The sequence below is a fragment of the Sphaeramia orbicularis genome, chromosome 22, assembly GCF_902148855.1.
Source record: "Sphaeramia orbicularis chromosome 22, fSphaOr1.1, whole genome shotgun sequence".
NCBI lineage: Eukaryota > Metazoa > Chordata > Actinopteri > Kurtiformes > Apogonidae > Sphaeramia > Sphaeramia orbicularis.
In genome coordinates, this window is record NC_043978.1 from 32,508,449 (window position 1) to 32,776,130 (window position 267,682).

General features: G+C 38.2%; 14 protein-coding genes and 1 long non-coding RNA gene across 28 annotated transcripts in view; 9 read left to right on the plus strand and 6 right to left on the minus strand.

The window, feature by feature from the left end:
- The window catches only part of slc2a1c (solute carrier family 2 member 1c), a 12,039-nt gene extending 3,759 nt beyond the window's left edge, over nucleotides 1-8,280 (plus strand). The window contains exons 5-10 of the mRNA XM_030127449.1: nucleotides 3,086-3,248; nucleotides 3,501-3,685; nucleotides 4,464-4,565; nucleotides 4,948-5,049; nucleotides 7,378-7,581; nucleotides 8,101-8,280. Coding sequence (XP_029983309.1) covers nucleotides 3,086-3,248; nucleotides 3,501-3,685; nucleotides 4,464-4,565; nucleotides 4,948-5,049; nucleotides 7,378-7,581; nucleotides 8,101-8,280 — 936 coding nt within the window. The remainder of the gene's footprint in view (nucleotides 1-3,085; nucleotides 3,249-3,500; nucleotides 3,686-4,463; nucleotides 4,566-4,947; nucleotides 5,050-7,377; nucleotides 7,582-8,100) is intronic.
- A 35,421-nt stretch (nucleotides 8,281-43,701) lies between these two features.
- On the plus strand, nucleotides 43,702-62,262 carry LOC115414210 (T-cell receptor beta-2 chain C region). Of its 2 annotated transcripts, XM_075353456.1 has the most exons (9): nucleotides 43,702-43,795; nucleotides 43,968-44,285; nucleotides 45,666-45,962; nucleotides 55,171-55,177; nucleotides 55,806-55,858; nucleotides 59,827-60,171; nucleotides 60,269-60,301; nucleotides 61,756-61,862; nucleotides 61,960-62,262. In XM_075353456.1, exons 1-9 carry the CDS (start codon nucleotides 43,747-43,749, stop codon nucleotides 61,984-61,986), a joined length of 1,236 nt encoding a protein of 411 aa, XP_075209571.1. In that variant the 5' UTR covers nucleotides 43,702-43,746; the 3' UTR covers nucleotides 61,987-62,262. The 2 variants fall into 2 exon arrangements, with proteins under 2 accessions (XP_075209571.1, XP_075209572.1); XM_075353457.1 differs by lacking the exons at nucleotides 45,666-45,962; nucleotides 55,171-55,177; nucleotides 55,806-55,858 and adding an exon at nucleotides 59,115-59,174 and having other exon boundaries at nucleotides 43,709-43,795; nucleotides 43,968-44,258.
- An 8,376-nt stretch (nucleotides 62,263-70,638) lies between these two features.
- hspa4l (heat shock protein 4 like) lies at nucleotides 70,639-80,597 on the plus strand. Of its 2 annotated transcripts, XM_030126935.1 has the most exons (20): nucleotides 70,639-70,763; nucleotides 70,875-71,039; nucleotides 72,026-72,083; nucleotides 72,230-72,370; nucleotides 72,623-72,745; nucleotides 72,834-72,933; nucleotides 73,776-73,909; nucleotides 74,008-74,252; nucleotides 74,333-74,409; nucleotides 74,499-74,650; nucleotides 74,781-74,887; nucleotides 75,083-75,216; nucleotides 75,955-76,151; nucleotides 76,296-76,370; nucleotides 76,645-76,788; nucleotides 77,982-78,107; nucleotides 78,209-78,316; nucleotides 79,231-79,350; nucleotides 79,471-79,632; nucleotides 79,726-79,914. In XM_030126935.1, exons 2-20 carry the CDS (start codon nucleotides 70,933-70,935, stop codon nucleotides 79,912-79,914), a joined length of 2,499 nt encoding a protein of 832 aa, XP_029982795.1. In that variant the 5' UTR covers nucleotides 70,639-70,763; nucleotides 70,875-70,932. The 2 variants fall into 2 exon arrangements, with proteins under 2 accessions (XP_029982795.1, XP_029982796.1); XM_030126936.1 differs by lacking the exon at nucleotides 70,639-70,763 and having other exon boundaries at nucleotides 70,933-71,039; nucleotides 79,726-80,597.
- A 949-nt stretch (nucleotides 80,598-81,546) lies between these two features.
- plk4 (polo-like kinase 4 (Drosophila)) lies at nucleotides 81,547-91,254 on the plus strand. Its single transcript, XM_030125890.1, has 15 exons — nucleotides 81,547-81,725; nucleotides 82,592-82,687; nucleotides 83,009-83,104; nucleotides 83,613-83,727; nucleotides 83,820-84,801; nucleotides 84,908-84,999; nucleotides 85,428-85,753; nucleotides 85,842-85,946; nucleotides 86,451-86,553; nucleotides 86,641-86,790; nucleotides 86,886-87,114; nucleotides 87,879-87,981; nucleotides 88,610-88,747; nucleotides 88,843-88,949; nucleotides 90,818-91,254. The coding sequence occupies exons 1-15, from the start codon at nucleotides 81,696-81,698 to the stop codon at nucleotides 90,927-90,929; spliced, it is 2,784 nt and encodes a 927-aa protein (XP_029981750.1). The 5' UTR covers nucleotides 81,547-81,695; the 3' UTR covers nucleotides 90,930-91,254.
- Nucleotides 91,255-97,436: 6,182 nt separating this feature from the next.
- Nucleotides 97,437-131,116, minus strand: LOC115414331 (inositol-tetrakisphosphate 1-kinase). The gene is made up of 11 exons (XM_030127640.1): nucleotides 130,910-131,116; nucleotides 130,301-130,451; nucleotides 126,492-126,516; nucleotides 116,845-116,970; nucleotides 112,894-113,011; nucleotides 105,221-105,319; nucleotides 104,826-104,866; nucleotides 103,350-103,515; nucleotides 102,010-102,077; nucleotides 101,758-101,920; nucleotides 97,437-100,196 (listed from the first exon to the last, which is right to left on the minus strand). The coding sequence occupies exons 2-11, from the start codon at nucleotides 130,393-130,395 to the stop codon at nucleotides 99,877-99,879; spliced, it is 1,221 nt and encodes a 406-aa protein (XP_029983500.1). The 5' UTR covers nucleotides 130,396-130,451; nucleotides 130,910-131,116; the 3' UTR covers nucleotides 97,437-99,876.
- A 1,644-nt stretch (nucleotides 131,117-132,760) lies between these two features.
- On the plus strand, nucleotides 132,761-143,109 carry LOC115414332 (putative E3 ubiquitin-protein ligase UBR7). The gene is made up of 11 exons (XM_030127641.1): nucleotides 132,761-132,979; nucleotides 133,296-133,429; nucleotides 133,518-133,578; nucleotides 136,285-136,380; nucleotides 136,478-136,531; nucleotides 136,614-136,719; nucleotides 138,023-138,168; nucleotides 141,455-141,649; nucleotides 142,219-142,375; nucleotides 142,492-142,553; nucleotides 142,657-143,109. Exons 1-11 carry the CDS (start codon nucleotides 132,863-132,865, stop codon nucleotides 142,738-142,740), a joined length of 1,212 nt encoding a protein of 403 aa, XP_029983501.1. The 5' UTR covers nucleotides 132,761-132,862; the 3' UTR covers nucleotides 142,741-143,109.
- A 102-nt stretch (nucleotides 143,110-143,211) lies between these two features.
- btbd7 (BTB (POZ) domain containing 7) lies at nucleotides 143,212-166,232 on the minus strand. Of its 2 annotated transcripts, none has more exons than XM_030127639.1 (11): nucleotides 165,889-166,232; nucleotides 159,063-159,290; nucleotides 156,560-157,702; nucleotides 151,573-151,781; nucleotides 150,370-150,445; nucleotides 149,437-149,597; nucleotides 149,178-149,321; nucleotides 148,528-148,717; nucleotides 148,237-148,415; nucleotides 146,956-147,021; nucleotides 143,212-146,487 (listed from the first exon to the last, which is right to left on the minus strand). In XM_030127639.1, the coding sequence occupies exons 2-11, from the start codon at nucleotides 159,142-159,144 to the stop codon at nucleotides 145,705-145,707; spliced, it is 3,033 nt and encodes a 1,010-aa protein (XP_029983499.1). In that variant the 5' UTR covers nucleotides 159,145-159,290; nucleotides 165,889-166,232; the 3' UTR covers nucleotides 143,212-145,704. The 2 variants fall into 2 exon arrangements, with proteins under 2 accessions (XP_029983499.1, XP_029983498.1); XM_030127638.1 differs by having other exon boundaries at nucleotides 146,617-147,021.
- Nucleotides 166,233-172,179: 5,947 nt separating this feature from the next.
- unc79 (unc-79 homolog, NALCN channel complex subunit) lies at nucleotides 172,180-218,243 on the plus strand. 7 transcript variants are annotated; one of them, XM_030126758.1, is made up of 51 exons: nucleotides 172,181-172,348; nucleotides 173,843-173,963; nucleotides 177,165-177,478; nucleotides 178,298-178,468; nucleotides 178,686-178,781; nucleotides 178,874-178,929; nucleotides 179,734-179,863; nucleotides 179,974-180,038; nucleotides 180,850-180,938; nucleotides 181,323-181,363; nucleotides 181,582-181,607; nucleotides 182,828-183,057; nucleotides 183,265-183,436; nucleotides 183,606-183,836; nucleotides 185,000-185,190; nucleotides 186,341-186,464; nucleotides 188,086-188,226; nucleotides 188,600-188,815; nucleotides 190,004-190,231; nucleotides 191,261-191,402; nucleotides 191,494-191,573; nucleotides 193,076-193,224; nucleotides 193,329-193,486; nucleotides 195,846-196,027; nucleotides 198,424-198,625; nucleotides 198,761-198,943; nucleotides 199,523-199,591; nucleotides 199,990-200,327; nucleotides 200,423-200,605; nucleotides 202,385-202,547; nucleotides 203,730-203,879; nucleotides 204,003-205,250; nucleotides 208,766-208,867; nucleotides 210,633-210,749; nucleotides 210,841-210,943; nucleotides 211,031-211,171; nucleotides 211,310-211,348; nucleotides 211,482-211,594; nucleotides 211,701-211,786; nucleotides 212,159-212,332; nucleotides 212,654-212,722; nucleotides 212,811-212,921; nucleotides 214,180-214,284; nucleotides 214,383-214,460; nucleotides 214,583-214,672; nucleotides 214,791-214,966; nucleotides 216,104-216,287; nucleotides 216,370-216,573; nucleotides 216,706-216,783; nucleotides 217,484-217,525; nucleotides 217,616-217,804. In XM_030126758.1, exons 1-51 carry the CDS (start codon nucleotides 172,327-172,329, stop codon nucleotides 217,802-217,804), a joined length of 8,112 nt encoding a protein of 2,703 aa, XP_029982618.1. In that variant the 5' UTR covers nucleotides 172,181-172,326. The 7 variants fall into 7 exon arrangements, with proteins under 7 accessions (XP_029982620.1, XP_029982618.1, XP_029982624.1 ...); XM_030126764.1 differs by having other exon boundaries at nucleotides 172,182-172,348; nucleotides 177,324-177,478; nucleotides 181,579-181,607; XM_030126757.1 differs by having other exon boundaries at nucleotides 172,327-172,348; nucleotides 181,579-181,607; nucleotides 217,616-218,243.
- A 2,755-nt stretch (nucleotides 218,244-220,998) lies between these two features.
- On the minus strand, nucleotides 220,999-233,502 carry prima1 (proline rich membrane anchor 1). Its single transcript, XM_030127238.1, has 4 exons — nucleotides 232,662-233,502; nucleotides 231,648-231,789; nucleotides 229,154-229,286; nucleotides 220,999-223,199 (listed from the first exon to the last, which is right to left on the minus strand). Exons 1-4 carry the CDS (start codon nucleotides 232,941-232,943, stop codon nucleotides 223,100-223,102), a joined length of 657 nt encoding a protein of 218 aa, XP_029983098.1. The 5' UTR covers nucleotides 232,944-233,502; the 3' UTR covers nucleotides 220,999-223,099.
- A 6,349-nt stretch (nucleotides 233,503-239,851) lies between these two features.
- Nucleotides 239,852-240,622, plus strand: LOC115413276 (protein FAM181A-like). Its single transcript, XM_030126018.1, has one exon. The coding sequence runs from the start codon at nucleotides 239,852-239,854 to the stop codon at nucleotides 240,620-240,622; it is 771 nt and encodes a 256-aa protein (XP_029981878.1).
- A 401-nt stretch (nucleotides 240,623-241,023) lies between these two features.
- LOC115413443 (ankyrin repeat and SOCS box protein 2-like) lies at nucleotides 241,024-247,347 on the minus strand. Of its 4 annotated transcripts, none has more exons than XM_030126293.1 (10): nucleotides 246,524-247,347; nucleotides 246,135-246,215; nucleotides 245,734-245,943; nucleotides 243,623-243,792; nucleotides 243,197-243,352; nucleotides 242,845-243,090; nucleotides 242,585-242,756; nucleotides 241,860-242,463; nucleotides 241,605-241,758; nucleotides 241,024-241,448 (listed from the first exon to the last, which is right to left on the minus strand). In XM_030126293.1, exons 3-10 carry the CDS (start codon nucleotides 245,853-245,855, stop codon nucleotides 241,318-241,320), a joined length of 1,755 nt encoding a protein of 584 aa, XP_029982153.1. In that variant the 5' UTR covers nucleotides 245,856-245,943; nucleotides 246,135-246,215; nucleotides 246,524-247,347; the 3' UTR covers nucleotides 241,024-241,317. The 4 variants fall into 4 exon arrangements, with proteins under 4 accessions (XP_029982153.1, XP_029982154.1, XP_029982155.1 ...); XM_030126294.1 differs by having other exon boundaries at nucleotides 246,135-246,234; XM_030126295.1 differs by having other exon boundaries at nucleotides 246,135-246,184; nucleotides 246,524-246,533.
- Nucleotides 247,348-248,277: 930 nt separating this feature from the next.
- On the minus strand, nucleotides 248,278-248,973 carry LOC115413449 (uncharacterized). The gene is made up of 3 exons (XR_003934465.1): nucleotides 248,863-248,973; nucleotides 248,643-248,760; nucleotides 248,278-248,402 (listed from the first exon to the last, which is right to left on the minus strand). It is a non-coding gene; the product is annotated as an uncharacterized LOC115413449 (long non-coding RNA).
- On the plus strand, nucleotides 248,315-252,979 carry ccdc197 (coiled-coil domain containing 197). Its single transcript, XM_030126297.1, has 9 exons — nucleotides 248,315-248,522; nucleotides 248,611-248,656; nucleotides 248,882-249,058; nucleotides 249,527-249,684; nucleotides 250,107-250,189; nucleotides 250,266-250,438; nucleotides 250,514-250,624; nucleotides 252,315-252,431; nucleotides 252,512-252,979. Exons 1-9 carry the CDS (start codon nucleotides 248,419-248,421, stop codon nucleotides 252,623-252,625), a joined length of 1,083 nt encoding a protein of 360 aa, XP_029982157.1. The 5' UTR covers nucleotides 248,315-248,418; the 3' UTR covers nucleotides 252,626-252,979.
- Nucleotides 252,980-257,656: 4,677 nt separating this feature from the next.
- Nucleotides 257,657-261,134, plus strand: LOC115413448 (ubiquitin thioesterase OTUB2). Its single transcript, XM_030126303.1, has 5 exons — nucleotides 257,657-257,967; nucleotides 258,066-258,184; nucleotides 258,273-258,357; nucleotides 259,362-259,553; nucleotides 259,663-261,134. Exons 1-5 carry the CDS (start codon nucleotides 257,887-257,889, stop codon nucleotides 259,867-259,869), a joined length of 684 nt encoding a protein of 227 aa, XP_029982163.1. The 5' UTR covers nucleotides 257,657-257,886; the 3' UTR covers nucleotides 259,870-261,134.
- Nucleotides 259,961-265,040, minus strand: ddx24 (DEAD (Asp-Glu-Ala-Asp) box helicase 24). Of its 2 annotated transcripts, none has more exons than XM_030126290.1 (9): nucleotides 264,949-265,040; nucleotides 263,851-264,733; nucleotides 263,309-263,764; nucleotides 263,074-263,227; nucleotides 261,849-262,358; nucleotides 261,138-261,213; nucleotides 260,684-260,872; nucleotides 260,467-260,596; nucleotides 259,961-260,374 (listed from the first exon to the last, which is right to left on the minus strand). In XM_030126290.1, the coding sequence occupies exons 2-9, from the start codon at nucleotides 264,713-264,715 to the stop codon at nucleotides 260,115-260,117; spliced, it is 2,640 nt and encodes an 879-aa protein (XP_029982150.1). In that variant the 5' UTR covers nucleotides 264,716-264,733; nucleotides 264,949-265,040; the 3' UTR covers nucleotides 259,961-260,114. The 2 variants fall into 2 exon arrangements, with proteins under 2 accessions (XP_029982150.1, XP_029982151.1); XM_030126291.1 differs by having other exon boundaries at nucleotides 263,851-264,719; nucleotides 264,948-265,039.
- Nucleotides 265,041-267,682: the final 2,642 nt, after the last annotated feature.

The following is a 267,682-nucleotide window of genomic DNA, read 5'->3' on the forward strand; positions in this document are numbered from 1 at the left end:
TGCATTAGCATTACAGGTAAGGGTGAGGATGACACTTCACCCCACCATTACCTGAACCGGATGCGGAAACCAGGAGGGCGGTTTCCGCATCCGGTTCAGGGAAGATGGATATTTGCCCTGAAAATACGCTTTTATGGCAAATATTTGAGTATAGATTTAATTTCTTACAATTTTAATTTTATATACCTAATATTTGGAACCAGTGTTTACTTTTAAAGTCTTTGAAAAGATTTGTTAAGTATCTTTGTGTTATTAGTGCAATAAATAATATATATTTTTAAATCTGATTTTATATATTTTTGTGTGTTTTTTGGCCTTTTATGTTGATATAGTAGGTTAAAGTGAAACAATAATAGGCAGATGATATAGCTAGATGAAGTTGTGCTGGAAAAAAAGCTACCAAACATGAGTATAGCAGAGGCGATTTCTCATAGACTGCAAGGGAAGCTCGGCGTCCCCTAAAATTACGAAAATTAAATGGTCAAATATCTACGGTTGTGTTGACAATTCACTGACTATAAATGTGTAGAACACGTTCATCTCAAAGACGAGTTTGTTCAGAATCAGCTTTATCATAAATCATTGGACTCGATGTTGTTCACTTCTCATACATTCCCGTTGCGCTGTTTTCTCATACGATCTCTGCTCAGTGCATTTGCCCGTAGAAGCCCAGCGTCCATGCACTTCAGTGGGACTTCATGGAACAGTTTTTTTCATTGCCTCAAAACTGGACGGTAATTGGATAAATACCAAGAGGTTGTCCCGCCCCCGGACGCTTGGCATCTCTGGGGGTGAATGGAGCTGTTGGCGGAGCTTGGCCGGGCTGGACACTGGGCTTCCACATGCTGATTGGAGGATCAGTTGAAAGGCTGAATCCCATTTAATTGACAGCTATTTTGAGATATACTCCTTCACTTGACACAGTTCAGTTTAACACTGTTGCACATTCTGCTGTGAAATCAAGAGAGAAACCACTACAAAATTACTTGTTCATTTCTTGCACTGTAAATAAAGCCCACTCATTGTACTTCCTTGTGTCAATTTAACATAATTTCAGCGTTTTCTTGTTGAGTCGGTACGATAAGGTCACTGACCATTTTCTTAAAAAGGAATGGAGGGCCGAATTCATGTTTAAATAACTTGACTTTTTTTTTTTTAATGTAAGCCGACAATGAGCTTCCCTTCTCTGAAAGACGAGCAGCCGCCACTGGAGTATATTTCTTTATAAAAATATATTAAGGCAAAATCAAAAGTACTCAAAAATGGGCAAAATAGGCTCAGGCCCCTAAGGGTTAACAAGTATCACATACAATTTTTACCCCCGTATTTTTTTTTTACCCCCTAAGAATCAGGCGCATGCTCCAAACCGTTGGGCACGCACTTTAACTTTTGAGGGATGGAGGTATTCCCATTACTTTCAACTCATTTAAAATAAAGGGAGGAATGTGAGCATGAGGTGTGCACTGTACCCTGGTGAAAAACTGTTGTCCACTGCCATGAACTGAACTACTAACCTCACCAAGCATTTGAAAGGAAAACATTGTAACGTCAAGCTTGTAGCCCAAGATCCCTGGGGAAATTATGTTATGTCGAATCCAAGTCCAAATAAACAGCTAAAACTTCAGTTTCACCAGGTAACTAAACAAGAGTTGGACAAAAAATGATAAGCCCTTATGTATTTTGTGGTCACCTTTATGCCCATAAGATGTATCGAGGCTATGTTATTATTTATTGTTTGACATGGCTTAGTGGTGGTGTTGAAGCATATAGTAGTCTAATGTTTTCTTGTCAAGTGCTCTGTTTGTGGCATTTTTTATAATAAAGAGCACAAAAGAAATACCTGTTATGTCCTCCATAGTAGAACTTTATGTAGGCTTACACATTTAGGAACAGATATGTGGTTCTACCTAAAGTCGAGCAACATAAAAGTAATGTAAAAGCAATGAGTAATGTAAAAAGATACTTTCCATAGAGGGTAACTATGTAAAGTAATGGATTACTTTTAAAGAAGTAACGAGCACAAGTTACTTTTCAAAAATTACTTCCCCAACACTGGTGAGGACAGTAATTCACACTAAATGTTGAGTTTTTAGATTTTGCTGAGTGTAGTCGGCTTCAGTTTTACCAGAATCATCTATCTTCACGCATCACAGCTACAGTTACATGGACAGTATTGTCTCTGACTCAAGGGGCAAGGATCAAGACAGCGAAAAGGAATAAATGTGGAAATATCTTAAAGTTTTGGTAAGACAGCCACTAGGATTGGCTCCAAAAAGTCCTGACTCCCATAGACTTTTGTCAAAATTCTCTTTAAAAATACAAAAATAGTATTTTTTCCATGGAGTCATTCGTGACTTGGAGCCTTTTGATGTATAACCCTTACATTTTTTTAAGATCTTAAACAAAAAAAAAGTTGTATCAGCCACAAGGGAATTTTGTTTTTCTGTCTTTGTCTTTCTGTCAATTCTGGAAACTCATTATAATGGAGCCCCCTTATAGAATAGAATAGAATAGAATAGAATAGAATAGAATAGAATAGAATAGAATAGAATAGAATAGAATGGTCTTTATTGTCATTGTGTGTACTGTAAAATTAGAAGTGCTACTCCAGTCAGTGCATCAATATTAACAAAACACCAGTACTACAGAAATAAGAATAGAGCAAGTGGAAAATTATAAAACTGAAAATAAGATAAGAAAATAGAATATCAATTTTACAATTTCACAAAGTAACCTAAGAATAGAGCAAGGTTGAAAATAAATAAATAAATAAATATAAACGGACAAAATGTGAATAGATGCAACTTTATAGTATATGTATTTATTCATAAAGAAACAATTACTTACCATTAGATATTTACATGTTTGTTTACTTTTTTGTTTGGATGGGTTATCAAAGTTTATCCTACACCCGAAAAATTACTTCTGATTTGGCTGGATCAGGGAAGCCCTTGACTCTGATTAGACCATTATTCCCATTAATAGTGAAACCTTAGGGTCTCTGTAAATGAAGTAATGACATATTCTTCACATATGTACGTACAGGTTTTGAACATGTCATATAAATAAATCTTGTTTGCTGCAGGTGGTTGGTTTGGAGACCGTTCTGGGCACGGAGCGTTATTGGGCCATGATGCTGTCCCTGTCCCTCATCCCTGCTCTGACACAGTACCTGGTCCTACCTTTCTGTCCCGAGAGTCCCCGATACCTGCTCATCAACCGGGGAGAGGCAACCAAGGCAGAGGCCTGTATGGGACTTTCTTTTTTTTCTTTGCTTCTTATTTTTTCCACCTCACTTCACTCCACTATGGGGATTATTTATAGTTTTTAAATTACTTTTCCATAAATTGCAGAGATATATAAGCCTGAGAAGCATTAGTTCTAGCATATACATTTATTGTTGACTTCATGGAATCCAAACATGGAAGTGCACTGCATTATATTTTTTTTATAGTCAAGTACAATACTGTTTTATGGGAGATGTTGTTTTAACCCTGCAGCTCTTCAGAGGCTGAGAGGCTGCACAGACAAGATGTTTGCTGAACTGGAAGAGATGAGGGAAGAGGCCAGTCGCACACAGGCCGGCGTCACCATCAGCGAGTTTTTTAAGAAGCGTAGCTACAGGCAGCCAATCATTATTGTGCTCATCGTTAACCTGGGTAGCCAGTTGTCTGGATTTAATGCGGTGGGTTGTGTGAAAGCATCAGTCTTTTACTTTATTTTGTAAAAACAAGCAGTGGAGGATTATACTAGGATTATACCTGACTCCGATCTCAATCAAGTAAGATTTGCAGTGTTAACCCATAAAGACCCAAACCGAAATCATCTACTGATCTAAAATATCTGAAAACTTCTGAGCCAAAAAACCTACTAATAAATTGAAGTAATTGGTGTAAAATACAGTTTATCATCTTTTCATGATCAGTAGATATGATCCATTTGGATGTTCAGAGGCTCTGTTGTGAATGTGGAAACACTACCATCTTCTACATTTATCCACCAGTAAAACCCATGGAGTTTAATAAACGACAGTGGATGGACACACTTGTATTTACATTCAGTTATCAATATCTTTACTGAAAAAGTCCGTTTGTCATTAGTTTTCTCTGTTTTTAATATAATAAACCTCAACTTTAAACTAAGCTTTTTATGAACATCTACATGATCAGTAAATTAGATATAGAAAAATACATGATTTTCACTGAAAAAAACACAAAATATAGAGTATAATATTATAATAAATGGTGATAAATCACATAAGAAAGGTTACATATGGAGAAAAATTTATTTGGGAAGTGCCACAAAAGTAGCTCTGGGTCTTTATGGGTTAAGGTCATTGCTTCATAAAATATTAAAAGTAGTTTATCCTGTAGCTGAGCACCCCTCTAGGCCTCTGTTAAATTTCAGGGCTGTATGAAACACCAAGCTGAAATAAAATTCATATACTGTCACTTTTTCCCCAGATCATCAATTATTCCACCAGAATGTTTCAGGCCAAGTTTGATGAGGCCAAATATCTGACTCTGGGTGTGGGGGCTGTCAATGTGGCCTTTACTTTGGTGGCTGTGAGTACAATGTACATTACAGATTCCCATTTCCTTCAAATGTGGTTTTAATATTCAGCAGTGGTGTTAGTTATGGCATTATGATTATGACTACGTGTACAATGTCATCCCTCAATGACTGGACATTGTCATCAGTGAAAGATTAATCTACTTACAATATAACTGGTGTCAGTTTAGTGTTATTTTGTACAATCCACAATGTTATTTTGTGGATTGTACCAAAGATTACTCCAAAATCTTGGATAAACATTTTTAGTGTTGCCACTTTGTATTCATGAATGATTTAACAGCTTAAACCACCACAGGATAGTGTTGCATTCTGGTTTTAAAATGACAGAAAAATATAAGAAGAGTGTCTGCTGTGTTATTTTTTCCTCTCCAGTTCTTCCTGATGGAAAGGGCAGGAAGGAGGCGCCTGCTTCTGACTGGTTTCATCTCCATAGCAGTGTGCAATTTGCTCATGACCATAGTTGACTCTGTCCTGGTAAGAACATTTTATTCACCGTGAAGTTATGACTCGGTGCAGGAGAAGTCCTGTTTTAATAATATAATATAATCTGACAAATGCAAAACCAGAGAAATAACAGAAAAATGACTGAAACAATGGAATTAAATTATTCAGGGCATATTTTGGAGAAGTCCAGGTTCATGATTTTGAACACAGTCAATAGAGGAAGTTGTGTAAAGGGGCAATTTATGATGTAGTGCTCTTTGTAAAACACTAATTTAAACAGGCACTTAGCATAAATTCAGTCAAACTTAATTTTAAACATGATTTTACTAGATTAGTTAGAGCCCTCACCCACTCTGTTGGTGCGTTGAAACCAAACACACTGTTGCCTGTAAAGTTGGAATACGTTTTATATTTACCTCTTCTCATGAAATGATTATGACTGTGTGGTTTATTCTTGATAGATAAAGTGTAAATGGGACTCAGTATGGAATCATTGCACCACCAGGTCAAAGGTGATTACTGATGTTTTTAAATAGGAATAAAGAGAGGAATGTACCTGAAAACGGAATTATTCCAACTTAATGGGCAACGGTGTGTACTGTATGTAGCACTGTATTCCAGGAAAGGATACTCAAAATAATTCCTTAAGGTGAAGTGTCAATCAACATTTCATTATTATTATTTATCCCCAAATGGATTCTTTCAGCTTTCTATATTTATCAAAATTTACCATATGTATGAGTCAGTTATTCTATTATTGTGCAGCCCTAGTTTACAGTAAAGCATGTTTAGCTCAGTTTTTTTTTTTTTTTTAGCAAGTCCTAGGTAAGAAACAAGCTGCAGTAAAACCACCATTTGGCATGTTTTATAGTACAGATTGTGTTGTCTTTAGCTGCACTGAAGATCCTTTTGGGAATACCCAAACAGGCTCAGAACAGCTGCTTGGTTTGAGATGTAAAATTGCGTGTCTTTGGTGAATAACTAAAGTTCCTTCTCTTCTTCCTCTTCTTCCTCTTAAAGCTGCAGGAGACTTTCATGACCAATTTTTCATCAAATCTGTAAAACCCCAGTCATAGCCGAAGTATCATGAATCTGTCTTTCTGTGATTACTCACCTGAATCTCCTGCATTACGGTGAACAATTTTGAAGTGCCATCTACCATAAACAAACCATTTGTTTACAAACAGAGCCGGGAGGTAACTTTGGAATTTTGTCACAAAGTGCATTGTGGGAAGTGGAGGTTCACGCAGCCGCCTGGCAGCGGCAGTGCAAGCGGAGCTCCAGCCGTTCCCACGTCGTGCTTCTTGCAGCTGCCGCTGACAGGCGGCGCTCCACTTGCTCCGCTTCCCTCCAGCCATTTCTGCGTTTCAGCCGTTTCTGCGTCATGTTTGTTTCATCCATACAATATCATACGGCTGCACGAGCCTCCGCTTCCCACAATGCACGTCGCGACAAAATTCCGAAGATGCCCGAGTTACCTCCTGGCTGTGTTTGTAAACAAATGGTTCGTTTATGGTAGATGACACTTCAAAATTGTTCACCGTGAGGGAAGAGAATTCAGGTGAGTAATCACAGAAAGACTTATGGATTCATGATACTGAGGATATGACTGTGGTTCTACAGATTTGATGAAAAATTGGTGGTGAAAGTCTCCCGCACCTTTAAGTATATATGAGAAATACAAAAAAACACATGTAATGTGAAAGGAACATGTATTTTAGAACATTAGAACATCGCTTTTAGAACATTACAACAACATAAGTGCTGATCCAGACACCTGTCCACATCCACATGATCCCTTCGACCATCATCCCTTACATTAGTACCATTACTTCATGGTACCTAACAAAGCAGGTACACTCACTGTTCAGGACCTTGCAGACCCTGTAGACCACATTGGACCTGAGAATGTTAACTCACTGTCCTCACTGTAACTATTACTGTTACTGTCTTGTAATGTGGAAATGACCAAAAATAGTCACTTGCCCAATAATGGGTAAAAGTTCTGGGCAAAGTAACAGTTCCAGGCTAATGTCCTGCAGTCAGCCCTGTGATAAAGTGACAACATGTCCGGGGTGTACCCCACCTTCACCCATAGGTGGCAAGTATAGAGCCCAGCACCCCCAGAAGCCTCACAAAGACTAAGGTTCTGGAAAATGGAAAAATGGATAGATGGATAAGACTATGCATTTCTACTCGCCCTTGGATAATGATTTTAAATTTTAACTATTTTAAAATGAACATGCTACAAATTACCGTTTTGATTGAAAAGCACTGTGGATTTTAATACCGGACACATTTCTTCACAGAATACCATAAAACCTGTCAAACTAGTAAAAGTAACATTCTGTTATGCAGCATCTGGTCCCAGAGCTGCGGATCCTGCAGGTCCTGCTGGTGTTCTGCCTCATATCAGCCTATGAGCTCGGCCCCGGGCCCATCTCCTGGTTTATCGCTGCTGAGCTGTTCGACCAGCCGGGCAGACCCATCGCTATGGCCTTTACCAGCATGCTCAACTGGGGAGGGAAGTTTGTTCTGGCACTCCTCTTCCCTCCGTTACTGGTGGGTAAACGCTACCGGTCTGGGCACTACACGAAAGTGCTAAACTTACGCTGTGGATTTCTTATTTGCCTTTGCCAGATTCCTTACACCTCAGAGACATGGCTGTTAAATACAGGCAGTAAATCTGTTCAATTTGTTATATGAATACACATCTACAGACCCAAATCTGTTAAATATGTATAAATTTATTGCTAAATCATCTAAAATGAGGCTGAAATAATAGTAATTAAATTAACAGTTAACCCAGGAAACATCTGCTGGCTACGGAACAGCAGAGATTGCAGCCAAGCTGAAACAAAGTCCATGGAACCAAATCAACACCAACATTTTTGTTTTCCTCCTTTTGTTTTTAATATATGAGCTTTTTAATGATTTTTATGGCTGCCTTCTTTCCCTTTTCCACCTCATCAGTTTGTGAACGTAACTCTTCATTTGCTATTACACCATCTGGGACTCTCAAAAGAAAAATAAAATAAAAATACCTCAATAAAATAATCCCTTCGTCTCTCCCACACACAGAAAATTTGTGGAGCGTACGTCTACCTCCTCTTCATGACTGTGGCTCTGGTTGCCTTCACCTTCACATGGATACGACTTCCAGAGACTAAAGGTCGCACATTTGATGATATCGCAGAGGAGTTCAGAGGAGCAGAAGGAATTCCTTTGCACAATAACATTGGATTCAACACTTTTACTTGATCAGACATCCAACTGTTTCTGGTCGTGGTCATAGTCACAGTGTTGGAGGTAGGGATGCACCAGTAGATCAGACACATTGGTATCGGCCAGTATTCGCCTTATTGACTCCTATTGGCCCATTGGTAAATAAGGCTGATGGCAGCGGTCGATGTAAATCTGATCTCACTGTGTTACGTCAAATGTTGTGTCATACATTTTTATGATTGAATTAGTTTAATGAAATATTCTTGTTTCTTCCAATCAAACATTTTTTCCCTGAAAAGAAAATGGAGAAGATTTCCATTGGATATTTACTGCAGATATTAGTTTGTTTCAGCTGCAGCAAGTTCTTTAACTAATGCAGTGATTATGTTCTCATTTCTTAAACAACCATCAGTTTGATAGAGAACATAAAGACTGGACTGTGTTTCAATGGGAAAAGGTCATGTGGTCTGGTGAGTCCAGATTGACCCTGTTCCAGAGTAAAAAGAGAGGTGGATGAAGTGATTACCCATTATGCCTAGTGCCTACAGTGCAACCCTGTGGGGGCAGTGCTGTGATCTGGGGTTGCTTTAGTTGGTCAGGTCTGGGTTCGCTAATGTTATGTGTCCAAAAAAAATGACAGGAATAAATGTTGTGACATTAAACAAGCTTATTGAAACGACGCCTCCATGAATGTGTGCTGTAATCAAAGCTAAGCCATGAAATATTAGAGTATGGAACTTCTGTTGACCACTGTGAAAGAATAGTGAAAAGACAGCATTTGTCATACATGTGTCTTGTGAAGCCATCGGGGCTTTTTCATTTCAATTTTTAGGCAAAAATTTTAGCAAAAGATACAACATTTTCACTTTACAAATTTAACCCATAAAGACCCAATGTTCCCAAAATTAATTTCTCTCTATATGTAACCTTTCCTATGTGATTTATCACCATTTATTGTAATATTATACTCTTTATTTTGAGTTTTTTCAGTGAAAATCATTTATTTTCCTGGTGATACTGATCATGTGGATGTTCATAAAAGCTCAGATGAAAGTTGAGGGTTAATATATCAGAAATAGATAAAACTGAAGAAAAAGTGACTCTTTCAGCAAATATATCATTAACTGAACATAAAAACTAGTGTCTCCATCCGCTGTCATTGATCCAACTTCATGGGTTTTACTGGTGAATCAATGTTGTAGAAGATGACACTGTTTCCATGGTAACTACGGAGCCTCTGAACGTCCAAATGGGTCATATCTGATGACCATGAAAAGGTGATAAAGTGTATTTTACACCAATTATTTACATGTATTGATAGGATTAGTAGATCAACAGGTGTGAAACAGTTTAGATCAGTAGATGGTTTTAGTCGACGGTGGATGTTAGGGTCTTTATGAGTTAATAAAGAAATATTTAATCAGATATATTAAATACTAGCAAATAAACAAAGAACATCTGGTTTTCAAGAACAATGTAGAAGCATTTATCAACCTGAATATCGACCAATAATATAATACCTGTCATACTGACTTTCTGTTGAATATTACAAGTTGTCTAATAATTATCTCCAAAGCTCCATGTACATGAGTATTGGCCAAACGATAAGATAAAAAATCGCTACCGGATTTCATGGTGCATCCCTCTCCCTCTGGAATGTGTTCTCCCACCAGGCTCAGAAGTGCAAACTGATATTTCTATTACATGTATCAAGGCATTTTGTAACCCTTTTATTGTTATTTTGAATGGGAATTAAGACATTTCAGGGGATTATTAATGATTACTAACAGTAAAAAAAAAAGCACAAAACAAAACAAGAAACTGAGGTCTTTTACATTTATACACTGTTGCCTATAAAGTTGGAATTTTTACCTCCTCCTATGAAATGATTGTGACAATAGGACTTATTCTTGATAAAGTTAACTGGGCCCCATTGCACCTGATCAGAAGTGATTACTGATATGTACTGTATAAATAATAAGAAAAAAGAGGAATGTGTCTGAAAACAAAGTTATTCCAACGTCATGGGCAGGTGTGTATTTTTCAGTTATGGAGGTTCATATTCAGTCTGATTTTAGATCCCTTATAATTACACAGGGTTACATGACATTTGGATTTGTTTCTGGCACAGATGTTGTTCTGCTGTATTTGGTTTATGACTAAAACATGTCACTGTCAATTGTGTAAATAAGTGTGATTTCTGTGGGTCAACATCTTCACTCAATAAAACTGAATATAACCTGAAAAATAATACAAAGCTATGATTAAACTCGAATTTATACATATGATTTTAATTATCTTACTACTTTCTTACTTTTCTTTTGCTTTAGAGTTGAAATTTTGTGAATATCATAAAACCAGATGTGACAAGGTTTCACTTTGTGCTACATTAAGTAGAATTATACATTTCATTTAGCTGTTAAAGTATCTGTTGTATCAGGTAGATGGACAGGTACTCCTGTTCCCCTCGTGGACCACTACCACCATGTTTCTGTGAATCTGTAGCATATGCTCTTCTGTTCAAGACTGATCTGTGAAATCTCACATATCTCTGAAGTGATGTCTGTGAAAACCAGCCACAGCTGCGTGAATAGATATGTCATTCAGTATGATGTCTGTGGAAACCGCAGAAGGAGATGAGCCAAGAGGCCGGATCAAGTTCTTTAAAACACCAGGGGGCAGAATTTAATCAGAATGTGAATTAGGTCTGCTACATTCTAAAGCCTCACTCAAAACCAGTGTTTAATAATTCATGACATGTCCGTACTGAACTCTTTTGAAAATATTTCCATAAAATCAAAAAATATAAATATATAAACTCTTATTTTTCTTTAGATTTAGTGGGATGCTCTGAAAGCTCAACAGTAAAGAAAGCCTTTCCTGTGTATCTAGCTTTGATACAAATCAAGTACAAACGCCAAAGGTCTTAAAAATTAGTTACCAATTCAAAAAAGATTCAGATTTTGTTTAAATTGTTAGAAAATGTGTGAAAAGTTACAGGTCATTGTCTGTGCATAAATAAGTAAAAAGCGCCATCTACTGGACAACCTATATTTATTAGCAGCCAAATAAATCTGAAAGTCAGAAGCAAGACACAACAGATTAAAAAGTAATATACTTTATTAGTTTCAGGTCTAAATATTATTTAGAAACTGAAAATTGTAATATGACTGAATACATAAATAAATAATTCATAAAATAATTGTGTATTCAGAAAAGTGGGTAAAAAAAAAAAATTACACTTTTGTTCACCACGAACCATTGACACTAAAGGAAAACTAAAACCAAGCAGATTCTATTTTAATTTAAATTCTATTATTTTAGTTCAAGTTGTATTGTTCCTTCTATTTTTTCCTGTAGCTGTTTTAGTTAATACCTTTTTTTTTTTACTGCTAGATTCATTTTTAGTTTTAGTTTTAACCACTATAACCCAGCCCTTTGTGTTTCTCTCTTAAGCCTCTTAAAATCCCTCTCTTTGTAAATAACCATCTGCTATACTCTTATAGACTTTTCCCTCAACTTTGATAAGAAATTCTCAGACCATATCCATAACATATCCATAAAGAATTGAATTGTTCGGACCCAAATGTTTTATTTTTTATTTTCTATTCAACCCATAAGGACCTAGTGCAACATTTGGGGCAGTTCTCAAATGAATTTTTCTCTATATTTATCTTTAAGTGGTTTATCACCATTAATTGTAATATTATCTTCTGAATTTTGTGTTTTTTTCAATGAAAATCAGGTATTTTTCAATATTTAATTTACTAATCATGTAAATGTTCATAAACACTCAGAGTAAGGTTGAGAATTATTATATCAAAACTAGAGAAAACTGAAAAAAAAAAAATCACTTTTTTGGCAAAATCTATCATTAACTGAACATAAACCAAATGTCTCCATCCACTGTCGTTTATCAAACTCCATGGGTTTTACTGGTGAATCAATTTTGTAGAAGATGACAGTGTTTCCACGTTCACTATGGCGCCTCTGACTATCCAAATGGGTCATATCTGATGACCATGAAAAGTCGACAAACTGCATTTTGTATCAATTATTTACATGTACTGACAGGATTAGTGGATCAACATTTACTTTAGTAGATGCTTTTGGTCACCAGTGGATGTTTGGGTCTTTACAGATTAAAATGTCAAAACAAACAAAAAAACACAAACTTCCCATCATTTAGCTCACATGTGTCAAACATGCGGCCTGGGGGCCAAATCGGGCCCACCAAAGGATCCAATCCAGCCCGCGGGATGAATTTGTGAAATGCAAAAATTACACTGAAGATATTAACAATCAATGGTGTCAAAATCATTTTAATTCAGGTTCCACGTACAGACACATACAGTCCAATTAGATGTCAAATGGGTCAGACCTTTAAAATATTATCATAATAACCTATAAATAATGACAACCCCAAATTTTACCTTTGATTTTTTGGTGTAAAGACGTTAAATTACATGAAAATGTTTACATTACCAAACTATACTTTTACAAAAAATGTGAATAACCTGAACAAATATGAACAAACGGAAATGTCTTAAGAAAAGTAAATGCCATTTTACCGATATTCTGCCTGTTACTAAATGTTTTGTGCGATTGTAAATGCACATGTGTAAAAGATAAACTGATAAACCGAGGCGTGATATTGTTAAAATTACACTTGTTTTTCTTGAGACAATTCAAGTTGTTCATGTTATTCAGATTTTTAAGGAAACTTTGTAGATGCAAACCTGATCATTACATAATTTTACTTTTTTCACTGTTATTATTTTACTGGTCCGGCCCACTTGAGATCAAATTGGGCTGAATGTGACCCCTGAACTAAAATGAGTTTGACACCCCTGATTTAGCTGGATATTCATATCTGTCTCATGTATGACACATATGAGTGTTTTTACCAACATACAGTGTAGATCTGCAAGTGGGAGTGGCATACGGCAGGCTCCACACTGCATCTCTTCATATGCAGTGAATATCAGACTGTGGCAGTTTGAGTCAGAACATGGATACTGTCATCATCAAACAAAGCCCACTCATTTTGTCAGGTTTTCTGCTGTGGACCACAGGTAATTTACGATCAGATCACTGAGATGTTATTACTTTATAATAACAGAATCTAAAGTTTAATTCGGTGTAGAGGTTTGGTAATGGTAATGATACTATTGTTCAAACAGGGCTGATTCATGGGACTTTTGTGAACCAGGACTCTCTGCTGTGGAAAAACACAGGTGAAACTGTGACCATGAACTGCAGTCACACCCAGACCAGCGACTACTTCCAGATGTACTGGTTCAGACAGCGGCCAGGAGAAACGATGAAATTAATGGTTTTCACAACAATCGCAACTGAAAGGCATGACTTTGGAGATTTCAGTGAGCAGAAGTATGCGGCCACTAAACCTGATGCTCAGAGTGGGACGTTCACAGTGAAGAGCCTAGTGGCTGAGGATGCTGGGTTGTACTACTGCGCTGTGGCAAAACACAGTGATGGAGGATCATCTGAAAGCTGAACAAAAACTCCTGTGAGCTGTTTGTACAACTGTTTCTCTCAGATACTGTAGAGGGGCCTCAAGGACCACAAATATACTTTGATCACATGTTCAATCATTTAACGCCACTCCCACCTGCAGCTCAGTAAATACACCCAGAGTCATATGTGAGGCAGACTTTCACTGTGGACATCCAGCTGGGTCTGCAAAGCCTGTTTCTACATCTGCCATGATAAAACGGTAAATATAGAAGAAGATTAGGGCCACTGGAAAAAAAAGAAAAGAATAAATGTCCAATTTTATTATTATTATTTATTTATTTATTTATTTTTAAATTATTATTATTAGGAGAAGAAAGTCAGAATTCTGATATTAAAGTCAGAATTTGGAGGAAAAAGGTCACAATTATTAGAAAAAAGCCTGAATTCTGAAGAATAATAGTCAATCTCAGAATAATAATTTTTAAAAAATTTATTGGAGTTTAATTATTTTTTTTCCAGTGGCCCTAATCCTCTTCTGTAAGTAAAGGTTCGAGACCTCCTTAATATTTATCGGTAGGATGACAAGCGTATGTTATATTTTATTACAGTAAAAATATTAACAGGTGGTTTGCTACTGTTACTGAAATAGACACATCTCGCTCTATATGGTGTAAAAAGACATGTGACAGTGGACACTTTTCATCTTATGTAAAGAATAATGATAAATAAAAGCTAAATCGAGAACTGTATAAATGTATTTGTCATTCTGAGATACAAAAGTGTAACAAGGACGCTCCCCTAAGGTGACACACCCTCCTGAAGCTCTTCATATGTCATGCATTACTCCTTCTGCAGCCTCTAAACTCCTCAACATGGACGTTTTCAGACATGGTGCTCTGAGTTTGTTAATGCTGGTCTGGATACAAGGTAAGATCTATACATGGTGCGTTAAAGCTTGAAACTGTGAATAAATGTTTGTTAACAAGTTGAAAATGATTAAAATGATCTACTGTTTCACACACAGGTCTGGCTGATGGGAGTGATGTCAACCAGGACCTCATTCTGTGGAAACACACGAGTGAAAATGCAACAATACATTGCAAACACACCAAGGGTCTTGCATATTCTCAGATGTACTGGTACAGACAGCTGCCAGGAGAAACAATGGAACTAATAATTTTCACAGCTGTGTATAATAAAGAACACGACTTTGGAAGTTTCAGCAAAAACAAATTTTCAGCCACAAAACCCGATGCTCACAGCGGGACATTCACAGTGAAGAACCTGGAGCCTGGAGATGGAGGGTTGTATTTCTGTGCTGTGAGCGAACACAGTGATACAGACTCACTCCGCCACTGAACAAAAACCCCCACAAACTGTTAGTATTAGTGTTCTTCAGTACAGGGGGGAGGGGCCTCAAGTACCACAAACGTCTCGATTCAATGTGTGGATTCAGACAGGATCACAAAACCAGTGTGTGAAATTCAGGGAGTCAAAGGGACCTCAGCTCATCTTGGACCTGAACCCCCTGAAAATATGATTTGTGATATTTTAATGGATCACTAAAGTATTGATAATTTGCTCTTTTAGCTATGAATTTCTATTGATCTTCTGCAACACTGATCATTTATTAAAAAAAAAAAAAAAGTTGTCACTGATGTATGATTCATATGGAAGAGGATGAGGGCCACTGGAAAAAAAAAAGGTTCAATATATATATATATATATATATATATATATATATATATATATATATATATATATATATATATATATATATATATATATATATATATATATTTTTTTTTTTTTTTTTTTTTTTCTATTATTATTTTGAGAAAAAGTCAGAATTCTGAGATTAAAGTCAGAATTCTGTCTTTTTTTTAAAAGAATAATAATAACAAAAAAATATTGGACCCTAATTTTTTTTTCAGTGGCCCATATCCTCATTTGCAGATTCATGCATGAGATAGATTCATCACTAATTCACTTAAAAATAATAACTTAAAACTAATGGCATGGACACTATTATTACTGCAGTGCAATATTATTAACATCATACAGTAAAAGATCAGAATAAACAATGTTTCTAAATGTCAGCTGTCTTAAACTAAAGAGGAGAGGAACAAACTTATCTTCAGTCTTTTGACTATTCATATTTTTACTAATTATATCTAGGTCAACAAAACTCATATTAAACATATTTAACTAAGACTAATTTTGAATGAATGAATGAATGAATTCTTTATTTCAAACATGTAGAATAATACAATGCAATACAATAAATACATAAATTCATATAATTTCTGTCACGTGTTCAAAATGGAGTAAGCTGAAGCAAACTTATGCGTTCCTACCCCAAAGTCATTACCAACAAACGAACAACATTAATTTATATTAATACAACATGTAAATAGGTTTATATCGATTAATATGATAATTATGAAACATGTAATTCTACATATTTTAATGTAATCAAACAGAATAAAAATGTACCCATGAATGAAAACATCCCGTATGTTTCTGCTGATGATGATACACACACCTCTTTAACACCTCCCCAGAACACTACGGAAACAGAAGTGCGCTGACATCCAGAGGCATTGAACTAAAAGCACCTGAAGGGAAAGCTCACACTGAAACATGTTTATGATCTTCATGTTGTGTTTATTTCATTTTCCTGGGAATCGAGGTGAGAACAATAGCATTAAATGAAACAGCTGAGCTTATCATCTATTACTTATAAATGGCCTTTTATTTCTTTTTTTTTTTCTTCAGCAGGAGACTCTGATTCAAAAAGTGTCGTCCAAACTCCTCCGTTCATCATGAAGAACCCTGGTCAATCAGTCGCCAGTGGAATCAACTGCTCACACAAAATAACAAATCATGAACATATCCTATGGTACAAACAAGACAAACATGGAACATTCAGATTCCTGGGATATTTAAATCTACAATTCCTTTATCCAGAGGATGATGTCAAAGGGAAAATTAGTTTTACTGGAGATGGTCGTTCACATTCAAGCCTCACCATCTCTGATCTTACATTAAACGACAGTGCTGTGTATTTCTGCGCTGCAAGACGACACAGTGCTGCAGATCCCCTTCACATCATGACAAAAACCTCTTTTATTTGTCTGACATGTTCAGGCGTCTGAACACCTGCATCATCTTAATCCTAAACCACACCTTTAAACTGACACTTCTGACCTCTCCTGACATTACTGACGCTATTACATAAACCACTTGTTTGTGGTTGTGAGTCTTATAATTTCCTGCTTCATGCAGTTTCAGGTTCACATAATGACAAAAGAAAATCCATCAACAGTTTGACTACATATTTTAACTAGGGCTGTCAAATTAATGCGTTAATGTGGATTATTCCATCATCATGATTAATCTAAGTAAAAATATTAACGCAATTAACCCATCTGGAGTGAAGAATGACTCTGAACGTCTCTGCCAATGCATTAGAGGCAGTTTGTCCCAGTAGAGTTACCGTTGCGCATGGGCAAATGAGCACTTGATCCAGTAGTGACAGGCAGCAGAACCAAGCCATAAAGATGGAAGATGCCAAACAGCACGTTGGCCCTCCGGATGGATATATGAGGACAAAAAAACCAAGACGGAACAGTGGTTTCAAGACATTTTGTTGAAATTGTTGAAAGTGTGTAATAAACATATATATTCCCTTCTTTCTTGAGTCTGTTTGCTCATGCAAAATGAAATGCAATTACTAGAGATTAAAAATGAATGATATTTAATTGCAATTAATTAAAATTAATCCAAAGCAACCCTGTGATTAATCTGATTAATTTTAACCCATAAAGACCCAAACATCCACCAGTGACTAAAACCATCTACTGATCTACAATGTTTAATACCTGTTGATCCACTAATCCTATCAGTCCATGTAAATAATTGGTGTAAAATGCAGTTAATCATATTTTCATGGTCATCAGATATGACCCATTTGGATGTTCAAAAGCTCTTCTACAACAGTGATTCACCGGTAAAACCCATAGTTTGATAAATAACAGCGGTCAAAGATATTTGTTTTATGTTCAGTTAATGATATATTTTACTGGAAAACTCACTTTTTCTTTAGTTTTCTCTGTTTTTTGGCATAATAACCCTTAGGTTTAATCTGAGCTTTTATGAACATCTATATGATCAGTACATTAAATAATGGAAAATACATGGTTTTCACTGGAAAAATGCAAAATACAGAGGATTATTTCATAGTAAATTATGACAAATCACTTAAGAAATGTTAAAAGTAGCAAAAAAATTATTTGGAAACTACCACAAAAGTAGCACTGGGTGTTTGAGGGTTAACTATGTAATGGTCATTCAAAAGAGATTTAGAAAGTAGTGACCAATATACACTACAAAAAAAAATAAAAAATAAAAAAGATCACCACCTGTCACCACATATTAAAACACAAAAGCTTCACAATGACACAAATAAAGCAACAGATTAATTCAGCCATAGAACGGCAACTCTCACATTCTATGGATTACAATTACTGTTTTTGACAGAAGAGATACAATCAGTTATCATCAGCTGACCTATATGTGACCGTCCTTTAGTACAGACTCCATCAAATACAACCTGCTCATCATTAGCCCCTTTTACACCAACATTCCCAGGCACTTTTATTTACCTGGGTAAAAAAAAATACCTGGTAATCTGTGTGTATTTTATCTTTGTATTTCCACTGCACATCAACGTTCCTGGAAATGTATTCATATCAGGCTGTCATTTTGAGTGTTGACTTGAAGTAACTCTGAATTTCTTTTGAGTGTATTCAGCAAATTTTTTCAACAACATCCAGACTTATCTAGAGCATAATGGAATGAACAGACAGATTATTGCAATGCACTTGTACGAGCACATACAACAAACAGGGCAAATGGGCATTGTCGTTCATTCACTTCTTGTAGCTTCTCTTCTTTTGCACTATTTTCCAAACGATCAAAAAAGAAAAATGAAGTGAAGCTTGTAGACATGGAGTAAACAAGCTTGCCACCACAAATTGGCTGTTGGGGGTAAATGTAAATGTGGACTGCTGCGAGTGTGTTCCACCAATCCACACCCCTCAGGGAAAGTTTTTTACACAGGTAATTTCAGTGGAAACGTGCCAAAGTTTTCAAAATTCCACTTAAAGTTCCTCTGGTGGAAAAGAGGGTATTTTTATATCTCAGTTTTGGATAAATTGAAAATCAGCAGCTGTAAAGCCTGATGTTCACAGCAAAAAATAATTGATTTAGCACCTTTCATAAAAGCTTCATGGCTCAGAAACTGATATAAAAGTTTCCCTTTGTTATTATTATTATTATTATTATTATTATTATTATGAATTCAGTTTGTAATGGAATTTTAACTTCTTCATCTGATTCCCTTCTTTGTTTGTTATCCTTTCCTGACTACTCTTCCCCACTACATGCTAACTTTCCTGAATACCCCCCACTGCATGCTAATTTTCCCATATCCTTACCCAAATCCCCCTACTGTGTGTGTAAATTTTCTTGCGAGGTAACAAAAGGTGACTGATTGTTAAAGCCTTGAGTTCATTATTCAATCAAAAGGCCCTTTGAGGAGACTGGAGGTGTCACTTGCAAATGCGATTCACCCTATAAAAGGTGGGCCTTGTGAGAAGCTCTTTGTCTTTTCTTCACAATCGCCGCTCGTGTGCAGAACTGACCTTTCTTGACAAAGAAATAAAATATTGTCGACTGGCAGATGTCTCTATTTCATTATTCACCAGCAGCAGAGAAAAATTTCCATAACAAGCTCACATATTTATTTCAAACCTGCTGCCACAGTATAACACTGAACTGATGACAGCTTGACAGACCGCAAAACACATGGTTTGAAAAGGGGATGGAAGAAGCATTGCTTTTAGAATTCCAACCCCTCACACCACACAGCCCATCACAAAACATCTCACTGCACTGATACAGAACATGACAGAGCAATACAGTTACAATCCTCACAGGACAAGAACATACACAGGCCCGGACCCACACTGACCCTGTACCCACCCCCCCTAATTGTTCTAACTTTGTTGAGGGCATCAATGTCCCTGTCTCTCCTCCAAGTGCTTCTTCATTATTTGATTTTTAAACATTCTTTTAAACTGAGAAAGGTTTGCATAATCTTTGAATTCCTCCGCTAAACCATTCCAAAGTATTACTCCCCTACTGAGATGCACTTTGATTTGAACCCTTTCATGCATACTGGTCACTACAGTGGACAGTTATTCTACAGCTGTTCTCTTGTATATTCATGGGTTTTGTTGTTTGAGTTCCAAATCAGCCAACACAGTGGACGCTTATGCACCATCCCATACACTGACATTCATACTATTACTGTAACTTTATGTTCTTAATAAACCTGATCTGCAGTAACATGATTGAGTGTAAATCAATTGCTAGTTGTTATTAGACTGAAATTAACAGTTTTCTTGAACAAAAAGGTTTTTTTTTTAGTTTTTTTTATTATCTCCATGAACTGAATAAGAACTAGTATTAGAGTATAATGAAAGATGAGAAAACATCAGATTAGCTGCATTAAAAATGCTTTTGTTTCATAGTTTTCACACAGTATATCACTTTCTGATATTGCATGTTAAATACAAGTTTCTTTGCTTCAAAAATCAAACACATGGTGTCCAATTGAGTGGACATTTTTGTAACTATGTGAAAAATAGGTTAATTAAAACCCCTTTAGCCCTATCGGCCTGCCCGCGGGCCTAAAAAATTATATTAATATTCATCTACTATAAAAATATAATAAATCAGGACAATGGATGTTTTTTTCAACTTTTGCTCAAAGTTTAGACCCTAATGTTAATAAAAGTACATCAAAAGTGTATTTTAGTGCAAACTTTAATGTTCAAACATGATTTTTAATCTTTATGGGGTGAAATATACGCTATTAAAAATCTCCGACACGAATAATTAATTTATGCATTTCATCGTCAATCCAACCGAAAAAAAAACAGGCGAGGATGAAAAATTCTAATTTCTCTTTTAGTTTGTTACAGTTTACTCAGGCATAGTAATAGATACAATATTTTAGACAATGGGGATAGATTCTGTGAGGTCTCTAAATGTCCATAGACACCAAGAACATCCATATGAACCTTATTATTGTGAAGTAATTCTTCATTTACTTTGGGTATGTCTTTTTAGGCGTTTTTCCCCTGAAAATATGGTCAGGGTTAAAAAATATCAATCTCATTGTTTTTTTTCATGCCTAAAGAGGAATAAAAACAGTCAGGAAAAAAATCTTGACTAAGGTTTTCATAATTCATGCATCAAAAGGTTAAAGTAGTCCTTACCTTTGATTGGTACATTTTATTAATACCTCAAAGGTTAAATTTATGTTGAGCATCTCTGTCTTTAAATAATTTTTGAATATTACCATTTTTTTGATACCCTGAACATGATTTGTGTTGTTTTATAATCCACCAAATCTATTCATTTTAGGTCTGCTGATTTGAGAAAAAGTGGGTTGGTGTGATCATTATAATGAGATTTATAAACAATTCTAATAGCTATGAATAATGTATTGTAACATCAATAGTTCAGACACATATCAGTGTTTCATTTGCTTTTGACATCTGCTCCTCCTGGTTACAGTCAGTATCACTGGCTCAGACAGACCTCAGAGCAGTTACTGAAGTCACAGACAGTAGTTTTCACACCAATAGGGGGAGCCAAACATCAGAAATGCCCATGCTACAGTGCTGCTTCTGTAAATCCTGAACAAAACACCAGTTCATTTCTTTTACAACTCACAGACACTGAATGAAAAAGAGCTAGAGTGAAAGCCTACCATCTAAAAGCCTGTAATATGGAGGTGATGGTTTTCATACTGTGTTTTCTTCATATTCCTACAAATAGAGGTGAGAACAACAGCAGTATAAACAGAATCAATATAACTTCTGCATTTTTATCTTTTTTTTTTTGTACTTTTTCAACAGGTGACTCTAATTCTAAAAGTGTCATCCAAACTCCTCCGTTCATCATGAAGAGTCCGGGTGAATCAGTTTCCGATGGAATCCAGTGCTCACACAAAATACCTCAAAATGATATTATCCTTTGGTTCAAACAGGACAAACACGGAGGAATAAAAGCCCTGGGAAATATAAACACACACCACCCTTTACTAGAGGACGATGTCGAAGGGAAAATGAAAATTAAGGGAGATGGTCGTTCACATTCGAGTCTGACCGTCTCCACTCTTACATTAAATGACAGTGCTGTATACTTCTGTGCAGTCAGGCGACACAGTGCTGCAAAATCTTGTCACATTAAGACAAAAACCTTCTGTCTTTGTCTCCAAGACTGACATGCTCAGGCTGAACACCTGTAGCTGCCGCCCTCCTAAACCACACCAGCGAACTGTTATGACTCATGTTGACGTCCTCTGACATTACTAAGGCCTGACAATCACACAACATTTCTGCAAGACTATCTTAGAGTTTGTCATGATTGTTGTGCTGGCAGTCAGTTGTTTGTTAATGCTTACTTTTAGTAGCTACTGTTGTACACGCTGCAAAAATCTAAATCTTACCAAGTGTATTTTTTATCATTTCTAGTCAAATTATCTCATCACACTTAGAATAAGACACAATCACCTAAAGAGTAACTTTTCAGTGAGATATAAGAGCTTATTTTTAGACCATAAATCTTGAAAATCTTATTTCAAGAAATCTTACCAAGATAATTTTCACTTGTTCCATTGGCAGATTTTTTTTGCTTAATTCAAGATTTTTTTAAAAAATTTTTTTCTTTTTTTTTGCTTAATTCATGCAAAAAATCTGCCAATGGAACAAGTGAAAATTATCTTGGTAAGATTTCTCGAAATAAGATTTTCACTGTCTATGGTCTAAAAATAAGTTCTTATATCTCACTGAAAAGTTAGTCTTTAGGTGATTATGTCTTATTTTAAGTGTGATGAGATATTTTGACTAGAAATGAGAAAAATACACTTGGTAAGATTTTGATTTTTGAAGTGCACTGTCACTGCTGTAGAGGAGCAGAGGAGGAGTATTAGGATCTGGATTTGCATAAAAATGATGAGTGAATCTGAAGGGATATTTGGAAATGTTCCAACACGAAAAGAGAGAAAATTTTGTTTTTAACCCTCAAAGACCTTAACAGCTCCCAGTGATCAAAAGTATCAACTGATCTAAAATGTTTAATAATTTGTGAATCACTGATCTCATCAATACATTTTAATATTTCAGTAAAATCCAGTTTCTAAGCTTTCCAGCAGCATCAGGTATAGTCCATTTGGATATTCAACAATAAAGCACATGTTACTTGACAAATGACATGGTTGGAGATGCTTGTTTTTATGTTCAGCTAATGACATAACTTTTGATAATTGCGCACTTTTCTTTAGTTTTTTGTTTTAATATAATAATCTCTGGATTTACTCTGAGTTTGGATGAACATCTATATGATCAGTAAGTTAATTAAAGGAAATACAGTATCTTACTCACTTAGGATATTAATTAATCTTAATTTATCGTAGCTCTTTCACTGGAAGTCTGTCCCATTAGGTGAAAATTATCTTTGTAAGTGAGACCTTAGCATAGCAAAAAAAATGCCACTGACCGAACATAATACTATTAATTAATTAATTAATTAATTAATTAATTAATTATGATACATTCATGACATAAAGCAGAACCTCTGAACAGCAGTATTATGTTAGTTGTTGATTTTGTTTTTGTTTTTTTTACCTGCCAATGGGACTCGAGATGGAATTTAGCTCTATGGGTTTAATCTCTCATAATTCCATGTAAATGTTCATTAATACAAACTGTCCCACTTCAAAAATACATAAATCAGTCAATGAGTCAACAGCAGTATTTTCCACTATACTGGAAATGAGTACAACAGTGGAATTTTAACCCTTTAAGTGCCATTTGAGTTTTTTACCACCCAAGCCCTTTTCGAGCTCATATTTTTTCTGCCTCCTTTTAGAGGTGAAGTTGTCAGACCTATAACGTGCATTTTCATCCACACACTGAAGTCCTGTCACCAACACACTTTTAATGTGGAAAACTGAGGGTCATTCCGCCACATTAAACCGCAGCGACACTAAAGATGGTACTGTTTATCAAATACACTAATCAAATTAGTTGATCAGTCTATGTTTTTTTTGTCATTTCAATATATAATTTCCCAGTAACATCAGAAATTGTAAATATTTAAAGATTTGATAAAATGATCAGGGTATTTGTTAAAGTTAATCACCCCAAATCAGGATAAAAGTTGTTGGAGCCAGAACAAATACAACAACAAATAAAAGAATTAATACAACAGACAGATAAACTGATGTATATTAAGTTTGATAAGCAGTGTCCTAAACCAAAGGGGCTGAGCCTATAAACATGACAGAGGCATAAACAGTGTGACTGTTGGTAGTGGTATGTACAGGAGGAGGAGAGAGCATGTCATCACACCCATCCTTAATGTTTGCTTTCTTGATGGGTGGATTTATTCTGGTGTTTGAGTCAGTAAACACACTGCTCGTGGTTAATCCAGTATTTACGAAAAATGATCATCATTATCTTTTGCATAACCTTCAAAATCACACTGGTTTCAGGTGATGCAACATTTGTTTTAATTCATTTTTCTTTTCCATTTCTACACATATTCATAATTGTTTTTTATTGTGTTTTTCTACAGGTTTCTCTCTCAGTGACAAAGTCCATCAAACTCCTTTGGACATATACACAAAAACTGGAGAAACAGCCCAGCTCAGTTGTTTACACAGTATTGATAACTATGATCGGTTCCTCTTTTACAAGCAAATAAAGGATGGACAGATGCAGTTCTTGGGATACATATTAACAACTACTGCATTTCCAGAGCCTGGAGCAGGTATAACCATAGATGGGAGCGCAGCTAAAGACAAGACCTGCACATTAACACTCAAAGACCTGAATCTGAACAGCAGTGCAGTTTACTTCTGTGCCGCTTGTTTCCACAGTGCCACAGATCTCTGATCCTCAATACAAGAACGTCCCAGTCAGATTAAACCCCCCCTGAAGGCATTCCCCTCTCATCGTTAGGTGGCAGTGTGTCATTACTGGTGTATATGTGGTGTAGCTGATATCACAATACTTTGACACCACCCACCTCCTGAATCCGTCCATATGTCTGGTTAAAGATGTTCTCCTCATAAATAATCAGCTGTTGATACACTGAGGAACAACAGCAATAAAATGGTATTCTCCAAGAAAACCAATACAGTCCTATTAATAATCATTTCTTTTAACACTATCATAGCGGCAAGTAATTTGATTAAGGTTATCTAAACATTTATTTTATTATCTAACTTTGTATTATTTCATTCAGTGAATTTTACAAGGTGAAAACAAACAACAGTGTACAATTTTGATGCATTATGTTATTGTCTGTTTTTAAGTGCAGTTTATATTTTAATTTATTCTGGGCTTGGTCTTTTGGGTTGTATTTTCAGTTTTATGTGGCATTTTTTTCACATTCTATATTGATGTCATGTGAAGCACTGAGTTGAATTTCTTGTATGAGGCATCACATAAATATTAATTATTTGTTTAACCTGGAATTCCCTTGATTTTTTTTTTTCCCCTGGGCTGGGCTGGCCAAAAACAGACACTAGTTCATATAATATTCATACAATTAATCACAACAAATTGTAGAGAATATAAAATACAGATAAAGATGGAAGGGGAGGAAAGTGTAGGAATAGCAGTTACACTCTTCAGTAATAATAATAAAGATTATTAACATTATCCTTATTTATCATTATTCCTTATAATTGCATTCACTTGAGTTTGACATGAACTGTTCATGTTCTATAGTATTTTGTCTAATGCTTTGCAGATGCTTTTTCAACAGATTCTACTTGGGGTGAAGTCAGATTCCAGCTCAGATTTAAATCAAACCCAGAGAAAAGGCCAAAATTGAATGTTCCCACAGCTTTCAGAGCTTCATCCGTATACTCTGGTGTAAGCAGCTGAATGGACAGCTACAGTTCCTGGGAACCATGGTTGCCGAGGTTCCTATTGAAGAGAGCGGAGGTCATGTAACAATGGAGGGGAGTGCAAATACAGACAAGACCTGCACTTTAACAACTGCAGAAGTGAGCCTGGACAGCAGTGCCCTTCACTTCCGTGCTGCTAGTTTACACAGTGTCACATGTTACTCTTTCTCAGCACGAAAAACAAAACGCCTCACAGATCCTTGCACCTGCAACCAAAAACCAACAGTGGTGGAAGAAATATTCAGATCATTTACTTCAGTAGAAGTGTTAATACCACACTGTGAAAACACTCCACGGCAAGAAAAAGTTCTGCATTCAAAACCTAAAAGTATTATCACAAAAATATACTACAGTTTGACAGTGTAAGTGGTCATTATGCACATAAATGGTCACTGTCAGAACTGAACTACTATGTATGATGTTCTTGGATTCATATGTCTACTTTAGATGTTTAAGCTTGAGTTTATTTTAAATACTGATGAGTAGTTTAATCTGCAGCAACAAATCTTATTCTATAAAATCATCATATTTCCTGAGAGAATTATGATCATCAGTAGAGGTGTAACGGCCTTAATTTTCTTTTGAAAGCCGATATTTGATCAGTAGTATAAATGTTATAAGATATTTGATCAGGCACCTGTGTAGGCAGTACATGGAGTTCAATAAATGTTAAAGGAGTACTGTGTGTACACGTATTAATAATTTCATTTATATTGCTGCATAAAAATCTAAATTATCTGAGCGTTTCAGTTGTATTTTACAGTCAATGTGCTTTAATAAAAAAATGTAAAAATTGGCCTTAATTATCGGCCTCAAAAATCGACTGTAGATATTGACCGTCGGCTGACCAAATTTTTAAAAACTGGCATCGGCCTTAGAAAAACTCATATCAGTCGACCTCTAATTATGAGATAATGATGAATCTATAACCAATCAGCACAAACAACGGACCAGTTTCCGCATTCTGCAGCAAATCCAAGACCAGTTCAATGTGTATGTAGTTCAAGATGGACTCAGTCAGTTACAGACATTTAATCCTTCAGTTTATCACAAATCAACATATTTGGTTTGGCTTCCACAGCATAGGAAGGGGAATTTGTTTGAGTAGAGGTACTTAGTATTCTACCACCAGTAACCCCAGAACATTTGTATGGTGACTTATAATTGAAATTTACTCCATATTTAACCTTTTCTACAAGAATATCCCCTGCATTTTTCCATTTTTCAGAAAAAAGATGTTTTCTTATAATTTTCTTCTATTTACTACTCATGCAACTACTGTCAAACCATAGGAATTTTACTGATGAATCAATGTTGCAGAAGATGGTGGTATTTCTGGTTTAGTAAGGTACCTCTGAACATCCAAATGTGTCGTATCTGGCGCTGAAAAGCTTAAAAACTGCATTTTACCTGAATAATATCAGTGCTTTGAAAGATTATCAAACATTTCAGATGAGTAGATGCTTCTGGTTGCCAGTTTTAACAGATTATGGGAGGTTCCATCAGTAGAGGAGAGAAGTATTACACCTCCCACCTACTTTTATCCACAGGAATCTCAGACCTTCAGTGAGTCGTCACTTGTTTTGAGATCACCACCATGAAGATTTGGGCTATATTTGTTGTCCTGTTTTTCAGCTTTCAAGGTACAAGCGCAAAATATATTTCGTTATAGTGTGAAAACATGTAAGTCTTTTATTTTTGAAACATTAAGATCCGGGGATTTAATTATGTTGATGTTTTTTTGTTTTATATTTTCCTGGATAACATTTTAAAAACATCCATTCCCTTCTTGGAACCATAAAAACAGGCTTTTTCTTTTTTATACCAAGGTATTTTTTGCTTGGATGCATGTTTGGTTATTCTTTTGAAAATGTACCTCCAAGCTGATGATTCAGTTCTGGACTTAACCCATAAAGACCCAGTGCTACTTTTATGTCAGTTCCTAAATCACATTTGCTCTATAGCTAACCTTTCTTAAGTGATGTATCAGCATTTATTTATAATATTAACCACTGTATTTTGTATTTTATCAATATAAACCAGGTATTTTTCAATATTTAATTCACCGATCATGTAGATGTTCATAAAAGCTCAGGTTAAAGTTTGGGTTATTATATCAAAAACAGAGAAAACTGAAGAAAAAATGACTCTTCCAGTGAAATTTATCATTAACTGAACATAAACCAAGTGTGTCCATCCACTGTCATTTATCAAACTCCATGGGTTTTACTGGTGAATCAGTGTTGCAGACATTGACGGTAACTACGGAGCCTCTGAACATCCAAATGGGTCATATCTGATGACCATGAAAAGATGACAAACTGCATTTTACACCAATTATTTACATGTATTGATAGGATTAGTGGCTCAACAGGTATTAAACATTAAAAAGAAATCTAAATCTTACCAAGTGTATTTTTCTCATTTCTAGTCAAAATATCTCATCACACTTAAATAAGACATAATCACCTAAAGAGTAACTTTTCAGTGAGACATAAGAACTTATTTTTAGACAATAAATCTTGAAAATCTTATTTCAAGAAAGCTTACCAAGATAATTTTCACTTGATCTACTGACAGATTTTTTGCTTGAATTAAGCCAAAAAAAAAAAAAAAAAAAAAAGATCTGCCATTTCATAAAAAATAAGATTTTCATGACCGATTGTCTAAAAATAGATTGTTCTCACTGAGAAGTTACTTTTTAGATGATTGTGTCTTATTTTAAGTGTCAGATATTTTGACTAGAAATGAGAAAAATACACTTGGTAAGATTTTGATTTTTTGCAGTGTGGTTTTGGTTGCTGATGGATGTTTAGGTCTTTATGGGTTAAAAAAAAGAAAATAAATTACATGTGATACCTGCCTTAAGATAGATTCTTTTCAATTTATCCTCAGGTCAGTGTGAGGATGTGACTCAACATCCACACATCAGCTGGAGTTTTGTGTCCAAATCTGCAGAGATGAACTGCAGCCACAACAAAGATATTACTCATACCCAGATGTACTGGTTCAGACAGCGTCCAGGAGAAACCATGACCCTCATTGTGTACACAGCTTATGGTGGTGAGCCAGACTACGGAAAGGCCGCTAAGAACAAATATTCAGCCGTCAAAGACACCCCACAGAATGGAGCTCTCACTGTCAATAACTTGGAGACAGAGGACAGCGGTGTGTACTTTTGTGCTGTCAGCGTACACAGTGATGGGTGAAGTATGAGCAGATGAACAAAAACTCAGTAAGGAATCTGTCGCGAGGAGCCAGATGTTGACGTTTCTGTCCTGTAGGTGGAGTTGGAGCTCTAGAAATCCCTTCAGCTGATAGGCAGCAGTAGACAACATACTGGTTTCAAAAGGAGGACACTGATGAGGAGAGACACTCAGACAAATCAACATGTCTACATTTTTGTGTTTCTCTTGGCTCATTGGGATTTGTGTCGGTGTCGAGGTCCTCCAGTCTCCTCCTGCTGTCTTTAAAAAGCCTGGAGACAAAGTCCAGCTGGTCTGCACCCATGGGAAGACAGACTACACAACCATGTACTGGTACCAGAAACTACCTGGGGACCTAGCTCTGAGACGCATTGGACACGTTTACTACGGCACCATAGAACACGAGGAGTCCTTCAAAGAACATTTTAACATCACTGGAGATATGAGTGGAGAGAAAGAAAAGAACGGCTCTCTGTTTATTATCGACTTAACACCTGAGCAGAGTGCAGTTTATTACTGTGCAGCTAGCTATGCACAGTGACTGCAGACGTCCTCCCTTTGTACAAAAACCAACACTTAGCAGCATTAATGGTTTTAATGTGTGGAAAGTAAGTCTTTTTACCCAAACATTGTATATCAGTCAAGTTAATTTCCATTTATACTCCCACTCCACTATATCAGACGGAAATATTGTAATCTTAAAATGATGATGTGACACAATGGAAAATACAAAAGGGTTTTAAAATAACACAGTGTTTATGTTTTCTGATGTAATGTTATTGGCTCACATTTTATTAACAGCTCTGTGACTTTTCTGTTTAAACTTCTCATATAGTGTCATTTCAATAAATATAAAAACATGCAATATCTAAACAAAAAGTCAGTTTCACTTCATTATATTAATATATTTGTAAAATGTATTCTCATATTACCCTATATTTTTATTTAGTGTGAAACCATAAGAGTAATAAAAGTCACCTGTGGTTCATCAACACTATACATTTAAGACAAAAAACAGAAAAAAATATACACTCACAATAAAACCACAATCACAGACAATCAACAAGACAATTAGTACATTCACATACCATTATCATCCATAATGCACTAATACAGTTATTTGGCATACATTATCCATTATACACCTTATAGTTTGTTCTATACCATCATCCTGAATGCATTTATTTGAAGTCTGAAAAAAGGACTTTGAGGGGTTTCCCTGGTGCAGCACATCCCATAAAGGGCATTTGTTGCATGACATTCCCCTTCTTCCTCTTCCTCCTCATTTCCTGTCATCTTTACTAGGTCTATTCAGTAAAGGCAAAAACAAATCAGAAAAACTTGTACTGGTTAATAAATCTAATTGTAGTTGGTGCCAATTTATTTTCATTTGCCACAGTCAGTTTTTTTCCACTGCAGCTCAAACATTGATACTTGACCATAATACAGGGTGTCCCATAAGTCTCCATACATAGGAAAAATAAACATTTCTTGACATAAACCATTTTTATGTATATAATATGCTCTATGACTGCCATTTTGTCGGGAACACATTTCAATGCATGTCCTCCACTGCTGAAGAACTATAAAGAAGAAATATAAAGAAATACATGTTAGAACCATATGTATTATGTCTCCTATGTATGGAGACTTATGGGACACCCTGTAGCATAATGATTTCTGATAATATTACTTATAATAATGTCCATTACTTTTAATACTACAGTTACCTTTGGTACTAACACCTATGCACTCTACTTTTACTTAAGTAAATATTCTGAATACTTATGAATCATCGAAACACTTCAGACCAGAACTTCAGCAGACCCCGCCCCACTGACAGCCCATGATTTGTTTGCCTCATGTACCTTTCTTCATCACTTCTCCTCCGTCTAAAAACCACACACTGCTTCACTTCTACTGACAATCAATGAAAATGTATGTTTGATCCACAGAACTGAGTTTGGAGCCACATTTGACCTTTTTAATGCTGTTGAAGTCAACATGATCTTCCTTCTACTTTGTTTTTCTTTGGCAGGTGTGTCTTTAGTACTTGTGATTTCTGAAACTGGTGTAATTTCATTAACTGTCGACTACAATGTATTGAATTTATGTTTCTCTGTTTTTCCAGATGTTTCTCTGGGTTTTACCATCCATCAGTCACCTGATGCCTTTAAAAAACCTGGAGACAAAATGCAGATTTTCTGCTTCCATAAAAAAAGTGACCACACCTTGATGCTCTGGTATCAGCATTCACCAGGAGACACAGCACTGAAACTCATCGGATATCTCAACTATGAAGCTGTGGAAATGGAAGAGCCATATGAAAAACAGTTCCAAATCACAGGAGATTTAAGTGGTAGTGGTGAAAAGAACGGCTCTCTCATTATCCAAACCACTGGACCTGTGCACAGTGCTGTTTACTACTGTGCAGCGAGTTATGCACAGTGACTGTACTTCCCTTTGTCTTGCACAAAAACTTCAAACCCTTTTTTTTTTTTTTTTTTTTTTTTTTTTTGAGGCTGAAGGGGTGGGGCCTCTCCAACCAGCTGCACAGACTTAAACCATTATCATGTCTGCTCCTTTTGGAAAGAAAAGTAACATAGTACAACCTGATGTCACAGCAAAGCCTTCAACTAATAGAGTCTATCTGAGGAAGACCATGATCTGCCTCTTCCTCCTCTGTTGTCTGGCAGGTAATGTTTCAATCCAGAAGAATTAGATCATACAATATGTTTGTTGCAGAAGCTAAAATAATTTACCTTTTCGTTTTCTACTTTAACGCTTTGGGAACATGTTTGGTTCAATTAACTTAACACCAGTATCTGTCACTTAGAGTGTGTGTTTTTATTTTCTGTGCAGGTGGTTGTCTGTGTGTTCAGGTCCATCAATCTTCTGATGTGATTACAAAACCTGGTGACAAAGCACAGATTTTCTGCAGCAATGATCAAACTGACTACAGGGTGATGCTCTGGTACCAGCGTTCACCTGGAGACACAGCCATGAAACTCATCGGATATCTCCACTATAAAACTGAGACAATGGAGGAGCCATATAAAGATCATTTTAATATCACTGGAGATTTAAGTGGCAATAAAGAAAAAAATGGTTCTCTGATCATCCATGTAAAGAAACCTGAGCAGAGTGCCATTTATTTCTGTGCAGCGAGCAAAGCACACTGATAAAAATTCCCTGTGAAGTTAACAAAAACTCCACATCACCCATCATCACCAGTTTTTAACACAAACGGTAAACTGTTCCTGAGCACCTGTTCATGTGGTTTTATTTTAGTCTCGCTATCATTAACCAACACGCATCAGTTTCATGGTCTCATTGTAGCATTAATACTGACTGAAAACATACTGAGGAACAGGAAATAAATGGTAATTTAGATATTTTGCATTTCCAGAATAAACTGAGAAAAATATAGCAATGCATATATTTACCAAACCTTTCAATGAAAAGTTTTCTGGAATTTAATGACACACTAGAGACAGGCTTTTACCTCAAAGGGTTATGGAAACTCATTTACCCTGCTATAGAGCTTCATGCTACAGATACAGGATACAACTAATACCTCCTTTAGTTTTATTTTAAATATAGAGACAATTTCTTATTTATTCTCTGAGTGTAACATGTCCCAAACATTTTTGGATGGATATAAAGTCTCTCTCCATTTCTTTTTCTACAGAGTCTTTAATACATGTATTGAGTGTAATTAATATTAATAGAAATACAATTTTTATATTTATATGTGAATTTATTGAATATGCTAAAACACTTGAACACAGAAGAGTGATAGTTGAGATATAATAAACTCATTTAAGAGAAATAAACATTAGGTTTCCTTTTTCTTCTCTTTTTTTGTGTGAATACAATGTCCTCTCTTTTCAAAAACAATATATTATTTTTATACATTCATGTTGATCACATTTGCATGATTTGATATGAAGATTGTAGAATAGAAAATAAAAATATTCACAACCTTTTTGTGAATCACTGTATAGGTTTCAATTTCTGAACCCATAAACAAATTCTTCACTTAAATCACTCAAGAAAAAAATTGATATTAAAACATCATGAGCATTTTTTTTGTGAACAAAAATTATATTACATGTATTTACTCACTACGCTATATTTTTTTTGTAGTGAGAAGTCATAAGGGAATCATAAGAGAAGACAAATAACCAGTAACTTTTCACTTTTTATACATATTCAGTGTGTCGTAAATGAGTTATAAGATGTGACATTAAAGAAAAAAACAAAAAAAACCCAAAAAATATGCCAGTAGTTAATTTCAGTATGAAACTATGAATAACATAACTTAAACTTCTGCATATTTCCTATCATGTATATGCTGCTGTCATTTATCTAAATGTCTTAAATAGCATAGCCTGAATATGTCATGTGTTATGCGTTTCCTGCATCACTTCCTCAATGCCCTGTTACTCATTTTCAGTTCATTCACAGCAGCGTCACTTTCCATCATCACCGTTTAATGATACTTTCCAGTTAAATCTATGTAAGAACAACAGCAACAATGATTCACCTTCTACTTGTCTGTTTTCTGACAGGTAAAAAAAAAAAGTTTTTGCATCATTTGTGTCTTGACAGAAAGATTTTACTGCATTTTAGCCATTCTTGTTATGTCATTGAATTATTTTCTATCGTTTTTTTCACCATTATAATTTAAACATTTTCAGATTTTTATTATTTTTAGGTTCCTATTGTTTTCACTCAGAACTAATTTGTGTTATCACTGCTATTTCGCAAATCAGACTTTTACCTTAATAAATTCTGGGATTCAATAAAGTGATGATCAGCTGCATGTTTTGGATCAGATCTGTGCTTTGTCGACGCATTAACCATGAGTTCATCTTTTTTGCAGGTTTTTCTCTTGGTATTCAGATTGATCAGTCCCCCTCTGCTCTTTTTGTAACGGCTGGTGAAAATGCACATCTCGTCTGTACTCATGAAAAATCTGACTACAGGGTGATGCTCTGGTATCAGCGTTCACCTGGAAACACAGATCTGAAATTCATCGGATACGGATATGTAGAGTTCACAGATGACAGCGTGGAGGAGCCGTTTAAACAACATTTTAGATTAGAAGGAGATTTGAAGGCAAACATAAAGAATGGTTCTCTTCTCATTAACAAAACAAAAGCACCTGAACACACTGCAACTTACTTCTGTGCTGCCAGAGAAGCACAGTATATCAAATACCCATCTGCTCTGACAAAAAACCTCCTCCTCTCTCTGAATGGGGCTCCACATGATGACGCAACAATGTGGTTTGACTCTGGAGAATCTTTGTTTTGGGTTGAAAGGGCAGTTATTCAGGAAAATTATTATTATTTTATTTTTTTAAATTTACTTTTTATTGTTGTTTTTGAGAAAATATAACACAAATACATACAATTATAGAACAAACAACATTCGAGTAGAATTTAGTGCGCATGTACATCAATATGTTCATATAACCATATTATTATTATTTTTTTTTTTTTTAAGGTAAAGTTTGAGGGGCTCATTGTAATTATACAAAATCTGGCCTTACAGTTAAAACATAAGTGAGCCATTTTGACCAATTTTATAGGAAAGAAATCAGTTTTACATCTCAGTTTAAGTGTGATTCTCTCCATAACATATACATTATACACTACATCAATCCAGTCATTTATAGAAAGTATTTGTCTTTTCAGCCATTTTCTGGTTAGGGTATTCTTACTTGCTACTAAGAGTAATCTCAATAAACATTTATCTTTCTTTGCACACTTGAGTTCTTCTAAATCTTTGAGGTACATGGTTTTAAAGTCAAAACAAATTTGGTTGATTATTTTTAGCAGAAATGGCCGGATGATTGTTGAATTAGCTACTTGTTATGAATAAAATATTCACCTAAACTAGAAAATCAACCTTAAATATGTGTAAAACCCTACAATTAGAACCTGGCCAGGATTATATTTTTGTATCTGATGCATATACCATTATTTAATAAACACAAAAAAAGGGATTTAAAGCAGCTGGAGGAACAAATATAATATGGTCATCAAATACTGGTGATACTGGAGGCTGAAAAGGTGTCATATGTAGTATTGTTATGCCAAACTCCCGACAGCAGGGGGAAGTGTCGTACCAAAACACACTTATGGCTACCAAAACCACCAGTTAATCATCACAATGTATCTAAAGAGTGTATCAAGATCATTGTTTACACGTATTTGTATTATGAGATCACCAGGTTTGCTTTTTCAGTAAAAAAATCTATCAGTAAAAATCACTTCTAATCTTTACGTGCTGCATCAGCTGATAGTTTACATTACAGCTGTGTTAACTCTGATTTTAGACAGAAAACAGTTCCAAAAAAAACCCCCACAAATCATCTCCATTCTCTGTAAAGTGTATATTGTCAGTACTATAATAATACTTAAGACCTTTTTGGAACCGTCCAAACAATATCAGAATGTGGATCAATAAACCACCACAAACATAACAGTAAACTTATATCATCATCAACTTCAGCGTAGACAAAATGCAGTCTCAAATTTAATTCTTTTCTTAAAACAGCGACAACTCAGTTTTTTTTAAATCACTTTGTCGTTTTCTCTGACCATGAAAGTTGTATTTTAACAGCTTTCATCTCCAGTTTGACTTTAGTGCTGTGGTCTCTGCAATAAAATACAAACATCTTTATTATAATGTAGGATTCATTTCTATAAAAACTCTAATGACAATTTTAGATATTGTTTTAATGCCTCAAGACATGGGTGTCAAACATGCGGCCCGGGGGCCAAAGGTTCCAATCCGGCCCACAGGATGAATTTGTAAAATGACAAAAATTACACTGAAGATGTTAACAATCAAGGGTGTCCAATTGTATAGTATATAAATATGCAATATTTACATTTATAAACTATCCTCACAATAAAATGTAAATAAGCTGAACAATTATGAACAACCTGAAATGTTTTAAGGGAAAAAAGTTCAATTTTAACAAAATAATCGGTTCACTGTGATCTGAAAGTTGTGTTAATAATAAGCAGACACGTATTATTGTAGAAATTGTTCTTATTTTAGTTCCAAACTCTAAAATTTTAACAATATTCAAATGTTTGTGTAACACTGTGTGTAATGTACATGTATAAATGATTAGTTGAGGCATAATATTGTTAAAACTGCACATGGTTGTTCAGGTTTTTCATATTTTCATAATGCAATTTGACTTTTTTTTCTGTGTGGAGTTTGCATGTTCTCCCCGTGTCTGCGTGAGTTCTCTCCGGGTCCTCAGGCTCCCTCCCACAATCCAAACACATGCGCTGATAGGTTAATTGGTTAATCTAAATTGCCCATAGGTGTGAATGTGAGAGTGATTGTTTGTCTCTATACGAGGGCCGTTCAATAAGTTCATGGCCTCACCTAGAACAGAACAACACAGACTGATAATTTATATTTTATTTTTCAACATAATCTCCATTTACAGCAATGCACTTGGTCCATCGATGTTCAAGCATCACTATCCCATCACGAAAGAATGTAACATCTTGTATTATAACAACCAGTATTTCTGGGTGAGGCCATGAACTTATTGAACAGCCCTCGTATGTTCAGCCCTGTGATGAACTGGCAAAATGTCCAGGATGTACCCCGCCTTCGCCCATAAATTGCTGGGATAGGCTCCAAGCGACCCCCATGACCCTAGTGAGGATAAAGCAGGTTCAGAAAATGAATGAATTAATGAATGAATTTGATTTTTTTCATACTAAAACAAAGTAAAAAAATTGGATTATTAGGTAAAGGTTATTATGCCTTTTTTTCTGGTCCAGCCCACTTGAGTTCACACTGGGCTGTATGTGGCTCCTAAACTAAAATGAGTTTGACACTGAATCAAATAGTGAGATGGTCCAGTCGCCTGATTGGTGAGTCCCAGTCTTGTCCCGCCTCCCTGTACACTAAACAGGTACAGAGGATGGCTTCATCAGTTCTTAACAATGACTCCCATCCTTTACGAGGTGAATTTCAGCTCCTTTCCTCTGGACGGAGGTTCTTAGTCCCAAGGTGCAGGACACAGCGTTATAAAAATAGCTTTGTTCCTGTCGCTGTCACTGAGCTCAATAAGAAATAGTGACATTGCACTTTACTAACTTATTTAGTTATTTATTCCATTTCTTTGCTCTATTTATTTTTATTTATTATTACTGTGACTTCAAATTTTTAAATATTTTAAATTGTTTAATTTTATGTTCTTATCCTGGTTTTTATCCCGGATAGTTTTTTTTTTTTTTTAATCTTTTCTGGTTTTTATTGTGTTTTATTGCATCTTGTTTTTATTTATTTGATCTTATTTATTTTATTCTTTTACTTATCCGTGCTGCTATACCGATGAATGGTGGAACACTGAGCTCTTTTTGTCCTGTCTTTTTGTCCTGTCTGTAAGTGTGATCAAGTGCCTGTCTTGCGTTGTTGTAATGCCAAGGCAATCACCTAGACTGCAAAACAAATCTACCTACGGGTATAAATAAAGTAACCTTGACCTTGACCTGCTTTAAGACATAAATCCTACATATAGCCTATTACTATCTACAGTGACTGATACCAGTGCACTCATCAGTAAACATCAGTTGTAAATTAGTACCTGTAATAAAACACATAAAAGAGGACAAGAATCAGAAAAAATAAATGTGGATGCCAGTGTGTTGAGTTGTACTTTCTAAATCTGTGAATAAGAAAATACAGCATAAAAAATAAGATATTTATAACGTGAATAATACACATAGCTCATATTGCTCAGTGAAGTACCTAAGGTCTATAGGAAAGACTTACACTCCGTCATCACTTCCTGTCTCCCACTGTGATCTATTAAAACAGTGCAGACATAAGCTGGTTCCCCACTGTCAATATGAAGCTGTCACATCTCATCTGTTTCATCATTGCTGTGTCCTGGATTAACGGTATATACATTCACAAAGCCGACTTTACATGCAATTGGAATCAATTCTTAAAAAAAATTTACTGCTAAAAGAAGAAATAAGGTTGACTATTTCCATCTGTTTTTAATGTTTGACTTCTTTTTATAGATTCTGTTGTCTAATCATGCCATTTTGTCTTTTTGCAGGGGTTCTCAGCCTAGAAAAGAAAGTATTCCAAACGCCACCTGACCTTCTGACCAACCCGAACGCCAAGGTCATTCTAACCTTTACACATCAAATCCAGAGTTATGACACTATCCTGTGGTACCAACGTCCAAAAGGAGACACTTCACTGAAGCTGATTGGCTATGTGTATTATAAAATTCCTAATATGGAGCATGCATTTGGAAGTTCCTTCAATGTAAGTGGAAATGGAGAGGAAACAGCTTATCTTCACATTGAGAATCTGAGACTCCAAGACAGCGCAGAATATTTTGGAGCAGCAAGTTATGCACAGCCATAAAAACAGTCAGTGTCTTATACAAAAACCTTTACCATGATGCAGAAGATTAGAGTGCATCAGGAGGAAACCACTGAAACCACATAGTTTTATCGCTCATCACTGAAAAAGTGTTTATTACAACTGTAAGTTTGTTTTAAGGCAACTTGTTCTGTTTCAACAAAGGACTAAAAAATACAGTGTAAAAAGGAAAATACTTCAATTATAACACAATATAAATATAGGATGTACAGTACTGTGCACGTGTCTTAAGCCACGTTTAGCTTTGTTGTGTTTACAGGGTTTAAATATGCATACATATTTGTTTGTCATTCTCTTTTCTTCATATACAAGAAAATACAGGGAATATATGCACAGCCTCAAAAGAATACACAAAAAACTGAAATAAATGGGTTCTAAAGCTTAAAGTCCCTGTTTAGTGTGACTTCTGTCCCCATAAGAAGCAGCACAAACAAAAACATCTGACATGTGTTGAATAAAACCTGGTATAAAACATTAAATATCATACTGTCTGAACAAAAGAGTTAAAGCAGAGGTCTCAAACTCATTTTCTTTCAGGGGCCACATTCAGCCTGATTTAATCTCAAGTGGGCTGGAACAGTAAAAAAAAATAGCAAAATAACCCATAAATAATGTCAACTCCAAATTTTTGTCTTCTTTTTAGTGCAAAAAACCCTCACGAAATTATGAAAATAGTGACTTTTATAAACTACCCAAACAAAAAAGATTTGAATAGCCTAAAAAGACTGAAATTTATTAAGAAAAATTAGTGCAATTTTAACAATATTATGCCTCAAGTGTGTTCTCATTGGCTGACGTTATGTGACGCTGCGTTCTCATTGGCTGACGTTCTGTGACGCTGCACTCTCATTGGCTGATATTCTGTGACGCTGCATTCTCATTGGGTGACGTTCTGTGACGCTGCGCTCTCATTGGCTGACGTTCCGTGACGCTGCGCCCTCATTGGCTGACGTTCTGTGACATTGCACTCCGATTGGCTGACGTTCTGTGACATTGCGCTCTCATTGGCTGACGTTTTGTGACGCTGCCTCCTCATTGGCTGACGTTCTGTGACGCTGCTTTCTCATTGGCTGACGTTCTGTGACGCTGCTCTCTCATTGGCTGACATTCTTTGATGCTGCTTTCTCATTGGCTGACGTTCTGTGATGCTGCGCTCTCATTGGCTGACGTTCTGTGACGCTGCGCTCTCATTGGCTGATGTTCTGTGACGCTGCTCTCTCATTGGCTGACATTCTGTGACGCTGCATTCTCATTGGCTGACGTTCTGTGACATTGCGCTTTTATTGGCTGACGTTCTGTGACGCTGCTCTCTCATTGGCTGACATTCTGTGATGCTGCTCTCTCATTGGCTGACGTTCTGTGATGCTGCATTCTCATTGGCTGACGTTCTGGGATATTGCGCTCTTATTGGCTGACGTTCTGTGACGCTGCATTCTCATTGGCTGACGTTCTGTGACGTTGCACTCTGATTTGCTGACGTTCTGTGACGCTATGCTCTCATTGGCTGACGTTCTGTGATGCTGCATTCTCATTGGCTGACGTTCTGTGACATTGCGCTCTTATTGGCTGACGTTCTGTGACGCTGCTCTCTCATTCGCTGACGTTCTGTGACGCTGCTCTCTCATTGGCTGACGTTCTGTAACATTGTGCTCTCATTGGCTGACGTTCTGTGACGCTGCGCTCTCTTTGGCTGACGTTCTGTGACGCTGCTCTCTCATTGGCTGAGGTTCTATGACGCTGCGTTAATCATCATATCGCACAGTTGTAAATCAGAACATTTCTGGACAGATGTTATAATAATGTCCTCACTTGCTTATTTTGTTCCCTATTGCTAACTGCTTGTATTAGGACTATGAGGCTTAGTTTTTAAAACACATCTAAAGAAATGACAATATTGATGTCACAAAGTAAAAGGAAATCAGATAAGTTATAAAATAATCTGATATATTCTGTATGAAATAAACAGTCTGAACAGAGGAGAGCAGCGATAACACATCACTAACAGGATGAGTATAAGCTCCTCCTTCTTCGTTACACTGACAGTAAAGAGAGACTTCACATAGATGTATAGTCACTAATGCCTTTAATTCTTTCTGTTGAAGTCACTGCTAAGATAAGGGATAAAGAGTGTCCATCTAGTGACTGAAATGTCTTTTTCCACTATGTTATTTCTACTCTTTTTGTTCACAGGTAAGAACTAGAATACTTTTAATTTCTCATGATGTGAACAGGAGCTCTCTGTTTGATTTCAGTTTTTGATCGTATTCCTGTAGATCCTGTGGTTTCATTACTTAAGATCGAACAGCAACCATTAAATCTTCTGACAAAACCTGAACAAGAAGTCCATCTACACTGTTATCATGGAGACACCAACTTTCCCTACATGCTTTGGTATCAGCACAAGTCAACAGGAGGACAACGGGCCATGAACCTGATTGGACTGCTTCACTATGAAAACAGAGACCTTGAGAAGAACTTTGAGACTCGTTTCAACATAACCGGCCATTCTAAAGGCAAAGCCCAGCTTGTCATCTCCAACGTAAACCCAGCAGACAGTGCACAGTATTTCTGCGCGGCGAGCACACAGTGGTTCAGCTCCTTTGGCTGCTTTACAAAAAGGTGCTTCCTGAAGAAAAAAGTGCACCTGCATCAAACACAATGACAGTAGTTGTTCAGTGCATTATATGTTACAGAACAAAATACACCAACCTAAGTATGCACCAGAAGAATTTGTATGTTGTATCTTTTGTATGTTTGGATTATACAGGGTGGGGAAGCAAAATTTACAATGAACATTTAGTTGTTTTTTCTCAGTAGGCACTACATCAATTGTTTTGAAACCAAACATATATTGATGTCATAATCATACCTAACACTATTATCCATACCTTTTCAGAAACTTTTGCCCATATGAGTAATCAGGAAAGCAAACGTCAAAGAGTGTGTGATTTGCTGAATGCACTCGTCACACCAAAGGAGATTTCAAAAATAGTTGGAGTGTCCATAAAGACTGTTTATCATGTAAAGAAGAGAATGACTATGAGCAAAATTATTACGAGAAAGTCTGGAAGTGGAGGAAGCAACAAAAAACGTACCAAAGCTTTTATTAAAGCTCTCAAATCCAAAATCCTAACGGATCCAACCAAATCCATGAGAAAAATAGCAATTGAACTGGAGGTAGACAACAAGACCATTAGAAATGCAGTAAAATATGATTTGAAGTTAAAATCTTACACAAGAACACCAAAACACTTGTTGACAACAGCAACAAATCCAACTTTAGCAATTTTTGGGAATCATGTTTATGGCCGCCTTCTAGCCCAGATCTAAACCCTCTGGATTCTGCTATTTGGGGCATTTTAGAACATGCTACCAATAGAACATCACACAGCAATGTCGACTTTCTTAAAGATACTATTAAAGAAGAATGGGAGAAGTTGTCACCCGAATATTTGAGGAACACTTGCGCAAGTTTCAGGAAGCGTGTGAAGGCAGTTATTGAGAAAGAAGGAGGACACATAGAATAAAAACATTTTCTATTATGTAAATTTTCTTGTGGCAAATAAATTCTTATGACTTTCAATAAACTAATTGGTCATACACTGTCTTTCAATCCCTGCCTCAAAATATTGTAAATTTTGCTTCCCCACCCTGTATATGCTGTCTCTGTATGATTGTACTTTTTATCTTTTTTGATTTATCTTTTAGCTGTCTTAACTCTTTCTTTTTAATTAATGTGCTGTAATATATTGTCTTTTTAGGGTGCGTATTGTCATCAAGCTGGGGACTACAGCAGGATATTAGCCATGTTGGCTAAAGCCAGGTGGCCATGGTTCAGGAGGTAGAGCGGGTCGTCCAATAACTGAGGGGTTGGTGGTTTGAATCCCGCTCTGTCCTAGTCTGTTCATTATGTCCTTGGGCAAGACACTTCACCCACCTTGCCTCAGTCAATCAAATTTATTTATATGGCACCAAATCGTAACAAAAGTTAGCTCATAACACTTTACATACAGAGTTGGTCGAAACCAGACTCTAAGCCAATTTACAGAAACCCAACAGAATCCTCCAGGAGCAAACACTAGTGAGTGGGGACAGTGGAAGGAAAAACTACTGTTAACAGCAGAAACCTGGAGGATGGACGTCTGCCTTGACCAGTTAGGGTTAGAGATAGAGGGTAAAGGAGGAGAAAAAGAGAGATAGAGATAGAGAGAGACTGGGGGGGAGGGGGAGAAGGGGAGAAGAAGGGGGAGACACATGGATGCAGTTGATGCACAGAAAACTGAACTAGAACTGTCAAAAGTAGATCAGCTGATGTTAGTAGAATGATTAGAAACCAGAACAAAGGTCCATGACTGTTAATACTACTACTGCAAATACAAGTACTAACAGTGGGTATACTACTACTACAAATACAATTACTAACAGTGGATATACTACTACTACAGCAGTTAGTACAAATAATACAAACCTCTACCATCTATGGAACTATTTAATAAACACTATCATAACTATATGGATAAGTGAGTGATGACGATGAAGGCAGGAGAGAGACAGGACCAGTGGTGTATGACTGTGTGAATGTTTGGTGGTGGTCAGAGGGGGGCCATAGCCACGCTTCTGTCAGCCTGTCAGCCTGCTCCAGGGCAGCTGTGGCTACAGGTGTAGTTTACCACCACCAGAGGGAGAGTGTGAGAGTGAATGAATGATGGGTCAATAATGTAAAGCGCTTTGAGTACCCAAAAAAGCGCTATAGAAATCGAATCCATTATTATTATTATTATTATTATTATTATTATTATTATTATTATTATTATAAAGCTGCCCCTTTTTACTGTTACTGATACAGTTAATTAATTGGGATTGTCCACAATACAATAAACTAATAAACTAAATTAAATTAAATGTTGAAATTAGTGTTATAGAAGGTCTGTGAATGCACAGATTTTTTGACGTCAAACGTAAATGTTGAAGTTAGCTTTATTTGCGATTCCACCATATGTACCAAATAACTTGCAGAGCAGAAGTACAAGCCATAACAAGGTTTTCCTTCGGTGAACCTGCAGAAGGATCATTCTGAAGTCACTCCGATGTGAACTTCTAATGTAATGTACCATTTCCAATGCGTAGTTGCCACATCAGATGTTATTTCACGTGAAGGGAGGGATGATAACATGCTGACAACACAATGGGAGGAGAATGACAACTTCCTAGTACAAAAAAACAAAACAAAACTATGATGCTATTTCCTCCAGAGACATTCAGCTTCAGACTCTTTCTGTGTACATTCATTTCATTTCTTCTACAGTCGAGATGATCTCCATCCTCATAAACTTGACTTTCTTTATATTCTGGGCTGCAGGTAAAGTCAACATCCACAACACAATCCCTCTTCTTTTTGTTACATCCACAGCATTTACTTATTCCATTTGAAGAGAGTTAAACACTTAAAGTATTTTAGATATAGATTATTATTAGATGATTTCAGAAATACTGTTCTTGACTTGCTTGTTTTCCTGTTTTCTATGTTTCAGGTGTTGAATCACAGACAGTCCTGATTACTCAATGGCCTCGATCCATAGTCACTCACAAAAACAGCCCAGTAGAAATGCACTGCTACCAAAATAACACCGACTACACTTATGTATACTGGTACAAACAGAGTGGAAAACATATTCAGTTAGTAGTAATGTTAGTAGGTGACATTCCAAACTATGAAGAAGAATTCAAGTCTGGTTTCAAGGCAGTGAAATCAGGAAAGCAGTGGTCTGTGAATATAACCAGCGCTCAGGAGAAAGATGGAGCTGTTTATCTGTGCGCTGCCAGTCTACACAGTGATGTGCACAGCTCAGGTCTGTGACAAAAACACTCAGCTGACACACTGCTTTTGTTCTGACACCTGACTTATAAGGACGCAAATACACAATTGAATACAGGAGGATGATGAAAAAAAAGAAGAAACAAGCAAACAAAGACAGAAAGAAAAAGATTTATCGTCTTGCTTTCATTTTCATATGATGCCTTTTTACTGTTTTTTACTCTTATTTGTTTTCATTCATCTTTAGCGACAGCTCTGCATTCTTGTGTTACTGTATTCTTGTTTTGACATCATTTTATCCATACTTTGACTTTGTCTTGCTTGTTCTCACTCTTTTGGGCTCTCTATAGTCTCTGTTTTTGTTTTGTTTCTTATATGTAAGTAAAGTATGGAAAATAATTTAAATAGAATAGGTTTAAATCATTAAGCTGGAAAAATAATAATGGTTAAATTAAGGAGAAGTGTAGGAATAAATAAGTTATAACCTCCTTGAACTCCTTTACAAATAAATGCAAGTTAATGTCATGTCATTGATGTTTCTTTTCCTCAGAATTTAGTTACATTGGATTTTTTTTTTTCTCTGTTTCTACACTTGTTTGTCACTTACTATAAATTCTTCTACAGAGTACTCTTCTTCTATTTTAATTAGGAAAATTAATACACATATACTGTATTTTACTTTAACAATGACCTAATAAAAACAACACTGTGACCCATTGTGGGTTCTGACCCAGAGTTTGGGAAAGGCAGTTAAAAAGAAACAGAAGAAGATGGAATAAAATTGTAAAACACAAAAAAGGGCAGCGCTGGAGAATGAAATTTTGCTTCAGTGGGGAAATCCTAAGTGTTAAAATGGACCTGGAGTTTACTATTATAAAAACAAAGGTAAAAAGAAAAGAAACATAGGTTACACGTCTTAGTCAAGGATGAAAAAATATCACATTAAATCAAAACACAGATACTTAAAGCACCCTCCTGTTGTCACATAAATGGGTATTTCACATGTTACCTTTTACACATTCTCTGAAAACAATTAGACAGCCGCCCTAAAAACATTTAACCAACAGGTGGAAGCACAGCACATGACATGCACTTTATCTTGCAGTTGTGGCGATGAATAAAACCACGAACAGATGAACTACACCCTCCTTCACGACACTGGGATGTGTCACTGCTCAACACTTATTTCTCACATCAGTGTTTGACAATGTCTCAATTTGTGTTAACTGTTTTTTTCCTGTATCTGATCTCATGTGAGTGCTAAGATTTTAATTTGAGTAACTAAAAAGTTCATGATTATTAATGTTAGACCTGGAAAATGAATGAATGCTGTACCATCATAGTGAATGTAAATCTGTCTCCTCATTTGTTCTTCATCCATAAACTGTTTTACCTAAATGTGTTTCCTTCACAGGTCAAGTAAGCGCCGTTACATTCCACCAGTCTGATCCTCAGATAGTGGAGAAGGACAGTGAGGTGCAGATTGACTGCAGCCATGATGATTCCACCCTCCTACTGATGCTCTGGTACCAGCACCAAAAGCAGAGCCAGTCTATGACCCTCATTGGATATGGATATGTGGGCTCACCAAACTATGAGGATCAGTTTGAGAAACAATTCAAACTAGAGAGAAAGGACATAGTGAAAGGATCTCTGATTATTTACAAAGCCAACCTGTCACACTCAGCTGTGTATTTCTGCGCTGCAAGTACACAGTGAAGTGGTTTAAAGCCACTCCCTTACTAAAAACCATCATCACTGTGTTGCACACAGACTGCATTTCAGCCAGCGTTTCTTCATTTCAACTCCAGTAACACAAATCTAGAGGATGTATCCAGATGCGATTGGACTTTTTCTCATTCTCTTTCCATGTAATATTTCACAGATTCTATTGGGACTTCTCTATATAAATGTTGTCACCTCATTCACCTCTTTTCTTTTTCCTTCACAGATTTGGTTGAAAGTGTGAAGTTCCAAACATCTGAGTCCATTCTTGTCAAACAATCTGGCAGAGAGGAAATTCACTGCAGCCATGATGATAACAGTCTCATTCGAATGCTGTGGTATCAGCAAACAAACAGCCTTTTGAGATTAATTGGATATGGTATCGCCGGTAACGAACCTGTGTATGAGAAAGAGTTTGAAGGCCAGTTTGAGATCAAAATGACAGACATGACAAGGGGAGTCCTCATCATCCACAGTGGGAATGCGTCACACTCAGCTGTGTATTTCTGCGCTGCCAGTACACAGTGAAGTGGTTTAAAGCCACTCCCTTACTAAAAACCATCATCACTGTGTTGCACACAGACTGCATTTCAGCCAGCGTCTCTTCATTCCAACTCCAGTAACACAAATCTAGAGGATGTATCCAGATGCGATTGGACTTTTTCTCATTCTCTTTCCATGTAATATTTCACAGATTCTATTGGGACTTCTCTATATAAATTTTGTCACCTTGGATTCACCACTTTTCTTTTCTTTTTCCTTCACAGATTTGGCCGAAAGTGTGAAGTTCCAAACATCTGAGTCCATTCTTGTCAAACAATCTGGCAGAGAGGAAATTCACTGCAGCCATGATGTTGAGAGTCTCATTCGAATGCAGTGGTATCAGCAAACAAACAGCCTTTTGAGATTAATTGGATATGGTATCGCCGGTAACGAACCTGTGTATGAGAAAGAGTTTGAAGGCCAGTTTGAGATCAAAATGACAGACATGACAAGGGGAGTCCTCATCATCCACAGTGGGAATGCGTCACACTCAGCTGTGTTTTTCTGCGCTGCCAGTAGGACTGCACAGTGACGTGGTTTAAAGCCACTCCCTTACTAAAAACCCCCATCATCTTGTTGCACACAGAGTCTCTTCATCTACAGACATTGGATTTCAACTACAGAATCACTAACGTAGAGGATGTATCCAGATGTGTTCAGATTTCTGTGTAATCTTTCACAGATATTCTTTTGGGAATTCTATCCATGAGAACTAGTTTGAGATTACAGTGAAATTCATCATCATCCACAGTGGGGATGTGTCACACTGGGCTGTGTGTTTCTGTGCTGCCAGTGTTATAGAAACTGAAAGATAATGTCGAACTGCTGCCATCAGGCAAAAGGTACAGAAGTCTGAAAAGCAGAACAACCAGAATGATCAACAGCTGCCTTCCACAAGCTGTTACACTCTTAAACTGCTGACCACTTTTATATTATTCCCATCCCCTGTTTATCATTGCTATTTATTTATTATACTTATTTATTATACAGCCACTGCTTAGTGTCTTAGGGATGTGTGTGTGTGTGTGTGTGTGTGTGTGCGTGTGTGTGTGTGTGTGAGTGTGTGTGTAGGTGTGTAGGTGTGTGTGTAGGTGTGTGTGTGGTGGAGTTGAGGCTGAATGGGATAATTGTGTGATGAGTGCCTTGTATTTTTAATTTTTCTAATTGTATTTACATTGTTGAGTGCCTCATGTTTTTAATTGTCTGTTCGGGATCCCAATAAAGAAACACTGTCTCAGTTTGTGTGCACTACTGCTGTGTGTGCCGCCTAATCAGTCCTGTTCCCAGTAGATCACCACATATGTCGTGTAATAACAACCCTCCCTCCATTCCATCTATGTTGTATATATATATATATTCAAATCCATATTTATATATATATTTTTCTATATTTATAACCATTGCACTACATACCAAACCATATTTGCACTCTCCTTTTTAAACACTTTTTCTTTTATTCAAATTTATGACTGTTTGTTTTATGTGTATGTTTATGTGTATGTGTATGTTTATGTGTATGTTTTATGCTGCCGTTAACACTGTGAATTTCCCCATTGTGGGATCAATAAAGGAATATCTTATCTTATCTTATCTTATCTTATCTTATCTTATCTTATCTTATCTTATCTTATCTTATCTTATCTTATCTTATCTTATCTCTTAATGACAATAAAGTTTGATTTGATAACTTTTAAGCCACCTCTTAGGCTGCAGTCTACACACTTTGCGTCCTGGATCTGCAAATAAGATGTCTACAGCCCAAGGTTCATAGACATGTTTCCCCCCAAACTATCTGTTTCTGTCTCCTTTAGTGGACTTGTGTTTCAGTTGCTGTATTGTCCTTCAGGTTGGGCGATCACTGGGGTTATATCACTTTGTACAATGTGAAGTGCATTCATAGTCTTTAATCTCCTGCACTGTGCAATCTGTTCTTACAAGCCTGAGTCATAATGAGTACAACACAGGACTTATTAAAGGTATTAGACCAGGGATTCCCAAAGTGGGGTATGTGCACCCCCAGGGGTACTTGGAAGAAGCCCAGCCCAAAAAAAAGAAAAAAAAAAAAAAATAAATAATGAGAATCAATGCTGAAATATAAAACACAATAAATACATTCATATAATAATTTTACTGTCACTCATCTTGTTTAAGCTTTGGTAACATTTTGAGAACATTTTTATTTCATATTAATCAAAATGAGTTTATTTGAGTAGCTAAGTAATTATTTTGGGTTGATGGAGGGTTCATTTATTAATTAATGACCAATTTATTTATTTTTCTTATCAGTGAAAGAGGGCACTTTTCAGTTTATATTTTGCACACAAAATTTACTTTAAAATATTTGTTATTTTTTATATATTACAGTTAAATGTATGTTGTGTGTGACAAAGTTTTGAAAATGTAAACAGACACCTTTGTCACAGGAGCAAGTTTTGCCTAATTTTTTAAAATCAAAAATGCAGAAGCAAGAGTTAGGGGTACTTGTCTAAAAAAGTATATTTCAGGGGGTACTCCACTGTAAAAAGTTCGAGAACCACTGATGTGAGGCATATCCATAGGATGTATGCACATAGCATAAAATGTATTGGTTACACATGGCAACATATATTTTTATTTTGCACATGTATTAATTTCCATATCAGTCCTACTTATGTGATCATGTGACCCTATGTTTCCTTTATGCAGAACAGAGGGTTGTGTCTGCACCATTCAGCAGTGAGAAGACTCATCACTAACATGGTCTTCACAATCGTTTATCTGTCTCTTCTTTTACACTCAGGTAGGATCTTTGTACCACATTCTGATGGGGGTTTTATATCTAACTGGTACTTGAATGACAGTTCTCTTTAACTCATAAGGACCCAGTGTTACGTTTGTAGCAGTTCACAGATGATTTTTTTTCTCTATATTTAACCTTCCTTAAGTGATTTCCCAGCATTTATTGTAATATTATCTTCTGTATTTTGTGGGGTTTTTTTTTGTCCTTTTTTCTGTAAGAATCAGGTGTTTCTCTACATTTAATTCATTGATCATGTAGATGTCCATAAAAGCTCAGAGTAAAGTTGAGGGTTATTATATCAAAAACAGAGAAAACTGAAGAAAAAGTGACTTTTTCAGCGAATCTGTCATTAACTGAACATAAACCAAGTGTCTCCATCCACTGTCATTGATCCAACTCCATGGGTTTTACTGGTGAATCAATGTTGTAGAAGATGACGGTGTTTCCACAATAACTACAGAGCCTCTGAACGTCCAAATGGGTCATATCTGATGATCAGGAAAAGCTTACAAACTGCATTTTACACCAGTTATTTCCATGTATTGATAGGATTAATGGATCAACAGTTTACATCAGTAGATGGTTTTGGTCGACAGTGGATGTTTGGGTCTTTATGAGTTAAATCTGCATATTTGAGTTAATGTACCGTTCTGTGCCTTAATGTGTTGCAGGTCTTACCGTTGTAGTTCTTCAGCCTGGAGATCAGTGTTTTCAACCAGGAGATACAGTGACTTTAAAGTGCAGTTTGGGTTCAGGGTTCGACATGAGCAGTTACACCATGTTCTGGTACCGACAGGGTGTCTACGGAGCCCCTCTGGAGTTTCTCACCAAAGAGCATGACCAAAGTGTGGGTCGCATCCAGTCATCTATTGATGGATCCAAAAACAGCTTCACAATTCAGATCAGTGAGCTGCTTCTGAACGACAGCAGCACCTACTACTGCGCTGCCAGTCACAGTGATGCTAACGGACCAGAGAGTCGTACAAATAGGAATCTGGCTGTCACACAGATGGCGTACACACAGGAAAGAGCTGTGGCTGTTTTGATTTTTAATCTAACAGGCTATGAAGCTACTAATGTGAGTGGGGACAGATGGATATACATAAAGGTACATCTCAAAAAATCGGAATATCATGAAAAAGTTCAATATTTTTTGTCACTCATTTCAGAAAGTGAAACCCATATATTATATAGACTCATTAGACATAGAGTGAAATATTTCAAGCCTTATTTCTTGAAATTTTGATGATTATGGCTTACAGATAAGGAAAACCCAAAATTCAGTATCTCAGAAAATTTGAATATTGTAGAAAATCAATTTAAAAAAGGATATTTTAAACAGAAATGTGAGGCTTCTGAAGAGTATGTTCATTTCTGTGTGCTTAAGACTTGGTTGGGCCTCCTTTTGCACACCACACTGATGCAGTAATTCATGTAAAAGGAGGCCCAACTAAGTCTTAAGTACATAGTAATTAACATAATTTTCAGAAGCCTCACATTTCTGTTTAAAATATCCTTTTTTAATTGATTTTATACAATATTCAAATTTTCTGAGATACTCAATTTTGGGTTTTCATTCTCTGTAAGCCATAATTATCAAAATTTCAAGAAATAAGGCTTGAAATATTTCACTCTATGTCTAATGAGTCTATATAATATATGGGTTTCACTTTCTGAAATGAGTGACAAAAAATATTGAACTTTTTCATGATATTCTAATTTTTTGAGATGTACCTGTATATTTAGTTTAGTTTACACATGGAATGTCACAAATGAAAAAGAGGAAGTCATGATGGAGCAACATGGAGGTCTACTTTTACTTCTGTTGACATAAATGGCTCAGTTTATGTCTAATTTGTGTATAATTGTTCACTAATGAAAACACAATAGTGAATATAACATCCTCCTAAACCACCTACATCTCACATAAACCATCTGCAAACAAATGATGTGGTCTGAGAACAACAGTAGATGTAATTTAATGCTTTTTATTGCTTTTTTTCACCCCCTTATTAAACTTGTTACGTCCTATTTTCTCTGTATGTGGTTATCCTTTTGATTTATTTATTTTTATTACTTTTTGTTTTACATTTATTTGTAATTTATGTTAAACGTTAATAATTACATTATCCCATAAAGACCCAAACATCCATTGGTGATCAAGAGCTAATATAAAATGTTTATTATCTTATGATCCACTAATCCTATTAATATGTGTAAATAATAGTTGTAAAATGCAGTTTTTCATCTTTTCATGGTCATCAGATATGACCCATTTGGACGTTCAGAGGCTCCGTAGTGCGCGTGGAAACACTGTCATCCTCTACAACACTGATTCACAGGAAAACCCATGCAGCTGGATCAATTACAGTGGATGGAGATACTTTGTTTATGTTTTCTTATTGATATATTTTGCTGAAAAAAATCACTTTTTCTTAGTCTTATCTGTTTTTATGTAATAACCTTTAAATTTACTTTGAGTTTTCATGAACATCTAAATTAAGTATAGGGAATTAAATATAGGAAAATACATGATTTACAATGAAACATGCAAAAATAGAGGATAATACAATAATAACTGGTGGTAAATCACTTAAGAAATGTTTAAATAGAGAGAAAAATGTATTTGGGAACTGACACAGAAATAGCACTGAGTCTATATGGGTTATAATGTCATGTGCATTAGTTATAGTGTATGTATTGTACATCCTCATTGTATCTCTTCACACTTTTTGAGGTGATTTTCAGGTCAAAGTATGTTTTTATCACTCAGTAGCCACCAGGAGGCTCTGTTTGTTGTGCTCTGCATGATAATAGGCAGTGATCACCTGAAATACTATAAAAACTGAGAGAAGAGGCAGCGTGTGAGTATTATAGCAGCAACCGTAGAGCTTAATAGATGTTAGCAGAGTTAGATTTTAAATATAGATGACTAGATGTTTGTTTTTTACAGTATGAGCTCTATGAAAACTGAGATCTTAGTGGTGGTTACTCTCTTTTCTTGTAAGAACATTTCAGATAAAGGGAATCATCAATGTTTGTTCTTCAATATTTTCTTGTTGAAACTCTTTATTTCTGTTTCTTTCAGATTATTGCTTCGGTGTGAACATCCAGCAGCCTCCTGATGTATTCAGTCAGATCTTAGACACTTCTGTTACACTGCAATGTGAACAAGATAACGGGGAATTTTACTACATGTACTGGTACAAACAGAGCACCAGTGGACGAATACAGCTGTTAATGTACTCTGTTGGTAAAGGTGCAACAAACAGCGAGTATGTCATTGAAAGTAAATACAGCATGTCTCGGCCTGCGGTGCTGAATTCAACTCTGCAGATCCACTCTGTTGAGGCTGCAGATTCAGCTGTGTATTACTGTGCCTCAAGCAAAGCACAATGCTACAGAAAGCCCCAGGAGCTAAACAACAACCTCAAGAACAAATGAGCCACAGGAGTATCAGATTTTTTTTTTTATTTTTATTTTTTCAGGGCAGCAAACTAATATGAGCATGAAAAATTATGCATGCAAAAAGTTTTTCTGTGGGTTTCTCAATATACTTTTTCACATTCTGAGTGGATTAAATAAAAAAAAAGATTAACCCTTCAAAAGCTACTGTAATAAACAGAGGCTGCATCATACACTGTTGTGCTTTTTTTTAATTTGGTGTTATCTTCATATATTTATGATTAGGCCTACCTTCCTAAAAGAATAAGAACTAAAAGTAAAATGATACTAAAACTGCTTCTCCACAGCGTATCACCACAGAGCTGATAAGTTTAGATAAGTGAACAGGTGTTTACACTGGGATTATTCAACCTTTATTCTTCTGTTTCAGCCCATACAGAGTCTCAACTGTGTCATAATCTGCTAATGTTTGCATTTTATTGCAATGTTTAATTCTGTGTGAAGCCTGATCAGATCAAAACATGTCAACTGTAAAAGAGTTATCTCACACTGACATCTAGAGGGTTCATGTGGGATTACGCTTAAATAAACATGCAGACATCAAGAGTTTCATCTGAATCACAAGAGGGTTATTTACCTGAACTATGAGGATAAATATTACCATTTTCAAGCCATACTCAAGGTACTACTTATTATGTGTACAAAGGAGATATGAAAAACACTTCAGACCATTTCTAATTATTTCACATTGATCACTATTACTATTAGACATTACGACTACTGCAGCAATACATTATTTCAAAGTATTCTGTTGTGTAAAAATAATGTTATCTGCAGTAATGGGATAAAAAAAAAAAAAAACAATAATAAAACAACCTGATGGTGAGTCTCACCTGTGTGGGGGTGTTTTCTCTCTCACCCATTTGATAATAATAATTAATACTGTCATGCCATTATTCATTGACATTTATCAAACAGTGAAACTCTCTTTTGTTGCAGTGTGAGGTACAAAATAGCTGCTTATTTATGCACTCTATGACCTTTACTCTTCTGACTCTCAGGCTCAAGAATCATTTGTGATTAGAAACCTCACATCTTTATATAATGAAACTCCGAAAGTAAACTGACAAAAATCTGTAATGTCGAAAAATTTGTTTGACAGCATCACTGACACCCCCATCATGTAAAAGCTACTTCTCTCCACTTATTTTTTTGAGCTTCACTCGGTTTTGTTTTCTTAAATTAATCATCAAATATATCAGCTGTTTAGTTCCAGAGCCTTTTTTCATATAAATCCAGCAATAGAAACAGAGGAGTGAATTGTAAAATATATCAAGTGAAATTAGAGCGATTACAAATGCAATTTTTTTTTTCAGAAATATTGAGGAATGCCTGAAAACAAACCAGAGCTGGAGCCAAAATTGCACTAAGTAATTTGTTATATTTCTAAATCTGGGGTTTAATGACTAAAAACTCAGACTATTGTGTAAAAGACTGCACTGTTGTGTGATTTTTTTTCATGCTTTATGGCATTACAGTTTATTTTACCCCTGTACTTTAAAATGTATTTTTAATACTTGATAGTTTTTCTGCTTTCAAATTCATTCTTTTTTCATAACATTTCTTCTTATAGTGCATATGACCACATTTTTAAAGGAGATATATATATGGTAGGTATTATTAAAATGCAATATTATCATTATTACTTGACATAGCAAATATCAGAATCATTTTTTTGGACAATAGCTCATTATTTTTGGTATAAATCAAAAGTAAAATAAAACAAAGAAACCTGTGGAAATAGTTGAACCACTTGGAGGGAATGGAGTCTGCGAAAACATATCTGTATAACTTGCCAAATTTTTTAAAAATTCCTCTAAGATAAGGGAGAATATGTATTTAGATTCTGATTTAAATAAAATTATTTGATAGATAACATTCAATAGATTGTCATTTGAATGCATTCTGTGCCATACATCACTCCAATAGTCATAATAATAGTTAGTAGTAGTAGTAGTTATAATAATAATAATAATAATAATAATAATAATAATAATAATAAAATCATAAAAATTAGTAGTACTAATATTATTAATAATATATATATAGAAGAAGAAGAAGAAATGTATATTTTTTTCTGTTGAATACTAACTTCTAGATGCCTTTACATCCTTATTCCCACTTTCTTGTTAAATATCTGTCACATATGTATTTTGTCGTGTGTGAGGGAGGTGGGGGGTGAAAGAGGTGTGACCAACGTATGTGTCACTTCCTCTCAGCTGTTGTTAAAACAACACAAACTACAAAAACACTTCCCTTGTTGCTTCTTTTCTTAGGCATCACAGAAATAGCTGCAGTCAGGTTGGAGCTCATGGAGGCGTCAGATGGGGTCGACCTGAACAGCTGCTCCCACAGACGAACAGAGATGGAGGCTGAGATATGGAGGAGCCGAGAGGGGGGAGGACAGGGGAGGGGGGCGAACAGAAGGAAGGTTTTTGTACGATGAGTTTTCATCGTGGGGACAGGGGGCCACGGTGATACAATCCCATAGAGCCGCCGTACAAAAACCTCCTCCCATTCAAACCCATAGAACACACAGAAACATGCTCCTGTAGAGACTTTGTAGGACAGAAAACAGAAATATTCCAAGGAGCAACAGTGTTAAACCAATCTGACAACAGAATATTCACTTAAATGAGAAAAAGTAGCTGTAATAAAGTTTAGAATAATGTCTAATGTGACATTTTGGAGGACTGCTTTACTCTCTTTGACAAAACAAGACAAATATGGACAATATCAAAGACAGCATGAACCATCCTACATGTTAAAACCCACTTCATCTTCTGGATTATGTGAGTTTGTCTTAACACACCGACCTTTGGAAGATTTTTTTTACTTTTTGATTGAGGAAACATTCAGTGTGACAATGCAGGTGAAGCTTTCTTTGGAAAAGGAACTAAACTCACAGTTTTGGGTAAGTCAGAGCTTTCACAGCTTCATATAACTGCACGTAGAGTTAAATAAAAGACATTAGTGTTAGAATTTAAGGAATAACATATTGTTGTAAAAAGCTGAAATATTGAGCTGAAGTGAGAACACTGTGAGCAGTAATTATCCTGCTTACTTTGGCCAAGGCACAAAACTCACAATTTTGGGTAAGTCAGAGCTTTTACAGCTTCATGTAACTGCAGACAGAGTTAAATATAAGACATTGCTGTTAGAATTTAAGGAATAATACACTGTTGTAAAAAGCTGAAATATTGAGCTGAAGTGAGAACACTGTGAGCTATGGTAATCCTGCTTACTTTGGCAAAGGAACAAAACTGACTGTTTTAGGTAAGTTAAAGCTCTAACAGTTTCATAAAACTGCAGATAGAGTTAAATAAAAGACATTAGTGTTAGAATTCAAGGAATAATACAGCGTTGTAAAAAGCTGAAATATTGAGCTGATGTGAGAACACTGTGAGCTATACTGATCCTGCTTACTTTGGCCAAGGAACGAAACTGACTGTTTTAGGTAAATACAACCATTTATTACTGTGTTTAAGTGACTGTTACATTGCGTTAGAGTTGATTTATGTATTGAATATAGGTAAAAACTATTCAAAGATAACATTGGTAAAAAAAAAATGAGGGGAGTTTGATGCCTGGTGTTCGTACACTGTGACCAACACTCAACCTGCTTACTTTGGACAAGGAACCAAACTCACTGTTTTAGGTAAATATAGCTGTTTGTTACTATATTTTAGTGACATACACATTGCTTCTGAATTCTAATATTTACAAAAAAGTGTAGTAAAAAGTAAAATGCCCGCAGATTATTCTGGTAGGGGATGAGATAGAAGTTTGATGCTCAGTATTTCAGCACTGTGACACTAACAGAGAAGCTTACTTTGGCCCAGGAACCAAACTAACTGTTTTAGGTAAATATAGCAGTTTATTATTATATTTCTGTGTCTGTCAAACTGTTTAAAAGTTGCTGTATACGGATAAGTATTGGTAAAATTATTCAAAGTCAATATTGGTTGAGAATGAGATAAGAGTTTGATGCTCAGTATTTCAGCACTGTGACAGTAACACAGAAGCTTACTTTGGAAAAGGAACCAAACTAACTGTTTTAGGTAAATATAACAGTTTATTATTATATTTACATGTCTGTCAAACTGTTTAAAAGTTGCTGTATGGATAAGTATTGGTAAAATTATTCAAAGTCAATATTGGTAGAGAATGAGACAGAAGTTTGATGCTCAGTATTTCAGCACTGTGACACTGGCAGCGAAGCTTACTTTGGAAAAGGAACTAAACTCACAGTCTTAGGTAAATATTTATCTTTATTCTGTATTATTCAAGATCCACTCAGTCGTATTGGAGATAATTCACAAAGAGAATGAGACAGTTTGATGCACAGTATTTCAGCACTGTGACAATGCTGAAGCTTACTTCGGAAAAGGAACTAAACTCACTGTTTTGGGTAAGATTAAAAAAAAATATTTATATATATATATAACTGGATTAAGTGATCGTGTAGGAAGTGTACTGTACTCGACTGAATTCAGCTCAGGACTTTTTCACATTAAGCCGAAAACGTTATGTCAGTTATGCAGCTTATATCAACCATAGCACAAAACTGACTCTTCTTAAAAACTTGGAGATAATTCACAAAGAGAATGAGAGAGTTTGATTCACAGTATTTCAGCACTGTGACAATGATGAAGCTTACTTTGGAAAAGGAACTAAACTCACTGTTTTGGGTAAGATAAAAAAAAATACATGTATGTAAGTGGATGAAGTGATTCTTTAGGAAGTGTAGCTGAATTCAGCTCAGGACTTTTTGGCATTGAGCCTAAACGCTGTGACAACTATGAGGCTTATTTTGGCCACGGAACAAAACTGACTGTTCTTGGTAAGTAAGACGTCCAAATATCTACTCAGGAGTTAAATATGTATGACATGAAAGTCTCAGAAATTATTTGAGTATAGATTGATTTGTAAAAAAGCAAAGTAGAAACAGTGTTGTGTATAGATTTGAGCACTGTACATGTGCACTGTGACACTGGTGCTAATGAGGCTTACTTCGGCGGAGGAACAAAAGTAACTGTTTTAGGTAAGAAATGTACTTAAATGGTTGAAATATTGTCTTAGATGTGGAATACATGCAGGAATACATGAACCTTGAAAATAGAAGTAGATTCACTGGAAATTCTTTATGATAAAAAACAGTCAAAGTTGTAAAAAAGTCATAGATGAGCAGATGGAGAAGCAATAGGAAGAGTTTTTGTAACTGTCGAAAAGCTCCGTGCACTTACTCAGAGGCTTACTTTGGAGCTGGAACTAAACTCACAGTTTTAGGTAAGAAATGCTAAAAATGATCCAACTGAGCATGATTCAGACTGTTTATGGGTGAGGTATATGGTTAATGTTAAAACTGAGCATTTACACATTTTATTTGATGGTAGTGAATACAGTGTAAGAACGTAAAATTGTGAAAAAATTTGACAAAATTAGTTAGTTTGTGCTGTAAAATAAGTGTTCCCCTGTGTATTCTGGTTAATGCGCTGCAGTAATAAAACATTTGGCTCTATGCCGGGTTATTACTTTCATAGCGAGTTCTTATCAGCTCTGTGGAACGCTGTGAGTTCTCAGTCAGAGGCTTATTTTGGAGCTGGAACTAAACTCACTGTTTTAGGTAAGAGGATTAAAATATATCAATTATCAGACACTAAAATGGAAATTTGTTGTATTTAGTGCTATTTAGGTGTTTTTTGATTTTCTCTTTAACTGTAAATGGAGTTGAAATAATGTCAGAGAGTGATTTAAATGGATAAAAGTGATGTTTCTTCTAAAATGTATCAGATAGTTTAAAGGTTTTAAGTGTAAAGCAATGAAAAGGTTTAAGTTAATGTGTAGAGAGCACAAAGAGTTTTTTAGCTCTCAGTGTTGAACGGTTGAACAGTTTTTTCTGTAGCTGTGTAGCAGTGTGAGCAACTATGAACCTGCTCACTTTGGAAAGGGCACCAAGCTGACAGTGTTAGGTAAGAAAATGATAAAAAAAAAAAATAATGTGCAGAAATGCTTTATATGTCACAATCTACAAAACTGTAACCACAAAGTTTAATGAAAAACAAAAATTATGCTGTTTATCTTTGTGAATTACAATCCTAGTATATGTTTGCAAGAAAAAGTGTATGTAAAATCTGCATCATCTATTATTTTAGATGACTCTCATTGAAATGGTAGACATAAAATGTATTTCTTTACGTGACATTAAGAAAACGTACTAAAAGAAGGAGAAATAACAGTATTGTGCTCATACTGTACAGGTCTGTAACAGCTTTAAAAATACAACAGAAGAGGTTTAGGGTTTTTATTTAGCTTGTGTAGATCTTTGTCAGTTTTTTACTTGTGAGTCAGTGCTGTGCTCAGGCTCTTATCCTGCATACTTTGGAGAAGGAACAAAGCTAACTGTTGTCGGTAGGGTCAAAACTTCTCAAAACTTAACTTTAATCGAAGAAAAAGAAAATATTTGTAACCCAGTGTGAGCTCAGTAATCAGGTATGTTTGGTGTTAACCCATAAAGACTCAAAGAGCAATGAAACCATCTACTGATCTAAAATGTTTAATACCTGTTAATCCAGTAATCCTATCAATACATGTAAATGATTGGTGTAAAATACAGTTTGTCATCTTTTCATGGTCATCAGATAGTTGGATCAATGACAGTGGATGGAGATGCTTGTTTTTACATTCAGTTATTAATATCTTTGCCGAAAAAGTCCTTTTTTTCTCAGTTTTACCTGTTTCTGATAGAAAAACCTTCAACTTTGATCTGAGTTTTAATGAACATCTACATAATCAGTGAATTAAATACACGAAAATACCTGTTATATACTTAAAAATGCAAAATATAGAGGATAATATAATAATAAATGGTGATAAATCACTTAAGAAAGGTTAGATAGAGAGAAAATTCATTTGAGAACTGACACAAAAGTAGCTCTGGGTCTTTATGGGTTAAAGTTCTGTTAAAGTGTTTTTGTATGCGACTAATGTATAAAGTACTATATATTGTTTGGCAGCGAATCTATAAAGTTTAATAAATTGACTCATTTTATTTTTACTGCAGAAAGAGAAGTCAAGGAACCAACAGTGAAACTTCTTAAACCTTCACACAATGAATGCCGAAACAAGAAAGATCCAAATAAGAGGAAGAAGACCTTGGTGTGTCTGGCCACTGATTTCTACCCAGACCATGTCAATGTGTCCTGGGAGGTCAACGGGAACCCTGTCAAAGAGGAAGTGGCGACGGACAACTATGCCCAGAAGAAAGGAGACTTCTACTCCATCACCAGCCGGCTGAGGGTCCCATATAAAGACTGGCACAATCCTGACAATCTGTTCAAATGCACTGTCAACTTCTTCAATGGGACTGTATGGAATCATCATTCTCGTTATACCCATGGAGTTAAAGGTAGCTTCATCTGGAACCTATAAATGACCTTATCATGACTATTTTGTGATTAATCATGTGTAAGATTTTCTGTTTTTGTGTTAATATCTTTTTTCAGGTAACTCAACAGAAGGGAACGCCATGACAAGAGGTAAAATATTGTTTTATATCATACTATAGCTGAATACAACAGTGTTTCTATAGGTTGTTTGTGATGGAAGAAGTATAATATGGAAGTAAAAGTATCACAATGTAAAAAATAATAGTAAAAGTCTTTTCATTACCAATAACAGTTTTTTTTTTTTCTGGAGCACAGCATTGTCCACTTCAGATTAAATTGTTTATATCTTTACATAACCTGACTGAAATACATCACTGTGTTTGTCTAATGTGTGTTTGGCTTATATTAATACTAGATACATTATTCAGTTGGCATACTAAGAATCATAAATCATTTGGGGAACACTTTATATTAAGACACACATATTCACCATTAATTAGCTGCTTACAAACATGTATAATAGTAGCATACTAATTAGGAGCTTATATAGGGGAAATTCTCAGTTAAAGGTCTAGTAAGAGTAGAATAAGGTCTTGCAGAATATGGTATTAATTAAGGATTTATAATGACTAACAAATAGTTAGTATGCTACTAATATACATGTTTGTAAGCAGCTAACTAATGGTGCACTGGAAAAAATCAAAATCCTACCAAATGTATTTTTCTCATTTCTAGTCAAAATATCTCATCACATTTAAAATAATAATCACCTAAAGAGTAACTTTTCAGTGAGATATAACAGCTTATTTTTAGACAATAGACCTTGAAAATCTTATTTCAAGAAATCTTACCAAGATAATTTTCATCTGTTCCATTGGCAGATTTTTTTTGTTTGAATTAAGCAAAAAAAAAAAAAAAGAAGAAAAAAAAGAAAAAAAACCCAACCTTGAATTAAAAATAAATAAATAAATAAAAAATCTGCCAGTGGAACAAATGAAAATTATCTTGGTAAGATTTCTTGAAATAAGATTTTCAAGTTCTATTGTCTAAAAATAAGTTCTTAAATCTCACTGAAAAGTTAATCTTTAGGTGATTATGTCTTATTTTAAGTGTGATGAAATGTTTTGACAAGAAATGAGAAAAATACACTTGGTAAGATTTAGACTTTTTCAGTGTGAATATGTGTCTTAATATAAAGTGTTACTATCATTTTTATTTTAATTTTCTGTCAGTAGCTTGAATCTACAAAGTGGCTAGAAACTATAGTTACATGTGATAAAAGTAGTGCAGAAAAAGTTAAATATTTATCTCCAAAATGTATAAAGTAGCAAAAAATTACAATACATGTATAGGTACTTTGAAATTATGTTTTTGAACGCAGACGTTTTGTTCGCAGTGGACTGTTCTCACAGGATGATATTAAAACTTGTTCTAAAGAAGAGCATCTTCTACTAGTTTCTTGAAAAACATGTTTGTGGTCACTGAAGTGTAATAAACACCGCTGTGTATCTGACAGATGGCTATGAAGTATTTACATAGATACCAGACGTAAATACAGCGCAGTATATTTACTCTTAAATAACAATCTTCATTCATTTCTGCAGAGAAATATTTGAAGATCTCAAACGCTGCCAAGCTGTCGTACGGAGTTTTCATCATCAAGAGCTGCCTCTATGGGGTCTTTGTTGCCTTTATGGTGTGGAAGCTTCAGGTTTGTCCCCTGTACTGTTTATCTCACCTCATATGTTACTTATTCCTTCAATTTTGACCAAGAAGTAGTAAAAAAAACTGGTATATTTTTGTTGCAGGGTTCAGCAGAGAAGCAGAACAACTGAGAGAAGCAGAAGCAGAGACCAAAGATATCTGGAAGTCTTCTGATTAAGGAGGTTCTGTAAAATAAAGTTAAAACAGAGATGCTAAATACAATCAATGTGGTGTTAAAACTGTACAATGAAGGATAAGAGTCAGATTCTTAAACCTGTTCAATTCATATTCTTAGTAAACTGCTTAAGCTGTGGTATGTATGTAGAGTGTTGTCATTCAAATGCTTAAAAATTCTGCTTGTAAAACAGATATTAGTTTCTATTCTACAATAAAACTTTTGCACAATATGGTGCGTATCATGAGAACTGATGTAAGAGTCTGTCAAGAATTGGAAGTCTCCCTTATCTCATCCATTCACTGTCAATTTTCCAGGTAGTTTGTAGGATTTTTAATTTATCTTGTTTTCTGATAAATCAAATGGGACTGATTACGGACTGGTTCTTTGCATCATTATTAGCCCATAAAGACCCAAATATATAGCAGTGACCAAGAGCATCTCCTGATCTAAAATGTTTAATAACCTTACAGCCACTAATCCTATCAATACATGTAAATAATTAGTGTAAAATGCAGTTAGTCATCTTTTCATGGTTATCAGATATGACCCATTTGGATGTTCAGAGGCTCTGCAGTGAATATGGAAACACCGGCATCTTCTACAACATTGATTCACCAGTAAAACTCAAAGAGTTTGATAAATGACAGTGGATGGAGACACAAAGCTTATGTCCAGTTAATGATATATTTTACTGAAAAAGTCAGTTTTTCTTCAGTTTTCTCTCTTTTTGGCATAATAACCCGCAAATGTAATCTCATTATGATGATTAAAGTACATGATCAGTAAAATGAATATAGGAAAATACCTGATTTTCATTGAAAAAATGCAATACAGAGAGGATAATATTATGATAAATGGTGACAAAACATTTAAGAAAGGTTAAATAGAGAGAAAAAATAAATTGGAAACTCCCACAAAAGTAGCACTGGGTCTTTATGGGTTAAATGTCATCTGCAAGCTCAGATGTAAACTGAAATTCTTATTCTGTCAAATTCCAACTTAAAAAACAATACTAAAAATCATACTAAAGTTGGATTGAACTTTTCTGTTTTGCATACTGAGGTTGGTGCATTGCAGTTCGCATCTTCAAAATGTTCCTATAAGTGTCAAATGGAAAGAAATACAACAAGAAGTCAGGGTTGTGCACAAAAGCAGGTTAAAACTGTTGTTGTGGGAGTTTGTAACTGTGCAGAGGAGTCGAGAGCGACAGCTGAGGACAGGATGTGGTCACAGAGCAGCCTGCACGTCGTTCTCTGAGCTGAGACCTGACAGAGGAGCAACTTTATTTTCACCGCAACCTCCGGCTCAGAAAGAACACCTGCACCTCTGCACCGACACTCAGAGCACAATTCTGAACAAACAGCTGGAGAAAAAACTTCTATTTCTATGTCAACTGAATCTGAACAATAAACATCACACATGTGTTTATTACAGCTGTTTATGTTCCTACAGATAAGTCTGACTAAAACGGATACAGTCATGGAAAAAAATATTAGACCACCCCTTGTTCATTTTAATGCCTGGTACAACTAAAGGTACATTTGTTTGGACAAATATAATCATAGCAACAAAAATAGCTCATAAAAGTCTAATTTCAGAGCTGATATCTAGCCATTTTCCATGTTTTCTTGATAATAACCAAAATCACTTCAGTTCTTAAATCAACAGCTATGGCATTGTACTGACAACAACAGTGTTTTTATTCATTCCATGTTTTCTGTCTATTTTAGTCACATGATACGCATATTAGTTAGTATTTGATTGCATAACCTTTGTTTTTGATGACATCTTGGTGGTCTAATAATTTTTTCCGCGACTATAGTTCACTGATGAATAAGAGACTGAGAGTGTTTAATTTAATCACTTTTAGCATCTTTGCATGAATTATTAAACTTTTTACAACAGTAATGGAAACACAATAAAGCTACTCACTGAATCCTGCAGCTTCTACAGATGATGACCTGAATTCAACTAAGGAAGAACAGAAATGATGTTTTCACTCCAGTCCTGTACTAAAATATGCATTAAACTTTACTTTATTTTGCTGCTTTTTATTTCTACTCCAATACATCTCAGTAGCAGATACTATATTTTCATATCATATATCATAATTTTTCATCCACTTCCTGTTTTGTAAAAACCATCCCAAAATAAGTTGCTTTTGATTGTTTGACCTAAAATATACAATAGCTTTTGAACCACTAGTCCCATAAATATATTGAATTAATTCTGTTTTCTCAGTCTTTTTTGGACGTTCAGAGGCTGCATAATGAACATGGAAACACTGTCTTCAGTAACATTGATTCAGCAATAAAATCCATGTAATTTGAGAAATAACAGTAGTTGTAGATAGTTATGATGTTCAATTAACCCATAAAGACCCAGTGTGACTATTTTGTCAGTTCTCAAATGCATTTTTTTCTCTATTTAACCTTTCTTCAATGATTTATCACCATTTTATTGTAATATTATCCTCTGCGTTTTGCATTTTTTCAGTGAAAATCATATATTTTCCTATTTTTAATTTACTGATAATGTAAATGTTCATCAAAGCTCATATTAAAGTTGAGGGTTATTGTATCAAAAACAGAGAAAAGTGAAGAAAAAGTGACTTCTTCAGCAAAATATATCATTAACTGAACATAAACCAAGTGTTTCCATCCACTGTCATTAATCCAACTCCATGGGTTTTAGTGGTGAATTAATGTTGTAGAAGATGATGGTGTTTCCACGATAACTATGGAGCCTCTGAACGTCCAAATGGGCCATATCTGATAACCATGAATAGATGACAAACTGTATTTTACACCAATTATTTACATGTATTGATAAGATTAGTGGATCAACAGTATTAAACAGTTGAGATCAGTAGATACTTTTGGTTGATGGTGGATGTTTGGGTCTTTATGAGTTAAAGATATATTTTGCTGTAGAAATCCATATTTTAGGTAAAAATAATCCTTGAATTTAACCTGAGCTTTTATTTACATGTTAAGTCCAATAAATATATCAAAAAACAAATTATGAAAATGCAAAATATAGAGGATAATATTATAATAAATGGTGATAAATCCCTTAGTAAAGATTAAATGTCACATCAGTGGTTTTAGGTCTTTAAGGGTTACGGGTTGACAGAATTATCCCACTTGTTGAACCAAACAAACTCTTTAAAACAAATTAAATCAGAATGTGCATCACTGTGCAAAGCTTGATGTTACATACATATTACCGCAGCAATAAAATGAATCCAAAAACATTATTTATGATAATAAGAATCTGACAGAGACTTTTTTACATTTTATTTTTTCACAGTGAGTACTTATACTTCTCATACTTTAAGTATATGCTGTTGATATTGTTTTGACTTTAGGTTTTTCATGCTGAACTTTTACTTGTATAATGTTTTTACAGTACATAAAGGCTCTGAATGCTCTATCCAAAACTGAAAAAACCCACTTCTTTGTCTGTTTCTTACATTGGAAAACGTGTTTGTGCTTGCTGTCAAGTAAACAGGAAGCAGCCGTAAACTATCTAACATCTGTGACTAACCTGACCTTTATATGAATTATGAAGCTGTTGTTTTCATCCAACTGAAAGGAAACAACTGACATGCACTAAAATACATGAAGTTTCCTGTGTAGATACGTCTCAATTGACTCTATGATGATTTATGATAGTGGCTGCAACAGTTACTATCATTATTCTTATTCTTAGGACTAGTTACATGTGTTGGTGATATTTAGGATGTTCAGACTTTGAATGAGCTCATATCTACATTAGTGATATCACAGAGATCTGTCACACACATCTGACATAAACAGTATTATCTATTTCTAACATCAGACAAAACAAACAATAAATATGCATCTGTCATAACTTGGTTCAACCTACTTTTATTTCAGTGTCTTAGAAAAATAAGCTTTTCATTTAATGTGGCTGTAATGCTTTACATTTGTGTTTAGAGTAGCTGAAGTCTAATCTGTTAATAGTTTTTAGATTAATTTATTTGAGATAAACATAACAATATGAATAACTAGACAGTCTAAAACAAGATAATGAATTTACTTATCAGCCACTGTTGTAAGTTGTAAGAAAAATACTTGACTAACATCAAATTTGTACCATTTACAGGATCAGTAAAAAAAAATAAAAAATTAAGGCACAATATAATAATCTATATAGCAAGTAAAAGTTCAAAAGATGTTGAGCCATTCATTTGTACCATTTGCAGGATAAATAAAAATATTTAAGTTGCAATACAATGATTTATGAACTAAATAAAAATAAAAATAAGAAAGATCTTAAGCCATATTCTGTATATAACTGCCACAGGGCATTATGTCAGTTAGGTGATGAAACTCAAGTGCATTCAACTCATTCATTCATTTAATTTATTTCAAACAAATGAGTATTTTACAACATGAATGACCTGCCTACAACAGTATCTGATAATGCAAATATATTCAACAGAATACATGCAAGTTCAATATTTCAGATTAATTCATTTACGCTCAAAAAGGAGTGGGAAGAAGAAAACTTATTTAATCCAGATAATTCAGCTGAGTTACCATTACAAAGAGTAATTTTTATATTAAAATGCATCAATTCAATTGAGTCACCACAGCTTTTTTTTTTTTTTTTTTTAAACAGTTTAGTTATGTTAACTTATTTCTTTTATTCTGATGTGTTGTTAGGTTCTATAGTGTATCGGATGCACTGCATTAAGTGCTTGTAATGAAGCACTAATTTACAACAAGCAAAAAAAGACCAAAAATAAATAAATAAATACAGATGCAAATATAACAGAAGAAATGAAAAAACTACAATATATAAGAATATACTGATATATTACAAGTAAGAACATCATTATTTCTGTTTCAGCCATAATTTAAGACCTCTATTAAAAACATTGGAATTGTGGCGTATTTTCAACACAGACTATGCAGCTGAAAACTTAACATCCACCTGGTCATTGGCGACCCCTTTTAGCGTTAGGGGTACATTAGAGCTGTTGTTTAAACTGTAGATTTCAGTCATGTTGAGTACAGAAACTAAATGACGTTGCCTTTCAAATGAAGCCTATTGACATGCATATTGGGCTTCAAATTGTTTTGTTTGAACCCAACCCTAGTTTAGGGTAAGAATAAGGGTCTCAAAAGAAGAATGGATGTTAAGGCTGAATGTCTAAATGAGGTTTTAGACTTTGTAATGCAATACTTACTGTTTGCCTACTGATATTGTTAAAACAAATGCATTTATTAACCTTTAAAGGTGAGGCAACTTCCAAATGACTTACTTCTCTACATTTAACCTTTCCTAGGTGATTAACCACAATTTATTATATTATCCATTGCAAAGGTTATTGTATCAAAAAGAAAAGCTAAGCAAAATATATGATTAACTGAGCATAAAAACTAGTAATTTCAACCGCCGTTGTTTGATTTTGTGGGAATAAATGCTGCAGAAGATGACTGTTTTTCCACATTCACTACAGTGCCTCTGAATGTCCAAATGGGCCATATCTGATGTCAATGAAAAGCTGAAAAACTGCATTTTACCTGAAATATTTCAATGTATTTATACATGTAGGATTAGTAGTTCAAGAGTTATTAAATGTTTTAGAACAGTGGATGCTGTGGGTCGATCATAGCTTTGAGGGTTAAAGAAGAAGCCTGAACATGTAGACACTTAAAAATACAGCAAACTATTGAGATCAAATTATGAAAAATGCTGAATATATTGTGTTTTTTAAGGATGTGACAATGATGCCATTTTTTTCAAACATTATTCACTAGTTTATCAAAATGTATCCAAGAGTCTGAGATTATCCCTAACTACAAAACAATTTCAACCTCAATGAAGATTTTATTTCTTAGCCTTACCATGAGCTTTTCATTCTTGTATTACTTACATATAGAGAAACAGACTGGAACATTTTTCTGGGCATTCAGTGCCAGTAATTAAAATCACAGATACAGAACATAAGGAGAAAGCTGGTCAGTGACCTCACTAATTGTTCTTGTGGATGCATAGATAACCATAACAATCTAATTAAATATCAGAGAGTAGATGCAATGTTCACTGTAACAGGGGAAAGCTGCACCCACATGTTCACTTCCAGTTTGAGAGGAACATTTTAATTTACTGTGTCTTGTGCCTCCTTGTGGTGCAAGGATGTAATGAAGAATCCATTTAATAACCAATTACTTTGGCAGTATGATCATTTTACATTATATTAACCCATAAAGACCCAATGCTAATTTTATGGTAGTTCCCAAATACATTTTTCTCTCCATTGAACCTTTCTTAAATAATGTGTCAATAACTGAATTAAAAAAAAACAAACAAAACATCTCCATCCACTGTCATAGATGCAACTCTAGGGGTTTTACTTGTGAATCGATGTTTTAGAAGATGATGGTGTTTCCACATTCACTATGGAGCCTCTGAACGTCCAAATGGGTCATATCTGATGAACATGAAAAGACGACAAACTGCATTTTGCACCAGTTATTTACATGTATTGATAGGATTAGTGGATCAACCAGTATTAAACAGTTCAGATCAGTAAATGGTTTTGGTCACCGGTGTCTGTTTGGGTCTTTATGGGTTAAAAATACCTACAATAATAGATCAGTACTACATGTGGAGTTTTTTGGTTGGCTGAATCATAAAGTTCTTCTCTGGCCTGTGGACTTCAGAAAACTTAAATATCCTACACCTGCAGAAATAAACCACCTTAAATCATGACAGACTTCAGGATTTTCACACTGGACATCAACTTTGATACCTTAGGTTCAGACTGAATGAATGAATAACATGATATTACTCATAATCACTTCAGTTTTTTCTCTTTTTACTAAATCAGTCACTTGACCCCTGACCCTCCTGAGTTTCAATGCTCAGTATTCAGGAGATACACTCTGAACTCCTGACCCTGGTCATTCTTAGGCTTATTCTTATTCTCTCCACACTGTCAAAATATCTGTTTCATTTTTTCAAGACTGAGCTTGTCCATCTTACTGGACCACCCTGTTTCAACCAGTTAAGAATCACAAGTCCACTCTACACGATTAAGACCCTGATAACACAGCTCACACGATCATGATGCTGTCATACTCTGATCTGCAGCTCATTCATAACTGTTACTATGTTTTAAGCCTCTTTACAGTGTAAACTAAAGCATGTGTGCTGCTGTAACTTTGTATAAGGCAATAAGCTTCATAGTGGATTCTGTGAATGGTAGTAGAAGCTTCAACTGACTAATGTTTAGACTGCCACCTGCTGGAGAAACCTGCAGTACAGCAACAGAAACCTCCAGAGACATGGAACATGCCCTCTACCGGTTGTCCTTCCATACTGTACATTTGTTATATATTTACCGTAGTCATCTTTATTAAAAAAAAAAAAACAAAAAAAAAAAACACTAACTATTAATGTATATAGAACATATGAACAATTCATATTTTTATACATATTTTTATAGGCTTAATGAAACAGGGAAATGACCACGCAGATCACTTTTTTTTGTCAGAATAATCCATCATCCCTTTCAGAACATGCTTTCAACTTCACATTTATATAAATATACTAAATCTAATTCTGGTCTCCTCAGCGTTTCAGTGTTACTGATATCTGTACTCGTGCACCAATTATATTAAAAGTCCAGGTTTCTCAAATGAAGGGTTGTGACCCCATGAGTATGAGTCGTTCCAAGTCCTGAATGGATATGTATATTATATTTGATGTTTATATTATACATTATATATATTTATTGATAGGATTAGTGGTTCAACAGTTATTAAATGTTTTAATCTTTAAGTCTTTAATGAAATAGCACATTATTTTCACGAATTCTTTAAAATGACAGGAAGCTATAGTTCATTCATTCATTCATTCACTACAATGCACGCCACTAATACACTGACATGGATCACTGGTGTGCAGTTTCTTTGAAATCAATAGCTGTAGTAATAATAGTAGCAGTAATGTTTATAGTAAGTTTACTGGTAGTAGAAGTAGTAGAAAAGGAATAGAATCCTTGGATGTACAGGAAATATATACGACTAAACATTTAAAGATAGATTTCTACAAATATAGAGAGAATTTGAGTCATTTATGTTTATATTGAACTCTGTTCTCACTGACCACAGTTATATTTTATTAAATTGTCCCCACACAAGCTATTAGAAATTTAACAGAGCCCTTCAACAGAATTAACAATTCATATGTGCTGCAAAATTGATGTTCATGAAATTCGGAATAAGGCACATCGGTTGGAAACCTACTGCAAATTATATACAAAAATAAGCAGAAACTAAATTAATAAAAAATAACAGTATGAGAAAAAAAAAAAAAAGATTTTAATATACAGGTACTATAACACATCAGTGTGTAAATGAACATACACCTTAAACACACAGGCGTCCAGCTTCGTGATGGAGGGGGGGGTCGTCTATTACTTGCGACGTATTTTCCCTCTTTCTGGTGGATTCTAGATGTTTCTGTTATCGATTGGGTGCTGCGCCAATCACGTAGGACCAATGGGTATAATCTAGCCAATCAGAGGTATCGGGGGGCGGGCTCAGAGGCTACCATCTGTCACCGCCGCTGGGTGATGTTAAGGCCGCCTCTGAGAGGGAGAATCCGCTCTGGACATCACCGCTCCCTGGGATTACGTTGAATGAGTTTGCTATAAACAGCTTGACTTACATAACAGCGAGTAATTCAGTAAGTGCAGCCTCGCCGAGCTGTGTCGTGTGTTTTTGGAGCAGAATGAAGCTTAATTAGTGTATGTTGTGTAGGAATAGACCGGCCTTATTTGTGTGTTTTTGCTCATAGGTGTCCAGTGTGGCCGCTGCGGAGGAGAACTTCAGGAGGTGAATTTACTGCGTTCATTATGTCAGTGGTAGGCATTGATGTGGGTTTCCAAAACTGTTACATCGCTGTGGCCAGGAGCGGTGGCATTGAAACCATAGCCAATGAATACAGTGACAGATGCACACCGTAAGTATACATGTACTGACATCGTCTTTGTGATGTGTGTTCTAAACCGTGACTTACTTACGCAATGTTTGCAACCGGAGGCGCACCGGCAGTCAGGCTATTAGACACTCAGGGGATGGAGGTGGTGGTGGTGGTGGTGGTGGTTGGGATGAGGCCTGTGACTGTGGGTTTATTCACCACATCAGGCACACGCAGGTCAAAATGTCGCATGTGTCAGTCGTTTTGTGAAATTACACAGGTGACTGGTGTGGGATAACCTTGAGAGCATTACTGCGCAGTGCGTCTCATCATACTTACAATATGAGCATGCAACTTGAAACAGACATGATGTTATTTAGCTTTTATTTTCCAAATGTAATCAAAAAGCATCTAACATGACATGTCATATAGACCTGCATCTGACTCATCCCAGAATATGTACTCATGGTTAATTTATAGAGGAGGATGCAGTAAGCTGTTTACTCATATCACTGACTAAATGGAATAGAATTCCATTTATTGCATGTGATGCAGCATCCTGCAAATAGAAGCGTGCAGCTGGGAAGGAGAATGAGCATTGTACCTTTAACTGAATAGGGATATTTTTGTAGCAAGGTGAAACTAGGGAGTGACTTGTCACTGCAAGCCAGTGTGAAATGGATCCCCGAACCCTGTGTAGCCAGAGTCATTCATCTTTGTCTGTAAACAGAACAAGTTGATGTAGATCTCCTCAAAGGAAAAGTTAAATGAGCGTGGGAGGTGACGTTTCTAGAAAAAAGGGCTTACTCTTGAAGGTGAACAGCTCTGTCCCACTGTCCTAGTTTGCAGTTCTTCCTCAGACTCCCCTGTGAAATTCCCCTGATCGAAATCTGCCTCTCAGCACCTGACATTTGATTCTGTCTACAGCAGTCAGTCAATTACAGTTCTGTCTCACCTGACACATCTGTTAACAAGATTAATTATATTGTAGTGTACCCATTTTGCTGACGTATTTGTCTTTTTTAAAGGGCTTGTGTGTCTTTGGCTTCTAAAAACCGCATGATTGGAAATGCAGCAAAAAGTCAAGTGAGATAACACTTTTTTATCACAATACAGTAACATTACTATATGAAATGCTGTAAAAAAACAAAAACAAAAAAAAAAAACAAAAACATACACTTAACAACTGTATAATAATGACTTGTATTGTAATAAGTAATTTATGATTTCAGGTTATTACAAACTTCAAAAATACAGTTCACGGCTTCAAAAAATTCCATGGCAGAGCATTTGACGACCCTTTTGTCCAAACGGAAAAACCGAAACTGCCTTACAGCTTACATAAGCTGGCTAATGGAAACACTGGCATTAAGGTAAAGCACTGTACAAACTTCCAGCAGGTTCTTCATTTTCATGTTTCTTTTCTCTGAGCCTGACCATTTTTTGCTGCTGTCAGTGCACACTTTTGTTCTTTTATCTGTACCATGACAAGTGACTAGGATGCCTAATTGTTGTAGCTTTTTCCCTATATATCACCTTCTAATAGCATATCAGCTTTATGTTTATTTCACTTTACTGTGTAATTTTGGTTTGCCCCAAATTACGTGGCTGTGTCCTATTTTCAGGTGCGATATTTGGATGAGGATAAAGTGTTCACAGCTGAGCAGATAACTGGGATGCTGCTTACCAAACTGAAGGAGACAGCAGAGAGCGCCTTGAAAAAGCCAGTAGTGGACTGTGTCATTTCTGTGAGTGATGAAAACATTACAGTGGACCATCAGCAGTAATTCATGAAACAGTTCAATGAAACATATTGATCTGTGTTCTGTCTCACAGGTCCCAAGTTTTTTCACGGATGCTGAAAGGCGATCTGTGTTTGATGCAACTCAGATTGCAGGGCTGAACTGTTTACGGCTAATTAATGATACCACGGCAGGTCAGTGCTCTTTGGAAAAAGATATTAATAGAATGGGTGTGTAACAGTAAGTCAGAAGAATACCTCTGACTGTACAGAACCCTTCATTTAGGTCAAACCATTGTAGTTTAATATGCAAAAACACACTTAACAGTAGCTTTAGCTTACGTAAAACACAGATCCAGTGACATATTGATATACCTAATCCAGCCTGTCTGTAGCCAGTTACAGAGAGAGCTCAAGTCCCACCCCTTCCTGTTTGGCCCCATGAGACCTAACTAAAGAACGGCAGTCAGTGGCCAAAGAAATTTAAACATATGCCATTTAAAAGGATAATGTTATCAGCCAAGGAAGACACAGTTTATTGCAAAAATTAAAAAAAAAAAAAGACACATCTAGTTTTCTGTTAAACAGCTAGATGGACTGTAGAGCTCATTGCAAAATGGCCGCTGCCTTAAAATTTTACCTTGATCTTTAAGAGTGAGGGAAAAAAAAGTCTGAAGAGGTGAAAATCAGTACATTCTGGTCATGATGAAGCTGCAGAGGCATCTTCAGTGACTCTTAACACATTGTTGACAGAGTTATGGTAACGTTACATCACCACATCAACAAACTGTCACATTTCTTGACTTTTATCAAAAATTATCTGTTAAATTGACAAATGTTTTATGCGTAAATGATGCATAAACAGGATCAAAAAAATTACCTCTCTCTTGCCATTGACTAATCCATTTTTATACTGAAGTTAGGTCCCATGGGAGACAACTGAAGGGGGCAGGACTTCGGCTTTATATTCTCTACATCTTATCATGCATGACGTATGTTTGCTGTAAATATTTATACTATATTTTTGGACCACACAGTTGCTTTGGCCTATGGGATCTACAAACAGGACCTTCCTACTCCAGAAGAGAAGCCCAGAAATGTGGTATTTGTGGACATGGGCCATTCCTCATTTCAGGTCTCCATCACAGCCTTCAACAAAGGCAAACTTAAGGTCAGTTCATAGGTCACTTCATACTTGTCCATGTGCTTTGACTGTATACCATGCATTTACTGAATATGTTTAAACTCAATAACTATGGGATGTGACAGGTCCTGGCCACGGCTTTTGACCCGTACCTCGGTGGGCGTAATTTTGACGAGGCATTGGTAGAGTACTTCTGTGAGGAGTTCAAGGGGAAGTACAAGCTGAACGTGAAGGACAACCCGAGGGCTCTGCTGCGGCTTCATCAGGAGTGTGAGAAACTGAAGAAGCTCATGAGTGCCAACTCCTCCGACCTGCCTCTGAACATAGAGTGTTTCATGAATGACATTGACGTTTCCAGCAGGATGAACAGGTACGAATTATTTTTAAAACACCTTCTCCATCTGGCGTCTCTGTAGTGAAACCATGTTCTCATTAATGTATAATTCACAGGGGACATTTTGAAGATATGTGTGCTCAGTATCTGATGAGGGTGGAGCTACCAGTGAAAGCAGCCCTTGAACAATCAAGTACGTCACTTAACTTTGCTCTGGTATTCTCTTTGAATAACCTTTCATTTAAAATACTATGACTTAACCCTGCTTATGTGTTGCGGTAGAGCTGAGCCGGGACGACATCTATGCAGTGGAAATAGTTGGAGGAGCCACAAGAATTCCAGCCATTAAAGAAAGAATCTCTAAATTCTTCTGCAAAGATGTCAGCACCACACTTAACGCAGATGAAGCCGTCGCTAGAGGCAGTGCACTGCAGGTACGATTCTGCTCAGCTAGTGTTTTGTTTTTCATACATTCTGTATGTTGTTGTTCAGTAATGTAATATATAATGTCTCTATTTTGTGGTGTGTGTGTGTGTGTGTGTGTGCTGATTTTTTTGGGTGTAGTGTGCGATTTTGTCACCAGCATTTAAGGTACGGGAGTTCTCAATCACTGATGTGGTTCCTTTTCCTATTACTCTGCGCTGGAAATCACCTACGGAAGACGGATTGGGGCAAGGGCATTTCATTTTGAATTACCACATAAAGCAGTAATGATACATACATCTAGACATTTCATACAAGTCATTCCTTTTTTCCACATTATGAATCCAGGTCAGCCAGCTTGCAGGAAAGAAACAGCAAATGCTGACAGTGTTATGTTTTCATAAACTGACTTTGCTTTTTCTTCTACTGTATTTTCGTCACAGAGAGTGTGAAGTGTTCAGTAAAAATCATGCTGCTCCATTTTCCAAAGTGATAACCTTCCACAAAAAGGAGCCCTTTGACCTTGAAGCCTTCTACAGCAACCCACAAGATCTGCCGTATTCAGATCACAGGATAGGTACTGAAGCTTTCTCTGCTCTTTTAAAGTCAAACATACTGTACTTACTCTCACATAGCCAGATCTACACTTTGTTTTACTGTGTGCTAGTGCTGGCAGAAGCAAATATTCTGAACATATTCTTTTATCGCAACCATTCACTGAAAGAACTAAGCAGGTTTTGTTGCAATGAGGCAGGCACATTCCAAGCATTTGGCAAAACTCTACACATTTTCCGTGTGTAGGCTGTTGTTGTTGTTTCATGTGGTGACAGGGACTTTGAAAATGGCAACATGCACATAGTCAAAGGGAAAGAGATGCCAAGAGAAATAATCAACCTTTGGTAAGCTTATTAAAACACTCTGTTAGTCAAACTGATCTACTGTTTAACCTGCGTTTGGCTGTCCTTACTGGAAGGCCCATTACAGGTTTTCTAGAATCCAAAAAAAACATGACACATTGCAACACATCCAGGGAAGTGACTGATGCCTGTTCTGTACGTCATTTTGAAGATGCAGCTTCAGAAATGATGGTAACAAGGTACAGCATCCCACAGAGGGGTCCTAATGAGTCAGCCTGCCAGCATCTCTGTTGATGATCCTCTGCTGTGGTGCTTTGTGAGGGGGTGTACTCTCAAGTGGGGTATCAGATTTTAAGTGGTCGTCATTGGACTTCCACCTGCCTGTAAACACAACTTGTTTAGTGCATGTATTTGATGAGCTCTAATAGCCCACTCATTTCCCTTCCGTCTGTTACCAGGATGCTTTTCTGTCCAGAATGTGGTTCCCCAGCCAGATGGCGACAGCTCCAAAGTGAAAGTCAAAGTGCGTGTCAATGTCCATGGCATCTTCAGTGTGTCCAGTGCGTCTCTTATTGAGAAGCAGAAAGGAGAAGGCGAAGACATGCAAATTGACTCAGAGCCAATGGTGCAGAATGAAGGCAGAGCAGAGGACCAGGTGAGTCTTGAGGTCAGTCTGTCAATATGTTAAATATCTTACTATTGGATGATTTACCAGTAGTCTTTTCAGTTGAGGAAAATCCACTACTAATTGTTAGAAAGACCATTTGAACTGTTTAGCTAACTGTATATTATGTTTCAGACCAAAATGCAGGTCGACCAGGATGGCCAGAACCAGGGAGACCAGCAGAACGATGATAACAGCTCCTGTAGTAAGGTCAGCCAGGCTTAAATGTAGAGAAACACAAAGGCCAGCATCAGTTATTTATATTTTTCTGCTTTTATCATTATTGATCCAAATATATGATGAGACAAGAAAAAACACAAAGTTTTTTACACCTCCTTAAACTAAGAATTTTTGAAATCTTTAGTTTAAAAAAAAACATGCAAATACATTGAATAACACTAGAACATGCTCAGTTTACATCACTTCTTGATGAGTAAAGAGGAGCTTAAAGATATACTGATTAATCTAAGATGTTTAAATGCAGGACGGAGCTGCAGGTGAAAAGCAAGACCCAACAGCAGTTGGAAATAAGCCCAAAGTCAAGGTGAAGAGTATTGATCTGCCCATCATGGCCAAAAACATTCGACAGCTTGACAGTGATGTCCTAAACAACTTTGTGGAGTATGAGGTGAGTGCCCCCGCTGGCCTTCGGAAAACCTGAGTCATGGTCCGATCGCAGCGTTGATTACATGAGCCGTGAGCGAGAGTGGAAATATGACCCGATATGTATTATACTGTATGTACTGGTGTTGTCTGCTTATGGTCTTTGATTACCACCATGATGAATCACTCTTCTGTTTTTGTAGTTTATAAACACTGATTGGCTCCTGAGAGAGTTTAGAGATCATTACTGCGTCCCCCCACTCAAGGGTGTAGGGTTTTTGTTTTTTTTTTTACATTGAAGGAACATATTTAATGCAAATCGATGCATGTCATTTTCTGCATTTTGTTGAATTGTTAGTCATCAGTTTGTGCCTTTTCTGATTAAGTGCCTTATTCTCACAAAGTTTATGAGAGTTTATGAAGTATAGCTTCCTCATGGAACTCAGACATACAACAGTACATCATGAATTGCCACAACATCTGCATATTTTTTATTAAAAAAAACAGCAAAAGACAATTTTAACCATGTTAAAAATGTATTTTAAATAGCTACAGTATGTATAATCAAATTTGCTCAGTGAAATGTTAGACTGGGTTTCTTATCATTGCACAATGAACTTACACTGAGAAAGCATGACCAGCGATTGAAAATTACCTATTTGATTCACTGATTAAGGGGAATGGTAGATGAAACAATCGAAAGGAACATTCGTGCTTATGTTCACAACTTCATGTGCATTGAAAACATCTGTCTTTTGAGATTACATGACCTTGTTAAAGCCTCTGACATGGATAATTATGTTTGACATAAAATATAAATTGTTTTATGAGCTCACAACTCATATTTTAAAAATAAAAAATACCAACTGCTGAAGGAAAGAAATACCACTTTATTGTGTCTTTGAGTAACATTGCAGCATTTCAGCTTTTCAGAATAAAAGCCCTCTTTTGTCTTTTATTGTGGAGGGTGCACATGATACAGATATTTAGGGTGATGTATTCCTCCTGAAATCTTTGCCACTGGCTCCATTTCAGTCTGTAAAAACTGCCACACTTGACTTGAGTTTAGGTGCTTGTTATAATTTAAGGTGTAAATAGGCCTTTAGTTATAACAAACGAGACTAACCCTTTTAAACATGCTTTGCCAGAGGCTGATATCTTGTTGTATTTTTTGTGTTGTTGGTTAAATCACATAATTGCTTTGTATTGTCTTCTCAGCGCCAGATGATTATCCAGGACAAACTGGTAAAAGAGCAGAATGATGCTAAAAATGCTGTGGAGGAGTACGTGTATGATCTGCGAGATAAGCTTTGTGGAGTGTATGAAAAGTATATCACTGAGGAGGTAAGTGCAGCTTTCTTACACCTTAGGTCAACAATTTTGTACAGTGATACAGTTAAAGGATGTACAATGTAAAAAAAATGGTCTATTTCTGTTACTCACAGGACAGTAACCGACTTACACTAATGCTGGAAGACACAGAGAACTGGCTGTATGAGGATGGAGAGGACCAACCCAAACAAGTCTATGTGGATAAACTAGATGCCCTCAAGGTTTGTATTCAATGCAGTGGCTTGTTTTTCCTCAGTGTATTGTCAGAGAAAACAATGGCTGATGCACTGAAACACTGAGAAGCCACTTGGGATACTGAAGTAACATCAATCCCCCCGTTGGGTCACTAAAATCTGGCTTTTGTCTTGAGTGTGAAAGAATACAATCAGGTACAGTTAGTATTCATCCCTGGGTCAAATGACTCTGCAGCAGTCTGTGGCATTTATCTTTTCCAGGTCTGATCAGCTGTGAATGAAGCATGACACCTAGGAATACCATTTTCATTATGGCTATTAATTCAGGAAAAACAGGATTATTATTCATTGTATGTGTTTTAGCAGTTTTGTTCTTTACCCTTCAGTGTACAACACTGGCAAGACAGCAAGACAGTGTGCCTCTACTGAATCTGACTCCCTGTTCCTGCAATGTGCAATATCTAACAACACATTGAGATTAAAAAAAGTGAAGCAAAGTCATCTATTGGCAGTATGAAAGAAGTCAACAGAATAGTCAATTGACAGCCATGACTTAGAATGTAGCGCGGGTCATCCGATAACCAAACCAAACCATAACTCTATCCTAGTCTTGTGCTGTTGTGTCCTTGGGCTAGACACTCCACCTACTTCACTACACCCTCCAGTGTCACTCACACTGGTGTATGATTGGTGGTGGTTGGGGGCGTTGTTCAATGCGAATTGGCAGCTGTGGCTACAAATGTAGTTTACCACCAGAGTGTGAATGTGAGAGCGAATGAATAATGGATCAATAATGTAAAGTGCTTTGGGTGCCTTGAAAAGCACTATAGAAATCTATTTCATTATTATTATTAAATTTAGCATCCATGTTTTGTTTTTTTTTAAATTGATATATGATCTAATTTTTACTGTTAAAAATGATATGAATGTGTCATTTTTAGAGGTTGGGTCAGCCCATTCAGGACCGGCACAGAGAACATGAGGACCGGCCAAGGGGGTTTGAAGAGTTAGGAAAGAAACTGCAACTCTACATGAAAGCTGTGGATTCCTACAAACAGAAGGTGATCAAACAAACAATACAACTGTGAACATTCTATGTCTGATGACCTCCAAGTTTTGTAAAAGGTTTACCATTAAAATTATAATAATTATTGCTTTATTTTTTTCATATACTTTCCCAGGATGAGCGATACTTGCATTTGAGTGTAGAGGAAATGAGCACTGTAGAGAAAAGCGTAAATGAAGGCATGGGCTGGATGAACAACAAGATGAATGCACAGAGTAAACTCGCTATTACTCAAGATCCCATTGTTAAAGTAGCAGACATCATTGCCAAAATACAGGTAAGTCAATACATTTTAATTCAATTTTTGGCATCATAACAGGATCAGCTAAAGTCCTTTTTATGCATATACCCGCTGTGTCTTTCTCCCCAGGAACTTGATGATATATGCAATCCAGTGATCAACAGGCCAAAACCCACTGTGGAGGAGGCTCCTGAAGTGAATGACCAGAACACTGGAGCTCATAATAGTCCAACAGCCAAACAAGGAGCAGAAGGGAAGGGAGAGACCAAAGGAAGCCAGCAAACAAAATCTGGCACAAAGGAGATGGAAGTGGACTGAGAGCAATGTCTGACAAGCAAACTCTGCAACCATCGCTGCATTTACCTTCACCGACCATTTAGATAGTAGAAACATGAATACCTGGGACCATTTCTCAACCATCATTACCCACTTCTGTGGATTTGTTTTTTTTTTTGTGTCCCCTGGTGGACTTGACCTTTTAGGGCTTTTTTGTTTTTACCTTTTTCATCCTTATGTGTGATGATGGCGTGCATTGTTCTCTCAAAGGTTTGACATACTTAATAAATGAAACAATGATGCAATAGATTAAACTCAGATTCTGATGAAAAACTGTACCATACAGGAAAGTATGCTTTTTTTTGGTTGCATCCCTTGATTCCAGCAGTGAATCCTGTCACTCACAAGACATAACAGTACTGTCCAAACAGTTGCAATTGCAGGCCTATTCATTTGTATGCAATAATACAAATTATTTATATTTGTATATTAATAAGTTTAAAATGCTGTTCATGTTTAGAAACTGTAAATTCTATTTTAGTAAATAAAAGCAGTCAACATATATAATATATGTACATAAAGGACACATTCCTAGTGTTAATGCTTGATACACCAGATCTCTTTAGTAAGTGACTGGTTGCCTATTTCCTTTCTGATTTTCTTGCATTTTTCCATATTTAAGTCCTGGGATTTAAAATGGCAAAAATAAATACATTTGTCTGTAAGACTAAATTTCTTTATCTCAATTATTTTCAAGTGAAGAATCTGAAAAAGTATGCCTTTGTCTTGATCAGATATTCAGGACAGTGAAAAGGACATAGTGTTGAGATCATGGGATTAGATGCTCACACAAAAAGTTAAAAATAAAGAGGTGGTTACCGTGTTTCAGTAACATGAAATAAATACTATAAAAAAATACATTTAATATCTATTGGTCAGAAAATTATTCTTTTAAATAATAGAAAATCACTATTATTACTAACTGGTGTGCACCAGTTAACACAAACAAGACCTAACTACATTTTTTGTAGAAAGTTACAGAGACAAAAATTTATTACAATTTTATAGTAATAATCAGTCCATGAACTAACACAAACACCAGTACAAAAAAATCATAAAAGGAAGTTTATAAATGCTGTATTTATTTACCTATTCAGAACTAGTCTGAAAAGCAAAATAAGCAAATAACTAAATGAAAACTAATAAATGTTATGGTTATATTCATTCCGTCTGTCAATTAACAAATAGATGAACATACTTTTGACACGGTAGATCGATTGATTGATTAATTGATTGATTGGTTGATTGATTGATTGATTGATTGATTGATGTAATTAGTCCATCAGGTAACACAAACAACGCTTAGTAAATAAACAACATAAAAAGAAGTTAACAACGATTATGCAACATTATGGTTACTATGAACTTCGTGTCTTTTTTAACACAAGCTGTAAAAAGTAGATAAATATAATATACAAACCATATAACAACAATCGCCAAATAAAACATTCAGGCATACAAAGAAATGATAGGAGTATCTACTGTAAAACACATATTTGAGTAGTGTTCAGTTTTCCGAGTCGTCCATAGAGTCTGTGAAGTGGGCGTGTTATTGTTGTCGGATGACGTACGACCGTGACGCAGGGACGTCAGTAACGGGCGCATATTTTCAAAATGGAAGCAATGGTAAAGTTTTGGAGGGGAATACCACAACAACATTAATTCACCCTACAAGGATTCCTGTACCAAGGCTCTATGAACACGGCTGAGCGGGGAACACGGTCCGAATTCTACATGCATTTGCGAAGCGAAAAACGGGCACGATGAGTGTTTCTATCGGCGATAAAATTGAGGTGAGTTCTTTTGTGAAGCTAACGCCCACTAGCTAACTTATCGCTTAACTCGACCTGTTGGCTGTTAGTCATATTTATAGTTACAATTAAAGTAGCTGGTTATAAGGGAACTGGAAGTTGTCTGACACGAATAATAATGAGAGAACTGCCATGTGGTTTGATACTTTTAACAAAAAAAAACAAAAAAACCCTTTACATTCTAGTTATAACTGTACTGTAGTACAACGCTGTGTTGACTAATTTAAGCTAGCTAACCATTCAATCAAATTGGTCTAACTTTTACATTAGCGTTACTTGAATATATGTACAGTGTTATGGTTGTTGTTACTGGTAGGAGTATTAACATCTGCAGACTGTGCTGTCACCGTGTCTCTTGGGACCCGTTGTTTCTTGCCACCGCATTAGTTTGGTAACCTCGATGCCTAGAAACGGCTACAAGTAGTCCTCGACAGCGGGAGCAGAGCCGCGATAATTAAGGGGGTTTGGCTGGCCATATGACAGCGTCAGGTGTTGGTGGCTTGTTTGTCAGTTAACGTTTGTTGTGGTAGCGTTTCTCCAATGTAAAATCGTTAGGACCGTCCTCAGGGTTGTCCTTTCTTTGCTGTACCTCCAGCATGTCGCAGGCTAGAGGGACTGTGTTTGATCAAGTTCTGCATTATTTCTTCGAAAACCTCTCTCCTGACATTCAAACCAGCAAAAATGAGGAGACAAGTTTATTTTACGGTCAGGAGATGAAGATAGAGGTATCCTGCTTTCTAGGAATCCTGTCTCTGGAATTATTTATATTGTCCTTTACATTATATTGCTTTGTTACTGTGATTTGCTGTTTAATTTATTTGATAATGTCTTTCTTTATCCCTGTTTAGGATTTTAAAGTCCTCACCCTCCTTGGAAAAGGCTCCTTTGCATGTGTTTATCGAGCAAAATCGATCAAGACTGGTCTGGAGGTTGCTATTAAAACGGTAAGGCCATTTATGTCTTTGTTGATAATATGAGGTAATTATAGCATGTTGTACCGTTAACACAGAAAAGTAAATTGCAGCCATCCACCTGTGACCGACAGTTAAATTGTATGCTGGAAATGTTGTGTTATTATACCCTTGCTGCCTCCCATGGGCATCTTGTGGTCCCTTGACTCCCCACAAATGAGGTCTCAACAGGTTACTGTCTTTATGGGCAACAGATTGATGATTAGACTCCAGACAAAACCATCCAGCTGTAGCACTTTACGTTTTGATCCTATGAGTGACAGGTATATAATTATCTGCTATTCCCATCTGCAGATTGACAAAAAGGCAATGCACAAAGCTGGTATGGTCCAACGTGTGACAAATGAGGTGGAGATTCAGTGCCGACTGAAACATCCTTCGGTACTAGAGGTAACAATCGCTGAGCTTATGTCATATCTCGTCATTATAACAATACAATAAGCCTGCTTCTGTGTATTAAACTTTATTTTGTATTGATTATAAAAGTTACAGTTACAGCTTCCTCTGAAATTAGATATATTATGACTGTAATGAAATCTGTGTGCATCGGCTTTTGTATTTATTGTCATGGTTACCTATTGTGCAGAACGGTCTCTGGTAATGACTTTGATCAGAATCACTCTCACTCAAAAGCCATTAGGGAGACTAAATTACTTTGAAAAATGAGCAGCTGTCCGATTAAACCAATAGTTTTATAGTAGACAGTGCTCAGAATTTCTTGGACCACTACAATTAAGAATCTTGAAAAAAATCTGTTTTTCCATTCACATGTGATTAATACTGTTTAAAATTTTTCGACATATTTTCACATCCAACCCATAGTTGTGCATTTTTAATTTTTGTGTTTTCTTGCTTTGATCTTGTGATAAATACAGTATTATGTCATTTCTTTTTGAAGCTGTACAACTATTTTGAGGACAGCAACTATGTATACCTGGTGTTGGAGATGTGCCATAATGGAGAAATGAGCAGATACCTCAAAGAGCGCAAGCAGGCTTTTTCTGAGGATGAAGGTATTTCACCTGGCAACTATTATTTGATGCTTTGAACAGTTTAAGTGTTTCAAAAGTTGCCTACCTTCTGAAAAACTGTTTCTGTTCCACAGCAAGGCATTTCATGCATCAAATTGTTAAAGGAATGCTGTATTTGCATACCCATGGCATCTTACATCGAGACCTGACCTTGTCCAACCTTCTGCTGACCAGCAATATGAACATTAAGATAGGAGACTTTGGTCTGGCCACTCAGCTCAAACTCCCAAATGAAAAGCACTTCACCATGTGTGGGACACCGAACTACATCTCCCCGGAGGTGGCCACCCGCAGTGCTCATGGCCTGGAATCCGATGTCTGGTCACTTGGGTGCATGTTCTATGCCTTCCTAATGGGTCGTCCTCCTTTTGATACAGACACTGTCAAACACACACTCTCGAAAGTTGTTCTTGGTGAATATGAGATGCCAAGTCATGTTTCTGTGGAGGCTCAGGACCTGATCCATCAGTTGCTGCAGAAGGACCCTGCCCAGCGGCCTAGTCTATCTGCTGTGCTGGACCACCCGTTTATGACAGAAAGCCTTTTGGCCAGGACCAAGGAGCTGCGCCTGGAGGACGAAGGATCTATAGACAGTGGCATTGCCACCATCTCCACAGCCTGTACATCCTCCACCTCAGCCAGCAGCAACAGCCGACTCCAAAGGAAAACCAGGCACATGTTTGGCTCCACCCTGCCTAACCGCATGACACCCATCCCTAGTCTCCCACGCCAACCTAACAGTGCCTGTTTTGAGGATGGAGACCAGTGGCAGCAGCAGCATCTGCAAGACAGATTTCAAAGAGAGAGCAGAAGCAGGGCTGTCGATACTGGAGACAGTGGACAGCCACATTCTCGCTACCTAAGGAGGGCCCACTCCTCAGATCGGTCAGGCTCTGTCGTACCAGGGCACGGCTCTAGTCACAGTGAGCTTGTGAGATGCCATTCAGAGGAAACTGTGAGTGACTTAGGAAGACCTGTGTTCCCCATGTCTACTACCTCTCACCCATATTCAGAGCATGGAAGACTCCCCTCTCCCCCTGTCAAACAGTCAGGAAAGTAAGTAGTCTCTTTATTCACTGTGTTTTATTTCATTTTCAACTTATTGAGACTAACAGCTTATACAATGTTTTTTTGTTTGTTTGTTTGTTTTTTTTTCTTTCAGTTTGGGATATCCCTTATCCATAAACAGCGCACATTTGCCAAACTTACAATTTCAAGACGTGGATGGAGTTACACATTGGCTCAATAATGAGGGTAAAGTTGATGATATGCTTCTTTTTAATCATTTTAATCATCGCTTGATTTTAGAAGCCTTATTTCACTTTTGTACATGTAAAAGAAAAAAAAATCATAGCAGGGCCTCAATTGGGCTCCAGAAAACCTTGTGATATTAAATATGAATTAAGGCCATTTTTTGTGGCACTTGCTTGATGGACAGGAACAGCTAAATGTTTGATGTTGCACTGTATTTGAATTCAGTTTATATTCATATGGCACCAAAGCAGATAGCATTGCTTTTAAAGACTCGTTATTTACAGGGAGTCTCTAGAAGTGTCTTATTCAACTTTTCCTATGGTTCTGTGTTATTAAATCAATACCAAAATATGGTAGCAGGATCTAATTGAGAGATAAAGATGTAAAATTAGGTAAATCTGTCTGAATGATTTCTTTTCTTTTGTCAGGTTCTGGGCAGAAACCTGCAGGCAGCAGCAGTGGGAGTTTCCACAACACCAGAGGACCTGTGGGGGTCCATAACTCATGGACAGATGTGCCTGTGGGCCGAGGTGTGAATCCTCAGCACCACCTGCACCCTTCACATCTCCAGAACCATGACTCATACAGGGAGAATATACCTGGAGCTGAGTTTCAGCCTCCTCACAGCAGAGAGTTAAAGCCCCCCTCTGCTAAGCCCTGTGTGGAAAAGGAGAAGAAAGCGCTGCGGGACATAGTCTTGCCACTGTGTGCATCCAGACTGAAGCCTATCAGACAGAAGACCAAAAATGCCGTTGTAAGAGTTGCTCTGTGCTTTTTGTTTCTCACAGTGTGAGCTGATGCATAAATGGCTGACGTTTAATTCTGCTCCGTCTATGCTGCAGGTGAGCATCCTGGACACAGGTGAAGTGTGTATGGAGCTGTTAAAATGCCACGGTGGTCAGGAGAGAGTTAAAGAAGTCCTTCGCATTTCCTGTGATGGTTCAATGGTGAGCTCATTGCACCACTGAGTTATTAATTTGACAGACTGTGTGATGGCAATAAAAAAAAAATGTTAACTGAAATGAGAGCAAAAACCATAGTCTCAAATACTAAATAGAAAGTAAAATGAAATATAAATGTGTCAGTACTGTTGTTAGTGAAATCAGTGTTGTTATTGTTTTCCCCCAGTGTTCATTGTTATTGTGTACTAAAATCAAATTGCTGTGTACCATATGGGACCATTTTTGGTTTTGTGTCTCATATTTGATGTCATGCAACATTTCATTCTTCATTTTTCTCCACTTGAAAAACTAAAACTGAAGTACAATAAGATTTCACAAAATATAAAACAAATTATGCTCTCATAAAACTAACAAATCTGAAATTAAAAAGAAAACAGCCAAATGACTAAATAAAAATAACTGATGAAAATGTAAAGCTAAGATAGCTCTGCAGACTGAGTTTAAATGGCCTCTGTAATCGTATGAATTGTACCTGATGATATGTTGTAGGTGACGATATATCAGCCTAATGGTGGTAAAGGTTTCCCTGTGATGGACTGTCCACCTGCTCCTCCAGAGGACATTCTCATCTGTAGCTATGACGACCTACCAGGTTTGTTAATTATAAAATCTACCCTGTCACTTCTACTGATTCAAGACCAGGCATTTTTATCATGTAGTGTTTCTGTTTCTACTATAGAAAAATACTGGAAGAAATACCAGTATGCATCCAAGTTTATCCAGCTCGTGAAATCCAAGACTCCCAAAGTGACCCTTTACACCAAGTACGCGAAGGTGATGCTGATGGAAAACTCTCCCAACGCAGACCTGGAGGTTTGCTTTTATGACGGTAAGTAAAGACCACAGCTACACTTGGATAGTTTCTGTTTAGCTGTTTCTTTCCAAATTGACACTCAATGACCTATAAACATGTGCGCTGAGCAGGGGCAAAGACCCACAAGACATCGGAGCTGGTGCGTGTGGTGGAGAAAAGTGGGAAGTCGTACACAGTGAAGGGGGAGGTGGGTCTGAGCGGCCTGAGCCCAGAGAGCAAGCAGTATGTGGAGCTGTCGGATGAAGGCCACAGCATGTGTCTGTCTCTGGAGGCCGCCATCACCGCAGAGGAGCAGCGCAGCAGCAGCAACGTCCCCTTCTTCCCCATAACTATCGGCAGGTGAGAGGAACACACAATGACTTATACACCCCTTATTAGTTTAGCAGTCTTTCTTTTGGCTAATATGGAGTACTTGCGCATGTCTTGAAAGTCTTAAAAAGTATGGAATTTTGAAATGCTGTTTTCCAGACCTTGAAAAGTCTGGAATTTTGTGTGAAAGTTTTAATAATGTATGGAAAAAAAGTTTCTCACATAGTCGAATTTTAGAGTATGCTCTAAGGCACGTAATCTATTAAGATAAGAAATACATGAGGAAAGCATATAAAAAATTGATATGATTTCACTAACCGGTTGGTACTGGAATGATACCAATCAAAGCCTACGTGTTAAACTTGAGGAGGTCGTCATTCATCATGTGTCTGAATCCAGGACGGAAACATTACACTTGCGGGAAGCAAACCAACACGCAGTCTGTGAGAAGACATGACATTCATTCGTCTATACGTTCATGCTTTTATACTTCTGGCTGTGTTGTAGTGAAACTTGTTTGTGTGATATCCATGCACTTTGTGATTTTCATGTGTTTTGAAAATGTCAGTAAAACATAATTTACTGCGAATTATTCATTCATTCATTCATTCATTCATTTACTAAAATGAACTTTTCTACTAAAGACAACAGGTACAATCTCAACCAAAAAAGTAGGCAGACAAGTCTAAAAGTACATAAAGTCAAGGTCTTGGGGAAAAAGTTGCAGTTTTGAAAAAGTCTGGGATTTTTCTTTGGATAAAGAGCAAGCACCCTGTAATAACACTGTTTTGCAGGAGACCCATGAACCCAGACTCCCAAGGCTCATCATCGCTGCCCTCACACCCAGTCGCTCCTGAAACTACTTCATCTCCACAAGCTCCACAAATCACTCCTTCAGTGAGTACACACAGCTGTCAGGATGGTTCCCATATGAACAGGATGGCTAAAGAGGTAGAATGAGATGTAGAGCCCAACGGATATGGGATTTTTGGGGCTGATACAGGTTTTAAGGGGCTAAAAAAAAAGGGCGATATCCAATATATCAGCCAATATCTGAAATAAGAACATTGATATACACAGGATATAATAGTCTTATATTATGTAATGGTAGTTTTTATGCTGGGGAGAGTAGATTTTTGGGAAAAGATGTGAATCTACATTTTATAAGTAGTGACATAAAAATTGTTTGGTAAGTCATTCTTCAAAATGTAAGCGACATTTAATATATAATATTGATACCCTGGCGCGCTTGCAGAATGAAATTGTGAGGTACACAGGAAGCGCACGGACAGGGATGGGGGGGTGAATAGTTTGTAAGGCAGGGGGATAGCGGTCCGTGATTGTCAAAGTGAAACTGAACATGCTTTACTATTCCTCTAACTCTCCAGGCAGCACAGACACACAGGAGCAAAACAAATATCCATGCAGCAGAAATGTTAATACACTGGTTACATATTGATTGATATTGATTAATTGGTGATATGCTATAATCGGCCCTAAAGAGATGTATTCTTTTGTCTTCCAGATGATCTCCTATGACGGGTCTGATTTCACAACAGCCAGTCTGAGTAAGAAACACTCCTCAGTGCGACAGGACCTGGTGCAGAGCACAGGGAAAGTGGTCAAGTCCATATTTGTGCCCAATGTTGGATGGGCGTCCCAGGTAGTTAAATGGTGGTTAAACTGTTGTATTATTAAAGATAGATGGAACTCTCTTTAGGAGGAAAACTTGATTGTCATCTTTTTTTGTATGTTAAGCTGACCAGTGGAGAGGTCTGGGTGCAGTTCAACGACGGTTCCCAACTGGTGGTCCAAGCAGGAGTTTCCTGCATCACATATACGTCTCCAGAAGGCCGGATCACCAGGTAGGAAATGACTTTAGTCTTTTTTAGGGGGAGAGCATTACACGGTCCAACATGTAATGCTCAACTTTACTTATAGGTTGTAGAAAATGTACTCTGTTATGCAGCATTTCAATTGGTCATCTGCACTTTCAGAGAAGTAGGGAGTTAAATATAGTGGTGGAAAGATTTTTGGACACCCTGTGCATTTGTAATAAACTGCTTGAAGAATAGTGTTAAGTCACTGAACTCTGCCAAGTATTGTGCCATTCTCCAGCACTAGTCCATCAGTCAAAATTGGATGTTTCAGGAACATAATGAAACTCAGAAGAGGTTTTTTCCTGCAAATATTTCATTATAATATTTGAGATTTTGTAAAATTTTAAGGGTGTCTGAAAACTTTTTTTTCCCCACTACTGTACTCTTGACAGTGATTGGTCATTACAGCTGTCAATCACCTGTTTCAGGGTTTGTATGGGTGCTTGAAATCCTTGAAAATGCTTGAATTTCAATGTTGTGTTTTCAAGGTCTGAGAAGTGCTTGCAATTATGTGACATTTATGTTTAATATTAACTCCGGCAGGTTAGATGTCAGGCCAGCTACTTACAGAGAGGTGACACATTTGGAAAAATAAAACTTTATGTCAAAAGAGAAAATTAGCGGGTGTTCTCCGGTCATCTCCAGCCTTTGTCTCAGTGCGAGTGTGTCTGAAGAATGCCAAGTGGCTTCTCTTTTTTTGGATAAAACTTTGTGTTCTTAAATTAATAAAAGTTTTTGCTATTATGAAACATAATTTTAGAGCAGGGGTGTCAAACTCATTTTAATTCAGTTCCACATTCAGCTAATTTTGATCAGAAGTGGGCCGAACCAGTAATATAATAACACAATAATATATAAATAATGTCAACTCCAAACTTTTCTCTATGTTTTAGAATGAAAAAAGTAAATTTACATTATGAAAAGGTTTACATCTACAAACTATCCTTTCAAAAGATGTGAATAACATGAACAAACTGAAAAAATAAGTGTAATTTTAACACTATTCTGCCTCAGTTTATCATTTACACATGTACATTATAACTTACAGATCACAGTGGATCTACAAATACACCAAACATTGAGTAACAGGCAGAATATTGTTAAAATTGTACTGACTTCTCTTAAGACATTTCAGGTTGTTCATATTTGTTCAGGTTATCCACATTTTTTGCAAAATTATACTTTGTTTTAGTGTAAATACATAAAAATATTTACAATTTACAAAAAGAAAAAGATAGAGTTGTCATTATTTATATGTTATTATGGTAGTATTTTACTGAATCCTGCCCACTTGAAATTGAATTGGTCTGAATGTGGAATCTGAACTAAAAGGATTGTTAATATCTTCAGTGTAATTTTTGCATTTCACAAATTCATCCCAAGGGCCGGACTGGACCCTTTGGTGGGCCGGATTTGGCCCCCAGGCTGCATGTTTGACACCTGTGTTTTAGAGGTTTATAGCATAATGCAATGTACATTGTGATAAAAAGTGACAAAAATAATTATGAGTGGCCTTTATGTATTCCTGTAGCTATGTGTTTTTTTTTCCCCAGCGATAAGGTGCTGTGCTGGGAAAAACTTGAAATAGACCCTTAAAAATACTTGAAAAGTGCTTGAATTTGACCTGGAGAAATGTGTTTGAACCCTGCTGTTCTTAAACTCAGTTTTTACTTGAATCTAATGTCACAGGTTATACTTTCTGTAGCCTGAAAAGGAGATGCACAAATGTTTCCTCTCACCAAACCACATGAATTACAATGTGTTACAACGTTCTGGTGGAATTCTTCCCTTAGACGTTAATGGTCAGCTTTAGGTTTTTACTGACCTGTTGCCATCCACGTTTGTGTTCACAGGTATATGGAGAATGAGAAGTTGCCAGAGCACGTCAAAGAGAAGCTGCACTGTCTCTCCACCATCCTCGGACTGTTGGCCAATCCGACAGTACATCACCTACAATCACATTAGCGCCGCAGCGCAGAACGTAGCATTAGAGCCTTTATACCTTGTGTCCGGTGCTTTTGTAAATATGTGTTTTTTTTTTACATGTACAGAAGACTTAAGATTATGAAAAGAGATTTTATTTTATTAAGTAGATATTTTGTATAGCGTCGTAATTGGCCTTGTGGGAAGAAGTTTGTATGTCTGTCACTTCTTTTGTATCAGTGTCTGCGATCGTTCTATGAAATGAAATGTGTGACTCATAAATACTGAGGCAATAAACTTCTGGAGGCTGAGTGAAGAATATCTGTACTTTGTTTTGCAGTTTTCTTTTATACATTAAATTCACCACAATTAATGTTTATGGAAAGAGACTAAAGAGTTCAGAACTCTTTTAGTGTTTCACTGTTACAACACTGATAAGTACGACTCCAAGCCACCGACAGTATATACAAAACAACCTGGGATACAGGTGTTATTCTGGTGCACTGAGGAAACAACACTAAATTCACTATTGCTCTGACTTCATAGTGGACAGTGCAGAGTTTAGGGACAGATGGGAGTTAATGGATCAAACCTCAAAAAATCATTAACTTAAATAATGGAAGGTTTGCAATAATTTTTAGGGATGAAAACACCTCATCTTTTGGCATCTTATAACAATGTGTGGTTTTAACCCATTAAGACCCAATGCTACTTTTGTGGCAGTTATACCAAATTAATTTCTCTCCATTTCTACCTGAATTATCACCTTTTTTATTTTTTATTACCCATTTTATTTTGCATTTTTTTTGGGTGTAAATCATGTATTTTCCTATTTTTAATACACAGATCATGTAGATGTTCATGAAAACTCAGTCAATTCAAAGTTAATTATATCAAAACAGAAAAATTGACTTTTTCAGCAAAGATATTGCTAACTATGTAAAAACAAATGTTTCCATCCACTGTCATTGATCCAACTCCATGGGTTTTACTGGCGAATCAATGTTGTAGAAGATGACGGTGTTTCCACGGTAACTACGGAGCCTCTGAACGTCCAAATGGGTCATATCTGATGACCACATAAAAAGATGACGAATTATATTTTACACCAATTATTTACATGTATTGATAGGATGAGTGGATCAACATTTTTAAATAGTTTTTATTTGTAGATGGTTAGTGTCTCGATGGGTTAAGCTCAGAATAAAGCAATTGATGCAAGACTCATTTATAATGAACTGTCCGTCAAATAAGATGAAGTAGAATTTTTAACACTATGAGACTGATTTTGAAGCCAAACAATTTCAGTGAATCTGAAAAGTAAATGTACTTGTGATACAGCCTAATTAAACAACAAAAAATGAGCTAAAAATTCTACAAACAATATCTCAAAGCTAGTGAAAAAGTTTGAAACTTTTGTAAATGTGTTATAAATTAAAAACAAATATAGAACATGTACATAAGAATTCAAAGCATTTCATCAGTACTTTATTGATGCACCTTTGGCTGGAATTACAGCCTGAAGTCTGTGTAAGTGATGCGTATATGAGTGACATCCGACAAAAACTGTGATTCTATTACCACCTTCAAATCCCAGTTTAAGATTATTTATTCAGACAGGCCAACTCAGTTCCATAATTTCACTTTTATCTACTGCCATTTTATGAACCTGCGTGTTTTATTTATGTATATGTGTAATTTTAATTGTGTTTTATTTATTTTATTTACAGGGTGGGGAAGCAAAATTTACAATGAACATTTAGTTGTTTTTTTCTCAGCAGGCACTACGTCAATTGTTTGAAACCAAACATATATTGATGTCATAATCATACCTAACACTATTATCCATACCTTTTCAGAAACTTTTGCCCATATGAGTAATCAGGAAAGCAAACGTCAAAGAGTGTGTGATTTGCTGAATGCACTCGTCACACCAAAGGAGATTTCAAAAATAGTTGGAGTGTCCATAAAGACTGTTTAGAATGGAAAGAAGAGAATGACTATGAGCAAAACTATTACGAGAAAGTCTGGAAGATACTATTAAAGAAGAATGGGAGAAGTTGTCACCCAAATATTTGAGGAACACTTGCGCAAGTTTCAGGAAGCGTGTGAAGGCAGTTATTGAGAAAGAAGGAGGACACATAGAATAAAAACATTTTCTATTACGTAAATTTTCTTGTGGCAAATAAATTCTCATGACTTTCAATAAACTAATTGGTCATACACGGTCTTTCAATCCCTGCCTCAAAATATTGTAAATTTTGCTTCCCCACCCTGTACTTTTAAGAACTTTGTACAGTGACCTTGAGTGTCCTGAAAGGCACCTATAAATAAAATGTATTATTATTATTATCATTATTATCATTATTATTATTATTATTATTACTATTATCCCTCCAGTATCCGGGTGCGCCTTTTAGGCACACTTTGCACTTCATGTTAAAAAATTTCATATTATTTTTCACAATTTAAATAAGGTTAGAATTCAAAAGTTGCTCATTTTTGCATGATCTTTAAAATTCTGGCCTCCAACTAAAATGTGCACGTTGTAAACAAAAGAAAATTACAACACTAGCATCTGTCTCCCAAGTGTGCCTAAAATGCACTATTTCTTCCATTTGATATGTATGATTAGAGCTGACCTTGATTTACAAAAATAAAATCAAATTAGAGCAGAAAAATAAATCAATATATAATATTTAATAGTTTGATTTATAGGTGTGCATTTTTGGCACACTTGGTGACAGATGCTAGTATTTTTGAACATTTGACCTAGTGCCAAAAATAATAATGCAAATTAACCAATGTTGCTGTTAATCATTGACATATGCCAGGCTGCAAAAATCAAATAATATGTGATCCACTTTTTATGTAGTATATTGAAAAAAAAAATGTTTTTGTGTTTTTTGCATCCAAGAAAAATGGTTTGTTTACATTACAAACATGGCATTTAAAGGGTTAAAAATGTGACAATTATTGAGTATTTGGTATTTTTATTTACAGCTCAAGTTGATGAAATAGAAAAAAGTGTAAAAGAATTAAAAACAAACTTTATGAAAAATGTTTTGACATTATTCCACAAGTGTGCCAAAAAGGCACACTTGGTGCTTCGTAAGGGCCTTGGTGGACGGGATACCGGAGGGTTATTATTATTATTTGACTCACCTATTTTTGGGGAGTTTCTCCCATTCTATGCAGAACCTCTCCATCAGATTGGATAGGTGGGGGGTGCAGCCATTTTCAGACTCTGCACAGATGTTCAGTGGGGTTCAGGTCTGGGCTCTGGTTGGACATTCACAGATTTGTCCTGAAGTTACAGCCCTGTTATCTGGGCTGTGTTTAGGGTCCTGGTCCGGTTCAAAAGATGAATCTCCAGACCTGACCTTTGACTTTTAGGCCGAAGAGCTCAGTCTTCGTCTCATCAGACCAGAGTATTTAGTTTCTCACAGTCCTTCAGGTGCCTTTGGGTCAAACTGCAGGTGGGCCGTCATGTCCCTTTTACTTTTCCGTAGAGGTGTGCTTCCATACTACCCTGTGTCAGAGGTCTACAGACAACTCCTTGGACTTGGTTTGTGCTCTGACATGCACTGTCAACTATCAGACCTTCTATAGACAGGTGTGTGCTTTTCCACTTCCTGTCCAATCAGATGGATTTACCACAGGTGGACACATCAGAAGCAGGAAGAGTGTCATGGCAAACATTGTGAATACTTATGTTACATTTGAGGTTTTCATTTTTGATTAACCCTTTCATGCATAAATTATGAGAACCTTAGTCCAGATTTTTTTTTTTCTGAATGTTTTTATTCCTCTTTAGGCATGAAAAAAACAGTACGATTGAATTTTTTTATTGAACCTATTTTTTATGAAGGTAGATTTGTTTCTCTATCGCTCTAACCATAAAAAAAATTTCAATCAAAAAAAAAATTGCAATAAAAAAACATTTCAATCAAAGAAAAAAAATGTTGAATGCAAAAAAAATAAAAAATTCAAGATCCAAAAAATTGTATTTGAATACTTTTTTCTTTGATTGAATTTTTTTTTTTGATTGAAAATATTTGTTTTTGGTTTGTACTTGTAGCATAGTAAATGTACTGTGATTCATTCCACTACAAGAAAACAAAGTCAAACAAAGCAAGTTTGGGTGATTTAACTGATAAAATATTAAATAAAATAATCAGAAATATGATTGAAAGTACCAAATAAGACAAATGTAAAAAAAAAAAAAAAAAAAAAAAATTAAGATCCAAAAAATTGCATTTGAACACTTTTTCTTTTATTGAGTAAGGTTTTTAAGGTTAATTGAATTTTTTTTTTTTTTTTTTTTTTTTTAATTGAAATTTTTTTTTTTTTTTTTTGGTTAAAGCAATAAAGAAACTAATCTACCTTCATAATTTTTCATGGAGTTCCAAAATTGTCCATTCTGCTGGACACTGTGTGTTTAGTTTTTGAAGCAAAGAATACAATATTAGAAAGTGATGTACTGTGTGAAAACTATCAAATCAAAAACATTTTTACAGCAGCTAATCGGATGTTTTCTCACATTTTATCGTATTCCCAATTTTTATTAGCAAGTGACTTACACTCAAACGTGTTTATCAAGAACAGGAAAGTTACAGTAATTGTATAAATGTCAGTGTATTATTATGGGATGGTGCATAAGTGTCCACTGTGTTGGCTGATATGGAACTAAAACAACAAAATCCATGAATATACAAGAGAACAGCTGGAGAAGAACTGTCCACTGGAGTGACCACTGTGCATGAAAGGGTTAAGTTACAAACAAACTTTCTTCACTTCATCATTATAAGGTATTGCGTGTAGAATTTTTAGGTACAGAATGAATTTAATCTATTGTGGAATAAGGCTGTAACGTGAGAAAATGTTACAAAAATTTTGTCTAATGAAATCAAAAGCACAAACCAAATTTAGATGAAGAACCCGAAGAAAAATGCAGAAAATGTAATGTGGTAGACCTCAGTGTTTTATTTTTGTGAAGGGACAAACAAAAGCCTTTCTGCATAGTTTTGGATCTGGTTTTTTTTTATTTTTTTTTTTTAAGCTTGTGATACAGCTTTTTCTGTTGGTGAAAATAAAAAGAAGCAATGACTAAAGAATGAAAGATGTTTTTATTACACTGAGGGTCTATCTATCTATCTATCTATCTATCTATCTATCTATCTATCTATCTATCTATCTATCTATCTATCTATCTATCTATGTAATTGGTTTTTTTTTTAATTTTTTTTTTTACAAATCTTCTGACTTGTCTATCTAAATCTTACATACTTTGGAAAACAAATGACAAAAGTGCTAGTTAGCTGATGTTTTCTTTGTATATGATAAAGTGTTATTATACATTAGTTTATGTATATTTATACCATTGATCAGGGGTGTCAAACTCAGTTTAGTTCAGGGGCCATATTCAGCTAAATTTGATCTGAAGTGGGCCGGACCAGAAAAATAATAACATAATAACATATAAATAATGACAATTCCAACATTTTGTCTTTGTTTTAGTGTAAAAAACCCTACTAAATTATGAAAATACTTACTTTTATAAACTATAAAAAAACAAAAAAAACAAACAAACTGAAATTTAAATTTAAAAACATAAGAAAATTTAGTGCAATTTTAACAGTATTATTCCTCAACTTATCATTTCTACATGTGCATTATGGATCTGATCTACAAAAACACTGAGGAACAGACAGAAAAATTGTTAAAATTGTGCTGAATTTTCTTTAGACATTTCAGGCTGTTCATATTTGTTCAGGTTAGTCACATTTTTTGTTACAGGATAGTTTGTAAATGTAAATATTTTTAAAATTTAATGTTATTTTTTTGCACTAAAACAAAAAAAAAAAAAAAAACTAAGTTGTTGATTCTAGATTTTTTTTGGCTTAATTCAAGATTTTTTTTATTTGATTGAAGATTTTTTTTTTTGGCTTAATTCAAGATTTTTTTTTTTACTTAATTGAAGATTTTTTTGGCTTAATTCAAGATTTTTTGCTAAATTTGAGATTTTTTTTTTTTTGCTTAATTGAAGATTTTTTTTTTGGCTTAATTCAAGATTTTTTCCTTAATTCAAGCTAAATTTTTTTGTGCTTAATTCAATTCAAGACTGCGGAATTTTTGCACATGGCAAAATGTTTGACACCCCTGCCATAGATTATAAAACTTCCATTAGGAGGAACCTGTACAGTGAATGTGTCATAACGATTAAACATTATTTTGCTCTGACACAAACATTCCTTTTGAGTAAAACCCATTCTCTCATTAATAATTCACACAATTTCCCTTTTTGACCCAAGATTGTATCTTGGAAACTTCAACCAAAATTTTAGACTTAATTTTTCTTTATTAGTGACTCAAACTTGGTAATGTTTCACTACTTTTATTCCCAAGTCATTTTACTTATAAATCAGTGTTAAAGTAGTGATTTAGCTTTAAAATGTGTGGGAATTGTGTTTTGACTGGGGGATACAACCACTACATCTATATCTGATCACGTGACAGGTCATCAGAACTGAATTAAATACAGTCAGATAAGGTTTCACATAGTTTATTTCGCCGTGTTGGTTTTGGCTATTTAATTAGAAAAGGTCACAAAATTTTGAATTCCTTTCAATTACAGAACCGATACAAAACAACATACTGTACGGATGTAAGCTTAGGCATATATACACGTACTGTACAAGACACCCAAGTAAACATTCAGGTGGAAAACTGGGAGCATGATGACACTGTCTGGGTTGCAGAAATGACTAAGGGTATGATTAACCATTTATTTCCCATTTAGAAGCACAAAAAGTACACAACGTAGGACATACGGTATAGTGGTGTACACAGATACCAGCCTTTCCAACATGGGTAGAGACACACATTTCCCCTTCACAGCGGAGTGGAAGTGAAGAACTGCCTCGATTAAGGACACAGGAGGGGAGGATTTCCTCTGAACCCGCTTTAACACCGATACATTGTGAACCTACAGTTTCTTCACACATTCAGACTGTGAGATTTTAAGCCCTAGACACACTGCTAAGGATGATAGTAAGCTCACAGTATGATGCGTGGAGTGCAAAACATTTTCTCGGTGCATCAATAGTCTTCTTGTCCCAGAGAGATGCTGGTGAGATGGCTGCAGTGATGCCGATTTTTATGATCACAAGGCAAGCAAAAGGGCAGTGGGTCCGTCAAATACTGATGGAGGAAATCAGACAGCTAAAAGGAGCTCTGTGGGACAAGAGACGAAGCAGCAGGCTCAGAGGAAAACCAGTTTGTAAGTTGGTCCTGGTTCCCACTAGATACCAGAGGGAGACACCAGTACCACCCACAAGCTCCTCTGTCCCTTTGGCGCCACCTTGAGTTTGTTTTTCTGTGCAACCAGTCCCAGCATTTTACTGTTGCTCAAGTAAATCCCCACCGTTTGTTCAAAACATCACGTGCTTTTCATTTATATAAAACATTTTCCCCATAAAATCTCAATAAAATAAAGTTGCTCTTAGTAGCTGTCAGGACAAAGATATTAACAAAAGGAGTAAAAAAAAAAAAAAAAAAAAAAAAATCTCACAGTGAACACTGGGAACAAGAGCTGGACTCCCTCACCCACACTCCCTCGAAATGATTTTAAACATGTGACACAAATACAGCAGCTGAAACAGAAGACAAAGATTTCAACAGTGAGGCTGAGGTTTGATTTCTTTTACTGTAAGAAGTGCTTTTCAACTGAGCAGAATACATTTCTGTTATCTACAACTGCTGTCATTTATCCTTCTCTAATCTAGTGCCTAGCAGTATGATTACTACCCAGTAAGATGGGTATTCCAACACGCATTTTTCCTTAATTTAGTGGAATAATTCATTGCGAATTAACACAATCGGCTTCAAATCGAATGAAAAGTGACGAGCTACACAGCAGCTCCGCGTCTGTCCGTAGGTCAAGTTGGCCTCAGGAGAGTAGTTGGCTCACATTACAGAAACAAGCATTGAGGACATGTGGAGAGACTAAAACCTGCGAGAAAACTCACAAGATCCCACTGGAATTCTGAAAAAATCATGGAATTCTCTGGAAACATCCACAAACACAAACGGAATGTGATCCTCATTTTTTTTTCCTGCAACTGGAGCGACTCTAACTGGGATCAAACACAAAGGACACGGTTTGTTTTTGTTGAACACCTAACATCTGCACAAACCCTAACAGGCATCTGACACACAAAGACCTAAAAACAGTCATTAAAAAACAAAACAAAACAAAACAAAACTTGGTCACATGATCGTCAAGATTCACTTTTGTTTTTAACAGATGATAATTCTGTGGTTTCTACACTTGATGGCACTCGGAAAAGTAAATGGCTTAGCTGTTTGTTCAACCCCCAAACTATCCATGTCTGTCATTGGTGTTGGTTGTGTTCTTTGCAGTCAGCGGCTACGGTCGTGCAGCAGCCTGGGATCTGCGGAGTAGTGTTAAATGCCCAGCCCCCTCCTCTCCCCTGTTGCTTTGTGCAGAGGAGTCAGTGGTATTGACCACAATACAAACACACACCACCGGTAAACGTACCTATGTGTGTATGTGTGTGTATTTGCTTGAGTGAAACACAAGGGATCATACATTGCACATCTTCAGTGGCACAACTCGCTTCAGTCCTGCTTTGGCCATTCCCATTAGCTACCTCATCTGGACCCTTTTCATTACAGAGAACTCACACAAGAGAGAAAAATAAAATCAGCTATTTAGGCAAAGTTCCCAAAAGTTCACATTACAGTACTGTTAAGTCTCATTAGACAAAACAAAACATACAAAAAGGCAGAGAAAAAGCTTACACCCAATCACCATCATTTCAATAACTATATAGGAAAAGGTTTGTTTCTGATTAGATATATTATCATCATTAACATCATAATTATTATGATTATTATTCATTATTATTGTCACCGTTGTCATCCGTTTTGTTCATGGTCAAACGGACTGGGGGCGGGGGATCAGTCACTGGGAGGAAGCCTTGGTAGCTATCGTGGAGACACAGTGCTGCTGGAAGTTGGGGGACATGGCCGAGTTGCAGCCCAGTCTCTGTCGCGGGCCCTTGAGCCCCCCGTCGCCCTCTACGATCCAGGGGCTGCCGCCGGCCTCCTTTCCCAGCATGCTGCAGCAGCCCGGGGCGGGCGCGGCCGTGTTCGGTACCGTGGTGCTCACGGGCAGGCCTTTGGGCTGCTCGCTGGCGGGGGCGAAGTCGGGGGTGTGGCTCTGGAGAACGCTGCTGATGTGGTTCAGGAGGTCGTTGAAGAACTCGGGGACGCCCTCGTAACCTGGAAATAGGAGGGACTATTTTTAGAGGCTGGAGCTACTGGATGAAAACTGTATTCAGACTGTGGTTAGGCCAGGTCATCTGCGGGTTTGTGGAAACCAGATGTATGACTTTATAAGATCGATCAGATGCTGCCACACCTTTTGAAACATAAAAAAGATTATTCTGCAAATATTTCATGACAATATTTGAGATGGGTAAAGTTTTAAGGGTGTCCGCAAAGTACTAAACACCACTTACAAATCTGACAAACTCTTTAAAAAGACTTCCAAAGCAAATAGAGCAATATCATTTATTGTATTAGTGGAATTTTTAAGACCTTTGAGCACCAGATTTAAGGATTAATTATCAGTTTTAAGCAAGACAAATTTAGGAAAATGAAATGTAAGACTTTTTGAAGATCTGCAGACACAGCCATGACCTGCATGTCCCTCTAATTAATGTTGCTGGATGATTATAAAATTGAGACTATCTTTTTTAAGGCATATATTTGTATATCACTTTTTGTGAATGCATAAGGTCCTCAGTAGTAATCTGAAGATAAAAAGAACAAAAATACTTTCATGATCTAGCAGTACCTGTGTGCATTTTATATTATCTACAGGCCTTGTGGTAATTATATTTCATGTGCTTTTATTTTCTTGCTACATACTGTTGTTTATCAGTGGTCTGTTATATTATCAATATTAGGGAGATCAATCATATGACTTGAAATGCCAAAGGATTTTGGTTTCTCTGTCTATGTTTTTCTTCAATTCTGAAAATGTGCAGTTGTACTTTAGATGAAAATAAACCCCACTGTGGGAGCTATAATAGTCTGTGGATTATTAATACCAACATGAATGCAATTTGAGACCTAATTCACATCTGTACAGGGCTTTAGTGATGCTCCCAAAGTGTATACAGAGGAATAATGGGTGACATATTTTCTTGCACAGGTCCTCTAAATTTCCTATTGTCAACAGGCTTTAACAAACAAATACCACATTAGCACACAAATCACACCCTGACACACAAGCTGAGTGTGTTCTGATAAACATTAACAGCTACACGGTGCATTAGTGCTTATTGGTTTCCTATTAGCTTCGTCACATCATGATCGACAACATTTTTTCATGAGACGTGTCAATGTGAAATTGAATTCATATGACCTTGTTAAAGTAACGCACACCTCCAGATTGCACATTTTTTGGCCTGTCAACTCTGTATTTAAGACATTTCAAGGTCTGTGGAAATCACGTTTAAAACGACTTCATTCATTTGTAATAAGCCGAATGCCTGATTGATTCCAGGCTCAAGGAAACAGATTGTATTTGACAAACAGCTGCTGTAATACAACTGCAATCTCCTGGGTAATATAACCCTAAACATGGTAGATAACAGAAGACGTCAGTCTGTGTTAACACAGTAACTGAGGGGTTGTTTTAATCACTCAGCATCGATTTACACAGGACAAACAGAGTAAAACTGGTTGTAAAAAAGAATGACATCACTATGTGTCTCAATCTGCAGACAAAAGCCCACAATACACACAATAAACAAGATATACATGCTCCACTTACCAGGGAATGCATTGATGTCAATGACGGCGTGTTGGCCTGTTTGGTTATTGATGATGACATCAATGCCGAACAGGGACACACCCAGCGCCTGCCGCAAGGACCTGGACAACTCCCTAATCACGTCGTCACTGGGCGGCTGGGACACTCCCTCCACATTGTCTCGCTGAAAGAAACAATAAATTATTATCAGAAGCAAATTCACATATACATGCTTACAAAAAAATGAGGCATGATGTGACATTTTGGGCGTACCGAAGTCAGATCGGAGGATGACTCTGGTTTGGAAACATTGTGGCTGTTGAAAAAAATGGCTTTCCTGTCTGAAAAGGTAACAAAGAGAAGAGTGTCAGGTAAATTCTCCAGAGACTACATCAACACGTAACCACAAAGGCGCGTTTCTCAGTTTGGACACTAGGTGGCAGCAGAGCTCAACTAGTTACTTAACTCATGAGGCCAACTAAAATAATTTACCATCTGTGGAGGAAAATGCATGAAATGTCAGACTTATGCTTCTGAAGACTCAACATGCCACGGTTGTGTCTGACATAGCTCCATGTGTCAGACTTGACTCATGCCGTTTCGCTCTTTGTGAACACTCGACATGACACTGTTGTGATTTACTCTATTCTTCTAAGCCTCAGGAAGGGGCTTTCTTTGAAGCTGTGATAGATTTGACGGAAACGATTGCTTAAGTTATCGCCCTCTTTCTTTTTTGTTATCATTGTGGTGATTAACATGTGATGGTGTTTGAGGGAAGGTTCGAAGAGCGCTGAGTGGAGGGGAAAAGTAAATTCCAACACTGTCCAAATAAATACGGCCCAGGGCTCATTGAGGGTCGCGGTAATGAAGTGTCAGGCAGATGGACTGTGTTATTCCCAGGCTGGACGAGCTAAATACCAGTGTAATTCAAACAGAAGTATGTGAAGGAGGAGGACTTTTTTTCTATTCCTGAAAACAAATCCCGTCTAACACTTTTATATTCCAGTTCTCTCCTAACACAAACACGGACCCTCACCTCACTTTGTCTTTCCCCCTCACTCATTCATCCGGCCTTTATGTCCACTTTGTCAATACAAAATACAACGTGGAGCTTCAGGCTGCACAGCACAAAGATGTGAACACTGTGCAGATGTAACACTGTGGTATGCTGCTTTATGTGTTTGACAAGGCTCGTACCACTCAGCATTCCAGGCCCAAAGTGTTCTCTTTGCACTGTTACACAAAGCAGATGACTATTCTGATGGAGACACTGGTTTGCATAAGGGCCTTTACTGTATCACATGCAAATACTGGGTTAATTTGTGTCAGGGGACAACCCTGCATTCAAAGCTGCTATGTGACTGAGGATGGGTCGTGTTTATGGAGAAAATAAATGGCTCCTTTTGTTTTATTTTTGACAGCGTGTACAGATGGGGCAAAATTCAATTGCACTCTACTGCAACCCTTAAAAGGGTGAACAGGTCCAATCACAGGGACTATAAAGCCATTTTATGAGCTAGTTTATTGGGTAATTTGGAAAGCTTGGCCACTAGCGGCTCTCCGACCTCGCCACCCGTCTCTCTGTTGTATCATCTGTCTGTCTTTTTCCTCACCGGCTGGTCCAGCTGGGAAGTTCTTCAGCGAAGGCCTCTCCACCACGGTGTAGGAGTCCCCCACCACGAACACCTTGTAGAGCACTGCATTGTGGTTGATGAAGCTCTGGATCACACAGGGAGGCTTCACATCCTTCAGGTCCTCTTCACTAAAGATGATGGCCATCTGCGGACACGAACACATGCAACAAATGTCAAACTTTAAAGTGGACCTGAAACACTGGACATTACTGTGGTTTATTTTCTTTGTAACTTAAGTAATGTACATGACACTACAATAAAAGTTATTATTCGCTTGGATTTATCAGAAAACTGGGTAGTTTTTCACTTTGTGTCAAACAGGGCACAGTCATCTTGAAACAGTCTCTGCTGTTAGATTGTTCATAAGTACGAGTTAAGGAAACACATAATTACTGAGACAGCTGTGAGTCACAACTCATATTACCTATTGTCATAACGTGCCCTAATATTATAATAATCACTACATTGAAAATTATCATGGTTAATGTGACAGGTCTGAGAAGATCAGGTTCAAATTACAGGGACCGGATACTGTTTGATCACATAACATCCTGTTATTAGGCTGTTTATGTGAAGCCAAATAAATTCTTCCTTACAGCTATCTCAATACTCATGTGTTTACCTCAATAACTCCTACTGGTGAACAAGCTAACAGCAGAGATGAACCCACAGAGTGATGTTATCAACTAGCTTGTTTCAATATGGCTGCGCTGCACTGGCAACAAAACGAAACACAACTAAAGTACAATATAGTTTTCAAATAAATCCAGGTGAATAAAAGGTTTCTAGTGCAGTGCCACAAAGAAAATTAATGAGCTATAGTATATTAAACTCTTTTTGTAACATTTACTGCACTGGTTCTAATGAGGCTGGGTCATAGATGGATCTCAAAACTGGATAACAATAAGATTTATGCTGACATGATGATAAGCTAAGGACATTTTTACTTGATTTGGATACATTTGTGTAAATGAGTAAAAAACTGTGCCAAGTCTTTACCTGCTAGACTTTGACACATTCAGGAACACTTTTTTAACACTAAAATCTATGTAAAAGTTTAGCAAATGAGCCCTCCTTCTTCAAGCTGCAGTAAGTACTATAAACTCTTCAAACAGGCAGCATCATCAAATAAATATCAATACCGATCAATGTGGAATAGAATGTTGTGATCATATTTTTTGCCATCATCGCCCATCCCTAAGCTGAAGCCCAACCTTAAACAATACACTGAACGTGAAAGAATGAGGAAGAATGAGGAGTATTTAGGTGGAATGACAGGACTGATGGGGTATTGATTTCAGCTGACATACAAAGATACATGAGGTACAGCACTTTATCTGATGTTGTTGTTTGGAATAGAGTTAAATGACAATCCTGCGGCACAATGAGTGGTACTGCTTTTACAAAGCAAACAGAGGAAGGTGTGAGTGACCTTTGAACCCTGTGGCCTCTTACCTCGTGGGAGTTGGTTCCGTGAGCCACCCGTGTTTTGCAAACTGTGGGAGAAATAAAGACGAGGACAGGATTTAGTCATGGACAGCACCTAATTTCAGCACTGAAAAGCAGAAATGAGATGACGGTGCTAAACTAAAAAGCTCCTCCTAGAAATAATGGGAACAAATAAAACAATGTACACAACAACAGCCTACGTAAGATCAGACTAATACAGTAGGAAGCCTAAACAATTTTATATTGTAATTTGTAGTGTATTTATATATTTACAAGTTTTGCAAAACTCTGTTCGTGGCTGTGTTGGGTTTGACTCAAAATCGTTGACTGCATTTTGTATGACAGACACTCTATAAATAAATTAAGCTGAATGTGTGTAAGACGGAGATAGAACCACTCACTGAAGGGGAATGTGAGTCCTTGCTTCTTGATCTGCTCCAGCACATCTGGGCTGCACTCTGTGTTCAGGACCATGAATGGAGGAGAGCAGATTCTCTCATCTGATGACAAGAGCAGTAACAGAACAAACAAGTTTATGATTAGGGAGAAAAGTTCAGTTCACAGGAATGACTCAGGAGAATAAGTGTTGGACGGCAGTAGTGGGAAGAAACTACCATTTCTGAGGTAGTTGAACTTCGCATGGATATTTCCATTTTATGCACCTCTGTATTTGTACTACTTAGAAGCAAATCCTGACAACTTTAGCAACTCTCACGCCTTCTCTGTCAGTGAAAACTATGACACTGAATTCGAACGTTTTGTGATAAACTGAAGAATAACAATGTGAAAATTCTCCTCTTTTTTAAGATAAATAAAATCTTTACAACTGGCTTGGATTAGCTAGAAAATGCATTGTAGCAAAGCTGAAAACTGGCCTGTTATGTACTTATGAAAATTTGACTTTGCTTCAGTTCAGACACGAGTCTTACAAACATAATGACCTTACATAACCTGATGCATTGCTGTAGATTAAAATAGCAACAGTAGTCAAAAATTAGCTTAATCTTTAACATTACAGCAGTAAACTGTGACATACACATGAATACAACAGTTAAAAGATTGTCAGAACATCATATATAACAGTAAATCATTGACAGAAACCATCTCCTTGCACAATGACTACTGCTCTATATACTTCCAATATATTTTGTTGATAATATTTCTACTAAGCTTTTTAATTCAAATCTTTTAGTGTAGTGGAATATTTTCACAGCGTGGTATGAGAATCTGAATATCTTTTCAACCGATGTGTGATATTCTCACCATTTGCGGTCAGATTAAATAGATGTATCTGGGCTAAATAGCTGAATCTGAAATTAATCCTTGTGACAGTTTCTGAGGGAAAAATGAGTCCTAATGAAACAAATACTGCAAAGAGCTGGAAGGCCCTTCTGCTCCTCTGGCAACACTACACACATACACAAACACATGCGCACAGGAAAATGCTGAAATACAGGAAGACGTGCAATCTCATGAGGAACTGTGGGCACGTCGGACCAGCTGAGGACAACCACGCCTATTGGTCAGGTGTCACTTGATCACGCCTGCCAGTAATGACACACATCACCTGACTGATCAGTCACCCACAACACAAGACCAAACTAAAACCGACCTCAAGCCGGGCCCACCACTCAGCCTTTCTCACCTATCTCCTCCCTGTTTTCCATCACATTGTGTTTGTTTACATCGCATTTTTCCATCACATCCTGCTGTGACAGGTCGGTCAGCTTTGATAAGGCCCGAAAATCACAAACATCCTGTGGCTCCATCACACTCCACCATATTAGGGTCCGGGATGCATCTATATTAATGTTCAGCTGCCTGCAATTTCCCTTCTACAGTAGGTACATGGGGGTGATAAGGCAGCTGGCTGGAGATATCACCACAGGAAATCAGTGAGGGGGCCAAAGCAAGAGCTGGCAAATTGCTAATGACAAAAACACAATAGAAAGCCGCCGGTCTTTGTGTGCTGTGGGCCTCAGCAGTGGCAGGCCTCTCTTTCCCACTAGTGCTGAGGTCAGGGGAATCTCATTTGCCTACATTAACTCCAGTGCTGAGTGTTGAACTCTGGATGTACACTGGGCCCCACAAATAGCCACAACTCCCACAGCAGCCAGCAAGTGCACCAGGAAAACCAATACACAACCTGAGAGTCTCTCCCCATAGATAAAATGATTCCACGGAAGCCTCTTAAAAGACATCAAGCTGGGACACCTGGGTCAGGAGAACCACTTAATGGGGTGATGAGTCTGTAGAGTAGTCACAGACAAGGGATGGGCACTGTTAGGTACTGTTATGCACATTTTCATAGATTTTTTTTTATTATCTGGTATCTAGTAATATCTAGTGACATCTCCAATTTGTTAGGGAAAAGGACAACAATGCTAAGAGAAACAAACAATGAACACAACTTCTCAATCAGTGATGCATATTTTCAGACTTTTTCAGGAGCTTGTTTGTAGTTAGGACTCATTTAGGTCTGTCACAATGATTACATATCAGCCTATGATTATTTTGCATAATCATCATCGTCGCCTCTGGTCAGCTTGATGAAATAAACAAAAACATGCAGTTTCTCACGTGTGCTTATGCAAGGATAGTTTTCGTGTGAAATGAGTGAGCAGCCCCATTTCACATGTATTCACTTATGGTCTTATTTCCAAGAAAAGTGTAAAGAGCTTTGGATAACCTGTCTGTCCACTTGTTTTCAACAATGTGACCATAGTATGGTCCTTCTAGTAGTGTGTACCCTGTTACCAAATCCTGTGGTAATCCAAAATCATATGGTTAATATATTCTGTGTACTTAAAAGAAAGAGAAGAAATTGGCTTAACCTGGAAATAGCTTTCAAGTATCCACATTCCATATGTGTCCTTGCACAGCTCTTGGAGAGTTCCCCTGTGTTTTGACCGCTACAATGTAAAACAGTACAATCTAATATCCCAAACACTCCACACTGGAATAAATCTGCATCCTTCAAACAAGCTCAAACAGATCTGGCACGGATCAAATATTTCTATTTTTTTTAGTTACATGACAGAGACAGACATGCTCAGCAGACTCCAACACACACTCTCTCTCTGTCTCTGTCTCTGTCTCTCTCTGTCTCTCTCTCTCTCTCTCTCTCTCTCACAGGCTGATACTTGTTCTGTGCTGTGAGCTTTCCTAGTGCAGCTGGGTGTATTCCACTGTTGGCTCCACAGCCAGTCAGTTTTGGGAGCAGGACACTCACAGGGTTAGCCATCAGTCATCTGTGTGCTGGCTACAACCACACTCGTCATACTGATGTTATTTTAACTGGACAGGAATAGCAACATAATGTCTTTCAGAAAACAATCTGGTGGGGAAAATATCCACATTACATCACAGAGTTCCCAAAGACTTTTGTCAAACAAAAACTATGAAAAGACCAAAACTCTGACAAAGGGAAAAAAAAAAGGTTCTGCTCCACTATAATTTATAATGCCAAGAGCAGAAAAGGGTGAATAGGAGTGCATGACTGAGTATGTGCTAGTGGGCATGCTTGGCCATGGTTTGATGCTTTAGGGACAAGAGGGTGAGGGGGATCAATCTCTAACTCTGTCTAAACACTGCATGCTCCGAGCAGACCCAGTGGAGCCAAGGGCGACGTTTACAGGAATCAACATTTAGATCCCTTTTAAAAAGGTCATTATCCAGCTACATTGCTTTTGTTTCTCGTCTTCTTTTATCTCTTTGGGACACCCGCTGCATATCCTCATACTTCCACTCTGTTAGATATTCTCATGTGCAAATACATCAACGCTAAACTCAGAGGCAATTAAATGACTGGCCTAGAGCTGTGGAGTTCCTGAGAGTGAACGAAAAAGTCAATTCACAACGGGCCTGTTACAACACCCAACATTCAGATCATTATCTCCCCTCTGATTTGAAGCATTAGGTACAGAAAACAGCCAAGAGCCAAGTTACATTAAGCTTCATAAAGTGTGGTGTTGTTTAGATGGAAGCCGGACTCTCCTGTTGCTATTTAGAGCTTGTTTCCTGGAAACCTGTGCATCTTCCCTCACTGCTCTGCATCCCTCTGAGGCAAAACAGCAACTTTTAAAATTGAACTCCAGACACAGTTATGCCCTGAGAGTAATGCAGTCTGGATCTAAGAGTCTTACGCTCCAATTCCAATTTAAAAAAAAAAAAAGAGTCTGTTTTCACATAAGAGGTAAATCCTATACTTTGTTGATGAGATTCTCATCATCTGATGAGTATAAAGCCTGATGTGATGGTCAACGTGACAGGGCAGGCAGTTTTTTCACTACATAAAGTGGACAAACCATCGTCCACCACTTGGTTCATAGATCTAAAGTGCCTCAGTGTTTGTCTTTTTAATGGTGCAGCTATGATTAAATATTGATCACTTGCATAAACGGGACACTTGTTCTGTTGGTCCATTCTGACGTGTAGATTAATGCTCATGCAGGGACCTCCAGACAGTCTGGTTACACAAAGCTGCCAGGAAGGTTAGTGTTTGATCTGAGGAGCGCGCTTGTATTTAGGATGATTCTTTTATCCTGTGCTGGAAGAGAATGATGTTTTATAGAAGAGTTGACATGACAACGGTTTCTGTCTATAAAAACAGTTCAAGATATCAAAACTCATGTATACACTGGAACCAGTACATTCCACTGTGGAACATAAACAGTTACCTTGCTCTGGCTTACGCAAGAAACACAACACCGAGATGGACAACAGAACTATTAAACAGTGACACTAATCCATTAGTGCTAGTGTGGCCATTGTCTGACTGTTTTCGATGAAACATAACTTTAGATCAGCTAACTGCTACACTTATGTTTATATTAATTTAAACAATTCAGAAGAACTGCTAAACGTACTGGGGCCATTTAGCACTCAACTGATAAAACAAGGTTCAGATTTTTCCAGAGAAAGCACAAGTGCACCTCAAGTGCTTCCTCCTATTGAGTACTATTCTGAGTCATGCAGACAGTTAAGCATGGCAGGCTCTCTTTTAGCCTTTAGCAATGGGTTGCCTTGGCAGCTGGAGCTGCTCCAGGACTGTGGTCTCTGTTGATAAGGAGGAGGAAGTGGCTGTGCAAACCAAGGTAGAGTTTCCACATTTTCTAATGTTATTTGCCATTATATTTTATTTACTTGTAATGTTAAATCAGTGTCTATTAGTTGCACCTTGTTTTTCAGAGTTAAGAAACATTTATCCTTAGTCACATGCAGTCCTTTCTGCACTTGTGCTGGTTAGCTCTAGGATTATAATGGCTTATGCTCCATGTTTGTGTCTAAACTGGCCGTATTGTCAGGGAAGTCAGGAATGCAGGCCTAAGCGTGAGCAGAGAGTACCACTTATATTAATGGAGACAGAGTGGTGAAAAAAAAGGGCTTCCTATAAATGCAGCGAGTGAGCCATGTTCCTCTTCAAACCAAACACGCACAGCCAGAGAGTGATGCAGCTTATAGTCTTTGTTACGTAACCATCATCATGTCTGTTTGGATAAAAAGACGTCTTCTTGTGGTTCTATTTTAGGAAGCTACTGACACGGTTGACACTCTAAAACGCCTCTGACACCAGACCGCGGCTCCTTGCAGGCCCGTGGATGGTTGGTGAAGTAATTCTTTGAAGGTTTACATTTACTGCCATGTATGGGGGTAAAGGAAATGTGGATGAGTCACAGGTGTGTTTACAGTGTGTGTGGGTAGGGAATGTGCTCCTGTCCCTGACATCCTGTCATCATTGCATTTCACTGCCTCTGGCCACAAAGCATTGCCTGCTGATTAGATGTTGGGAAAGGTGCTGCCGGACTGAAACTAAGACAAATTCTGACCGTCTGCTGAGAAACATACGCAGAGCCAAGTTCAGACGGGGTTCACGCAGAGGAGAATGGAAAAGGTGCTTTTGTCATGTGAAGGGAAGGAGAGTAACAGTGATATTAGCCTGGCGCTCCACCAAAAAGAATTTAACATCTGCTCGGAAGCATCGAGTAACATTATTTAAGCGAGAGGTGACAGTAATGTCATATGTTACCTATGTATCCCCTGGGGAAGATGAGAGGAAAGACAGATATCCTGCAGGACCGCATCTTTGTCCTCTAAATGAAATTAGACATCTTAAACGTGGTAGGGGCCGCTGTCTATTGAATCAGTGACTCCTGCTTTTGTTTTTCAGTAAGCCACACTGACGCTAACAGGGTTTTAGATGGACCTAAAGGCCAGTCAGGCCAGGACAGTCTTCTTTCTAGATCAATTTACACATGACATCTTTTCAGGTAGCTTTTTATTTTGTTCCTGAGAAGAATGCAGAATTACAGCACTTTTCTGGAGATAAATTCATTTAAATTCATTGTCATGGCATGAATGTTCTGAACATTAGAGGGTATCAGGACTGGTACTCCACCATGGACCAGTACGCTCTACTCTGTGGAAGTCTTCAGATGTTTTATTGTTGTACCTTACAACCACCTCCTCTTACTGCTGTTTTTTTACTACTTGCCTTATTTTATTATTGATATTATATCTATATTTTATTAATTTATTGCATTCCGTCATGGTATTTTACCTTCTCCTCTTTTGGAAAGCCTTTTGTATTCTATACTTAACAAGTGGTATCTAACTGAAATGAATTATTATTATTATGATTCTTTTGTAACCCGATTCCATTCTCTCTCCAGTTATTAGTAACCACTGACCTTGCATTAGGACCTCGCAGTTCTTTTTCATTTCAAAGGGTGTTATCAATGGGCTTGGACTAAAAAGGATGCAGCTGAATAGGTCTACAACCAATCAGAGCATCGACACATAGGACACAACTGGTAGATTAAGCTCACCAAATTCTGCTGGAAATATGGAGAACACAACTTTCTTGTCAATCAGAGCTTTTTGTGCAGTTGTTTATGAGAATATCACCTCAATCAGATGTGGCTGTTCAATATGAAGATTTTCTCTTTTGTTAGAGCTTCACAGATGATTTCCTGTAGTTGTTGATCATCTAAAAATCCCAACACAGCTGTATCCACTGGGTAAAGTCCAGTCACAAACAGTATTACTACTAATTTACCCCTACCAGTTAACTAACAATTAACTCTGAGAAGGTGCAGCCTGTCACAGAAAAAGCTCTTCATGTTGCTCCTGAGGACTGGTAGACATCCTAAATGAACAAAAACTGATGATCAGCTGCCATCCGTCATCGTATCAAACCATGTCATGCCAGCCCCACACAGCAGATAAATGGTGGTGATTATCACAGCCCGATCAAGTCCAAGTGGAAATCATTTTGAATGGGAACAATGCCAGAGTGATCTGCCAGATCTCTCAGGCTGATGCGTCTGGTTCCCAGGCTGATTAATCACTGCCACCTGAACACAACTGACTGCTCAGTAGCCTACAGCTTTGCCAACTGACAAGTCTAGACAGGAATCTAAAAGTCAGAGACAAGAGTCAAGGTTTCTATGATTATCAACTGACACTTGGTCTTTATCAGTTTCACACCAATCTTCTGCCCTTTTAGTCAAATTCCAACAATGTCCTACTCAAAGTCCTTAAATCTCTGGAGGCAAACCATGCTAGCAAGCAAGTTGGGAAGAAAGTTAATATATAAACCCAATAAAAACCACCCGGTACCAGCCAGCAGTAGCTACTATTTAGATATAAATGATAATATAAGTTACATAATTTAGTCAGACAATTATTCAACCTGCATGTTCTACTGTGTGACATGGAGGTGATTTGATGAAGGTGACACTGAGTTTTTGAATAGGATGCTTTAGGCTATTTTGAGGAAACACTAATAGTCCATAAACTACCTTTACAACAATAACACATAACTCGTTCCTTTCAGATGTTAATGTTATCCATTTAGTGGAGCTCTGCTAGATAGCAGAGCAGTTCAGGCTCAGCTGAAGAACAAGAGGAAAAAATTATTTTCCATGACAACCCAAGATTTTCCATTTTACTTTTTCCATAACTGGGAAATTGGTCAACTATTGTTGAGGTGTTCCAGGATTTATGGGAACTCTGAGACTTTTACTGTATTGGCAGGCACATGGTTTCATGTATCACTGTGTTGACATCTTACCTTGCATACAGCTCTCTATCCTGTGGACAAGCTGATAGGACTTGCAGCGATCCAGCAGGGTTCGAATGGCTGGAAGTGGGTCCAAAACAATAGTCTTTGGGTGGGCATCAATGTAGTCCTGCAACAAATAGACAGATTGTAGTAATTTTGTACATGTCTGTATTAAAAGACTAAGCATGATATAATTTTACTCAACATCAATTTAACAAATATTTGATATAGATATAATTTTCAGTTCAGATTACATCCAGAACTCTGATCCACAACGCACCAGTGTAACATCTAGTCTGTTTAAGCCACAAAGAAGAATGAGAGCAGGTTATATTATTTATGTGGTTATGATCAGGTGTTCATCTACTTAGCAAGTGTTGGTCATGTTTTGACACTGAAGATTTAAAAGCACATTTAACCATCAGGTATGTTCATCTTTCACTCTGGAACAAGTCAGTCTTTAAAAAGAGAAGAAATAACAATGTGACTTTCATTGTGCTTGATGATTGATTGTGATTATTATTAACTCATACAAATTTACTGAAAGTACAGAAAGTGACAAACGTGAATTACTCTGATCCAGCTCCTCAACAATGACAGTTACAACAGCAGTGTTTATGGAAAAATACCACATACGTTTCAGTAAAATTAAAACAGAAAAAATAAAAACTACAAAACGTATATAATCACTGCCATAAAACATGATGCACATATGTTAAATAAACACATGGAAGTAGGGAAGCTCCACAAACATGATTTGTGTATGTGTTTTACAGACAGCATGAGATGATTCAGATGAATGCCAGCGGGTATGTGTACGTTACATCACTACAACTCTACACGGCCGGCTGTTAGGTCAGCGTGAGGTTTGCCATTTTACATAACTGCACTCCCTTTCTCTGCTCTGCTCTTGTCAGCTCTGTCCCCACACTACCTCCTCTCCACTCTGCAGCTCACCGTGCTCTACACATTTCCATCTCTTGCTCTCGTGGATTTCTCTTGGCCAACCTTTTCTTCCGAGCGATTTTTACTGACTCACAGACGCTGTCAGGTGGAGCCGGCTGGCTTGCACATTACACAAACAGCCTGCCTCTTCACATCACAGCCTTTTAAAACACCACGGTTTGACTGTCACACACGCTTGTGTGAAATTAAACACATGGCAACATCAGACATCGAGTGCACACTTACAGTGGAAAAAATGCCATAATGCCTTAATATATACACATACTCATGCATATAGCATGTAAACAAATGACTCTGCCATGACGTGGAGGACACATCTGTAGGATTTGTCTGGATCCAACGGGCAATGCTGATCAAAGCCAGTTCAGTGCTTATGTAAGTCAAATGCACTGCCGCCAAAAAATAAATCCAAAGTAATCTTCCAGGAGTTTAGAGGAATACTCTGCTGATAAGGACTGTCACTTGCTGATTTTGAGCTCACGGAAAATGAAAACCACTTATACTGAGACAAGAGGGGGAGGTGAAATAGAGATGAAGACTGCTAGCAGGTGTTAGGGAGTGAAAAAGTCAGACATACTGTGTATCAGCAAGGGTGTATGGGTCGCCCAGTAGCTTTTTGTTTTTTAGGGCATATATTTTCCAAAGGACAAAATAACTCCAGGGCCCATTCTGTGATGCCACAGACACACCTTAAATGCACTATATGTACTATTGGCTGTTAGAAGTCAGGAGGCCTCTCAGTCAAGACAATAGCAAAATATGTTTGATGATGTTATGAAGTAGAGTGGGATCATGGGAGTTGCTGTTTTTACCACCAGCTAATGGATATCTCTCTGACCTGACTCAGGCAGAAATCCCATTATACTGCGTTACCATGTCAATGGTAAATGTGTTTACTGTGGTTCCCTGTAAAGGGCATGTGATACCACTGAAAGGTGACCAAAAGAAATAAGCCATTATGCTGAGCAAAATTATGTATTTTCTCTGAATTAGATTAGAAAATTGGTGGAAAGATTTGATGTAATGTTGAGTACACAATTCAACATAAAAAAGGCCTAGTTGTTGGTAAATATTTTAACTAGAGCTGCACAATATATCGTTTGAGCATCGTCATCGCAACATACATGTGCGCAATAGTCACATTGCAGGTCCTACAATGCAGGAGGCAAATTAACTCAACGTGTTCTCAACTAATTTCAAGGGTACCTGGCACACACTGCACACAGCGATCCACCAATCACAGCTATTCTTAATCAGTTTGCCATAGCAGACCACGCCCCTGCTCATGGAGTGAGTCACTGGTAACAACATTGAAAAAAAATGAGCAACGAACAAGAGAAAATCACTGAAAACGAAGACTTGGTGCCAAAAGCAAAAGCAACATCAGTTATCTGGAATTATTTCAGCTGCAAGAAGGATGATATTGAAACACGTGTTCTGTGTCAACAGTGCCTTGCAATTGTTGCCACAACAAGAGGTAACACATCTAATTTGTTTGACCATTTATGTTGGCACCACACAGCTATTTCATATCGCACTATATATCGCAGGGTAAAAAAAAAGTCACAATGTCAGCTTTTTCCAGTATCGTGCAGCCCTAATTTTAACACAGAAGTGTTATGCACTGACACGTCCTGGGTTTACCCTGCTTTTACCCGTTACCAGCCAGGATAGGCTTTAGCATTGTCACAACCCTCTCAAGAACTAAGCAGCTTGGAAAATGAATGAATCAATGTTGGCAGGAGGCGCTATTATGAACTATAACCAAGTAGGTGTGATTTAAAACATCCTCTTGATTGAAGTTGTCGATCATAAAATCAACTTAATTACAATTCTGAGACAAGCTAATCAGGTCCAACAAATCACAACTGCTAAATTGGATTACCATTAATAAGCTATGGCGACTATAATGCAGCCCTGACAGATCATGCAAAATGGTATTTTACTCAGGTCTGCTGTGCACATGGCTCACACCTAGGGCTACTGAATCACCACAGTGCATCCCAGCCTGACGTGATGTTTTAAATAAAGAGCTATTTTAGAGAGGAAGGCTTACTCCATCCAACGCACAAAAGCTTATTTATGATCACAGCTGTGTGATATTAGAGATGAGCCAACACTTATATTTCCAACAGAAATGTAATCACAGATGACAGCTGTGTGCAGGTAGATAGCCAAAAGTAAAGAGGTACAGTCGGCTGAGCCACAGTGGTAAGTTATTTACTAGCACTGCAAGTAGTCATTATATTTGTGTTTTTGTTTTTTTGCATTAGACAAAAGTCAAATGTGACATTTTAAATGTTCCATTTTTCTAACCAAACCAAGTGAACAAAAAATAGAAGCAAATAGTCACATGTGAAAAGCAGAAACAATACATTGGCTTTAAAATTACCATGATTAATCATCATAAATCGTTTCATTTTCTGTGGAGAAAACCTGTTGAGAAAAATTAGCAGTTCTCCGGTTATTTTCACGATGTCACGTAAGATATAAAGACACTGTTTTCGAACCATAAAAGTATGCAAATGAGCCACGTGTTAATATTGACAAATTCTGTTATTCAAATAATTTATCCACACTGACATCCTGTTTGTCCTTCTTAATTGAGTAGTCAGGAACATGTTGACAGAACTGCGTGACACACATCATCACTGCAGCTTTTCTGACTCATTCAGACACAGAGACAGGGACAGAAACAGAGCTGGTGGAATAAAATTAATTTTCACACTACCTATACCTCTGCCAGATTAATCACAAACACAATGGTTTTCTGAAGCGTGTTCACAGTGTCACATTCAAAGCTGTAACCTGCCGATGTGAGATGTTTAACACTTTACTAGGAATAAGGAAGTCTTAGGGAACTTCTCAGGTGTTGCATAAAAACACATGCACTTTCATCAGTTTATTTTAAAACTGTATGCACTCAAAATCCAGTGAATGTTTACTCTACCTGGATGTAGTTAAACTAAGGTAACATGAGGCCGCGTTGCGTACCTGTACTCTTTGCACCAGCAGAACAGCCTGCGAATCATTCTGGTCAGCCTCCAGGATGAGGTCAGTCAGTTTGTGGATAATGACGTCCAGGGGACCCTGGTCCTCCAGAGGCTGGCTGAGGTCCAGCTATGGAGAGAAGAACATTCATGTTTTAGAGCTTCCGGTGTAGGTAGAATCATTTTGCACGTAGTCATTGATTAACTGTGTTTAGTACATCTCAGAAATCATCTACGAGGGTCATGTTATATGTGAATGTGTAACATGGTGCCACTTGGTTGTAAGCCACTGCCTTTTACAGTTTGGTCTATTATAAAAATGAAATCTGGCTTTTATATGGTTAGAAGTCCAAGAAATCAATGTTATCCAGGTTTAAGCAATGAGCTAAGTGTCTTACCACAATAAGACTCTGACTCCTTTAACTGTCACCACTGTCTTTTTTTGCCTTTAAAGAGAGAATTATTAAGCCACAACGTCACAAAAAGTCTAAAAAATGAACAAACACATTAATCTTGCTCCATGTTTGTTTTTGGGTTTTTTTTAACTACTATATAAATGCCAGCAGGGCTGTTTTTAAATAATGTTTTCTTCCTGTATTTGTAACCATAACTTTAGTACTGCCATAACTTTTGCTGTCCTTGTTTCGGATTACACCATCAAGATTTATTTTCAGTATCATCTATTTTATTATGACTTGCAGACTCTCTCCCTCTGGCATGGAAGGCCAGACCATCAGTTGCACTCAGCATATTGGACAGCCTTTGAGGGGGCGCCAAATTAGCATTCGTTTGAAGTTTACTGCATCTGAAAGCCGTATTGCACTGGCCAAGCAGTTCAAAAGTAGCCAAACCAGCTCCTCCAAGTGTGATAAGCCTCATGTGGGCCAGTGCATGCATACACAGACATGGAAACACCCAGCAGGTATAAAGAGGAAATGTTAGCCTTTAGCATCAAAAGAAAAGCCAATGAAGCTTTGTGACAGAGGAACAGAGTAGGGTCTTCCAAAGTATGACTTCAAGCTGTGGCTAGACTTCAGGCCATCTATTTACTAACAGCAGGGATACTGTGAAAGTCTTTAAATAACCATCCTGAAGCAGATACAGTGACACATTATTGTACATGTAACAGTGTAGCATGGACTCTAAAGGACAGCATGAATTAAACCAGAACAAACATATGAATATTTCACTGAGACAGTATCAAATGAGACTGTTGCGTAACACGGCCTTACACCAACTCATGAGCTAATCAGCAAATGGGGATCACCTGATTACAACACACAAAGACTATTTCAGCAACACCTGTGCAAATAAACCCCAGTCAGGCTGAACCCCATTGTGCTTTGTGCTGCCCGGACAGTACACAAACCGAGGCTGAATACACCTTAGTCACACAGGTGTGGATCAAAGGAAGAGCAGTAAAACTGTACAGTTTCAGTTGGTTTAGGGTTGGTCATTGTCACTGCCAACAGTACTTGGTTAATGATTGTGAGAAATGAGACAGATAGATGATTAATTGGCGTAGCAGTGGTCTTGCCTTGAAAAGTCAACTCCATATAGCAGTAAATCAGCTAAAAAAAACAGATGATTTAGATACCATGTGCTGTCTTTCTATTGGAGAGATGTATGATGAATGTTCCCTTCTGTCTGGGATGGAATATGTTGACCAGGACCAACCTATCCTCCACACACTGAAGTCTATACAAGTTATGCAGGCATGCAAAGAAATGCCAACACACCTGTCATGTTCTAACAGAGCTGTATTCCCTCAAGAGCTCATTATGTTACATCAACACAGTATTGCTCCCTCTGTCCATCTTCACGCTGTCTCTTCCACCTGCCTTCCCTCCTGCCTGCCTGTAGTAACTTGCCCTTCAGGTAAAAAATTACATGCAGACTTTTATTTGCAGTAATGAGGCTTGGAAAGTTGCCAGTGACAGCTTTGGTTGAAATCACATGCTTATACATATATATATGCAGTATAAGTTAGTAGGCCTGCACAAAATAGGGAAAATCTGCAGTAAAAACAATATTCAGTGTTGCAATGAGATAAGATTTGCAAATTAACTAACATTGCAGTCAGCATCAATGTGACACCAATTAATCAAAAGTAGCTGACAAATATCTAGGGCTTCAACTGACAAAACGGTATGACTGACCCAAGTATCCAAGGCTCTATACTATATGTCAAATATTCACATGCTCAGTGTGAATGTACAGCTTGTGCAAATAAAATTATTTTTATCATTCGCCAATAATGAATACAACAATGAAAATATAATTCATTAGTCAGCACTATTTATGTGGTATATTTGTCTGGTATTAGCTGATAGTATATCTGACCAAACCTGTCATTGATAGACAGTATATCTATACCTTGACTAGTACAAACTCCTTGTGCTAAAATGTTTCCTTAAAAGTGCCAGCTCCTAGAAAACTGTAGTTGATTATACAGCAGTGAAACTGATTTACAACACTGTTGGAATCAGATATTCGTAGCAAACTGTGAGAACAATTATTCAAACAGTATAACTGCAAGAACTAGAAAAAGAAGGGACAACTTAAAGCACAAGCTGTAGAGTATTTTTCCTTCCTTGGTGCCTCAGCAGTTCAGCTGGTTTATCTGGAATTGTGTGGTCAATAGACACGTACACACAAAGGTGTGAGCATATGGCAGATGCATAAAAACACATAAAAACGCTGCCATGACCTTAACAGCACGGTGCTGGTAAGTCAACACTCGTAAAAGCCTGTTGTCACTCGGGGATGGACTGTTACTGGGTCTATATCCCTGGCTGCTGTGGACTCCAGCGGTGACAGCAGTGATATGATGTAAAACTGAAGCGGTCAGTCTTGTTTTTTGTCTATCTGTTGATGTCTGCATGACAGGGAAAGCTGGAAGTGAATTTGCAAGTAGTCCACTGAGGCACAGCTTTTAATCTCGTGCTTACACAACACACAGGGCCTGTCCGCAGCCTGGCCCCTCCACAAAAACAAGGCTCCACATCATGAGGTCAGCACCCATGGGCAAAGACACATCGGAGGGGATGAGGCTCTCCTCTCCCTTTACGTAGACAGAACGACCCTGCTTTAGAGCTCATCCAAAAAGCCAGCAGTAAAGTCACTGATGTCCTGCTAAATGCTAAAAGCAGAAATGTCAGCTGACGTCTTTGCAAGTCCCTCGGGGACTGAGAGCAAGGAGTGGGCTGTGGTAGTGATGGACAGCGCAGAACACGCTGGACACTGGAGGGAGAGGATGGGTCAGAGTCAATATATTTCCAGCTTTGATGTCGCCCCACAGAGGGGCCAAGCTTCACCCCAGGGAAATCTAAAAATGGTGGTTTTGAGCAGACAGCAGGGAAAAAGCTCATATGTCTGCCTCTGTTTTCAACATAATTGTGTACAGTGAAAATAAACTGTAGGATTGACTGTTTGGAGCTGTTGTGTGTCTGTGTCTGATGAGGCTTTACTGTTAAGCTGCTTCATCGTTTTAGATGCTGTTGACTCTTTCTAGTTACCCCCGGCTGCATCTAATCTCACCTGGCTTTCGCTTTGTTCTCAGGCTGCTCTGGAGAGGGACTGTAGGCACAGAGCAGACAGACATGTGATGAATGATTTATTCTGTGTGCTGTTTGGCACTTGACACCCTGGAGTAAGAGAAGATGCCTACGTGTCTGAGACAAACTGTTGCTGCTGTCTGCATCTCACATTAAGTACACGTCTAATGTGTGGGACTACAATGACTGGGCAAGTAGCTTAAGCAGGTTTTCCCAATGTATGTGGAAGGCTTATCCTACTGTCATGTTTTTTTATGTTATTATTTATCTAAAAACTTTTCATTTTCCTTAGTTTGGAACATACATTATTAGGATATTTGGAAAATGACTCAAAAAATACAAAACAAATCTGATGACGTCATTAATTAAGTTTAACCACCATTCTGATTTCACAAATAGAAAACATGTTTCATGAAAAATATATGTATTTGAGCTACTGTTGTTCCTCTTCTGTGCTGTGTAAAAACACATAAGATTGAGAAATCATGCAGTTATGGAAGACAGTTACAGGGATAACTTAGCAAATCACCCACATAAAGTTTTTATGGCATTTAAGAGAACATTTAGTCATTGCTTTTATTAAACATTGGTTAAATCAGTAAAAGGAAATATGAAAATGACTGTTGTACTGAGTAATGTGGTGTTTCCATAAACACAAAGTCAGGTTATTATGTAATGACTTACAAATCTACATTATGAAGCTTCCTGAGAATTCAAATCCGCCTGCTCAGTCTTAGCTTATGCACATCTGAGCTAATTTAAAATATTGATTACCACGTTTAGTAAATATGCATTTAGATGAGCAATAAATCCCTTCTGAAGACAATCTCATGTTTATCAGCCTCCACAAATTCAATATGTGGGTGAAGTACAGTAGCATGCTGGAAATTGACTTTAAATTCTTAAGCACTTATCATATAATAAAAACAGTAACTCAATAACTTTGCTTGGACAGCCCTATTAAACCAGTGGCCATTTGCTGTGATGGCTTCCTGCTCTGAGACTGAATATTGGCTTCCTTAAGGCCATGCCTGGTGAGTTAACCTCATCAGCTCTGTGATACAGACAGGCTAATGTATGGAGTGCTGGGAGGATGGCTCTCATGAGCTCAGGAGTAAGAGGTCAGTATTGATGAGTTGGTGAAAAATATCTAAGGGAAGGAGAGGAAGAACAAGAAGGGTGAAAACAGTGATGAACTGAGTGTGGTAATGGGCTACTTAAAGCGCTTGAGTGAAGAAAGGAGAGAGGCAAGAGAATAAGGGATAATCTCAAAAAATAAATATCAAACAAATGACAGACAGTTTTTCTCTGTTTTATCAATCCTGATGGGTATGGAGATTTTCCCACACCAGAAATGGAAATATAAAATAAACTCTCTGGGACTGCTAGATTTAGATCAGTACACACAGAATGACTTTACCACCGATGACAATCCCCTGGAGGATCTAACCTCCAGTGACAAATACCATATATCGCTAAATGGAACTACAGTGTGTGGTATCTCATGTCTGCATCTCATTTCAACTTCATATTTCTTACTAATTTCACTGTAACCCTTGTGAACAGGAAGACTACCAGGGGCTGTTTACTCTTCATTCTGTCACAATATCCTCAGTTTGATAGTAGTTCACTGTGACTAATCTGAACAACTTTGGAAGTGAGCTCCTGTCCTTTCCCTCTAAAATTCATTACATCCAATGTGCTCTTCCACAAGATCATGATATTATTCAGTCACAGCTATTAGATTTCAAACCTGGTCATATTTTAACAACTCCTCCATCTATGCAGATAACATTGTTTGACTAAAAAAGCAATATTACCCAGCACCACATTTTATGAAATAAATAAGCTAGCTTCCATCGCTTCTTCCAAGTAAGTGCTATGCCATGCTCATCACTTTATGGCCCAGACAGTTGTTGCTGATTTTTAGATAAAGTCTGAAAAGCTGATCAAAGGTGTACAACAGGGATTAATACCAGCCTACCACATATTTACACATACACAATATTTAGTGTTATGGCTGAATATTGTCTTATGTTGGCTAAAATGATTTCAATTCAGATTCCCAAGGTTCAATTCAATTTGATATCCTTTCCAAAATCAACTTAGTTATTATTTAAGATACAATAGCAATTTTGGATGGCTGTAAAATACATTCTAAAAGAAGGAACACTTTGAATTGCACCAGTGACCCCAAAGCAGTTACACATATCTACTATGTTTTTTAACATGACCTACAAATGAAATGACTAAGGCCTGCGACACACCGCGTCCATCACTTTGTGTTGCCTTTGTCTTTACACCAATTGCATGTTTACTGCCATTGTCCTACTTTCTACGCTGAGTTTCTCATTGAGAGCTTATCAATATGATTTCAATTTGCCATAAATTTAGTTTGTAGGAGTGAAAAGTTCATGCATTTATATGATTTACATTTCACCTTGGAACACATTAAGATATTGGCTAGACTTTGAAACTACTGTAGTAAGTGCCACTATGCTCAGGTCCACAGTGCTTGACACCAAGTCGTTGTGAACTCTACGATTTGTTAACATGCGCAATGGGTACTCCAACTACTACACATGCAGGAGGTAATCAGTCATTTTTTAAAAGGCTGCCCTACTTATTTTACACACGAGAGTTGAAATGCTATCACATACACCACTCCCTACTGTAGACCTGGCCTCTTCATGGTTAGAGTCTGCCTTTGACAACATTAGATAACAGTTTATTCTGGCAGAAAATGACTCGAATAAACTGATCCTTGGAAATCCAAGGCTGAGTTGTTATCATCTGTTTGACCACATAGACAAGGTTAGGTGATTAAAGTGGCTGCCAGCGATAAATCAGAGGCTTTATTCAACTCTGGCTTTCCAGTGTAATATACCTCCACTCCCTGCACCCTTTCATTGACCTTCTCTGCTACTGTCTCTTCTTCACCTCATTCTTTTACTTGCTACCTCTCAGACTTTGACACATTACCATACTCAAGACAGACGAGGGAAAAAAAGCAGGTCAACGCCTCAAATACATATTCCAGTACCAAACATTGCATTAACATTCTGTGTGGTGCACCAGGGCACTATAATAACAGCATAAAGGGGATTGTGGCAGGGCTTGAATTTACTAGTGTAACTGGAGAAGACAGCTTTGTATATAGACTTGTGTAAAAGGGCCAATGCTTCACAATGGCAACCATTATCTTCATCTGTGATGTGGCCATGACAGTACAGGCACTGACTGGCATTGGGTACATCTTAGGCAGCCAAATCAGTGGTGTGAACACAAAACCACTTCTTGGTTATCTGTGTGAACTAAGCTCTCGCAATAGGCAGTGACAACCCAGCTAAAAATATAGAGGCTTATGCTGATTTGTGGGGAGACAAAAGCCCCGCAGACAACAGGTAGCCCTAGAACAAGAGAGAACCTGAAGACCAGAGAGCTGTTCAAGGCCTGGGGTACTCCTCGGTGAGGGTCTTTGTAGATCTGCTGCCTCCCAAGAGGGACTGAAAGCACAGTGACAAACAAAACCCTGCTTATTTTGGGACTATTCCCAGGACAAGGCTATTTTCTGGGTTTGCTGATATTGTCAGCACAGTGAGAGGAAAAAAAAATAACCTCAAAGTGAAAGGGAAAAAGAACCCCCAAGAAGACCAGAGGCTGCATTAAATCAGAGCACACAGCACAAGAGACAGGATAATTTCCCTGTCAATTGAAGAGAACACTTTAGCTGATGAGCACTTTTCAGCACTGCGCTCTGAGGACTTAGAAACAATAGTTACTACGCTACCGTGTATGTGCTGTGTTTTCTACAAAGTATAGTATACAGCCACTTTTTCTACCCTGGGGCCTGTTTTTGCTTGAACATAACTCAGCACTAGGAGCATCCATCCTTTACTACATCTAACTACTTACTAGAGACAGGCCATTTATTATTTTTTGCATTTTCACATCACTCAGAACAACATAAGTAATGACTAATCATCTGTAAAAAGCCTGTAACAACTCAGTTACTATGTTGTATGAAAAAAATATAGGGGCCAATACACTGTAGAATTCTAAATGTCAATATCTTACAAATAGTATTTAATAGGAAAAAGCTGACAGCAGATTAATTGGCTGATATCACTCCTTTGACTTCACCATAAAGTAGGTAACTGTTAAACTTAACATCAGTACTGTGCAAAAGTCTTTGACCAAGTCTACATAGTTGTTTTTACCAGGGCTGATCATATATATTTATTTCGTATTCTCTTTTCTTTGTATACAACAAGAAAATACAGGGACTATCTGACCAGATTAATGACTTATGTCCCCATGACATGAACCAGCACAGTTATAAACATCTGATGTGTTGAATGAAACCTGGTATGAAACATCACAAAATTCATGCAGTAAATCTGAATACTGTCTGAACAAAGGGTTAAATACTACCACTTAATAAACACAGTTTCTTTCCCCTGAAACTTTTGTTTTTAAATGCTGTACTTCCCACGTATCCACACTGCATCTTAATACAGAGATGGACAAATGTAGATGTGTGGTTATTACAACTATACAAACAAACCCAATGTTGGCCTAAGACTTTTGCACAGCACTGTGCCTAAATGAAAAATACATTTGGTTCACTAAACTTAAAAGTAAATCAGTAAACGTGAAACTGCAAAATCTAATCTCTAGGTGTAATTTTTTTTTTAATTTAGTTATTTTTTTTTTTATTTAATTTTTTTTTATTAGTCATTTTCCCCAAAGGCAACTCCAGTTGAGAACCCAAAATCTGTTTATACCAATAGTTTGTAAAAAGTGAAATCAGCCAAAAAGCTTAATCAGCCTATCTCTGGTCTTTTTAAGCACTTAGCCCTCAAAGACCTAAACAGCCACCATCATCCAAAAGCATCTGATATTAGGCCTAAAAGTTAAACAACTTCTGAGGCACTAATTCTATCAGTACATTTTAAGAATTAAAGTGAAAGGGAGGTTTTTTGTTTTGTTTTTTTAGCTTTTCTGCAGCATCACACATGACCCATTTTGATGTTCAGAGGCTCCGGAGAGAAAATGGAAACACTGTCATCTCCTGCAACACTGACTCCCCAATAAAAACCTATGTAGTAATAATATTGGTTGTAGAAAGTTGTTTTTATGTTCAGTTAATAATATATTTTGCCAAAAAAGGCATTTTTTTCCTTCCAGGTTTCTGTTTTGAATTTACCCTGAGGATCTTGTGACTATGTTAAGCTAATTTTAAAAAAAAAGATAAATTCCTAGGTTTTATTGGAAAAAAAAGATGCAAAATGCAGAGGATAATATTATAATAAATGGTGATAAATCACTTAGAAAGGGTTAAAGGTAGAGAAAATTTAATTTGGAAGTTGTCTCAAAAATAGTTTAATGCCTAAATGCATTTTTTATCATTGTTACTTACTGAAACCAATAAACACACTGTTAAAGGCTTTGAGCCATTTTCATCATTTATAAAGAGAGAGCGTAGGAATTTTCTATGTACAGCCATCCAGACTGTAGCTAAAATAAACTCATTTTAAGCTCAGAAATCTCTACTACTCAAGAGTTCTTGAATTTATTCAGTTTAATATTAATTATTATTACCATAGGTGTGTGTGAATGCTGTCAGATACAACAAGGAGTGACCCCTTATACTGAAAACATTCAACACTTTAGTCACACACAACCACAGAGAAGAAGCCACTGCCCACAGAAAACACAGAACCAACCAGCACACAATGGAGTTAAGACAGTTTAGGGCAGGTGTTGAAATATCACACTGGATTGTGTTGCATCACAGCTTAACAATTAACACTCCCTGCTCTGGCAGACAGTGACTAATGATGCTTACACACTGAATAGCACTGCAGCCTGTATAGCAACTACAGCCCATCATATACGTAGGAGGGAACAGACTGACAATAGTTTACACCAAATGTGATAAATGTAAAGCCAGTTAATGGTTTAGTTTCAGTACTCACTTCAGCCTTTAGATAAGAGTTCAAACTTCCTGTTTCTTCCTATGACAATAAATGACTGCTTCGCTCATGAGGCAACAACAAACGGAAACAGACAAAACGTGCTGTCAACTTACCTGAACAACTTCAATTCCTCTTTTCCTAAAAAAGAACACAAAAGAAACATTCATTACAAATATAAAACAAACAGAACCAGTCATAGATAGACACTGTCAATCATCAAAAGCAGCGTTAAGGCATAAGAGACACAATGTGTGATGTATTTGTGCAATGACAGGTACTGTAGGTGAAATGTCCGCACTCTGTTATAACACTATGTCAGGTATGTAAGCTACAAACTCAAGGACAGGAAATGTCTGGACTATAAAGAAACCAAAAGCCAAGCAATGGAATACTTCGATGGTGAAAGTTGACTCGTGAAATCTAACTGGGTTTCCTTCCTTTATAGAGTGAAGATTCCTTTTTGTCTTCATGTAAATGCATGTCAGAACAGTTCCCCATTGACAGAGAAACTGAAAAGAGGCTCATTTACATTGTTAACAATTAGACAGCACAGTCCAAGAGAGAAGACATGAGCTGACACAAATATAAAACATGCTCTACATTAAGAATGGACTTAATCATTCAGTAAATTTGTGTGATAGCAGGACAGCAGAATAGGACTACTGTGATCCAAATATGAAGTCCCACCCCAGAGCTGGAGAACATTCTACTTTTCAGACACAGCACAAAAATACCAGTCTTTGGGTAAAAATCAGTTGCTTGGCAACCAACAGACCCTTACAAGAATGGAGCTGCCTGATCTATCATAGTACACTATTACACTGTGCACATGCAGAACCTGTTAAGCTTGCATCTGTAACTCTTAAAAGCAGTATTTAAGATGGTGGCCTTCTGTGCATAAATTTAATTGTAAAAACTCTTATCCAATTTTAACAACAGTTTGTCTAGACAACAACACCACTTGTTTGTTTGTAAATGTTAGTCAGAAAATGGAAGAGAGGCCTCTTTACATAATGCTTGTAAAGCTGGCTTGTCAAGTCAAGTAGATGTGGTCGCACGCACACACGCACGCACACATGCACGCACATGTATGGCCAAAACATCACATCTCATGCTTTGTGGAATTTACAATGGGGAAAATAAACCAGTTAAGAACCATCAGAGAAGCCAGTCCATTCTGGTTGTTTTTGAGGTTACAGCAGTGTAGCTGTTCACTGCCTCACAACAATGTGGATATTTTATACTACAGCGTGTGTGTTTCATGTGGTGTGAATGAGGCCTTTGGTTTCGTCTCCATCTCAGATATGGAGATTGTCTCCTGAGTTACATTGTTGTACAAACAACTGTCTGAAAGGGATGAGGAGAGAAGACCCACCAGAGAAGCAGGACAGGGTCAGATCCTTTTGAATAGGTTGGACACACAAGAACACGGGAATGTATTGAAAGCCAAAACACTTTGTTTTAATTAATTCCACTGAAGTCGTAGTAGCATGTGTTCTATAAATCTAGCAATAAAGTGAGTATTTAATGATATACTGCAGATATGACTGTTAACAGTTAAGATTAACAGTATATGAGCACTAGTTACAAAGTTTACTGTGGGTGGATTTGAAAATTGCCAAATCAGCAAATGATGTTAAGATAATGAATGAATGTTGAACAGTAGAGATATAGTGCAATGAACTGCTGAAGACTGCTTTGAAAAGCTGCTGAACTTCTGTATGACTTAATTATGCATTCCTATTGCACTGTTGTTACAGGTGGAGACCAGTAAAGCAGCTCAACCAGAAAAAGCTGTTATACTGGTTTGGGCTGAAAAATGTTGCTTTGTGATACTGACCAGATTTGAAAGTAATCACGTTCATTTGAATAAGCCATAAATTTGATTACAGAACAACTCACTGACAGGCAAATGAATCATTAACAAATCCCAAACACTGTTAAGAGGAAGAATACATGCAAGCATGCAGTAGATGGAGTTCAATGTAATGTCATCAGACTAGTTGCCCCAGAGTGAAGTGGCCTCGCCTTGACATGATGGAACAACAATATTTTCATATGATCCACTGAGGCTTGATTTGGCTGTTCTTGAGGACGCTGAATTTTGACAAACAAAACCTGAAGTGGCTCTGAAGCATTGCTGAGTGTAGCCAGTGATCAGCAGGAGTCTTTCGAAGTCCAGCTGCACACGACAGGGCAGACTCAACACTGAAGCACTCACAATGTCAGCTGCATCACACATGAAGCTGCACTGAAAACCTGGTCAGTTGTTGTAAACACATAATATTAAAAAAATTAAATTAAAAAAAAAGGAAGATGCTATTTACATTAGAGTGATACACAGAAAGGTTATCTTTGTTCCATCCTTTCCTTCCTCTTTAGAATGACTTTTGTTTTCTAAAATGCTATATGCTTGGGGAAATGCAAGAAAAAAAAGAGAAGTAGATGAGTTTCAGTGAGTAAGTAAAAGAAAGGACAGCAAAAGCAGACATGTGTGGTGTATGTTTTTTCCATTTAAGTGAATTCATTGCTCTTGAGTAAAGGCTATTAATGTGACTCGATCGCCTACATCTTTGCTCACAAACACCACTTCTTGATACCCGTTGTATGTATTAAACAGCCTTCAGCACAGCTCAGGGGGGGAAGGGGTGGGCAGGAAGGGAGGGTAAGGGTGTTGCTTGAAGGTTTATGAAGAGATTAAAAATGTTTGGTGGATTACAGCGTAGTAATCTGTGCTGGATGAATCAGGTTGCTTTGTGAGGCTGCTTGTAAAGGTGAAAATCACTCATGGACATTTACTGGTAGAAAAAACTCTCCATCACTATCAGCTACTTTCTTTTCTTTTAACGTCTATGTTTTCTGAATAGGTGCAGCCCTTAGAGCGTGGGTAGCGATGTAGCAACAAGAGATAAGACATTCCTCAAAGCCCTCCCCAATATCACATTCTATACGCGTGTTTGTAAATCTGTGCGAGGGTAAGTTCACTTCCCCAAAGTCATGTCTTCTGAGAAAATCCATGCCCTACTTTATAACAGCTTATATAACCCTTTACTCTGCTGGAGATGGATAAGCTATAACAAGATAACATGCAACAATGTGACATAGCTGCCTCTGTCAAGACTAGGGAACCAGAACAAATCTAGGATACAGAGAAAACACATCCTTGAATATATTCGCTTTACGGCTGAGGATTTAGACAGATAAGTCTATTTTATTAGATGACCACAGAGACAAGTACTAATACTGAAATGTCTCATGACACACAGTATGATAGGACGCAGTTTAAGGTTAACTAAGGATGAGATATGAACAGATTTTGATTTATAGGTTGCTGCAGAGAAATGAATTGAAACAGCCATTCTCTCAATTCACAAACACACCTGCCGTGACGTCTCATGTTGCAGGAACACTAACTTAATACATAACACCTGTTTTAGCTGTTCGTCCTGTTACACATGCACCTCAGGCCACTGTCAGCAGTCCTACCTACACACATTCCCTCCGCCTGTCGTTTTTTTGCTTGGAGCACCATGTCTCAACAAGCACTGACTCAAGACATAACAAACAAAATACAACACAGGATTTGTTCCAATGCAACCTTTTCCTTGGGCCATTTATGCGTATTATTTTATGAAGTGTCTGCAGCACAGTGGCCGCAAGCCTTATCAACTGGAAAACCTCAAATGTTGAACAGCAAAGGCAGGAAATACAGTACATGCTGTGTACAAACCAAAAAGTTTATATCAAGAAGTTAATCCTTGCAACATGAGGTCTGTGTATCAATGCACTTCTTAATTCACTATGGCATAAATAATGAATGATGAAAGAGTAGGAACACAGTGTTAACATAGTGTGTCAAGATGTTGGTTGACTCCACATCATTTGACCAACACGGGATAAATTTGGGACTTTTATCACATACCGACACAAATCAGCAAAGGCCTGGAAATTCAGTTTCTTCATCTTCTTCTCGCTGAGCCAGTAGCCGACTCTCCGGCCTTTCAGGAAGGTCTGCATCTCCACCGTGCCCCTGTTCCTGCTCTGGAGGTAAATGATGTGACCGAAGGCTCAACCTGCACAACAGAGAAAACACCGCGTAATGTGAAGGCAGCCCACCGGGACAGACAGAGGAGGACTTCACGACAAGCACAACCACAAGTATGGAGGTTAATACTGTTGGTCTATTACCTGCAGCTCAACGTGCCATGGTTAGCATGAACTAATTTCCAACCGTAATGTTACACTAAGTATGGTCCAGCATCAGCCAATCACACGCACTGACCCCCTTTGGCTAACCTCAGTTGCTAACGCTAGCTGGCTAGCTGGCACTGACAATCTGCATTGCTAACCGATGGCATGCAATTAGGAGACCTATGCTAGCTTGCTAACAGCGCTGCCCAATGTTAGCTAGTCAAACAAATTCACACGACTTTTAAATATCCACTGAATTATCTGACCACGAGTGTTTAGCTCAAAGATGAAGCAACTACGAATAAAACAGGCAACGAGAGGCTGTTGTGAGCTAACTAACCTGGTAGTTTTAGCACTGTTCTCCCTTGAATCTGTGTCCTCTTCGGAAACTAGCTCGGATAGTTTCCCATTCTCTGTCCGCCCGTTTCAGGAAGAGTAGAAGTTTTCAAAGTAGGTGACAGATGACAGGCACAGCTGGACTCACGCTGAGATGTTCCTGGTGTATTCTCTGTCAGACTCACAGCTCTACTGACTGCACACACCCAGGATCCAGGAGACTGATGCTGCCTTCACGTGACCCTCGGAAAATACAACGCCCGCCTTTTTTTATTCTAAAAGCTGCTATCAGTGCCGATCCCCCTTTTTATGACAAGAGATAGTCAGTGATACATGAACTATAATATGAAGCAAAAGGTCGACTGGGGAGGCTTGAGCTAAATCATAACAATCACTGCAGTTCTCAATTCACACTTATCGACATATAGCTGTCATGTCCACCCGCTTTGAGAGAAAAATAGCAGCACAGTCACTTCTAGAATTGTTTTTCAAGGTGAATTCATGTAAGATTCATTAGGGTGAGAGCAATCAAGGGTAAGCTAATTCAAATGACTTTATTGTGTTGTGTGTTAGAGAATTCCCACCCTCTCTAAAGCCAGTAAATGCGACCGGGATGCGGTCGGAGAACTTCTCACTCACTTTTATTCTCTTTGATTACAGCAAGATTTATTCAGACAGACTGTGGACAAGTTAGGGTTTCTTGTTTTTATGCAAACTATTTGCAGCGTGGATGTGGAGCTGATCTTTTCAGGCCTGCTGCAGCTTGCATAATGGTAACAGCCACACTATGGTTGTACTATTCTCTGTACTGGTTCAGCCTTGCATAAACATGTCACGGTGGCGCCATCCATTGGAAAACATGATTCCTACTCAGAATTGTTTTTTTCTGTCTTTCCCATACGTGCAGATAATACTGTAGGTAAGGTCTGTTTAATAGACTGTTAAATCTGACAACAACAACAATGCCCTCTCTTGAAAAGGATGTAACAGAGGGGTTTGTATTAAAAAAAAAAAAAAAAAAAAATAGTTTTAATTGATTTATGTTATGCATAAAAATAAAAATGCAATTAAAACAGAAAGATGCAGAAAAAAAATCTGCTTCTACATTTCAGCAAATTGCTCACATTATGGATGAAAAGGCGCAGAAAGAACAATCATATATTTTTTGCCCCCATTTAACAAAATACCATATCTATGGCTACATTTATCTGACAGTTATATGTTGACTATAAGATACATAAAATAAAACAAACAAGAACTTTTTTTATGAATCAAGCTACATAACCGTATGTAAAAAAAAAAAAAAAAAAAAAAAAAAAAAAAGTACATACAGTAAGTACATAAAAAGAGCCATTTTGTCTGAAGATCACCACTGAAGTAATGAATGAATAATCCAATATTTTTCATTCTACTCTGGGATACGTTAAAGATATTCTAATATATTTTGTAATATTTTTGTAACAGATTTTTTTTCACACTGTGGTATCTGTTGCTACTTTTATTTCAGCAAAAATAGGTTAAATCCTGCACCAGTGATTCATTGAATAAACTAACATTGATAAACTGTCATCGTGAATCAGGATTTATTCATAAAAAGCATAAATAAATAGACAGACTTAACCAAAAATCACTGTGACTTAACCAAAAATGCACAGGACTGAAACCCCATTCATTCATTTTCTCTGTCTGTGAATGAACATGAATAGATTTGACTCGAGAAACAAAACTCATTGTAGAAATTCCGTCCAGCTGGTCTGACTTGTTTACTACCACCACCACCTTTATTCCCACCAACACCCTCCTTCAGACTCCTTCACACCCCATCGACCACCATCGGAGCAGGTGATTGGTGCTGATCCGGATCTTGCGCCACTTCCTCCACGTGGTCTGCGCCCAAACTCCCGCCCGGAACAGTTCTTATTGACTGTTTGTGTCCTGGCTTTTGTCCCGAGTCAGAATGGAATCAAATAATACAGACTCAGACGTGGAGTATTTTCTTGCAAACCGAGAAGAATTGGAGGGTGCACTTAGTGTTTTGATCGGAAGCGACGGAAATAACTGCTCTTATTCCCGGGTAAGAAGAGCTTCGTGCACCGCATTTCTGCAGCCATCTCACCTTCCCATCCTGCACTGTGGCTTTGTTTATAGTCATGCAAATGCTGCTGTTTAGGTTTAAGATCAACACTACACTTGTGTTATTTCTACACTAATCTCCTTAAAGGTTTTGCATTTTCTGCAGAAGTGAAATTCAGTTGTGTGTTTGCATGTCCCCTAATGCCTGAGAACCCATCAAAGCAGATTAAATGTACTCCACACTATTATAACGCAGCCCATACCCTCAGTACTCATCTGTATAGTGTGAATTAACACCCCTGTGTGTTTTGTTGCAGGGTTATGTGAAGAGACAAGCTGTGTTTGCCTGCAACACCTGCACTCCCAATGCTGAAGAGCCTGCTGGAGTGTGTCTGGCCTGTGCTAATAATTGCCATGATGGACATGATGTCTTTGAGCTGTATACTAAAAGGTATTCTTTATTGTTACACTGATCAAATCCACATATTTTGCTGAATTTTCCAAAGTCCTTTCCTAATCCTCACACTTTTTTTGTGCAGAAATTTTCGCTGTGACTGTGGAAATGGGAAGTTTGGAGAGTTTCAGTGCCAGCTGATTCCTGTGAGTCCTCCTCAACAGAATATGTACCATCTACAGTTGCAGAAAAAATTCTTAGACCATCAAAATTCATCATAAACAATGGTTATGCAAGGAAGTACTAACTCCTGTGTGTATCATGTCACTAAAACAGACAGAAAAAAAAAAAACATGGAATGCCTAAAAGCACTGTTTTGTCAGTACAATGCCATAGCTATTGATATAAGAACAGAAGTGATTTTGGTTATTATCAAGAAAACCATGGAAAATGTCAAGATATCAGTTTTTTAAATTAAACTCTTATGAGCTACTTTTGTTGTTATCATTATATTTGTCCAAATGTACCTTTAGTTCGCAGGTGTCAAATATGCAGCCTGGGGGCCAAATCCGGCCTGCCAAAGGGTCCAGTCCGGCCCTGGGGAGGAATTTGTGAAATGCAAAAATAACACTAACATTTTAACAATCCTTTTAGTTCAGGTTCCACATTCAGACCAATTCAATCTCAAGTGGGCAGGACTGGTAAAATACTATCATAATAACATAGAAATAATGACAACTCCAAATTTTTCTCTTTGTAAATGTAAATATTTTCATGTATTTACACTAAAACAAAGTAGAATTTCGCAAAAACCTGAGCAAATATGAACAATCTGAAATGTCTTAACAGAAGTAAGTACAATTTTAACAATATTCTGTCTGTTATTAAATGTTTTGTGTATTTGTAGATCCACTGTGATCTGTAAGTTATAATGTACATGTGTAAATGATAAACTGAGGCAGAATATTGTTAACATTACACTTATTTTTTCAGTTTGTTCATATTATTCACATCTTTTGAAAGGATAGTTTATAGATATAAACCTTTTCATAAGTAAATTTGCTTTTTTTGCTCTAAAACATAGAGAAAAGTTTGGAGTTGACATTATTTATATATTATTATGTTATTATTTTACTGGTTCGGCCCACTGCAGATCAAATTTAGCTGAATGTGGCCCCTGAACTAAAATGAGTTTGACACCCCTGCTTTAGTTGTACCAGGCATTAAAATGAACAAGAAATTGAAGAAAACAAGGGTGGTCTAATAATTTTTTTTGCGACTGTAAATTAGGGGCCACATTCAGCTCAATATATCTCAAAAGGGCTGGACCAGTAAAATAATAATATAATAACCTATAAATGATGTCAACTCCAAACTTTTCTCTATATTTAAGAGTGAAAAAAGTTAAATTACAGTATGAAATGTGAATAACATGAACAGGGTTCCCTCGGGGTCTTACAAAGTCTTAAAGGTCTTGAATTTACAAACCTGCATTTAATACCTTAGAAAAGTCTTTAAAAAGTAAAATTTGATAAGATTGGTCTTAAGTTATGTTGCCATAAACTTGCTCGCTGTGTTGTGTTTAAATATGTCTGTTAAATGTCCAAGCTGCAAAGGAACTAACGTTAGTCGACTCAGTTCCACCCGTTCCAACCCAACAATTTATACTGAAATTAGGAACCAGTTATCGCTGACTTTGCAGCCCTTGGTGAGAAATGACTCTGAACAGTGGGAATCAAGGTGTTGGAGTAAATAAATACATTTTCCTAGATTCAATTTACGAATTTTTGCAATTATGGCCATGAAATGGTCATTAAATTCTGTTCTAAATAGTCTTAAAAAGGTGTTAAAAAGTCCTGAATTTAACTTGTAGAAAGTCCAATGAAAAAAATGAACAACCTGAAAATTCCCGAGGAAAAATATGTGTAATTTTAACAATATCCATCATCTTATCTTAACAGATGTATTTTACAACGTACAGATTGCATTAATACAGATTTACCAAGGCATGAAACATTAGTAACAAGTATAATATTATTATAAAATTGCACTTCTTATAAAACATTTTAGGTTATTCTTATTTGTTCAGGTTTTTCACATTTTTTTGTGAAAGGATAGGGTTGTTTTTTTTCACCAAAACATAGAGAAAAAAATGTTTGAGTTCCTTCATTTATAGTTTATTTTGGTAGTATTTTACAGGTGTGATCCACTTGAGATTGAATTGGGCTGAATGTGATCCCTGCTCAAAAAAGCTTGACATCCATAGTTGTTAACCCTTTCATGCACGAATTATGAGAACCTTAATCAAATTTTTTTCCTGAGTGTTTTTATGCCTCTTTAGGCATGAAAAAAACAATGTGATTGAAAATTTTCTTCTGAAAAATAAATAAAAAAAATTAATTAAATAAAAATAATTTTAAAAAAATTTAAAAAATACATTTAAAAAAAAAAGTAATAATGACAAAAAAAATTCTTATGAACCTATTTTTCATGAAGTTGCAAAAATATCCACTCAGCTGGACACCACACGTTTAATTTTTGACACACAGAAACATGTATTTACTGATAAATTGTATGAAAACTGTGGGGAAGGCTTGTGATTCTGGGGGTTTATCCTCAGGAGAGATCTACATAATGTTACCAATTCATGTCAGAAAAGATATGTAGTGTCTTAAAACTTTAATAAAGATATGCGTTAAAAAAAAACAAAACAACGAAAAGAACAACAAAATCCATGAACATACAAGAGAACAGCTGTAGAATAGCTGTCCACTGTAGTGACCACTATGCATGAAAGGGTTAATATCTTCAGTGTAATTTTTGCATTTCACAAATTCATCCTACGGGCCGGATCGGACCCTTTGGAGAGACGGTTTTGATTGTTTAAATTGTTTTATTTCTTGTTTTCACAGTCAAAAGATGAAGAAAATGTTAAAAATCTGTACAATCACAACTTCAACGGCTGCTACTGCACATGTGACAGGCCTTATCCAGACACAGACGACCAGGTACAGCTTTGTTTTTAATCCTCCTTAAATGATCTTTTTAGGTTTTTATCGCAATTTGTCACTTAACCAAAAAAAACCCCACATACTTACACAATAGGTCAACGATGAGATGATACAGTGCGTCATCTGTGAGGACTGGTTCCATTCTCGGGTAAGCATAAATCATGTACGCCTTTAATTCAAATTTCTATGCGCTGTGTGTTCATTCTCATCACTTTGTGTAACTTTAACAGCACTTAGGTTGTACTTTAACGGAACCTGAGGAGCTGGAGGAGATGGTGTGCGAGGCCTGCATGAACAAAGCTCCGTTCCTGTGGACCTACGCTGCTCATTTTGCAGGTGAATGACCCTTCTTAGCTACTGCTGATGTCACCTTGGCATAGACCAGGGGTGTCAAACTCATTTTAGTTCAGGGGCCACATTCAGCTAAATTTGATCTGAAGTGGGCCGAACCAGTAAAATAATAACAAAATAATATATAAATAATGTCAACTCCAAACTTTTCTCTATGTTTTAGAGCAAAAAAAGTAAATTTACATTATGAAAAAGTTTACATCTATAAACTATCCTTTCAAAAGATGTGAATAATATGAACAAACTGAAAAAAATAAGTGTAATTTTAACAATATTCTGCTTCAGTTTATCATTTACACATGTACATCATAACTTACAGATCACAGTGGATCTACAAATACACAAAACATTTAATAACAGACAGAATCTTGTTAAAATTGTACTTACTTCTCTTAAGACATTTCAGGCTGTTCATATTTGCTCAGGTTTTTGCGAAATACACTTTGTTTTAGTGTAAATACATGGAAATATTTACGTTTACAAAGAGAAAAATTTGGAGTTGTCATTATTATTATTATTATTATTATTATTATTATTGTTATGTCATTATGTAATATTATGTTATTATGATAGTATTTGACTGGTCCTGCCCACTTGAGATTGAATTGGTCTGAATGTGGAACCTGAACTAAAAGGATTGTTAATATCTTAGTGTAATTTTTGCATTTCACAAATTCATCCCCAGGGCCGGACTGGACCCTTTGGCGGGCTGGATTTGGCCCCCGGGCCGCATATTTGACACCTGTGGCATAGACAAATCCATATGTGCACTACTTTGCAGACATGGAGAGTTTATTTTGATTTTTGTATTATTGTTATGAATTGGACAGAGTTTAGTTTTGATATGTATATTACTGCTAAGAAATTGACAGTTCATTCAGATTTTTGTATTGTCATGAAATGGACAGTTTATTTTTGTTTTCGATATGGGTATTATTACTGCTACAAAAGGGACAGTTTGTTTTGATGTGAAAAGCTGTTGCAAAATGGACAGAGTCTATCCTTGATATGTATAGTATTTTTATGTTTTGTGCTTAGTCAGAATTTAGTCTGATATATGTAGGATTTTTGAGTTCCTTATGAGATCTGACATAGGAATTTAGGATAGGTAGAAGGATGGGGTAAGGGGGTAGGAGATTATAAATTAAACTTCATCCCGCTCCTTATCAAATGTTTTCCTTTCTTTTTATACATCTCTTTTTTTGTGGTTTGGTTTTAATGTTATATTCAAAATAATTAAAAAAAAACAAAACATTAAGCATTAAATATGTGTGTCCTTGCCCTTTAGTGCCACCAGTGGTAAACACGAGTCAGCCTGAGGAGCAGGGGGAAGTTGATGTTGAGGACTCCAAAGACAAGGAAGAAACCTCTGGACCCAGTCACAGAAATGGGAATGAGGAACCTTCCACCAGTACTGAGCAAAAGAAGCAAGAGGTAAGAAATATTATTAATGGATGAGCATGGATTATGTCCGTTTCCAGCAGTTTTCAGTGTTTTTTGCTCACTATGTGTTTGATTTATAGAACAGAACATCCAGAATCCCTTCAAGTGAATTCAAATTATAGTTTATTGGAACGTTTTTGCATTGTTTTCAGGATTTTCCCACCACTGTGTTCACATAGGACTAGTATAACCCCCAATGTCTGTGTTTCATGTAGCAAATTCACATGTGAAAAGCAAAATTTAGTGTTGATTTGAATTTCCTGACACTATTTTCTCATTCTAATGTTAAGAACATTTGCTACATACAGGGTGGGGAAGCAAAATTTACAATGAACATTTAATTGTTTTTTCTCAGCAGGCACTATGTCAATTGTTTTGAAACCAAACATATATTGATGTCATAATCATACCTAACACTATTATCCATACCTTTTCAGAAACTTTTGCCCATATGAGTAATCAGGAAAGCAAACGTCAAAGAGTGTGTGATGTGCTGAATGCACTCGTCACACCAAAGGAGATTTCAGAAATAGTTGGAGTGTCCATAAAGACTGTTTATAATGTAAAGAAGAGAATGACTATGAGCAAAACTATTACGAGAAAGTCTGGAAGATACTATTAAAGAAGAATGGGAGAAGTTGTCACCCAAATATTTGAGGAACACTTGCACAAGTTTCAGGAAGCGTGTGAAGGCAGTTATTGAGAAAGAAGGAGGACACATAGAATAAAAACATTTTCTATCATGTAAATTTTCTTGTGGCAAATAAATTCTCATGACTTTCAATAAACTAATTGGTCATACACTGTCTTTCAATCCCTGCCTCAAAATATTGTAAATTTTGCTTCCCCACCCTGTACAGATATGACTGCTGAAAGATAGAAATAAAGTCCTTACTGTAGCAGCCATGCATGCCATCTATCTCATAATCCTTTGAAATATTTGTTCTTTCAGTGTCTATTCGGTTATATCACACCAGCCTCCTGAATTTGTACCCAGAACACTTTTATAACTTTCATGTATCATCACCAGCCAATCCTCATAATTGTCAAACAGGAAACAGACTCAATGAATTTGCAGAGGAAACAAAAACTGTTGCAAATCCCACCAAATCTTACAGTTGTTGATATTAATACAGAACCTGTCTTTGCTGCCATAGGGTAGGTAATTTTCGGTAGAATTTTTACTTTATAAATTATAGACATTTGTACAGGATTAAGACCACAGTCTATTTCAAATGATCATTTTGGTTATATAATGTAAATACTGTCGAATGAGTTAATTCTAATTTGGTATAGGCCTGTTTTGTTCATTGTCCTTGCTTGAAGTCTAAATACAGGAGTGAGTATTTAAACTGTTATGTTAAGTTATCTGATGATGAGAAATGGGAGTGGGATTAAATAAGTTTTTCTTCTTCCCACTCCTTTTTGAGTGAAAATTAATGATTTTGAAATTTTTAACTTACATGTATTCTGTGAATGCTCGAAATGAAATGAATAAATTAAATGAAATCAGAGATTCACAGGTAAGGCTTGTCCCATGCAAATAGAGCTTTAGCAGCAAAATTTAAGACCAGCAAATAACCTAATATTTTCTTGAAATAAGTTATTTTGTTAATCCGTTATTGATGAAATGTGTGCCTTCATCCTGAATATTGTAATAAATTAGGTACCAAAATTAGACCAGAGTACATAAAGTACTTAAACTCTCCACAAACCTAGAGAAAACCTTATCTCACAACAACAGACGACTGTTAAACATATGCTCGAGGGAATGGAGGTGTGTTAAATTCACCTTAGTTAAAATTCTCTGGATGATCTGTGGAGTGTTCTGTGGAATTGTGCGTTGGCAGATTGTATTGGCCTAAGGTTTTTTGTTGTCATGGGATGTTTGCTGTATCATCTTCAGACCCAGCAATGTATTTTTGTCCTCTGTAGGGGACAAGAATTTCACAACTTTACGTAAAAAAAAAAAGATGCTGTCCACTGCAACGGACGTTCCATTAAAAAAAAACAGTTTTCCAATCAAGACAATTATTTAATGTGGAGAAAAAAAGCCAAAATGTTTACTTTCCTGGTTCTCAGGAGGATTTTTACAGATGTACTATGAACAGCAACAGGAGTAGTCTTACATAAATATTGTCATGCATTTTCTTACAAATTTATGCATTTACTGTGGTTGTCATATTGTCATGAATCAGGTCGACATCACTTTTTATTATTACTACATATACCACTGGTGTCAAACATACGGCCCGTGGTCAAAACCGGCCCGCCAAAGGGCCTAATCCGGCCAACAGGATGAATTTGTGAAATGCAAAAATTACACTGAAGATATTAACAATCAGGGGTGTTAAAAGGATTTTAGGTCAGGCTCCACATACAGCCCAATATGATCTGAAGTGGATCAGACCAGTAAAATACTACTATAACCTGCAAATAACAACTCCAAATTTTTCTCTTTGTTTTAGTACAAAAAGTAAAATTACATAAAAACGTTGACATTTACAAACTATCCTTTAACACAAAATGTGAATAACCTCAACAAATACAAACAACCTCAAATGTCTTAAGAGAAGTATGTGTAATTTTAACAATCTTCTGCCTGTTGCTAAATGTTTTGTGTATTTGTAGATCCACTGTGACCTGTAAGTTGTAATGCACATGTGCAAATGATAAACTGAGACATAATATTGTAAAATATTGCACTTCTTTTTCTTAAAACATTTCAGGTTGTTCATTTTATTCACATTTTTTAAGGACGCTTTACAGATGTAAACATTGTTGTAATGTAATTTAAATTTTTCACCGTTATTACTTCACTCGTTTGGCCCACTTCGGTTCATATTGGGTTGAATGTGGCCCCTGAACTGAAATGAGTCTTGATAGGATGTATTTTATTTGGAAAAAGCCTGTATTTTTCCTACCACTAGATGGAGCTGGTGGGTAAATAGCGGATTATAGTCAGAACAGCCTCCAGCTCCTGTTATCGTGCATTCCCCTCCTCTGGGTAATTACAGGAGAAATGACCCATGAGGCACTGCTTCTCCTGCTCTGTAGACGGCTTTGGCCAGGCTTCACAGGACAGCTTACTGTAAACTGGTGATTCTCATCGCCCAATCATCTCATTGTGTCAGTCGCCTGGAGACTTCCCCGGATGAGTCTGCAGTGGTGTGCGGAGATGTTTCGCACAGCCCAAGTGTGATCATATGCTCCTGCTCCTGCCACCTGCAAACCTCAGACCCTCAGCCCATGTTCTGCTTTTATATCTGTGTCTTAGGAAGCGGTAAACAGGAGTTCTCCTTGCAAACGGACCCATGAGGAAATGACAGGCGACCTTGTGAAACCAAACAAAGTGTCTGTGGAGTGCCGGCTAAAGGAGCTGCAGGTCCAGGGGTTGGAGAGGCCGAAGGAGGGGGCTGTGTTCTGGCCTTACAGCTGGCGTTCTAAGCTCTGCACCTGTATAAGCTGCAAGGTGGGTTACAAATAATTATACTGTTGGCTTTGACAAAGGACACCAGAAAGCCTCTGTGCAGGTGTGTGCTCTGCATGTGATCCTGGTCTAAATATCACTACATCTACAGGGGTTGGACAAAATAATGGAAACACCTTCACCTCAAGATGATAATGCCCCAATCCATACAGCTAGAATTGTTAAAGAATGGCATGAGGAACATTCTAATGAAGTTGAGCATCTCGTATGGCCGGCACAGTACCCAGACCTCAACATTACTGAGCATTTATGGTCAGTTTTAGAGATTCAAGTAAGACGTTGATTTCCACCGCCATCGTCTCTAAAAGAGTTGGAGGGTATTCTAACTGAAGAATGGCTTAAAATTCCTTTGGAAACAATTCACAAGTTGTATGAATCAATACCTCGGAGAATTGAGGCTGTAATTGCCGCAAAAGGCGGACCTACACCATATTAAATTATATTTTGTTGATTTTTTTAAGGTGTTTCCATTATTTTGTCCAACCCCTGTATGAGATACACAAGGATACTGTGGAGCTGATGTTCCTCTGCTGTGTTGTTTTGATGCACAGAGGGCCTATGTCGCTGCTCAGGTGCCCTTCCTCATGGATCAGTCCGACACCATCCTGGCCTACGAGAAGAGAGGCTTCGATGAACCGTTCGGGCTCCACCCACTGATGGCTTTGACAGACTCAATGAGTTGTACACAGCAGCTGGAGGTCATTTACGGTGAGCATGAAGAGGGCGCAGGGGAAAACGCAGTGTTTAATTGGTTTTTCTTCTACGATAACATGCAGGTGAAACTGACTGAGATGTTATGTGGACTAACTGTTTTCTCCCATTAGGTGTCAATGAGGTGAAAACTGCCATTTTAAGTGTTGTAGAACAGTATGCAGCTAAAGGAAAGGTGAGAAGAGCATTTAATGTTTGATTCACATCCCATCAGCGTGCATTTTTTTTTTCTTTCATCTCAATGTAATCCTGATCACATCCTTCCTTTTCTCTTTCAGACCGTCAGTGCAGAAGTTGTCCGTCGGTGTTTTGATGAGTTGCAGGATATAAAAAGGCGCAGAACCAATGCTGGAAACCAGTAACGGTGAAGACACTGCTGCCATCTTATACCTGGTTCATGTGGTGCTTTCAATGAATGTAACTTCTTCCTGCTGAATAAAATATCTGTTGCTGCAACCAATGTGATTTAGAAGCTTGTAAAAAAAAAAGAACACTGAGGTCCATGTTAATCTAAATTGATGCCTTATAATACTTTGTAATGAAAGTTTGTTCTTACTTGACATTGTTTGCACATTTGATACATCTTTAATTCTGTTCTAGCTTTGTATGCTTTGAAAAGACTGTCTGTAATACTGAGAATATTTCACATTAACTTGTAGCTGCCGCATACATTACTGTGAACGTGTTGCACTGACTTTCTGATTGTATTAAACCCAGTGGAGTGCAAATTTGAAAAAAAAAAAATGATGTGAAGGACTGTCACACTTGAGTTTTACACTTCATCCTAATAAAGTTACTGTTTGTAGTGGACAAAAACAATGAAATCAAATGGATTCCATCATATCAAACCAGTTTATTTTGAGGATGCTCAAGTTGACCACTGTTACGCACCTCTTGAGGTGACAGTAGAAAAATAGATTCAGTGAAACTAAATGCAACGTAATATCAATCTACAAACATGTCATATTTCAACACGAGCAATCACACATTTCAGATGGTTCAATTTCAAAAGGTGCTAAATAACACTATGTACACAAACGAGCTACATGAGATTTCAAAGAACTATTTGATGCAGGCTGGTAAGCTGGTAGAAAAGAGCTTGCATAGACATCAAAGTCACTTCTCCAATAAAAGCCCAGCCGCAGGCGGGGGAAGGCACTGACTTCTCTACAGCAAAGAGCAAAACAAGGACTTTTATTCAATGGAACATTGTCCTGGAAAATAAAACAACTACCCAACATGAACATGGGGAGGAATCTGGAGTTTTGCATTTTTTCCCCATGAAGCAAGCTAGATGGAAAATTATTTTTCTGCTTGGCAACTGCTAAGCAGAGAGCTAATATCTTCAGATCCTCTACATATTCCTGTTACTTTTAAAGTAAAGGAAAAAAGAAAAAAACATCTTTACAAACATTGTAATCCACACCACCTACAATATTGACCAAACTGCCCTAAATGCGTAACATTTAAGAACAAAATATATTCTGAGACACAATCTTTGTTTTATACCACACATTCTTAGTGAGAGATCATGACAAAGACAAGTACACAGTGTTGTCCACTACAGTAAAAACACAAACCTTCAACAACCACTAAAATGTGATAGAAACCATTACAAATTCATCAGAACATGTGGAATTCAATTCATTATATACAATTTCCATTGGAGATATGAGCCAGCAATCGCCAACTTTTCTTCAATATAAGATTCCTTTTGTTCGAAACTCATTTGTTCCTTTTCCCTTCAACTGAATCATGTGGCTCCTACAGTGCAATGATACTTGTATGTGAGGTTGTATGCCAGCTACTGGCTGTGACAGGCTTTTATGTGTGCACTTGCAGGGTTCTGGAGCTACTATTGTGGCTCTTTAACAGTATATTCAACAGTATCAACACTGGCTGTGCAGGTCCACAAGCTCCCATAAGGTGGCGAGACAGAGCCTGGACACACATCATGGTTTAGCATTTGGGTTCAGTGAGACCCAACTGTACCACCCAGAGAAACTGCAGTGTATGTTTCCGTAGTGAACACAACAGTCGAATAAGCGATTACAGGGGTAGTGATATAATGACATCATACTGAATTGAATAAAGGTAGCTAAAACTGAATATTCAAAGCACTGGTTAAGGCTTTAGATTGGATTACTTGATGGTACTGGATTAAACATCATGAGAAGGGAGCTCTTGCACACTGACCAACATACATTGAGACACAGATAGATCATCTCAGACACATCTCTGATATGTACAAACAGACCTGACAAAAGATGGTAGTGTACAGTACTGAGATTGTCTGAACACCTGTGTGTATCAAAGCAGTCCTCTCTCTCTCTCTCTCTCTCTCTCTCACACATACACACACACCTGTTCAGGTGCAAAAAAAAAAAAGAAAAAACAACACGCATCCAGCCCTCCATTTGATCACTGTTGCTATGACACCCCTATATTATCCACTGAATAATGAACCTGTCCTCTACGCCTCCACTTATTAAACATCAGGATTCTGCCTCTAACCTCGCCACACAGAGACTGTGATAGTTTAAGCCTGACACAATTATCAGACTGGGTTATTGGAGAATGACGAGCTGCATGACCTAGTTCCTGTCGGATCCAATTCCTGCTTTGTGTGACCGAGCCTCGGCCCATTACTCATCAAAATACTGCAGAACCAGAGCCAGAGGGGCTAAACTAGTTGGATGGGTTGCTGGAGGCATGCTACAGGAAGAAAATGGAAATACAATTCATGAGGGGGAATGAAAATAGCCAGACATATTTACATACGATTTTATCACAATACTCTGCGTCCCAGACTGTGTGCCATTGTTCACTTGTGTAAACTGAGATCCCTATTCTGCCATCTCCCCATTCTTTGCTGAAAATAATCAACACACAAAAGAATATAGTCTTTGTGAAACATCAGTTTCTGCTGAGCTACATCTAGTGTTGTGACCTAGTCAAGCAGGATTCACGTGGCGTTGTTCTTCGCATACAGACTCAAGCGACTGATCCATCCAGTACAGCCCAAGTCATCCTCAAGTCTAAACCAGCAGGACTACGCAGGCTTACAGAGATCAATTAGAAGCTAACAGTAAACCTACAGCTCTTACTCTTTCCATACTTTGACTGTGTGATGGATAGCACAGTGTGATAGAGGTAGCACAAAAAGACAGACCCTATGAAACTCACCTATCAACCAGCCTTTTCCCTGCTCCTCTCAAACACACATATACACAGGCACACAATTAGTGCTTTGCCATCCATTCTGACAGACAGCAACTCATCACACTTTCCCTTTTCTTAACTCAACCCCTAGTCCTCTACTGGGGTTAAAGTGCAGATTTCTTGTAAGGGTAATCAGGCTTGTTGGGCGATCTGCGGTCTCTGGTGATCTCCTCACTGACACTGTTTCTATGAGACTGTTGGAGGGATCCTGGGCCAGATGATTCTCCAGCCAGAACCATGTCCTCAGGTGCATCTCTTGCTACTGTGTGCCGCTCTTCATAGCTGTCCATGTTTCCACTAGGGGATCGCAAATGGCCTAAGCCATGAGTCAGGTCTGTTTCATTCGATCTCCCCCTTGGGATATGTCCCATTCTAGGCTGGGCCCCAGAAGGGCTGGCAAGGACTCCATCATGCCTCTGAGAGGTCATCCCGAGGACATCCAGCCGCAGTGGGTCTGGGGCAGTCCGTCCCTGCGAGTGGCCCTGGGCCTGAGAGTCAGAAATGTAGGGTGGTGGATACGAACTGGAGGGGGTGCAGCTGTGGCTGTAAAGGTCTGGTCCTGCAAAGGAGGGCATGGGGTGAGTGGAGGTTGGGGTAGCAGGTCGACAAGAGAACTCATATAGATCAGGGAACTCTGCTTGAGCCTCTAGTTTGGGTTCAGGAGCGTGTCTCTTGCAGGAGTGTCCGTGTCCGGGACCATGACTATGGCTGTGACTGAGACGGGCAGAAGGGCAGGGCCCATGGGGCAGATGGTGGCCTGAGGGGCCCATGGGACTGTGAGGGCCTTCCCTGTCCATCTCTGCCATGTGTTGCTCCCTCAGGGACATGACTGAGACACCCAGTGCTATGTCAGGCATGAATTCCCTCATAACAGGCTCCATACTCATCTGCATAGTAAAACAGATACAAATATGTTTACCAGCTAATTAAATGAAACCCCTGAAACACAAACCATAAAGCCACATATGAATGAACAAAAACACAAGACAAGGACTCTAGGAACTTAACACACTCACCGCTTGCTGGTCTGAAAGCAAAGCTCGGCCCATAGCCTGTGGGTTGGTGCAGTCTGGGGGTTGGGGCCTGGGCACAGAGGAGTACTCTGAGCTGCCATGCTTGGAGGATGCATGGCGCTGAATCAGGGTGCGGTTACAGGGGTAGGAGAAGGAACGGGTAGGGGTTGGCATGGGAACACGAGGTCGCCAGGCACCTTTGAGCTGGGTGTGGCTGGGTGTTGCAGGGGGATGGTATGGGGGAGGTGGAGGAGGTAGGGGAGGATGGAAGCCCGCTACCCCTTCCAGCTCAGTAAACATGCTATCCATAGCTGGGCTGCTGTTTACCCGACAACGACCCACCTGGCGCAGGGCCAGAATCGGACTCTCGTCTCCAAATCGCTCATCGGGGAAGAACTTGTACGGGTTCTGAAAAAACATTCAAAACAGAAGCTAAAGAAATTGGTACTGCACACAGTGGTGCTAACCCAACAAACTCCACTTCAAAATATGCCTTCAAGTCCCATTCCACTCATAAAGAATTGTTATTCAATATTCATTCAATGTGTGGCGTGATGTCTAGGGATGGGACAAAAATAATCAATACAGAACGATATCATATTACTTCCTCTTCTGATACATTATCAACACACTGGCAGTAAATATCAATATTTTGATTAAGGCCCATATGACACATGGGCAGTCAGTGTATGTGTGTGTTAAAAAGGCAACAACTTAAAACAATGCAAATTATTGTAAATGGGTTCATGTCAGTTGTTAAATTCTTTGATAAAACTGTTTAAACTCTGACTCCCAATACAGTGAATAAATACATAATGAAAATTTTTGATTTCATATACAGTTTCAACAGGTTTCAATGCGGGTGAAGGAGATGTGATTTTTAACAAATTCTTTTAAAAAAAGGTCCTTGAACTTCTTGTGGAAAATGCATACCAAATTCTGATTCTTATTCAGCACATAACAAGATTGAAGGGGATGCTTGATCTTCTTTACAACTGGTTTAAAATGCATCACTGGGACCCTAAAACAAGTGGACAGCTAAGACACATAGCTGCTCACACTTGTTTCTATTATGCAAGTGCATGGTGTGCAGTTGATCACTTCTAATGTCACTTCCATTAGAAGGTCAAAGGGTACGGAGCACAGTTACAATGTGCTGCAGGACAACCACCAGATTTGTTTCACACAGACTAAGAAAAACAAAATGTCTGAAGAACTGAAACACAGTACAAGTAAGCTATTTCAGTGCTGAGGTCGTACATCAGTGCTCTCCTATATTTAGGTGACAACATACAAACACTAGAATGTGAACATTGGTGTGTCATCACCAAAACATCCATCATTGCACTATGACAAATTATTTCCTGTTGCATAAGAATGTACAATGTGTCTTTACATACTAGCATTTAGTGTTGTCCATTTGGGATCAGATCAACAAAGATGCATTTTCAACTCAAGTGTTAAAGAGTCTTAAACATTGATCTGCCAGGGGTAGTTTACAGTCTGATAATGCTGCATCACTGGGCTCTGCATATCCTCTACCTTACATTCTCTGTTAGTGTCTCAGCCTTTGCCTGCTCGTCCCCGTCTAACCCCTGCGGACAAACTCTGTTTTTTGCTCACCTGCAGCAACTCAGTGGCTCCGTCTGCCAAACCAAATTCCCGCAGCACACGAAGCTGCAGTTCATAGCTGACAGTGGCTCCCTCACCACAGTTGAGGGCATAAGCTCTCTGGACCTGTTCTGTGTGTCTCAGCTCCTGCAGCCTCCGGATCATATCCTTCACCACAGGCAGCTGAGGCACTGAAAAACAAACACAATATGCTTACAAACCTGAATGCACACATCTGTGCATTGCTGTCAAAGTTTAAAGATCCATTTTGGGGGGGGGGGGGGGCTTCAGAAATTCTCTTACCTGGAATTTCATTAGCTACAACTGATGGAGCCGCGGCTGAATTGCTTGCCATTTGCTGGTGGTTAATCATATGACAGCACTGAGGCACAGCATTATTGACCATGTAGAGCGTGTCTGGGACGTTGGACATGCGCACAAGTCGTAAACGCACCAGGTCTGTCTGCTCCACCATCATTTCATCAAGAACAGACTGAGGACAGGTAGAGGAGAGAGGGCAAATTTGACCAGAACTTTAAAAAAAAAAGCCTACGTGCATTTCAAGGACACGCAGAGGGTTTGCAAATTAGTTCCACTTGATTGACAATTCATCTAATAATGACTCTCTGCAGTCTGTGGATATGTTCATAAATATTCATGGCACTAGAAAGCCCTATAATGTATTGGGAAAGTGTGAAAATTGACATAAAATGAATTTCAGTCAAGATGATGGAGGCAACTATTAACAACCATGAGTATGCATAGCAGCAACTGGGTGTAGATAGATGGATTTTAGCACATCTGAGCTTTAAACAGGTCCACAAATTTTCTCTTAATGGTTAGCCTGCCCTCTTCTGAGAACCTCAGCACTCTCTGATGACAGCTATATGGGACACAAACACAATCTGTGGCTTGCTGCGTGGCATCATTAATCAGAAGTGAATGAGCCTTACCTTCGCCTCCTCCACATAAGGAGAAAAGAGGCGAGGACGCACATAGATGCCGGCGTTTTTCTGCCGTAACCAGGCATTGGCTTTTCCGCCCTCTGCTGTAGGCAACATATCTGAAGGTGGGGTGCTTATCAAACCCCTTTTGAGCTGTGAACAGTGTGAGGAATGTGGATCAATGCTCAGCTTATGAAGGTTACAATGACTCAGGTAGACAGTAATGAACTCAAAGCAGCTGAGAAAAAGGCAATCAATGAGTACTGACCGCATCAGCAAGAACATCGCTGTTTGGGGGTAAGATGTGCTCAGTTCGAATAAAAGGCAGGAGAGGAGAGAGTATCTCCTTTAGCTCCTCCACATCCAGGTCTCTCCTTTTCACTCCCCTCTTGTTTACGCTGTGGGCTGTACCACTCAACAGGTTGGGTTCTAGGTAAACAAACACAGGAACAGTCATTAGCACTGCTTTTCCATCACACAAAAATATGTCTATCAATATTTATAGGAATCGACTTTATATTAATTATAACATAAGTTAAAATAAATTTTACCCTTAAGAAATTCTAGATAAAACTTTTTTGGCTGCTGTATCGTTTGTGTAGGCTGATAGTTGGACTAAACAATAAATAAAAAGCAGTAATAGTCATATTTCAAATTGATTGATAGGGTTTAGACAACTATTCACACTTAGGAGAAATGTTGATGAAACCAAAACGCACATTATTAACCCATTTGGATGCATATTTTTGGATTCTATCAAAACAGTTCAGTTATGTTTTACCATTTGAATTTGATTTATAGGCTGTAGCTTCTCACTAGCACCACTCTGCTTTATTTTACACTGTTGTGACACATTTTAGCATTATCAAAAACCACTGCCCCCACCATACAGACATTGCACTTGGCAATACTGCCATTTCGGTAAGATTTCAATTAATTGTTCATGCCCTGCTGCTATCAAAAGAGTGACTAGTCCATTTTTCCAGAATCCTGCACGAGATAAGTACTTTGTAGGTCAGAGCACACCATGACATGACCGATCACTATGAATCTATGTCTTGCTGTCATCATTTCCAGGGTAAAGCTTGGTTCCTTTTGTCAATGCTTTTAAGTGTATTTTGGAGGCTCTGGTAAGTGGGTAATTTCCTCAAAGCCATTAGGGGGGCTGCTCAGTGGGTAATTATAGAGTGTATTATCTTACCCCTGTCTGCCATCCTCTTAATAAGCTGCTGCTCGCCCCACTTAACAACATACTTGAGAATGTCCTGTTCGCTCGCCTGTGAATGAGACCAAGGTACAGAGAGAAAAAAAGGAGAAGAAAAAAGACAGAGAGATTTAGGACAGGGAAAAGGACAGACATAAAAGTATTATTAGGACAAGGTTAGATATTGGTGAGAACAAAACTGGAAAGCTGTTAAATGAGTGTTAAGGTGAAACTGCAATATGCTCCAGCAGTGTCCCGGCAAACCTCAAGCTTGGTTGTGTTATTTGTGTTGTTGTGTTACAACACCTCACCTCAACCATCTGGTCTGATGCACCAGAAGCTTGGCAGTGAGATGAGAGCTCAGCTTTGATTAGGTTCTAGATTTGACAGCATTTCCCACAGGGATGGGAGTAACTTAACTCTAGGGATGTTCACTGTGTCTGGTGTGTGTGTGTGTGTTAGATGTGGCTGTGAGTGTAATGCAACAAAGACTGGATTAATGGGTTTGGGTTTGTTGTGATTTCACCATGCAATCACCGACTGTGTCAAAATGCACAAAATATTCTGTTGTCTCCTGGCCTAATAAGCAGTTTAAATGGCTAATGAAATAGAATTATCTAGTGATATTCTTGTTTATATGCAGCTATTCATACCCCGATTAAAAACGAGATTTTATCAAAGTTTCCAAGTGGTGGTGAACACAGCATCCCACTTTCACGCCTTCAACCATCAACTTGAAAAGGTTGAGGCTGTGGTATTTACGCCTGTACAAAAGCAGGTGTGTTACTCCTCCTGACTAGAAATGTGGGCTTTTCTCTTGGTCATCCATCTCTACCTACGAGGATCTCTGTTCCTATAAACAGAAGTCGCACACAACCATCTGCACAACTTGGATACATATTCAAAATGCACTGAACACACCCAAAAAATGCTCATTACGAAAAAGGGAAAAAAATGGAACAACTTCACCAAATCTCACAGATCTTAACTGTTAAAAGGTCCAAATAGGTATATCCAAATGGGAATATGCTGTTTATAAGCCCCATTTCAAATTCAGAGTAATAGTGTAAAATTTTTACACACATAAACATGGTAAATGTGAACATACAAAGTATCTATTTAACATAAAATTTTACACCACATGTTGTAGCTTGTGAGTTGTTAGCATATTTTACCATGATTGACACAATATTTTCTTACCTGCAGATAGTCAGACTGGATTGCACTGAGAAGATGCTCTTTGCTAAGCTCGTAGAGAACATCAGAGGAGACAACCTGACTGAACTCCTCGCAGAGGAAGTGCATAGCCTGCCTGTGGACCCATTTGGAGCCGTACGGCTGGGAGCTCCACTTCAGGATGGGGACAAGTGAGTCCAGGGACAAGCTTTCCACAACAATGTCCTCGCATCCTGGAAGAGGACAGACAAACACCTTTCATTCAGTAAAATCTTTACATAGGCACTAATGGCACTTCTACAATCAAGCCTGGAACATCGGTATATAGTATATCTAAATTTAAAAAGAACTTAATGAAGGTGAAACTGATTTAATCAAATGATTACTAGACAATAAAAGTAATTTTAAAGCCAAAGCAAATCTATCAGTAGACTTGGTTGGTATTCATTGACCCAGGGAGTCTCCCTCTTGTAGCCCCCACATCCTCTTTGCTGCATTTCCTAAATCAGTGCACATACCAGAACAGCAGGCAGTGGTTTAACTTTGTAACACACCAACCCACAGAAATGCCTTTGATACCTTGATGTGTTTCAGTCTCAAGCTGCCTCCTCTTAACCGTGATAAGTAAACACAGCAGCCAGAGGAAATGTGCTGCCAGCACACCAGCACACACACACTTGCATGCATAAATAAAAAAAACATTAAAACCCAAAGAAGGCTTAGGGAATTATGTACCTGCTACTTTAGCAATTGGAAAAATAAAGTTTTCAAAATTCTTTCTGGCACTAAAACGCACTCTTATTTAAAAATGGGGATCAGACTAAACACCATAATGATGACCAAAAAAAAAAAAAAATCATGTGACTGGCTAGGTGAAGCCATGTATACCTGTCCTAAATAAGCCAGACCTTAAGTGATTGTTATTTTCATAGTCTATCTTTGGCATTTAGCACAAAATGGACATCAGTGGAGATGGAGCCAGACTGACTGACGTTCAGTCAGAGATGTTACTGAACTGACAAGCTTGCCAACTTCCTCATTCCAGGCTGTCCTGTCCATCATCTTTTGTTTGGAGAAGATTGGCCAGAAGCAATGGCCCTTTGGGAAACTTATCTTCAACTAGAAAATCTAAGCTGCTTTTCCGCCCCTGAAAGCCACCACTTTGAAAGTGCATTCTGGGAAATTGGACGCTGGACTTGAGTGATGACTCCAACATTTGCCTTTAAATCTAAAGCCTCATATCCATCCAAGAGCTACTCGCACTTTAAAAGTGAACACATAGGTGCAGACACATTCACACAAAATACAGTTTTGGTGTCTTAAGATGTAATAGCAAGTTAAAAATTGCAAAGTGAATGCCTGCAGTATTTTAAAAGGAGGGTGGGTGCACTGTTAAGGAAACAGATTAAATTAAAATAAGGATGCAGGCATTTTGTCTTTTTTTTTTTTTTTTTTTTTAATCTCCTCTAAAAACCAATTGAAGGAGGCATGGATATCCAACATCTGTGCTTCAGTCTTCACCAGTCGTCCTAGTGCCTGTCTGATAGAAAATGCTTCAGCTCTTTTCAGGGTTTCACCTTTTGCATTTTTGCCCTCATCTAAAAGTAGACATTCGTTCAAAGGCAGACAATTCCCCACTTGGGACTAGTGGCAGGGAAAGCAAACAGCTCCTCTACCTGTTAGCCCTGTACAATTCACAGTGACAGTCTGTCTCTTAAAAAGGCACAACTTTTATTATCAAATGGAGATTAGAATCTGCATTATATCTAATGCTAACCCGCCTCCCCTTCACCACAGGTGGTACACCACATTCACTGGAGCCCAGCTGAGTGACAAGAATATCAACATAACTGCAGTGACAGCAGCAGCCAGTTCTACAAGACACTAACGTCGGAGGATGTATGAATTCTGTCTCATTGTTATTATTTGGACCAGCATGTTTATGGAGCATGCAGTCTCCAAAGCCACTTTAAAACATCAGCTGCACTCATGGCCTATAAACAAGCCTGTAGATGTAAATCTTGTCTGCTGACCACTCAAGGTCTGGGACTTCAGTCAACTCCAAACACAACACAGGGCACTGAATTCACTAGTCAGTGAGTGAGCACAGAGTATGCACAAACACAAAACCACACTGACTGCTATTGTCTCTGAGGTGCATTTGAAAAATTAATAAGGCTTTTAATATTGGCTGCCATTTGAATGAGACAGAGTAATAAGGGAATGCACATCTTGATAATTAATAAGGAGGAATGACAAAGAGCTCTTCAGTTCATCCTACTATCAACTGCTCGACAAAAGCCTCCACAGGCCAAACCTTCACACAGCCAGAGGGCAGAGGTACAGGAACATACGGGGGAGACAGTGACAGATGAGAGGGTTCTCTCCATAGAAAACCCCTGACATGAGCCTCTCTCCTGCCTACAGCAGAGACACAACACTTACCAAAGTCTTCCGGTGGTGGGATGGTGACAAAATTTCAACAGACTCACATATTCTTTTACTATTTGACATTCTGTGCAGGATTTCTGAATTTAAATGTAAAAAGAGTCCAAAGAAAGGGTAATAAGAAGAACTTGCAGAATAGACAAATAAGAGAGGGGACTTGGACAGAATGACACAAGGTCAACCTCAACCATCTCACCACATTCCACATTGAGGTTTCATGGGAACTGATTAGAGCTGCACAGCTCTGTGGGAGAAGGAGGAGAGGGGATAAAAATACCCATGAGTATGGGCTTGTTGGAAGGGGGGATGGGAGGGAAGAGGAGGTGATGGTGTGTGGGGATGACACCATTTGCCTGCTTGGCAGCTTAAGCTGCCAGACTGACCCTGAGAGCGACACTGGAGCCTGACAGTGTGAGGTGGTGTATGTGTTGGTGTGCAGAACTTTTCAAATCACTGCACACGTCTTTTAAAAAGGTGATCTCTGCTTTTCAGTCAATGGAGCATCTGCCCTGAACTTAAAATGTGATGTTCACTTAATGTATGTGGTTAATTCAAGCCCTGTTTCTAATTCCTCAGTGTATGTTTAGATTCTGCAGATGCTTCTTAGAACACTTAAATTCAAGGCATGGAGTACAGATATGTCACTGGAGGGCTTTTACTATAAAACCACCATCATAATGGTTGAGTCATAACAACATAACTGCACAATAAATAGGTTTAACATCATTATGTAATTTGACTTTTATTAAATAAATAAGGTCAACGCCGACAATGCAAAATCATTACACAACAGCAGACACTTCAACAAATAATGTATGCCAATCATCACTTTAATATTTCAAGAGCTAATTCCCACCATTGAGGCTCCCTGGTGTAAGATAAGATGGTTATGAAGATATGACAACAAATACCGCTGCCCGAATTCACTACTGTCTGTGTTCATATGTTACTCTGCAGGATTTCTACTTGTTTAAAACTACTGTACACTATTTATGATCAGTTTAAATGTTTTACTGGGAAAGAGTCCAAAAATGTCTTGCATAAATGACAGATTTTTCTTTACACTTGAAGTTCCTGATCAGTTTTCTTGCATAATGTACAGTGAGCCTCAAATGTTATTTTGGAAAGGCTTCAAACAAAGACAAACAAGGCACATTTCTTTTGCCAAATTTCATTAAACTTGTGCATTATTGGATGAATACAATGATAATAGAAAAGATTTGAACTTATCACTTCTATTTTTACTGAGGGGACACGCCACATGAGCAAACCCATTGCGACACACTAGTTGGGTGCGCTCAGATAAATTCTGAGCTGCACCGTTTGTTTCAGTTTGGAATTTTGTTACACAGTGATCAACAATTTTTCTTCACCAATACCCAATTCAACAGCAACAAGAAGTCAATGCAACCTTATGAAATAAACATTAATGTCATAATCTTATCAATTTAGACTCTTGAAGACTTTCTAAGGACCAGTGGAAACCCTGAATACACACACTTGATGGCTAATAAATAGTGCACAGACATGCCAATCAGATAAGAAGTGAGCTACCTCAGTTCTTTTTCATTTTTGTTGATAGTTACATATGTTCAGAGCAGATTGGGCATTTGTGAAGAAATTACAGAGGGCAAAGACATGGTAATATTAGCTTTAAGTGTTTTGCCCCCTGTGCAAATAGTGTTGTCAATCCACTCAGAAATCAGATATTTTGTAAAATCATGAAAATAACTTAATAGCTGAAGCACAAGTAAATGTTTTCATTATCTTGTTGGATGGCATTGGAAGCTATCAGCAAAACACCAGCTATGTACTATGTTGCACAGTTTGCTACAGCTTTGGCAACAAAGAAGAATAAAACAAGGTTGCTTTTTTAAGTCAGGTTTCCAAGAACCTTGCCTGAGTGCCTTTAATATGAGCCAACAATATTTTGCTTGCAAGGCAGCTAAGACAGCTAAATGGGACAACTAATTTAAGTCTTTATTGTTTGATATCCTCTAATAAATAAAATCTTTTTTATGAAGGCTATGTAAACACTGACAAGTAGATTTTTTAAAAATCTTCTGAAAACAAAAGCATACATATTACCAGGACATTACTGCAGTGAATCTTAAACATTAGTGCAGTCATTCTAAAACCGTCACAGCCGTCTAAAGGACAAAGCCATTTGAGTTAAGACAGTCCAGCAATGAAGTGCTGACAGAAGTTCAGATGCACTACATGTATCACACAGTAGGCTGTCTGCTCTGGGAGAAACAGACACACCCTGTAGTCTATAATCTATTACCGGCGGCCTCAGTTCTAACACATATCATTTGCAGCTGATCTGTTTTACACTTGTGTGATGTGCTCAAACTTATTGCACATATTCTAGTATTGTCATAAGATGTCTAGATATTACAGAATATTGCTCCACCCTCAACACAAGTACCAGTAAGTGCAGTCCCAAGGCCAGATTATGTTTAGAAAAATAGTTGTAATCACACCCTATCATAAGAGAAACAAATCTTAGTTTAGTCTTGTATTGTTGATGCGTGCTGTAAATGTGTGTGATAATGCTTACCTTGAGCTAGCATACTGAACTCCAGGAACAGAGCGATATGGTACAGTTCCATGGCCTCTTCAGTGCGTGTGTTGGCCCCACGGCCTCCTGACACTAGAGCTTGCACTTCCCCGAGGCTGCCTGCTGAGGGGCTGCCCCGGAGCACTAGCCCCAACTCCACCACATCTGTGTACATGCAGTGCAAAATAACTTGCACATATTTCCGCGGGATAATCGATTCATCAAGGACTATGCGGGTAGGTGTTTGCAGTGTGCGCTCTGTCATTTCTTCTCCTGTGCGGATACGCCTCTGCAAAAGATTTCTAAAGAAAGGAGAACGAGCTGAGAGAATAGCCTTATGAGCCCTGAGGTCCTCATCTGGGGTCCCAGGACACCCATTGCCTCCTGAGCCCCCTGTTGGTACTGCAGCGACAGCACCTCTTTCATTACAGCTTTCAACCATCTCAGAGTCTGAGGAGAAGCTGAGAAGAGCGTCGTAGTAACACATGTAGTCAAACAAGCCCTTCATATCTGCTTCTAGGGAGTTAGGAGTACCAAACTCCTCACTAAGCTGCACCAGTACATCCACATTCTGCAGCCTGGTGTCCTCTGCTCCTCCAACCCCAAACTCCCCCGTATACAAGTAGTGAAGTAGGGCAGAAAACATGGGGACATCAATGCCAGCTGTCTCAATGTCCATGAGAACCTCAGCTCCATAGCCAGGGGATGAAGTCAGTAGGGTTTTGAAAAAGGGGCAGCGGGCAGCCAGGATGGCCCGGTGAGCTGGGAAGCAAGCACCATGGAAGATAAGGTCCACATCTGTGCAGTATTTATGCTGATAGAGTGCAGCCAGATCCCGCTGCAAGTTGGGGGCCTCGGCACGTGCCAGGCTGGCCTGGAAGCTTAGCTCCTTGAGGGCTGCTGTACCCTCGTACTCCTCCACCAGGGCATTTGTATCGCGAACGTCCCATCCTGACAAAAGCTCCCGCATCTGCCGCGCATGATCTGCTGAGCGGCTTGATTTCCTTCGTTTAATAAACCTCCGTTTGAGTGTCGCCAGACCAAGGCTCTTCTTCTTCCTATCTGCAGGCCGCTCATGGCCATGCTCCAGGCTGTATAGCTTAGACTCCCAGCCATATCCCTGCTGAGAGTAAGATGAGGTTCCTAGAATAAAACACACATACATCCAGAAAACCGGTTAACTTCATCAAGATTTTTGTGTATAATGGAGACTCTGTAAAGTCATGTTTAGGCTGATAGTTAAAAATAGCAGGTTTATCTAAAGATTTAATTCAAAGGTGGTTTTAAGACATGAATTTCCCAATCCTAACACCTCTTTACTTTTGAGACAAGACTGCTAGAAACCCGATCTGTCTGTAGCAATGCTGTCTCAACTCCATCAGGCCGTGCACACTCTGATCCAGCTACCAAAGCCCTAAAATCTAGTTTAATGGAAAAAACAAAGAAGACAGAACCCTACTTAAATCATTTTATTTTGGCCAAACTAAGGTACATGACAGACTAAAACCCAATTGGCCACTTACCAAGAGGATTTTGTCCTGTTTTGTACTAGGCCTACTCAATGAACTTCAGTCTACTTGCATACTTGGGCTCAATCAATTTCACTAAACAGCAGTTATCTTTGGCATAAGCAACGAGACTTGTACGTCAGAGGAAACTCTGCCAAGGAGATCCTCTCTGCCTGCCCTTCTCTCAGCATCCATCAGTGTGACCCAAATAGTAATCATTCTAGCACTATGTATCATCTGTAGCACAGGCCAACTTGACCAAACAACTACAGAGGAAACCTCTTAGGCCCCAGGGGCTACAGGGGTCGTCTGACTCAAAGGCTTATAAAGATTTACAAAGAACTCGAACACCAGTCATTCTGAAAGGGAAATCGACGCTTTTTGTTAAGGCTAGATTTACTTAAATCAAGCTCAGAACAGGTCTCAGAAAGTCATCTAAAACTAATACATGTAACTTAATGTTATTGAGAATACAGAAATTGTATATATGCAGATACTATATAGATAGATAAACATAAATAATGCTATAACTGAAACAGAAAAAAGTTTAAGAGGCAGTCTGTAGCTGGTCACAGGAGAAAACTGTGACATAAATTTAGTTCCTACCCCCTCAGACAGCCAACATATCAAATTGTCACACTAATATCTTTTGCGTAGTAATAAATTACCCTGAAACTATTTTAAACAATATAATATATCACAAAGATTTATTTCAGGGTTGCTTCAAGAGAATGCAGTGGGTTATAACTCTTTGAACCAAATAGTTGTCGTTGAAGCAGGTTAACCTTATCACAAGTGTGACTACTCATACCTCTCACTGTGTTTATAGATGGGGGTACATGGTAGTCCCAAATCAGGTTCATCAAAAGCAACAATCACTTGAGAATAGATGAGAAAGCAATCTGAATATTATCTACTAAACGCTACTACAAAAACCATCTATCAGAGCCGAATGTTTAATTCCAACAAAAATAAACGACATTATATACACTTACCGATAAACGTCTGCTGTGCCTGTGCACTTCCCCCTATGCGTGGGGAGCATGAGTGTGGATAGCTGGATCCATTGGCACCCATCCTCACTTCTCTTCACTTGCTATTTGGGGGTCCCCCCACTTGCTGAGTCATTCTGCTCAGACAACGTATTCCTCTCGATTCTCAGTTGTGGGTCAGGCACGGATCCTCTGAAGCATCCTCAGAGCCTCAGGCCCAGCATGGCGTGCCTTGGAGCAGGAAGATGAAAGAAGGCAGAGAGAACAGTGAGAGACGTTTAAGCCAAAGAGTGACTCCATTTTAAATGCTGCTGAGTAACATCTCGCAGTGATCAGAACGTGACGAGTTTGGTCTGTTAATGAAGTTAATGAATGGCCAGGGGCATTGATGTTGAAGAATCTGAACAACGGGACACTAATTACTATCTATCATACTGTTTCAGCCACAATGATTTCAGTACAAACATCAATCATAGTAGTTTTAGCACTTTTACAGGCACATTACCAAAAAAAATATTAGATGGGAGTTCATTTTTTCGTATAACCATCTTCATTTGATGATTGTGTTCAGACTCATATCTCTAATCTTCCACTGTGGCTTAGGTTAACAGAGATTTCCTCCGCTTGGCCCTCAGGAAACACTGAATGGCAGTCAACAACAAATCTAATGCAGATGTTTGGTGACTTTCAGAGGGAGACCGAGTCCTGCATAGCCCAGTCTGTCACCTAGTTAACATAAGTATAAAATCTGTCATCTAACAAATAATGTTGATAGTTTTTGTGTGTTAACATCCAAGTAGGTTATAATAATGCTCCAATTTAACAAAAAATAGACGGATCATGGTTACATCAATTAGAGCTAAGAGGCTTTGGATGAGGAACTTTGTCTCTTTAGTTCATATCAGCACATTAACACCAGACAAAGTGCTACATTACAGCTGTGGCTGCTTGTTCAATAAAGTCCTTTTTATAGCTTTAACAGTGCTCTTCTATAAACATTCAACAGAATTGTCATGTTTCAATGTAATATTAGAGCATTATATGTCAAAGGGGACGACATTAAGATGATAATGTAAGACAATACTAATCTATTTATACCATCAGTAGCTCTCAATTTATTTCTTCTGATTGTACTTGTGAATGAAGGTGACTAAGCAGGATAGCTTTGTGGCTATGAGAATTCTTTATAAACAATGTAATTATGTATGTTGATTTACCTTGTATTAAAAAATTACACATGGGTAAAAAAACCCAACATTACCATCTCTTTTTTTATCCCTTTATTGGCAATAAATGTGAAAATATCTGCAGCCCTATTGAGTTACCAGGAAATGTGCTATAGCAGGATGTATAGTGACATCATGATATAAAATTACACATGCTGTAATAGAGGATTTCTTCCATATCTCATGCCCCTAATGTGACACTAACTCTACAGGACAAGACCTTAAATTATTTAGGAGGCTGTTGATCTGTAAGGCTGGGAAGGTCAAACATAATTCAAAGCCAGAAAATGCAGTGCAGGCACAGAGGTGAGCAAATGCAAACTGATATGTACAATGATTTGACTTTAGCCTTTTCTTGCAAGCAAAGGAGGAAGCCATAGCGATTTCACACATTTTTGTAGTCTCTCTTTTGAGCCATCTCTGGCCAGTAATGCTTTAAAGAAAACAGGGCATCTCATTAAGTATGGAGCCAGCAAATCATGCTATTAATTACACACGGAGTATATTTGGCCTTGATGCTACCACCAAGAAAACTGGAGACGAGACAGATCTGCAGATGCAAAGGCCCAGTGCTTACACATCTTTGTAAATATACATTCAATATACATTATTAATGAGCTTAAAATGTCATTTTCATTGCTCTGGACGTTAAATAACTTAATAGAAAAACAGCTCTATTAATGTATACAGATTTCAGCCCTTTAGTATGTGAGACCACAGGGAGAAGTGGAGTGTGATGGGAGATCTGTTTTATCTCAGCCTGCTAGTTTTTCCTACCTACCACACTAATAAATCATTGTGTCTGCCCCTGTAGAGCAGTGCTACACAGCGTCCCATGGGTTCAATGGAAAACCACAGCCTCTTACTCCACACACACCGCCAGTCACCAACTAGTCACATCGGAGCACTCCAATAAAAATGTTGGTTGATCTTTATTTCATTAGACTGCTTTAAATAAGCCCCATCTTCACAGGGAATTCATCTGAACAAAATTAGAAGCTGAATTTGAATATGTAGGAGATAGGAGGAAGCCCTTGAGATATATACTGTCTTGTTTACAAAAGGGGTGATGGGTGGGTGTGGTGGTGGTTTCTCAAAGGAGCATAACACTGCCAGAATAAAGTAAAGCAACAAACACATCAACTGAACAATACGTTGACTCCCAACTAGGCAGACGTACGGCTTTAACTCATTCAAATGAGAGAACCAAATTTAACTTCAGCTGCAGTGCAGAATTCTAAAAGCATAATTTAGGACAGCTATTTCCTTGAGACCTGACTCACACTGTTCAATAAGAAGCATCTCTGCCATCTCTCTCTGATGGTGACACTTTTCTGCAGTTTAGACTGAAACAGTGTGTGGCTCTGTTGTGCTTTGGCTGAGAGCAGAGGAGGGCAGCGCCACAGACGGGGGAAGGCAGACGCCGGCCGAGCTGGACTATGCGTCCCTAATGAGAGGTGACAGGAGACACTCCCTGCCCCCACCTATCTTCCTCCACACACACACACACACATACACACACAAATAGACAGACCCTTTAACTGCTCACCTTGCCTCGGTTATCTTGATAATTTTGAAATCAGCCATTTGGAGAGGTTTAGAAGGCATAAGTGGAGACTTTCTGCAGAAGATCCCCACGCAAAAATGCTTAGCAAAAGAGCAGGACCAATGTATTATTCAAATGACAGTCAGGGCACTTTATCAATCATTTATGTGAATTTCCTCATCATGGCTAGAGAAAAAGAGAGGTAGGTATCTGGGTCTCCTTTCTTTATCTCTAATTCCTTCTTTTTTTTCCTCTTTTTTTTTTTTTTTTTTTAAGATTTTTACATGTGAGTAGTGAAAAGGGTATGGTATTCAACAATTGCCTCTGGGTGGAAATAAACCTTTGACACTGGGTTTGTGTGGATATGCCTTAACCATTTGGCAAACAGAGTGACCCTTCACCTCAAATGTAAACAGCACATTCTTCTTTCAACAGACAACTATGTATATATATATGTGTGTATATGTGTGTGTATATATATATATATATATATATATATATATATATATATACACACATACATACAGATAGATAGATAGATAGATAGATAGATAGATAGATAGATAGATAGATAGATAGATAGATAGATAGATAGATATAACCCATTTGCTATAGAGCCATGAGTAGTTTAAACAAAACAGTCATATGGAGATGTCTGTCATCACATTTGATATTATTACTCATCGAATAAATGTACTTTACTCCTATATAATCATTTTCTCCTTTTCTTTAGAACCTTTAAAGATTTTTAAGATCAGCATGTAGCACAAGTTAAAACAGTGATGTATAAAAAGATAAACAGAAAACACTGTTCAACTACAGATGCAACTAAACAAATATAGGCCTAATTAAAAAAAAAACAACAAACATCAAAACTAAGCATTATACTCTTTGACCGTACAGCTGTTTGACTAGGAGCAGCGAACAAAAATGGGCCTATAAAGGAAGACAACAGAGATACTTAAGTACAGGATTATTTAAGGACTAGCATTTGACCATATGTGAACCACATTTACATGCCAAAGCTGGTGGAACCTTATTACACTATCATTTCTGTGAATGAAATAAAGAAGTGTCCCTTTTAATAGCCGTCTTTGTTTGGTTTGATGACATCACCCTTAATCTTTTGAAGAGGAGCAATCACTATACCAGCATTGCAGTCAGGCCTGAATGAAAGGGCAGCAATAGCAGCATCACTGAAATGTGTCCTCTGAACATTTGCCTGTCTAAAATTACACAGTTGCTGCAATGTGCTTTTAATGTGTCAGAGATCCCCCTGCACACCAGAGAAAGGCCCATTAATTGGCACCAATAAGACATTTTACAAAATACAGTTATCAGCAGAACATGATTCTAAAAGCGGTCGATTGCTAATATTAGGCTTCTTCACAGGAAATGCTGAGTTTCAGGGAAAATAATAGCCCAAAAAACTAAAATTCAGCCTACCTTGACCGTTTGCAGCTAGTCTGATGTTCAGTTACTTTGAGTTATATGTTTAACATGTTCAACAGTTGTCGAGTTTCAAACAAAGTCACAAATAGTTTGTTTTGGCTGTAGATATTATTTTTTCTTTATTTTTATGAATGGAGGTGGGGGAATAACATTGACCAATTAATTTGATGCCAAGGGTTTTCCCGCTACAAAGCATTGCTATTATACAAACCAACATCTGTCAAGTTCTACTGCACAACACTTGCATTTAATCAGAGAATTTTTATTTGCTATTGTATGCTGACATGTTACTATTTTATGAAGTCCCATCACACTTCACCTTGGAAAAACCTAGGTAACTTACTACCTAGATGCATTGTGAAGAATTGGAAACATACAGAACCTTTCCAGTTTTTACAGAAAACGCAGTCGCATAATGTCCACAATCCCTAGTTATAACTGCAGTTCATAATGAGCATGGAACGATAAAACTTTAGGAAATGTTAGCTTTATACTGTATGAACTTTTAAATGACCTACAGGAAGAGCTGGCCACTTTTTGCTTTGAGAATATTATTATACACTGTCTTACTCTTTGCACATTTCATTTAATCACAGCTGAACAAAAAAGCAAAGTCATAATAAGCAATGCTGCAATGAACAGAAACTAGAACTTTCTAATACACAGTGACCTCCACAGTATTGATTTATGTGCACACATCTCCCAGCAAGATGTGTAAGAGGAACAGGGCAGCTGGGGGATATAAAATGAAATAAATCACTACCCTCCAAAAAAACGTTTTACATTTTGTCTGAAATGACAGCTAGAGAGATGCAATTTAGAGGCAAAGCACGCTGCTTACCTTTGCAGCGTTTCTGCCAATCAGGTCAATCAGTATAACAGTGAATCAGGCCATTCAACTGATTACAGGCTCTGCACAGGAGAGCTACAGGAAACTACAGGAATCAGAACAGGCTAGAAAAACAGCAACACAGAAAAATGACACACAGATAGAGGAAACAAAAGTCCCCACAATGATGACTCATGGTGGGCTGCCTCTGGATTAGCCAGTGTCACCCAACAATATGAACCATAGTGCTGCATATTTGCACATTTCATGAACTATGCTGTCAGCAGATTAAATTTTTTACTCTACAGGCCACAATACAAAACCAAAAAGATGAATATTACACATACTAATTTCCCATTTAGACTTCTGATTGAAAACATGATACCTTAAGTGACATGCAATGAATGGATGAATGACATGCACTGGGTCAGCCTGCAAACCTACACTGACCAGGGCTATCTTCTCAATAAAGAAATGTTAAGTGTGCACAAACTAATGACTATATAAACACAGTCAGGCAGTCAATCTCTATAGAATGAATGGTGCTCAGAAAACAATGAGTGCTTATTTTAAGTGATTTGTCAATGCTCCTTGTTGAGTTCTCCATCCAACTGGCCAGTGTAAACAGCATTCAGGCCAAAGTCCTGCTCAGTCAGTTCTTCTGTGGCAAGTACTTACAAGCACACAGTCTTTCACGACAGCCATGGACTTCTGAGCATGTAACTCAAATAATTACATGTCATTGCATGGCCCTGGAGCACTGACACATATACTTAACCTGGTAAAATGAGAAACCTAGATGCTGAGGATGCAGTATATGCACCTTTTCCTAAACAAAAGACAGACAAAAACACTTAAGGGTTGCATTTCAGAGGAAGATGAGGTGCCCTGATTACTGAGTCAAACCACAACTTCAGTGAGATTACAACAGGATTATCTCAGTGTGCATGTGGCTCCTTACCACTTAAACTGGATGGTAGTAGCATCATATAACAAATCTTTCCATAACACATATTACACTAAGAAAAACAAAAAAAAAAGACAAATGGAACGGAGAGTCAAATTTTGCTTTGAATGTAGGTTTGATTAATACAAATTCACTATGTGAACTACGCAGAATGCCTATAAATTGCATACAGGTTCTCTCAGATCTACAGTAATTTCCAACCCTCATTGAATACTGTGAATGAGCGTGTCTTTGAATCAACAATAATAAATTTACTACACATCATATCCAGATAACAGGCTCCACAGTTCCCATAGCACAACCTATCAACAACTATTTGTCACAGAAGCAATAAACAGCAACATGTAGGATTAACCTCAGAGTGAAAATGCACATCCATCACGACCTTTCCTAGCGATGCAGCCTGACAAAACATTAATAGATGTTTCATTATGCAAATCGCCTATAAAGAAATCAATCATCTGAAATGGCTTTGTTAGCATAACGTTAAAGCGGAGCTATTGTTGCTCTTTGGGCTACTTGTGGGCTATCAGTCCTCAGCGGAAGCCTTAGTTAAAAGTGCTTGTAAGAGCAAAAATTGTGTGGGCTGTTTATTTTGGTTACTGGAAATGGGAACTTCAGTCTAAATATTTTGCGACAACCTAGCAAGAGGAATCCTATTCAGCTCAGCCCAGTAATTAGTAGCATATCCTAAGAGGCTAGGGTAAGCTACCTCCGCTGTGTCGCTTTGACTTCACCCTCGGAAAGAGCGTTTTCCTACCCGCAGGATGCGATGCAACTGTTGAAAAGAGGGCGTTCAATATATTTACCAGAAAGTGATGAGCTTCAGGGGCATTATTTTTCTTCGTATAGCCTCGTAGTTTGTCAGTACTCCGACTCAAGTTGTCTCTGGTAGAGAGAGAAAAAATGCAGCTCAACACCTTCTTTTTCCAACTCTGCTCATTACGCACGGCTCGACGTCAACGTCCACATTTGATCTCTAATATGCCATAATTTACGTTTGCAACGACTTCCAAGCGAATTTCCAGCATATAGCTCGATTAAAAACTAAACCCAAACCATTTTATACGCGGTTCAGTTCGATATTTCCCCATAGTAGCACAACGCCTTGTTGGGTGGTTGTTATGGCCTATCCCAACGCTACCCGTTTCAAGCTAGCAAACACCGCATACGTACCTCCTGCTTTAACTTTCAAAATAAAAGCACCATAAACATACTTCCGACGTTTGTACAATAAAAAACTACCTACTAGAAGACGAATTTTACAGTTATTATCCGGAATTATGTCTTAAAGACCCATATCAATTAATATTTGATAGAAATTTACGTTATAACCCGTTGAATTGGTCATTTATGCTGTACGCAAGGATCATGTCGTTAGTTTCTAAACGAAAATATGTACTTCCGGTATTCTGTCTAACTTGATATTCTGTGTGCCGCACAGAAAGGTTATCCAGTTGTGCAATAACGCATTTACCAGCGCCCTCTAGGGGTGTGTCAGAGGCAGTGGACACTTCTGCAAGCTGTCCTGTTTTTTATTATTTACCTCTCTTTGCATTATACTTCACATGATATTGTAATGACATAATATTCAGAGGGAAAAAAAATAAAGTAAATATTCTGCTGTATTCTTTTCTCTCTCTCTCTCTCTCTCTCTCTCTCTCTCTCTCTCTCTCTCTCTCTCTCTCTTTAATCAAATCTTCATCAATGTCATTAAATCATTCTCTGATTAAATATCTTCTTGTTTCACCTTAATGTCATCCATTGTGATATGTTAGTGAATTATATTCATGCTGACAGTTTCCATAGATTTATGCCCAATAACTTTTGCATATTCCTATCAGTTTTTTGTAAGATAGTGGCAGATGATTTTTTTTTTTTTTTTCATTATTGCAGATTAAAGTTCCTATTATGTCCTGTTGGAGGCGACACAATACACTAAATGTACTGTAGGTCCTCCTGGGTACAGTACAGTGTTTTATCACAGCCTAATTTTGTGCACTCCCAGGTCGAGGGCTATTGCAGTTTTGCAACAGGGCCACAGAGGAATAGAAAATCTGTTCGTTCTTACTAAGCCCCTGAAACTTTTTGAAATAACATTGAAGTTAACTTAACCACTTGAGACCCATCTCCCTCTGAATATGAGGACACTGTATTCTAGTTCCTGCACCTTATTCTTTTGTCCTCATTAGTAGCCTGAGCATGAAAAAACTAGTGTATTACAAATTTAACTCTTAACTAAACAAAAGAAACCACATTGATTTGTTTGTAAAATGATATTTTGCATAATATTGTTTAAGCACTGAAATAGACAGTGTTATTCTTTGTTGCAGTGGTGACACAGTGGTAGTATATAGTAAAATATACATTTTCCCCATCAAAAATGACTTTACTTTCAAAAATAATGCTTCATTTTTATACTCATCAGGTCATCTTACTCTCAACTATTTGTATTAAACATATTAACACAAACCAAAATCAACCCTCAAGCTGTACCTGGTAGTATGTTTTATCACCACTTAGATAATTAGGGGCATATTGTTCACTTGAGCAACCTGTTACCATATTCTTACATTTGTTACAATCTACACTTGTGACTTTTGCCTACATCTTTGTAATGAACTGAATGATGGGTCCCCCACAGTATTCAAAATCATCACAGGCAATACAGTTAATATAGTATAATATTTATTTCACATATTCCTTCAGTGTTTTGTCCTCATCATTTAAAAATTTTAATTGTAGGTACAATACTGGCTTAGCAAATTGTTTCTTAATTAACCCATAAAGACCCAAACAGCCATCACTGACCAAAAGCATCAACTGATCTAAACTGTTTAATACCCGTTGATACTCTAATCCTATCAAAACATGCAAATAATTGGTGTAAAATACAATTTGTCATCTTTTCATGGTCATCAGATATGACCCATTTGGATGTTCAGAGGCTCCATAGTGAACATGGAAACACCGTCATCTTCTACAACATTGATTTACCAGTAAAACCCATGGAGTTTGACAAATAACAGTGGATGGAGGGGCTTGGTTTTTGCTCAGTGAAGGATATATTTTACTAAAAGTCACTTTTTCTCCAGTTTTCTCTGATTTGATATAATAACCATTAACTTTAATCTGAGCTTTTATGGATGTTTTCATGATCAGTAAATTAAATACAGGAAAATACATGATTTATACTGATAAAATGCAAAATACAGAGGATAATATTATAATAAATGGTGATAAATCCCTTAAGAAAGGTTAGATATAAAGAATTTCATTTGGGAACTGACACAAAATCAGCACTTGGTCTTAACGGGTTAAGCTGCAGAATTATACAAACCTGACCTGAAACTATTTTTTTTTACTGAGAACAAAAAATCCCATCACATTCCAAACTTTGTCCTCCTAATCACTTAACTTTAAACTTTATCCCAGGGCTAGACCTCTTAATCTTGAGTGGACTTGTATGTTTACATGCCTGTCTTTGGCCCGTGGAAGTGACTCCTCCCAGGGACAGAGATGGGAATTAGATGAAAGAGGTGACTATCTATATTTCTCACAGGATGTGAGGAGAAGTTTCCAGAAAAGCATTTCAAAATTCCAGGCGAGCAGAGAGACTACTGTGCTGAGAAGAGTTGAAGATGATCCTTGTCCTTAGGAGGCCTGCACTGGCAAGTTCTGTTTTAGTGAAAGCCATCATGCAAAGCCACAGATCAACCATCTACAGCAAGCCACCGAAGGAAAAGATCGGGCCAGTGGTAAGAATAATTCAGTTTTCATTATGAACACACATTCCTGTTTTAATGCTATACTTGAGTGCTCTACTACAGCACCTAATGTTTTTTTTTACTTGCCTTTCACAACCTGGTGATAAGTTATAATTGATCAAATTTCACTTCCCCTCACAGTAGTATAAACAGCACAACAAAGGTAGTCCTTAGAAGTCAGTATCAGTGATACATCATTTTATTGCCTCTAATGCGAGGAATTCAAGCGAACTGTGTTTCCTGGGCCGCAGAGTGGGTGAAATGTTTTATTCATTTCTTATCCATAAGTCAGCATGAATCTGTGCCCTCTGTAAAGGGATCCTACGATGGAAGTGCAACATAGCGGCCGGTGTTTATACCACTATAAATCTGTTGATCTGTCCTTGGGGACGTGCATAAGGGCTTTTACAAAGCTGGGCTCAGGTTAGGAATACCAAAGTGCAGAGGGACAAAGGGAATATCATGTCGGGGAGCTATAAATGGGAGCATTGTATATCACTTGATGACTCACCAAGATCTGGACCCTCTGTTGTGGACACAGGTGTTTAATCCCCTCTGTTTTACCAGTAGAACAGATAATGACAGGAGAGGTTTGTAAATAATCGAACTGGTTTTTAAAAAGTTCATTTGCACTGAAAATGTAGAAATTACCCCTAGTGGAGTTCTGTCATTTGATCCCAAGAAACATATGACTTAAGCAGGTTTCTGTTTTCTCTGTCTTTCTTTCAGCAATCTGTCTTTGCCATATGTGTGTTTGCTGTGACACTTCTGGCCCCCGCTGGATGGGTCATGCATCATATCCCAGACTACCGACAGAGATGCCCTCCACAACCCTGACTGATCTGCATTCAGAGAGAATATTACTGTATTACTTAACCCATAAAGACCTAAACAGCCACTGGAGACCAAAAGTCTCTACTCATCTATAATGTTTAATAACTGTTGATCCACTAATCTTATTAAAACGTGTAAATAATTGGTGTAAAATGCAGTTTGTCATCTTTTCATGGTCATCAGATATGACCCATTTGGATGTTCAGATGCTCCATAGTGGATGTGGAAACACCGTCATTTTCTACAACATTGAGTCACCAGTAAAAATCCATGGAGTTTGATCAATGATAGGGGATGGAGACACTTGGTTTATGTTCAGTTATTGATAGTTTTGCAGAAAAAGTCACTTTTTCTTCAGTTTTTTCTGTTTCTGATCTAATAAACCTCAGCTTTAATCTGAGCTTTTGTGAACGTCTACATAATTAATTAATTAAATTTAGGAAAATTCACAATTTACACTGAAAAAAAGGCAAAATACAGTGGATGATATTATAATAAATGGTGATAAATTACCTAAAACAGGTTAACCCATAAAGACCCATACATCAACTGTCGACCAAAAGCATCTACTAATCTAAACTGTTGATCCACTAATCCTATCAATACATGTAAATAATTGGAGTAAAATGCAGTTTGTCATCATTTTATGGTCACCAGATATGACCCATTTGGACGTTCAGAGGCTCTGTAGTTAATGTGATTCACCAGTAAAACCCATGGAGTTTGATAAATGACAGTGGATAGAGACACTTCGTTTGTTCACTTATTGAAATTTTTGCTGAAAACCTCACTTTTTCATCAGTTTTCTCTGTTTCTGATTAAATAACCCTCAACTTTAATCTGATCTTTTATGAACATCTACATAATTAGTGAATTAAATTTTGGAAAATTCATGATTTACACAGAAAAAAGGCAAAATACTGAGGCTAATATTATAATAGTGATAAATTACCTATAATAATAATAATGGATTGGATTTATATAGCACCTTTCTAGGCACCCAAAGTGCTTTACATTATTGACCCATTATTCATTCGCTCTCACATTCACACTCTGGTTAAGAAAGGTTAACCCATAAAGACCCAAACATCAACTGTCGACCAAAAGCATCTGCTGATCTAAACTACTAATCCTATTAAAACATGTAAATAATTGGTGTAAAATGCAGTTTATCATCTGTTCATAGTCATCAGATATGACCCATTTGGACATTCAGAGTAGTGAACGTGCAAACACCGTCATCTTCTACAACACTGATTCACCAGTAAAACCCATGGAGTTGGATCAATGACAGTGGATGGAGATGCTTGGTTTATGTTAAGTTAATGATATATCTTACTGAACAAGTAACTTTTTCATCATTTTTTTCTGTTTTGACATCATAACCTTTGACTTTATGCTGAGCTTTTATGAACATGATCAGTGAATTAAATATAGGAAAATAGATGATTTTCACTGGGGAAAAAAAAGTGAAATTCAGAGGATAATATTATAATAAACGGTGATAAATAATGTAGCAAAGGTTAAATTCAAGGGAAAGATTCATTTGGGAACTGTCACAAAAGTAGCACTGGGTCTTTATGGGTTAAAGTATTATAAACTGAAGCACAACTAAAGAATCTTTTGTAGCAATCTGTTGTGTCATATTTCATTTCTAAATACTAGAATAAAAAAATGCTATTTAGAGAAAAGTCATCATGATGCCATAGATTATTACGAGGTTTGGTAAATGTCTAATATGTGCTGGAACACAATTGATCACATATCATAATATCATAGTATCAGGCAGCAGGGTCATTGCAGGTGCAGACTGCAGGGACAGGATGTTCCTTCTTATCAGCTGGAGATATGAGTTCTTGACACAAATCATGATGGGGAGGTTCTGTCTTCCTTTGCTTAGACCTGGAGCCTGTTAATGTCTCCGAGTTGTGCTCTGAATAATGAAGATGTTGCATAATGGTAGAAGACACTGAAAATGTGAGAAAAAAAAAAAAAAAAAAAAAAAATCAACTGTAAACTAGGTAATGAGGTGGATTTTGTTATTCTAAAATTAACTGTCATCTAAAACTAGAGAACTGTGAATCTCAAAAGCCAAATCTAAATGTTATAAAACACCAAACATTCTGAAGCTCCTCTTTCCCTCAGGTAAACATGTGACAACCATCTGTTGCATGTTTATTCCTTTATTTTCTGCCCAGATTTATTAATACATAGATATATGTAGATAAATGTAATCGGTACTTTGGTATTTCTCTCCTATTAACAGCTCTGAGAGGACTGATACGGTTGTTGGAATTCTTGAATGACAATTTGTCAAAACCGGATCAGTCCATTTGGAAAGGTATGCTGTGGCGGTGGATATCCATGTTTTTCTCCGCCATGACAGAATAAAATAGTCAATTCTTAAAAGTGACTCACAAAATGGGTCATTTGTTTTAATTCGGCCATACGCTCACGAAAGCGACCCCCTCATCGTTAGTCCACGGTGTATAAATCCACGGCGCAAAGTGGTACAATCAAGCAGAGCCTGGGCTGCAAGGGGGGTATATTCACTTTTTCACGACTGAGGGAAACACAACGCCGGGGAGGAAAAAACACTAAAACAATTGGCAGTGTGGGCTTTATGTTTCCCGAAGTGTCTGCGAAATGTCTACGAAGGCAGAGCAGTGTAAGTACGGCTATGTGTGTGTGCGTTTTCCTGTCTTGTCATGAGGAAACTGGAAATGAGATTTTTTGTTTTAAACAAGAAAGCGAAGCGAGGGGAGCTGTCCTTGGTGATGAAACCGCGGTTGCCAAGGCAGGTTGCAACACGTCCTCTCACTGCAGAGGATGGCTGGAGGGCTCAGTGCACACGAGAAGACACTGTGTATATCTGTAGTAATCTGTATTTAAAGGGGAAACAATTTCTTGGTTATCTCACAGTCGTTTTTTTTTTTTTTTCTTTGATTGACGTGGCTGGATGAGGTGCGTGTAAAAAGGCGAGCTGCTGATCTCAAGGTCGCCCTGACAGATTCTTTACTGAACAATATGGTGGCAATAGATTGATCAATCATGTGCTTCGATCCCATCTTTCTGTTCTTAAGACACTGATGGCTATTTGCTATTTTCTCCTCTTTCCTCCGATTGCTTCTGAACAGGTGGAAAGCAGCCTCCATCAGCTTATCCGCAAACCCTTTTATATTACTGAATGATCCTCTTTGAATCAGCTATTGATCACTTTATTGGTTTGATCAGCCAAATATCAGGGCTGTAACTTGTGCTGGGGGCTCATATTTTTCCTTACTTGGTGGTGATATTATTTAGTAGTCAGTATAACATGCTCATCTTAAATCCTGCTGCTGTGATCACACTTGTACTGTGAAGTATCATCAATGTATATGTTCACATCTTAGGGTCTTCAGGTATCAGAAGGTTTAGAATATAACAGTTCTTCATAAAAATGAGAAATAAAATAATAAAAACACAGATATGTGCGCTCTACAGCACAGGCTTTGACCACATTAATGCACACATGCTCCAAGCCCGCAGCTGTTATTTTTATTTTGGGGTTTGTCATTTACAGGTCAGGGAGGAAGCAAAACATCTCTGCCCAAAGTCAGTGAAAATGGGTCAGCTATAACCCACTACAACTTATGTTAACTCATGTTTACCGAGGCAAAAAATAAGTAATATCTATACCTTATATTCTTAAAACCCAAGGGAGCAGTTCTCCACAACAGTGAGCAGCTCAGGGCTGGTGGCTGGATGGTTTCTTAAGGGATGAATAACAAGTGCTCTCTCACATTCACCCCTGACCAGACATTCCCAGCTTGCCTTGGGACTTGAACTGGAAACCTTTTGTTCATGAGCTTGTTTCTGTAAGCAGTAGGTTACTCTTTTCACTGGGGCTTCTTGTAACCTCGCTGCAACACCAAAAAAAGGTCACCTGGTGGAGGCCACAGAGCCATGGGAACAAATGCACTTTGTTTAACCTAATAATGGGAGCACTGGTGTTACAAGCTGTTGCATGTCTTGCAGCAACTGCAGATGCATCTTCATGCATGCTAAATCATTTCATTTATCTCAAATTATATAATGACATTTTTCTTTTACATTATTTTTGCTCTTAATAATAGTTTCTAGCTGTTGATTTGCTTGTTACTCTGCTCTTTATTTTGTCTAGTTGCCTCTAAGATACGATACTTGCAAGAGTATCACAACCGTGTGCAACACAATATTTATCCTGTGCCCTCCGGAACAGACATTGCAAACACACTGAAATACTTTTCCCAAACTCTGCTCAGGTAAGTACCCTGCTCTGGAGCCAACAGGTGAAGTAACAGACTGTAGAATGTTTCATATTTAGCTTCCTTCATCACTAGATAAGATCACTTACAGTAGGTTGTTCTAACACACTTTTAACAGGGATGACAGTGACACCATTAAATGGCAAGTGTGAATTTAGGGTTTTAAAAGAAAAGGTGAGGGAAGTGTCCAATTCTGTCTTCTTTCTGGAGATAAAAAAGACGTAGAGACGTATCGTGTTTTTTTTAAAAAGCAGAAGCTGTTTTGTGTGACTTCATATGAACTTATAGCAGAAATAGACAGGTCAGAGATGTTTATTGATGCAGTGTTTAGAGCTAGACGAATGCCTCCCTGGGGTGGCTTGTTGTGTCCTTCCCAGAGGGGATGGTGGAGGTCAGCTCCTCTGGCTCTGCAGTTGCAGGGTCAGTCTGCTCCCCTGGGTGCTGTGAAAGCCTGAAGAAGGAACAGCTTGTTATTTCCTGCTTCAACACAGGTCAAGTAGGCAGCCATTTTGGACACTTCTAATTTTATGACGTGTCCTTTTTCCGTCTTTGTAACTGGAATTGCTTCTGACTTTACACACTGTAGTAAGAGTATTTCATGTGGTTGCCTAATTCTTTTTGCTGTCTGAGTTCATCAGTTAATTTATGGAAAGGGTAGGATTACTGGGGTGAATTTGTATGTCCTACTTTATCAATGTTATCAGCTTAGAGTGCATCTCTTTGAGATTTGAAGCTGGCCTCAATTCTACCGTTTATGACAGGATGATTCTTCCACTGAGTACACTGGTTTGCTTCGGTGAAAGGCTGTCGATCACCAGTCGCTACTGTGCTGTTTCAGGCTGTCATATGTCTTTGGCACTGATGGACCATGACCGCAGCTGCAACTGTTTTAATCTGTGTTAACTCAAGTGACGATAGTGTCTCTGTGGGGCTAGTGTCATCTGAGTGCTGAAAGAATCACTCACTATGATGTCACTGTTAACAGTTGCTTCATATTTTTGTAAAGTACAGCCTTTTGCCCTTAGATATGAAGAGCAAATCAATTTCCCCACTGTAAAAGGGGTCTGGTTTCCTCAACAGGGACTCCAAGACTATCCAAAAACCTGTGTTTTTCAAAACCAACAGAAGACAGAGTCAGATAGAGAGAAGAAAGTAAAAGCAAATGGAATATGAGAAAGTGGGAGTAGCAAGCCTTGAAAAGTGGAGTAGGCATGTGTCATGTTCCTGGAAAGAAAAACTGAAATGGCCAGAGGTAGCGGTTGATGATTCATATACCAATTTTAGGTTTAGCACAGGTTAGATGCAGAACAGAAAATACAGGAAGGCTGTATCTCTGATTCGATTCCTCTAAATCAAACTGATCTGTCAGCATCAGTGAGCCATACCGACTTCTTGCCAAAATGTTCCACATATGAGAAAGACTACAGGATGCAGAATCATATAGAATTATTCTCTGGGTAGTGCAGATTTTGTGTTCACTTCACATGTTAATTTAGTAAGTCCTATTTTGCTCTGAATTACTGATGCACACATAGTCCATGATTTTGTTTTGATAGTGCAGGGTTTGACAGTAAATGTATGTCATGTGTCTGTATCAGTGCATTTCTACATGTGTTTTATGTGTCGTATATGTTTACGTGTCGTATATGTTTGTATGTATGTATGTATGCACATGTGTGTGTCTCTTTGTGTATATGTTCAATGTATGCGTGTGAGTGTGTCTGTTTATGTCTATGTTCATTGTTCAAATTAATGATGTTTTTACTATATGAAAATTGGGCAGTGAAAAAGTCATACTCTGGGATCAAGTCTGTTGTTGTGTATTAACCCTTTATTAATGAACAGCTTTATTAATGAATTTGCACTGACTGAAGTCTTACAGAGTATAACTTTGAGGGGATCAGTCAGTAAATGTTGCATTCTGATGTTGACAGAATAGGCTAAACATTATGCAGCTAATGTTATGTTATAAATTTTCACCAAAATCCCCTTTCTCACTTGCCATGTAACTCAAAATGTAAACTGTAAATCTATTTTTTGAGTGACCTTTCAAAATGAAATTTAAAAAAAAAAAAAAGAAAAGAAATACATCAGCATTTATAATCTGGGCTCTCGTGATAAATCCCAATCATTTGCCTGATAGAACAGCTTAGCTCTTTAATAATGTGCAGTAAAAGAGCAATGCTCTCTGGCCCCCCCTCCCCTTCCTCTCCCCTAGACACTCCACACTCAACCCAACTAGTTTTTGCTTTTTTTTTTCCTCCCTTAAGATTGAATTTGTCCACCACCTTCCCCAGGGGACAGCAAACACAATTGTCCATCCTGCATTAGCTCACAAACATAATGCTACCAGTCATCCCCCTTATACAACCTATTCCTTTGTCATTATAGTTTCTCCTTTATCCTAGATTAGTTGTTACATTTATTTTAGAAACCTGAATCCATATGCCTGTTGGATCTCATTATTTCTCCTGATGATACTGGTACAGTATCATAACGTATGCATACGGACATTATTTCTCTGGTGCAATAAACATGTGCTGTGACCTAGGAGCACTTGATCTAACCTCACACACATGTTTATTACTGGCTGAAGCATGTTTCAAAAGTGTCACCTCTGTATTTTCCCGAACCAATTTGGTGTCACTCCCATCCTTGACAGCCCCACTAAAGACAAGGAAATTTCATTTTTTTTAAAAACAATTCCACGGCTCATTGGCCTTTTTTTTTGCATGGTAGCCACAGACCTTGTTGATTGGACGACGGCAGCCATCGAGGGACAGTCTTTTGCACTGTCCCTTTTTGGAGAAGTATGGGGTTGCCACTGAAAACATGCCATTTTTTATATTTTTGCTCCTTGTCACCAGATACGCATGAGATGCAGTGATCATTGCAGTTTGTGCTCATGTTTTTTTTTTTGTTTTCCAAGTGCAACGATAGACAAAATGAGATAAATTGAATTCAAGTCACTCTGAACAGATAAAGGAGGGAAAAATTGCCCGTGCCTTTAGTGATACAGTCAAATAGTGAGACACTGCATCCTATGTGGGGTTTATCTGGGTTTGTTTTTTTCTATTTACGCTGTCTCTGTAGTGCCATTTCAATGTAATGTGCTGTTTTTTTGTGTCTTTGTTGTCTCTTTTTTTCCCTTGTTCCCCTCCCCTACCCTCCCTCCCCTCCCCTCCCGCCCCGGAGCAGCATTCTGTCCCGCACAGGCAGGAAGGAGAACCAGGAAGCTTCCAATTTGGCCGTGCCCATGACCATGTGTCTTTTTCCTGTGCCATTCCCACTCACCCCATCTCTAAGACCACAAGTCAGTTCCATCAACCCTACAGTTACTCGCTCCCTCCTTTACAGCGTTCTGCGCGATGCCCCGTCAGACCGCGGGGGGCAGGGGCAGCAGAGTCGGGACGCTCAGCTCTCAGAGTACCCCTCTCTGGACTATCAGGGCCTCTATGTGACCCTCGTGACCCTGCTTGACCTGGTGCCCCTGCTGCAGCACGGTCAGCATGGTGAGTCAAGGCCCAGTGCACCACTGTTTGTCATCATCATCCCCGAGCCGTCTGGCCTGCATGAAGCCACTGCTGCTTTTTTGGCCTCTTTTGTAACGGGAAGAGAGAAGTCCTGCTGAGGATCTTGAGGGATGCATGGGGTGATTGGGAGCACGCTGGATCCTGTCAACTTAATCGTTCATAAGCCATTGGATACACCAGACATAGGCCTTCTCTTCTGTGTATCATATCTGACTGCATGTTTGTTTTGTAAAGTGGGAGAAATGTTTTACTAATGTTGTCCTGTGCAAATATATAAGTTAAACTGGCACATAGGCAAAAAAGGTAATGCTTTTTTTTTTTTTTTTTCTTTCCTTGTTCTCACTTTTTGAGACGTTTAGATCACATCTGAGACTTCTTACCACACAGTTTTTCAAGCACTTACAGCTGCATCACACACACTGCTCTTATTTTTCATGAATATTTGACCACTGTTATAAAAAAAAGAAAAACTCTAAAGCATGAAAACCCATCTGACAAGAATGCACTGCTTTTCCTGAGGGCCAGCTTTACCTCAGTGGCTTTTAAAATAAGCTCACTGTCTTCAACTGAAGCTCATATTCCAGATGATTTTTCTTTCTTTCTTTTCTTTCTTTCTTTTTTTTTTTTTTTTTTTTTTTTTTTTAACTTTTATACTGGTAGATAACTGAGTTTTCATGAAGACTTGTCATATTTGGCAGCATACAGTATGTGAATACTGTATGTACAGTTTATTGAATGAGTGTCTGTGTATCTCTCTTTGTCTTTTTTTTTTTTTTTGCCTTCTCCTTTTCTCATCAGATCTGGGACAATCCATATTTTACACAACAACTTGCCTCCTGCCCTTTCTCAGTGATGATATTCTCAGCACTTTACCCTATACTATGATCTCCACTTTAGCTACATTTCCCCCTTTCCTCCACAAAGACATCATTGAGTACCTGAGCACCTCTTTCCTTCCCATGGCAATATGTGAGTATAACAAGATTTATAATAAAGAAAACACAATCATTCAGCATATACGGTGGGATCATTTACTATTAACTACATAAAATGCAACAAAATTCTGTTTTTAAGGATCTTATAGGTATCTAAGGTATAGCTATCTTTAAACCAGCCTAAATTTAATAAACTGATGTCAAATTTTATCTGTTTTATTTATTCTTTTTTTTTTCTTGTCTGTCTGTAGTGGGTTCTACTCGGAGGGAAGGGGGAGTGCCGGCGTATGTCAATCTGTCTGCCTCCTCTATGCTAATGATTGCAATGCAGTACACCACAAATCCAGGTAAAACAATACATTTGAATATTTTCAGGCAAATGAAATGTAATCAGGAATATTACGGAATAATAACTTTAATGTCTTCTGTTTCTTTCTAGTATATCACTGTCAGTTGTTGGAGTGTCTAATGAAGCACAAACAGGAAGTGTGGAAGGTATTTTATCCAATAAATGCACTAAATGGACAAAAGTATTGAGACACATTGAATTTAGGTTTTTCATTGCTAACGGGTCTGGGCTATAAAACGCTTATGTCTTAACATAATAACATTCTATTTAAATTAAGATTGCTTTTAATAATTCTTCAATAATTCCACTGATTTATTTAATCATTTTAATTGTTTTAAATGTTCTGCCTCTGGATTTCTGAAATATTTATCATATTCTGACTATAAATCATGAGTAACCATGTAGTTTCTACAGCCCTCACTAAGTACAAAAAATGATTATTGGCAAGAACAAACATGAACAATTTTATTATGTCCTGTAAGCTAAGCTGAAGGTGTGATGTGTCCCAATATTTTTGCCCATAAACTGAACATGTTGCAGATAAAATGTTAAATATTGCTAATTTGAAGACATGAATTCAGACTGCAGATATATTTTGGAAGTACACATTGAATTAGCCTATTTAAAGTAGTTATCTGATATTTTGGGAAAATTAATTATATTTTTTCCACCCATCTGGTATAAATACTAAATGTGAAGCTACAGTTAACCTTTAGCTTAGCTTTAACTTAGCTATGAGAAAGGACTAAAGCAGGGTTAAACAGCTGATGTAACCCTCAGTTAAAACTCTGCTAAGATGCAAAACAACTGTTCAGATATATGTAAGATGGAAATTTAATAAAAGTAGTGTAACTATGCGATAAAATATAGCTAATTGCCTTTAATTCACACAAATACTGTCAGATATCCTTGCAGTGTGTGATTACAGCTGATATTTACTCTGTGTGTAGGATCTGCTTTATGTCATATCCTATGGACCATCGCAAGTAAAGCCTCCAGCCGTACAGATGCTCTTTCATTACTGGCCTAATCTGAAACCACCAGGGGCCATCAGTGAATACAGAGGGCTGCAGTACACAGGTCAGATGTTGCTAATGTTTTCACATGTGCTGTATTGATTTATTTTTGAAATGACTAAGGGTCTAACACATCCCTGTTTCTCCTCTCTCACTGCTGCTGTCCTTCTTCAGCCTGGAATCCCATCCATTGTCAGCATATAGAGTGCCACAATGCCATCAATAAACCTGCCGTCAAGGTGATGTCTTTCTGTGAAAATGTAAAAAAAAAAAAATGCTTTAAAAGTCATGTATTTGTGGCTGTTGGATGAGCACGGACGCCTCTACATCCTTGCTCGTCTACAGTGCTCCTTTAAGAGGAGAGATTAGCAGTGCAGTCTGTATTCAAAAGCTGCTCCCATGAGAGTTCGTGTAGAATAGATGGGGCATGTGCCAGACCTTCTTCAGTTCAGCCTTGTTGTGCAGTACATGCTTTTGTATTTGCTTTTGTGAGCCCCACAGTAAATAAATCAGTGTGTACCCGGGCAGCTGTGTGAGTGGGGTAATGATATCAGCTTCCTTTACACCGGCCTCGGCTGCTAGCCTGTTTTATTTGCTCTGTCTGCCTTTACTCAACACTGCTCAAAACTGACAAATAGAGTAGGAACAGGGGCATGGACAAGGGCCGGATTTCAATTACCAGGAGCAGGGAGGGGGTACAAGGGGAGGGGGCTTAATTGGAAGCAGTGACCCCACATATCCCTTGAGGATAGGGTGGCATCAAGTGAGCACACTAAATTACAGTGCACCATCTGAACATTGAGGCCATGAGCGCTGGGGTTTCGCACAGGGCCAGGCACAGGTTGCAGGAAAGTGGAGTGCAACATATGCAGGCAACCATCCTGTCAGAGGTATGAGAGATTTTTTGGGCAAGACCTTGAAACCCACCCTGAAATAACAAAACCAGACTGTTTGTGTGTAGAAATATGCCAAAAAGCCATAAATGTTACTGGTTTTGGCTGGATTCAAACCATTATTTGTATTCTGATGCTATGTGTGTTAATGTTGCAGATGTGTATAGATCCTACTCTTTCGGTTGCCCTGGGAGACAAGCCCCCTCCTCTTTATATATGTGAAGAGTGCAGCCAACGGATTGCGGGGTATGCATCTGTTTCACTTCTTTTGTCAGCTCCCCTGATCCTCCCCCTCCTCCAATAAGATGCCATTCCAAACATATATCACCTACCGCCTATCTCATTATCCCTCCCTTTAAGTCAGGGGAAACATGTCGCCATGGTTACGTAATACCCTCATTCTGATAATGAGATCATCATCACAAAACCAGGCAGCCGCTAGTTTATTTTTTCTCCGGTGTGTTTTACACCACTGTGTAACTGCATGCAGTTATGTCTTGAAATTGAGGGACAATATGTATGTAAGACTTGTTAGAAAGCGCATATATATGGTGAAAGTTTCCGTATATACAATGAGGAGCGCTCTGCCAGCAAACCAAGTGTTGTTAATATATTCTTTGACCTTTTTAGAGACCATGCAGAATGGCTCGTTGATGTGCTTCTGCCTCAAGGTGAGCTAAAAAGAGCTTGAAGAACGAGAAGAAACAAATAATATAAAATAAAATATATAGACAAGCTTCTAATAGATGATTTTATCTAAGTATGAGAAATAAGCAAAGGATATTACAAAAGAACCACTTCTTTTTTCCCTGATAATACATAAAACAGATTATAAAAAGTTGCATCTGTCATTTTCAGATTTAATAATTTTGTTCATTTCTTGCAGCAGAGATATCTGCAATTTGTCAAAAAAAGGTAAGATATTTGCACTCTAGCATGCACTCATGGTTCACTGTCTGTAGTCATCAGCCAATTTAGTCATCAGCTCATTTAATATTCTCCATATATATGTATTTAATGTTTTCTGTCATCAGTGATGAATTACTGCTTCACTTCACTGCTTTTTCAGAATAACAAAGTCCTGCTTCGAGCTGTCAAAAACATCTTAAAATCACAAATCAAACAGTGCAAACAAAAACCTTGTTAGCCTTGAAGATATTTCACGGAATATATTTTTATCTGTGATCCATGGCGAGGTCATTTATTTATGAACTAGTTTTCTCCATTGAGGAGTCAATTTACTGAAGTGGCTCAGTAAAGGCCAAATCATTTTAAATGAAGCTGCTGGGGCGTGATGTTTGTTCGCTGATGTTGAATGCACTGCCGAGGGCGCCAACCTGGTTTCCAGGGAGACACCGGAAAAACCTGAGTGCGAGATGATCTCTGATATTCCCGTCAGGCTAAGCAGACACCTGCCGTTGTCACGGGAAACAGCTGGCCTTCTTTCTGTTTTGTCCAGTGTTTATAATCTGCTGTGTTCCTTTTTTAGTACACTCATCTCACTCATTTCTGAAAACCTTTTAAACTCCCACCACCTCTTTCATTATTAAATGAGGCATTACTGCTCTGTCTCAGAAATGATTGTGTGTGATATTGGTAGCCTGATCATTGGTACCAGTGAGAACATGTGGTAAACTACCCCAGTATCAGGAATGTTAACATCATGACAGTGAGTTTTTGTTGTTGAAATCTGAACAAAAGACTTCTCCACCAGAGGACAGATACATGTTAATTTGATAGGGAGCACTGCATTTCTCTAATGGCACAAGATTAGTGACTGATCAGATTAGGATGGTCCTCTAGTGCCATCCTTTTTATTTTTAGAAACCTGAGACACTGTGAGGACACGTAATTGATATTTTATAACTCTGCAGATGTATACTGGCCAACATCACAGGGACATAGGCCTATTTTTTGCAATACATTGGATTTTATCATAGCTATTTTTAAACATTTATTGTATTATTTTATTTTTAGATGGCCATTAGATGTTGACTAGATGATGACTATTTGACATGATATGATTGTTGCATGCTTATAGCTTTTTGCTAATGCCAAAAATAGAATAATAAAATAATCTCTCCTCCTCCTCCTCCTCCTCCTCCTCCTCCTTCCACTCTTCCTTGCCCGTGTAGAACTGTAGCTCTCATGTTCGGAGGGCCGTGGTCACCTGCTTCTCGGCCGGCTGCTGTGGGCGTCATGGCAACCGGCCTGTCCGCTACTGCAAGCGTTGCCATGTCAACCACCACAGCAGCGAGGTGGGGGCTGCGGCGGAGACCCATCTGTACCAGACCTCACCCCCTCCCATCAACACGAGGGAGTGCGGAGCAGAAGAGTTGGTGTGCACTGTGGAGGCTGTTATAAGGTGCACACAGTGTTTACACTGGCACATCACAGCCACTGTTAGAGCCTGTCATAATGTATAATGCATTTTCACATTAAACTATAATAATACTGCATGGGATTGGATTGAAATGCAGTGTCAGGACATTCTCTGTCTCTGCTCTTTCTTCATCCATATGTTTTTCTTGCTGCCTCCACGGTCCCACTCATCCTCTCTATTTCTACACAGCCTACTCAAGGAGGCAGAAATCCATGCAGAGCAGCGTGAGTTTGAGCTGAACAGGCGGCGTCAAATGGGTCTGTCTTCCTCCCACCACTCTCTGGACAATATCGAGTTTGACAACAAGGAGGACGACCAGCACGACCAGCGGCTCCTCAGTCAGTTCGGCATCTGGTTCCTGGTGTGTAATCACAGGCTGCTGTTACTAGTGTCTGTCAATAATGAGAGGCGTGAGATAAAGATGTGTACAGGACATACTTTCTTATCTCTCCACTCCTTTCAATTCATGGTTACCTGACTGATTAGTTTGCCTCCATGACCTTCGCTCACTACTCCTCCATGCTTTGCAGGTGAGCTTGTGCACCCCCAATGAGAACACGCCCACGGAGAGCCTGGCTCGTCTCGTCAGCATGGTGTTCCAGTGGTTTCACTCCACCGCTTATATGATGGATGATGAGGTTGGCAGCCTGGTGGAAAAGTTAAAGCCGCAGTTTGTCACCAAGTGGCTAAAGACAGTGTGTGAAGTGCGCTTTGACGTCATGGTCATGTGTCTGCTGCCCAAACCTGTTGAATTTGCCAGGGTAAGATCAAGGTTATTATCGTTAACGAAAACTAACGAAATGACGAAAACTAGAATTGTAAAAACCTTTTCGTTAATTGAAATAAATAAAAACTATAATTGAAAGAAAAAAACGATAACTAACTGAAACTGTATTGTGTGTTTACAAAACTAACTAAAATGGTTGAAAATTATGGATAAAATTCCCTTTGTTTTCGTCTTTGTCAATGTCGGATTGATACGAAATCAATTTATTTCCCTCGAGCAATTTTCTCTGTTGTCACCATACGACACTTGACGGTCCGTCACTTGTGGTCACTTGTGGTTTCCAGTCGTCTCCTGGTCCCCACTCTACCTGGAAATATGGAGACTAAAGTTGGGAGACAGCAGCAGAGTCCTGTATTGGATTTATTTGAATACGATGGAGAAGAAGAGAAAAGATACGACAAAACTGAAATTAATACTAAAACTAAGCATTTCGAAAACAATGAAAACTAACAAAAACTCTCAAACCTGCTCTAAAAACTAATTAAAACTAACTGAATTCGAGAAAAAAAAGTCAAAACTAAATAAAACTAAACTATAATGAAAAATCCAAAACTATTATAACCTTGGGTAAGATTAAAGAATGTCAAATAAGCATATAGTGCATGATTCAGCAACTGGAAAAGATGCTGAGTGCAGGGTGAACATCACAACTCCAACATCATCACATGACCAAATTATCATTTCTTTCACGTTTTTGTCCTGAAATGTTTATGAGTTTTGTTTTTATTTAGTCTTTCAGGTTTGTTTTCAATCTCAATTTTGTTAGCTATTTATATGATTTATGATTTATGTTTTATATTTTGAGGTATTTACTACTTTTAGCTTAGTTTTTATTCTCTGGCTGAAAAAGTAGAAGCTGAAAAAGATAGGATGAAAAAATACTAAATAGTAGGTCAAATATGGCATCATTTATTGTTCCCAATTCTGATAAAGTGGTTCAGCATCCACAATTCAAATCAAAGGGGAAGACAAATACAAAACTGACTTTTCCTGCAGTTTTATTTTGTTTCAGTCAGTGTTGCATTGCTCATTTTGGTCTAGTTTAATTTAATCTTATTCTTGTATTAACCCTGCTGAGGTTATCAAAAATCGGATTCTTTAGATCACCATCTGAACTCTCTGTCTACTTTTCTCCAGGTTGGAGGCTATTGGGACAAGTCCTGCAGCACTGTTACCCAGCTCAAAGAGGGTTTGAACCGCATTCTGTGTCTCATACCTTACAATGTCATCAGTCAGCCACTGTGGGAGTGTTTTATGCCTGAGTGGCTTGAGGCCATTCGCACCGAGGTGCCAGACCACCAGCTCAAAGAGTTTCGGGAAGTGCTCAGGTACATCCGCCGCCCAAAAAAGTGGCACGCTGTAGCTTTCACAGCCTTAATAAAGATATTTCATAAAAGCAGGGGAGTATTTTTAGAAGAATAACCATTAAACATTTGCTTAAGATATTTATAGTGGTGCTACAAGACACTTCAGAGCAGACTATTTTAAGTTTTCTAAGCATCAAAGATAAATGAATTCTGCAGATTCTACAGAAGACTGAAGGATTATTTTAAACCAGAGGTGCTCTGCTTGACTGAAGTGTTAGACGCATTCTGCAGTAAGCATATTGTCAGAAGAACGCTACATACATACATTGGTTACTGTAAAGTTAAAGGCCCTTTTTTTCTTTTGTGTTACCATGAACATGTTTCTAATGTCTCTATCATGGAAAAGATGCATAAATGAAACGATCATCTGAAGTAAAATATAGTAAAGGCTAAATGAAGAAAATTACAGGGTGGGGAAGCAAAATTTACAATGAACATTTAGTTGTTTTTTCTCAGCAGGCACTACGTCAGTTGTTTTGAAACCAAACATATATTGATGTCATAATCATACCTAACACTATTATCCATACCTTTTCAGAAACTTTTGCCCATATGAGTAATCAGGAAAGCAAACGTCAAAGAGTGTGTGATTTGCTGAATGCACTCGTCACACCAAAGGAGATTTCAAAAATAGTTGGAGTGTCCATAAAGACTGTTTATAATGGAAAGAAGAGACTGACTATGAGCAAAACTATTACGAGAAAGTCTGGAAGTGGAGGAAGCAACATAAAACATACCAAAACTTTTATTAAAGCTCTCAAATCCAAAATCCTAAAGGATCCAACCAAATCCATGAAAAAAATGGCAATTGGACTTGAGGTAGACAACAAGATCGTTAGAAATGCAGTAAAATATGATTTGAAGATTTAAATTCTCATGACTTTCCATAAACTAATTGGTCATACACTGTCTTTCAATCCCTGCCTCAAAATATTGTAAATTTTGCTTCCCCACCCTGTACATCTAGGGACCTTGTCATGAAGCATAAAAAAACAGAAAGAAACAGAAATAAACTGGTTGTGTAACAGCATCTGAATATGAAGCTGTACTCTTTGTCTTTCTGCATGCGTGCATATCCACGATGATATTTGTTTCTGCTTCCTCCCTTCAGCAAAATGTTTGATATTGAGCTGTGCCCCCTGCCCTTCTCCATGGAAGAGATGTTTGGCTTCATTAGTTGCAGATTCTCCGGCTACCCAGCGTCGGTACAAGAGCAGGCTCTGCTGTGGCTTCATGTAAGCACGCACACACACACACACACACGCACGCATGCACACGCACACACACACACATACACACACACACACACACACACATGCCTGCACTAACATGTGGTCTAGTGTCCAGTTCTCATCCTGTGGTTCTGTCCACAGTGCGTGTGAATTGAACAGGTTGTCATAGGGTGTGAGAGTCTGGACAGGGGCCCTGCTGAATATGGATCTGGGTCACAGAATGAGACCGAGGGAGATATAAGGGATTTCGCCTTTCATCCCATATGCACTCACAGCTTGCTGCTGTGTATACATGGATCAATTTCAAGTTTTCTGTCATAACTGTGATCAAGAGATTGCATTAATTTACCTCAAGTAAATGGGTCACCCAAGTCAGACTGAGAAGTGGGGGTGTTTTCCTGTATCTGTAGCTCATACAGCTAGTTAGTTAGTTTTTATTAGTGTGTATGTCAGATCAACATATGCATTCATGGATATACATACAATGGTGTTTGAAATCAAATGTATATCAGTACACGGATGTGTGCAAATACATTCCTTTTTATTTTTCTCTGAGAAAACAATGTTCCTACTTTAAAAAAAAAAAAAAAAAAAAAAACAGTAAAAAGTAAAAGGTCACTGTGACTAACTGGGACAGGGAAACTGGGTTTTCTGGACAAGGCGTATTTTTATGCTTTGAGAGAAACAAAGAAAATCAATCAAGTCTGTTGCACTGGGAGGCTGGCAGATTTGTAGCATTAAATTTCCTAAAAACTGGGGAAAACATCTCTGGGGTTAAAAACATCAGATATAACTTTTTGGGGAATATACTGTTGAAATGTTTGTAACTTGAAGAATGAAATGTTAGTAGACGGTACAACATTGGGTTGATAATAATAAATGTAGATGTGTATTAAGGAATCTGGTGACCATGATGGACATAAATGAGGAAACAAAAAAGAGAAAAAAAGGGTGTTGCAAATAATCAGTAATGTTTTATTACCTATAGGAACAACTTTGTCAATACGTTCTGATTTGCCCCTATAGTTTAATAAAATATTTTCACCTTTTCTCATGAAATGATAGTGATAATGTGATTTATGCTTGATAGATAAAGTGTAACTTGAACTCAGTGTATAATGTCATCATTTCACCTGGTCAAAGCTGATTACTGATGTGTAAAGATATGAATAAAAAGAGGAATGTGACTGAACACAAAATTACTCCAATTTTACATGCAACAGTGTATTAACAGAAGTCACCAAACATGGAATTCCCTGGATTTTCAAACATTATCAGCTCAATATAAAAAGAAATGTTTTGTTTATAAGCCAGTCAGTTAATAAAATATAACACCCTGCAACCATTTTTGGTGTTATACTCTTATTGGTGATTTTTCCAACTTTATGGGCAACAGTGTAAAGAGATAAAAGAGATTATTATTTTTTTTGCATGTGGTGCTAATTATGTCACAACAAAAAGAATTAGATTACTAAAAAGAATGAAACATGATAGTAGTGGAAGAAAAGGACAGAACAGAAAAAAAAAATTAAAATGAAGAAATAAAAAAGAAAATAAAGAAGAAGTTGAATTGTAAAAATAACAATTGACATGTAACTAAATCCTGTCCTGTTTGGATCCATAGGTGCTGTCAGAGCTCGACATCGTGGTCCCCCTTCAGCTGCTCATCGGGATGTTCTCAGATGGCGTGAACTCTTTGAAGGAGCTGGCCAATCAGAGGAAGGCACGAGCCTCGGATTTGACCGGCAACACGGGGGCTCGCAGGGTGAGTGCGAAGCCCCTCCCTTCGATATCACACCTGTGGAAGCTGATTTCATTTTGCAAACACCGGTTGTGTTTAGGCATCTGTTCAGAACTAGCATGCACATAATTCTGCTTCTATTTTTGACAGTTCAGTGGGATGTACTGTACGTTGCTATGGTAACTGGCAGTGTCTAAATATAGCCTGCTTAAAGGGCTTAATTGAACTTGACTGTGATGTAGATTTATTATTGAAATTAATAGCCGAGCCACTCTGCACTCATATGTCATTATTACTGGAGATTAAAAGACCGCCAAGATGTACAGTATAGATGACTGAACTTCTAAACAAAACACATATGTTTTACTTTGTGTATTAATGTGCTCTTTGCGTGTAGGTGAGTGTGGTGTCTGATCCAGGGCGACGTGGGCAGCATAACACCCTCAGCCCGTTCCCCAGCCCCTTCCGGAGCCCGTTCCGTAGCCCTTTGCGCTGCAGTCCCTTTAAAAACCTGGGTCACGCCACCGGCCACTGCGCTCTCGATCTGGACTGTGACGATGACGACATGAACCTCGGCTGTTTCATCCTCATGTTTGACCTCATCCTAAAACAGGTGATCATATTTTCATAGGTGATGTGTGAAAAAACAGATTCACATTTTTAGTTTTATGATTACTCCTTTTAGTCAGTATATGAATTTCCTGTTTTACAAATTTGGAGAAGGAAAAATTCAAGTGTCCTTAAATGTTTTAGCTACTGTCTAATACATGGAAAATGTTTTTCTTTTCTTTGTTTGTGGATTTTGAAAGGAAAATGTGGTCAGAAAAAACAGATACATCAACAAAGAACTTAATTTAGCCTTTTTCTTTTATCATTATCTAATTAAAGTCATGCATGAATTACACTTTGATAATAGCTTGATTTTACACATGATCCATGAAGATGAGGACACAGATAAATAGAAAGGCATGACAAAAATAGCTTATTGACAGTATTCTGCTCCCACCCCCTGGTGTTTTCAGGAGAGCTCATGTTTTATTAAGAGCCGCCTGTAGCATACACACTGTCACTCCCACCAGGAAATACACCACGCCAAAGTTCTTCATTACTGATAGATTTATTCATCGGAGCTTAACACTGGTAAATCCACCATCGAACTAAGCAACACACATATAAGTACACAATAAAACACACATACACATTGACTTAAACCAATATATGCAACACAATATAACATAAATAAACATACCTCGCTGGCAGCACAAAACCAAGATGGGGTGAAAACGGCAAACACAAAATCCTTCATTGAAATGAACAATGCAAAATCCTTTTTAAGTGTAGAAAGACAACTTGCGTGTTGTCTTACTGAAGTCATTTATACTATCTGACAGAAGTAATTTATATTATCTGATGAGCGTAGCAAAAACGTCTCATTATGGTCTTCATGGGGTCAAAATGCTGTGACAACTAAAAGTGTCCCACCCATTAAACAAAGTCACAAAAAATAAATTATATACATAAAACATTTAAAAAAACATAAAATTACATAAATGAACATCAATGCCTTTTATGGCAGTTAAACACACTATTCCTACATACCTATGTTCCACCGTGGAAGTCAAATGTGACAGACACAGCCTTTTATCTCTTTTTTTGTATGTACACAACACGCATTATACAGAAAAATGACTTACATCATCTAATGACAACAACAATGCACACAGGTGGGATTTTGAGATTTGTGTATCGTGTTCCACTTTTTGTTCCCCTTTCTTTACGGTCGTCTCCCTTGCTGTCCCAGATGGAGCTCCAGGATGACGGTGTGATGCTGGGTCTAGACAGCAGCCTGGGGAAGGATATCGTGGGTATCATCAACAACGTCTTCCAGGCCCCGTGGGGGGGCTCCCACACCTGCCAGAAGGATGAGAAGGCCCTGGAGTGCAGCCTGTGCCAATCCAGCATCCTGTGCTACCAGCTGGGCTGTGAGCTCCTGGAGAGGCTGACCCCCCGGGAGGAGATACGCCTTGTGGTGAGATACGCAGCATGCATTTTTATGCACCAAATATAAATTAACCTCATACATTACACAGACACAGTAACCCTTTACAATGTGTGGCATCAGTTCTGTCATACTGAAAACACCACTTTTGAACTTTGTTATTTTAAGTGTTGTAGTAGTAGTTAAATGGGTACCACTTCACAATGAGACTACTCATAAAAATGATTTTTAAATACTTCGTATACATACCTTAAATGGTTTATACTTTTCTTACTAAGCCAGCAGTCACTGTGACTGATTTAATTTGTTGAGTAAAATGCGGTGACGCTTTATGTCAATTGTATGAGAATGTATGTATCAGTATCAGAGTAATATTACAGGCTTTCCAACACTCTGGCCTATATGAAAATATAGTTGAATAGGCCTAGTTTATAGGTTGTAAACACTTCATAAGTGACAAATAAATAATTACAAAGAAGTTCTAATAATTTTCTTTCATGAATTTTGGACAACTATGAATAAAATCAAGTTCAAGATGCACTTTTTATTGGTCCATTTTGTTCAGATTTTACCACTTGTATGACCCTTTTCTGAGTCAAGACATTTCTATTTACCAATAAGTTACAGCCATTTTTAATTATCACATTTATTTATTGAAAAAAGGTTAAAAAAAACCACAAACAAACTTTATTCCAAATTTATGGGGAACAGTGTACATACTAATAAATTACTGTTATTTATACCCAATAAAAGGGAGTCTTATTGCAAACTGTAGAACACAATTTTTTTATTTTTTTTTTGAAACATTTGTTCAAAACATAGTTACTTCACATTATTTTCATGTGTAATTTCCCTTCCTTTCCTACCTTTCCAACCTTGGTTATGTATGATATAATTGAAAAAGCGGGCTCATGATTTTTTTTTTTTTTTTAATTTCTGTTTTGCTGTTACCAAGCTGGCTGCTGTACCTGTCAGCTTTGAAACTGGCAAATAAAGGTCATTTACTGATGATGTGAAACATAAATAGATTATTTTGACAGTGTTTGATTTGTTCTACAGGAACCCACAGACAGTTTGGAGGAGACTTTGCTCATGCCTCAAACAGACCTATCTTTTGCGACAGAGAATGAAAGTGAGGAAGGAGACAATCCAAGTGGCACAGTCACTGACAACCCCAGTAACCAGTCACCTGATAACGCACGTATGTTTGTTTACATTTACTGGAACACATGTGTGCAGTGAAATGTCTCATGTTTTCTCTAATGCTGAACTCTTCTTCTTCTTCTTTCCAGCAATGAAGAATAACTCTGATAAGAAGTTCTCTTACCAGCAGCTCCCCGTATCTTTGAAGCTTATATACACAATTCTGCAGGTATAACTGAAATAAGGGCTATTTAGGAGCGTTTCTAAGTTCAGGTTACTTTATTTGTACTCATAGATTTTGACATTTCTTTTGACATTTTTGAAAGCATCATAACATGTAACATGAAACCAAGACCAATAGTTGACTATAGCCTGGGGTGTCACTAGCAATTGTGGGCCCCATGAAAGGTTAAGGTTGTGGGCCCTTCATAAAATAAAAGTATCTGTAAATTTGTTGTGTGTGTGCTTAGGTGGGGGGATGGGGGGTGGTGGTGTTGCATAAGTGCCTTAACTGGCGTGAAACTGAAAGTAAAACTTAATTTTGGATGTCCGACTCCCGGCTTCTACGCCTCTCTTCTGGAGCGTACACAAAATTTTCACAACAGCTAACCAGTATCCACGGGGTCCCCTGGGAATGCTGGGCCCCATGAATTTGTCATGTTTACCCCCCCTTTACTGCACTCCAATGTTTAGGGGTCCAGCAGCCCCCCACCCCACACCGTGATCACTGCACTACTAGTAAAGAGGAAAATTAGTGCTTTAACTAAAAGCGCATACACAGCACACAAATCCAAACAAGGAGACCGGTGCTAGTGCAAGGAAATGTATATGCAAATTGGCAATGGGAAAAATAAAAACCATAAAAAAGACTTAGTGTGTGTATGTGTGTGTGTGTGTGTGTGTGTGTGAGTGTGTGGGGGGGGACTAGGAAAACAATTTAGTGGGGGAAAAAAAATTGTGGGAAAAAAACAGGAAAAAAGTTTTGTGGAAAAAAAACAAGAAAAAAATTAAGTAGGAAAACAAAAAACCCAGGAAAAAAATATAGTGGGAAAAGAAAAACCCAGGAAAAAATTTTGTGGGAAAAGAAAAACCCAGGAAAAAAATTTGTGAGGGGAAAAAAAACAGTAAAAAAAAATCTGTGGGAAAAAAAAAAACAGGAAAACATTTTATTGGGGACGAAAAACAGGAAAAATGTGGGAAAAAAAAACACCCATGAAAAACATTTAGTGAGAAAAAAATACAGGAAAAAAATTTTGTGGGAAAAAAAAACAGGATTTAAACAGTCCGAAATACCTCACGTCACTAATCAATACCTTCCCCAGGCTTTATAAATTCAAGACAAATGAATAAATAAGTAAATAAATTAATAAATAAATGATGTGTAATATATTGCTACAGCTTGTTGAGCCAGGCGACAGCAGCAGGACCAAAGCTGTTTTTATACCGTTGTGTCTTAAATCTCTAGACTACAAACCTTCATCTGGAGGGAAGAAGCTTATAGCGACAATGCAAAGGGTGGGAGTCGTCATTTAACATGGAGGTTTCTATCCTCTGCACCTGTCTGACGTCCAGGGATACTAGACTCAGACACAGCAGACGACCAGACCATTTAACTACTTGGTCAACAGATTTTTTGTGTTTTAATGTTAACGGACCAAACAATGACACTTTGATTTATTTGAATGTACATATGGTGGGCTATGACTTACATGTATTCTCTTATGTATTTAGGAAATGTCCAAGTTTGAGGAGCCTGACATCTTGTTTAACATGCTGAACTGTCTGAAGATCCTGTGTCTCCACGGAGAGTGTTTGTACCTCGCTCGTAAGGATCATCCTCAGTTTCTGGCTTATGTCCAGGAGAAGATGCTCATCCCGAGGTTCGTGCTATTAACCTCTCTCTAAGAAACGCAGAAAGTTAATTCCATGAAGGGAATTATCATTTAGTCTACTGCTGAGAGGCTGTTTGTTCCTGTGTTTCCAGTCTGTGGTCCATGTTGAAGTCAGAGTTTTGTCAGCTGGCCTCCCTGGCTGTTCCTCAGCTCCTCCACGCCCTCTCTCTGTCCCACGGGGCCGACATCTTCTGGAACCTCATCAACACCAACTTCAACAGCAAAGACTGGAAAATACGATTCGAAGCAGGTGAGAGACAGCTGAGATGTGTTAAATTGCATTTATCACATGTCTGACTTCTGGAACGGCTCACATTTTGTGCTCAGATTGAATACAATGGAGTGTTGATTATTTGTTCCATTAGGTATTTTATAGGGAAAGTAGTTGTGAATATATGAATGAAGCCTGATTGGAAGAGCCTCATTGCATTTATAGATGTTTCCTGAGCCACTGTCAACCCACATCTCCCCCTTGCGTTGCCATGGTTACCATGTGGCTCCAATAGGCAGCAAACAGGAATTGTGGGATTAATAAGGTTCCTCTTGCCTAGTGATTGGCAGAGAGGAAGAGAGTGACCTTGGAGACAGAGGCAGAGGACGGGCCCTCTGACTCAGTTCATGGATAGTGGGAATTGCAGCAGCGGTTATACATACAACATCCCCAAACACATGTATTGATTTAAAAGCACAATGTAAATTTTAAACCTAATTTTGATATAACAACCATAAAAAAGGTCGAATAAATGTGGTCATTTTCCCCCCTACATTGTAAAATGATGCACTACAACAGCCATTTTAAAACTATGAACAAAACAACGGTTACAATTACAATGTATGGTATAATATCTAATTGTATCGTCTTTTTGGGTATTTATTTCAAAATCTTTGACCTTTCACTCTACTGGTATGTGTGTTTACTCCCACACTGACACCTAGTGGCCAACACTCAGTGATATCAAACACCCATGGAGTGTGAGAGTTTATGGATTTCAGACTAGAGGATCTATTTTTAGATTTTAAGATGAGTCATGACAGTAACACCACTCCTCCTTTTACAAATGACTGACTCCATTGTTATCTAATGTCAAAATGGCTCAAAGGATATTCGATGATCGATCAGTGGGATCAATGGGATCAATGGAAACAAAATTTGTGGCAGAGGTTATGACCCCATACACCTCCCCTCTAAATCACCATCCCATCAATATAATCTTCTGACAGCTGAGGTGTTCTTCCCCAAACATGAATCTAATGTACATCGACACAACCCCAATGTTTGCACTTACATGTATTTCATATACACATTTAATACACACAGATTTGCAGTTTGGTTTATAATTTGTCTAGTTTCCTGTCTTCTGTTAAATGTCTACAACTGACTAAAAGCACAAAAATGTCTCAAAGCAAATATTAATAAGCAGAAATGTGTAGTTTAATAAAAACAAACAAAAAAACAAAAAAAAAACAAATAAACAAAGATTGATGTTAATGATGATACAGTGAAAGAAGTAAATAACAGCAATAATACTACACTGCCAATTGTTCCAATGTTCCAAGTAAATCTTCATTAAAAGATGCACCAAAGTCAAAGTTTAAAGATCTGTATTACACAGGTCTACATGTAAAATACCTCCAGAATAAAAGTAGTAAAACTTTACCAAGTTTGAGTCATTAATAAAGAAAAATTAAGTCAAAAATGCTCATTGGCTGTAGTTTCTGAGATCCAGTCTTGGTTTGAAATGCGATTCTGAGAATTAATGAGAGAATGGGTTTTACTCCAAAGGAATGTTTGTCTCAGAGCTACCAGATTTACTTCAGAACATGTCTGTACATTACAGTACATTCAATTTACAGGTTCTTTCTAATGGAAGATTGCTAAATCTATAGTATAAATATACAAAAACCAATATTTATGTGTAACAATATATCATAGACATTGAAAACATCAGCAAACCAGCACTTTGATCATTTGTTTTCCAGTTCATCTTATTAAAGTCTGTAAGATTTAGCACAGTTATTGTCTGAGGCAGAACATTTCTAAAAAAAAAAATGTAGACCAGTGTTATCATGTATGTAGATGTGTGAGTATGAGCTCATTTGAATAAACTGTCAAGTGGTTTAATCTATAGGAATACATCATATTCTGTAAGACCCTCATATGCTAGTAGTGTCTGTTTTCTGACAACAATGTATGTCTACAAAGTCAACTTTTTATTGCAAAAAAAAACAAAAACAGTTTCCATCTGTGACAATGCAGTCTCCAGTTAATCCAATAGTTTATTTAAGATGAGAGGGAGGAGAGTTCATAAAGGAACTTATAAAGCAATAAACCTTTTTTTTTTTTTTAGGACACTTTGCTTTCAGGGGAAGAAAAATTGTAATTTGAAAAGCAGGTAAAGTGGTAAGACAAAAGAATAATATTGGCCTCTGAGAGAAAATAACCTGCAAATAACATACTTAAGTCATGTGCCACAAATTTACACTTACATGTATTAACAGAACTTGCATTACATCTGGACTGGACAGGACATCCAGTGACTGTATTGTGGAATCTGTTAGTATTGGTGATGATCTCCAGTTTCCTTCTCTGTTCTCCTGAAACCTTACAGTGGAGAAGGTAGCTGTGTTGTGTCGTTTCCTGGACATCGGTGCAGTCACAAAAAACCACCTCCTCAAATATTCCCTGGCCCACGCTTTCTGCTGCTTCCTGGCCTCTGTGGAAGATGTGAACCCAGCTGTGGCCACACGGGCCCGACTCCTGCTGGACACCATCAAAAGACCAGCCCTACAGGTGAAATACAGCTTAACCCAGAAAGACCCAGCGCTACTAATATGTCAGTTCCCATTGAAATTTTCTCTATATCTAACCTTTGTTTGTGCTTTTGCCGGCGTTGGTTTGTCTGTCTGTTTGTCTGTCCGTGTGCAAGATAACTCAAAAGTTCTGGATGGATTTGGATGAAAATTTCAGGAAATGTTGACACTGGCACAAGGAACAAATGATTAAATTTTGGTGGTGATGGGGGGGACTGATCTGCCTTGGCAGAGGTCTGCGCTCTCCAAGTGCTTCTAGTTTGTAATATTATCCTTTTTATTTTGTATTTTATCATTATAAATCAGGTATTTTCCTGTATTTAATTTACTGATCATGAAGATGTTCATAAAAGATCAGTTTAAAGTTGAGAGCAGAGAAAACTGAGGAAAAAATTACTTTTACAGTCAAATATATACTTTATGCCACAGGTGCCAAATCTGGCCCGCCAAAGGCTCCAGTCCGGCCTGTGGGATGAATTTGTGAAATGCAAAAATTACACTGACGATATTAACAATCACGTATGTTAAAATCATTTTAGGTCAATTCAATCTAAAGTGGGTCAGACCAGTAAAATACTGTCATTATAGCCTATAAATAATGAAAACCATTTTTTTCTTCTTTGTTTTCGTGTAAAAACAGCAAAATTACATAAATGTTTACATTTACAGACTAGCCTTTTACTAAAAAATGTGAATAACCTGAACAAAAATGTCTTAAGTGTGTGGAATTTTAACAATATTCTGCCTGTTATTCAATGTTGTGTATATTTGTAGTTCCAGTGTGATCTGTAAATTGTGATGCACATGTATAAATGATAAAACTAAGGCGTAATATTGTTAAAATTGCAATTATTTTTCTTAAGAACTTTCAGGTTGTTCATATTTCTTCATGTTATGTTCAAGTGCAGTGTATAAACATGTAAACATTTTCATTAAGGAATTTTGCTTTTTTCACTCACAAATAGAGAAAACATTGGAGTTGACATTATGTATCAGTTCTTATCCTATTATTTATATTATTTTACTGGTTCGGCCCACTTCAGATCATATTTGGCGGCATGTGGCCCCTGAACTAAAATGAGTTTGACACCCCTGCTTTATGCCATTAAACATGCACAGTCCAAACATGTGGTGTAATTTTCAGAAAATGATTTGCTCGGGTACCTATTTCGTATATGTCGCTCACGAGATGAGTAACACAGTTAATGGCCGAATTTTTTTCATTCTTGACACGCGTGACGTTGGTGTTTGGACTAATCCCTTAATGTCAGGCATTGAGTTAAATCTCTTGTACAGAGTCACGCTTGACTGGTAACTGTAGGTGTGGTCAGTAGTCTATATAAAGGCAGCAAAGAAAACGCAAAGAAAAATGTTTTTGCCTGCTCAAAATGCCACGACTTATGATACAACAGAGAGAACATGCCATTTGCATGTTACAAGCAGGTGTGAGCCGTGGTGAAGCCGCTCACTGTCTGCGCTGTCATCATGGCACAATCAGTCGTCTGAGTGATCGGATCCCTCAGGACAGGATCATGAGCCTTGTCAGTTCCATGTGTCATCTCTGCACTGCTTGTTTGGAAGCCAGAGGTGGACACATCCGAGATTGAATGATGACACTTTCAGTTTCTAAGTACCTGTGTTCATTGCACTGAATAAACATGTTAATTTGATCGCAATTTGTCCACAATTCATTCTCTAATGACCAATGCTTCCCTTTGTAATATGAAGGTAACCCCAAAACAATTAATGTAATATATCTCCATATATACATATTATTCTGACCCGTGCATTTTTAATGGTGCTAAGTATATTATTAACTGAACATAAACCAAGCATTGATCAAACTCCATTGGTTTTATTGGTGAATCAATGTTGTAGAAGATCCACGGTAACTACGGAGCCTCTGAACGTCCAAATGAATCATATTTGATCACCATGAAAAGATGACAAACTGCATTTCACACCAATTATGTACATGTATTGATAGGATTAGTGGATCATCGGGTATTAAACAATTTAGATCAGTAGATGCTTTTGGTCACTGATGGAAGTTAGGGTCTTTATGGGTTAAAGTGCAAAGTGTTTATTATAATGCAGAAAGATATACAGCAGATATTATGTAGTAACTGCATTCGTTTGACTCTTATAATTATGAAACCCAGTTTAAGACCAATTATGGAATTTTGTCTGAAATGGTTTATTACAAATATGGGTAAGAACCAGGCATATAAAAGAATATATTTCAACTTTCAGTACTCTCTTAGTTAAATATGTAATTTGTAGAGCAATGCCAAAGCTGTGTGTGTGTATATTTGTGTGTTCACATGTTTGCCTGTGTTCATGCTAAGCTGGTGTGTGTTTGTGTTTATTATCTAGGGCTTGTGCCTGTGCCTGGATTTCCAGTTTGACACTGTTGTAAGGGATCGGCCCATTATCCTCAGCAAACTCCTGCTGCTGCACTTCATGAAAAAAGACATCCCTGCGCTAAGCTGGGAGTTTTTTGTCAACCGCTTTGAAACTTTATCCCTGGAGGCACAATTACACCTGGACTGCAACAAGGAGTTCCCTTTCCCTACAAGTACGTAGAAGTTATGTTCTCATTCAGAGTTTACACCTGCGCAACCTGTTTCTTTGACATTCATTAGTTACCTGATGCATTTATTCCACGGCCTAATAGTGCTCCAAATAACAGATTTAACCTATTTTCCAACAGCCATCACAGCTGTGCGAACTAATGTAGCCAACCTCAGTGATGCAGCAATGTGGAAGATACGACGCGCCCGTTTTGCCAGGAATCGTCAGAAGAGCGTGAGATCCCTCCGGGACAGTGTGAGGGGAGGGCAAACAGAGTCTAAACGGGCTTTTTCCCTCCCCGAGTCACTGAGCAACAGAATTCGTGAGTAGAGCAGATCAGCCTGTATGAATCTGAACGTGTCACTTTCATTCAAACAGTGTTTGCAAATGAATTTTGAGGTCCATTAATTTAGTGCTGAATTTTATCATTTAAAATTTGCATTGGATTACCACTTTTACCACTTTCCTTTCCAATTTTGTGCTAATTTTGGCTACGGTTATTTTTTGCAAATACTACTTGAATGCTATCCATATTCCTAATGTTTCTCTTTTCACTCAACTTTAATTTGTATTTTTTTTTTTTTTTTTTGGTGTGAAAACTCCTAACTGTGTCATCCATCCTATCATTTGGCTTTGCACAGAAGGCTGTCTGAGTTTCTGGAAGGTGCTCCTTGTATTGGCTTCAAACTTCATGCGGCTGTTATTCCAAAAGCCTTGAATCACTAAAAACACTTGGATTTCATACTGTTTTGAGGCCATACAGTGTGTTTTTTATAAGAAAAAAAAAGTGTGTGTGAGTGTGTGTACACATGTATTGGATGAACATGAAGCTCAGACATGTGTCCTGTGCTACCTCCCCTGTGCATTCTCCTAAATCGTGTTCTTCATATGTGGTTTTTAGCTCTAAGGCTTACGAGGCAAGAGCACTCTGCTCCAACACTGGGCGATATGATAGAGAAAGTCCTGCCAGGTAAATAACAATCCAGAACTGATATTAACTGATATTAATCCTCACAGTCACATTGTACTGAATAGGAAAAAGGCATTAAATATGATTATCAGTAAATGTAACATCATAAATCTAAAAGAAAATAAGAAAAAGTAGTGTTTGTGGTGTGTTTACAGTGTTTTTACATTTGGCTTTACACCGAAAGGATGAAAAGCAACACTCTTGCTAGCAGCTGGGTGGTCGTTTTTTTGTCTTGACCTTTGTGTATGTATCCCATGAACATGTAAAATGCATGATGATGAATCCACGTGTCCTGATGGTGAAGTGGACGGGATGAGTTGACCCCCCCACCTCTGTGTTGTTACCCCCCACCCTGCTCTTGCACCCTGTCCTTGCCCCATTTCCTGCCTTGTCTTCAGCACGTTTCCTCCCGCACTTTAACCTTGACGCTTCAGCCCCTCTTGTAGGCCAGACCCCGTCTCCTGAGGAGGACTCTGTCATCAGAGACCTGCTTCCTGAGGATGCCGGCATTGATCACCAGACGGTTCACCAGCTGATCATGGTGCTCATGAAGTTTATGGCCAAAGATCAGAGCAGCGCCGAGGCTGACATCGGCAGTGCCAAAGCCTTCAACACTGTGAAGCGTCACCTGTATGTGCTGCTGGGATACGACCAACAGGAGGGCTGCTTCATGATCGCACCCCCGAAGATGAGAACCTCAACCTGCTTTAACGCTTTCATTGCTGGCATTGCACAAGTGACTGACAATTTACCTCTTCTTTTTGGAAATGTATTATCATGTTTACTGCTATGAACATGCACATTTATTTGTTTGAATGCTCTGTCTTTTAGGTGATGGACTACAACATTGGTTTAGGAAAGCAGCTGCTCCCTCTGGTGGTCCAGGTGTTGAAGTACTGCACATGTCCACAGCTGAGGCACTATTTCCAGCAGCCACCCAGATGTTCTCTGTGGGCCCTGAGGCCACATATCAGACAGATGTGGCTCAAAGCACTACTAGTTATCCTCTATAAGGTACCCTATAGTATTAATACTGTGACTTTTAATTATATGGATCATGATTCATTTAATCCTCTAGATCAGTGTATCCTAATGTTTTGGTAACGTTACTGATACCACTAAATGTAATTCATATAAAGTGGTGGCCAAAGTTATTAGAACACCTGACTGATCTGATTTGGACCTTTTTTGCCTCCAAAACATAATTTCATTTCATTTTTAGCCACAAAACAATTATTCAACAAATTAGAGGTGAGACAAAATGTGGCTTAAAATTTCCTTTAAACTCCTGTTGACCACGGGAAAAATGACCCTCTGATTCCATACAACTTCAACTGGAAAATCATTTACACCCACTGAAACCCATTACATTAAGTACAGCTTCAAAGAGAAGATGGCAAATATCAATGAACTCTACTCTTACAAGGAGGTGTGTACTAAATAAAAACTAAATGAATGTTTGAAAAGGAAGGGAAAGAACAATCCATTTGTAATTTACTGTGTGTATTTTATTCTTAATTTTTGCATTTTCTGAGAAAAAGTCGACATAGAAACTGTTATATGGGTACCTTAATGGCCAATAAAAAAAAAATAAAACAGATCAAATCACTTAAATATTCCAATAATTCTTATAAATTGGCCACCACTGTATATTTTTAGCAATATCAGTTACATATAAAGTATATTCTGTTTGCTTTGTTGAAGATTTGAAGTATAAAAGTATTTAAAATATTAGTTTATTTAACTAATTGTTTTAACCATTTTTTTGTTATTGTTTCAAGAATTAACCATTCATTTCACCGCTTTTTAGCTATGTATAGCTATGTATGTAGGCTATATAAAGCTCTAATTCATTATATTCAGCTAACCATTTTAACGTATTTGCTCATTATTTTTACCCTCTTATTTTCCTGACTCAGGTTGACCATGGATGTATTCATTAGTGTACATTTACTAAAGGTCAACATGACATGATTATCACTTTGCATTGGTGGTAATTGCTAACAAAAATATAGTGTGTGGATTACTATAATGGCAGGGTTTTTTTTAAGTACCTCCTAGCAGCTGTGCAAGTATCCCTTGGGGAACATGTTTTCCTGTTTGCAAAAGACTGACTGTTCCAGTGAATAATAACACCCTTGTTTGCAGTTACATCTGCTGCCAAATGAATATTGAAATGACCAATGACCAATAGTACAAAGTGTCCAAAGGAACACTTAAAACTTGACACAGTGAATTGCTATTTGACTTGTTAAAAGAAAAAAGAAAAAAGAAAAAACAAAACGAACCATTAATTTAATTCAATATCTTCTGGGACACTCACCTCATTTCTAAGTTAATTACCACAACCAGTATCTACTGCAAACTACAGTTCATAATCTTTTCCTCACAACAGAGTAAAAGCCCCTGAGTCCAACTCCTTTTGCCTGTTATTTTTGCCGGTTTACTACAGCTAATGACTGGAATCTGTTACAAAAAGCACCTAAACTTAATAAATTTTATCACAGTCTCAGCTTTTAGTATTTACTTCCAGCTGTTTTTAATGACACCTGAATATTACCTCTGATCAACTGTTTTTAAAGGCCTGCTTATAATCACCTTTAATGGCATTCTTATTTAACTGTATTTTTTGTTTCCATTCCCCCTACAAGTGTTGTGTAAATGTGTAAATAACAAGTTGTTCTTTACATCTTACCTGAAAAAAAAGCTTGTTTTCACATTTTACAATTTCTAATTTACAAGGAGAATAACCACTACACAAATGAGCATATAATATGTTTTTGTGTACCCCAGTATCCATACAGAGACATGGATGGGAGTAAAGTGGTCCTCCATCTGATTCACATCACCATCAACACACTGAATGCCCAGTATCACAGCTGTCGCCCCCACGCCACGGCAGGACCCCTCTACAGCGACAACTCCAACATGAGCCGCTACAGCGAGAAGGAAAAAGGTGGAAAAAATGTTATCGTGCTTTTGTAATATATTCAGATAAAATTATATGGTAACTAAACTATGATTAACTTTTAAATCATTACCCCGCCCCCTAAACGGAAGGCAAGGGGTATTGTTTTTGGTTCGGTTTGTTTGTTAACACTCTAGCAGTAAAACTATTGATTGAATTCATACCAAATTGAGTTTATAGATTGCCAATGACCCAGAATAGATGTGATTACATTTTGGGAAAAGTAGGTCAAAGTTCAAATTTTTTCATGAATTTTTAAAGTCACCCCCCCCCCCATTTACTTATAATAGGCAAAATTTCAAATGTCTATAAAAACATTAATTTTGTTTCAGTTTACTTCAAGCTTGGCACATATATAGAGGTAATTGATATGCTGACATTAGCACATGCATAGACATGATGACGTCAGCTGGATCAAAGCCAAAATAAGATACAATACGTGCGAGGGGCGGGGTTTGTTGTGCCTGGCACCACTTATTACTTAAGTGCTTTGTAGAATAAAATTGATTATATAGTTATGTTCTTCTTTAGTATTTTCTTTGTATATTTAACTTTTATGTATCTTATTTTTAAGACAGTAACTTTAATCCCAATTTAGACCTTTTTTTGGGGGCAGGACAGATGTAAATGTGAGAAGACCAGTAAGTTCTGCTATTCAAAGTATTAAATACAGATTAAAGTCGATGCGAAGTGCCCTACCATGTTGATGCTTATTATCAGAGGTTACTCATGAGGATATAAGGAACTTTTTTTGTCATTGCAATTTCCCGCAATGGAATTATTTCTGCCTTTCTCAAAACATGCAGCAGGACACATAAATAAAAACAGCATTAAAAGAGCAAAAACTATAAACTCCCCAAGAAAAATAATAAAAAGGTCATAATAAAAGTAGAAAAAATAGTACAAACAGTAAACTGTGGCTCAAACAGTCTAGTAATCAATACCTAAGAAAAATGAGGAATGTTACAATAAATACAGTAAATACAATTAAAATGCATATACAGTATAAAACCAGTTTACTGTCAGTGCTGATGATGTGATAATTGACGGAATGTCCTTTTACAGATACACAGAAATAAGGCTTGTCCTCTCTGAAGGTTTTAGATGTTTGTTATTTCCAGTATACCCTGTACTCATGTTAACTTTCTATATTTTTCTTTCTAATCTCAGAGGAGGATAGTGTTTTTGACGAGTCCGATGTCCATGACACGCCGACCGGTGTAGCTAACAAGGAGTCCCAGACCTTCTTTGCTCGTCTGAAGAGGATAGGTGGCAGCAAGTCTGTAAAGTACCAGCCAGTAGAGCTGAATGCCAAGAAAAGTAAGAAGCAGAGTGTAGTATTACAGTGCATTGATTCGTTTTTTCAAGGCAGCGTATTGTTGTGATTGCAGAAGGCTTGTTGCTTTCGCTGCAATAAAGTCTCATTTTTCTTATGTGTATCAGGTGACATTGAACTGTCCGAGTACCGTGAAGCGAGCGCCCTTCAGGACAGCATCCTGCACTGTGTGAGGGAGGAGAGCACCAGGAAGAAGCGCCTACAGGCCATGCACAAGCAGAAGTCTCTGGACATATCCAATACAGACTCCATCCTTTTCAATTTAGACGAACACAGACGCAAATCCTGCATCGATCGCTGCGACCTTCAGGCGCCCCCTGTGGTCTTGCCTCCGTCTTCTACCATTTCCCACAGCAGGCATCATGGGAAAGGATCCTCTGACAGCTCTTCAGTTCGGGTGGAGGGCAGTGATTCTGTGGACCGGCGAGGTTCTCGTGGAGCCCAGTCCGACACGTCCAAGCCCGTCATCCCAGAGGTCCGTCTCAGCTGTATGGAGACTTTTGAGGACAAACTGGATCAGGGTTCTCTAGTGGGGTCAGCTCAGGGGAAAGAGGATCCAGACCTCATCGATCTCTCCTCTGATTGCACTTCCATTCCAGAAAAACACTCGCTACTCTCCATGTCTGACAGTGACTCATTAGTGTTTGAACCGTTGCCTCCTTTGAGGATTGTGGAGAGCGATGAGGAATTTGACCTTAACACCATCATAGGATCCAAGTTTAACGGAAGCCCCAAGATCTCCGCCTCCCCTGCCAGCAGTAACACCTTACGGTTGTCCCCTGTGGTGCAGGTGAGTGTGGAGGATTGTTCCAGTGACAAAAAGGTGGCCGGGGAAGGCTCAGAAACACAATTATTTGCAAGAAAACCATACCGTGTGACACCCAGTACCTCTTTGGATTTACCTGAAAAACCAGAAAATTTGTCCCATGAAAGTCCTATGACCCTGAAACAGAAGCGAGACCTGCTGAAGAAGACACCGCATGTCCCGGACACCTCTTTAGATGACACATCTGAGGAGTTGAGGATAGGGACAAGTCCATCAGGTAGGACTGTGTTTTTGGGCATCCCAGAGGACAAAGCGGAGCCTCTATCCTCACCAGAAAAAAGCAAGAGCAACAGCAATGATGAAGAAGAGTACGGGGATGATGAGGAGGATGATGACATGGGTGATGAAGTGGACAGTGACCCCAAGCCTGACGCCACGGATGACAATGATGAGGCAGAATTTAAAATCCAGATTGTACCACGACAACGTAAGCAGAGGAAGATAGCCGTGAGTGCGATCCAGAGGGAGTACCTGGACATCTCCTTCAACACATTTGACAAGTTGGGTGGTGAGCAGACCGCAGAAACTGGTAAGAAGTAAAAAAAAAACATTACATTATTTAGGTTGTACCGTATCTGTTTGCTCTCGTCTAAGATTTGAGGAGGCTAATCTACACCTTTTAGAGGCATCGCACTTTTTTAGGCTGTGTTTTTATTTGTTTATTTCCTTCCTCTTGTGTTTAGGTTTTAAATGCATAAATGAACCACATAAAATTTGTGTATTGCATAAAGGCTTTTTGACTTTGTCAGGAACCTCTTTTTCGACAAAATAATACAAAACATTTTTTTTCACTAAATTATGAAATGCTCTGGTTGAAATTATGACCTTTGTGTTATAAAATAAGTTATAAAAATAAGATTATAACGCAATAATTAGAGCCAAAACTGAAGTCATAAGTGCATTGTCAGCCAACGCACTGACAGCCAGCTCCTCTAACAATCATGTGAGCTTTTGGGGATTCTCATTTTGCCTTGTTATCCAGTATACTTGCACAAAAACAAAACAAAACAAGCAAAGAGGTCCATTCAGTATTGAGTTGGTGATTTGCAGAGTGCACATCAATGGGTATACTGACAAAAAAAAAAAAAAAAAAGGCCCAGAGGCTCACACCAAAAATATTAAAACCAATATTTTCATGGATTAGGAAGCCTAACAAGATAACCAAGAGATGAGAAAAAATTGGATGACAGAAAATAGTTTTTAGTGTATTTTACAGCTGATTTAAGACATGGGCCAAAACCCACCTGTTAACATAAGAGATGGTAACAGAAAGCTAACACAAGATGAAGGTTAATCTTTATTTATCCAGGAAAAATTCACAAAGGAGCACTGGCCAAGATAGGTAGCAGCAAATACAACACACAGTTACAAGATTACACAGTTAAAACATGTAGAAGGGACATATTTGACAATAAATAGTTAGTAAAAGTAAAGAAATGTAGAAAATCTGCTCACAACTCTCCAGTTTGTTTTAGTGAAGTTGTATTGCCAGTGTGTAAGGTAGTGTAGTTACATGTAGATTTGCACATGCGTATGTACAAAACCAGATTGATTTTTTTTTTAATTTAACCTTTATCGAAACAGGAAAGATAAATTCAGATCAAGAGTGTCTCTTACAACAGTGTCCATATCAGACATACATGCATACACAGTATAATCATACAATTCTCATGGCAATCATTCAAACAAATGAAACACTTTAACTTTCTTGTCATTTTGCAATTGATTCAAGCAAGGAAATGAGCAAAATGAAATGTTATTTTTTCCAGTTCAGTATGAGCCTTTTTTAGTAAGGAGACGGAGAAGGAATGAAGACTGTAACTGTAAAATATAACATGCCATTCATTTTTCAGTGGAAGAGGCAGACCAAACCATGTATAGAAGAAACAATGAAGTGGGTTCTTTAACATTCATGATGAACCCCAGTGCTCACCAGTACCCAGAGCATGTACAAGCATCGAAAAGATGCATGTAGGTCAGACTGCTGTAGTCTGACACAGATGTAATAATATATAAAAGAGAATAGGAAATTACAAAGCATAGCATGAGTTGATACCAAATTTGGCATCATTCTAGTGATGGAGAACCAGGCCCTAACATCTGTAAATAAAAGCCATCCCATTCCTCATTAATTATAAAACTGAGAAATGAAATGAAGACTGGTGTACACACAAATATCTGAGCCAATTTAATATTTGTTGGAGGATTAAATAAAATATTAACAAAATATAATGCTGTTTATCAAAAGCACATTTCTTATCTCTCTTTCTACACCTGTGAACATAGACAGAAAAGTGGCAGCAGGAAGTCCCTATTTGGCCTCCAAGAATAGGAAAATAATAACCCAGTACGAGGCTTTTAAGATAAAACATACACAATCATCTATTTAACCATCATGGACCAAAGCCATGTCCTGATCTAAAATGCTTGTTAATTTTTCTACCACTAATCTGATCAATACATGTAAATGATTTAAGGAAAAATACAGTTTTTCAGCTTTTCACCAGCTTCACATGTGTTTTATTTTTCCATACTGAAATCAGTAAAACCCATGTAATGACAGTGGTTGTCAAAGCTTGTTTTTATGTTGATTAATGATATATTTTGGTGAAAAAGTCACTTTTTCTTCAGTTTTCTGTGTTCTGAGATAATATTCATTGACTTTACTCTGGGCTTTAATAAACTTCTACATGATTAGTATGATGAATACAGAAAAATACCTGATTTGCACTGAAAAATGCAAAATGTAGAGGATAATATTATAATTAGTGCTGTCAAATTATTACATTTTTAAATCAGATTAATCACAGGGTTTCTGTGGATTAATTTTGATGAATCACAATTAAATAGTATTCATTTTTAATCTATATTAATCATGTTTCATTTTGCATAAGCAAACAAACTCAAGAAAGAAGGGGAGATATATGCACTTAACGTGTTTATTGAACACCTTCAACAGTTTCAACAAAACTACTTTAAACAACTGTTCCGTCTTGGTTTTATTTACTCAAATTTCCCATTGAGAGAACCAACATGCTGTTTAGCGTCTTCCATCTTTCTGGGATGGTTCTGCTGCCTGTCACTATCGGATCAACTGCCCATTTGTTCATGTGCGACTCTAACTCTACTTGGACAAACTGCCCCAAATGTGTTACCAGAGACATTCAGAGTCCTTCTGCGCTGCAGATGGATTAATTGCGTTAAAAAATGTATCATTAATCATTTTATTAATTTATCAGATTAATCATGATGATGGATTAATCCGCATTAATGGAATTAATTTTGACAGCCCTATTTATTATAAATGGTGATAAATCACTTAGGAAAGAGGACATACAGAGAAAAATTAATTTGTAAGTCAACTCATACTAGGTTTTTAAAAGTAAAAATACCTAGATTTTTGTAGTGGGATACAGACACAACACTGATGAGTGATTGTTCATACTACAAATAAAGGTGTATTGTTATTGAGTATGATAATGCAGCACTGGTCAAAAGTGACCTAACCTGCAGATGGATTACACAGTTTCTCTTCATATCCAAAATGAACTATAACCATGTCTCTACTAGGAGTGGTAGAGGAGATGAATCAAATTCGCAAAAGTAAAAATATTGCTGAATAAGCATTTAAAACCCTGGTGCTGTTCTTTCACATTACAGGCTTCAGATGCTCTCTTGAACATGTTTAGTCTGCCTCAAATCTTAATTCCGCTTTCTGTTACAGCTGTGTGTTGTCCTGTTGTGTGTGTGTTTATATGTTATCACTTTTCCTGTCATGCAAACACATCAGTGACAACCAACTACTCTGAATTCATTTGAATGTAGTAGAAGAGAGAGTGGCACAATGACATTTAACAAAACACTAAAGGTCATGAAACAGGCTGCTAGTAAATAAGCATTAGAAGAACATAATATTATCCCGACAGCAGCCACTGATGCAGGTTTATTTTACTCAAAAGTACTTATTATTTGATCCTCTTGCACTGAAAGGCATATATTGAGATACCAACGGCCTGCCCGTTATTCACCCATATTGCCTTACAGATCACAAAGTTCTTTCTACATTGGAAAAGCCACGAGAATCTGCCTCAGCCCCAACGCTTGAAGCTGCTATGCCCGAAACAAGCCACCGCTCTTCAGTATCAAGTACGATCCAAATACTTTACTCTCACTCTCCGAATGAGCTGTGATCGACTTTTGTCAGAAAACACATCGAGGACCCCTACATTATACACACTCTTATGTAGGGGTGTCAAAATCAGCCGCATACTGCCCAATGTGATCTCAAGTGGGCCGTACCAGTAGAATAATGGTACATTAACCTAGAAATAATGACAACTCCATTTTTCTCTTTGTTTAAGTGCAAAAAAGTAAAAATACATTATAATTACAAACTATTCTTTCACAAAAAAATTAACAATCATGAACAACGTGAAATTTCTGAAGAACAGTATTAGCATTAGCATTTACACATGTGCATTACAATTCCCAGATCACTCAAAGCATTTAGTGCCAGGTATAACATTGTTAAAATTGCACATATTTTCCTTGCAAAATTTCAGGTTGTTTATAGGTTATTTGCATTTTTTCTGAAAGGATAATTTGTAAATGTTAACATTTTCACTGTGTTATTTTACTGTTGCAAATTTTCATACAAAAACAAAGTAAAAAATTAGATTTGGCATTATTTATAGCACAGGTGTCAAACATGCGGCCCGGGGGCCAAATCCGGCCCACCAAAGGGTCCAATCTGGCCCCTGGGGTGAATGTGTGAAATGCAGAAATTACACTGAAGATAGTATCAATCAAGGATGTGAAAATCATTTTAGGTCAGTTCAATCTAAAGTGGGTCAGACCAGTAAAATCCAATCATAATAACCTATAAATAATGAAAACTGCAATTTTTTTCTATTTTAGTGTAAAAAAAAAAAAAAAAAAAAAAAGGAAAATTACACAAAAATGTTTACATTTACAGACAAGCCTTTTACAATAATGTGAATAACCTGAACAAATATGAACAACCTGAAAAGTCTTTAGAGTAGTATGTAGAATTGTACCAATATTCTGCCTGTTATTAAATGTTTTGTACGTTTTTGATCTACTGTGATCTGTAAGTTATAATGCACATGTATTAATAATAAACTGAGATGTAATATTGTTAACATTGCACCTATTTTTCATAAGAATTTTTAGGTTGTTCGTATTTGTTCATGATATCTTTCAGTATAGTTCATAGATGTAAACATTTTTATTATGGAATTTAACTTTTTTCACTCAAAAGCACAGGAAACTTTGAAGTTGACACTTATCCTGTTATTTATATTATTTTACTGGTCTGGCCCACTTTATATCATATTGGGTTGAATGTGGCCCCTGAACTAAAATGAGTTTGACACCTCTGATTTATAGATTTCTATGATATTACCTTAGTGGTCTGGCCTGCTGGAGATTGAATCGGTCTGTATGTGCACACTGACTGTTAATATCTTCAGTGTAATTTTGGCACTTTGAAAATTCATTCTGCAGACTGGACTGGACCATTTTGGCATGCCAGTTTTGGCCTGCGGGCTATATGTTTGACACCCCTGCTCGTATTTCTATACCTTTACATAGCAAATGTCTCACTGGAGCTGGAAATGTGCAGTAAAAGTCAGATGATTTTTTATTTATAAAACCTATCATTGCATGGAGACAACATATAACTTCCTTTTCAATGCGTTTTCTAATTAGCTTTACTCTAAAGTATTAATATATTGGTTGAATTCCAAGAATAATAGTGTATAACAGTGTTACACTACATGTCTTTTCATTTGAGTATGTTTCTTGTTTCCATATAAGACCCTACACTCTCACTGGTATAGCTGATGTGTGCATTTCACCTGAGGTATTGCTTTCTTTGTCTGACCTTTAGCTCAGTACCGTCAGGTGAAACGAGGCTCTCTGGGAGCTCTGACCATGAGCCAGCTAATGAAGAGACAGCTGGAACATCAATCCAGTGCACCACACAACATCAGCACCTGGGAGACAGGTCAGTGTGATGCTGAAGCTGACACCTGATAAGTGCATCTCAGCAGCAGCCTGGATTCTCGTCTTTTATTCCTTTTGTTCTTCCTCTGTAGGCCCAACAAAAACCAGCCTGCTCTCTGCTCCCAGCACTGTCAGTATGTTCGTCCCAGCGCCTGAGGAGTTCATAGACGAGCAGCCCACCACAATGTCTGACAGGTGAATGAATCAGTCATGAGCGCCTCATCTTCACAGTGTCATCTTAATGGCTAAGCCTGTCTGATGTCGTTCTGTGTGATGCACCAGGTGTCGGGACTGTGCTGCTGTGCTTGAGGAATATGACGAGGAAACTCTTGGCCTTGCAGTCGTGGTTCTTTCTATGTTCATCCACCTCAGTCCTGATTTGGCTGCACCGATGCTTCTCGACATTATGCAGTCTGTGGGCAGGTACAGCAGCTCCTGTAACCCTCTGCACAATCTACATCCACACAGCACTTCACCGTTAAATGAAGTTTCATAACTCACCCTTAGAACTCATGCATAATTCATACCTGAGGCCTAATCCAGTGCTTTAACTTCTTTCAGGTTGGCATCCAGCGCCAATTTTTCTGGACAAGCAGAGAGGTATGAAACCTGAAAACCACCACAGCAGTTTGCCCAGATATTCACTGCGCTTATATATGAGTTTAATAATAGATGTAAAATGTGACTTCCTGCCTGTCCTACACCATCGTTCTCCCTGTGATGTGTTTTCCAGCATGTTGATCCCAGGGAATGTAGCAGGGGTGGCCAAGCAGTTCCTACGCTGCATGTTCCACCAGCTGGCCCCTAATGGCATCTTACCCCAACTCTTCCAAAGCAACATCAAAGGTTGGCTCACAAATAATCCCACATGTCTGATCAGCTCATCCGATATCTGATTTGTAATGTTAAGATCGTCATTATTCCTCTGGCTCCTTTATGTCTTATTTCACAGATGGGAGTTTTTTGAGAACACTTGCATCTTCGCTTATAGATTTCAACGAATTAAGTTCAGTTGCAGCCCTCAACATGTTACTTGAGGTAGGATTTTTTTCCTGTCTTCTTCTATATATGTAGACAGCAGGTGGAGCTCTTGTCAAAGCAGAAGCCTCTGTGTTTCCAGCTACAGCATAAGCCTGTATAAAACAACAAATCAGTGTGATGTTCAGGAAAACCTGCCTTATACAGTAGCAATGGGCCACATTATTGGTAATGTATAATCAAATAAATGACATAGATATGAGCTCATGGATGCATTCACTCACCCGAGCAATCATCAGCACTTCACTTCACTGCTCCCATCATGAGCATTGTGATTGATCAGTGCTGAATGATCAGTTAAATGGAAATATCTTCAGTGTATAGTATTTCCTTATATAACCCAGTAATGGTTTATGCCTCTGTGCCCCCCAGGGACTGAACAATAAGAAGAGTCTACCAGCAGGGGGCACAATGCTGCATTGCTTAGACAACATTGCCACCTTCATGGAGGCTCTCCCAATGGACTCCCCTAGCAACCTGTGGACAACCATCTGCAACCAGTTCCAGACCTTCCTCACTAAACTGCCCTCTGTGCTTCCTCTGAAGGTAGATATTGACTCTTCCGTTCACTTAGTCATGGTCTGATATGGTTTAATGTGATTATGGCAGGAGGAAAAGGCATCTAGCAGTGCCCTTGTCGGGTTCAATAGAACAGAGTCTTAAAATTGTAATTGATTTGACTCTGCTGCTTTTGACCTTGGAGGTTAAAATTAGTGTACTAATCAATTTACTGCAGATTCACTGCAGACACATTTAAAAACAGTCCAAGACTATGGCTATGCATCATGCTGTTATTTCATGCTCCGTGCACAATGTTTGGAATTAGAAACAAAATGTAAATATTTCTCTGTTTGTGTGTTTCATTAGTGCCCCATGGACTCCAGCCTGAGGATTATCATTTGTCTGTTGAAAATCCCAACCACAAATGCAACCAGGGTACTTACAGAACACAATTTTAAATATTGATTTGTTCAAGTTCTGGCTGCTATCATCTCACCATTTCTTTTCCTCTTCTCTCCTGCAGAGCCTCCTGGAGCCTTTCTCCAAGCTGCTGAGTTTTGTCATTCAGTATGGCATGTTCAGCCTCTCCTACCTGGTAGAACTGTGTGGCCTATGCTACAAAGCCTTTAACAAGGTACAATATGATATATAATTATAAATATAAGAAATGCAGATTAATGGAAACCCGGTAGTTATCCCTCCTTAAAGAGTTAAACCTTTTACACTAATCAGCAGTGTTAAAAATGTTGAGGTCCTGTTTGCAGGCCTCCTCGTCATCACTCTTTTGCTGTTACACCTACTGCCCTGACTCTCCAGTCAGCCAGATATGTGGCCATGTGTCAGAGGTGATTAAGTAGGCAATCAGCCAGTATTGATTAACATGATTAGTTGGTGTGCTAAAGTCGAGGATGTATGGTGTATTTCTGAGTGGCTGTCTCAGACAAAGATGGAGCCAGGGCTGTCTGCACTGTTTGGCCAGATAGATCCTCAGTCCTCTACCACTGTCAACGCTGCATGCTTTATGTCTCCTGCAGTATTGATTTTCTGCACCGTCCTTAATTCCTCACCGTATAATATCCGCTTTTCAAAACCCAGAGTCACTATGAGAAATTGCTTTTGGAACCTGTCCTGTGCAGTTGTTTAATGGAGAGGTGAGGTTTCTGGGAAGCACAGGAAGGATTTTTTTTTTACTGGTTCAGTTGTCTTTGGAGGGCAGTTTTTAAGGATACAAACTCAGGCTTTCTTTTTCTGCACATACTAAAGTTTTTCCCACTATATAGACCACTTGCCACAGCAGCTTACCAAAAGCAAGTGTGGCCTGCAGCTTAAGACCAGGCTATGATTTGCTATTTACAAAACCGACATGCTCCATTAACTTTTAATTATGTGAGTGCCGCGTACAGGTATGCGCATTAACCACACAGTGCGAAATGTCAGGAACAACTCCGCATTCTGTTGGAGCGGAGGAGCATGTGCCTGCGCCTAACATAAGCAAACATGACTGCATAGAGAAAGAGAGAGGCAAAGTGGAAGCCAGAAGATGACAGTGTGGTTTGTAAACAGGCAGCTGGGCTTTGTGTGGAAGGGATGAACAAAGAGAGCAGCCTGTCCTCAGGGAGGGAGAAGGCAGCCTGACAGCCTCATCTGAGCTGCCTGGGACTCTGGGAGGAGAGATCTGGACTGGCCTAAATCTACTCCTTAGCTTCACTATTCTCTGTCTATTCTCTGTCTCCCTGCCTCCCTCCCTCCCTCTCGCTGCCTGTCCTTCCCCCTCTATTCAGACTACAGAGTTTATGCTCTCCTCGCAGCATGAGTAAGGGAGAGTGATAATAGAAAAAGGCAGTCTTGCTGCATCAGTACATTTACTCCACTCTCTATCTCCTTGCATCCAGGAGAGAGATAAGTTCTACATGTCCCGCATTGTGGTGTTAGAGCTTCTGCAGGCTCTCAAGTTCAAGTCTCCTCTGCCTGACACAAACTTGTTACTGCTGGTCCAGGTAAAAAAAAATTACATCTTTAATTCACTTAAGAGCACAATACTCACAGTGTTTCATCCTGACTATGGTGCTTAGATGTGTGCTGTGGGTTTTGCCAGTTTGTTTGTGCAGATATTGGTACACGGCTAGCAGAATCCACCATCATCCAAAAGCACATGATCTCAACGCTGCCGGGGGTAAGACTCTAGTCGCTGAGTGTTTACATCTTATTATCATCAGCCTCATAAAACAGCAGGAAATAAAGATGGGCCCCACTGTGAATCCCCCTGAAAGGATAAACTGTTTTTGCTTTCATCAGTGCACAACAGCAGCGATGGAATGCATGAGGCAGTACATAAGTGAGCTCCTGGACTTCATTGCAGATATGCACACGCTAACCAAACTTAAAGTAAGTTTCACCTCTTGTTTGAGCTCCACAAATTACACTCTATGCTAATAAAGTGATATTCTATTCTCCATCTTTTGCATGTGAATTGGTCAGCAATCTTTTCCTTTACATTATTCAGAGCCATATGAAGGCTTGCTGTCAGCCACTGCATGAAGATACCTTTGGGGGGAACCTGAAAGTGGGCCTGGCACAAGTCGCTGCAATGGAGATCAGCAAAGGCAATCACCGTGATAACAAAGCTGTAGTCCGTTATCTTCCCTGGCTTTATCATCCTCCATCCACCATGCAACAAGGGTAAGAATGATAACATGTGCGAGAGCATTGTAACGTTTGTGATGACTAAAAGGCTTGGTTCCGTTAAAATGAGATATCATTCTTATAGATAGCCATGAGATCATGAGATTTTGCACTCAGTCATTACAGTAAAGGTTAATAGAATTTTGTGCAACACTGTAAATTAATGTGCACATATTCCTTAGCAACTACTTACTTATTAACCTACATATTAGCAATATATTAACTCTTTATTAGTCACTATATTAACACCTTATTCTTCATGACCACATTCTACAACCACCAGGCCATAAATTAACCATTTTCCCTTAATAATTCATCAGTACTTAGAGATAGAAAGTGGAGAAGCTGTTGCACATGGTTTATGTTGCAATCTTAAGATACTTTCCTCAAAATGTGCCTTATTCTCGTATTAGGATCCTAATTTGTGTATATAAATGTCCTTTCTTACTATCAGTAAGCAGTGATTTGGGGGTTCTTGTGGTAAAACTGGTCTAGTAGTTGTAGGTAAAGCTCATGTAGAAAGAGACAATAGTAAGTTTTAGAATAATTAATAAGGTGCTAATGTGTCAGTAATATGTGTACCAATAAGCGACTAAATGGTGAATATGTATAGGTTAAGGGCCTGTCCGATAACCTGGGACTATTTTATGCACTAACGGCTTATCTTATAATCACTGCATATTTTCAGGCACTACCTGTTTGTTTTGCATGCATGTGTGTAGTGTGGGTGTGGAGTATGAATGGAATAATTTATTCTTGAGTATCTATTGTTCTTATACTTTTTTTATGGGTCCCGTTTTTACCTTGTGCTTCAGAATTTCATTGTATTTATTTGCAAGGACAATAAGAGGAATCTAATCTAATCTAATCTAATCTAAATTTCCATTGAAAAGTCACCTAAATCATATACTGAATATTATGATTTTATTATACTTTTTTATATATGTATATTTTTAATTTTTTTAATTATATTTTTATAACATAAATACCTGTTTCCTCCATCTTAACCTTTAAATATTTGTGTGATTGACTAATAGTTTAAATCCCCAGAAAATTGAGTGTACTATTAACAATAGAGAAATGTTTTAACATATGTTTGTCCTGTTGAATTTGAACTTTTTATCTTTTTTTCAGGCCAAAAGAATTCATCGAGTGTGTTTCCCACATCCGTCAGCTCTCCTGGCTTCTTCTGGGCTCCCTGACACACTGTGCTCTGCACCAGGGCTCCACCTCCTGCATGCCCATCCCTCTCGATGCTGGATCCCACATTGCAGACCACCTCATTGTCATCCTCATTGGCTTTCCAGAACAGTCCAAGGTCTGGCAAAAACAATTGTCTCCTAACAGTCCCACCCATGTTTAGTTACACCTTTACTAACCTTTTCTGTGTTGGTCCCCAGACATCGGTGCTACACATGTGCTCCCTCTTCCATGCCTTCATGTTTGCCCAGCTTTGGACCATCTACTGCGAGCAGGCAGCTGCTGCTCCATCCCTGCTGAACCAGAACCAGACTGAGTTTTCCTCTAGTGCCATCCTCACTGGTCTTGAGTTCTGGAGTCGCGTTACACCCAGTATTCTGCAGCTCATGGCCCACAATAAGGTGGTGAGTGAGTCTTTCTAAGGGCATAGGAAAAGGGTCCTGGGAATTTGGTATGCTCAATGAAATATGATGATGTGACTTCAGTTTGTACTTAAAATGAATGTGATCAGAAAATCAGTGTGTGTTTTCTTTCAGATGGTAGAGATGGTGTGTCTTCATGTCATTAGTCTGATGGAAGCCCTTCAGGAGTGCAACTCAACCATCTTTGTCAAGGTTTGTTGAAGGGGTCATATTTTGCTAAACCCACTTTTATTAGTCTTTGGTACATTTATTTGTGAATGCGGGGACCCTAATAGTTCCAAAAGTTTGAATTTGAACCCTCCAGGTGCTACAAAGCTATCTTTATATTCATTTGGGCAAAAAATCGAGTGAATTTCTACAACCCGTTTCAATTTCTGCTTAGTTTGTTACATCTATAAACTAGTTACGTCACAACATTTGCACATATAAGGTCCAGACTTCCGATGAACATTTCTCCGAGTATGACATAATTGTTTATCAGCAGCAGCGGTTGTAGTAAAAACTGAAAATATGTCCAAACTTTGAGCTGATTACCTAAAATGTTCAATTGTTGGTTGAACAGGACAGAGCAGCACAGCCAACAACCTGGAGGGGGTGGGGCGTGAAGTGGCTAATTTGCATTTAAAGGGCCAGTGCTCAAAACAACCTTTCTGGTGTCATTACTCAGAAATAGGGTTGAAGATGGACCTGTAGAGTTGAATTAATGAAGAATTCAGAGCCAAGCATAGCATTTACAGTTTATGTAGACCACAGGGAAATGTTTTAAAATGCGTAATTCCATTTAAAAAAAGCTAAATATCAGTCCTTTAAAGTCTACTATTCATTATATTCTTATCTTATGTTATGATCGTCTCAATAAACTAATACCACATCTTTATCCTCCTTCTTTTAGCTAATACCCATGTGGTTACCCATGATACAGTCGAACCTTAAGGTAAGGCCTCTAATCAGCCTTGTTTCTCTGCCACTGATGAACACTTTGAAGGTGAATACTGAATGATTGTTCCCTGTCTTCTGTCACCAGCACCTTTCTGCAGGACTACAGCTGCGTCTCCAGGCCATCCAAAACAGGGTAAACCACCAGTGTCTGCAGGGCCAGACCTCCGGTGCACCACCGTTCGCCCTGCGCAAATGGCTGCAGTGCACACAGTTCAAAATGGCTCAAGTGGAGATCCAGTCATCTGAAGCTGCCTCGCAGTTCTACCCCATGTGACCAGCTCCTTTCTCACATCGGGGTCCTCTAGGTCCCTAGACCTGCATGCATCTGCTCTGTCTGAACCCTCTGACCAAAAAGGACTATTATATAAACTGATGCTGTGTGGGACTGAATCATTTTCAGTATTTTAGTAATATACCTATTTATGTACAGTAAATCTATGCTATTTTAAAGTACTAGTACTGGAACTGAGAATAAAAAAGGTTTGATAGGTTTGTGTGAGATTATTGTATCAGGTGCCTAACTGTTGTTTTCAACAGATTTGAAGTATGATTTAGAGAATTTCTATAGACCCATGTTAGTAATTGTGGGGTCTGAAAGCAAATGCTTGTTTAATCTTAGATATATATGTTCACTCTGTGACATTCATATTCTATCACTTTTTAAGTTGCTTGGTTGCAAGCTGAATAATAAAAGTAAGTTTTTTAAATGCTTAGTCACCTTGTTGTTTCATATTAATAGATGACCCTTTTCAGAATTCAAATGTGACATTTACAACACTCCGATGTGCTGCCTGATAGGGAAAATTGCCAATTTACCATAAGGTAGATGGCAGAGTGATACAATTGGCTCCTTTGTTTACTGTTATTGACTCGAAACGGAACCTCAGGTGTCTCCGGGAAAATGACAAACATGCATTACCCAGGTCCCGTCTGCGATCTTTGTCAGCCTGTCAGTTAAGCTGCCTCTCGCCATCAGAGCGCAGATCGATCAGAGGCCAATCTGAGTTCCAGCAGCAGCTTTGTAACTCGATAAGGTGGAGCCAGACACTGGAGGTAAACAAGACTATTTCGGTTGTGCCCCCCTCCCCATCCCCAAAGTGGCAAGACTGCCCCACCCCACCCTCCATCCAGCTCCTCATTGGTAGCAGTGAAACAGATTGGGCCACGCATATACCAAGCAAACACAATTACCTTTGGCCTAATGTGGTTTGGTGTGATTAAGCATTGTTGTGAGGTCTAACCACATTACCACGAAGCTCTTTTCTGAGAATAACAGATGACATGACAGCAGGGCTAGAAAGCCGAACAGCACATTAATCTTTGTTTTGATCTTCGCTGCTGCAAGGATTTCATTATCAAACTATAAGATGAATTAGATCTGATGATATAAATGTATTCTGAAACAAGAAATTAGTTTATCGGGTTAAAATGAGATGAATTAAATTTGCATGCATTTTAGAAAGTTTGCTTTTTAGTCACTGCATGTATAAGAGGGCCCATGTTGAGAGGTGTGTGCCAAATGACTCACTAGTATAATGATATCACACAATGTGACTAATGAATACACACAGACAGATACACACTCCCTGGTGACCCCAAGCTAGCTGAATCAGGCTGCAGTGCCCCTTCTCATCAACCTCTAGTCTTGGCTCATCAAAGTACCCCTCTCCTGCTGTGTGTGTCTGTGTGCAAGTGTGTGTAAAAGTGAGTCTAGGTGCAGGTGTGTAAGTGCATGTGTCCCTGCATGTGCATAGGTGTGTGTGCATTTAATCAAGTCCCCCTTGCTCTGGGGTTGCATCTGTCAGCCACTGCCACCGTTGTGATCGTTTGAACTCGCAGCCCTTTTCGAAAAGAACCTCTCTCATTAGCAGCAGCTTATGTAATCAGTGTCCCACAGGTATCCAGCACGTTCCCCGCCCCAGCCTGCCTGCCTGCTGCCTCCTGGAGGACCATATGGGAGCGCTGACCTGATGAGCAGGCATCTGGAGGTACTGAGGGTAATTAACGCTGACCAAAGGGCTCTCAGGCAGAGAGGGTGTGAGTGGGTCCTCAAAGATTGTGAAGGTCAGCTTTGAAAGGACTGTGTAAGCTCTTACACACACATACACACTGACGCACCGGCACTATGTATCACCAGGTGTGGGCATTGGTGACATTCCTTGATTAGAGATCAGGTGGAGGGAGGTAGTTTTATACAGACTGCAGCAAATCAAAACAACCAGTGGGTTTGTGCAGAAACAATTTCACCAGCCAAAAGTTATAGACTGTGTGGATCAGCGTCCTTTTCACTCCATGGAAATACCTTCTTAGAAGCACATAAAGCTTGTTGAGACAGTGACAATTCCTGGTCCCCTCGCCTAGTGCTGTCACATTGCTTTTATTACAGTGAAATCCACAGCGCCCTGGCTGGACAATGCATGAATGTTTAAATTGCTCAGAGTGTCCATTTGCATTACCATCAAGTGGCACATCCAAAGCAGGGAAGGCAAAGTGCTCCGTGGTCCCTCATTCACATTATAATTCATTCACATTACTCTTCAGTGCTTCAGTTCTGCATCAGCCTGTATGGTAAACGTTTGCCCCCTTATTTGTTTCACATCATTAAGTAAATGTATACAGTGCAAATTAAAAAAAGAAATGAGAAAATGCTGAACAGTTTATTTGCATAGTCCACCTACACAGAGCATTTGCAACATTTCAACATCTCTCCAGCTGAGATGCAACAATTCGGCTGTTTTGCTTTGTCTGCAGATGAGCTATCACATATCTCTATAGAAAATTGGTGGTTTTAGTATTTGCTTTCTCATGCATGAATTATGAAGAAGTGATTGCTTTAATTATTTACATTTCTGCTGAAAATGATACACGAAGGCAGATTTTTTTTTAGTTTTTATTTTAGATGTCAAAGGTTTAACATAAGCTGCTGAAATGTTGCAAATACTCTGTAGGTGGACAAACTAAATGAAGTGTTTCTAGAATGTCTGTGATTTAATGTAATATTGATGCCTGAGTCGCAGGGGTTTGTGGATGTTGGCATCTTGTTTTAGTGAAACTTTGTTCTCCAACTTGTGTTCTTGCTTATAGCTGCAGAAATCACTCACACACAGCCGTGATTTTTGTGACATTATTATTGATCGAGCCCAGAGCTTGCACAATATGTCACCTAAGTTTTGTGTTTTTGCGTCATTAAGCCCCATGGAGAGGAATACGCTTGATAATCGCAGTTCATTAAAGATGCAGTCTGTGTGAGACAGACTGAGAACATGTCCTCCACTGCAGGGGGGCCCAGGAGACGAGGCCAGCACAACTCTGCCCAAGACATGAACTGTTCAGCGCAGCACAGTGCAGACAGGATGGGCACAGGCTAAATTTAACAGACACCTTAACCACATACAGGCCATGTTCGTCTGCATTCACGTCACATCAGATTTATATTTAGAGAGTTTTTGAAAAACAATAGATTGTAAGTCAGTTGTTATGTACAGATTTATTTACAACTGAAAAACTCAGCAATGAAATCAACTTATGCACATTGTTCTATCTGTTTGGTATAATGCATAAATTGTGTATGTACTATTGATTGCCATATATACATTAATGGCTTGCTCCATTAACATGACAACATTGACTTAATTCTAAACGGTTGCACATTGTTTAAGTTTTACTATGTATAAACATGTTCTGTTACACTGTACATGAATTAACAGTCCAGAAGGCAGATATTTAAATATCAATATTTACATTCATGCATCCATCATTTCTCTCATATAGGTACATTGTGGGGTATACTGTTAGCTAATACCTGTGCAAGTTTAGATGCAAGCATGTGTTTCCAAATTTCAACAATTTAGCCAATATCTATACTTAACTGACAGCCACAGAGTACAGCCCACTCTCACTGAGCACACTCATCTGCATGCACACTCACAGACAGACAAACAGACAGACAGACAGACAGATAGAAAGACAGAAAGACCGACACACTCACACACACACACGCATGCATGCACACACAGACACACACAGATTTAATGTAAAAAAGCAGAGCAGCGTTGAGTGATGCTCTAGTTCAGCTCAGTTGTGTTTTTCCAGCGGGGATGTGGAGGATGCCTGTGACAGCACTGAGTCACACACATCCCTGCTGAGGGCATGCTCTGTGCAACCTGATCTCTGGCTATTGGCTAAGTCTCCTGTCTCTCACCAGTCACAAGGTCAGCCCTGGGCTCATGTCCCCTGTTTCTATAGTGATGGGCTAAGCCCTTCTTGACAGATAGAAAAGTGAAGATTGTCAATTCCAAACAATACATGGCTGAAGGCATCGAGCTGACCCCAGGACTCTGAAACAACAAGATTTAACCAAATGACTTGTGATAGCACATTTAACAAGTGGGAGGCATTGCTTGCATTAATTTCCAAATCAAAATGGGCATATGATTGCAGTTTGGAAAACACACATTCACATTGCACATCATAGAGACACCTGCCTTTTTAGCTGAAGTCTCAGGGAAACAGAGAAAAGCATATCAAACACCCAGAGACAAAACAACTGTTACCAAAACTCTTTGCAGAGCAAGCACGCTTTCTGCATCAGTGTCTCAACAAACTGACAGCAGGCTTAAAGCATCGGAGCATCACAAATGAATTATATGGTTTATAAATTATTCACTTAAAAAAAACAGAGCTATCAAGAAATAAAATCAATTCATCAAGATGTTCATAAAGATATCTTAAAATGTGAAGAACGTACAAGACTTTTTTTTTCTTTAAAGTAGAAAAATAAATCCAAAGGTAGATAAGTAAATAAATAGAGCAAATAAATACATGAATGACTGAAGTATATTACATTGAGCCTAAGTCTTCAGTGGCATTTTTGGCATGGTAAATAACCAACGTCCCATGGTGTTGCCGTTGATCCTCTTTAATTTTCTATGGATTTCTTTAAATTGCATAGTCAGATGAATCCACATCTCAGAGCCAACAGTAAAATCATGCCTCTCACAAAGCATCTGTCTCAAAAATGGAGAACAAAAGATGGACAGTGTGAGGATCAGAATATAAAAAATGTTGCATTCTCTGTAAAAACTGCATGCACGTTATTTATTGTGTGTGATGGGCTGTCCTGTGTAGCTGCCCATGGGACTGCAGGGCTGCTGTATTGTCTGTTGCTCTATTGCAGATGTCAACAGTGTGTGAGGACTGGATCTGCGGCAGACTGGCAGACAGTCCCTCTCCAGTCAGCAGCCAACCAGCCTGTCAGCAACACTTGCTGTTACTAAGAGCATAATGTTCAGCCTGCTGTGCCACTTTCGACACCACGGGGGTTTGTAGATCTTTCGTTCCATTCTTTCTCTGGCTTGTTTTTTTTTTTCTTTTTTCCTTTCGTCTTTTGCAGCTTTTCTTTAGCTGAATGGTGTCTTCAGTCCGGGCAACATGTCAAGCAAAGAGGAAAGGGTCCCCCTATGTGAAAACTGGGCAAAACCCTGTTCCAGTGTGGGTGAGATGGGATTGTATTTGGGGTAAGGTGAGATGGTAACGTCGACATCACTTGATGCGTCTACCAGATGACAGGCTATACCACAGTGTTGTTCGTACCCATAGCCTTCTTGTTACGGATGCTCATGGCGTATTCCCCACGACTCGTCCCGTTCTCTTCTTTTCGTAGTGGTTTCCTGTGAAGAAACATTTTTAGTAAGTGAGGATAAATTCCTTGACAACAAAGATTTGACATTATATTTGCCCTCAGCTAAAGGCCATGTCATTTAATAGAGTTTCCAGACCGGTAACCTTTAGGCTGATTTGATTTCTCAAGCTACACTGGGTGGATATGCCGGTCTCAGCGATCCTTTCTAATAAGCTCAGTGTTCAAAGGTCACTTTGCAAGGAGACATGAAGAAAGACGCACTGCAATACAAGGGGATAAGGAAATTACCTACTCTGACTGGTAGATGCAACCTTCCATATAAGTAATGAGAATGTGTGTGACTGTCAAAGCAACTTGGGAATTACATCGATACATAACCTCCTGTGAAATTCCCTCTCAACACTGGTTGCGCTGTAGTACTCTGTTCTTTCTGCGAGTATGCACCAGTGCAAAATAAAGCTGCAACACATGATCCTCTTGCGGCTTCTGGCCTGTGAAGCGCAGTATCATTCAAAGCAGCCCTTTTCATGCACTCCTCTGTGCCTTTGTGGTTATTATATTTGTCCAGTGTACTGTGGCTTCTGCACCGACCCCCTCAGCTGCTCTCCCCTGCTCGGGCTTATGTAACTCAGAGACAGATCTGAATACAGTTAGTACAGTCATTGTCCCACTCAACACTGTACAGCGCCTTCACTGGCACAGAGGACCCTTGAGCGACATCTTAGCTCAGTGTCTCCGCTCCTCTCCTCTGAAAGCTCGGCCAGTCCAACTTTGACGAACAGTCATTCTCAGTCCAGTCCAGCACAAATCTTTTCGCCCTTCTCGGGAGGGAATCCTTATGGGGTGAAATGAGCTCATACATGACCTAATGATAGCCAAAACTTCAGCCGGGAAGAATGCTTCGTTTTTGTTGAAAAGTGTGGATATTTCTTAGGTTTTAAACACACAAGATGCACTGTATTGGGTTATTATTAGTGAAACATTTCATTTAACTCTGAAATAAGGTCTCAGAAACTGACACCACTACACAATTAAAGAGGAATATATATATATAAAAACTAATCTAGTACAGTTAGTAAGAAAAAATATAAAATTAAATTAGATTAATTTAAAATGTTGGCAAGAACATGCAAGAATATACTAAAATATATTTTTAGATAGAATAATATGTGAAATGTAATATTTATGTATTTTTGTATGTATTTTCAAGATTTTTTTTGCACTTATGTAATGGCTTTTCATTGCATTATGTCACTCAGTAGGAATGCCTTCTTTAAGCACATTTCTGAACAATATGGATCCTTGGTTTTGTTGTCTGAATTTGTAACATTTCTCATCTATCAATGAAATCAGTTGTCCAGTTTTTCCAGCATTGGTTAGAAAAGTAATGTTATATGTTACATAACTTTGATTAAGCCTTAAAGAGCTAAACAGCCACTGGTGACCAAACCATCCACTAATGTAAACAAGAAAAGCACTCAGAGAGCACAGAACTCTGCCAAGACAGATCTAGCCCCCCCCCCCCCCCCCCCCCCCCCCCCCCCCCCCCCCCCCCCCCCCCCCCCCGCCCAATCACCACCAAAATGTAATCATTTCTTCCTTGTGCCAGTATCAACATTTCCTAAAAATTTCATGAAAATCCATCCATAACTTTTTGAGTTATCTTGCTAACAAACAAACACGTACGCAAACATGCATGCAAACACACAATGCAAAGTGATCACAATACCTCCTGGCAGAGGTAAATATGTAATATCTTTTGAATCACTAATCAATACATTTAATTAATTTAGGTAAAATGCAGTTTGTCAGCTTTTCACTGTCATCAGATATGACCCATTTGGACATTCAGAGGCTCTGTAGTGAACATGGAAACACTGTCATCTGCAGCAACACAGATTCACCAGTAAAACCCATGTAATTTGACAAATAACAGAGGGTAGAGACTTGTTTTCATATTAACTTAATGATATATTTTGCTGAAAAGTAATTTTTTTTCTTCAGTTTTCTCTGTTTTGATATAATTACCTTTGAATTTCTTCAGAGTTTTTTTGAACAGCTACATGATTAGTAAATTCAATAAAGGAAAATACCTGATTTTGACATAAAAATGTGAAATGCAGATAATGTTATAATAAAAGAAAAAATTTGATTTTAAAGTCACCACTAGGTGTTTAAGGGTTAAGTGAATAAAATACCGCAGACATCACAGCTGAATAGTTTATGATGGGCAGATAAATGTAACAGCTCATGGTTCTGTGTTACACAAACACCTGCTGAATTATACTTGATATAAAAAATTTTAAGGAAGATTGCAGTGAAAAGCTCCTATTAAGGTTTTATAAGTTCTACATTTGTGGGTTTAAATATACTGTAACATTTATCTTTAATGGGAACAATATCAACAGTTTGAATATTTTAGCATTTATCTAAGTGCAATAAATATTTTATCATGATGACTTTTATTTCCATTTTGTATTTTTCACGTCTTGTGCTGTTAAATTTGTCAGCTGTCTTTTTTTTTTTTTCTTGGAGTTTCCTGTTTTATCTAGTCGGTCTGATTTTTGCCACAACACCTGTAAACAATCAGCTTCTTGCTGTCAGACATCAAAATTGCTCCTTTTCATCTGTCAATTCAGCACTGTGCACCATCCCCTCCCCTCCACTTCCTGTGTTCATTAGAGCTCTTCATAAATCCTGCTCAGCTTGAATCCTTGCAGTCCTTCAGTTCAGGATGCACAAGGAGCAACTTTCATCTGTCACCAAAGTCAGATGTTCAGTACCTTCTATACTCACTTCAATGGGTTGCCATTCACTTTTAAATCAAACACCACATATAAAGCTTTCTTCTCCAGTTTAAAGCCCTAGTTTGATTATATCGGTTTTAATATTTTGGAGTGTAATACACGAGCAGATGATAAGCAAATCCCTGCAAGAGGCAAAGCTCTTGACTAAAATAGTTACAGGCCTTTCAGTGAACATCGTAATATCTGCATTTAATTTGTAGTGGAGGTTGGAGGTGATCTGAGTTAATGGTTGAAAACAAAACATGAGGCTATGAGTCAGAAACTCCAGCGGGACACCGTCAACTGGGAGGGGTCGCTAGGCTCAGGACACCAGGGAGATGCGTTGGCCATGTAGGACAGATGCTGCTCACTGTGTCCCCGTAGGACTCAGGGAAAGCCTGAGACAGAAAACTGCCCATCCCCGTGGGGTGGAAACACATTCTGCTGCAGGCGAGATGATTGGCTGATCCATCTGCAACAAGGGTATTTGGGATATACCATAGTTTTCTCTAAGGGACACTGTTAACAGCTATTTTGGGAATTCTCCTTGGAAAAGAACGTGAGTAGTTCCAATGCTCATTATAAAACATGCCCGCTTCTGCTAAAAAAAAAAAAAAAAAGGATTTTAGCGTCAGACTATTTTGAAGAGGTCAGTATTTCATCTGTATGCTGTAAAGTGTTGTTGCTTGTCAACTTATTGACGGCTGAAAGGTGCTGTTTATTTCTCCCAGCGTGTAATCTCAACTCAGACTGACCACGGCGCTTCGGGCCACCACACAGGGCAGAGCACTGGGGCCTCAAACCGACCTCTGCCCAGGCTTTCAATAATAGATGCCATGCTGTTGACACATGGCAGGTGGCAACACAACACTTCACAGGTTAGATGAATATTTCATATCAAAGCTGTGCAATCACAGCGCACATTCCTGTTTGAAGTTTGGGGAATGGATCATGGTGAAATTGGGACATGTGTTGAGCTGTTTACAATTACTCCAACCATCTGGAAATTAGAGTAACATGCTATGGTTCAAAGAAAAAGTATTAAAAAACAGACTGTAAAAATCTGCCACCAATTTTGATGGAGCCGGTTTAGTCATTTTAAAAATAAAAGAAAAGAGATTAATAATACATCAGTAAATATTAGACTTTAAACCATTTGGCAACAACAAATGTCTTTTTCTTTTTTTTCCTTATATCCCTGCATGAATATTTTGGATATAATGCATTGCCCTTGGACAGGACCAGCTGTGATGTATTATCTGTCGTTGGACAAGCCTCCCCGAGCGGTAAGTGATTGCAAAAAGCATCTAGCTTCATTAGTCAGTTGGTTTGAGTATTGTTTGTTTTGGCTTCTTGGATGGCTGACAGCCTGGACTGCAGCATCATGTCTTTTGCTTTGGATGGCACAGCACCACTGAAACGCAGCGTGTGTCTGAATCCTCTTCTCTATGCTGGCTTCCCTGGTGCTATGGACTTTGAATACAATTGTATGGAAGTGTTTTTTCTCTAGCCCCTTTGCTTCTGACAGATGAGTGGCAGACAAAGATTATAAAAAATAACAAAAGGCCAGGAGGGCTGGGACTCGCAGAGCTAGCTGCTCAGCTGTCTGGTGCTCAGGCCTTGGCCCTCAGCCAGCTGATTTTCATTGGGAAAGCCCAGAGCATTGAAAGGCTGGAAGGGCTATATATAACCAGCTCTGTTTTCTCACTGACAAACCCTCTCTCACATTGTTATTGACTAAGGTGCTCAATTACTGCCTTTGCTTGCTCAGACAACATTTTATCTGTCTTTTTCACTGTGTTGTTTCCTCTCCCTTCCGCTGATGAACGATGGATGATTAGAGTATCCGTGGCAAATTTGAAAGGAATCACATTTTTTCCTTGGACTGCTTCCCTATTGGCCGGTGACTAATGAATGTCTAATGAGACAGTCTGGCTGGACCTGTATATTTCCCTTCTCATTCAGAGTTGAGGGCAGCTTGGCGTGGCACAAAGTCTGCAGTCTAGAGCCCACAGAGCTTCAGGACACGACCCGCTTGCATGTATAAAAGATGTGGCCTGCGACTGAATGACTGCGCAAATTAATTCATAAATAATGACTTGGGTTTGGGGCTAGAGCCCGTATTGCAACAACACTTTCCTACCACTGCTGCATTAAAAAAGGTGCCCCTTGGCTACACAGGGGGCTGGAGAATTGCCATAATGAATTCCTGAGCCAACCACCCATTACTTCCGCTGCCTGACTTTGCCTATTTGTTGTTTAAAGAAAGGAGAGATAGAGTTCTGCTGAGGAAAGCCATATCTGGCATGCAGGCTCAATATAGTTTCATAAATATAATAAGGTATGATACTAAATCTATTTAAATACACATAAATAAACCATTGAACCATTCCTATAATTTAGCACACATGTCTATGTCTGCATGTGTGAGAGGTAATGTTTATGCCATATTTTATGGAGTGTGTAAATATGCCAGAAAGACAGATGTATGTATGTATAAATGTTGTGAGCATGTTTATGGATGGGTGCACACAAGTATCTTCTGCATGCCTCTCTATACATGCACAGTCCTTTGCACGATGTGTTTGTTAAATGTCTGCAAACATTAGTGCGTATGTCAGTGTGTGACACCGTGCTGCCTGAATGTCACACAGAGAAGTGGGTCTACGTTTTGCTTCAGGCTAAATCCTCACACAGCCTTTTCTCTAATAATCCAAATGAGGAAAAACAGCATCTTGGGATTCCTCTGCTTGATTTTTTTTTTTTTTTTGCTTTTATTTTAATGAGTCCAGATGCCGGTCCAAGAAAGTCCATGGTGCAAGACACTAACGCAAATTAAAATGAGCGCAGTAATGAAAAAGCAGGTCGCCACACCCCTCAGTAGATGAATTTCTAGTAAAGGGTGTTTCTGCGTGACTCTCCTTCTGTGACGTTTACCATCCATTCCACTATCTAACCTCTGACCTCACTGTGACCCAGCAGGGTGACATCGGGGTCACACTACCCTTCTAGACACTTACACACACAGGCAGGCACTACTACAGTCTCCCACAGGCCAAATTACATGTGATGTATTGGTCAATCTGCCTGTGACGGTTCCCATTTTAATTTTGAGTAATGATACATCAGGGAAACAGAACAGTGTACAGTTGAGCTAAAATACTGCAAGAACATGAAAACAATAGCGATATCCAACCTCTTGATGGCCTTGTAGCAGATGATGATGGCTGAGAGGAGGAAGACAACTGAGGCACAGCCCACTGTTCCAAGCACTATAATGTCCATCTCCGACCACCAGGGCCTCACTGAGGGGACCATGGGCTCCACCACTGGGAAAACAGAGAGAAGAGGATGCAGCAGGAGAGAGGTGGAGATACAAAATCCAGAATGAATAACATTTAGTAAGCACAAAAATAAAAACCAAAAACAACAATTTGAGTAGCAATCACGGTCCATCTTAGGTCTGTTTATTTTATCCGTGGAGACAGGTGAAAGAATTACACAACGCCATAACAGAGCAGCATGGAGGTGATTTTTCTTCCCCGCACTCTGAGTTGGGAAGAAGCGGTGTCCTCGCCTGTTCTGTGGGTCTAAGGTTCAACATTCAAAGATATCCAACCCGACACCATGAATCATTTAAGGTCCCGTCAGCCTTCCTTACACCAGCACTCTTGTCCACACCAATTACTCTTGCAGGAACCTCCTGCTCTTTCCACATTAGATCTGTGGAGTACGACCACTCACCAGGAATGTTGTATAACATTATGTGCATCAGCAACTTTGTGCCTGTAATGCATAACTTCTCTGCAACATTTAATGCTCTGATCTATCTATCTATCTATCTATCTATCTATCTATCTATCTATCTATCTATCTATCTATCTATCTATCTATCTATCTATGTTGTACAATTCTAAAAAAAAAAAAAAAAAATATGCTGTACTACGCTCACTCTATCTCATGCGTTTAGTGTTATTTTGTTATGAATGACTGCAAGGACTTACACCATGGCAACAAATACTTCTTAGTAATGCTGCAGACTATTTTACAACACAGCACATTTCCACAGAGCAAACACCAAGGCACGGCTCTCCCCGGTACAGCTCAACCACGTCATAAGTCACTATGAATTTAAAAGCTCCTCTCAGCCAAACTTTCATTTTAATCCTGCATTTTGTCAACGGCTGTAGGATTTAATTCAGTCAGTGGTAAGGATCTACTTCATTGTGATAAAGCATACTCCTTTGAAGGGACTTCGGAACCATTTTTAGCCCACAGATGCTTACTGAACAGTGCCAAATTCTCAGTTTTTCAGACTTTTAACAGATAGATAGGGGTCTCAGTCATTGTCCCAGTTTTTCTCTTTGGCTTTGCATATTCATTGCATTTTTAAAAGCCTACAGTTTAAAGAAATTAGGCACTGAGGAAAGTAATTATGCATCTGTATTGAATAAATTGGAAATTTGCTCCTTTGAGTGAATTATGCATGATGTCTCCACCCTGTGCAAACATTTCTTTGCAAAGTTAAAAAGGAATTTAAAAAAAAATGGCCTGTTAATCGTAATTATCATAACATACTACTGTTTAAGGAGGTATCAAACACTGTCAAGCTCAGAGTTGTACTCATGTGTTGGTTGTAATTAGCCAGTTAAACCCCCACCTTAGCGTACAGTCAGATGGTCGTGGCAGCAGTTATGTGGTGACCTTGACAACAATCACAGAAGGGTCTATAACTCTCGATTCTCACATGGTGAGTCAGGGGAAAAAGAGGTCCATCTAAATTGACCAGACAGAAAAAAATCATTGGAACTGATTGATTAAAACCTTTCCACTGCTGTCTGTTGAGACTGTGATGATTAAGTACTCCTCCCTACTCATAATATTAAAGGCTCAGAGTGAGTGATTCTTAAGAGTCACAGTAATAGCTCAGAATGGCTGCATCATCAGCAACGCCTGTCCCGTATTTCAGCGCACTGTTCATTAAGGTGCTTGAGACTACATACAAATCATATCAACTTTCAACGAGTAGGCTGGTGAAATATGTTAGCCTATCTGCCAGTGGATTTACCATCTCAGAGTGCAACGATTAAAATAGAAGGGCTGGGGAAAACTGCTGCAACAGGCAGTGAATCCTCACAGATATACAAGCTCGCTCTGTAGCACTAATACTCACACACATACACACACAAACAGACTCTTATTGCCGCCAGCTCAACTTCAAAACGAAGCTGGAACTACTGGGTTGGTTCATTAGCCTCTTATCTCGATCAAATTAAAGCTAATTTAATTAACTCATCTGTGTTTTAATCAGGGGTCCTCCGGGGGAAACCCTACCACTGAACCACTGAGCTTGGCAGCCCAGCAGGCATGGATTTCACAGGCAGCTGGGTACTCCCCAAGGTCAGACCCAGCATAAATTAGTCCTATGTTCAGCTGTCAACATCCTGCTGGCTCTATCACACACAGAGATGCACCCATGCAAAACTGCACCCGTGTGCAGGCACTCACACTCTATCTCGTGGGACTGATGCTACATTTTTCTTCTCAAAGGAAATGCTGTTCAGTACAGTTCCTTGACACCTGCATCTAGGAATGAGGTCCAACTGTGGAGTGGGAGCAGGCTGAGGGTGAGACAGCCAGTTTGGAGGGAGACAGGTGTGAAACCTGGGAGCGTGAGCTGGGGGTATTACCTGTGGTGCCCAGTAGCCGCGGGGGAGGCGGTGGAGGTGGTGGTGGAGGAAGGGGAGGGTATCTTCTACAGTGGCATGCCAGCTGGCACTGTTCGCTAACTTTCTCCGCCACAGTCTGTGAGCATGACCTCTGGAGTTCTCCCTTATGGTGAGGGAGAGAGAGAAAAAAAGACATTGAAATGACTAAGGCACTGTCCTTTATGCATTACCGAGAAGTACCAGCAGCCCAGCACTGTGCAGCACAAATGGAGATGCTTGAACACTCAGCACCCTCTTAGTTAGTAGTGCTGTGGATATCCTCTCAGCATTCTTTTCATATCACAGCTTCAGTGTTGTTGTCACCAGGGCTGCTGTGTATGTAGTACATGCAGAATAGTATCACGTCTATGGCTGCAGCCCGCTCCCTGTAAGAAACCACCCACCAACAGAGTGGGCAGCAGGCTGCCCCGAGGAGTGTGCGTGGGTGGACTTGGAAACTCAAGCAGATCACATTACACATGAACCCTGGCAACACTGCGTGCGTGTGAACAACAGCTCACCACTATCTGTAGGCAGCAGCACAGGGCAAAGGTTAGAATACTCATCACTAACATATGCCTGCTGCAGGGATCCTGGTGGGATAACTGAATATTGTTATCATAAAAACACAGTTGGCTACTCCATGTTCCCACTACAAGAGAGAGAGAGAGCTGAGTGATTGTCTGTGTGAGTGTGTGCTTGTTCATAGCTATATTTCTCATGCTTTGCTGAAAAGTCATAACACATGCATGTCAGCCAGTAATTCTTTTAAAACAGGTGTGCCCTGGACTGGTGACTCAATCCACTGGTGTAAATACACACAAACAAGCTTTGTATATCAATTGTTCCCACATAAATAAGTTACTTAAAAAGCACAAAAGCTCCTCACTCCATCCCCAGTCATACTTGATCTGCAAATGAAAAACTCCGGTTACATTAGAGACACCTCTTCTCATGCGTAAATGAACAAGTGGCGCGCCTGAACATGATCCTTACCTGGCATGAGAGTAAAAACAGTGAGAGAAGGCAATGACCGAAGAAAAAAGGCCAAAAACTTAAAGTAAATGGCATTAGATCTTGGACCAGCATTCCTCTTGCGCTGTTCTCGAAGATACTAGGCAGCGTTTCCAACAAATGAATGCAGTATACATAGGCTTGAACTGTTTGGGAAATAACCATCCACCCTGTCCAGTTCAGCGGCGATATCTGTGACAGGCGTCTCCAGAAATAGTTTATGCCACAATCATTTTCCTCTTGAAATCCCGTTGTCGATAGCATAGGACAGGCGAGCCGGTAGAATGAGTAGCAAATCTCGATAATTCACATCTCGAAAGTAGTTTTTTTCTTATTGGCACTCAGATAGCGACCTGAATCACGCCGCTACTCCGTGCAATGTGAGGGCGGTAGATGGCCCGTACCTTACATCCTCCTCGGCTGCAAGCATGAGTGCAAATGGGCCACTCAAGCCATCGAAGTTGAAGAAAAAAAAAAACGAACAGAGAGAGATCCTCAGGAATATCGTGCGGCAGGATTCCTCACAAAACGAGCGCACATCCCCTTAACTTATCTAGGCTGGATTACTGTATGGGCGAGTCCGGAGGGCAGAGCCGAGGGTTAAACTGATGCATCCCCCTCTGTGCCAAAATACAGCGGGCTGTTTTATACCGGAGGAGCATCACCAACCGCGCACTTGATGCAGCGCTCACATCAGCTCATCCTGACAGCGTGTGTGCTCAACAAATTCAACCCTCCGCTCTGTCAAATTCGCGTAAAAGTCCCGAAAACACACACAGGCGCGCGCACACACGCACGTACGCACACAAGGGGGATGGAGGTGATGGTGGTGGTAGTGGTGGTAGTGAGGGGTGGGGGGGGGTGGTGGTGATGGTGGTGGTGTTGTGTGCAGGCGTCGGTAATGTCAGCTGGGCTTTGTTTGTTTTGTTTGTCTGCTTGTTTATGTTTGATTTTTATAGTGGTCCAAGCAGAAAGTATAGCCCACAAAAGCGTGGAGGCGAGGCCGTAAAGGATGACGCGTACTAGAGCGAATTAAAGTCAAGTGCAGCCACAGAGAGAGAGAGAGAGAGAGAGAGAGAGAGAGAGAGAGAGAGAGAGAGAGAGAGAGAGAGAGAGAGAGAGAGAGAGTGCAAGTCAAGACGCCTACCGACTGAAAACATTGCCATACCCATGTTTGATGTGCTGAGTGCCTGCAAGAACACTCTGCGGTCCAATGTCCCAAAGTAGGCTGAGATAAACAATACTGATGTAACCTGGCATTTACTGCTCACGTTGGAACAACAAAGACATTTATAAGAAATTAATAAGGCATTTATTTTTTACGCAGGCTTATTTATAAAAAAAAAAAAAGTTTTGCACAATACCTCTAACACTGCACTGATATAGTTCATAAGAGGTGATGCTAAAGGCCAAGTAATCAGACAGAGAATGGGAGTTTTTTAAGTGGAGGGTTGCATAATAATGTTGTGGTGGTCTTCACTAGGCACAGTTATGAAATTACTACACAGCCCACAGCCAAATAGATGGTACTAGGATGCCAACGTGACATCCCCAGTGTATTGGGATTTGCTAAGACAGTTAACTGACAGGAGAAATAAACCTTTAGTGTTCATCTGGGTGTCATTAATGACTACAATGGAAGGGATGGATGAGCAAGATCTGATATGCATGAAGGTCTGCAGGGTATATATATATATGTGAGATCAGTGCATTTATGGTACCCTAGTTACTTCATTTATCCTAAACAGAAGTTCTCCTTCTGCACAAACAAGATAGAAGCTTTATATGGAACACCAGCCTTATCCCTTTAAGCTGAAAGGTATATATTAACTTGTTTAAAGGCACTTGAACCTCTCTGCTTTGTGAAACAAACTCACAGCATCCCTGCACCTGTCCACACTGTAAGCCATCATGTTGCATTCTGTGTCATAAATTCCTTTAAAGCTGTCTGCTGTTGAAAAGCTGTGTATGTTTAAAGAGCAGAGCTGATAGGCGATTGTGTCACAGGCAGCTCATTCCAAAAAGCCCAAATAACATCTAAGCCGACTATTCAAACAACTTTGGATTAAGATCAATGAATTCAGCATCAAGCCCGTCCTACGGCCTTTTGTTGCAGCTAAGCATTCATCACATCTCTTGCTTATCAGAAAGCTCTTCACAAACAGTAATGGGGTGAGCTCATGCACAAGAGCTGTGGATGACTTTTAGAGTGGAAAATTCACAGCTGCTGAGTTGCACATACAATGCAGAGCTTTTTTCAGAGTTTTTGGAGCAAAAGCCTGGTTTTGGCATTTAGACCGCCTAGCAGTTTAAGCTTATCCATCCTCTCCTTACAGTCTGTCCCAGTATCGATTATCTGACAAGAGAAAAGCACTACATCCTCCTGGTTCCTTCCTGCTGCCTCACCTCATTCCATCAACCAGCAATCTGCCACAACATACATCACAGCCCTTTTAACTCAGATAAGAAAACCTCTTAATAAAATTGCTGTGGTCTTTCAGCAATATTAATGTTGCCAACATACTCAATCAGCATTCACATCTCTGAAAACAAACAGAGCCCAAACATTTTCTGTGCATCCGACTTAAGTAAATTCAAAACCCTCTGTCAATCAAGGAGTATTCAGAGAAGATTAACTCAACAGAATTTAGCTTTACTATGTATTTCTCATCTAAGTACTGCTGGATATACCACGGTGGAGGTAGATTGCCATCTAGTGGCAAAGTCTGGCAACACAGGATTCTAAGTCTCATTACAGATCATTAAAGCAAGTGGAAAACCTAACTCTTAGCAGTCAGGACGTCAGAAAATCCCCTGAGAATTTATCATATCTAAAGAACAAACACTTTAGGAATGAGTAAATAAAACCAATATGGTATTGTTCATTAATTAGTGCCACTGCCTTTAAATAGAAAACTCAACCCAGGAGAAATCCACATGAAATAAAGCTGCATCGAAAGTAGAAAGAGGTCTAAACCAGGCATGGAGCTGTTTTTGAGTAAAAGGTTGGTGTTGACTGCTGAAAATGCTTAAAGGCACGATGTCAGATTTTTCTCATGGGCTGAAGCTTGAACTGATTGAGCTTTTGATAGAATTGCAGCCTTACTGCTACTCTTCTAAAGAGATTTTTGTATTAAAAAAAATTGAGTTTAGCAAGACAACTTTACCTCTACTGGCATCTACCCAACCATATGCAAACGCAATATACTATATTTATAGAGGAATTGGAAAAATCAGATACACTGAAGTATATTTCATGTGTCTACAAACCCCATTTCCAGAAAAGCTTGGACATTTTCTACAATGAAACAAAAAATTAAATCTAAGCGGGTCAAGTGAATTTATCAATTCACTCAAACTTTTGTTTAACTGACAAAAGTCACTGTTCTGTCAGTTTCCAGTTAGTAGGTTAACTGATAGCAGCTGCAGGGACATCATGGCTGGACATAAAGGCACAGCATAGCAACAAACCTATCATCATAGCACAAAGTAGTGAGCCATGAGCCATGCATCTTTACAGAGACTAAGCCTTTTCAAGGGTTGGGCCATTGTGCACCACTTTGTGCCAAACTTTGTGAGAGAATTGTCAGCTGTGAAAGAATATTTTTCCACACAAAACTGCAAATAATTTATGTCTTTCACCACTTATAATACATAGTATTATGAAACATTACAGGGAGTCTGGGGAAATCTCATTGTGTAAAAGCCAAGGGTGGAAACCACTGCTGAATGTGCATGACCTTCAGGCCCTCAGGCAACACTGCATTAGAAACAGCCATGCTGCCGTGATGAATATAGCCACATGGGCCTTTGGACTACTTTGGGACACCATTGTTACTTAACAGTCCACTACTACATTTGCAGAAATATAACCTGAAACTATCTTACGCAAGGACACAGCAATGTATCAATTCCGTGCAGATTACGGACTTTAAGTCTCATTAAGAATCATCAAAGCAAATAGAAAACCTAAACTTCTTTTTTGGAGTTGCAACGTCAGAAAGTCCCCCGAGAATTCATTTCATCCATAGAAGAAACACTTTACAAATGGGTAAATAAAACCATTATAGTTTTGTTCAGTAATTGCTGCTGCCTTTAAATAGAGAAATCAACCCAAGAGAAAGCCACAAAAAATAGAGCTGCATTGAAATTAGAAAGAAGTCTGAACCTGGAACAGAGCGGTTTAGGATTAAAGGGTTGTTGTAGACTGATAAAATATCCTTAAAGTCAGGATGGCAGTTTCACTTAATGACTTATGTTTGTTTTGATGGAGCTTTTGATACAACTGCAGAGTTCTCTGAGCCCAGGCTCATTTTAGATGGACTGAAAGATAGTAGAAAGGCATGCTGCGATCAGGTCCACATTTCAGCATGTTCTTGGAAAATAAAAGGACACGGGGTTCTACATGATGAAGACCATTCAGACTGCTAACAACAAAAGGTGCTGCACCAGTGCCCACATGGCTGACCTGCACATGTATGAAGGTACCATTGATGTGACGCCACAGATTCTAATTTCAGAGACATACAGTGTACTACCATCAAGATGAGGTCTGTGGATATTTCAGCAGGACAATGTCAGGCCTCATTCTGCATGAGTTCCAACAATGTGGCTTCATAGTCACAGAGAGTGTGTTGGACTGCAGTCCACATCTGTCACCCACAACAATGTATAGATATCCAGAAGAGGAAAATCAGACACCAGCCATCATGGACTGTTAGGCAGCTATAGTCTTGCATATGGTAATAATAGGTACAAATCTGACTGGCAAAGATGCATTCATGCATATCATTCACAGTTCCCAAATAATTAGTAATATTAGGAAAAGGTGGTGTAACACAATACCTCTGTCCCATTTTTTTCTGGAGTGTTTTGTGGACATTAATATTTACATTTGCTTATATTTACAAAATACAAATTAAATATTCATTAAAAAGATGGAAAATCTTTTCTTTGTCAGCTAAATAAAGGTTAAAGAAAATTTATTTTATAAACTTCGGTATCAGGTTTTCTGTAAATTATGTCATGTATGAACTTAAATCTTGTTATATCAAGAGTATACTTGTATGTGACAAGGTTACTCACACATGCCATGTATTACACTGTTGCAGATAAAGCTGGAATAATTTAGTTTTTGGGCACATTCCTCATTTTATTCCTGTTTATACACATCAGTAATCACTTTTGTCCACGTACACTGTTGTCCAGTTACACTGTATGTATGAAAAATAAAATACATCATCACAATCATTTCATAAGAAGAGGTAAAAAATGTATTCCAACTTTAAGGCCATTCATGTATATATGTTTCACTATGCACATTGAGAAACTTTTGATTTTTGCCAAAAGTGCATAGAAATACTCCCTGTTAGTGTGATTATTCTGCAGAAGACACAGACTATATGTGCTGACAGCACATGTGTTTGATAGACTGATGGTGTGAATTTAATAACAGCATTGACATGTGAACATTACAGAATACTGTAATATTAAAAATGATCAATATGCATCCGATCCACCTGTCTTGGCACAAGCACGCAGACGCATTGTTGGATTTATAGATGCAGAAACATTCTTCCTCCCTCTCCCTCAACTTCAAAAGCACAAGAGCAGGGTGACAGGCCAGGGGAGGGGAGCCCCTTTGTTAATTGGCCTTTTCAGCTAAACAGAGAGGTTAAGAGAAAAAGAAGAGAGTAGAGGGGGACAATAGAGTCTCATTGCTTCTGGAGAGCCAGAGGGATGCATCGCCTCAAAGATAGAGCCCATATAGACTTGCAGGGTTATCCTCAGACAACCCCAAATAGAGTGAATGAGACCATCAATCATGTAGCCTGCACTTGCCTCCAGATAAATGGTCTGTATCCTTAGTCTGCGATTTTTTTTTGGGGTGGGGTGAAAAATCTATATGGCTTGACTTTTTTTTTAAGGTGCTGGAGTGGCTGTGGGTGTATCTGTGCTTTGACAGCAGCTTAAAGTACAGGCATGAGGTGTTTTACGCAGAAGACAAACGGTTTCCTCACATCTCATTCCACTGCTGCTGCGGCTCAATGAAACGATAGGTACTCTTTTTCTACTTCAATAAGGGGATGAAGCTCAATTAGCATTTCACAAGTCCCCCTTTCCTCCTCTATTGCAACCTTCCCGCAGAGCCCATGCTTTCTGTGGGGATTGTCCTGTTTTGGGCCCTTGTTGCCGTTGGCAGGGTGACAGTATTCGAGTGTGCAAACTTGTGCTATTGTCCACGGGCCAGAGGGAGCCATGGAGACCCCATAATATGACACAGGAAAATGTTTGCTGATGGCAATTCTATGGGCTTTGTCCGACTCTTTCTCCTTCATGACGACTCGATTTAAGTCTCTAAATGTTTGACTACAAATGCAGGAGTGCTATCCAGCTCCTTTCCCTTTGTCCCGCGAGGTTTGAATGAGTAATTCAGCCTTTGTGTCGCTCGATTGAGGGGGCAAACAGAAAGACAAGATTCTTGAGCGTTCAAGCCCCTTTCCATGGTTATGCACTCTTTAGAGCCCCCCCACCACCACCACCTCCCCCTCACCAAATCCTACAGCTGACATCACTCTTTGGGAGGATATTAGGAGTATCTATGTTCAAATCTCCACTTTACACAGTTTGCATATTGAGTCCAAATGCATCCATATTTCTGCAGAATCTCTCATATCCTTTGACGCAGACTCCAGATTTTGGGAGATGTTTGGCCAATGCGCAGAAATCACCGTGTAGCAGAAATATCGCATCTCCTCAGCGGCTTTCTCCAGATCTCCATGACAACAATTTGCAGTGGTGAAGAATTCGATACCAGGGGGCTTGGAGGCTGATCGGGGTGCATTGTGCGGGACCTGGGGTCGCTGATTGGTTCAAGGAAAGCACCATAACTACAAGGAGTTTATATTCATTCAACTTGTTGAAGTGCTCCTACTGCTGCCTGGAGAGAAGTCTGGACTGTGGCGTGGACTAAGTCTGGAGTCATCCAGCAGTGGTGAGTAAAGGGTTATTCATCTCATAAATACTGCTAATTGACAGGCTTTACGTTTATTGAAGGCCTTTGGATGGAAAATTGCGCGCAACTGCTTACATTTATGTTGTGCTTCCTCTTTAGATCTTGATGGTGGACTAATATTTCTATCATGGACTGACTTGATGAATGTCTTGACAAAATGGCAAACGCAGACAGTGAGGTCAAAACGTTGCTGAATTTCGTCAACTTGGCATCCAGCGACATCAAAGCGGCCTTGGATAAGTCAGCTCCATGCAGGAGATCCGTAGATCACAGGAAGTATCTGCAGAAACAACTGAAACGTTTCTCCCAGAAGTACTCCAGAGTCCCAAGGTGTCACCCACACAGGCCTGCGGAGTACGGGTGCGCGAAATCGATGGGAAGTGCGCATCAGAGTGTGAAAGGCGCACAGAAAGATGCGCAGGATGTGGAGAATGTGGGCAGCGCTGTGGAGCAGGTGCCTATGAGGAAACGCCAACTGCCAGCCTCATTCTGGGAGGAACCCAAGCTGACCCCGAGTAAGAAGGAGCATTCGCATCTAGGGTCAAAAAAGATTCCTGGAGGTACGACAGAAGGAGGTGAAAACGAAAAGAGGAAAAGAGCCTATGATGAGGAGTCAAAGGCTGCTGTTTCTGCGTCTGCGCGGCGGATCTCTGCGGACAAAGACGCACTGCATTTGGACCGGACTTCTCACCACTGTGTGAGTTTGTACGGCTGCTGCCCCGTCCAGTACCACGGACACCAGGTCCTCCACAGTCACATTGTCGTCCCCCATCCTCCCCTGGGGCTGTGGAGCAAGGCAGCAGGGAGTGAGACAGAGATACCTGAACATCCTTATGGACACAAAATTCACACACACGTTGTGGTCAAACCCATACCGACCAAACCCACCGTCCAATCACCAATCTTCAGTGTGTTTGGATTCATTTAATAGCCCACTAATGGACCCCTCACATGAACAGGTGTAAATAGGACTAATTCTTTTCACTGTGTTGTACAAATCTTTTCAGCCTTTGGAAACAAGACAGATGCTTGAGCACTTATTGCTTCATCTATTTTTTTTTTTGTTTGTTTTTTGTTGTTAAAATCAAAAGGACTAAATTGCACTTGCAGAGTCTTTCCATCAGTTTAATGTTCACCAGCCTGATGCCACCAAGTGCTTGAACACTGACAGTAAGTTAAAAGGTTTCTACTTTTAGTTTTTCTACCGTGAACGACTGTTCTTTTTTAAGTACCCAAGTCATGCAAGTGAAGCAAAAACATCCTGTTTTAGTTTCCTGTTTCAACTATGAAAATAGAATGTGGGACATAGATTGCTTTTCTTTGTCAAAGTAATGTTTGATAGAGACAGTGACTTTTATTTTTAAATAAATGACACAAATTCCCATAAGAACTCATTTTGACATAAGATCATTTTTACTTTTCACCAAGGGTTACTGTAAGACTTCAAAACATTCTTACAGACAATTCAAAGAACCTTATTGTCACAGTACACGTTTTATAAATAGAAATTTTATACACAAGGAGCTGCTTTGAAGGGATATTTACACATTTGAGGTATTAGATGGAAATTAAAAAGACGCAAAAAAAAAAAAAAAAGGAAGTCTTGGATATTAATTGAACATATCAGTCAGTCAGGCTCAGGTATCTGATCATTCTGTCTGGCAGAGGTAGGCTGGGCACAGACCTCAGTCTCTGTCTCCCCATCTGAGTCCGAATCTTTACTCTGCAAAGGTGCAGCAGTGGACGAGGTGATACTATAGAGACAAAAAAAAAAAAAAAAAGAATTGGACTGTCATTTTACTTTCTGGTAATCTACTTACGTGCATGTCTTTGAAGGAAAAAAAGACCAAGAAAAAGGGATGTGTATGTATGCAAAGCTGTGAACAAATTAAGTTCAATCTCATTCTTACATGACTTCCTCTTGATGGCACGCCATTCTTCTCGGCTGTCCAGGAGTTCATTGAGCTTACTGCACATCTGAACTTGACCGACATGCTCCAGCAGTAAGTCTATGATGGGTCCTGCCCAGCTACACATAACAGATGATGATACCCACTCACAGAACTGAAGAAGAAAAGACGTAGAGAAAGATAAATTACTTACAACAAATGCACTTTTTCAGTTCCTGTGAAATCCAATACATTGTTCTTGGTCATTTTTCACACCTGTGTTGTATTTTCTGGTGGTTCGTTGCAGTTTACACTGAGCACACTGTCATTCTGAAAGACATATCCATTGCTACCAGTAGTATTTAAATGAGAGACTGTTGGGGCTGGGTGAGGAATGCTGCCATATGTGCAGGTAAAACAGGAAAGGGCATCGCAGCCATTGTCCAGGAGGCACTTAAGAAGGGGCAGATTATTCATACACAGTGCAATAACAGCAGGGAACATTGTAGCATAACATGGGATTCTGGCATTGGTATCGGCTCCTCGTTCCAGCAGTAAGGACACAGTGCTGACGCAGCTCCTCCTTACAGCCACCAGCAGAGGACTGACCGGGTCCAGGCTCAGACTAGCACCAGCATTTAATAAAACCTCTGCTGTCTCTCTGCTGCCGTGGGCAACTGCAAAGTAGAGGGCTGTAGCTCGTCGATCTGCAAACTGGATGGAGTGACTGTGGGCCAGAGTACCATTGACATCTGCACCTGTCTTAAGGAGCACAGCTGCTACAGTGTGTCTGTTGTGTTGCGCTGCCAGGTGCAGAGGGCTGATCCAACTGTGTCGCAGCCTGGCACGACTCGTCACTGAGACAAGCAGGGAGACAATCCTGAACACAAAAAGGAGATGTAAAGAAAACAAAGACTCTGTTATTCCACACAGTGTAAAATCTGAACGTAAAATAGTGTTTTCTATTACAATGCACACCTAAATTTAGTGTGTTAACTTACTCATGGTGTCCATATTGCGCAGCAGTATGCAGAGGTAGCAGCCCTGAGTTTGTGGGTTTGTTTGCATCTGCATTTTTCACCAACAGCATGGCCACGATGTCCCTGTGGCCATTTTTACTGGCCTCATGTAACGCTGTTAGTCCATCACATGTCTGCATGTTCACATCAGCACCTACAGAAAAGCACACTTTATTACTTCTTCCTACATCTACAGCGCTTCATTCCTTTTAAAAGTCACTAATAATGTTTTGGAAATGTACCTTTTTCAATGAGGTAACACAGTGCCTTCAGGTGTCCCCACTGAGCTGCTACAATAAGAGGTGTAACGCTGTAGGTGTTAGCAGGGTTGACTGTGGCCCCAGCTCTTAGAAGCATCTCACAGATGTCAGTGTTGTTCCTGGATACAGCCTCCAGAAGGGCTGTCCAGGCCTGACCACACCGCTGGTTCACAGAGGCCCCATAAGAGATAATGAGACTCACCATGTCCATGTTCTCCAGCGCACAGGCTGAAAAATAGACAAGTCAGTAGTATGTCACTTCTGGCCCAAACCTGGCTGTAACTTCAAATCAATGTACGTATAAACAGCAAATAGACTGATTTCACAGTTGTACCTTTGTATAAAGGGGTTTCTTTGTTCTTGCTGCTGATGTCGGGGTCAGCGCCTGCCTCCAGAAGACACTGTGCACATGACAAATGTTCACAAGACACAGCGAGGAGTAAAGCTGTCTGTTCCTGCAGTGTACGTTTGTCTACTGAATCTGGATGGACTGGAGCAGAAAATCATTTTTTTAAATTAGATGAGTTGTTTTTGTGCAATTTATGTGTATTAAATGAATCTGGATGGACTGGAGCAGAAAATGACTTTATATTTTTAATTAGATGACTGTGTTTTTTGCAATTTATGTTTATCTAATGAATATAGATGGACTGGAGCAGAAAATTGTTTTAGTTTTTTTTAAATAAATGACTTGTTTTTGACAGTGGGTAGATATATTACACCTCACAGAATCTGACAAATGTATTGGCCATAGTCTTACCCCTCAGCAGGGTCCTCAGACACTCAGTCTGTCCACTGAAGGCAGCATCATGCAAAGGTATCCATCCGTTGTTGTTCTCCTTCATCAGGCTGTGAGGAGCAGATGTTGCCAGACCATTAAGAGCCTCTACATCCCCCCTCCTGATGGCGGACACCACTGGGTCCACCTCCCTGAATGAAAAACACACATATCACTTCAGAGGACTTAAATGTATCACAGATATCATAACCTTAGATTTGAATGCTTATTATTATTTGACATCCTTTTGTTGTGATTGTGTTAGGGTATTGCTTACAACCAAACACACACATGGAGCCTATAGACACACACACATACACACACATCCACATAACCTCTATAGACAATAGACTCACTCCAGCTCAGTCGGTTCGTCCCTCTCACTGTCCCCTCTCCTTCTATGTCCTTGCGACCGCGACATGACAGTCTCATTTTTACCTCCTGAATTACGGAACTGTGATAAGTATTCATTATAGCGGAATTTGGTCATGACTGGAGGTGCTTGCACCGGCAGTGCTTCCCCATGCACGCAGGAGGCGAAGCGGCGTGGGCGTCCGAGTGGGTCTCAGCTGTGCTCGGATTATTTTTGGAGCGCATTATCAGGCTGCAGGGTGACGGCTGCATCCATATATGTCACTGACCGTTAAGGAGACACACTGTTTCTGTCACAGGCTGGAGTCCAAATACAACAGCGGAATCAAGCCCTCATTTTAAAGACACATTTGGGAGAATACCAGAGATAAAAACACATGATCAGGGTTTTTATTTAGGCTGCTATAAAACATACGGCCCGCGGACCAAAACCGGTCGCCAAAGGTTTCAATCTGGCCCAATGGATGAATTTGTAAAGTGCAAAAATGACACTGAAGATATCCTCCTGTGACCCAGGAAAGTGAAAATTTTGATTTTTTCCATTCAACAAATGTGCATAATGCAACAGTTTGTTTTGTTTTGTTTTTTTCCTCAGGTATATATTTTAAATTATTATTATTTTTTAAAACTATTTTTAATGGAATGTCCTTAGCAATGGACAGAATTTTTTAAGTAAAACTGTCAATCTTTTGTCTCCTGCAAAGGACAAAAATATATTGCTGGGTCTCGGGTCAAAAGTTTCAAACTCATTTTATTTCCATACTCCAAAATTCTAACAATATTATGCTTAATAATAAATGTTTTGTGCCTTTGCAGATCCGATCTGTAATGTACATTTATAAATGATGAGCTGAGGCATAATATTGTTAAATTTGTACATTTCTTAATAAATTAGTCTATAAAAAATGTTTCATATTTTTTATAAAATGAAAATGATAGTTTGTGAACATTTTCAGAATTTAATTTTACTTTTTTGCACTAAATCAAAAAGGAAAATGTGAAGTTGCCATTACTTATAAGTTATTATGCTATTATTTTTCCTGATCTGGCCCACTTGAGATCAATGTGGCTCTGAACTAAATTGATTTTGACACCCCCTGAGCTAAAAGATAAAAACAACAGACATAGAACATTATAGAACTGCATGAAGTTATCATTTTAGAGAAACTTTTATATAGAGTCTCCTGTCTCATATCTATGATGTTAATTTTCACATGACAAACACCTCCACAAGAGGGAGATGTTTTATTGTCCATAAGTGAAATGAGTCCAAGCAGCATTTTAGATATGGAGAGGACACAATGTTATCTCTTACAGGCAAATAAAGCAGTAGTTACTGCTGTATCTGCCATCAGTTTATTTTACAGTTGTGTTATTCACTGTGTTCTTTGTGTCTCTGAGGTTTTGCATATTCCTACAAGTGCAACATCTGAATTGGAACAGTGAATATGCAGAAGGAAACATTTTCACAAACATCAAGGAAGTTTTGGTTTCATATGTTCAACTAAAACAATAGTTACTGCATAGTTGTGCTTCCTTTTGATAATCATCTACGTGCAGAAACATCATGACTTGTCAGAAACACATGCAAACTACTTATGCAGCGACACATTACAGACACACACATGTCACCTTTCAGATTTTCTTTCAGATGAGCTGGCAAGAGGTAAGATTGCATTTAATTTTGTAAAACACAGTTGAATACAGTAATTCTTCCTCACCTCTGAAAGTCTGTTGGTGCGTTCGCTGACTCTTGGAGACTCAAAGGATTCCGAGCCAGGCCATCCTTGATGTCACTGTTTAGTCTCTGGTAAAGAGACCTGAATCTGTTGACTGCAGGCATCACAGAGGAGATTTGCTGTGCAGAATCCAACAGTGTGCTGCTGTTTTCTTCAGTAATACTTAAGGTGCTGATTAAGACCAGACTAGAGCTACAGAAAGTCAAAGCCAGACCATTAATAAAAAGCGACTATAAAAACGCTTCAAATAATAATATGTCAGAATACACTCATACTGTACACTGCACTCGGACTGTATAAATTAAGACAAGCTCATTTGAAGGAGCTGAACTGTGCACTGGCAGACATCAGACAGCAGCAGCTCAGACTAAGAGGATAGATACCTTTTAAGGGCATGTTCAACTGTGTTTGGGTCCACTTGAATCTGCTTCTTCTGATGTAAGGTGATATGGTGTTACAGCCAGCTACACAGCAAGAGAACAACTTTAAAATAACACGCAAAACTTGTTTACATCTGGGGGAAAAAAAGGCAGGATCCATGAGAAATGTTTAATGTTATGTAAAAGTTAAACTGATGCCCAGACAGAAGCACATTACAGAATAATTACTTTGAAATCTAGTACAGATGCTGTTTGATTTTAGATTTTTAAGCTATTTCTGTTCAGCAAACATGTGAAAATAGTATGAAAACAAGCCTGTTACAGAGCAGAGCTATAGTATAATAGACAAGAAAACAGTCTGGTGTTTTAACATATCAAGGGTTTTCACTCACCACATCCAACTGTTCCTCACCGTCCTTTACAGCAACTGCAACAACACTCTTGCACGATCCAATTTTATAATGATAACGCTCACATGTCGTATCAGCTGTGACGTGGTCGAGTGTGAAAATGTGCTTGACGAATTCACAATAATGACAGATGGTATTTCTTTCACAATCACCTCTTTCGAACTTCCTGCAACTAAACTGGAAGTGGCCTCGGGGTTTTCGTCTGACACAAACAAGTGCGTTTACAGCTGGAAGAACTGGACTAACCAAGCTGTGATGCTGTTTACAGATTTCCATTTAATTTTAAATAAAGGCAGCAGTTATCATGTTCATTTTCATTGGAAGCCATTCTAGTAAACTATCATCTGACAAGGAACTGAATGTTTTACTCTCATTTCAGGAAGAGCACAGGTATAGTTAGATCTATCAGTACTGGCACATGCTGACATCACATCGCATGTGTCATGTGAAGACCTCGGTGACCTGGCTGTAAGATGTGAAATACCCATCATTATTATGTCATTCATTATCACTGTTAAGATAAGGATGTGTAAAGTATGGATTTAATGTATTTACACAATGAAGTTACTATGTATTTCTCTATTTACTACTATAACTGTTATATAAACAATGTAATAATCACTTGTTTAAATATTAAATTTACTCCATTTATTTTATTTTTAGTTAGAGGACAGCTGAATTTCTCTTAAATGATTAATAAACTTTATATCTGCTCATCGTCCCACCTCATATACCCTGTAGTTAGAGGACTGTTGACATATATTACCCATTGGACGATATATTATTCGCACATACATACAGGTTAATGCATAGAATGTATACAAAAACCAGAGTAAATTGGTATGGGTACTGCGTATTCATAAGTGTATGCATTAAATGTATACAAAAACCAGAGTAAATTGGTATGGGTACTGCGTATTCATGTGTGTATGTATAAAATGTATACAAAAACCAGAGTAAATTGGTATGGGTACTGCGTATTCATGTGTGTATGTATAAAATGTATACAAAAACCAGAGTAAATTGGTATGGGTACTGCGTATTCATATGTGTATGCATTAAATGTATACAAAAACCAGAGTAAATTGGTATGGGTACTGCATATTCATTTGTGTATGTATAAAATGTATACAAAAACCAGAGTAAATTGGTATGGGTACTGCATATTCATACGTGTACGCATTAAATGTATACAAAAACCAGAGTAAATTGGTATGGGTACTGCATATTCATTTGTGTATGTATAAAATGTATACAAAAACCAGAGTAAATTGGTATGGGTACTGCATATTCATACGTGTATGCATTAAATGTATACAAAAACCAGAGTAAATTGGTATGCGTACTGTATATTCATATGTGTATGGGCAAAACATAGGCGTAACATATGAAATTGCTCAAAGTTTTAATACGTTCCAAATCTGCACAGAAAGTTTATCCCAGTAAAATAGTAATATTACAATTATTGTGTGTAATCTATGAATGTGCTTTGATTCTATTTGCTTAGTTATTTAGAGAAATACAGACAGGTTTTTTGTTTGTTTGTTTGTTTTTTGGCCTCAGTTCATGGTTCACAGTAATTAAATCAGAGTGAGAGCTCCTAATGTTTTACCCCTCTCTGTGTTCTAACTATCTGATTTCCATGCATCTCATTCAGTCAGTGGAAACAGAACCGCCTCCCTGGCAGTTGCCATGACAACGGAGAAACGATCCCGGCACATTCCCTGTTGTCTCCCCTGTGGTTCCCAGGCAACAGCCACACAAATCCAGGAAAACATCCGGAAAGACCCTCGTTGCCCTTGTGATCGTCCGAACGTGGATTAACTGCACAGGACCTGCTCTGCATTTCTGGAATAAAAAGCTGGAAAACCAGGAACATGACTTCTTCTTTACCCTTCTTAGACAGCAGCGACCCACGTCTAAAACTCACAGTGGAAAACAGAATGAGGAATATTTTTGTGACACAGTCAGAGGACACCAGGTAGGCCTGCGCTTTAAGGCTACAGCTGACAGTAAACTGGTATGTGGTAATATGAGCAGTTTTTAATCCTCATGTATTTTCTATTCAGACACAGAGTGGAGGAAAATGTCAATCACATACCTGTTGTAACAGAGGTAAGAATCAATGCCAGCATGTAGCTCATTCAAATTGTTATGAATCCTTCATTTTACTGCAGAAAAAAAATGTTTGCAGATAGAGTCTGGCCTCTTCTATAACCCTTTGGATATTAAAAATTAACATATTACATATTCTCTCATAATTTAGAGATAATGAGTATGATCAGTACTGAATGACCTAGGTCTGAGTGTTGCTCTTGTACCTGGTTATGTCTTGCGTAGGCCTCTGGCAGAGTCCTTGAGGCAGGAGTGAACACTTTACAAAAGACCCTGGTTCTGAAAAAACAGGCAGAGCTGGACGAGGTGGACAGACACCTGGCACTCAAACGGCAAGAGTTTAAGAGTCGTGTGGAGGCTCTAGCACAGAGAAGGTCTGAACTGGAAATCAAACAACAGCAGGTAAGATAGCAGCTTCTACAGTCGCAGAAAAAAATCATTAGACCATCAGCAGTCATCAAAAACAATGGTTATGCAATCACATACTAACTCCTGTGTGTATCATGTGACTAAAACAGACAAAAGAAAACATGGAATGCCTGAAAGCACTGTTTTTGGCAGTACAATGCCATAGCTGTTGATGTAAGAGCTTAAGTGATTTTGGTTATTATCAAGAAAACATGGAAAATGGATAGATATCAGCTCTGACATTAAATTCTTATGAGCTATTTTTGTTGTTGTCATTATATTTGTCCAAACAAATGTACCTTTAGTTGTACCAGGGATTAAAATGAACAAGAAATTGAAGAAAACAAGGGTGGTCTAATAATTTTTTCCGCAACTGTTTATACTTTTTGTAAGAAAATGAATAGAATAGATATCAGTCACTTATGTTTAATAAGCAAACAATTTGCTTGTTTTTTCACCCAGACTAAAGAAAGGGTGATGAAATTTGAGAAGTTTGTGGCTGAAAATGACGTGAAGCAGCAACAAGCTCTGAAGAAATATGAGGTTGCCCTGGAGCAGAATAACTCAAAGCAGAGAGATATAGAAAATTTAACACAACAACTCAAACAACTTCGAGCCAGGTGAGAACTTTGAACTTTTAATTCTTAGTAATTCATTTGGAAATAGAGTAAATCTAATGCAGCACGTTTGATGATTAATTAAAAAAAAAAAAATGCACAGATTACTGATGATTTTGAAATGATATCTGATAGGTAAAAAATATAAAATCTCAAAACAAAAATTAACTGATCATAGCTTGTTCTTAGTGTATCAAAATTTCACACACTGGACCTTTAAACTGCAGCCTTTTGTAATGATATAATAGCACAAGCTTGGTTTATTAAGCGTCTGGACTAGACCAGCTTTAAATGTAAAGTGTCATGAGATAACTTTTGTTGTAATTTGGTGTTATATATAAAAAAAGTACTTAATTGATTGACAAGCTGACATGGTGATTTGATTTATTGCTCCAGTAAATGTATTTAAATATCCTAATCCACAGACAGCAGGTTTTAAAGGACAGAATGAACAAATACAAAATCTACGAGGACTATCTGGTGAAAACTCTCGACTATCTCCCCCGTAGTAAGTTTTGACTTTTCCTGCAAACTTTCCCATGAACTCATTTACCTGTTTCATCAAACTGCACATTTATTTTCAGATAACCTCGATAATGAGTCAGAGACCATAGTTATGCCTATCATTCGGCGCCATGAGACGCTGTCCATCACCCACCAGGATCTGCTGCAGCGTTTGGAACATCTGGAGGTGGAGGTGGAAGAAAACCAGCAGCAACTGCAGACCATGAAGCAAGAGCACAGCATAAAGAAACTGGTGAGACAAAACCATGAGGATATACGATCCAATATTCCTTGATTTAAAAAAGTGAAGTTTTAATGTCTGATGCAGATGGCCAACAAGGAAATGTCTGAACTCCAAAGTGAGTTAGAAAGCCTCAAAGAGAAGAACAAGCAGACAGAGGTGAACCTGCTGATGGAACAGGCCCAGTCCAGAGAGAAGGTATGACTGTAACCCATAAAGACCCAGTGCTGCTTTTGTGGTAGTTTTTCTCTATTTAATATTTCTTAAGTGATTTATCACCATTTGTCATAATATTATCCTCTTCATTTTGCATTTATTCGGTGAAAACCAGGTATTTTCCTGTATTTATTTTACTTATCATCTACTTTAATTATCATGCTGAGATTACATTTGAGGATTATTATACCAAAAACAGAGAAAACTTAAGAAAAAGTGACTTTTTCAGTCAAATATATCATTAATGGTGACCGTGCTTTTGTAATTCTGGCCTCAAACCTCTGGAATAGTCTTCCCCATTACATCAGATTATCAGATTCTATAGACATCTTCAAGCGACTCTTAAAAACTCACTTTTATGAACAAGCATTTCATTAAATCAGGACAGTGTAGTGTGTGTGTGCGTATGCATATATTTATGTATGAAGCTTTGTTTCCATCTATATTGTGTCTGGGTATTGGTGTATTAAGTGTTGGTTATGGGTCTGTCTTAGGGGTTGTTTGTGACATATGTGGCCATGGTGTTCGTTCAGTGTGTGTTGCTTGTGCCAGAAAGTCTGTATCTGCATGTTGAAACTGTTTTCTTATTCTTGTCTTTCCTATTTGTTCTTATCTATGTCTCCTTTATGTGAAGCACTTTGTAACATGTTGTTTTAAAAAGTGCTATATAAATAAAGCTTTACTTATTTACTTACTTACTTAACTGAACATAAACCATATCTCCATCCACTGTCATTTATCAAAATCTGTGTTTTATTAGTGAATTAATTACTACGTTCACTATAGAGGGATATCCAGCTCCAGTCCTCAAGGGCCGGTATCCCGTATGTTTTAGATATTTCCTTCTTCCAGCACACCTGACAGTCATTATCAGGCTTCTGCAGAGCTTGATGATAGACTTATCATTTGAATCAGGTGTGTTGGAAGAGGGATACATCTAAAACATATATGATACCAGCCCTCAAGGACCAGGATTGGACACCCAGGTCATATCTGATGACCATGAAAAGATGACAAACTGCATTTTACACCAATTATTTACATGTAATTGTTCTTATCAATCTCTCCTTTATGTGAAGCACTTTATAACATGTTGTTTTAAAAAGTGCTATATAAATAAAGCTTTACTTACTTACTTACTTAACTGAACATAAAACATGTCTCCATCCACTGTCATTTATCAAAATCTGTGTGTTTTATTGGTGAATTAATGTTGTAGAAGATGACTGTATTTCTATGTTCACTATAGAGGGATATCCAACTCTGGTCCTCAGTGGCAATAATCCTGCATGTTTTAGATATTTCCTTCTTCCAGCACACCTGACAGTCATTACCAGGCGTCTGCAGAGCTTGATAATAGGCTTAACATTTGAATCAGGTGTGTTGGAAGAGGGATACATCTAAAACATATAGGACACCGGCCCTCAAGGACCAGGACTGGACACCCAGGTCATATCTGATGACCATGAAAAGATGACGAACTGCATTTTACACCAATTGTTTACATGTATTGATAGGATTAGTGGATCAACAGGTATTAAACAGTTTAGATCAGTAGATTCTTTTGGTCACTGGTGTATATTTGGGTCTTTATGGGTTTATTAGGTGCCCAATTAATAAGCAAATAGGATTTCTAGCCTGATTTGTAGCCATTTATTCCACTTCCTCTCAGGTGACAGAAGTGGGAACCATTCTCATGGCGATCAACAACCTGGCAGAGCAGTGTTATCTACCAGAATATGGACCTCTGGAGAACATGAATGTTTTAACAATGATGGCCATGGTTAAGGTAAAGACTGAAAAGGATTCATATTACTGCAACGTAATTCAGGTTGCGTTACATGTAACTTTTCCACCGTATGATTTCAGGAGTACATCTTGGACAAGGCAGACACAGAGAGGCGAGCTCGGAGATTGATGGAGTCTGGATCCGCCATGACAAGTAAAACGGCTTTGACGGACAAAGAGGGAGGGGGTCGATGAAACATATCAGCAGCAAAACACAACTTAAAAGTTCAAGTAAAGTCAGTAGGAAGAGTGATACATTCAGTTGATGTCGACATTAATATAGACATTTTTATTAGTTTATAACAATGTTTGGTCTATTATGTTTCATTTCAGTGGTTTTTTATGTTTTATATATACTTGACATGATTTGCATGTTGTTGTAACAGCAATTTAAAATACTGTTCATTGTATTTTGCACTGAGATCTTGCACTGTGTCAATAACGAAAGGAGCACAACAAGTTTAAATTGTGATAATCATTATAATCACATTTATTAGAGCATCAGAAGTGTGTAAATCTCTTGTATGTAATCATTTTTGCTTTTTAAAATAAACACTATGATAATGTACCTTATTTTCATCAACATATGCAAGGTGTGTATATGTTTTTTTTTTATAATCAAAGTTTTTTTGATTTTGTTTTTGACAAGAAACACACAACATACATATCATTTTAACAGCTAACACTTTACACTATACACACCCCCTACACAAACCAGTAATAGCATTATATCATAATAAGTTATGTATATGTGAAATTTCCTGAACTGAGATCATCTTCATCATCATCATCATCATCATCATCATCATCTTTATGCACCTTCTACAAAGCTTGAGAAATTCAATAATACCAGCAACACCAACCAATTTTGACTTTTTCTAATAAACTGTGCAACTCTGTGTTTTCAACCTGCAAACAAACCTGTTCAGTGATTACACCTAAGTTGCAATGCTGCTCTTCTGGTAATTTTAGTCAAAGCGACCAGGCATGAATCTGTTCAGGCGTTTGTTTGTGCATTTATAGCTTATGCTACAAACCATGCAGCTGTGGATCCATGTCATAGGGGCTGTGTTATAATACGTAGTTAGTTTTCACGTTGGTAACGACTCTTTTCCTTCAGTTAAAACCCACCACAAAGCATTAGTGGAATGTAACTGATTTTACTCAAGTACTGTGAGTGAATAATCATTTTGAGTATTTCCATTTTTGCTACTTTATACTCTTCTACTCCCCTACATCTCAAAGTTTAATATTGTACTTAACGATGTTTATCTAATAGTTTGTTACTTTCCAGATTTCCTTCCTGTTCAGCGATAACTTATCTAGAAATGTACTGATTATAAATGTTTGTGATAAGCTCTAGGATGAAGTTATCTTTTATAGGTTGAGAACATTTCCCCTCTTCTTAAGAAAAATAAACTTACTAAAAACCCTCTTTACTGGAAAAATGCATCACCACAAAGCTGATAAGAGACCTGTTTTTCTGGGCTCATGATAAATTGACCTTGTACAGACATTTTTCTCACAGGACAGTGATGTTGCAAACATGTGATGATCTTGTGGAATATGAGATTAAACTATCCATCCATGTTATTTGTTATTAAAAGTACTTCAACGTTAAACATCTACAGCAATAAAATGTAACACACACATTAATGCAGCAGTGAAATTGATCCAAAAAACTGTAAAGTCATAATATTTTTTAAGAGAGACTTGCATGTTCCTGCTGTTTATATACAACAAATGAGATAATTTAACCATATGAAGATCACAGTTTTTCACAATCGCTAAGACATATTTTTCCAAAGCTGCACCCCTTTTCTCAAAATTGTAAACACAAAACCCAGAATTCAAACTAGGTTCACAAAATTCGTCACTCTTCTTGCAAAAGCAATTGCTTCAAAACTGTTTAACCTGCACTCAAAAGCAAACACTGCTTTCAGATCACACACACAACCAGACAACATGTGGACACTACAGAGCAGCCATTACACATTACACAGCAAAATGAAAAACACTACATTCAGCACATGCACAACATAATGTTTGTTACATATTGTAAATACATTTAGCATTTCTGAAAAGACCAAAGAAAACCGTAAAAGAAAAGCACATTACTATAAAACACTCAAAAATTTTGTACATCTTCAAATCAAACTGATGACAGACTCTATCTGCCTCAGCGTCATGTCTTTGTGCAGCATCTGTTCAGAGGACTTCATCCACATCACAGACCAGGCCTTTCCAGCTAATGGGTGAAAAACCCTCTGGTGCCAGATCCAACCTTAACAACACTCCACATTTATGTCACCACAGACCATCTCCACTGGTTCCAAAAGGTTTTCCCTGGTTTATGGGTTCAGTCATAGACCTTCCACCACCATGCAGAGAAACATTCTCCTATTGGATTCAGGAAAGGTCTGCATTGAGGAAGGAAAACATTTATGAAGCTCTGGCTGATATTGAACCACTCCTGTATCTGGACATTGTCCCAAACCACAACATAGACAGAATCCTCTGCCTCTCAGGTTGTTTTCATCCATTGTTGGTGTCCAGTGCACTCTGAACTGAACACCAACAATGGATGAAAACAACCTGAGTATCATGTGCAGTTGGTTTGAAACAAATGTGTTCAATTGTGAGTGGTTGTGTCAACTTGTTGACAACTGTGCTGTATTTGTGTTTAGCATTTGCCATCCTGTGTGCACCATTTTGTAGCTTATGTGAATCACAGTGAGAAATTTGTTTTAGAGAGTGAGAATATGTGTAGAGTAATGCAAAAAGTGTGTGTGAAAAGTGTGTCTAAGTATAAGAATAAGCTTAAAGTTGTGCCAAAAGAGTTGTTGATTTGGTAAATGAGTTTGTACAACTGAGTTGTTGAGTCAGAGAATGGTGTTTAGTGTTATAGTGATTCAGAAAAGCTGTAAACAAATATACAAATACTGGTGGAAAAACTTAAACAGTTTCAGCCTTATCAGTCCTAACAGTTTTACACACCCTAACTGACATCCAGGCAGTTAGTTCCGCCAAACATTCAGCTGAAACACATTGCCATACCTCTTGTAAAATGTGCCAATGGTTTCTCTTTGTCACCTTACAGTCCAGTTCATCAGGATTTTGTTCAGGTGACTGGCAATCTGCCAACAGTTTTGTGCCTAAAAACACTTTGGAGAGCTTGGGTATGTGTTATTATCACTGATCAGTCACGTTAGTTTTTAAGTATGCCTTATATCCTGACCTGTATCATACTGATCTATCATACTGTTTTTTATGGTTTTTCATGCTTCACTGCACCTAATTATGATCTATAGAGTGTCTAACCTGCATGCAATTAACGTGTTAGCAATTTCTCCAAACCTGTTGTAAACAGAAGCATGTGAGGTGAAACTTTTCATCCCCACACAATATTTCATCGGGCCTTAGCTTTAATTACAGGACACATTTATCTTTGCATTATTTATACCACACAATGTCTATTCAATGCCACAATATTGCACTACATAATTTCATCCATATTTGCGTTATTTTTTTTTTTTTTTTACCAAGGTCTCATATTGATGATGGCATGGTAGAACCTTTAATTGACTTTAACCATTTTGCTGATAATGTTTACACAGGCTACTTTTATTTAAGTAAGATTTATAATGCTGAACTTGTATTAAGTAAATTAAGGCAAAAATGCTTGTTGGCTGTAGTTTCCAAGATACAGTCTTTGGTCAAAATGTGAAATTATGAGAATTAATAAGAGAATGGGCTTTACTCAAAAGGAATATCTATCTAGGAGCTACCAGATCTACTTCAAAACACTGCACATTACATTACATTCACTTCTCAGTTTCTTTTTAGTGGAAGATTTTTTAAATCTATTATACAAATGTCAGAAACCAATATATTTATGTAATAAGATAACATAAGTGCTAACCAGCACTTTTGTCACGTGTTTTCCAATTTATCTTATTAACCCTTCCATGCATGAGTTAGGAGAACCTTAATCAAGATTTTTTCCTGAGTGTTTTAATTCCTCTTTAGGCATGAAAAAACAATGTCATTGAAATTTTTTTATGAACCTATTTTTCATGGAGTTGTAAAAATGTCCACTTAGCTGGACACCATGTGTTTGATTTTTGAATCAAAGAAACATGTATTTACTGACATACTGTGTGAAAACAAGGATTTTTTTTTAATGCTGCTAATCTGATGCTTTGTCATTTTAACATACTCTAATACTAGTTATTACTCACTTTATGGAGATAATATTCATTCATTTTCTGAACCCGCTCTATCCTCACTAGGGTCACGGGGGTCACTTGGAGCCTATCCCAGCTACATAGGGATGAAGGCGGGGTACACCCTAGACATTTCACCAGTTCATCACAGGGCTGACATATAGAGATAAACAATCACTCTCACATTCACACCTATGGGCAATTTAGATTAACCAGTTAACCTATCAGTGCATGTCTTTGGATTGTGGGAGGAAGCCGGAGTACCCGGAGAGAACCCACACAGACACGGGGAGAACATGCAAACTCCACACAGAAAGGTCCCACCCCCACATCGACTGGTGTTGGAATCGAACCCAGGACCTTCCTTTTGTGAGGCACGAGTGCTATCCACTGCACCACGGTATCGCCCTGGAGATAATATAGAAATTTATTTATTTATTTATTTTTTTGAGATAATATACAAAAAAAAATTGTTTTAAAAAACCCCTGTTAATTACAGTCTAATAATAATAACAGGCAATTGATTTACACTCACATATGTTACTGCAGATCAGGTTTATCGAGAACAGCAAAATTACAGTAATAATATGAATGTCAGTGTATGGGATGGTCCACTGTGTTGGCTGATATGGAACTAAAACAATAAAATCCATGAATATTCAAGAGAACAGCTTTGCATAGCTGTCCACTGTAGTGACCACTATGCATGAAAGGGTTAAAGTATGTAAGATTTAGCATATTTAATGTGAAGCAGATAATTTCCCAAAACAAAACAAAACAAAACAAAAAGTAAACTTTAAAAATTCAGAGCAGTTCTATTTGTATTTGGTAGTTTGCTATCAATTCACTTGTTTTTCATTGTACATTAATAAAAAACATTAAGTGTTATTATGATGATAATTATTATATTGTGTTGGTGTTCATGCGCTGTGTTTAAAAAAAAACAAAAAAGTGTACTGCCCCTTTAACATGAACACGTGGTACAGCTTACATGAACACGTGGTACATCCAAACATCCGGTTTACAGAAAATGGAAACAAAATTGCATAGAGTGTTGACATCCCGCTTTGACGTCTTTGGTTCTTGCTAAAATAATGATGTAACTGCGGTTTTTACAGTGTTTCTTTTTTCCTTAAAAACAGCAGGCATGTTTCCGTGGGACCCCTGAACAATAAAACAGCCGTGTGTCGTACATTCGTCGCCGATGGTGAAGTTGTTTGTTTACGACAGATGGAGGCTGGCTGCCTTATTTCACACAGAGAGGACGTCTCTTCACTGATTAACGAACAAACGTCAGCTGCTAAACAGAAAGTAGGTTATTCAGCTGGGGTTGGGTGGTCATAGTCAGTCACCCCTTTACAGTAAACCCGTCCCCTTTGATAATAACCCAAACTGTTGTCCTTTGTCAGGAATTGCGTAGCCAGTTTTCCACGGTGAGACAAGTGCGTGGGGATGGAAACTGCTTCTACAGAGCCTTCTGCTTCGCACACTTGGAGTCAGTCCTACACAATGCCAGAGCATTACAGAGGTTAGTCTGTACAAATGGAGTCACAGTCTGTGGGTCTTAAAATCTAAAGAAATGACCATAAGGTTAAGTGTGAAAGCTTCAATTTCAGATTCAAGGAGAAAATCACTGAGACCGCCAAAGACTTATCTAGTGCGGGATTTGACGAGAGTTCCTTCAAAGACCACCTCAACACAGTAAATAATTTTCTTTTATAGTAACACCATTGATTTTTTTTTATTTATTTATTATTATTATTATTTCTCAAATCATACACACTTCTTTATATAAAAATGCCAATGGCTCCCTTCCTGTAAACAGTTGAATTCATATTATTAACCCTTTCATGCATAGTGGTCACTACAGTGGACATCTGTTCTCCAGCTGTTCTCTTGTATATTCATGGGTTTTGTTGTTTTAGTTCCATATCAGGCAACCCAATGGACGCTTCTGCTTCATCCCATACACTGCAGTTCATAGCAGTACTGTAATTTTCCTGTTCTTAATAAACCTGATCTGCAGTAACATATGAGTGTACATCAATTGCTAATTGTTATTAGACTGTAATTAACAGGTTTTTTGTTTTTTAACAAAAAGTTTTTTTGTTCCATATTATCTGAGTGAGTAGTAACAAGTATTATAGTAAGTTAAAATATGAGAAAACATCAGATCCGCAGCATTAAGAATATTTTTATTTCATAGTTTTTACAGAGTATGTCAGGATATGCATGTTTGCTTCAAAAATAAAATTCTTAATCTGTTCTGTCATTTGTACATGCAACCTGTGCTGCTACTCATTCTGTTGGTGTGCTACCTCTTGGCCAGGTTATTGTAAATGAGGATCAGTTCTCAACTAACTTACTTGGTTAAATAAAGGTAAAAAACAAAAAAATACAAAAAACACATGGTGTCCAGCTGAGTGGACATTTTTGTAACTCCATGAAAAGTAGGTTCATAAAAAAAAATTTAATCACATTGTTTTTTTCATGCCTAAAGAAGAATAAAAACAGGAAAAAAAAAAAAAAAATCTTGATTAAGGTTCTCATAATTCATGCATGAAAGGGTTAAATGAACCACAAATGGATTACCAGTTATCAAGAAAAAGAACATGAGGCATATATGCAAATTTAGGGTGTATGGAATGATAATGAACCATGAAAATAATAAACCCTGCACTAAAGTGAGTTTTTCTTCTTAAAAGGTCTTAACTGTTGTGGAGCACTGCCAAGCTGATGACCAACAGGACACCTTATTCGGGCTCTTCAATGATCCAACTACCTCTGACAGTGTGGTTCAGTATCTCAGGCTCCTCACCTCAGCTCACCTGCAAAAACACACTGACTTTTTCTGCAACTTTGTGGAGGCACCTAACCTTCATGTCTACTGTCAGCAAGTAAGTACCATCATGTTACTGCCCCCTAGTGAAAAAAAAAATCCTCTGTTTATAGAGTTCTTGTTCTTTCCCGACAAGAAAATTGGAAGTGTTTGTTCTCTTTGTTCAGGAAGTGGAGACCATGGCGATGGAGTGTGACCATGTGGACATCTTGGCGCTGTCGCAGGCTCTAGATATCGGCATCCACATTGTTTCTACGGAGGGTGATGAACAGCAGTTGGCTCACCATATTATTCCAGAGGGTGCAGAACCGTCTGTACACCTCCTTTACCAAACATCGCATTATAACATCGTGTACCCACATCCTCAGCCATGACCAGCGGTGCACTAGGACTTTATGAAACTCAGGAATATTGACTTTGAATAAACCCAAGTGGAGATAATGACTTACAAAAACTGATTTTTTTTACATCTTTGCTGCATACAGCTAATAAACAATGCTTTTACAAAGATTCTGACTTCACAATAAGTAAAGATTTTTTTAGTTTAAAATAATTTTGTGTAAAAATTACATAAACCTTGTGAAAACGACCTTATTTAATACACATTTTCATTACCATATCATTGCTTCTGTTCTTTCTTTTGTTTTCTCCTTGCCAGCACATTTTTATTCCTCTGCTTTTCTGTTGAAACTCTTTTTAGAGCACTTTCTTTCCCGGGTAGAGCCATCTGATGCAGGGGGAATTTTCCCATCTGAGTTGGGTACTTGGTCTTCATCACACTCTTAAACACAGGCTGGGAGATCAAATGCTTCAAGTGTTTTTTCATCTCTTTCACCATCCTCTGCTGCTGTCTGTCGGTTTCTTCATCTCTGTCTTTACCTGAGGACAAAGATGCAAAACTTACTGTCTACATTTTAAGAATTTTGTTACAAGAGAGTTTGTATTACTGGTATTGGTAATGCTGGTCTTACCCATTAAAAGATCCTCATCCAGCTCTACCTCCAGGGCGTCCGCTGCTTGTCTTAACCAGGAGTTGTGCTGCTTCTGCCTGCTATTGTGGAACTCAATCTTTTCTATTTTTCTGGCCAAGTTTACCCGTTCCTGTAGAGAACACTCTCAGTATTAAACTACTAAATATGAACATTTCAATGGCATATACCGACAGGACCAAATGCTGAAGGATGTTACCTTGATGGCCTCCATGCATTTTGTCTCTATGGGGAACATTGGCAGCTCCTCATCCTTCCCAAGAGTTCTGTAAATCTTTTTGAAGTTCATCATGTCATCTGGACCAATGAGCAGCAAACTGAGGCCCTCTTTGGTTGCTCTTGCTGTTCTGCCGCTACGATGGACGTATGTCTCAGAGGTCCTGGGCACCTGTTCAGAGTAAAACATTATTAGTGCCAATGACAAGTGACAGCTACAGCAGGAATCTCTATATACAAGACTCAGGGACCCTTACATTTCACTGATGTAGTGCTACTGCTTTAAAATGTTAACTATATATCTGAAAGATGCAAAGTAGAACCTCTCCCAGACAGTGGTTCACAGATGTGATGTGGTGTAAATTATCTTATTTGCATTGGTTGATGTTCATATCTTATTAAATGTAATAAACTCTATGAATTGTCAAAAGGCTTACCTGGTAATGAATAACATGCTGCACATTGGGGATATCCAGTCCTCTTGCTGCCACATCAGTCGTCAGAAGAACACAACTGTGAATGAATATTAAACATTTAAGTGTCAACTAACTTTGCATAAAGAGGACATGCTCATACAGTTGTACTGCACTACGCAATAGAGTTCCACAAACAATTTTTCAAGAGTAACGGGCTGAATTTTCTAGGACAGCTAGCCCAGACACATTTGCCCATTAGAAGAAAAAGGATATGAATAAAATGCTGTCTGCGTTTCGACTGCAGTGTAAAAAATTGTCTTGTGCTTTTCCACCTGCAACTACAGAGGTGAATAAATCTCTTGTACATAAAAAAGTCAGCTCTCTGACGTAATAGCCTATCATCCCTCTCTTGTTAATCTGCTGAATAGGCCATTTTGTGTTGGATGAAGTAGAAAAAAAAAATCTTAAAAATGTTTGGATTTTCATGTGGGTTTTAATTTGTGAAAAGTACTGTGGTTGCAAACTGGCAGATTCCATTTTAATGATGCAGGATGGAGCTTCTCCTGGGAAACTTAATCCAGGCCATTTAATGCAAAACCTAATAAACCTTTAAGCCGTTAGCTTCATTTAACAGGTTTATATATGTCCTTATAGATAATGACTACTTCATAATTACTGCAGAATGCACACTACCTCATACCACTGTGTGTGTATATGTCTGCCAAAACTCACCTCTCCCTCTCAGCAAATCTTTCCAGGTTTTTCAGGCGTTGTTTCTGGTGCATATTGGCATGCAGAGGCAGTGGATTACAATCCATGATTATTAGGAGGGAGTTAAGCCTCTTGATACAGTCTATGCTGTTAGCAAACACCATGGTGCGTCCAGGGTACTGGAGCAGGAAATAATAGAGGAAGAAGTCCTTCTCTTCCTTCTGACAGTGGATCCTTGTTTCAGTCAGCGTTTCCACAGTTGCCTCCTTCCTGGTCAAGTCAATGATTTTTGGTTTCGATTTAATCCCAACTTTCTCCATGAGAATTTCCAGTTTACTGCGCTGGTCCAGACTCTTCCTCTTCTGTAAGACGCGGGTAGGAAGGCTGTAAACCATGGTTAAAGTGGCAGAGAACACAAACATTTGCCTCGTGGGATTGAAGTGCACAGTGTGCAGCATCTCCAGCAGACTCTCCAGCTCAGCAAAGTGGCCTCTTTCTACCATACGATCTGCTTCATCAATGACCAGACACCTGTGGAATAAAGCATAAAGACATAAATGAATGAAAATAGCATAAAAGTTATTTATAAAAATTAAAACTTGAGCAGACAAATCCAAGTCCATGTTCATTTAACACATACACACACAAAATAATGTTTTGATTTTTTTTTTTTTGTCTACCTGTACCTTTCTGTCTACCTGTATATCTTGTATGTTTGTTTTAATCACTACAAAGTTCTGTTAAACCCACTGTTTATCATGACTCCAATTATTAAAAAATTTTTTCTTAGTATTTACTGAAAGCATAATGAGGACAATTATACCAATCATGTTTAACCTGTCAATGCCGATTTAATGATTGTGCAGTTTTCAGTTGACATGGCTGTCACACAGCAAATATATCAAACAAAAACTAAGTTTGAAGGGGAAAAAACGCACATGACTTGAAGCCAGTTACATTTGTCTAAATAAAATAATACAAGTCATTTTGTGACAGGCTCCAAACATTTGAGAGCAACAACCGTATCTAAACACTGACAGATTGTATGAATAAATCCAAAGACAGAGGCTATCTGTATTTTGACAGATATATATTTGTAAATGAGATGAGAAGGAAGAACACCAAAAACAGACATATAAGTGAGGATATGCCAAAGTATAAATCAATGGGTGCACAAGGAAGGTGATGTAGCTGAAGTACAAAGTAAGCATTGATGAGTGAAGGCTTTAATTTCTATTTGGTTTACCTGAGCTGTCTGAGGTTCAGCAGATGTGGATGTCTCTCCTTGATCAGCTCCCATAGACGCCCTGGAGTGGCAATAATGATCTCTGGTCTGTGCTTTAGCATCCTCCTCTGTTTTTCTTGGGCCAATCCACCCACAACTATCGCTGTTTTGATATCTGCACAACAGTATGAGTTTGAGTTTCTTGACATAAACTGATTCAAATCATTATAATAACACTTCCACTTTGGTGACTTACCAGTGAATTTTGCCACTGCATCTATATGGTGCTTGACCTGAACTGCCAGTTCCCTGGTGGGAGTGAGGACCAGACCGAGCAGAGGTTGTTGTTGACTGGGTACTTTTTCTTCAGCTTCAGCAGTGGGATCAAAGTCAAACTCAGCATTGTCAACAACTTTAACACATCCAACTGTCTGGTCTTCATCTGCTTCATCAATACTATCATCTTCCTCATTAGGTTCTTCTTCTGCGTCACCATCATCCTCCTCTTCTTCACCATGTTTGGATGTGGATTCATTACTTAGGCTGGAAGTACTGACTACAGTTTCTGAAGTTGTGGGGTCATCTTGAAGATACAAGCTCTCCACCTTTTTGGGTTGTGCAGTGTCCTCATCAACAGATTTATCTGAATGATTCCTCCACTCCAAGACAGTGTGGATCATGGGAATGCCAAATGCCAGCGTTTTTCCACTACCTGTGATGACGAAGTTCACATGAGCTTAACTTAATGAAATCTGTAGACAAAACATTCTTTGTTAAGTGTCAGAAATTTTGCCTTACCTGTCTCAGCTGCACCTAAAATATCCATGTGATCTCTGATAGCCGGAGGTAATGCCAGAGCTTGGATAGGGGTCGGTGAACTAAATCCAAGACAACTCAGTGCCTTTAACACAGGAGCAGGAACAAACAGATCTTTCCATGCGCTTACGTCACTATTTTTGTCATTGGAGCCAGAAAGAGCAGCATTCGTCCAATTCTTCACCTGCTTTTTGGGGAGCTTTGATTGTTTGTCTTTAGAAGCTTTTTCTTTTTCCACTGTCTGATCATCTAATGGAGAGTCCTCTGGTTGCCCCTCTGGAACTGCATTGCTTTCGACCTGCTGCATCTGTTTCTTCTTCTTCTTCTTGTTCTTCTTCTTCTTCTTCTCAGCAGGTTTTGATTGGGTGTTCTGTTCAGAGCTGACAGCTGACTCTTCCAGAGTGTCACCTTTTACAGCCTCATCCACTATTTTATTCTCATCTGCAGCTACAGTTGTTTGTGTCACATCTTCTGTAGAAAGTGGATCTATTTGAGCAGTTTCCTCCCCAGACTGTTTCTTCTTTTTCTTCGGCTTCTTCTTTGCTTTTTTCTTTGGTGTTTCAGCTGTAACACTCTCTTCTCCCTCCACCGCCTCCTTCTCCTCGGTCTCGCTTGACTTTCTCTTTTGGGCTTTTTTCTTTTCCTTTTTTGCCAGCGCTTTGGCTGCTTCAACTGCAGTCTTTTCAGGGTCAATCAGACGATAATTTGTCAGTTCTTCAAAACACACCAGACCCTCCATCCCCTCCTCGGAGAACAGACTTGGGTCGAGTTCTACTGCTTTCCATTGACCTTTCACATGAATGCCTCGCTTTGCTCGTTTTTGCACCCCGGACTTTTTCGACTTCATCTTATTGGCTTCAATTTCCTAGGATTTAACATACATATGAACATATAAACTCAATTAAGTCAAATATTGTTTCCCCAAACAAGCTGTTACAAGTGACTTCTACTCGCTAATACGTGGAGTTAGCTAAGTAACATTTGCATGTACCTTATAGGAATAATATACCACTCATATAAACGTAAATGATGAGCAACTTTACTACAAAAATGAACGAAAACCATGAAAAATCTCCCTACCTCAATAAACTGTAGTTTCTTGAAGGGTGGAAGTATTTTTACTGCAGATTACAAACACGCCTGACACGAGGGCGCTGCCATGACAGTGTTGATCACGTGGTTTGAAAAACTTTATTAGTCTAAAAACTGAGGACAGTGCTGCCTGTATGGAGTCACATACAACCGTAGTTGGGTCTATATATCAGTCCCTCCAGGATTTCGCGGGATTTTTTATTTTTTTATTTTTTTATTGTTGGGGCCTAAAATGCCTGATTTTGCGGCAAAAGTTGCGATGGTTTGAGGCTTCTTTTATTAAAGTCACAGGAACATGGGCATTTGCAAATTACCGAGAACAGTCTTTTTTGAGTGTTTAGTCTTAAAAAGCACCAGGAAACCATGACTTTAAACAAAACAGGCTTTTTTTCATTCATTCATTTATTTGTTTTGAGCAGCCAATGAGAGCGGAGCGTCATAGAACACCAGCCAATAAGACCATAACGTCACAGAACGTCAGCCAATAAGAGCGCAGCGTCACAGAATGTCAGCCAATCAGAGTGGAGCATCACAGAACGTCAGCCAATGAGAGCGCAGCGTCACAGAACGTCAGCCAATGAGAGCGCTGCATCACAGAACATCAGCCAATGAGAGCGCAGCGTCACAGAACGTCAACCAATCAGAGTGGACCGTCACAGAACGTCAGCCAATGAGAGCGCAGCGTCACAGAACGTCAGCCAATGAGAGCGAAGCGTCACAAAACGCCAGCCAGTGAGAGCAGAGTGTCACAGAACATGAGCCAATGAGAGCGCAGCATCACAGAACATCAGCCAATGAGAGCGCAGCATCCCGGAACGTCAGCCAATCAGAGCGCAGTGTCACGGAATGTCAGCCAATGAGACTGGAGTGTCACAGAACATCAGCCAATGCGAGCGCAGCGTCACAGAACGTCAGCCAATCAGAGCGCAGCGTCACAGAATGCCAGCCAATGAGAGCGCAGCGTCACAGAACGTCAGCCAATCAGAGCGCAGCATCACAAAATGTCAGCCAATGAGACTGGAGTGTCACTGAACGTCAGCCAATGAGAGCACAGCGTCACAGAACGTCAGCCAGTCAGAGCGCAGCATCACAGAACGTCAGCCAATGAGAGCGCAGCGTCACAGAATGCCAGCCAATCAGAGCGCAGTGTCACAGAACATCAGCCAATGAGAGTGCAGCGTCACAGAATGCCAGCCAATGAGAGCGCAGCGTCACAGAACGCCAGCCAATCAGAGTGGACCGTGACAGAACGTTAGCCAATGAGAGCGCAGCATCACAGAACACCAGCCAATCAGAGCGCAGCGTCACAGAATATCAGCCAATGAGAGTGCAGCGTCAAGGAACGTCAGCCAATGAGAGCGTAGCGTCACAGAACTCTGGCCAATCAGAGCAGAGCATCACAGAACGTCAGCCAATGAGAGCGCAGCATCACGGAATGTCAGCCAATGAGAGCGCAGTGTCATGGAACGCCAGCCAATGAGAGTATAGCGTCACAGAATGCCAGCCAATCAGAGTGGAGCGTCGCAGAATGTCAGCCAATGAGAGCGCAGCGTCACAGAACATCAACCAATCAGAGCGTAGCATCACAGAATGTCAGCCAATGAGAGCACAGTGTCACAGAATGTCAGCCAATGAGAGCGCAGCGTCACAGAATGTCAGCCAATCAGAGCGAAGCGTCACAGAACGTCAACCAATCAGAGTGCAGCATCACAGAACGCCAGCCAATGAGAGCGCAGAATCACAGAACATCAGCTAATGCGTACACAGTATCACAAAACACCAGCCAATCAGTGCACATTGTCACAGAACACCAGCCAATGAGAGCATAGGGTCACACAACCTGAGAGCCTGATCCTTCGTTTTTCTCTTTCCTGTTGTGCTCTTACACAGTTATAGCAAACATTTTTTGTAATAAATAACTTATATAAACAAATGCAATGGAGAACAACATCACTTTCATCCAAACACATGCAGTACGTATATAACTGAGGGACTTTTGAAGTCCATGGGATATGTCTTACATACATCCTTATTAAAAGTTAAAAAAAAAAAAAAAAAGTGAATATTTTTTATTTTCATTATGATCATGTCTTTAAAAATTTCATAATTATTTAATTACGGAAGCAATCACTTATTAATAAATGATTAATAAATGACTAGATATACTAAAATGTCAACTAAATAACTGTCCAAATTTAATAACAGCCATCTTCTAATTAGCTAAACAATAATAAAATGTGCTTATTCAAAAATTGTTATTAAGTTGAGGTAATCATGACAGATATTTATTTTCTGGCAATAGATAAAATTTTATGTGGAAAATAACAAATTACATCTGTGTCTGAGAAACCACTTCCAACTAAGTTACCCATTACAAAAACACCTCTCAATGAAGTGCGTTAATTCCAAATCACATGACCTGCTCCACATGATGTCATTTCCTCCTGAAGAAAACACTGGCAAGACTCCAAGATATGTTCTTTCTCCTCTTTCTTAGTTATTTACTATAAACTAGTGTGTGATTCAAGTGTGGATTTATTGCGCACTTACGCCAACAGTGTTACGACAATATCTTTGTAAGTAACTCTCAATTTCAATTTTACTCAGTTGTATATATGATATTTAGAAGAACCTTTCTGTAAAAATGTCATGTGGTGTTATGGTTATGTTGATTTTAGGCCTGAAAACAGCAGAAAAAAAAAAAAAACAACTGTGCCTGTCA

Excerpts from the sequence above, each read along its gene's own strand:
- LOC115413276 (XM_030126018.1), top strand. The coding sequence starts at position 239,852 with ATGGCAAACGCAGACAGTGAGGTCAAAACGTTGCTGAATTTCGTCAAC.
- ddx24 (XM_030126290.1), bottom strand. The coding sequence starts at position 264,715 with ATGAAGTCGAAAAAGTCCGGGGTGCAAAAACGAGCAAAGCGAGGCATT. Across the intron at positions 260,597-260,683 it reads AATGCATGGAGGCCATCAAG|GAACGGGTAAACTTGGCCAG; the intron begins GTAACATCCTTC and ends TGTTCTCTACAG. Across the intron at positions 260,375-260,466 it reads GGATGAGGATCTTTTAATGG|GTAAAGACAGAGATGAAGAA; the intron begins GTAAGACCAGCA and ends CTTTGTCCTCAG.
- unc79 (XM_030126757.1), top strand. The coding sequence starts at position 172,327 with ATGTCTACGAAGGCAGAGCAGT. Across the intron at positions 179,864-179,973 it reads CAGAGGGCTGCAGTACACAG|CCTGGAATCCCATCCATTGT; the intron begins GTCAGATGTTGC and ends GTCCTTCTTCAG. Across the intron at positions 190,232-191,260 it reads GGGAGGAGATACGCCTTGTG|GAACCCACAGACAGTTTGGA; the intron begins GTGAGATACGCA and ends TTTGTTCTACAG.
- hspa4l (XM_030126935.1), top strand. The coding sequence starts at position 70,933 with ATGTCAGTGGTAGGCATTGATGTGGGTTTCCAAAACTGTTACATCGCT. Across the intron at positions 72,084-72,229 it reads GAAATGCAGCAAAAAGTCAA|GTTATTACAAACTTCAAAAA; the intron begins GTGAGATAACAC and ends TTATGATTTCAG. Across the intron at positions 76,789-77,981 it reads ACAACTTTGTGGAGTATGAG|CGCCAGATGATTATCCAGGA; the intron begins GTGAGTGCCCCC and ends TTGTCTTCTCAG.
- ccdc197 (XM_030126297.1), top strand. The coding sequence starts at position 248,419 with ATGACTTCTTCTTTACCCTTCTTAGACAGCAGCGACCCACGTCTAAAA. Across the intron at positions 248,523-248,610 it reads ACACAGTCAGAGGACACCAG|ACACAGAGTGGAGGAAAATG; the intron begins GTAGGCCTGCGC and ends TTTTCTATTCAG. Across the intron at positions 250,190-250,265 it reads TCTCGACTATCTCCCCCGTA|ATAACCTCGATAATGAGTCA; the intron begins GTAAGTTTTGAC and ends ATTTATTTTCAG.
- prima1 (XM_030127238.1), bottom strand. The coding sequence starts at position 232,943 with ATGCTATCGACAACGGGATTTCAAGAGGAAAATGATTGTGGCATAAAC. Across the intron at positions 231,790-232,661 it reads TGTTTTTACTCTCATGCCAG|GGAGAACTCCAGAGGTCATG; the intron begins GTAAGGATCATG and ends CCTCACCATAAG. Across the intron at positions 229,287-231,647 it reads GCGGCTACTGGGCACCACAG|TGGTGGAGCCCATGGTCCCC; the intron begins GTAATACCCCCA and ends CTGTTTTCCCAG.
- plk4 (XM_030125890.1), top strand. The coding sequence starts at position 81,696 with ATGAGTGTTTCTATCGGCGATAAAATTGAG. Across the intron at positions 87,982-88,609 it reads CTCCACAAATCACTCCTTCA|ATGATCTCCTATGACGGGTC; the intron begins GTGAGTACACAC and ends TTTGTCTTCCAG. Across the intron at positions 88,748-88,842 it reads ATGTTGGATGGGCGTCCCAG|CTGACCAGTGGAGAGGTCTG; the intron begins GTAGTTAAATGG and ends TTGTATGTTAAG.
- LOC115414210 (XM_075353456.1), top strand. The coding sequence starts at position 43,747 with ATGATCTCCATCCTCATAAACTTGACTTTCTTTATATTCTGGGCTGCA. Across the intron at positions 60,172-60,268 it reads TTATACCCATGGAGTTAAAG|GTAACTCAACAGAAGGGAAC; the intron begins GTAGCTTCATCT and ends ATCTTTTTTCAG. Across the intron at positions 60,302-61,755 it reads AGGGAACGCCATGACAAGAG|AGAAATATTTGAAGATCTCA; the intron begins GTAAAATATTGT and ends TCATTTCTGCAG.
- btbd7 (XM_030127638.1), bottom strand. The coding sequence starts at position 159,144 with ATGGGTGCCAATGGATCCAGCTATCCACACTCATGCTCCCCACGCATA. Across the intron at positions 150,446-151,572 it reads TCCAGTCTGACTATCTGCAG|GCGAGCGAACAGGACATTCT; the intron begins GTAAGAAAATAT and ends TCTCATTCACAG. Across the intron at positions 149,598-150,369 it reads TAAGAGGATGGCAGACAGGG|AACCCAACCTGTTGAGTGGT; the intron begins GTAAGATAATAC and ends TTGTTTACCTAG.
- LOC115414331 (XM_030127640.1), bottom strand. The coding sequence starts at position 130,395 with ATGCAGACCTTCCTGAAAGGCCGGAGAGTCGGCTACTGGCTCAGCGAG. Across the intron at positions 126,517-130,300 it reads GCCTTTGCTGATTTGTGTCG|GAAAAGAGGAATTGAAGTTG; the intron begins GTATGTGATAAA and ends GTTCTTTTTTAG. Across the intron at positions 105,320-112,893 it reads GATAGAGAGCTGTATGCAAG|ATGAGAGAATCTGCTCTCCT; the intron begins GTAAGATGTCAA and ends TCTTGTCATCAG.
- LOC115414332 (XM_030127641.1), top strand. The coding sequence starts at position 132,863 with ATGGAATCAAATAATACAGACTCAGACGTGGAGTATTTTCTTGCAAAC. Across the intron at positions 136,532-136,613 it reads AGGACTGGTTCCATTCTCGG|CACTTAGGTTGTACTTTAAC; the intron begins GTAAGCATAAAT and ends TAACTTTAACAG. Across the intron at positions 142,554-142,656 it reads AGTATGCAGCTAAAGGAAAG|ACCGTCAGTGCAGAAGTTGT; the intron begins GTGAGAAGAGCA and ends TTTCTCTTTCAG.
- LOC115413443 (XM_030126292.1), bottom strand. The coding sequence starts at position 244,130 with ATGACCAAATTCCGCTATAATGAATACTTATCACAGTTCCGTAATTCA. Across the intron at positions 243,353-243,622 it reads TCTGAGGACCCTGCTGAGGG|TCCATCCAGATTCAGTAGAC; the intron begins GTAAGACTATGG and ends TTTCTGCTCCAG. Across the intron at positions 242,464-242,584 it reads GCGCAATATGGACACCATGA|GATTGTCTCCCTGCTTGTCT; the intron begins GTAAGTTAACAC and ends TTTTGTGTTCAG.
- LOC115413448 (XM_030126303.1), top strand. The coding sequence starts at position 257,887 with ATGGAGGCTGGCTGCCTTATTTCACACAGAGAGGACGTCTCTTCACTG. Across the intron at positions 258,358-259,361 it reads TCAAAGACCACCTCAACACA|GTCTTAACTGTTGTGGAGCA; the intron begins GTAAATAATTTT and ends TCTTCTTAAAAG. Across the intron at positions 259,554-259,662 it reads TTCATGTCTACTGTCAGCAA|GAAGTGGAGACCATGGCGAT; the intron begins GTAAGTACCATC and ends CTCTTTGTTCAG.